This window comes from Paramormyrops kingsleyae, chromosome 6 (genome assembly GCF_048594095.1).
Source record: "Paramormyrops kingsleyae isolate MSU_618 chromosome 6, PKINGS_0.4, whole genome shotgun sequence".
Lineage (NCBI taxonomy): Eukaryota > Metazoa > Chordata > Actinopteri > Osteoglossiformes > Mormyridae > Paramormyrops > Paramormyrops kingsleyae.
This window is the reverse complement of record NC_132802.1, coordinates 35104262-35392619: the sequence shown is the minus strand read 5'-3', so window position 1 is coordinate 35392619 and position 288358 is coordinate 35104262. Positions and strand designations below refer to the sequence as shown.

Genomic DNA, 288358 nt, shown 5'->3' with positions numbered 1-288358 from the left:
CTTTGGGTCTTTGCAAAGCGCTATATAAACTTAAACGAAACTTATTACATATATGTGCTGTCACTTCCTCCGGACACCCTTTGGTGTCTTTTATTATTTATCTCTAACAAATGCTTCTATATCCATGAAATTATTACGTTTATGAATGAAAGCATGTTCCCAGGTATCAGCCGCAGGACCCTGGTCAGCTCTCCCAAACTCTCCTCCTTTATCTCCCCCAGCCATTGGGCCTCTCTCAGTAACCTGGTGGCCTCCCTGCTGAACTCCATGAAGTCCATCGCCTCCCTGCTGCTGCTGCTCTTCCTCTTCATCATCATCTTCTCCCTGCTGGGCATGCAGCTCTTCGGTGGGAAGTTCAACTTCGATGAAACTCAGACCAAGCGGAGCAACTTTGACAACTTCCCCCAGTCCCTCCTCACCGTGTTCCAGGTACGGTGATGTGCCGCATAACCGTGTTTCAGTCAACGATGGGCCACATTTACCACGGTGGTCCCATAGAATTATAACAGAGCTGAAGAATTCCTATCGCCTAGTGATGTCTGAGCCGTCAGAACGTCATAGAGTAACATGTTACTCAGGCGTGATGAGAGTGTAGCACATACAGTTATATACAGTACATAAAGCTTGATAATTATAGAGAATTATATTAAAAGTTTACTGTACTTTTTAATCAGTAGGCCAATGTTTCTCCACCTTTTCTCTGCCACGGCACACTTTCCATAAAGCAGTGTTTATCAATTAATGTGTTGTGGTTGAAAAACACTGATTTAGTGCTCCATATAGCCTAGGAGTGTCATAGGTTGTACCATCTAGATTTTTGTAAGTAAACTTTTGGTGTTCACACAATGGCGAAATTGCCTAACAACGCATTTTTCAGAACGTTAAGTGACTAATGACAAGAATGCCACTAAGGATGCATGAACGGATATACTTGATTGATATCAAGGGGAAATTTGTTTGCATGCATTGCAAAAAACAGAAATTGCACAGATACAAACACAATGCAAAAACAAAGTGAGAGACCTATAGATTAAGAGGAGTGTCCATGGATGTTTATAATAATGTGTATTGTCATGATCAGTGCTGTCCTGGCCTGTGTTATGGCAGGGATGAGGGCGGCATTGTACTTCTTAATAATCTGTGGCATTGTGGCCAGATTTTAACAGGTGAAGACTGGAATGCCGTCATGTACGATGGAATAATGGCATATGGCGGCCCCGCCTCTTCTGGAATGATAGTCTGTATATACTTCATCATTTTGTTCATCTGTGGAAACTGTATCCTTCTCGAGTATGGCCGTCTGCATTCAGTTTGTGGTTTGGGTTCTGTTTGTTTCATCCGCAACAGGTGCTGAAAGTGTCTTTGGTGGAATATCTAAGGTGGAAGGGGCGTGTTAGAGCCCTTCACAGGCCTGAAATATCAGCCCAGGCACAAATATTAATGGAATTTCCTTAGCCCAAGCCTGTCCTAAACCCAACTTTTACATCTCTTTATTTTGATGGGATGTCATGTAGGCTCAAACACGCAGACACACACGCATATAATGAACAAACAATCAAGCTGTATTACACACAAATATGAGGTTTCAAAAGCATAACTAGACAATTAGCGTCTTGTGAGCAAAAACAAATAAGCTACCATTAGTTTTATTAAGTCAGGATGCACTTACCACTTGTTAAGATGAAAGGAACAAGGAAAAAAAAGTCATAATCTTTGCCAGCTGGCTACAACTTTAAAGCACTTTCAGCACAATAAGGAACATAGAACTTAAGAACAAAATTTTTCACAGTAAAATTCCCTTCTATTTTCCCCAGTTTCCCGAAAATGTTGAGGATGGGCAGAAGCGCTACTTTCACAAACTTTATTTCAGAAATTAAACAAGGTATTGTCATACTTTGACATGTTAGGGTAGGTTCCATCCAGCTGTTGCTGGTCATCCTGCCTGTCTCCTCCCTGTTTCTGACCCTACTCTGTTTCCCCCCCAGTCTGTTTCTCCTTTCCACCCAGACTGCTGCATAGGGCAACAGGCTGAGCATGAGGCTCAAGCTGAGCACTCTCTGGTCATGGGTTCGAGTGTGGCCAGGAACCAGCATTATCTGTTTCGTTTAATTGTTGATTATCTGTTTTCTTAGTGTTTGTTATTAGTTCTTTATTTCCCTGTTAGGCTTGTTCCTTGTTTCATTATGTTCTGGTTATTCCATGTTTTCTCTGGATGATATTTCCAGTTTGTGATTAGTGTTTCTTACTGGTTTAGGATTACTTTCAATGTTTGTAGAGTTCCTAGTCCTGTGTTCATTAGTGTAAGTTACCCCACCTGTTGCCTGTTTTCTCACATGCTATTGGTTTATTGTCTTATGTGCCACACCTGCTCCCTCATTAGCCCACTTGCCTGAAGGGCCTGTTTCTACCCTGTTCCTCAGTGTGCTATTGCCATGTTACTGCATGTTGTTCTCTGCTTGACTTTTCTAGTCCCTGCTCCCTTCGTTGCCTGGTCTCCCTAGCATGTTTATTTATGGCTCCTTATTAGTTATTTTTTCCCATTTAGTTCTGACTCCTCGTGGTCCATTTTTTGTGTTTTTTCCCTTTGTTGTTTCTATTAATTACTAAATCCCTTTTTGTCTTGGAGCTGCTCCATGGATCATCACCCTCATTTCCTCGTTCTCACCATGCTGCACCGTGACACTGACATTTGCATGAAGTGAACTTGAATCATTCACATTTCCATCTGCTATAGTGTCCACCTCAGCACAACAAATACAAAATAAAGTCATGATGCTAGAATGAGCCCAACCCAAACTCAATCGACATATGAAAACCCGCCCTGAGTCCGGCCCGAATCCGCCAGTGAGCTTGGAGCCTGTCGGGCCCCGTTGGGCTTTGAGATCTATAGTGCTCTGTACTCCTTCACTGATTTTGATGGGATAGATAAAATTTAAAACGTTAAATTAATGGCTAACTGATTTTAATTCATGCATCTTGCTGTCCTGGATTATAGTTGAATTGAAATACAGTGGTACCTCAGTTCTCAAACTCATTAGAACTCGAATTTCTTAAAAGTCGAACCAACAAGTTTGAAATTTTTTTTTACCTAGAACTCGATCTGAATCTCAGAAGTCAAACCATGAACGCCGACCTAAGATAACTTGTACACGTGGGGAAATTAGTCACGCGGCACGTCTCTCAGCGGAAACAAAGGGTAATGCTTCAGTCTCAGCCTCGCATTCGCTGTGATAGCATCGGGCATGTTTACACTAGCTGAATACATATATTTCGACAGCAAAAATACATTTAGACAATGATAGTGTCACGATCCGCTCCGTTCGATCCCAATGTGTGCCACGCCCACCTCGTTACCTCGTGTGATTCCCTGATTGTTCTCACCTGTGATTCGTTACCCTTAGCCTGTCTCCTGTATTTAGTCCGTGTCTAAGTCAGTAGTCCCCAGTTCCGTCATTGTATTGTTATGGTGTTGTTCCTAGTGTGCTCAATAAACCCCGTTTGCCCGTCTCACGGGCTGGACTCTCCTGCTTCACCGCTCGCCCGCCAGCTACTGTGACAGATAGACAGTAACAGTAATTATTATTATATAATAAAATACATTTAAAAATAAAGATTTCTTATTCATTATTTTAATATTAATAATAAACCATTGATACATTTAATTATAATAATATTGTCGTGCCGAGCGGGGATGGAACAGAGACAAAGACGCAGACGTCAGGGCATCGGGGAATACGGGGTTTAATTACAGGTAAAGCAGGCAAAACGCAGACGGACAATACAATGACCGGACTGGGGAAACAAACTGAAAGGTGGACGAAATACAGAGGACTAATAACAACAACCAGAAACAGCTGATCACACGGGATTCCACACGGGGTTAACGAGGGGGCGTGGCACACGGAAGGAACAGACGATCGGGGCAGGACACGTTGTTTTTTTTTTACTTTACACATTGTTTGGATACATTTATTTTCTTACTTTACAAATGACTGTTTTGATAAATGTGCTTAGATGTGTTTAGTACAGTATATGCTCTTGTTCTATCCGGTTCATTTCGTGTTTAAATGCTAAAAAAAACATAATTTTTTTGGGCCGGGAACCAATTAATTGGTTTTCCACAACTCGAACTTTTTAGGATTCGATCCGGAGTTCTGAACAGATTAAATTCGAGTTCTGAGGTACCACTGTATTCTTTACTCAACAGCGAATTACATTTTTTAAATAAGATTTTAGAAATTACAACTTATACTTTGCTGTTGTAGCCGAATAGTACTGCATTGGCCCAAATATAAGACGACCCCAAATATAAGACGACCCCAAATATAAGACGACCCCCTTACTTTTTGGCAGCTATTTTTGGCAACTACTCTCACGCATCTGGTGTGACGCTCACGCTTTATAATTCTCATGCTCATGGAAGAAACCTTATGGCAAATCTATATTACAATAAGTCACTTATTACAAAATATCGTATTTGGTGGCATCTATTCCCTTTTTTTCTAGACCCCAAATATAAGACGACACCACATTTTGTATTTTGAGGGAAAAAAAAACATTATATTCGGGTCAACATGGTAATGTAGGCTGCAAAATTAGTATACGTAAAATAATTTTTCTTAATAAAGCTGTTTAAATCAGACATCCTGCTCAATGTCTTCTTGGCTATTGCTGTGGACAACTTAGCAGATGCTGAAAGTCTGAATTCAGCCCAGAAGGAGGAGGAAGAGGAAAAAGAAAGGAGGAAGACCGTCAGGTAAACAAGAGTCAAGTCCAAACAGCAAGGTCTGTTTGCGTCATCTCAGACCTGACTAGTGAAAGTGAGGTGAAGATATTGTCCTGAATGTCAGTTTGTTTCATTCTTTCAACAGAAGTGGCAGCATAGATAAAACAAATGATGAGAAAATGGAAGACAGAGATGCCAAGGTAACTGTTTCTGTGGTGTTCTGTATGGACATCGGTAGAGCCAGTGCCCCATGTTCATACTTCAGTAGTGTCAGTGCCCCTTGTTCAGTATGGACATCGGTAGTGTCAGTGCCCCACATCCAGCGTCTAGAATGGACATCGGTAGTGTCAGTGCCCTATGTCCAATGTCTAGTATGGACATTGGTAGTGTCAGTGCCCCATGTTAAGTATGGACATCGGTAGACCTAGTGCCCCATGTTCATACTTCAGTAGTGTCAGTGCCCCTTGTTCAGTATGGACATCGGTAGTGTCAGTGCCCCACATCCAGCGTCTAGAATGGACATCGGTAGTGTCAGTGCCCTATGTCCAATGTCTAGTATGGACATTGGTAGTGTCAGTGCCCCGTGTTAAGTATTGACATCGGTAGTATCTTAGATGTTATGACTTCTCTGAAAGAGCTCAGTGCCCATTTACTGACATTTCCCCATGCACTCTCGCACTTATCTTCACAGTGGAGGTCCAGAACATTGTCCACAGCCATGGCTGTCCATTTTAAATAGTTACTACAAATGCCTCATTGATGCCTTGGAGTTTTTGTTTGCCAATTGGTAGAGTGAGTGATCCAGATGAATGTTCTGCTGTGATGGGTAGAGGGTTTCTGTGAGAGCTGACCTGTGATGTCACCGACACAGATCCCATTGGAGGGTTTTGATGAGCGGGACTCCTACTCCTCCAGAAACAAGCCAGGTAAAGAAACCATTCTGGGTTTTTGTGCTCAGTGGGTAAGATGGCATCGCGGTCCTGAGGGTGACTGGGTCTCTGCGCAGGAGATGAAGATGAGGAGGACCCTGAACTTCCAGTTGTCCCACGGCCACAGAGACTCTCAGATCCGAGCCTTAGGGAGAAGGTCCCTCCCATTCCTGAAGGCAGCGCCTTCTTCATTTTGAGCAGCACTAACCCGTGAGTTTACGGCACACGCACATCAATACAGACACTAGAATGCGTGTAATCCCTTGGCAGACAGTCACATGGAAACACTGCTCATCGCACACTGGTGCAAACCTACCTGCAGAGTGTGTAGTCAGTGGATTAGGGATCTTTGCCTGTGTCCAGACGGCTGTGGGCTCAAATCTTGAGGGCAGCAGAGTGATCAATTTCCTGCTGGGCCCCTTAAGCAAAGATCTCAACCCTGTCTGCTGCAGCGATGCTGACTGGTCCTGGTCTCTCAGCCCAAAGCTTTCCTCACTTGTCTGTCGCTTTAGACAAAAGCATCTACATTCCTAGGTAAAAAAAACTTGGCCAAACCCAAACTTGCTTGGTCAGAGGCCAGAATTGAACCCTATAAAGCAGGGGTATTCAACTAAAATTTAAAGAGGTCCAGTTAAGAGAAAAATTCTTGAAGCAAAGGTCCGGAAGATCATAATGTCTAACTATTTAATAGTGTGATATATATTTAAGTAGCCTATTAGTTGCATCAACGTTGTATGTCATCAGTACCTGACTGTCAAATCAAATTAATTCAGTACAATTCAAAAACGTTTTGACATTATTTACTGTCACGTGACATAGATTTTCAGTTCGAGATGTCTGCACACGTGTAACAGTTCTTACCTTGTAAATAGTCTGCTTTTGACGTAGCTAATTTTAGGTTTTATAATGGAATAATATAGATTTGCCGTAAGACTTCCAGCATGAGTCTGAAAGCGTGAGTGTCATGCCAGATGCTTGAGATTTGGCAACCCTGAAAACGTAAATTTTTTGTTTCACATGAGTTTATTTATATAACAGATAACATTACTTTATACATATGTTAAAATGCAGAAACTTCAACGAACATGAAATCAACGATAAACTACGTCTATTTATCCAACGTGTTATATAATACATATTGTATTTGAAAACTTTCCAGCTTTACGATTTCAGGAGAGCGCAGCCACACTGTTAGGAACATTACGCTTTTTGTTTGCGGGTGTTAGCTTCGCTGCTGCTATTAACACGAAAGGCACATTAGCGCAGACAAAGGCTGCATACGCCGAACTATAGGTCTTGCTTGGCGGTCAAAGGCGTTTGACGTTCATTGGCGTGGGAAACGGCAGTTCTACTGCTAAACCACTACCGAAAAGACTACAAACGCTGCGCCTGTTAAAATAAAAGCGCCCCGTCAGGTTTTAAATAATAACTAAATGTTTTGGCTGTTGGTCCGGGTCCGTATGGGACAGCTTTTGGGTCCGGACCCGGACCGTGGTCCGCCTGTTAGTGACCGCTGCTATAAAGAATATTTGGTCTCTCATTAAACACAAATTAACCAGGAAGCGTGTTTCAACTACTCATCAACTGTTTGAAGCCTTTAACAACATTCATTCTGTAAAAGGCTGTTTGTTAGTTTACCAACAAGACTTTTAAAGGATCATTTGAGGAAATCAAACAGAAAAGCCAAGTTAATTTATGTATTTGTTTAATCCATGCTAATTTCCTGACCAATTATTTGCTCTTGAGATCATTAGAAGTTCAATGTTTTGGAGTTTTGGGTTTGGCTAATTATTTTGCCCAGAAGTTTATTAAATAGTGTAAATAAATTCAAACGGAGTCATAGACCCCCCACAAATGTGCACACATATGCAGGTTTCCACACATCAGCACTAACTCACACACAAACTCCATAATGCATGCACAGATAGTTAGTATAGATATTACAGTTTCTCAAAATTGCAGAATTTCCACTAAACTCTTGCTTAATTTTGTATTATTCAGAATTCGGGTGGCATGCTACAGGCTGATAAACCATCAGATATTTACCAACCTGATCTTAGTGTTCATCATGCTCAGCTCCGTATCACTCGCTGCTGAAGACCCAATACGCAGCTCCTCCGCCAGGAATATCGTAAGTGGTCCACCTGGAGAATTCTGTCCTCCTTGGAATTCTCCGAATGTTATGGTAGCTGACGTTACATTGCTGTTCTGGTGCGGTGGCCTGGTGACCTCACACCTGGGGGCACGACTGTGATTTTGCATTTTCTCCTCGTGTTTGTGTGGGACTTCCTTTTTCACTTCACACTTAAAAAAACACGTGGTTATAGACAAATTGCGAGCTAAACTGCCCTTTGTTTGTGCACGTGTACATTTGTGTGGCTCCTCTGTGATGGAATGGTAGCACATGTCAAGTATCTCTTTTCTGTTCTGTTCTATTCTAGTCATCCTGGGTTTCCCCGCCTGCTATGAGCCCTGTTCTTCCTGGGACAGGTTCCAGACTCACTGGGACTGTACTAGGTCAAGTGTTTATGGAAAATGCATGGATGGTTTAATGGGTATTGTTATTCACTTTACAACCATATAGTAACCACTAACAGGGTACAGTCGTAGCCAAACGTTTTGAGTTTTCACAAAGTTTGCTGCTTCAGTGTTGCAAATCTTTCTGTCAGATGTTTCTATGGTATACTGAAGTATAATTACAAGCATTTCGTAAGTGTCAAAGGCTTTTATTGACAATTTCATTAAGTTTATGCAAAGAGTCAATATTTGCAGCGTTGGCCCTTCTGTTTCAAGACCTTTGCAATTCACCCTGGCTGCTGTCAGTCAACTTCTGGGCCAAATCCTGACTGATGGCAGCCCATTCTTCCATAATTAATGCTTGGAGTTTGTCAGAATTTGTGGGATTTTGTTTGTCCACGTGCCTCTTAAGGATTAACCACAAGTTCTCGATGGGATTAAGGTCTGGGGAGTTTCCTGGACATGGACCCAAAATGTCGATATTTTGTTCCCTGAGCCACTTAGTTATCACTTTTACCTTATGGCACGATGCTCCATCATGTTGGAAAAGGCATTGTTCATCACCAAACTGTTCTTGGATGGTTGGGAGAAGTTGGATGTTGGAGGATGTTTTGGTACCATTCGTTACTCATGGCTGTGTTCTTAGGCAGAATTGTGAGTGAGCCCAGTCCCTTGGCTGTGAAGCAACCCCACACATGAATGGTGACAGGATGCTTTAAAGTTGGCATGACACAGGACTGATGGTAGCGCTCACCTTTTCTTCTCCGGAAAATGTTTTTTCCGGATGCCCCAAACAATCGGAAAGGGGATTCATTCGAGAAAATGACTTTACCCCAGTCCTCAGCAGTCCAATCCATGTACCTTTTGCAGGATATGAGTACATCCCTTATAGTTTTCTTGGAGAGAAGTGGCTTCTTTGCTGCTCTTCTTGACACCAGGCCATCCTCCAAAAGTCTATGCCTCAGTGTTCATGCAGATGCACTGGTGGTCCCCCTGATCTCACAGCTGAATCAACTTTAGGAGACATCCTGGTGCTTGCTAGACTTTCTTGGGCGCCCTGAAGCCTTCTTCACAACAATTTAACCTCTCTCCTTGAAGTTCTTGATGATCCGATAAATGGTTGATTTAGGTGCAATCCTGCCAGCAGCAATATCCTTGCCTGTGAAGCCCTTTTTGTGCAAAGCAGTGATGATTGCACGTGTTTCCTTGCACGTAACCATGGTAAACAGAGGAAGAACAATGATTTCAAGCACCACCCTCCTTTTAAAGCATCCAGTCTGCTATTCTAACTCAGTCAGCATGACTGAGTGACATCTCCAGCCTTGTCCTCGTCAACACTCTCACCTGTGCTAACGAGAGAATCACTAAAATGATGTCGCAAGTCCTGTTGTGGCAGGGCTGAAATGCAGCAGAAATGGGTTTTTTGGGATTTTCATGGCAAATATGGACTTTGCTATTACTTGCAATTCATCTAATCACTCTTCGTAACATTCTGGAGTATATGCAAATTGCCATCATGAAAATGAGGCAGCAGACTTTGTGAAAATTAATACTTGTGTTCTCAAAACCTTTGGCCACAGCTGTACCTTATGTAATCATTTACCTATTGCTTGTTAACATTGCTGGATACTTAAACACATTTGGAGTTTCTCAGGAATTGTCATGAAACAGGGTGGATTTGGAGCGACGGCAAGGCATGGTGCAGGTAGAAAGGTGGACGGCCCACTAGCGACTCACAAGACGGGTTTATTAAACAAAAACAGAAAACACTGGGAAACAGTACAAAACAAAATCATACCGCGAGTGGTCAAAGTAAAACAAAAGACTAATACAAATGGGGCAGGGAAACAAGGGACGGACGGGCAACAAAAAACAGAACATTCAAACCTAACTGACATACAACAAACATCAATGACTCCAGGAAGAACAAAATGGTATCAGGAACTTAAATACAAAAACTAAACCGGGTAATGACACAACAGGAGTGAGACATAGACAATTAACCAATCCGGGAGGGTGCAGGGTAACGAGCAATCAGGTAAACACACAAGGGCAGGCACAAAAACAGGCAACAGCTGAAACTAATAATTAAACTCAGGGAACTCAAACTAACAAAGAAACTAAGAAACAGAATCTACACTAGGGGAACAAGACAGGTAAAAACACAAGCACGGGCACAAAAACCAAAACCAAATACAAATCATAAGTCTGAGGAACAAGAAAACTCATTCAAAAGAAACACTAGGGAACAAAATACAAAAACAGAGGCCATGGGATTCAAACACGACAGAGGGGTTCATAGGCAACTGCATGCTCAATGAGTTGAGCCATGCAGCCAACAGGGAGCAGGGAAAAACACAAAGACTGACAACAGGAGGGATGAGATGACCAGCGACACCTGCTGGCCAAACGGGGAAAGGACACAGAGTGGAACAACAGGAGCTGACCCTGACAGGAATTTAAAGTTCTCTAACTTGACTGTGCCGGCAAAGTCTCTAACACCGACTTTGCCGGTGTATTTTGATTGGTCAGTTTATTTCATGTGGGCACCTTGCTTCACAAAGTTCACTTATTCGTTCTGCTGTGTTAACATCATCCATCAATCTTCTACAAATGGCAGTGAGTCTGGAGCCTGTCCCAGGGATGTGGGGCCCAAAGGCAGGGGATGCACTGGGCGGGTGCCTGTCCAAATCAGGGCCCTCAGTTGCAGACCACCCTAAGTTTAAATACACCAGCCGTGTATCTTTGACTTTTGGAAGGAACCTGTAATACCTGGAGAAAATCAGTGTGAATATGGGCAGAATGTGCAAACAATTAAATATAAACTAAGGGGCAGAAAAAAAATTCCCAGGTTAATCTTTGGCATACATACACTTGAATTCCCTTTGTGGCACCCTTACCCACACACCTGCCAGTAAATCTGCTAATGGGGATCACCCTCTATAGGTGTTTTCTCAGGACCACTAAATGTTTGTGTTCCTTTCACAGATTCTTGGTTATTTTGACTACGCTTTTACGACCATCTTTACCGTTGAGATCTTGCTGAAGGTAAGATGCCCCCTGTCAGGCGTGACGTGGCGCTTGTGTGTGCAGTAACCCTGATCACACATAAGCGTGTAGTAAGCGTTTAATAGTATTTCTGTGTTAGTGAAGGTCAGCCCGCCATTACAGACTACTGGTTTGTTTATTTCTTTGAATCGCGACTCTTCTTTCAAACACAGACTGACTGAAACCTTAAGGCAGAGATGTCCCTTTAGTAACAGAGTAACAAAATTCAGTAATGCTTTTCATTAACTGCGCCTTTATAACGCATTCATTATGCATTCATAGAATATTCATATGTAGCATATAATTATACTTTAACATCCTAACATACACTAACAGCTTTAATATACATTAATAACAAACATTATATGACAATATGAATGAATGCTATACATTTATATAGCGCTTTTCAAGTCACCCAAAGTGCTTTACAGAACTAATGGGGAACCACTTCAACAACCCACCACTTTGTAGCACCCACCTGGATGATGTGACAGCAGCCATTCTGCACACCACACAGTATCTAAGGTGATGAAGGGGCAGGAGAGAATTCACCAGTTAGATATAGGGGATGATTAGGAGGGCAGATCTGATAAGGCCACAGAGGACAATTTTAGCCAAGGCATCGGGGTACAACCCCTACTCCTTTGAAGGATGCCCAGGGATCTTTTATGACCTCACAGAGTCAGGGTCTTAGTTTCATGTTTCATCCAAAGGACGGCACCATTTTTACAGCACCGTTTCCCTGGCGCTCCTCTGAGGCATTGGGGTCCAGACAGAGCACAGGGCGGGTTAACCTGTTGGCTACACCAACACCTCTTCCAGCAGCAACCCAGCTTTTCTAGTTGGTCTCCCACCCAAGTACTAGGCAGGTACAAACCTGCATAGCTTCAGGTGGATCACCTAGTCTGAACTGCACAAGGTATGGCTGCTGACAACAGCAAACGTTACAATTGTATAATCATATGAAGTTCACTATTAATGTATATTAAAGCTATTAAGGTATGATAGGATGTTAAAATATACTTACATGCTGCTTATGAATGTTCTGTGAATGCATTATGAAGGTGCACTGAATGTTCTACAAATGCATTATAAAGGTATTACTGTGAAGTGTTACCCAAATTTCTGGCAATTGAGAACATAACAAACAAGTAATCAAGCTAGTTTCAAATATTGTGTTTTTATTTGGTAAATTGGTGAAACACATTAGTATAAGGATTATTTGAAGTATTTGCCATTATAAGTTTTAAGGGACAAGCTGTCAGATTTTAGATGGCTTATTTCAGACTGAAGATTGTAGAACCTCCAGGCAAATTGAAATGCTTGTGTTGGCTTGTATTACCATAGTACGGACCAAACTGTGTACCAGACTTTTGTATTTCCCACTGTTCTTCATGAAGTGCTTGTGCAAGTGACCTTTTCCCCCAAAGCTCCCAGACAATTTGTATTAAAGTGCCAGTTGTTTCCTTCATATGTTGTTTTGACTTATCCACATTCTCCCCGACCACATAATTTACAGGAATATAATTATTTGTTTTTTTATATATATATATATTGTATTTGTCTTCTTTCCATCATTCTGGTGGCTTGATTGCTCTTGTGTAGCTATAATTTGTCTTGTGCAGACAAATCTGACACTTTCATCAAGGGGCCAGGAGCTGCATTGAATAGCAAATTGTCAAATAAGTCACTGGCTGTTTCATTAATGTTAAGTTGGAGATGAATGATTCACTACTATGTTAACGTGAAACTGCAAATAGTTGACCTGCTGTCTTATTCATGCCCTTCGGCTCCTGTCATCCATTATCGCATTTGAATGTTGCAAGTATAATTTTCCCATGAGAACCTGCTTTTAGCTCTTTTTCATCCGCACTCCCTCCCACTCTTCCTCAGATGACTGCGTTCGGGGCATTCCTGCATAAGGGCGCATTCTGCAGAAATTATTTCAACCTACTGGATCTTCTAGTTGTGGGAGTTTCCTTGGTGTCTTTTGGCATTCAGTAAGTAGCTCTCTGAAGCTCTCTGAAGCTGATGCTTTGTAGATGTTGTCCGTTTCCTTTGCATTGTGTTTCTGCGAAGTGTAAACAGCAATGGAAGGTACATGATAAGTGGGTATTGTGCATGAGCCTGCCGGGTGGGTAATCATGCTTGGATGTGTTTGGTGCTCAGGTCCTCAGCCATCTCAGTGGTGAAGATCCTTCGAGTGCTGAGAGTGCTCAGACCCCTCAGAGCCATTAATCGAGCCAAGGGCCTCAAGGTACCTCCACTCAACTGTCATGATTTTCCTGTGGATTGTCAGCCTTGTGATCATTCAGGGGACGTGTGTCATAAGTCACTGACATGATGTCATGTTGCTCTGATGGCCCTGTATGTTATGTCACTGCTGAATGACTGAAAAGTAGGGAGAGTTACCACGGTAAATATCACAGATTGTATTATGGGCCACATCTTTGCATAGTGTTTGCGTAAGGAGATTTTCCTCAGGCCTCATTTATAGGATTCGCAAAATTTACACAGGTAATCAGAATCAAAATCATTTTCATTCGTCAAGTGTGCATGCATACAAAGAATTTGATGTATTTTTGCTCCTAGTACACATAGAACTAAACAAAAAACTAATGCTAATCTGAACTAAGCTAATGGTGCTTCTCCTGAGATCTGGAGTACGCAATGTCTTCTTATACATTATACCACTATAAACATCGGCCAACCTCACCTGCAAGTGCTGATGCTTAGCAGCTTATTATTTCTCTTGACTGTTCCATTGAAGTGGTTTTACTCTTCATTTCTGGGTGCTCTGGTTTCAGATATCAATCTTAGCCTTAGTTTTTACTAGATTCTCTTTATTTTTTATTTATTTGTATATCTTTCCTGATGTGACTTTCTAGGCAGAGTTTGTATAGCTCTTGTATAGCTACAGTATCTTGCACTTGTCACTGGCCACTCAAGCTCAGCTTAGCAATGTCTAAGTTAGTTCCTTGACAACTGTGTCCTTTGTATGTATTATCTGCCACATTTCTACGTCACTTTGTGTAAAAGTGCCTGCCAAATAAATAAATGTGAATGTACTTCCCCTCTAAATGCCTCCCATTGGCTGCCCTTGCTCCACAGCACGTGGTCCAATGTGTCTTTGTGGCCATCAGGACTATTGGCAACATCATGATCGTCACGACACTTCTGCAGTTCATGTTTGCATGCATAGGTGTGCAGCTCTTCAAGGTAACGACTTCATGTAAACTGTATTGGCGCCTTCTGTTCACAACCAAAATTAGCCTATTACTAATAGTGAGCATATGGCCATTTGATGTAATGACAACTGTATGATTGTTTTTGAATGCACGTTATTTCTGTGGTTTATCGTCCCGCAGGGAAAGTTTTACCGATGTACTGATGAGGCCAAATCTAGTCCAGAGGAATGCAAGTGAGTAATTATATAACAGATGATTGTATATTACTTATCGGTTATAATACAATTATAGTTGAGAATGGGTCTGGCCAATATTTAGTGTCAGATTATGCGTTGAGGTTGCATGGTGAAGCCCAAATGACACATGGTGGCCTGTTGGCTTCAAGAATTTCAGACTTGCCCTGACACCTTTCTGTCCTTCACAGGGGAACCTATATTATGTACAAGGATGGTGAAGTTCATATGCCAGCCGTGCGTGAGAGGGTGTGGTATAACAGCGAGTTCAATTTTGACAACGTTCTGATGGCCATGATGGCACTCTTCACTGTGTCCACTTTCGAGGGGTGGCCCGCGTAAGGCTCTCTTCACTGCCTGTATGCAACACCTGCTGTACTCTGTGCTGGAGGCCTGCATAAGACTTTGTCAGCTCTCATTCTGCCCATTTAACATAATTATACACATCAGAGATTTTTCTTCAGCTATGTCAGACCTTGTCCTCACTCTGAGACCCCCGCACACGGTTGGTTGGCTCCATATCTGCCATTGCACTTTTGCTCTCTCATTGGTTCTCTGTTTCCTTGTTCAAAAGGCTGCTCTACAAGGCTATTGACTCCAACCAAGAGAACATGGGCCCCATCTACAACTACCGCATTGAGATCTCCATCTTCTTTATTATTTACATCATCATCATTGCCTTCTTCATGATGAACATCTTCGTCGGTTTTGTCATCGTTACATTCCAGGAGCAAGGGGAGAAGGAGTACAAGAACTGTGAGCTGGACAAGAACCAGGTTTGAGAGGATTTCTCTGTCTCTTCATGGCAAAATACTGGGCAGAAGACAGGCACAAGTTATCTGTTGCTGCAGATTGAGGGTTCTATTTCAATTATATAACAGAGAGGACAGAGAGGTTTGGCTGCTACAATGACTGTAGTTTTTTTTATGTGTGTGTGTGTGTGAGTGTGTGTGTAGTCCAGGTATACCTTACATTGTAGGGACCATTTTTTCCAGTCTCCATAAGGATAACCTATTTTTTTTAAATTGTTGACTGCAATCAAAAAACTAAAAAGTCAAAAAGACTTCTATTTTGTTTAGTTACTTATGGTTAAGATTAGGGCTGTGTAGGGGTTAAGGCTGTCATTTTTGGATTTTGGTTTTGCCCATAGAAATAAATGGATGATCCCCATTTGGATAGGTTCACCAACATGTGTGTGTGTGTGTGTGTGTGTATGTGTGAATGTTTTATGAAACTTCTCCTGTGATATTAGGAAGTCTTGGGCTTTCTCACCTTTGTATCCCCAGATTAATAGCTTTGGTGGAAACTACCCAAAAACACATCAGAGATAGTGTAATGTGTACTTCTTAGGCAAAACTTTGAAGTATGATGCAGAAGTAAAAGATGAATGTAATAAATGGGCATAGGTCTTTGAGGTAAGAGCAAAGGTAATTGTGTAGTATATTATAAATATTTAGTTCTGAGCGATCAGGATTACATAACATGGAAATAAAAGACTTGACCCAGATCCAATAGTCAGAACACCTTGACGAAAAACACAGAAAATTCTCCACCTGTAACTGTCACATAGTTTTATTTCATTGTTGATTGTTGACTGCCAGTGACCGCATAGACTAACGACAACATACCTCATGGCTGGCTGTGAATGATTGAATGTTACTGCAGGTGGTATGGTTGCTGACTGACTGTGATGTAACCTGGCTGGTTGCAGAAGGTACGTTGAGGAATAGGAACCATTAAGTATTGAGGATTAGTGTTCTTGGTAACACTTTCTATGAATTCCTTGTCTATAAAAATCTATGAACACATTTATAACACATTATTATGCATTCATAAAGCTTTTTATACAACAGTTAGTTCCGACCAAGAAATCAGATCAGACAAGAGGCGTTCTATGGACATTTCACATCAGCTGTATCACTCCGCTTTACAGGTGTATCTAAAAACCTTGGAATTGCTTGGTGCCTTTTAAGTAGTGATGTGCAAACCGAATCTCTTTAGTGATTCGATTAATCTTGTTCAGTTCACTGAAATGATTCGATTCTTTGAAACATTGATGCGTTCTTTTTTTGTTTCTTTTTTAATGTTCCCTCCATTATCCTCTATGGAGGACTGATTTGTTTTTAATTTCCTTAGAATTTTTTTTTCTTTCTTTATATAAAGAAGAAAACAAGCAGAGCTTAGGGGAGACAGAGTAACAGGGTGGGGGAAGCAGCATGGGAGGGAGAAATAAAGAAAAAAGGACCACACAGATTGCCGCACAAAAAAAGAAAAAAAAAGACAAAACAAACAAAGAAAAACTAAACGAAAAATAATGATAATAATAAAAATATAAAAATAAAACAACAGTAACAGCAATAATAACATTGATAAGAACTGCAGCTGTGATAACAATAACAATAGCAACATCAACCACAATGTAATACAAATTTATTATCATTAAAACAAGTATGTGTGTATGTCTTTGTATGCATGTACTATTGGTTCTGTTTGTGTGTGCATGCATGGCGTAGAGTTAAGTGTGGATGTATAACTAGGGTGACCAGATAATCCATGTCATCCCGGAGACCTTGAGCTAGGACGGGATTTGTAAGCTACCATTTCAATTAAAATGATTTCACTTAAGCACCGAGTTCTTGCTGTGTGCTGATTGGTCTCCTATAATCATGCACGTGTCACTAATGTTAATGTTAAACAGCTGGATCAGTCTTTCAGTCATGGAAACAAATCAGTCAAAGCACAAGAAGAACTTAACAATTTAGCCAAGCGGAGGACCCTTTCGGTTTTAAGGTAGTTTGTAAAACCTGAAGTAGCTCAAGGTGTCCGGGATTATCTGGTCACCCTATGTATAACTATATGTATGTACTGGTGCGTGTGTGTGAGTGTAACGATTTGTCCATGGATGTGCTAGTAGTTCATGTGGGGGGCAGCAGCGACACCCCCTCACCCCAACCCCACGGCCAAAGCCGCCGGGAACCAAGACAACTTCATATTGCTCTCTTAAATTCAGAGCGCTCACTGGTTTGGTTTTATTGCTGCCGCGACCAGAGAGCAGTGTGCCACTGATCATGCACTCAGTGCATGCACAACAGATGCTGACTGCGGGAGGACTGCACTCGCAATTAGACCGGGTAAATAGTCAGCGTGCTGGAGGGCCCTGATATAAGGCGAGGGGATACTACAGCATTCCAGAAGTTTGCACTGCAGGTACCATCGCTAGTACAGTAGGTCTCCTCGGGTCCAAAGAGGAAATAGAACTGAGCTGTGGATCATATGTGGCCCAGTTACTGTTCCCCCAGAACAGAGGGCAGAGTTTCATCGCCACACATTCCCTCACTCTGGGACAACACACACTCTCTATGACCTCTCAGACTGGCTTCGTTACGAATCATGGTGCCAGAGCTTTGACAGCCAAACAGCTGTGAGGGGAATTAAGGACAAGCAGAGCTCAAGATATGATTCCAATCATGGGCGAAATACTTTGGGCATATTCCATGGAGCTAGAGATTCTGTAGACATCTCCCCCCCACCTAAAACAGAGGGAGTCATGAAGAAGAATATGGCTAAAGGTAAGCCCCACTGCCCCTTCTGTCATAGCTCAGAGCATCATCTTGACCAGTGCAGTTCAGCTGCTAAGCTTTCCACAGACCAGCTTAGATAATGGATACTCGCTAATAAATGTTGCTGGCAATGTGCTAGACCGTACCAGAGCATGTGAGCGGTGACAATTTCCACTCCTCGCTCACGAAGCTGTTGGCTCTGCCCGCTCCTCCGCTCTAATTCGCACTAAGTCGCTCCGCTCAACACCGCTCCTCGCTCCACTGAAATTTCCTCCCGCTCCAGTCAAATCGCTCCACGCTCGCTCCAGTTTAAAAGAGGGACGAATAATCTGCATGCCTAACAAATATCACCTTAAACCGATGCCTTATATCATGAAGAAATGTGAGCAACGGCACTCAGAACAGAAAATATTTATTTTTAAACAACATATAGGCAACAATGGACAGGTAAATTTGGCAATGGCATTCCACACAAAATAGTCTTAAAAATAAAGGAATCAGTGGGCTTAATAGCCTAAAGAATATACAGGCTAAGCGCATCCACGTTTTAAATTCCTCAGTTATTTTCTGTTGATGCTGCTGCTGCGTCTCTCTCTCTATAAAATAAAATTTCACTGACAGCGTTACGTTAATTAAAAAAATCCTATTAGACCTAATTTGAATGACAAACTAATTAATTTGATTACCAAATCATAGGCTTTTATACTTTTATTTACTTTATAGACTTGATATGCTACAACCATATAAAACTTGCTCACGTTTTGCTCGTGTTCGCTTAGCACACTCATGTTTCCGAGAAAGGTCTTTTTAGATTCCAAAGCGGATCTAAATCTTGATAATTGTATAGATGAATTCTGGGAAGATTTGCGCACGCCTCAGAGTCGTAGTGTGAGCGGTATCGGAGCGAAATTGGAGCGAGACAGAGCGACCGCTCCAGCCTTAATTAAAAAACCGCTCCGCGCTCTGACCAAATTTCGCCCACTCCGCTCCTCGCTCACGCTCCGCTCCACTCCGCTCACATGCTCTGGACCGTACCAAGCTGCCCAGTGTGATTTAAAGAGGCCCTACATCATATGTCAAGGGAAACATCTCCTTGCTCTTCATGAGCTAAACGCAAGTCCAGTGAAGCAGGGCACAGGCCCTGATACAAAGGAAGAGAGCTGCTTGACTAACTCTGCGTCAGACATCCTTTATTTGGATCAACCAACAACTGGAAGCAGTGTCATGCATAAAGTCATTCCCGTTACCGTTTATTACAAAGATCGGAGCTTAAACACCTTGTTCTCAACGATGGCTCAGAGAGAACTATGCTGCTTCCCAATGCTGCCAAGACCCTGGACATTAAAGGTACAGCAGAAGAACTCCCACTGTGTACTGTACGACAAGATATTCAGGTCCTGAAAGGGACATTCTGTGTCCTTCCGTGTCTCCTCCTCAACCAAGCCCCAGACATGCTACAAGATACAGAGAGCTTTCACTGCAGATTGGCTCAGTTTAGCCCACCATACCTACCCAATAGACTGTCTCCAAAAGAGGTACAGGCACCTGCATGGTCTTCCCATCCAGCCCCTGAAGGATGCCAAGCCACTCCTGCTTATCAGATCTGATCATCCCCATCTTATCACCCCCATCGAACCAGTGAGACTTGGCCCTCCTAATGGGCCTGCAGCAGTTCACACCTGGCTTGGCTGGGCTCTTCAGGGCCCTGCACAGCTCATGGGATGGCCAGCTTCTTCCCAGCAGTGCCTGTTCACCTCCAGCCTTCCTCAGACCAATGAGCTGTATAGGCATGCAGAATGCCTCTGGCAGATAGACTCAGTACCCCACAGAAACGAGAAGGAGGTAACTCATTCAAAACAGGATCAAAAGGCAGTCAAACTGCTTTAGACCAAAAGAGTTTGCACCGAGGTCAATGGCATCCTTTGGTATGCAACTCCCTTGCTACGATGAAAGGAAATGCCGCCTTTGCAAGCACCCAAGGAATCTGTCCTGCCTACTTTACAGAGTACCGAGAGGCGCTTTCAAAGAGACCCTGCCAAGGCTGAGGCCTATAAGATCGAGATGGAGAAACTTATTCAAGCTGAAGTGGTTCAGGAGGTCACCCAAGAGACATCACCGAATAGAGAAGTCTGATACATCCCTCACCATCTCGTCATCCACAATAGGAAAAATCATCTTGTCTTTAACTGTTCCCATCAGTACCTCGGACAAACCCTGAACCAATACCTGTTGCTGGGCCCTACCCTTGGTGCCTCCCTGTTGGGAGTATTGATCAGATTTAGGGAACATCCCGTTGCAGTCAACGGCGACATAAAGGGGATATTTCACCAGCTGCGGCTCCTTCCTGCAGATTGCTCCCTATTACGATTCCTGTGGCATGACCCGAGCCAAGGAGAGCCCCCCCAGGACTTTCGAATGGCATGTGTTACCATTTGGCACTGCATGCAGCCCCTGCTATGCTGCCTATGCCCTGCAGTGACACGTTGTCGACCATAGGCAGCCCGGAGAAGATTTCAGGGTTTCAGTTCAAAGATGCTTTTATGTCGACAACTGCCTTCAAAGCCTGCACACACCCGAAGAGGCCCAGAGGTTGGTCATCAAGCTGAGAGAACTTCTAGCCTCTGCTGGCTTTGACCTGCGGCAATGGGCAAGTAATGTCCCAGTTGTACTGGGTCACCTACCACAGGAAGCCAGATCAGAGAGTCTGGAGCTGTGGCTGGCGCAGGATAAATCTGATCAGTTGGAGTCTACTTTAAACCTTAGTTGGCATTGGAAGTCAGATACCTTGGGGTACAAACTTCGGCCTGTCAGCTATGAGAAGCTAACTCTATGGAACATATACAAAGTCTTGGCCACACAGTATGACCCTTTAGGATTCCTGTTGCCCTTTACCACCCGTGCAAAGACTATCATCAGGCAGCTATAGGATAAACATCGTGGATGGGATGATACAAACCTACTACAGGACCACCTGCATCATATGTCAAGGGAAACATCTTCTTGCTCTTCATGAGCTGAACACAAGACCAGTGAAGCAGGGCACAGGCTCTGATACAAAGGAAGAGAGCTGCTTGACTAACTCTGCGTCAGACATCCTTTATTTGGATCGACCAACAGCTGGAAGCAGTGTCATGCTTAAAGTAATTCCCGTTACCGTTTATTACAAAGATCAGAGCTTGGACACCTTGGCTGTTCTCAACGATGGCTCAGAGGGAACTATGCTGCTTCCCAATGCTGCCAAGACCCTGGGCATTAAAGGTACAGCAGAAGAACTCCCACTGTGTACTGTATGACAAGATATTCAGGTCTTGAAGGGACATTCTGTGTCCTTCCGTGTCTCCTCCTCAACCAAGCCCCAGACACACTATAAGATACAGAGGGCTTTCACTGCAGATCGGCTCAGTTTAGCCCACCATACACCTCGTGGATGGGATGATACGAACTTACCGCAGGACCTCCTGCAGTCATGGCTGAGGTGGGAGGAGGAGCTGCACGCCATACCCTACATTACCCTTCCATGAGCATCCATAAGGTGGATTTAGATGATGCCACCTACGAGATCCATATCTTTGCGGATACTTCAGAACAAGCCTACAGGGCTGTATCATACAGTACCTGAGGACAGTGGACAAGCAAGGGCAGGCTAACACATCTTTCATTCTTGCAAGGTCAAGGGTGGCACCCAAATGCGTGCAATCGATTCCACATCTGGAGCTGTGCGCAGTGGTAGTAGCAGCCCAATTAAGCTACGTCCAGGAAAGGGAGCTAACACCATCCGTTGGTCAAACCATCCGTTGGTCAGACTCGACCACCGTACTCACCTGACTATGCTCTGAATCCTGCCGCTACAAAGTCTTGTAGTGGCAAGACATAAGTCCCTGAGTGCCTTTATGAGGTTATATAACCATCGTCATTCCTATCCCGAAGTCCGTCTCTTCCATTCAGTGTCCTAACCGACACTCAGGTGTCACGATGTGCGGCACACGGACCAGGGAAACAGGTGACGGAGATCAGGATACAGGTAAAATAAAAGGATTTAATAGGAAGACGAAGGGGCATGACAGGGCAACAAGGCACGACACGACAATGACAGAACTAGGGAAACAAACTCTGACGTAGACTTAAATACACCGAACTAATACAGACAATTGGAAACAACTGTAAAACACTGGGAATTGACAGGAGGTTAACGAGGGGGTCGTGGCACAGGAGGATCAGCACGATTGGGGTGTGACATCAGGAGTGTTTCTGCCATATCACTAACAAATCACCCTAACAATCCTCTGTAACACTGACCAATCAAACTCATCCTTTGAGAACATGTACAAAGGAGCGCAAATTTCTCATTAGGCATTGATAATGGATTTGTAAAAAAAAAAATAAAGTTTAAAAGTTACACCTTGTTTATTTATTCAAATGTTTTAATTATTTATTATAATTTAGCCCATTATAATTAGCACACAAGTATATGCACGCAGGTATATATACACACTATGGTAGGCTATATATTTAAACCTGACGTATGGCACCACAGTTTTTAAATTTTATTTATCACTAAAGGCTACAAATAAATATACTGAATATTCACACGTTAATAATCACAAGTTTTATTAGTCAATATTTTGCCGTACAAACCGGTCCTCACTCAAGGCAACACTTATTCTGGCCAATAGATGTCACTACATAGTCAGTGTTGGACCCATAGACTCAGAGAACAACCGAAAGACCCAATGAACCTCAATGAACGATGTGAACCAAATCAACTGGTGAAGCATTACATCACATATTGAGTTAAGCTCTCAACCAACCACGGCACACCCGCGATCCTCTAAGGAGGTACTGCAGACCATTTAATCACCGCACACTGTATAAGCACTGCAAACACGCACCAAACGAGAAACGCCATCACCAAATGCAGTTACCTCTTTATCCCCTGTTGCCCTCCCCGCTGTTCACTCAGGGATACAACACACCCACACAGACATACGCTCGCACGCACTCATACACACATATAAAAGTTATTAAACTCGCAAGCAGGCGACACCCCCCGTGGGGTCTGGGTTCGAGGCGCTATCTTATAGTCCGAAGGGAGTAGACTAAGCTCCCAAAAAGTAGGGAGTCGAGCTCACGCCAACACACAAAAACTAGTCGCGGCACTCCACTCTCCTGAAGTCCCAACCCTAACTCTCGCAGAAGACGTTGCTCTCTGTGGGTGACAGCAAGCTGGCCGCGAGGTGCAGCCACCTCTTGCGGCTCAAGGACTCACAGATATGCTAAGGCCAGGGACGGATTATGGGTTGTGTGGGCCCCTGGGCAAAACGTTCCTGAGGGCCCCCCCACCACCACCACCACCACCACCACCACAATTCAAGGGCCCTTGGCAGCCAAACGCCCTCCCTCCATGTTTCCATCAGAGGCCCTATAGGGTCAGGGGCCCTTGTAGGCAGAGGATCAAAGAATGTAGGCCCTCTAAAATAGACAAACGAAAATACATTGTTGATAAGCGTTGCAAATTGTTTTGGGCTAGGGGCCCCACGGTCCGTAATCCGTCCCTGGCTAAGGCCGGGCTTGAACCAGCGACCTTCTGATCACAAGTACAGAGGCTCAGCAGGCATTCCATGCACGCATGTACAGTGGTTCAAATTATTTTGGCCAGTGAATCGGTTCATTCAGTTTACTTTAAAAACTCGTTCGAAAATGCACGTTCGTTCGTGATTCGCACGTCACTACTTTTGAGAACCTGCCTGCATTTCCACCTGTCTCAAAAATGAACGTAGGTGATAGTGAGAGTAAAGGTTCATAAGTATTGGTTTTGTTGGATTTCTTTTGACCCAGATTTAAAATTTTTATTAGCTGCCAAACCGAAAAAAGGTTTGAGAGTATAACTCATTGCAGTCTGTCGCTAATGCGTATATACACTTTTGTCTCCGTAGATGCTCTGTGTGTATTTATTCTTGCTCGGTGTTTTACCGCTGTCCTTTTAAGGATCGCGCAATAAAAGTTCCTGCTATTAACTGAACTTTACTGTCCACCTCATGATCTCTTCGTCACTTGAGCACCACAATATTTTATTTATTAGACCTGTGGCATGTTTTAAATTTACAATGCAAAGTTATTCAGCTAATTAGCCGGCACTGATGATAGACAAAACTATATCAGTTATGGATTGAATTTTCCGGGTATGTGGAAGTTTTGGACACGATAGCCTGTCTCACTTTCGCTGACGCTTACGGGAAATATTTCTTTTTTTTGCGTAGCCTTGTTAATGTTTAAATAAGTAAACAAAATATGCAGTGTCTTGTTACTGTTACCTTATAAATGCTACTCAATAAACTGTTGTATAAAAGCAATAACATACGAGAAGTAGTGCCGTTGTACTTCAGTACATCAAGCGCCTGCAGCCTCATGCCTATGACCAAATCACAGCCGTAATATATTGGAGTACAACCACACTCCTCGTATGTTATTGCTTAAATAAACATGGCTATCAATATCTATAAAAAGGCATAACACATTATAGCCATGTTTATTACATATAATAAACGCTTTATGAAGCTCTCGTCTATAATGCACTAATGCATCCTTCACTCTTATACAAAACATTATAATGCATTATGAAGGTATATATAGTGCATTATATATGAGAACTTCATTGGAGCTTTTGAAGTACTATAGTCAACACTATAATGTCTTATGACTGTCAATAGATGATGCTGTATATGGATCAGTTTAAAAAAGTGTTTGGTATGCCCAGTGTGAGTGAGGGTCAGCCCTGTGACGGGTTGGGTTCTTCGTGTTTACCGGTTCTGCAGCGGCAGTGTGTGGAGTACGCCCTGAAGGCACGTCCACTGCGGAGATATATTCCCAAGAATCCCTACCAGTACAAGTTCTGGTATGTGGTAAACTCCACCGGCTTCGAGTACGTCATGTTTGTGCTCATCATCCTGAACACACTCTGCCTCGCCATACAGGTGAGGCCTCCTTCCATGTCGGCTATCTTCCTATACAGTCAACATGCTTCTAGTTACCCATGTTAATTGAAATCAGGATGCTGTCATTTATGTCAAAAAAAAATTGTGCTCTCTTGACTACCAGGCTGACATGTCTTTTTGCAGTATCTCCAAATGAATGTTTTCAGAATAGAGATGTTTGGCGGAATGATGACTTCTGCATTTGGCAGACACTTATCCTTCACACATGGTCTCACCTGTGCATCACCTAATGTCATTCTTCTTTTTTCCTTCCAATTCAGCACCATGGCCAGTCCCCTCATTTTAACTATGCCATGGACATTCTCAATATGGTCTTCACAGGCGTCTTCACAGTGGAGATGGTTCTCAAGTTAATTGCCTTTAAACCAAGGGTACGTGGTCACTGTGTTTGTTGTCGGTGCCAGTGTGCTGAGCCTTGATGTATGTTATGTTAAGATGTTGAGCTTTGCTCTACTGTATCTTTTGGTCATGGAACATCTTCAGCAAAGTCTAATAGGTACCAACATTCTAGCAGGCCATGTCTTGAATAATTATTTGAGTTTTTTTAAAGTGCTATTTTAAAGTTCCTGGATCCGCATCATACTGCAGTGCATTTGTTTGAAATGAAAACAGGAATGAGTTTTGCTGCAGATTATGGTTCCAGGAGACTTTCTGCTTCACCGCGTGTGGATTGACTTGTACATTGCTGGGTTTCTTTCTTTTTTGTGCCCCCTTTCTTATCCACTGATGCTTAGAAGTATAAAACAACATAAAAAAGACAGAGAAGCGGTGTTTCACTGTGTTTATCGCATACAGTCATCTTGAGAATTATTGGCACCCTACATAAAAATGAGAAAAATTATTTATAAAATAAACAGTGCCCATATTAACCAATTCTTTAGAGTCCTGTCTTGCTGTATGGCTGCGAGACACGGATACTATCCAGTGACCTGATTTGAACACTGGAATCCTTGGGTGCCGCTGGTTTGTCTTTGTGTCAAGTGAGCAGTTGCTCAGGGAGTCCCGAATGAGGCACATTACCTGCATGTGTGGGAGCATCAGGTACAGCCACACAGCCCTGTGGTGTGATTCCCTGAGGGTGAACCAGCTCGCAGAATCCTCATTGCTGAGGAACTGAGCGGCTGGACCAGGCCAAGGGGACACCCACGTAACACCTGGCTGCGGCAGATAGATGGCCACATCTGGAGAATGGAAGTGGACCGCATGTCGGTACGGTTGTCCAGAAAAACCTACTTGGAACTTTCAGAAAAACCTACTTGGGACTTTACAAATTGAAGTTTTTCCCATGAATTTAAATGTGCTTGATTAGAAAATATTTTAAAAATATTTTACTAGGCCCATTCTGGGGTTGCTCAAAGCCATTGAATATATGAAGCTCTGTTTTTCTTAAAATTGCCTATTTTTTGCCCATTGGCACAATTCTTTTTATTAGAACTACAATTTTTTGATGTGTGGAACACTAATAAAAAGACGTTTATTCAGCATGTGCATTTTAATACAATGATAATTAATAACCATACAGCTTGTTAAAGTAGCAAGCCTGTGCAGTTTGTTATAGTATTGTGGGATTACAAACAATCAAGCATTCAGTATCTTTTTCAAATAGGACGATGCTTGCGAGGCTGTTTAGCTTCTTGCAGAAGGGCACCATGCTGCACTGGATCTGTAGTAATGCAGACCCATCTCACTCAGCTGTGTCAATAATCACCTTCACTGTACTGACCAGGTCTTCTGCAGTACAAAAGTTTGAATCTTCAGACCACTTCTTCACTGAATTTGCCAACCGTTCATCATATTATGAAAAGTGTGAATCATACTGAAAAGTGTGAATCATAATATCACTTATTGATATCGGGCTTATAAATATGAGCATGCAGCAGATCATTCTTGCCCAGGTAAGCCCAGAACATGCCTAGAACTAGAACTATATAAAAAGTGTACAAACCTCATAAAATGCCTGGTTTTTGTGATGTACAAAAATGAGACCACGATAAATCATTAAAAAACTTTTCCCACTTTTAATGCGGCCTACAGCCTGTACAATTCAAATGAAAAACAAACAAATCTGTTAGGGGGGAAATTATAAAAAACATACAATAAGCTGGTTGCATAAGTGTTCACTTTTTATATCCACCGTAACTGACGATTGAGCATTTTTCCGGCAAGTCAAACCCAATTACAGTAAAACAGCGGCCGTTCTAATGTATTTCGGTTTCATTTCTGTAGGAAATTGTAACCCATGAACTCTTTCAGTGTATCTTAGTATATGGTAAGGTTTGCCTTTATTCATTAGTTTAATCCAAGTATGGAACATAATGTTGAGGGCAAAATTACTGCTGATTTTAGCGGAAAAAATGGATTTTTGTTGGTGCTTACATTCAGTGCCTCTGAGTGACCCCAGGCTGGGCCTACAAAAATATTTAAAAAGCTCCTGTAGAGAGGCAGATGGTCATCAACCTACACAAATCGGATAGACAGACACACAGACAGACACACACACAGACAGATAGACACACACAGACATACACATACAGACAGACAGACACACACACACACAGATAGACACACACAGACATACACACACAGACACACACACACAGACAGATAGACACACACAGATAGACACACACAGACAGACACACACAGACAGACACACACAGACAGATAGACACACACACAGATAGACACACACAGACAGACAGACAGACACAGAGATAGACACAGACAGACAGACACACACAGAGATAGACACACACAGACAGACAGACACACACACACAGATAGACACAGACAGACAGACACACACACAGACAGACACACAGACAGACAGATACACAGACAGACAGACAGACACACACACAGATAGACACACACAGAGATAGACACACACAGACAGACAGACACACAGATAGACACAGACAGACAGACACACAGACAGACACACAGACAGACAGATACACACACAGACAGACAGTCACACACACAGATAGACACAGACAGACAGACACACACAGACAGATAGACACAGCCAGACAGACAGACACACACACAGATAGACACAGACAGACAGACACACACACAGATAGACACAGACAGACAGACACACACACGCACAGACAGACAGACACACACAGACAGATAGACACAGACAGACACACACACAGATAGACACAGACAGACACACACACACACACACAGATAGACACAGACACACACACACACAGACAGACACACTCAGACATACACACAGAGATAGACACACACAGACAGACAGACACACACACAGACACACACAGACATACACACACAGACAGACACACACAGACAGACACATACACAGATAGACACAGACAGACACACACACAGATAGACACACACAGACAGACACACACACACAGACAGATAGACACACACAGACAGACAGACACACAGACAGATAGACACACACAGACAGACAGACACACAGACAGACACACACACAGATAGACACAGACAGACAGACACACACAGACAGACAGACACACACACAGATAGACACACACAGACAGACACACACAGACAGACAGACACACACACAGATAGACACACACACAGACAGACACACACAGACAGACAGACACACACACAGATAGACACACACAGACAGACACACACAGACAGACACACACACACAGACAGACAGACACACACACAGATAGACACACACAGACAGACACATACACAGATAGACACACACGCATATACTGTATATATATATATATATGTGTGTGTATGTGTGTGTGTGCTTGTGAATGTATATGTATATACTTGAAAATACCACCCAAGTCCCTTTGGACAATAATCAAAAATTAAGGGATTGAAACAGTTTGAAAGCCTCCTGATTTGTGGTCTGATTTAAAGAAGTTAGTCTATAAGCGCAAACCTAAAAAAAAAAAAACGAACATTATTGTATTACTGAATTACTCAAAACGTTGTAACAAAACAATGATAAAAGTATACAGATTCCATAAGTGTTTCAGCAGAACATTCAAATCATTATGTGCATATTTACATATTACTCATTTTCATGAAAGTTGCCAGCAGTTCTTCAGATGACTGTATTCTTTATGTTCTTTGTCAGTGTTTATTAAGGTTTTACACTGGTGCTTTCCTTTAAGCATTAAAAAAGTAAAGCAAATATTGGGAAGAATTACTGTGTATTCGTGGAAAGTTAATTGATGCTCTGCCCAATATTCCCCTCTCCTTCCGTTTTCTGTTCCATGACGTCCTGTCCCTCCCCTATGCACTCTTACTTTGTCACTATTTTGTTGGCACCTGAAATGTATTTGACATGTTGATGGTGACTGGCAGCATAGCGTACACTGTGCTCAGTGAGGTCAGTCTGAGTGTGGCCCAACCACCCTCCACCTGGTCCCTCCACATGTCTCACCCCCGTCCAAAGCAGTGTTCCACTGTGTTACTGCAAACCTTGTGTTTTTGCTCCTCTGCCAGCTCAGAGGCCATCTGACTGAAGATGTCAGGTATTGGGATCACTTTCCATCCCTACATCCATGCCAGAAATGTACTCTTCCACAAGTATTACTCCTGAACCTTTTCGCCTAATTCTTGAGAGAATTCCTGTCTGGTTTTTGATTCCCTGTTCTCTTTTCCTTTCCCTGCTGCCTCTCTCTTCCTTTCTCTCTTCCTCTTGTTCCGTGACTTAACCCTGACAGCACTATTTCGCCGATGCATGGAACACTTTTGATGCCTTAATCGTTGTTGGTAGCGTCGTTGACATCGCCATCACAGAAGTGAATGTAAGTAACCATTTTCATGTATGTCCTGTAGCCTCTCTATTCCAGCAGAGGTCTTGCAGTAACATCAAAATTATAGGGGTGAAGAGGCTAATCTGAGGCCTGCTTTTCCACTGTAGTACACGCCTACTGAACCAGGTTAAAAGCGTATTCTGCAATATGGCTGCTAATACTCATGATTTGAGTATTGACATTAGAATTTTTTTAATATGTTAAATGCACCAGGTCATGTAAATTATATGTGGTATGTTGACCTGCTTTATTATAAGATGATTATTGCAAGACCGATTTTTGTGCCGATTATTGCGTGTTTATAGTGTCTGAAATGTTTGTGGTGATTTTTATTTGTAGTGGCGGAATTCTAACCTTTCCTGTCTGTCACTTTTATGCATATGTGCTGATTCATATTTATAGACAATGAGAAGAAGCACTTTTTCTAAATCTAATAAAAAGGGTTGTTTGTTAATTTATTCTTTTGAATTTCTTATACTTCTAAATCAGGATTTTTAAAGTGTGAAGTCCTAGATGTTACTTTGTATGTCTTTTTGTCGTTTTAGTGTCTTATGTCATTTATTTGTGTTTGATTGTGTCATGTTTAAGATTTGTCATTGATTTGTGATGTTTTCTGATGATATCATAATCTCCTCGGATTACAAAAAGCAGTTATCATCTCTAGCATGTCAGGAGTCTAACTTATGTCTTAGAAACTGTTAGAGACAAACTGTTAGGCCTAAAATTTAATTTCTGTAAGGGTCGGACATTGCGGGCTCCTCTACCTTATTTTGCTTAACCACTGTTTGATGGAATTGACAATGAGCAAGTTTCAACATACTGAATTAAAAAAAATGGTTCACTTTGACCTTTTGTGGTTAATTAAACTACCCGCAGTATTGGTGTAACACTATCAGTGGTGTTTCGTTTTGGATGATCAATCTAGGGCCTGTATCACAAAGCAGGATTTTAGCTGGATAACAGATTTAAGGTAGTCTGGGCTAAATGCAATTGAGCGAAGATAAAGTCCATTTAAACCGGGGTACCTTAAATTCGACAAGTTATCGAGCTAACCAACACATCTTGCTTCGTGATATAGGCCCATGATTGTTCCTTGATGGTTACGTAATTACAATGATAAGCAAGACATTCTAAAAACGTAGCTCCATTGTACTCATCAGTCAACAAGCCCACACTTTGACAGTTATCAGATTCTCTATACCTGTATGGATATTTTATTCCAGTGACACGTCTAAGTGACTTCTCTGTTATGTTTGGCAGAATTTTTTTGTTTAGATTGTGTGTGCATTTGAGAACAATTGTACAGTTGTAATGAACCATGCTGACATACAGCTTAGTAAAAACTGTGATGCTGTGTCAGATAACAAAGCAACTTGTATCAGTTCGATTTCCCGGCCAGATAAAACCTCTGACGGCCTTTTACTGATGTTCCCTCTAGATGTGTGTCTATCTCTATGCGGGTGTGTGGTGTTATTGCTCTCCTGAGCTACAGAGCTGTAGCTGATGAGCATTTGTTTGGAGTGAGCCTTTCAGTAGATGCCCTTGAGTAATATCTCACTGAACAAGACACACTGTAGGCCCTACCCTATGTCTGTAGGCCCTACCCTACGTATCAAGGCGGTTATTTGCCCTCTTAGCTCTTACTTTGCTGAACACTAGAAGAGGCGGCATGGACTACATTAGGACACCCTTGGCTTGGGACACACCTGGTCTCAGATTGTTCTCGACTAGGTTGAGCCTGATCGATAAACATAGGGGTATGTCATCTTTTTCTTAGTTTCTCAGCAGCTTAACAATGTTCCTAAACCACCATTATCCCCCACACTGGGAGCTGTCCCATATCTTCTGATTTTCTTTTGTCAGTCCGACCATTTCTCCTGTTTTGTTTCTTTCCAGTTTTTCCATTTTGGAAGCTATAAAATATGATCTGTATTTTTATTAGTGGTTTGCGTGACTTATTTATTAGTTTGTGGAACTTCTGGAATTTTAGTTTGGGTCAGTATTGTTATCGTTTTGATTTATTAGCTAATATATTTTAGACGTATTTCTGTTTAGTCTTTATATCATTCAGTCTTAGTAATTTTATTTCTCGGTAGAGACTGAAAGCTGTAGAGCTCTTTTATGTTTCTGATCTTTAGAGAATCCTTCATTAATACACAGTGCACACCATGTACCAATGTTCTCAGAATGAGCAAAACATGTTCCTCATATAATTAATGGTAAAGTTAAACAAATCATTACTTCAGTTAAATAGTATTTGAAAACAATAACGGAAAGTATTTGACATTTCTTTTTGTTTTATTTCAGTTAGGTTTGGAAGCGGTGTTTATAGTTTTTCGTTGTAGTTTTAAAATTTATTTTCGTGTCTTATTTTATTTCAGTTTATGAAAATGTTTTCCCTTTCAGTTTTTGTTAACAGTAATAACCCTGGTCAGAGTAATTTCTGAAGAAGAAGTTCATTGTTCTTAATAGTACACAGCTTTAACTGTCTTGGGGAGGGGGGGGGGGGGAGCAGGGGGTGTTGCCCATCCTTTTCTAAGGACGCTATTGGAAATAATGCGCCCAACCTTGTTGTTTTGGTTTGTGTGACTCCTTTGTCATCTCCCAGGAAACCGAGCGCTTTGATGCCGTGCATTTAGAATTGTCATGCTTTGTGTTTTGTTCTGTTCCCTGCTGTAAAGCGCCATTAACTTCCGAGTGAGGAGCTCGTTAGGGAACAGGTGTGTAGTCTTAGGTGCATGGCCCAGCCGCGACGCAGCGTCTGAGAAGGAGACCCCCTTCTAAATTGCATGACTTTCCAAAACTGGGGGGCAAAAAGCTTCTTTGCCATTCAGATGCCTTGTGTCCTTGCTTGATGAATGCGATGCTGGAAGCATGCCTCATTAATGCCATGGAGATATAGACTTGCATTTTGAGTTCGCTTACATTTTAGCACTAGGATCTTTAGTTGTTTTTAATTAGACGATTGTTGATTTGGTGACATTTCTCGTAGCGCCTTGCGAATTACAATGACATTCACTAGTGCTTAGGACCACACATCAGAAGCCTAAGAAGCTGCTTGGACTGGACAGATCGTGTTGCAGAAGCATTATAAAATCTTGCAGCTACTGTAGAACCACACACAGTATGTACGCTATTCCTTGACTTTTGATTTAGTTCAATTATTTTGTTCATGTTTTCTGTATGAACAAGCATCTATATGATATATATGTTCAATGTATATACCAAATATACATGTGAATATGTGCATTGTAGGGTGTCCACTCATGATGTTTTGTGTCTGCGTCTGTCTGTGTGTGTCACTTCTTAGGCCGGATGTGCAGTGATTCGTATAGATGAAGCATGGTCACAGTGCCATGTTTGGGTAGTTAATGCAGCTCTTTGATGTTAAAGCCAACAGACACTGTCATGGTGGAGGTGGAGGCAGGGGTAAGATGCTCTGTGCAGTGCCATGCCCATCTGCCTCCACTTGGTTTTATTTTCATGTTAATTTCTCCATCGTTTGCTCCGAAAAGTCCCTGATTTGTATTTTGTTATTTTTCTTTTTTTAATTTTGCCTTTTTTTGTACCACTGCCTTTATTTGCCGTGTTACTCTGGAGGGAAATGTGACGCCCCTGAGTTCTTCTGTTAGGCCCACAGTGCGCTTGGTCCTTCCCTGTGAAGGCCACATGCAGATCACTCTCACTAGTGCATGCCCACCTCCCCCCCCCCACCCCACCCCACCCCCGAGGGCCGGGCGCAACATCACTGCTGCATGTGTTGTCTCAGGACCGAAGAAACCATGCTTGTACTGTACGGCACAGGCAAGTATGGCCGGGTCAATGGCATGCTGCCCAGCCTGTCAGCCCCCCCTGCGCCACCTGTTGGCGACACTTGGTAGTGCTTTAAAATAGTCACTACAGGCACATAGTAGTAACATTTACTGTTTCATGGACTACTAAACTATTTACCTAACTATTTATTTATTTTGACCTATTCACCTACAATGTGCTATAGTACACATATATCAGCTAATTTATTAGCTGTTTAACTTTTTTGGTATCCGCAGAAATAAGGGGTACACTGAGCAAATGATCTATTTTTAAGTGATATTTAGCACTCTGTATGATGTGCTGTGGTATTACCACTTTAGCGCTGGCTAACATTCTGTCATAAAAGATGCAAGGCGGAACGGAGTAGCAGGCGGCATTCCCAGGGTGCCTGAGTCGTGATCCTGTGTGACACACACTGGGTATTAAAGCACTACCAGTTCTCTCTAGTGCCCCCCCCCCCTTCTCCCAGCCCTCTACACATGCTCACAACTCACCACCTTCTCCAGAACACCGAGGACAGTGCCAGGATCTCCATCACCTTCTTTCGCCTCTTCCGGGTCATGCGATTGGTCAAGCTGTTGAGCAGAGGAGAGGGCATTCGGACGCTCCTTTGGACGTTTGTCAAGTCCTTCCAGGTCAGAGGTCACGGTCACATAGCGCCACAGCTGGACATCAACAAGAGCGTTTTGGAATCCACACAACTAGACATTCACTAATCACTACACACAGACACACACAGACACACACACAGGGTAATACAAAAACAGTTACTGGTAGAAATGTAACTTCAGTTAAATGTTAAGTGGTTTTTCTTAGAAAGCAGATGGATCACATCCTGTTTTCTTATGTGTGAAATACCGGTTTGACTTTTCATGTCTGTAGGCCCTACCCTACGTTGCTCTTCTCATAGCCATGCTGTTTTTCATCTACGCCGTCATTGGGATGCAGGTAAATGGTAGCCAGGTCTCTCCCCCTTAAATCACTGACTGTAGAATAATACGCAATGTCCTACTGCAGTGCTGCATTCGTTCTCCAGGTCTTTGGGAAGATTGCCATGGTGGATGGCACACAAATCAACCGAAACAACAACTTCCAGACGTTTCCTCAGGCGGTCCTCCTGCTCTTTAGGTTTGTATTTTCAGACGTCTGTTTTTCCTCATCGGTCGGACAGGATTTCAGGGTTTTACATGCAGGGTATTCAGTCAGACTGTACACTGTGAAATGCAAGGTGGTCAACTCCGCCATAATAAAAACAGTGAAAGCAATAAAGACATAAAAAGTAGCAATATAATGAATATGTAATAAATATGGAACAGAAAGTTAAACTAAAAAAGACCAGGGATGTGCAACACAGTTAATATGAAGTGCGAGGTACATAACACACTTTGGGCCCGCGCCCTGAGTTCGCTGCGCATGTGAAGACGCCCTCCCCTCTCCCAGGTGTGCTACCGGGGAGGCCTGGCAGGAGATCATGCTGGCCTGTCTGCACGGGAAACTGTGCGACCCAGAGTCAGACTACAACCTCGGGGAGGAAAGGACCTGCGGAAGCAGCTTTGCCATCATCTACTTCATCAGCTTCTACATGCTCTGCGCCTTCCTGGTTTGTGGTCACTCCTTTATCTGATGTCTGCGTTCTCAGGCCCCCTGTACAGCCAGGGTGACATTTCTTTTGCCTATAAGCAGAGGTTTCAGAATTTCTCATTTCTGATCAGGGTAATTATTTCTCATGGTTAGTGTTAATACTGCTTGGGTGTGCCTGACTGTCCCCAGTGACTTGCTGATATTGTGCCCAGAATATCTGTAGCACACTTTCTGCTGAGACAGACTCTCGCAAGCCCATTTACAGACCCGACTCAAGTCTGCCGCATCACACTCAGGGATGTAAACACACGAGATAGTGGAAACCAAATAATAACTGTAAATCCTGGCAGATTCAAATATTATTGTGACATAACAAATTTCCTAGGAATATCTGTGTACCGGTTTCTTGCAGATCATTAATTTATTTGTTGCTGTCATCATGGACAACTTTGATTATCTAACTCGTGATTGGTCAATCCTTGGTCCTCACCATCTGGATGAATTTAAGAGGATCTGGTCTGAGTATGACCCAGAAGCAAAGTGAGTGTAACCACAGCAGGCTGTGTCTGTTTTCGGGTGCGCTGCCCTTCTAGCTCTTGGTTGAATGGGTGTTTCCTCCCCGCAGAGGCAGGATCAAACATCTGGACGTGGTGACGCTCCTGCGCCGCATCCAGCCCCCCCTGGGATTTGGCAAGCTGTGCCCCCACCGAGTGGCCTGCAAGGTGGGTCACACACACACACACACACACACACACACACACACACATACACAGGTTTGTAATTATATCTTTGTGGGGACTCTCCATTCATTTCTATGTGGAAAAACCCTAATCCATCAATGACAACCTTAACCCCAACCCCTATCCTTATCCAGAAGTAACCAAACAAAATACAAGACTTTTGCCATTTTTAGTTTTTTGATTGCATTCACAGATCTTTGTGGGGACCTGAAATTTGGTCCCCGCAATGTCAAAATAACAGGTTTTTATTACATTGTGGGGAACATTTAGACCCCACAATGTAATATTAACATAATCCACACACACAGATTCATCTGTACACATTGACACACACGTCTGTGAGCTTTACGTTTTTATTATGCGTCTGTTATGATGGATCTTTAGGCAAATTAATCATTTTTTCCTTTTTCTAGGATTACTGATTTTTGCAGGGACTATTTTCAGAATGCCATGAAGATTGTAAATGTCACCACATAGAGGCACACAGATACCTATTCAGAAGTCACGGGTGTTTTAACATTTTTATTTCTTTGCTAAAATTACTGATAGACGCAGGAAATGATCGTGAGCATTGTGACGATTCTGTGAAATGGGGTATCAGTCAGCTGGTTGTGATGTGGTGTACTCGGCCACAGAAAGTGCTGCTTTAAAGCTGAAAGCTGCTCTCACAGTCTTCGCAACATTAAAGGTTTCAATCACTGCTGAATGAAAGCTTGTAGAACACCTCTTCATACAGCTGCACTCATTCAGTTGCATGACCGAAAGAAAGAAAGAACAGCTGTACCTGAAGAGTGTGCGATGTCAGGCGTGTGATGTCATGTGTGTGATATCAGGCGTGTGATGTCATGTGTGTGATATCAGGCGTGTGATGTCATGTGTGTAATGCTCGTCAGTAGCACAGCTCCTAGCTTCTGCTACTTAATGTGATTGTTTGTCACATGACCCCAATACCATCTTACTTCAGAGACTGGTTGCCATGAACATGCCCTTAAACAGCGATGGGACGGTCATGTTCAACGCAACGTTGTTTGCCTTGGTGCGGACAGCTCTGAAGATCAAGACTGAAGGTAACTGAATGCTATGTGGTAGGAGAATGCCAAGGCTCCCAACCACTGTCTCGTAAAGATGAAACATAACTGTATAATACAGTTTGAAACACAATATATTATCATTTAATTGACTCACCACCATTCGGATCTGAGGTCATATTCTCCACCATCAAGCCCCACGGGTGAAGGGTGTCATCAGATGTATGTGAAATGATAATATACGAGTAACAGAGAGAGCATTTATTTGGATGGTATTTTATGATGCATCACAAAGCAATGCTAAACATCAGTTACCGAAAGCCACAAAAACATACTGTGCAATAAAAATGAAACTTTCAAATCCCTGTGCTCACTCCCCAGTTCACTTCCCCTGAACATCCATGAGATTTGGCTCCGTTTAACAAACATCCTGGTCTGCTTCTAGCTCTCGGCTAACCTTGTCAATACTTGTCGACCTGGATTTCCTCCAAATTCATTTGAAAACATCTACCCATGTTTGGGTTCCCAGGAAACCTGGAGCAGGCCAACGAGGAGCTGAGGGCCGTCATCAGGACTATCTGGAAACGAACCAGTATGAAACTTCTGGACCAAGTGGTTCCCCCTGCTGGTGGTCAGTCACATGGCCTTAACTGACTATCGCTAGAGGCCTGGTCTCTTCTTTCTCACACACACACAAACACACTCAGAGAAAGGCGTGGGTTTAATCTTGATACTGACTTCATCAGAGGTTCGGAAAAAACCCTGCCAGATCAAAAATCTCTTTTTTATATCACAAACTAGAATCCTCACACCAATGCAATACTGTGAAAAAGCAGGCTGGACTGTTGTATTCTCTTTCTTTTTGGGGGGGAGGGGGGGAGCTTTTTCCTGTTTTGATTTCTTGAAATACAGATTAGGGCCGACGTGTCTCACATCGTGGTTCGATCTCTGTCATGTCCCCGTCCTCTGACTACAGCGTGCCCATGTGTCTATCTGCTCTGTCCTGCCTGTCCCTGTGGGGCCTCTGTGGGCTCACTGCGTCCGTAGCGTGTCAGACCTCACGGCGTGCATGCTCTCTGTGTCGAAAGCTCGCCGTCACCCCCGCCCTCAGCTTCTCCACAGCTTCTGCCCCTGTCTGTGCGCCCTCTGTCCTTCTGAATATTCTGAAGCAATTCTGTTTCAAGGTGGTGGCATGGAACTGGTGTCACCTCTGGCTTAGCCCTGTCCCCCGTGGCGTTCAAAGGACGCCCTGTTTGGGGTTAACGCCACACGGTCGGCTCCGCTTGCTTGCATGTGCTTAGTGGGATCTAGAGCTGCATCACCATCCCCTCCAGTTCTGTCCTAAGCTCCAGTGTAACTTATGTGGCTTTTTAAAACCTCGTTTAGATTGGAGAGAAAGTAGAGCAGCGGGTAGTGGTACATTGTAGCTGTTAGCGGGTAGCGGTACATTGTAGCTGTTAGCGGGTAGTGGTACATTGTAACTGTTAGCGGGTAGCGGTACATTGTAACTGTTAGCGGGTAGCGGTAAATTGTAGCTGTTAGCGGGTAGCGGTACATTGTAACTGTTAGCGGGTAGCGGTACATTGTAACTGTTAGCGGGTAGCGGTAAATTGTAGCTGTTAGCGGGTAGCGGTACATTGTAACTGTTAGCGGGTAGCGGTACATTGTAACTGTTAGCGGGTAGCGGTAAATTGTAGCTGTTAGCGGGTAGCGGTACATTGTAGCTGTTCGCTGTAAATTTACAGTGTATAAACAAAATATTTTAGGATTCCATCATTTACGAAAGTAATAGAATGCATCGATACCTGTGTCTGAAATATTATATGTTTTATGTTTTATATGTTAGTTTGTATTTGATATTCAGATTCTTTAATTTGCTCAGTCTCCCTACCTCGTTTGCTGTGTTCTACGTTCTGAGATTTTTGTTTGTTTCTGTTATAGTGAAATATCCTCTGTTCTTACATGTACCAATCAAGAACTTAAAAACATGGAAGACTAAACATAGATTGACAAATTAACAAACCCCGAAATCCCGACAGTTTTCCACAGACCAAAGTAACCACAATTTGTTATGCTTACTTAGCATTTGCACCCAGACATTAAGGCATTTAATGGTTCATTAAAGAGCCATATGTTGACTTGTCTCTGGCTTTCCTTACACTCTCCATCACTGCAGTCAATTGTAGATGAGAATGGGGCAAGGGGGCTCATCTGATGGCGGGCGGGGCGGGGTTGTGTGGTCTGTTCACCCAGATGACGAGGTGACCGTGGGGAAGTTCTATGCCACCTTCCTGATACAGGACTACTTTAGGAAATTTAAGAAACGCAAGGAGCAGGGCCTTGTGGGCCGGCACCCATCCAAGAACACAACCATGGCATTGCAGGTGGGTGGGTCGCCTTTCTCTTTATTTTCTAATGGTGGGGTTTGGGGAGGGTGCTGGATATGCTAATCCATGGGGTTGGGCAAAATATATTACCTCAAATTTTATTTTAAAGGTATTTTATCTCTAAAAATGGATTGCTGAGTTCAGTTGTTGTATTTTCAATAATAGCAACAAGACATTTTCTCTTGTCAACTACTGTCAGCTGCTCTCATTTATACCCAAAGAAGTTCAGATAGACTCCCAAAAATGCAAGGTGTGCATAGCATATTAGCGTGCTAGGAAAGCAAAAACACCTTCAGATATCAGACCAGAATCTGATAAGAAATTGTTGAAGATTGTACTGTATGATAATGTCTACAGGTTGCTTGTGTCAGGGAGATTTGCAGTTCTGCATTGTGCCTGATCATGAGATGTAGACACCACAGGAAATCTTTAAGGTGCTACTACTGTCTTCATCACAGGCTGGCCTCCGCACCCTACATGATATCGGACCTGAAATCCGCCGGGCCATATCGTGTGACCTGCAGGATGAAGATCTGGTGGACTATAATCCTGATGATGATGAGGATATTTATAGGGTAACAGTCTGTACAGTGTATTTCACACAGTTGTGTTTGTTAGCCTGAATCAAACTGGTAGAATTATGCGTCGTTTGGTTTTTTTTTTTGTCAAAATCATTAATGAAGGTAATTGTTTCTTGATGTTTTAAAGGAAAAATGCTGTTTTTATGTTGCTAAATAATTATAGAGATAGTTGGAGTTGTTTTGACCAGACTGTCTGCTCACAGAGGAACGGGGGACTTTTTGGCAATCATGTCAATCACGTCAATGGGGACCAGAGGAACTCCATGCATCTGACCAAAGCAACACAACGCCCTCTTCAGATCCACCTACCACCCAACCATGGAAAGCCACCCTACAGCCACCTCAACAACTCATGCTTCAAGTCCCCTAAATCGACCAATGCCAACCTCAACAATGCCAACGTGTCTAGTTTCCCTGGGTCCAAGGTCCATCGCCCTTCAACAAATGGGTTCCCCACCCGTGGCTCCTGCTTTAAAAATGACCATGACACACGCAAGAAATCATATGCAAAAAGGTAGCTTGTATTTGTGCCATTTGTTTGAATAACTTGCAACAGTTATGATGAGGTGTAGTGCATGTAACAGCAGACCTGGTGATGAATAGAGGTATCCCAGTGATAAGTAGAGCAATGAGGTATTGGCTGGTCAGCTGCATTGACACTTGATCTTGTCAACACAGTAACTCTAAAAGTATTTAATGCATCTTTTTCCAACTTCCCAATAGCATTGCATATCTGGGTCTATTTCATTTTGAGACAAATCAGGAAAATTCAATCATATTGAAAGAGTTTCCGAAACCTGGTGTACGTTTTTGGGGGTTTCCAGACAAAAAGTTTAACTAATGGTATAGTTGGTACTCTGGGACTTTTTTGATTTTGAGACACATCCCATCAGTATTTTACAGTGTCATTTAGTGGTGGCACAATAAAGGACAGCCACAGATGGAGATCAGATTAATGTGAATTCTTTTGAGACAAATCACACAAAGTTGGGCTTTTATTAAAGATTTTTTACAGAGGTGGGGAGAGTGGGGTGTGGGAGCAGTAGGAGTTTGATGGGGGGGAGGGCTGACAAGGCCATCAAAGTTCCAGTAGCCAGAGCTGTTGTTGTTCATCTGAAAATTGGCACATGAACATGCTGTGATATATACAGTAATGTGCAAAATATCAGCTCTCTTAATTACGGAAATAACTTGATGAGGTTGTTGATTCATTAGCCAAACATGATAATGATGCTAACGGTTGAGTCAACTAATGCAAGAAAATGTACTAGTAACTAGTATTTAATAGATCTTTTTCAATCTAGTTACTGCAAATACTTTAGGAGTGACTCAGCAAACACACTTTGACAGACATCATGGTTTTATACCATTTTATAGCAATTTACACCAATTTAAATATTTTGCACAGTACTGTTTATTGTCAGGTATTGTACAGAGTGCATGTTGCATTGTTACTTTTCTGGGTCCCTTGTCCCCTGATTACAATCCAATCAACATGTTTTCTGCCTGCTGCCTGGAATAGGACCCGCTACTGTGAGACCTTTGTGAGGTATGTGGTTACAAGTTCTTGATAATCGCTGGCAAATGCTCGTTCTTGGAATGCAGTCAGTAAGCAGGAAAATTGCATCTGTTTACTGGTGTGACTTCCTTGGAAATGGGGTGGCTGCAGTATGAGAGCTGGGTCATCTGAGCAGTAAATTACAGCTGTGCCAGTTGTCGCAGGATATCAAAGGAGGGAGCTAATGATACACATCAGCCTGTTATGTGGAGAAGGAGAATGTGGGCACCAAGCATGACCCCTGCTCTGAGCGTCTCCACTGCCTGATGGTACCTTAAAGCCAGAATGGCGGTTAGAGATCAGTATTCTGCTCTCTGTTAAGATTCCAGAGCTGTAATCTAAGCTCCCCCCCGTTCCGCCCCCAGTCGCGATCTAACACAATGTGGGCGTTTCTTCATGGGAAATTATATTCACAGTTTGTTAGCTTTTTTTTTTTTTACAAAAAAAAATACTTTAGTATGTATTCAAAGTTTATTTTGACCAGCGTAAATGAAATTAAAAATTATGCTATACTAATTTTGCAGTAGTTAATTATAAGAAGACTATTTGTTTACCTTTGTTTACCATTGTATTCTTACAGTTATTTTTCTTAGAGTTTGACCTCTGACCCTAAACACGCAGGTCAGATATGGGGGATGGCTGGCATCCCGCCATCTGCAAAGAGGACCATTCTTTGGAGGAATACTCTGACCTGGACTGCTGCTCTCTGGAGTATTACAGTGGCGAGGAGTTCTGTGACGACAACAGGTTCGTCGAATGGAACCAGCACTCACTCTATTTACACACCTATACTTATACAGTTCAATTCTGCCGGTCCTGTCATTAGTCAAGGTTACCTTCCTGATGATGATGTCATTTAAAAGGGCCCGGGGGGGTATGGGGGTGTTAACGCTATGTATCTCTGATATTGGTCGGTGTTTTTACTGATGAGGCAGGAAGAAAATGAAAGGAGTTAATCAGATAAGGAGACTACGGAGGACGTGATGACCTAAAAATGTTCATGTTTGTGTGGTTTGCAGATCCTGTAAAGAGGTGCATAGCAACAGCGACCACGATTACGAAACCCCGAGGGGTTACTACCATGCAGCCGCCTGTTACCATCATGAAGACGAGTCCCCTATTTTCCACGAGTCGTGCAAGTCCCCAAAGAGACGACTGCTTCCTCTGACACTGCAAGGTTAGTGTGGATAGCCTACAGCTTTCCCAGCACACTACCTAGTGTGAAAAAAACAAAATAACTGTCAAACTGAGACTTGCCTGTTCAGGCCCTGAGTTCATGTTCAGTAAAAGCTCTTGCATCCAGCATAGTTATGGAGTGGCACGCTTTGCTGGTACAAAAATAATTAATAGTATTAGAGCATCTTCTATTGACAGTCATAAGGTATTATAGTGTTGATTATAATACTACATAAGCTCCAGTGATGCTCTCATCTATAATGTACCTTCATATTGCATTATAATGGTCAGTAAAAGAATTAATAAAGCATTACATCACCTTCTATTGACAGTCATAAGGCATTATAGTGTTGATTATAATACTTCTTAATCTCCAATGAAACTCCCATCTAAAATTCACTACAGATACCCTCATTGTGCATTATAATGGTCGATATATGAATTAAGGATACTTTGTTCTGCATTATAAAGGTATCAACTGTGCATTATAGATGAGAGCTTTGTAAAGCATTCATAATGCATAATAAGCATGGCTATAATGTGTTATACCTTTTTATAAATAGTTTTAGCCATGTTAATAATGTGTTATGAATGCATTATGTGTTCATAGATTCTTAGAGACATGGCGTTCATAGAAAGAGATACCATTACATTTGTTGCAAACTCATCTTCAGCGCACCAAAAGCCATCCTTCAGTTTTGAGTGTCTGAGGAGACTCAACAGTCAAGATGAGATGCCACTGTCTCCACGTCTCACTGCTTTACCTCTTCAGCTAATGCAGCACCAGGTAGGCTGGACGCATGCCAGTGTAAGCGCATGGTGAAGGCTGTGCTGGTGTTGTGACAGATTTGTGGCTTGTACTTTCATCTCTAGGTGATGGCTGTGGCTGGGATGGACTCGAACCTAGCACTCTCCCCCTCCTGCTCGATCTACTCCTGGGCCACACCACCTGCCACCCCCATAAAGAAGGAACATTCTCCCTACTGCACCCCTCTGATCCAAGTGGACCGGCCCAGAGGGGAGAGGAGGCGGAGCAGCAGCCAGATGTCCGTGCACCGGAGCTCCTGGTACACGGAGGACGCAGACCGACGGCAAAGGGCCCATGTGCCGAGACACCTGCAGATACCGATGGAGTTCTGCCACCTGTACGAGCAGAAGAGGGGGAGTGTCAGCAGCCTGGTGGAGGCGGTAAGGTGGAGGTGGTGGGGGTTAGCTAGAGTGACCACCAGCATGATCCTAAAAAGGAGGACACAACCTGTTGGGGGGAGCTATATCATAAATGTGCTACAGAAGCTGGGAATGGAATATCTATCACAATATTTATTTTGTTATCTAGAGAGCATAGCATGAAAAAAATAAACAGCTTTCTCAGCTTCCATAGTGTGCATGTGTGTGTGTGTGCGAGTGTACCTACCTTATGGGGACACACAACATGACGAATACCCATCACTCAATTTAATAAAATTGCAATGAAAAAGCTAAGGATAAGGATAGGGCTAGGTAGGGGTTAAGGTTTTCATAGTTAGCGTTAGCATTTTTCCCATAGAAATGAATGAGCGGTCCCCATAAAGATATGTTTACCCGACATGCGCGCGTGTGTGTGTTTGTGTGCGCATGATCGGGAGTTGTGCTAGTGCTAGTTGCTGACGGGGATGTGGGAAGTGGAGGGAAAGAGGAGGACATGGGGGGTAAAAGGAGGACACCCAGCGGCAGTTTGACCAGAGGTGCATGGATCGTTATGCAATATGCTAATGCTAATGCTTGACTGGCTGGTCGATGCTGGGGAGGACGCTGGCGTTGTTTGTTCGCCGCCTCTCTAGTCAAGTCAAGCCAAATAACCACAAGTTTTTAAGGATACATTTACGGCAAGTTTTTGAATAACCTTTTGCCTTTTTTATTAACCGCGTAACAGACCAGTGGGAAAAATAGTCACGAGCTACTGAGTTGCGTTCGTCTATCTGTTGCAGTTAGCGCAACATTGCCCGGAGACTCCCTTGATCTGTATCAGTAGCTTGTTGCCACTCATCGCCATCGCTGCTGCATAGCCGAAAGTCTGTGTTGTATTTCGGGCTAGCAGCCACGCGACGAAAAACAATTTGCAGCGCATTTTCCTTTCATGCCGTTGCTGTTACCACTATGTTAAATTACTCTGCCGACCAGCTGATGAATCTCAACAGTTTCTTCATTACACCGTGCATAAGAGTGATTAAACAACTTGGACTTCTTCACCGACCGCGTTATATCCACAGAAGTTCCCCAAGAAAGTTCCTCTACTCACAGACAAATTCCACCATCCCGGCTCTCTGGTCGGCCACGCGACCTGTCGCTCCTCACACACGTCATCAGAGCAGTGTCCCCTACTGGATAAGTAGGGCTTCTCTATGACAACACCTCTCCGGGAACCAGACGGAAAACGTGGCGTGGATTCCACTCTGCTACGGTCACTGCAAAGATTTGTTGCTTCATCTAACAGCAAAATTAAACTGTTAAATGCTCAATCTATCACAAACAAATCTTGCCTTATACACAACCATATAATGAACAAATGTCTGGGTTTTATGTGCATTACAGAGACCAAGCAATAACCAGATAATTATATCTCTCTGAATGAGAGCCGTCCCCCAGGATATAGCTACCTCCAGAGAGCCCGCAGTACAGGTCGTGGCCTGTCAGTCATCCATCGCAGCGAGTTGCAGTTATCTCTCTTACCACTCCCTGAACTTTCTTCATTTGAATGCCTTGCATTTAAATGTAAGCTCCCTTCCCCCTTGCTGTTTCTTCTCATTTACCGACCACCAAAACCAAACTCATCTTTCATAAGAACATAAGAACATAAGAAATTTACAAACGAGAGGAGGCCATTCGGCCCATCAAGCTCGTTTGGGGAGAACTTAGCTAATATCTCAGAGTTGTTAAAATCTTATCTAGCTCTGATTTAAAGGAACCCATGGTTTTAGCTTCCACTACAATAGCAGGAAGACTATTCCATACTCTGACTACACGCTGTGTAAAGAAGTGCTTTCTCAAATTTGTTTTAAAATGTTCTCCCGCTAATTTCCACTTATGGCCACGAGTTCTAGTATTTAGACTAATATTGAAATAGTCATTTGGCTGAACAGCATCCAGACCCGTTAGAATCTTATAGACCTGAATCATATCCCCCCTTAGTCTCCTTTGCTCAAGGCTGAACAGATTCAGTTCCGCTAACCTCTCCTCGTAAGACATTCCTCTAAGACCAGGAATCATTCTCGTAGCTCTTCGTTGCACCTTTTCTAAGGCAGCAATGTCCTTCTTGAGGTATGGTGACCAAACCTGCACACAGTATTCTAGGTGGGGTCTTACCAAGGAATTATATAAGTGTAACATCACCTCCCTTGACTTAAACTCCACACATCTAGAGATATAACCCAACATTCTGTTCGCCTTTTTTATTGCTTCCCCACATTGGCGAGAGTGGGACATGGAAGCATCAACATACATACCGAGATCTTTCTCGTAATCAGCTACCTTTATTTCAGTGGAACCCATAAAATATCTGTACTGTATATTTCTGCTCCCTGCATGGATTACCTTACATTTATCTGTGTTAAATTTCATCTGCCAAGTATCAGCCCATTCGCTAATTAAATCCAGATCCCGTTGAAGCCTCTCTGCTGCTTGATTAGTATCTGCTACCCCGCCCACCTTAGTGTCGTCTGCAAATTTAACCAGTTTACTGTATGTATTCGTGTCAATATCATTAATGTAAATTAGGAACAATAGTGGTCCTAAAATTGAACCCTGCGGTACCCCACTATAAACGGAGGCCCACTGTGACATAGTGCCTCTAATAACTACTCGCTGCTTCCTATCAGTTAGCCAGTTTTTGATCCAAGCTGCCACAGTTCCTAAAATTCCTGCAGCTTTAAGCTTTAACAAGAGCCGTTTGTGGGGGACAACATCAAAGGCTTTCTGGAAATCTAAGTAAATCACATCATAGGCCTTTTTGTGATCAATTTCACTTGTAGCTTCCTCAAAGAACTCAAGCAGATTCGTTAAGCAGGATCTACCTCTCCTAAATCCATGTTGGCTATCCTTTATAATGTTATTTGCATCTAGGTAATCTACCATTTTCACTTGAATTATAGCTTCCATTATTTTTCCAGTAATGCTAGTTAAACTGATTGGCCTATAGTTTGCTGGATTACTTCTATCCCCTTTTTTGAATATGGGTGTTATATTAGCATGCTTCCAATCTGATGGTACCACACCCGCAGATAACGATTTCTGGAATATTAAAGTCAAAGGTTGGCTAATAATATCCCTCATCTCTTTCAAGACTAAAGGTAAGATGCCATCAGGCCCCTGCGATTTATTTATTTTGAGTTTAGCTAGGCTTAGTATCACATCAACCTCAGTTATACATATATTGGTCATAGACGATGCTGTATTCGTATTAATTGGTGGTAAATTACTTGTGTTCTCTATTGTGAACACCCTTGAAAAATAATCATTAAACTCGTTTACCATATCAATTTCGTTATCAATTATAAGGCCCTTACTATCCTGCAAATTAGTGATTTCAGCTTTTAGTGCTCTCTTAGAGTTAAAATATTGGAAGAAACCTTTACTGTCATGCTTAGCCTCCAATGCAATTTTTCTTTCTACATCCCTCTTTGATAGCCTAATGTCATTTTTTAACTCTGCCTGTAGACTTAGATACTCCTGCTTGATTATGAAATCATTAGTTATTTTCCAGTTGTGGAACAGAGCCCTTTTCCTCCTGACTTTATTCTTAATTTCCTTAGTAAACCACCTTGGTTGTCGTTTCCTAGATTTAGTTTTGCTGGAAACAGGTATGAAGTCCTCTTGCACTTGCAACAATGTGCTTTTGAAAAATTCCCATGCCTCTTCAACTGTTTTGCTATTTAACTCTGTCCAGTTTACAGTTTCTAATTTCCGTCTCATACCATTAAAGTTAGCCTTCCTAACATTGTATACTTTTAATTTAGACTTTGCTCTTCGGACACTAAAATTAACCTCGAATTTAACCATGTTATGATCACTACCGTACAATGGGTCTAAAACCTCTAATTTTCCAATCCTATCCTGGTTATTACAAAAAACGAGATCAAGAAGGGCTTCTCCCCTGGTAGGAGTATTAACAAACTGAGTAAAAAAACAATCCTGTACTAATTCCACCATCTCAAGTTCATTTACAGAAGAGCCAGAGACTGTGTCCCACTGTATCCCAGGTAAATTAAAATCACCCATAACCACCACATCATTTTTATTACTCATAATCCTGATATCATCATATAATATTCTGCTTTCCTCTACAGCTACATTAGGTGCCCTATAACAAACCCCGACAATTAGGCCATTTGAATCTTTAGCATCAAGTTTGATCCATACAGCTTCTGAATTTTTATTTTTATCTCATCCTTGAGATGTTGTCATTTTAGGTGATATGAACATCCTCTTGTCACTTTGCTGCGGAATTTCTTCAATTGCTCAACTGCTTTAATTTCAAACAACTTGTCGATGTCCCTACACACATCAGGGGACACACCTTGGAACTGGTCATCACAAACTCTGCTTTTCTCACCAATCTGCAGGTGTATGACCTAGGTGTCTCCGACCACAAGGTCATTTCTATGGAGTTGCTATCCCCTTCTAGCCTCTCCAAGTCTAAACAGAACATCTGCTTTAGAAACCTCAAAAACATTAACCCAGAACACTTGGCAGCAGACTTTCAGCATCTGTCCACACATTTCTCATCAGCCGATGAAGCAGTGGACTATTTTGACAGCCATCTGAGTAGCCTCCTGGACCACCATGCCCCTGTTAAAACCAGAGCTGTGACCTTCTCACGCACAGCGCCCTGGTTCACAGATGGGCTTCGGAAAATGAAGACAGCAGGGCGGGTTCTTGAGCGGTGCTATAAAACATCTGGCCTTATTGTTCACAAGCAAGCCTACCGGGAGCACCAACAAAAATAATCAAAGTCTCTTATAGAGGCAAGGTCGCAATTTTTCTCTAATGTCATCAGAAATAGTCCGGGAAATTCCAAACAGCTTTTCTCCACTGTTAATCATCTTCTCAAACCACAACCCCTCCTCCCACTTACTGGCACCACAGCAGAGCAGTGCAGTCATTTCATGGATTATTTCACTTCCAAGTTTACACACATTCCCTCTGCCCTTTCCGGTCCTCAGATCCAAACTGTTCCCTCAACATGTGCTATCTCTCAGCCCCTAAACTGCTTTTCTCTGGCTTCATCAGATGAGGTGCAGAGCATCATCAGGAAGATGAAGCCTTAGACCTTTTTCCAACCTCCCTGGTGCAGACCCATATCACTATCTTAAGTCCCCTTATCACCTCTGTTATAAATCACTCTCTTCAAACTAGTCACATCCCTTCTGTCTTAAAGAAAGCCATCATAAGACCACTTCTCAAAAAACACAGCCTTGACCCAGAAGTCCTTTCCAATTATAGGCCCATCTCCAATCTCCCCTTCATATCCAAAGTGCTTGAGAAAGTAGTTGCCATCCAGCTGCATAACTACCTAAAACTTAACAACCTCTATGAAAAATTCCAGTCTGGTTTCCGGTCAAATCACAGCACAGAAACTGCACTCGTAAGAGTCACAAATGATCTCCTGATGTCATCCGATGCTGGGTCTCCCTCCTTGCTTGTCCTCCAGGACATATCTGCTGTATTTGATACAGTTGACCATGACATCTTATTAAACCGGCTCCATTCCACCTTTGAACTCATTGACGTTGCCCTCAGTTGGTTCCAATCATACCTTACAAACCGGATAGAATACCTTGCTATGGGTGACTCCACCTCGTCTCCTGTGGCGTTCCCCAGGGGTCAGTTCTTGGCCCTATGCTCTTCATTCTCTACCTTACTCCGCTCGGTCAGGTCATCATCCGCCATGGATTTTCCTTCCACTGCTACGCTGATGACACACAGCTCTATGTAAATGCCACAGCTGCAACGCCACTCACATCATCACCATCATCCCCGTCTCAACTCACCGTCTGTCTGGAGGAGATAAAGGTATGGATGGAACACAATTTCCTTCAACTCAACAGCTCCAAAACCGAGGCCATCCTGGTCGGCACTCCTCACCAGACCAAATCATCAGCCATAACCAGCATCATCTTTTCTGGCTCTAGTATCTCTCATCAATAGTCACAAATCTTGGCGTAAAAATGGATCCCCAACTCACCTTTGAATCCCATATCAACCACCTCTGTAACACCTCCTTCTATCATGTCCGGAACATTTCCAAACTCCGCCCCATCCTTTCCCTACCAGATGCCGAAAAGCTGGTCCATGCCTTTATCTCCTCTAGACTGGACTACTGTAATGCACTTCTCTTTGGGATTCCTAGCAAGAGCCTGCAGAAGCTCCAATACATACAAAACTCTGCAGCTAGGATCCTGATGAGGGTGCGAAAACATGAGCACATCACTCCCATCCTCCACTCACTTCACTGGCTTCCCGATTCCGCCAGAATTGAATATAAGGTTTCCCTGCTTACACATCGATGCATCCATGGCCATGCCTCCCCCCACCTCAAAGAACTTATCAACCTAAAACACGTTGAGTTGAAGGAAATTGTGTTCCATCCATACGCATTCAAACACCTCCTCCACATACCCAGAACCAATCTGCAGACTATGGGAGATGGGGCTTTCTGTGCTGCTGCTCCACGCCTGTGGAATGCCCTCCCTGCCTTCCTGAGGGCACCACAACCCACTGACTGTTTTAAAAAGTGTCTTAAGACATTTCTTTTTAACAAATCCTTTGGTTCCCCCACTTTTTAAATTTGTTTACTTTTAAATTGTTTGCTTTGTCTCTTTGCAGCCCTTTGAGATCCTGTGATGTAAAGGGCACTATAAATAAAATGTATTATTATATTATTATTATCATGAGTATGGCCAAAAGCCCGGCAAACTGTAACCTTTCTCCCGCTGTCGTGCAGGTCTTGATATCCGAGGGGCTGGGCCGGTTTGCCAAGGACCCAATGTTTGTCACGGCGGCAACGCGCGAGATTGCAGATGCATGCGAGCTGACCATCGACGAGATGGAGAGTGCGGCAAGCCACCTGCTGAACAGTGGCAGGCTGCCGGGAGCCGGCGGCGGGGAAGGCGGGTTGGGCCGCCCCCGCCGAGGGGACTACGAGCTGCAGGACATCTCTGCTGGCTACAGCGACGAGGAGTCCGAGCGCTCCAGCAGGAGGTACGAGGAGGACCTGGCAGATGAAATGATATGCATTTCGAACGTGTAGCGCTCGCTGTGACCCCAAACACGGGACGGACACGTGTTCAGCTGCCTGCCAAGAGAAGTGCCTTTTCTAGCGGAGTGCAGAAAGGCAATTGCAGGTAGACGGGGGTGTAGCTGCGAGGCTGGGGGCCCGAGAGACAGCCCCGCCTGCTCTGCGATGGTAGAGCCCCGGGGCCCCAACAGCCTGCAGCGAGGAGTCGGCGGCCATGTTCTTATGGAGAAATGGGAGCATGAGCCACCAGAGTATTGCTGAGTCCAAGGGAAGTGCAAGAAAGCCACTGCTGTGAAACTCAAAAGCCAGACAGGCGCATGCAGGCGAACAGTCAGCAGTGTTACAGCTGGTGGGCATCCAGTAGGATGGACTGCATCATTACCTCAGTCGCTCCATTTTCCATTAGCATATCAAGGAAGATGGCCTTTCCTGGAGAACATATCATCCACAAAGGATGACGTGTCGAACTGAGCTCCGAGCGAAGTGTGGAAAATCGTAATGCTGCCCTTTTTTGGCCACGAAACGAAGAAATTACACTTTGTTCATTTAAAAATTAAAATAAACCAGAAGAGCGCAATCACTTGCATTTAACACATTATCATTCTAGGGAATAAATAACTAACATGCATTCATGAAATATGCATATAAATGCTCCAACAGCCAAGTTATTTTTAACACTCTGAATAGCTTATTTATGAAAAAATGGAGTGTAAATCAAATGTAATATAAAGAGATTTCTATATTTTGTAACAGTATACGACACAGACAGCAATATGTTGTGTATATATTGTTATACATATGTGTTTTTGGAATGTGTATTTGCACATGACATGTGAAATGATGTTGCATCTGAAACAAAGTTCTGTTTTCCCAGCTACAAAAGTCTTCTTTAACACTGTAGACAAGTATAAACACACATACATACAAAGACCAAACAACGACAACAGCAATGTTAATAATAATTATTATCATTATTATTATCATTATTATTATTTGTGGAATTATTAGATGATAATTTTTCATATCATGTGCAAAGCCGGTGGCCAGGTAGGTCAAATAAGATTTTAAACTGTTACAGATGCAGAAACTGCAGACATGATTACTGGGTTGCATGTGCTAACCAGAATTCACTATTTTAGTTATTTAAGGGGAGAAACATTTTAAAGTCAGTAAACACTTTAAATTTTTGAAATAGTTCATTACAGAACACCTTCCACATGCTCATTTACACGTTTATTTTTCTTTGCCTTTTAGGTAAGTGGTGATAATATGGATGGACTATTGAACATGAATGAATGGACAGATTAATATTTTTCCTAGAACAGCTGAAGAGTTTAATGGAATATTGATTGGAACCCACAACCCCTTTTAAAATATTAAGCCACAGAGATTTAAAATATTTTATTTTTGTAAAGTATCTGCCCTTTAATGCTAGAGCAATATTATTTCCTTGCTGACCCCTGGTAATTAGCCAGTGTTTTTTTGATAATCCCTCCATACATACAGGAAAATAAAATAATGCCAAACTGCCTAACACTATGCTGTATTAGTTACACAGAAATACCACCTGCCTATACTCCTCTGCATATTACCTTCAGTTTTGTTTCGACTCCATTATACCTCCATTGATGCAAATATTTTACACACCTCTGAATAAAAAGTGTTTCTGTATTTCCTCTTAGATGTGGAATTTCTTGCTTAAATTTTAACTCAACTATTCTACAAAAAAAAAAATCTTTAACCAGAGCAACATACAAAATGTCTAAGAATAAAAAAGGGTAACTTTAGAGATATGTTTTAAGGATGTGTTCATTCATTGCATGCTGTGTTGTGTGTTCACAGTTTTCACTAAATGTTACCATGTAAGGAAACCCCATTTTTATTTGCTCTGGGTGGAAAAGTTCTGTCTCATTTAAAGGCACAGAGCGGAATTTTATGACTGATTAATTACATCACGTTACAAGACCACATATAAACATCCCGCATACTGAGAGGGTGTCGCCCATATTGTCTTCCAATACTAGCAAACACCAGTTTATTACACTTAGCGTAAATTAGTGCTATACTATTTCATTTAATTTACGTAGGATATTTGTGCACACAGGTAAGTAGCTGTTTTACAGCAGTGATAGAGGCCATTGAAAACTACAGAGCATGGAAACAAAACAGCAGAGACACTGATTTATGCAGGTTTGGGCACGATAACTGTAATCACAAGATCTGTCTTTATCAACACTTTTATTGAAAGTTATGTGAAGTTCCAGTTACATTCTGAATCAATATATTTGAGAGATTGTGTGTGTCCGCACATAGCAAAAATACAGGTTCTATTATGTATGACAATGATTTTATATACAATTTAGAAAATTTATTAGAAAATAAATGACATAATGGCTCATTCTGCTAGTGCATAATTAAGTTATAATACTGTGAGGTTCAATTATTCATTAATAAAAACAAGAAACTGTTCTTTCAACACTTAGTGTTGAAAGATGAAAATTACTCAAAAAGCAGTAAACATGGTTAATAGCTTACACATACTCACTGTCACGCATACAATTTTAAGACGTTTCCAGTTCTTACCCGATTCATTATTGTGTATATATCATAAATATCATTAAAATCATGTGTGATATATTTCTGTTAGTGGCAGCATTCACAGTATTGAAATGCCCTGCATTTTCTAAGAAACCTAATCTCCTATTTCTATCTTCCCTGTTTGAGATGCAATACTTAAAGATTACCATTTATAATAATTTCAATAATAATGTATTATAAAATTACAAAGAAAAAAATTAAGGCTGGTATTAAAATGTCATAGTTTTTGTGTCCCCAGAGTTAGTGTTGAAGGATAATCATGGCCTAGGCGGCCAAGTTGTTCCCTTGTCCTCGTGCTCACTGCTGCCTCTCCATGGTCGGCGGCTGGTACACAGGGATGCCTGGATCCTGCAGCGTTGGGACGCCCTTGATGGCATCAGCGGCTTTTTCCGCAATCATGATGGTGGGGGCGTTGAGGTTCCCACTCACCATGCTGGGCATTATGGATGCGTCAACCACTCGCAGGTTCTCCACACCCAGCACTCTTGCCTCGGGGTCCACCACTGCCATCGGGTCCGTGGGCTGACCCATCTTGCAAGTACAGGAGGGGTGGTAGGCACTATCCGCTTTCTGTCTCACAAAAGCGTCGATCTCCCTGTCCGACTGCACCTGGCTGCCTGGTAATAGCTCCCGTCCTCGGAACTCATCGAAGGCCCTTTGTGCAAAGATCTCCCTGGACAGCTTCACACACTGTCTGAACTCCCACACATCCTCCTCTGAGAATAACAGAAATACACCAAAACAGGAGAATACGGGCACATGGAACACAAAGCAGGCTCATTTTAAGTTTGCTTTACCTGTTGAGAGGTAGTTGGGCTCTATGATTGGGTGTTCCAGAGGGTTCTTGCTCTTCAACTTTAACGATCCTTTACTGGTGCTTCTCATTGGTCCAACATGAACCTATAATGTTAAAATTGGAGCAATATGAGAAGTTTCTGAAGTTAAGCTACAAATCTTGCAGTAGTGAAAGATCATGGTTAGTTAAGGCTGATGTGTATCCTTTCTCACTGATCTTTGTCTCAGTGGGAAAGAGAGGAAGATAAAGGTAGAAAGGCAGTTTTCCTTCAGCATTGCACATTAAAAATGAGCATTAAAAGTAACATTTTCCCAATACGTCCACAGTTTTTCAGCTGTCAAACACAGTGCACTCACTTGAAAGGCTTCCATTTTGGGCTTGGCACGCCCATGGTCAACTACCATGGATGGGAGGAAGTGGAACTGAACATCAGGGTGGGTGACACTGGCACGGCTTCGGATGAAACCCCCGCTCTCCAAGTGTGCAGTGGCACCGTACCCTAAGGGGCACCCGAGATGAAAGGTCAGCTTCAACAACAGGAAGTGAGAAGTGTGAGCGAGCCATTGGATATTCTGAACAGTTTATGCGTCACAATTATCTTATTTGAAAACCAAAATCAGGAACGGGTTTTTTTTTTTTCCAGATCCTGTGAATAAAATGATAAGACATGAAAGAGATGAAAATCAGCAAAACTACTTAACAATAGAGCAGGGGTGCCCAAAGTGGGGCCCGCGGGCCAAAGTTGGCCCACCGTACTATTTAGATTGGCCCGTCAATGAATATCTAAAATTTTAAATTATACTGTACTAAAATTTGTTTCAAAAATTCTTAAAGCAAGAATCCCAATGTAGCTATCAGTGCGTTTACTTTTTAGTGTACGTTGGCCTAACTAATATACAGTCGAACCCGGTTATGTCGCCGGACTAGGGGGTTGCCAAAAAGCGTCGAGATAACCGATGATCGAGATAACCGAAAACCAATATGGCGGCAAAATACTGTATTAAGATATGCTTGAAATGTATTTATGTGCGTTAATAAATTAGAATGTACATGCACGGGTTTTTGGCGTTGCCGTGATTTGTTTGATGACGCGATCGGCATGCTATAAAAATGCACATACATGTCGGCTAACAACAAAAGGCATATGTGCACCAACTAAAAGTGGAGATTTACCAGTATACAATAAAAACCACCGTCGATTCTCGATACAAACCTTTAATTATGTTATCCAACACTGCAAACACAAAGATCGCTCACAAAATCACAAAAAAACCTGCGGGGTGTAATTCGTTGTTACAAAAAGCAAATCTGCAGTGTCAAAATTACATTCACAAGTCATTTCGCTCTGACAGCTCTGAAATGTATCGTACACGCAGTTAATATGGTTTCTTTACAAAGTCTAAAATGCTTAGTTGCTTTTTGCCTTTAACAGTCTGCTTGAAAACAAATGCTTCGATATTATTTATGCTGTCTAAAACAGTCCATCCCCTACAAAAGAACCATACTGTCAAATTTTTGTAGCATTTTTATCACCTCACCGGCAGAGGGAATTGGTTCCAAATCTTCGTCCGCATCTTCTTCATCTTCGTTGTCATTGCCGCATGCAGATATGCTTGCCTTTGATTTTGATGGGGATTTACCTAGATCGCGTTTCACCTGCGTTGTTCAGCGAATTACCATGCGAATGCGATTTGAATACGCGCTGTTTAGCACTTGTGATACATTTTAAAAAGCCGGCGATTAGTTACGGGGATCGAGATAACCGATGTTAAGTGGCGATTTTGGCCCTCTTTCGTGCTCGAGATATTAGGGTTCGGCGACATAAAAGAATCGACATAACCGATGAGAAATGCTATTGCAATAAGGGAATTTGGCGGTTCCACTTCAAAAACGTCGACTTAATAGGGTTGGCGAGTTAGCTGAGGTCGAGATAAGTGGGTTCGACTGTATATTATACAGTCCTCACTCATGGTGCTTTGATTACATTTGAAATATCTAAGACTAAAATTGAAATACAAGCAACTATAAGGGTAATGTAGAGTATATCTGTGCACATATGTACATTTCCACACTTCATAAATAGTCATATTTTAACAATTTACAAAAAGTCCCATGAGTCTTTGCTTATATTGTTGCTACTGTTGTTGTGTTGCTGTTGGACATGCACTCTTTGACATTTTGCACTACATGTGATTACAAAAGTTTAGACGTGCTCTAAATGCCTATATATGACTTATTTGTCATATTTTGTTTAATGTTATTTACACAGAAAGGAAGGTTAGATAACTGTTTGATAAATAAAAGTAGCCTACTTTACTTTGCTATTAGTGTTTGTTTTTTGTGTAAAATATTACATTTGGCCCGCGGTCCTCCGATAGATTTTCATTTTGGCCCACTAAGGGAAAATGTTTGGGCACCCCTGCAATAGAGGTAGAATCGACGTGATGGTACAAAACTATTCTCAGCTGTGTCACACTTGCTTGACTCCGCACCCAGCTGTACCTGTTTGCTTTAGGAGCCACTCTAGGCCAATTTTCATCATTTGAGTAGGCTTCTGGGCCTTGTAGAGGGTGATGGGCTTGGTGCACTCCTGCTGGACATAAATCTCCAGGTGGTCCTGCAGGTTACTGCCAACACCTTCACAAAGGATGCCAGGGATCATTTTAGAAAGGAGCATGAAACCTGTACGATTAATTTTTCACCTTTGTTAGTAACTAAAATAGAAACACAGCCTCTCCCTGTGTTATGATGGAGTTACATTCCGACAAACCTATTATAAGATGAAAATAACTAAAAAAAAAAAAAAAAAAGCCTATTTTATAATAAAGTGTTGAATCTCTCATGGAATTTATTGAATAATGTACTGAAAGTGAAAGACATTTACCCATCGTAAAATCGAAATATATTTACATGGACCATCAGAAACTGGGGAGCGTCTGCATATTTTTCCAAACCTGATCAGGCCATTGTGTGCCCACTTGTCAGCTATCAGGAAGTTAGACTTTGTCCTGAGTCCTGAACATCTGACGTCAATCAAGTACAGTACATTTGTTCTTTGGTTTAGTTGAAGGTTGTACTGGAAACGCAAAGTAAAGCCTTAAAAAATTATTTTAAAAAGTCTTTCAATGCTAAAGCGATGTTCCTGGATCTGAATTAATGAGTCCAACTTTTGTCTTGGCTGATTCTGGTACATCAAGCCTGGGCAATTATTTTCTGTGAAAGGCCAAATGCAAGCTTAACCATGTCAGCAGTAGCCATTTTTATGATTATTTTCAAACAGAAAGCTTGTAAAATTTTTTGACATTCTTTTTTAAAAATACCTACGTTCCGAGTTTTTCATTTTTCAGAAAGGCATGTGGAATGGAAGTAGTAAAGGCATTTCTGATTATTCATAGCATTTGAACACACAACTTTCTAATTCATTTTCATGATTTCTTGGGGCAGTAAAAATAGCTCAGCGGGCTGGATATGGCCGTGAGTCAGAATTTGCCCAGGTCTCATGTTAAGGAACAAAGGATAATGTGATGGGGGAAAAGATGGAAATCACCTGGAAGATGTGACACAATAGGAATGTCAAGTTTCTTCAAGTCATCTGCGTTTCCCACCCCAGACAGCATGAGGACCTGTGGCGAGTTGATGGCACCCCCACTCAGAATGACCTGTTTTTCAGCAAACGCCTGAGCATGAACAGCAAACACCAGTACACCTTAGTGCCACCCACAAAGCCAAAGAGGTACTCTGATAAGGGTAAACACCAGCTGTACTATACTTACAGCACACAAAGGAAGCCTTTAATAAAAGCACCAAAAGGAAAACATGAAAGGAAAAATACTCATTTTCATATTGACAATTAACTATTAAACCATTATTAAAATAACCATAAAAAGAAGTGGTATGCAGGGTCAATCTTATCTATTCTGTAAATCAGAGGGAGGGAACCTAATCCATGGAGAGCCTGTGTGGGTGCAGGATTTTGGGATGACCTCTCAATCAGCCAATAACAGTGGGTCCCCAGGACTGGAGATGAGAACCACAGCTTTATTATTGGCTGTTTGACAGGTAATCAAAAAAACCTGCACCCACACGAGCTCTCCACGGTTCAGGTTCCCCACCCCTGATGTAAACAGTAAACACTCAGTGACATAAAAAGTTATACACCCAGAAGTAATGGTCCGATTTGGACGTACTGTAATTTTCTAGGTGCAGACCAGCGGTGGGTATGTAAATGATTCGATTTGCAAGGAGCTGGTACATCTAGTCACCAGACACAGAAGTACGGCATTACCAGCACTTGACGGAGTTTGATAGAGGTCGCATTGTGGGTTTGCATGAGGCCAGGTGATGGTATCGTGTTGCCCGGCATGTGGGGCATGCAGTCGCCGATGTTGGAACCACGTCGTGAAGGTTCCGGTCACCCAAGACAGACCACACTAAAGGAGGATCATTGTATTGTGCGCCAAGCATTAAAGAATCCCATGACATCAGCACCTGCCATCAGGACACAGGACTCCCTACAACACCCTGTGTCATGGGTTCTCCATCCCATGCGTAGGCTGCTGTTAACACTAGCGTAGAGACAGCTGCATTTGGAGTGGTGCCGTAACTAGTGTTCGGCGGTATATCGGTTCATACCGAAAACCGTTTTTTGTAATTGTCATGAAATGAATTTTTCTTATACCGCAATAATGGTTTAAATAGGCTACACAACATTCGGAAAGTGGCGCAGCTGGAAACTGTTTAAGGGGGGACCCTTTTCACTGCTCCACCGCTAAAAATGTACCGCGAAAGATCAGAAACGGAAGATATAGCTGACGCTGGAGTTGAAAATAATGAGACACTGGGGTTGTCAAAAAAATCGATTCTCAGATACTAATCGATATTAAAAATTAGTATCTGATTAGATACTCATTTTCACCATTATTGATACCAACAGTGCAGTTTTAGCCTCATTCGCCAAACTTTACACAGCACCGCTATAGCGCAGGCGTGCACGCACGCGCACACTCGTGCAGCCCCTCCCCTCCTCTCAGCCGCTGAACGCATTTGCGCTGGTTAACATACACATACTGAGTTGCCCTAACATAGTATTTTGCAGACGAGCATGGAAACGCTAATGATGTCGGTAAGCCTTTATGCAAACAGTGCTACAAAGTTATGGCGACAAAGTCAAGTATCACATCAAACTTGGCGAAGCATCTTAAAGACCGACATCCCGGTCTTTAAGAGAAATTTCGCGAGGTCAGTAAAGCTTGCATTCCAGCAACACTGAACTATTTAACACTTGTCAAAAATGTTAACTTGGCCGATGCACACCTTATCATTAGCCGTTTATCTATAAGCAGTTAGCCAACAAACACGTTACCCATATGTTATCATTAAGGTAGTGGATAGGCGAATGGCTAATAATAGAATGATATACAGTGGTATCTCAGAACTCGAATTTAATCGGTTCAGAACTCCGGATCGAATCCTAAAAAGTTCGACTTGTGATCGAATTTTCCCCATAAGAAATAGTGGAAAAACCAATTTATTGGTTCCCGGCCCCAAAAAAATACACCTAAATATGTTTTTTTTAGCATTTAAACACAAAATGAACTGGATAAAATAAGAAGAGCATATACTGTACTAAACACATCTAAGCACATTTATCAAAACAGTCATTTGTAAAGTAAGAAAATAAATGTATCCAAACAATATTGTGTCCTGCCCTGATAGTCCGCTCCTTCCGTGTGCCACGCCCCCTCGCTAACCCCGTGTGGAATCCCCGTGTGATCAGCTGTTTCTGGTTGTTGTCATTAGTCCTCTGTATTTCGTCCGCCTTTCAGTTTGTTTCCCCAGTCTGGTCATTGTATTGTCCATCTGCGTTTTGCCAGCCTTACCTGTAATTAAACCCCGTATTCCCCGATACCCTGACGTCTGCGCCCTTGTCTCCGTTCCGTCCCAGCTCGGCACGACAATATTATTATAATTAAATGTATTAATGTTTTATTATTAATATTAAAATAATGAATAAGAAATCTTTATTTTTAAATGTATTTTATTATATAATAATAATTACTGTTACTATCATTGTCTAAATGTATTTTTACTGTCTAAATATATGTATTCAGTTAGTGTAAACATGCACGGTGCTATCACAGCGAATGCAAGGCTGAGACTGAAGCTTTACCCTTACCATCGCGTGCGCATATGGGGACGCCGAGGGGAGAGGACCAATCCTCCCAATGTTGTGGAGATGTTCCCAATGTTACTCCTGGCATCATTGTGTGAGGAGCCATAGGATATGACTTCAGATCATCTCTGGTAGTGATTCGGGGACCCTGACGGCACAGCACTATGTCAGTAACATCTTTTCAACCAGATAACGCCTGTCCACACACAGCACATGTGTCTATTGACTGCCTGTATCATGTTGAGGTCCGGCCTTCTGTTGCCAGCCAGGTCCCCCAGTCTTTCCCCAATCGAACATGTGTGGATCAGCTCAGGCGTCAACTCAGACCCAGTGCCAGTCTGCAGGATCTCGAGGGCCAGTTACAACAGCTGTGGGCCAACTTACAGCAGAAGAGGATAGAATGGCTGTATGACTCCCTTCCGCACCGTATCGCTGCATGTATCCAGGTCTGGGGGGGAAGGTGTCATAACCTACTGACATGGGACCAGCAGTGTGCCCATACTGGCAACTCTGTTGTCCGTTTGATCTGATATTATAATCATTGCGATACAGTCACATGACCTTTTACCACATGCAAATTCATTTCATTTCCACCACGTCTGGGTGCTTAACTTTTTTTGTCACTGAGTATATTTTTCCAATTCATCATCATCATCATCATCATCATCATCAGATATACCTTTTTCTTCTCTCCATTCTGTATATACTCAACCCCAAAGGCTTTGCTGCCCTGGAACAAGATTTTGGTGGTCAGGCATCTGACCTGTGCTGTCAGGTTTGGTCTGGCTAATGCAGGGCGCAAGTAAGCGCTAGCTGTGCTCCATCGCGTTCCTGTAAGGGGGGGGGGGTTACAGGACACTAACTGCATCATTGTCTCACACAGGCAAAAGGTCCAAAAAAGCCACGACTTCAGGCACTTGTATTACATCAGAAATCAAATGTCTGCATGTTGTGAGGTGTCAGGCTGTGGAGAAACTGGGCCTTCATTGGGACTGTAAAGGGATATTTAGAGACACTGGGATGACTGGTTTGGAAGTGTCATGTTTACCCAAAGAAGTCTCTGTACCTTTATAGATGGTCATGTCCATCCACCCTACTCCCTCCTGCTGGTAGCCGTTCATGTCATCTGTGAAGGGATATCCAGCTTGCTGGCCAGCCTGAATGAAGGCATGGTGCAGCGGGTGGTCTGTCTTTCCCCGGGAAACATGTAGAGGCCCAGAACCCCCCCGATACCGGTCTGCGCCCAGCTCGTGAGTCTGGGCCTTCTTAAAGTAAGGCAAGCAGTGCTCATAGTTCCAGCCAGTGGCGCCCTCCTGGTGCCATCGGTTGTAGTCTTCAGCATGACCTCGGATGTAGACCATGGCATTGAGGGAAGAGGAGCCTCCCCACACACGACCACGGGGCCAGTACATCACCCGTCTGTCCATGTGTCTCTGTGGTGTAGTGTGGTAGAACCAATTGTACTTGTCATGGCAGAGGTTGTATGTAAGCGCAGCTGGCATGTGGATCTTCCAGGACAATCGGGTGCTGTTGAGGAGTAGATCCTTGGGACCAGCCTCAAGAAGGAGCACTGATTCGTCCTTATTTTCGGAAAGCCTGTTTGCCAGTACACAACCAGCAGAGCCGGCCCCCACAATGACATAGTGAAAAGACGGGCTCATTTTTGCCGCTGGCCAGGTGCTATAATAACTGCAAAGCACCCGCCCGCTTGGCGTAGCAAGGAAACATCGCCGTGCCAACATTTTATCTAGCTGATTCAATCCATTAGCTAGTTTTGTATAAAACATATTGTCTCGCTTGTATTCCTCGTACTGGTTCAGTCGAACTTTTCATTGATGGGTCTGCCCTTCAAAGGAACGGTTTTTAGTTATAGGCTACGTACAAAAAATACATTAAATAAAATACATATATGCAGCCTTTTACATAAGTATTGCGCAACCTGTACACACAAGACAAACAAAAAAGCCGAGAAACATGTGGATTATAAATTCCTCTTTAACCCAGCCGTAAATTCTCAGCGATTAACAAATCCTACGGAAATATTTTTCCGACACAGGGCTTTAACAAGCATTCCAAAACTTGCAATATGCCATGGAGTTAAAAGTCCATAGACTTTTAGTAAGATTTCGGTATATTATTATTATTATTATTATTATTTTGCAAGTGGCTAATGTAAGTTTATATGAGCGCTATGTTTATGTTACGGTTCTATATGGTTAGTCGTCCATCCCGTTTTAATTACACTACATATGTAGTTTCATATTACAGTTACTATTTTTACTGTGCCGGAGCTGTGTGAATCCGTTCTGTGTTCACTGCAGGAAATTGCATGCACATTAATGAACTGATAATATAGTACTGGGTCTTATAGTACCATTTTGCATAGCCTAATTTAAACGTCTTAAAGACTTTATATTCTGACTTGCGTGATCGTTTCACTAAGCGTAACTTAGTTTGAGAAGTTCGCTTACAGACTTTCTTTAAGGCCCTCCTCATTGGCTCAAACATTCCACGTACAAAAAAAGAATTGTTAATATATCATATACGGCATTACAAGCAATGTGCATAAGCGAGATCTATGAATAGGCCGCTGCAGAATAATATCATTATTAAGCGGAATATTTCACAACGCAGCTAAAAAAAATAAAGCCTGTCTTTCGCTAGTTGAGACTGATAGGTTACGAAGTTCAGCTATGAAAAGTAACACTGGACACTGATAGTACTTATTCCAGAGAAAGACTACTTATGACTGGAAACACCTATTTATCCAGACAAATATATAGCAAGCAAATGTACTTTACTTTAAGTCACATACCGTGTTATTCTGCGATGTCCTGCAGCCCCACTGTAGTGGAGGGCGGAGTTTCTAGCTGTTAACCTCCAAGCACACAAATGCTGGACTCGTCAATATGCGGACGGCAGAGAAGTGCGTCTAACGGGAGACAAAGCCTGAAAATGTTTGGCAAGTACGGGGTGATGATCATGCTCTTCTCGGTGTTTGCATGGATACACACTTACGACGCACACCCGCAAGTGGTAAGTATTTTGTCCAGTATGATTATAAAAGATAGTTGTTATATGTCAACAAATTATATTTGTCTTTCTTTCAGAACGTATCCTGTGTGAGAAGCGAGGGTGAGATATTATCAGTGTTTTCAATTAGTCGTGCATTTTTAAACGTGCACATACATTGTGGGTTGTCTATTTAATACTGTGTGAGTAATATATATAGTCGGTTACTCCACCGTCAAAGATGCATGAAAATCTGAAGTGAAAATATTGGCTCTATGTATATATCGCTAAAGTAATTCGATTTCAATATTTTGATATGAAATGTTAACAAATTCTCCTGTGTGACCGTTATTAGCTTGTAAGAGTTATCCTCTCTTGGGTATTAACAGGCATGGGCGTAAATTATGGGGGGATGGGGGTTGTAACCCCTCCAATAGTCAAAACCAGCCAATACGATCCCCTGGACCACCTTAAATGGGTGGACGCCCCACCCGCCAATTGCTCAGCCCTCGCTATACCTGCTATACCTTTGCTAACAAGTGTTAATTAACGAACGTGGGATTGAAAAACGCATCCTATGGACAGGCAACTGAAATCAATTAAACTGTAGGTTCTTAGGATTTGACGAATATCATGTGAAATTAACAAAAATGTATACCATGATGCGTGTTTCCGTCACTGTTAAATGTTTGTATTGCAGTTGATTACCACTTTTTGAAAACATGACAACACTGGTAATGGAAGTCAGCAGGTTTGATATACAGCGATATCCGTGATATTGTATAGTACCTTTAATGATTTTGCCCCCAAAAATGTTTTAGCTCCAAACTCTGACTCGGATAGTGGTTATCAACATGATAATGAACTTTTTAAGTTCTTTTCAGAGGAATGACGTTGCGTGTGACGTCACCTTAGGTATTCACCCAGGTTTTTTCAGTGAGCCTGTGGGTTCCCCGTCTGCGATGCGAAACCTCCTGGTATCGCTTATTGAAAGCTGTGGCACCCGCGTTGCACACTCTGAACTACTGCTGAATATCAGTTGGGCCATCAACATAGATAGTAAGAGCTTCTTGTTATTCATGAAAATGGGCAAAAATATTTCATTTTACTTAAATTCAATTCAGTTCTTTAATTGTCATTGTGCATGACAACACAACAAGACTAGCAACTCCCTGAGGATAAATAGTATGTGGTGGTGTAATGCATGGGGGTTATGTGTGAGAGTTCCTTTGGTGCCCTTGCTCAGCCTGCTACTAAATGATTCTCACATATTTGGCATGTGATTCTCAACTATTTCAGCAACATGGAATTGGCAGTAGATACAATGCTATGGTTAATCTTATTTAAAAATACTTTATTTTTTGTAGAAAGCAATGTCTACCTCACTGGTACATGGCTCAACATTAACGATGATTCTTTCTGCTGTGAGTATCACCCTCCATTCAGTGCAGTGAATACGTCAGGCTACGAGAAGGTAAGAGAGATCCACTCTAATTTAATTTAAACTGGAAATAAGAAATACTCTATTTTTAAAATCAGAGCTACAACGCGTACCAACTCTGTTGAGACTTACTATAATTTTGTGTGTTTTTCTTCCTTTTGTAGCTATGGTTCCATTTTACTGAGTTTGTTGCAGAACCAGAAAATGACTACTTTATCACCGGGTACAACCTCCCTTATCCAATGATTGGAAGTGACTCTGTTTCAAAGACAGTCGTGTTTGAAACAAGTGGTATGTTATTTCTCATCACTTATAACTACCATCCTCTTGAGTATCTAAGTGTCTTACTTTAAAATGATAAAAAGCTTTCCAACAGTGGGACTCTGGGGGATATGAAAGCAGTTCTGGAAGAATATTACAGAACATTTTCTTTGTTTTTCTTTGATACAAATAATCCAGGTTGTGACACAGAAAAAATGAAATATTGCGAGTCCTGTATTAAAAAAGGTAAAAGTCAACTTAGATGCATCAGTCTCTTAATGTATGAATTGAAGTATGTAATTTACTGTTTTTGTCACCTATGACATTAATAGTAATTGTAAGTTCTATCTATTTCTGTAGGATCTCTCTGGGAACCTAATATAACCACAGCTGTTTTAAAAAATGAAGTAAAATTAAATTTTACTTCAAGCCCATACATTAAAAGGTACCTGATACAGTTGTTGAGATTGAGTGGGGGAGAAGAAAAGATCATCAATGCAAAAGAGTGTTATACAGTAAGTGAAAGACTTGTTTTTCAATTTTCATTCTTCTCATTAATAAATGTAACCCTTGCTCAGCATGTCATCTTGTGCTTGCCCTTATTGTTCCATTAGAGATACTGTGTCCAAAATTTTATTTTCTACAGGGGAGTGATGAGTCCAGATGGTCTGAAACCCTGAACTTCACGGGGCATTGTGAATCTCTCATGGTTGTGGTCAGTACTTTAACAGCACACTAACTTAAAATTAAGTCCAGTCCATTCTCCTGTCAGTGCAGGTCTTTGAAACATGAAACTGCTATGTTTCTGGAAACTCAAATCTGAATTTCAGGTGGAGCCAGGCTTCGACACAAACCGCCCTCAGTTCTCTGTTGAAGTCTCCTGCAGCATGAAAGGTTTAGTATACTCAACTAACAAAAGCTTCATCCTTCCGAGATCTTTCCCACATACATGTGATGCACAAATGCTAATTTAAAAAAATCCTTTTTTTTTGTGGAAGAGTCCTTGGTGTCAGATAACCGTACTTGCTGCACGTCTTTGTGGATCGGAATCAGCTGTGCTACTGCTGCTGTGGTGTTATTAGCGGCCTGTGTGTCTGCACTGTGTAAGTGATGTCCTGCTCTTTCATCCAGGCATGCAGATATGATAAATGGAATGATTCACTTTTTGTGGCATATTTAGTTACCTGGTCATCGCTCACCACTTGGTCGGTTTTTATTCCAACCTCATTTTAGGTAAAGCGCGCAGCACTTACTCGCAATTCCCCAAACTATTGGAGGACAGTGGCCACGTCTCGGTCCTCATCATCTATCCAGCGAAGAACTGCGCTTTCCAGCGGGCAGTAGTCACCTTGGCCGAGTTCCTAACGTCGCACTGCTGCTGCAATGTCATCATAGACGTGTGGCAGAGGAGGAGCGTTGCTGAGAAAGGCCTGCTTCGCTGGCTGACCGAGCATATGAAGTCTGCAGAAAGGGTGGTCTTCGTGACCACCCAGGGCCGAGGCAACACTGGGGGCAGGCCGGACTCGGACCTGGCTGATTTCACAGTTCCAGCCTCTGTGGATGACATGTTCTCCTTAGCTCTCAACATCCTTGCCAGTCAGGCCAAGGAAGGGCTGGGCTGCAGCAAGTATTTCACTGTGCACCTCGGTGAGGACATGGATCTAAAGAGCCTCCCTGTGACTTTAACCATGTGTAGATCATTCAGGTTGATGACAGATTTGGATAAGTTCTGCAGACAACTTCATGAGAATCTTTCCAGAAGAACAATTAACTTTCCTTTCATTGACTCCAAGTTAGGGTTACTGCAGGGTCAAGATAATACTGCAGAACTTAGAGATGCAATAAAAGAACTGCAGACATGGGAAGACAAAGTCTAAGGTTGTCAGAGTTGCCAACTTTGGCATGAGGTAGAGAGAAGTCTGCACACACATTACCATCTATGGAAGAGTTTTAGTACCTTGTAAATAGTCTGTAGGGTTTGCAAACGTCCCAAAGCTTTTGATGTAGCTAATTTTAGGTTTAAAATGGAATAATATAGATTTGCTGTAAGATGTCTTGCATTAGCGTGAGAGTCTGAAAGTTGAGTGTTACGCCAGGTGCGAGAGGCTTGGCAGCGCTGGGTTTTACAGGTGAATGTCTTGTGAATGACTGCACTTCAGTGACACTGCAGGTCTCACCTGACCAAGAAATTATGAGTATGTATTCACTTTATTTCCTCCATTTTTATTTTCATATCCATTTATTTCCTCAGAAATATGATGAAAAACAGAAAGATTGATAGACATACAACTGGATGGTGCTGTATATTGTGAACTGTTTGTTGTTTCACAGAGGTCAGAGTATGAACGTTGTAACTCTCTTTATGGACATTTCAATACATATTGTTTATCTTTGATATGCATGATGTAATATTTACCTGGAGATTCATATGATTTTCTTATATATGTAATTTAAACACTATGCAAAAAGTCATTTTATTGTACTTGCCGAGTAACAGCTTGCTTTACCTTATTGTACTTTTTTTATTGTGCTTTCCAAATAAAGAAGGTAATAAAGTCACCACTCAATTTCTTCTCATGTAATTCCAGCAGAATAAAGTGAGTCTCTGCAGGGTTAACCTTAGACCAGCTATGTTTACACCTGATAGATAGGTAAATAGTGCCAGTATCAAAGGTCTCTTTTTCCTGTGTGTCACACATGCATTAAATGCTGCAATTGGAAATTTGAGCCTGGGTTGTGATTTAATTTAGAAGGCTTTTAACTTCAAAGAATCTGTAGGAATGCAAAAGATTGACTACTGTTTTCAATAACACTCGTTTAGGTAAAAAAACGTTACCTTTCCGTGATACTGCCATGTTTCAATTTTGAGCTTTTCTTCACATTTTGGCATAATCTCTTACTTCCACTTTGGCTTCCAAATAGACCTTGTAAATATGACCCAACTAATTCTGTCATCTTGTGCATTCCAGTTGTGATTGGGGAATACCTATGATTTTGGGACTGGTCTGCTGCAGACACGTTCTCATTACCGTGATAACACAAAATAATTTGACAGATCAATTTCAAATTTTGCAGGTGGTCAAGACAGTAAGCTAAGCCTCTGTGCCTGTGATCAGAAGGTAGCTGGTTCAAGCCCAGCCTCAGCATGTCTGTGGGTCCTAGAGCAAGGCCCTTGAACCCCAGCTCTCTGGGCACCACAAGTTGGCTGCCCTTCACGGCCAAGCTTGCTCTTATGATGGGGAACAATAAAGTATCAATTATTATTATTATGAAAACCGAAGCAATGCCACTAAGTGGCAGCAAAGGGAAGAGTGACTACAGAAGACACCTGACCTATTGAAAGTGATAACTCAAAAAGTATTTGGCTTAGAGAACATGGAATGTGGTGGGAAAGGAGCCTGAGCTGGTGCACCTCAACACACAGCACAGGCTCCGGAAGCGAACTCCTGGAAAGGGGCTGGATTCTATTCCATTCTGGAGAGGCGCTGGTCAGATGTAGGTCTACTTTTAGCCCACATGGTCATGTGCCAGTACGTTGAAGTTCACTCCGGTGAACCAGAGGGTTGCCTTCCTCTGACTCTGACCGTTGTCTGTGTGTACTCACTGAACATCACTCCAAAGTATAAGGCCTTCTAGGAGACCTTGGAGGGGCTTCTGAAAGGTGCTTTATTGTTCTACTGGGGTACTATAATACTCACGTGGGTAACAGCAATGAAATCTGGAAGGGTGTGATTGGGAGGAATGCCCTGCCCGATCTGAACCCGAAAAGTGCTGCTATTGGACTTCTGTGCTAACCACAGTCTGTCCATAACAAACACCATGTTCGAACATAAGGGTGTTCAGAAGTGCAACAGAGCACCCCAGGCCACAGTTTAATAATCAATTTTGTAATCGTATCGTCTGACCTGTGTTTGCATGTCTTGAACACTCTGGTAAAGAGAAGAACTGAGCTGTCAACAGATCTCCACCTGCTGGTGAGTTGAGTCTGATGGCAGGGAAAATGCTGGACTGTGCAGGAGCTCCTGGCCCAGAGATCTTCAACTCGCACCTCCGGCAGAACTCGTCTTGTATCCTGACGGAGGCTGGGGACATTGAGCCTGCCTTGCTAAGCCGGCTGTGCAGAGCTGTGGCCGTAAGGTTGTTATAGTGCCGGTTATGGTTGCAATCCGCAAACTGGTGATGGACACCAGCAGTAAAGGGAGCTGTCAGGCTGAAGGAGGAGGCCTTCTGAACCTGGTTGTCTGGTGGGATTCCTGAAGAGGTAGACAGATACTGACAGGCCAAATGGAATGAGGTCTTGGCAGTTGCTGAAGTGGAAACTGGTAGATATTTAATGTAGGTCTGGAAATACCTTGCATTTGCCCCTGCAACACAGCCTGAGGTAAGCAGTAAACAAAAGATGGATGGATATTCGATTAAACTTATTACCACTTTACAAAAACACTGTATGGATGAAGATCTGCACCTGATTTAATTTTATTGACGGGGCCATTCGGGGAATACATTACCATTCCAACAGCATGTAGTGACATTATTAGATAAATTACAGTAGTATGTTCAAATCAGGGCACTTGTAGGAATGTCTTATGAGGAGAGGTTAGCGGAACTGAATCTGTTTAGCCTTGAGCAAAGGAGACTAAGGGGGGACATGATCCAGGTCTATAAGATTCTAACGGGTCTGGATGCTGTTCAGCCAAATGACTATTTCAATATTAGTCTAAATATTAGAACTCGTGGCCATAAGTGGAAATTAGCGGGAGAACATTTTAAAACAAATTTGAGGAAGCACTTCTTTACACAGCGTGTAGTTAGAGTATGGAATAGTCTTCCTGCTATTGTAGTGGAAGCTAAAACCCTGGGTTCCTTTAAATCAGAGCTAGGTAAGATTTTAACAACTCTGAGCTATTAGCTAAGTTCTCCCCAAACGAGCTTGATGGGCCGAATGGCCTCCTCTCGTTTGTAAATTTCTTATGTTCTTATGTTTCCCTCTCTCTGCAGGGAACAAACTTAAACATAATTCTTTAAATTTGAACTATTTGCTGAATTTAAGAGATTGAGGAGAAAACAAAATGCAGCATGTGTTTGTTTGGCCTTGGAAAGCTGGTGAGCTATTGCCTATTTATTGGTCTTAAAATCCAGCTTTATGAGAAAGGACTAACTGCCTTACCAAGCCCACGTCCTATACACTTACTGTAAATACAAGTGTTCTGTTATTAGAAATTGTCTTAAAGGTTTTCTGAACGAGTTAACGGTATTTTAAAGTATCCTCATCTATAGAATGTTTATAAATGGAAATCTTATTTTGAGAAGCCTGTTCATCATGGGTTTTGATAGAGATCTAACTTCAAATTTTTGCAAAGTAGACGAAGTGGCAAGTTATTATGGTCTGGACGTGCGGCAGCTACGTTTTTCTGTTTGCGCCTTCTCTTCAGGCCAGCTACATTTGTTTTTGTGATTACCACATTTTATGCATCTCACCATTTATTTAGCAAATAAATAGTTACTGTGCATTAAAATTTGAATATTTTCAAGTTTGTCCTCCACAGTGGCTGTGTTAATTTAATTTAATTTAAAAATCACCAAACCACGTTCTGCGTAAGTCTACATCTATGCCTTTAAAAGGAAAAACAAAACAAAACATGGTCTTATTTGATCACATTGGCTCATTTAGAAGCAGTTTTACACAGCCCACCATATGACCATCAACCTTTAATCCAGTTTGTATTTTACAAAACCAAACAATATCAGATACAGTGAGGCAACATATTCAATAGTAAAAGAGACAGTATATACAGTGTGTGAGGAATGCACGCGGAATGACGTGGTCGTCACCAGACGAAGGCCGCCCGCTCCCTCAGCATGCGCACGCCGAAGCGCTGCCACTCCTGCTGGTAGATCCACATCTCCTGTGTGGTGTCCAGGCAAGCCAGCACCGCTCCTCCCTTCCAGGCGATCAGCCGTGGGTCCATGTCCTGCGAAAGGGGCAACGGCTCAGGGCACACGGAACCGCGCTGCCTCCAGACGGCCACACAGAAGCATAAGCGTACCTTGGGCCGCGTGATGACCTCCACGTTCTCCACCACCCGGCGGAAGGACGGAGGCATCTTGTTGAGGATGCGGTGCTGGAGGAACTCCTGGGCCCCGGGGAACATTAAGCCCCCGCCCACCACCAGGATGGAGCTGTACATCTTCCGCTTGGTCTCGTCGGATGCTGCGGGCAGGGGAAGCATGCGAGACAGATATTCACTTACGCAAATCACACGTGTGGTAGCAAGTCCCACAGTAAGTTCAGTATGACACATGGGAGGAGGGCATCCTGGAAGCATGCGGTCTTACTGCAGCAGTCGATGCTGTAGAGGATGGCTTTGTCGAGGCCCAGGGCTTTGCCTTCAAACTGCGTCATGGCACTCTTCCTGGACAGGAACGCGGACGGCAGCTCCTCCGCCTCGGCCCCCCCCATAAGGCAGTCGCCCTGGGGATGGCCCAGCTCCGCATCCTGGACATGGACCCCTCGCATGGGGGGGTCCACTCCCTGGCTGCCGGACTCCCCGTCCAAACCAATGGATTTGGGAAGGGTCCTGCGCTCCGCTATGGCTTTGGAAGACTTCGCGAAAAATAGAGAGGAAGGGAAAAGGCCACATGCACTGTAAATATGAATATAAGTATGAAAAGCACTGTGTGAGAGCTTCATATTACATCCGGGGAATACTACAGGCCACAGATGATGAAACAGCACAACTGGCACAACACTTAAAATGGACAAAATAAACGAGTGATTAAATAATTTACCGGTATCTCTGCGCAGAATAAGCTGCCCTATTGAGCTCACACGCTCCGGGTCTCCTACCTGGTCCTGCTTGCTCTGCGTGCTCAGCAGGTAGTGCTCATCATGGGGGTCTTCTGGATCTCCCTGGGAGCGATGCTGCAGCGTCGTCATCTTCTGCCCCACGATCCCGAAGGTCGACGGGTAGAACAGGGCCATCGGTGCCTGTCATGGACGCCCAGAGCCACAGTTTACGTAATATCCATAAACCCTCACAGATAAGAATGAGACTCTATTGCACAATCGGCAAAAGTATTATAATTATTATTATTATTATGATATATGTGGCACAGCTGCAGGTTCCACACAGTCAGCGATTCTCTGCACCTGCAGCTTTTCATCCCCCAGTCGGAGTTGGTACAGCAGAGTAGGCGAGTCTGGGAATCGGGTTCGAAACTCATGGTCTTGGAGCCCGGATATGTCCTGGTGTAATATGAAAACACGTGGATTAACTGGTTTCTCAGCACAAGCTGGTGAACAAAAGTGATAATAATAAAAATAATGCAGTTCACTAGTAACACCAGCTCTGGGGAGGACTGTGAACAGACCTGCGTGACACAGATGGGAGGAAGGAACAAGGATATTATCTGAGATATGGGTGCAGACAAATGTGGGTGGGGACAAATACGCTGGAACCAAAGCGTGTTTTGTCACAGATTAGGGTGACAACTGCAAGCATGGGGGCAAGTTTAGTGGTGGGGGCATGAATGCACACACACGCAGCACGAGTGCACACACACGCAGCACGAGTGCACACACACGCAGAACAAAAGCAAAAAAAAGGGCAAAGTAAAATTATAATAAATGTAATAAGAAAAGTTATACTGCAAAAACGTATAAACAAACAAAAACAAATAAATTAATGAGAGCTGATGATGTCACATCCCTTGGGACTTTAACATAATGCTGCACGCCACAGTACACAGGCTTGAATTTTACTTTGGGTAGGGGTACTGCACCTGGTCCAGGTGGCAGAAGGTTTCTTTCAACTGCTGGAGAAGCATGCAATCCAGCCGATTGGACAGCAGACACTCTCTGTAGGGAAAGCTGACCCTCTGGAGCAGCCAGAAGAAGCAACGTGTCACGTCAGAGCCTCCGTACGCCACACACAGCCTGGGAGGGGGCATAGCGGGAGACATCTGCATGGCGGGACACTTCTACAGAATGACAGCGGATTCAGCCTTATCGCCAACACATGCCTGTATTACTACAGTATATGGCTGTAGTAAGTTTGACTTTACTCAATCATAGGGGGGAATTCTGGTGCATGCAGCAACAAGAACGTAGCGCACAGATAAATGTGAACATACAAAGCAAAGTGCAAAGACAGTACACATAGTGCAAACAAATTAAAAAGTGCACAAATAGAATGTCCTGCAAACAAAATATTGTATTACTATAGAAGTAAATACTTACATATAACAATAAATTATGGCAATCTTAATTTTAGATTGGTAGACATGTTCAAACGTTACCGTTATGCATTAATGACTAAAACCTTTTTATAAAAGGTTAAAATAATTAATTTCTTAGCTCCAGCATTAGCTGCATCAGGTTCAGACTCCAGGATCCTCCCGCTTCTAATCCCAATTAGCTATAAACGTCTGTTTGCCTCTGTTGTCTATTTGTGAGATGGGAGTTCACTGCTGCACCTGGAATTGCGATGGGACACGCCATCCTCCACGCAGCACAGGCTGGTCTTCTGGTCGCCCACATCCACCACGCAGGCGCTGCTCAGCCCACTGCCGAACGTCGCACACACAGACTCCTGATGGACCACTATCGCTGAAAGGATGACAAGAAAAGAGCACCATCACCACCCAAAGGCAACCCATCCCATGCAAACACACCCATTTCCATACTTTCGCAGCAAAATAAAAACAATAGCAATTGAAGTTAATAATAGATGCCAGAATGTATTCCAAACAAGTGCATACACTGACCTCTAGTGGACAACATCAGCACCACACAGCACACATCAAAATACAAATGTACTGAGGTGCTTCTTTCTCAAAGAAAAAGACAAAACCTAGATGGGAGTCTGCTGATAGAAAGGATGTAATAATCCAACTGGTTCCAGTACCTGAGAAGCCCATATTCACCAGAAGCATGTTTACCAGCTCCTTCACATGCTGGCGGTTGTAGATATCAGGGACTAGAAGGATGCATCTGTAATACTGAGGGGCGATAACACAACAGAAGATGCACTGACCAGCCAGGACTAATCGCCATGTTCAGAACAAAGTTTATAACTATGCGCAAGAGAGACACAATCAAGCATCCTATTAAACCTTAAGTGGAGATGTTCAGTCGAGCAAATGGGGCTTTTGGACCATGTATGGTTCATGAGGACGGATCTCACAACATTCCAGGGCAGCATCAGAGCCCTCTCCCCGCAGGGCACAACACCTTGAGGTCTTTGAGAGGGATTTCAAGGAACTTCTGTATGGTGTGAGACCATATTGCCTCCAGGTCAGCCAGAACCGCGCTGAGGGAGCCCCCAGGTCCGCTGTGTATGTTCAGCTGAGCCCTGCACACTGGCCAGTGGATGCTATAGCTGTCCGCAGGGTTGACATGCAAAGCCTGTTAATGAGGGAAGAAAAATGACATTTAAATACTCATCAACGCCCTCTACAGGCAAAATTACATGAAACCAAACTGATCTCACGATATTTTCACATTAATATTGTGCTTAAACATGGAATTATTTTGTTTTTGTCTTCACCTCTTCCCCGATGAGGAACTCCGGCTGGTGTGATGTGTTAGTCCACTTCACTCTGGAGCTGGATTCCAGGACGGCTGGGCGAACTTGTCTGTTGTAGGACCTTGCCTGGGGTAAATAAAGTGATTTTATTTTTTAAGGAAACACGTCTTTTAAATAAAGAGAGGAAAAAGGACAAAATCAAGACCCACCTGTTCTGCTGACACTGGAGTTCTTCTCACCCCATTAGACATCTTCTTGGACCAAATGGCCTGGTCGACCATCTTAAGACCATTTTGTCTCTGTTCATTACTTTCTGGTCTCTTCAAATGAACACAAAGTGGAATATTTAAGAAGTACTGCAGCCTAGATTCAACTGTGCTAATCGCTGTCCTGAATGTTTTGATTTGTTTGTTTGTTTATTTGTTTAACAGGGAAGGCACTCATTGATCTGCAAATGAGCCAGTTAGCTCTACATGCTGATTTTCATCTGTTGTCCCTCACTAGTTCTTAAAAAGGCAACCAAAAATCATGATAAAATAACTTATCATATCACACACAAATAATATACATACAAATACCCAAACTGTTCAAATAAACACACAAAAAAAGAGCAATAAAGAGCATACAATATGGTTTCACTGTCTTCACCGCATCTACGCAAAGCTATGAGTTACAGCTGAGTAAACTGGAAACTGGAGTCGGCAACTTACATTCAGTCCTTCTCGCAAGAGCCAAGGGTCCTCATAGCGGGGCTGGCTGGGCTGCTTCTGTCGTCGGGCAATCACGTGTGGGACAACAGCAGGAAACGTGTCTGTAGCCCGGCCAATGCGGAGGGTTTTAGAGCCAGGATTTATCACCACGATAAAATTACTCTGGATTTGCTGCAGATATACATAGATGCAATGAGTACACAGTAATCTTAGTCTGTTAATTAGAAAAGCCAGTCAGAATCATTCATGGTTCACTTCTGATACAAGCCCCACTATTTAATAAGCTTGGTTATATATTCATTGCAGGGCACACTAACACACCATTCACACCTATGGGCAATTTAGTGACTCCAATTAGCCTCAGCATGTCTTTGGACTGTGGGGGGAAACTGGAGAACCGGGAGGAAACCCCACGACGACATGGGGAGAACATGCAAACTCCACACACATGTAACCCAGGCAGAGACTCGAACCCGGGTCCCAGAGGTGTGAGGCAACAGAGTTAACCACTGCACCACCATGCCGCCCCTGGTTATATATTTACATATAGAATTAAAAGTGCTATATATTTCTTTTACATATTTCATATTGTATCATTTCATAAGGTGTGGAACAATGAATCACTGATGTCTGTCTTGCTTGTTGTTATTAGTGCACTCACTGTGGGGTCTGAGGGTAAGTTAATTTCAGTCCTGTGTGTCCTGTACATATGGCAGAACTGATAATAAAGACCTTTGACTTGACTTTTTTAAATTACTTAATGGATCAGTGATTGGATAACTTGTTGAGCGATGAGCACATTTAATCTGGGCTGCAGCAAAGGATCCCGTGTTGCAGGGGATTCCAAACTAATTCTTTTTCTGGTTGTTACAGCATCATTTTAAGAATAAGGTAGGGTTGCCATTCGTCCCTTATAATACGAGATCGTCCTGTAGCATACGAAACACAGCACTTTATTTTCCAATATGGGAGAGAGGGCGGGTGGCAATCCTAGCTGTAAGACCCCAACAATCATTTTAGCTCAGGTGTCCCCCCAATTCGGCCCTGGGTGCTATGCCTATTAATAATGGAAGACTTTGTGGACTAAAATGGCTACTAAGACTAGATCTTGATAACTAGTCAAGTATTATGAAGGTTTGTGAAGCGAACATTTTTTGCCATTTTTAAGTTCTGCATCACGACGTCTGACTGATCCACAAGCTTTGCCTTCTGTGGAACCAGGTATTTGGGCACCGAAGAGAATTATTGACATGGTAAATGCTTGATATCACTTGACATGACGTTAAGGGCGTAGGTTTGGTTTCAGGATTTGGTAATGACCAAATCAGCCCCGAACCCCCGTCCCCAAACACACACCTACAATATTGCTAGGAACAAGTCACCACGCCCCTGCATGACGTAAATTTCACAGTTTAGTCCTAATATTTTTAATTATTGTGTTTCCTTATTAGACCAGATAACGTATGCGAATTACTTTTAATTTTAAAATAGTAACTGGCGTGAAATAAGGGTTAAATGACGAGTATAATGAATACGCCACTTATCGACACAACTAAAATCACTTATAAGCCGCGTCGTTCACGACCGTGTTCCGCAGTCGTGTTCAGACAATGACCAGATTAGCTAAACTCAGTGTAACTAGAGCTAAACGTGCTTCAGAGTCCCGGCTGATACCGGGCTTGCCGGTGACACTCCGGGCTCTTACTGTACGCCACTAAGTAATAACCATACCTCCTGAACCGGTTCCGGGATTACGGGGGGGACGATTGGCCTTTTCACACCGCGCTGCTCCTTCTCCTTTTCCTTCTCACGCTCCTTTTCTTTCTCTTTTCCATTCTCTTGCTCTCTTTCGGCTTGTGTCATGCCGCTGCTTGACTTGTATCACAAACATATGCCGCACTAGGTAGATGCAGCATTATACGCCATCGTTCTTTATGGGTCTAATGCTGCCCCCTAGCGTAGCGGATGACCGACTTGACCGGGGCAGTGATGTACGTAGCGCTTTTTTGATAGAGTGACCGTTCTTCATGGCAAAGGGTTGGCATCGATGCAATCAATGTAGTGATTATAAATAAATAAGTCAACTGTATCTTGGAGACTGTGTGTGTGTGTGTGTGTATATATCATATACTCATTATGGTGACCTGGTTGTGTGTGTATGTATATATATATATATACACACACACACACACATACATACATACATAACCAGGTCACCATAATGAGTGGTAGATTAATAACTTAGAATTTGAATATGCAATTACTCAGAGCATAATTTTCAAATTGCACCCAGAATTCAACATCAGGAGAATTTGCCTCCTTTCAAAATCTCTTTCCATGAAAATCCTTCCAAATGGCTAATTCATCCATTAGAAGCTTTGCCCAATGAAGAATAATAATTATGTGACTTTCCTGTTTGAAAAAACTAATTTACCAACTCACAGCCCGCTACAAAAATGATTTCACATTTGGGACACCTTTTAACGCATGCATGCATACAACAATGGCACTGGATCTTAAATTTTGAAGGAAACAAGCAACAAATACAAAGTCATCCATCAATTATAGTTTAAGCCAATACAGAAGGTAGAAAAACACAAGTTCATAAATATCCAGAGTTCTCTTTCTGTTAAACCATTTTATTTCCTTATTGCACAACATGCCTACAGAACCAACTTTAAGCCTTAAAAAAACCCTACATTCTTAATAAGCAACCTATACATTATACAGTATACAAATTACAGATGTCAGAACAGAACAATTAAGAAGGAAAAAAAAAAACAAGCAGCTTATCGACTGCCCTGGCCCCTTTCAGAAGGAATTCCCAGTGCAGCGTCATGAGTCTGCAGACCTGCAGAAGCTGCTGGAGGAGGAGGATGCGTGTGCCCCACCACTGACCAGGCTATGGCCCTTTACAGAGCCCCCCCACTAAAACCCAAGTGGCACTTTGCATCCACTGCCCGCACATGAAGTGCAGGCATTTACCTGAAAAAAGGGAGAGGGATTCAACAACAATTAACATACAGTCGAACTTCGTTACAACGTACTTCGGGGGACATTAAGAATTTGTACGTTATAACCATAGTACGTTGTAACCAAGTCCCTCAAAATGAATGACAGAACACAAAATGTATATAAAAAAACTTTTAGAAAACACCCCTCAAGTTGACACTATGACATACAGCTTGTGTAGTTTGAAGAATATAATAGGAACTATATTCTTCAAACTAGGTTAATATCAGTTACTCATAGACAGCCGACATAAGCCGGCAGTGGATTTTGCGTTATCGTTCAAATCGCCTTACTGTAACCTAATGTCAAACCGAAATTATGCACCTGTATATGATTCAATTGGCTGAAATAAATTTCGATACATGTGCTAGACATCTGTCTTTTGTTAATTTCTTTCACTATATGTCACACAATTACCCCAATAACCACACAGTTTCAGAACTTAGTTCGCGTCGGCAGTATAAGGCTGCCATGTATAATTCTGAATTATTTCCACCTTGTCGGTCAGCGAAATCCGTTTCCTTTTAGCAGGCATCTTGCTTGATATGTGGCAGCATGACACCATGCAAAACCATGAAAAAACGGGGGCTGCATGCAAGGAGTCCGGCCGGCGTGGAATGCTTCGTGAGGATAGGTTCACAGTTAGGCGTTGCTAAGCGATGTAGATGGCCGGCAACAGCCGATTCTGAATTGTGCGCGCGCTCGGAAGATTAGGCTGTACGTTGTAACGAAGGTCAGTTTGCCTATTTTCCTCTGAAAATCATACGTTATATCGAAGTTTACGCTGTAAAGGTGTACGTTCTAACCGAAACCGGCAAATGGAATAATGCATTACGCGAATTCGGGACATCGAAATTTGAACGTTGTATTGGTGTAAACGTTATAAACGGGGTACGTTGTAACGAGGTCGACTGTACCAGTGAAATTCAATTTTAAAAATTTTCACAGAAGCATGCAGTGTGAGAACACAGTATGAGGCTCAGCCTTCACTCATTTACTGCAGCGTCTGCAAGAATTAGGAAAAGACAAGGCACATCACATCTACACCACAGAAGTAGAAAGTCTCACCCACCTTCCTCATCCTCCTCCCCCCATTGGTGGGGCACTAGGCCCGCCCCCATGGTTTATCCTTCCCATTCGCCGTGGCCCGGGGAATCTTGGGGGGGGACTAAAAGAAAAGGAGAAGTTTATCTTAACACCTATTTACCCATGTATTGAGAGAAAACATCTACTTCAGGTGGAAAATATAGAGCTGAATATTTATCTCCAGCATGGTCCTTCTCAGAGATGGATGTCAATGTTCTTAGATAATACTACCAGGTGTCAGATTAAAATAATACTAATAATTAAATGTTTCATTATGTTAGTTGTGCCGCCGTTGCGTACCCTCTGCCATCATCATATCTTGAGTGAGACCTGGAGCTCCCATTCTTTGGCAGGTCAGGCTGAAAGAGTGTTTGGAAGCTGTAAAGCAAGAATGAGAAATAATTTTTGTTAAAACACAGTTTATTACCCCAAAGATATATACAACAGTGGCATGTATCTGTTAGCATAAACTACATAAAATGCCAATAAAGTCAACATAAAATAAGTACAATAAAGGAAAAGTGACACACAAGCACTTACAACAATCCGATGAACTCCACAGCACCCCAAAAGAGGTCAGTCCAAAAGGATAACCTCAAAGGGGAGCGACTCCTGCTATCCAAAACTTGGCCTGGCATGGAAAATAAGACTTCTGATAAGCCAAGTAGTTATAGATATAGACAAGCACAAAAATATCTAAACCGGCAAGTATTCTGACGAAATAAGACACCTCTTTCTGTGAGCTACCAACATGGCATAATTTTTCTTCAGTATCCATCATTCATAGTTTCAAACTCGCCAGTTTTGGCGCAACAACGCAATTTTTTATGAAAATACTTTAATTACTGTTCGTTTATATGTTACACTGGTTTTAATTTAAACTTGACTGGCGGCGTTACCTACTTTTGTCTAGCAGATTGTCATTTAAAATACAGATTTAACTACTTTTTCCACCAAAATGAGGCGATACGTTTCCTACATTTGCTAGCAATTAACAAGAAACGTGATCTTGGAATATCTGCCTTACTAAAAGATTATAGGCTAAAATATATTGACCAAATCATATACATCATTAAGTTATTACGTAAATACAGTCATTCGGAAAATAAAATGCGTAGTATGTATACGCAAACCTTAACGACCAAATACTGAACAAGGCTTCAAATTTAATTCGTCGATTAACGAAATGACCCACATTACACAGTATTAATATATAAATGCTAGTATTATTGACTTGAAAAGCTCCACACACATTAATTTCTATTTTTACTTACCATTAGACACGTACACCATTTCTGTGTTTTGCATACACTGCCCTGGCCTCTCACTTCCGAATGAATCGTCACTACGCAAATGACGCTTTGCGTAACGCACGTCATGACGCTACGTTATGCGGAAGCGGGTGTGGCTGCTGCCGGCGTGTATTTTCAAAAATGTCAAACGGCTGTGGACCGACGGCCCGAGAGACATACGTTCATATTGCGATTGGCTGAAGAAAACAAAAACTGATCGGGTGCTCACGAACTATCAAGTTCTATCTTGGCTTAGCTATATTAACAAGTTAATTTTGTTTGTTGTATTTGTGTTGAACACAAATAATACTCTTAACTTTAAAATTGCAAAATTAGCCATAGCGAAAAATAAGAACGATATCAAAAGAGACAGTTGGCTAACTGATGCCTGTTTTTCAGTCTAATGCTACAGTATCTGTCAATCGAAATTTCGTACACGTCCCTGATCTATACTATGATGCGAAGAAATCTTTTTCGTAATCTATAAAATCATTTTCATTGCCTAATATTTGCTAACTGGACAGCTGGTAACAAATTTCTCTGCAAATAGAGACGACTGACCATTTGTTTTGTAATTGCATGATTGTTCATAAGTTTTGGTTGAATTTATTTGACTGGCTGGGAGAGAATTGCTTGAATGTGGAATTTGCTTCTCTCAAGGCAATGTAACGTGGTAATGTATTAAAAGACAAAGCAAGTTTTGGTTAATAACGGTATTTTTATGCTAAAGTTTTTTGTGCAAGTGACTAGTTAAGACAGGTGTCTTTAATGAGGGTGACTAATTGAGTAGGAGTGTCTAACCACTCTGTGGGAGCCAGAACTCTTAATGTTTGGTAGGGGTTCAAATACTTATTTCACTCAATGAAATGCAAATCTTTTATTTAAAGTTATTTTTTCAATTTTCCTTTTGATGTGCTATCTGTCACTGTTAAAATAAACCTACAATTGAAATGATACTGTTCTGAGACTTTTCATTTCTTTGTCATTGGACAAACTTACAAAATCAGCGAGGGGTCAAATAATTATTTCCTCCACTGTAAATGTTAAATTACAAAACAGTCCCCAAATATGAATGCCATCACTAATTCTCACAACATGATTATGGCAGAGTGTGCAGGCCTTGTCCCACTGTCTCGGTCGGTTGGTGTGTGGGGGTCGCCCGAACAAACCCTGTTGTATTTAATTGCTGTAGAAGCTGGTGAACGGCATGTATCAACATACATCAAAAGCATTTGAAAACTTTGGTAGAATTCTTGTTTTAAAATAATTATAAAATGTGTTATAAAGCATTTGACCAATGATAATTAATAAAGAATTCAAGCATATTAACCCACACGCGCGTGGACTATAGCAACAGAAGTATGTTTTTCTTATAGACCAGGTCAAGAATTTAGGATGTTGTTTTTTATTATTTAAAAGAAGGTGGACATTATTATTTAATTACATTTAATAGGAACTAGTAAGCTGCATTTAGAATTAATCGCTAGGCAAATGTACCAAACGTACAGCCTGTCCTACGACCTACAAGGTAAAACCATATGGCACCAAAGCGAGGTCAATAGTCTTTTAAAAGAATAAAATACATTACAGGTGTTTATTAACCAATCATTTTAAATGCGTTTTAAGGGTAATAGCATTTATCAGCATGCTTGTAACGGTGCTCTGGGCGCATCGATCTTTTCTAGCTAGAGATGAAAGAGCATCATCGCATGCTTCCAACCTGACCTGACCTGGTCTGGTAGGGCACATTATTCTGCTGAAAGAGGCCACTGGCATTAAAGAATACCATTGCCATGAAGGGCTGTACTTGGTCTGCAGCAATGTTTAGGTAGGTGGTACATGTCAATCTAACATCTACATCAATGCCAGGACCCAAGGTTTCCCAGTAGAATATCTCCCAGAGCTTCAAAGTACCTCATGAAAGTGTAGTCCAAAGGACAACAGGCCAGTGGCAATGGCTCTAGGACTACAAGGGAAGCTCCGCTTTATCTAAAATGTCATTTTAGACTATGTTTAGTAGTTCATATTTTGGGGGAGTCGGAAATAATTCAAATTTGTAATTATAGAGAAAATGATGATTTAGGACATCAAGTATTCATTGCTGGATTGTTGGTGGCGACCGGTAGTTTGCACATGGCGTGAGAGTACACAATGGTTCACAAAACTGCACACCTACGAATGCTGAAGGTACTACAATCTCCTGTAAACTCTGTCATCTCTGTGACTGGAAGTACCCCTGAGGTGTCCCGACTTTCTTTCCTGTTATATCAAATCCCAGAAAGCATAGCCTTGGTGGTAAATTCTTGAATCTGGATTTTAGACAATATAATACCATCAGCAAATTTTCTTGGTTGCTTCTTTCACTTCTGAAAGCACCTTTCTGAACTGAGATGAGGTATTGGGGGCTTGTTAGTACATAACAGCGGTGGCCAACTGGTGGATGGCAACTGACAGGTTAATCCTTAAGACAACTTCCATTCTAATATACCGAGATGGAGCCCCGCACCCTGGTCTGCAAATCATATTGTCACAATTTGGTAGCTCGTCAGAGCATTTTCTTCATAAATGTAGATCTCATTGTAAAAAAAGGTTGAAGAACACTAGTATATAGTATGATGCCTATGCCAGAGGTTTTTCGCAATTCAATTCAATTTCATAAGTTTCATTTTTCATCATAATATGAAACATTTTGAGTTTGTTCTTGGAATTGCTGTCCACCCTGTCATATGGGGTAACCACAACAATAAGCTTAACTCCTACATGCTCACTTGGCTGTGGTCAAGCTTAACACGCCCATCCGCTCATGATGAAATCTAATTTATTCATGTACTTTTAGAGTATTAAAATAGGTTTTTGCAACTTATTATATTGCCACAGCAACGTCACCTTGAACAATTGCAAATTAGACCAATTGTATTTTCATCAGATGCTCACTTTAGGTAAGAACGTCCACCCTGACATTGTCCATGTTATTGTACTTCTCCATCTGCCTCCCAAAGGCTTCCTCTACTGACCTATATGCTGCCCTGTTGCATGGCACAATATTAATATTATGAGCCTTATCTGGTTAATTCGATTAGACATTTGTTTATTATTTAAAACCCCATGATTTAATATTCTATGAAAATTTAAGCTAACATCTAGTGTGGGGGTTTGATCCCCCCCCTTTTGTGTTTAGAATTTGCTCGTTCTCCCGGTGTTATGTGGGTTTTCTCTAGGTTTTCTCTACTCGAGTTGATTTCTGTAGTCCCAGGATATGGAGTTAGGCTTCATGTTGCCTGTAGTGTGTGACTGTATGTGCCCTGTGATGAACTGGTATCCCATCCAAGGTGTACCAGTGCTTTGTGCTCTATGCTACCTGGGATAGGAGCCAGGCCCCACATGATTCTGGGCAGGATAAGCAGCTAGGAGATGGATGTAGGATGTGGGTTTATGAAAGAAAAACAAGCAAGTGTGAACATAAATGTTCCCGGTTTGTATGTGTTATGTACAGTAATATATAAAACACCCCTGCCATTTCTCAAATAGTCATATGGGTTACACGACTTCTGCATGTCCACAGCCATCTATTACAGATTCCACAGTGTTCAGGTTAAAAAGACATCACACTTGAATAGTCAAGGCTGACTTTCGGTCGGCCTCAAAAAGGTTCTGGCAAACCATCCGGAGTATCAGGAGGGGGAAGCAGCTCCTGGTTCCTATTATTTATAGTGGGGGGGGGGGGGGGTGCTGTTGACCTCACCTGGGGACATCACCCGGAGGTGGAAGGAGTACTTTGAGGACCTCCTCAACCCTGCCTCAGATACATCTACGCACACTGCCTTTGAGACATCTGAAGGCACAGAGCCCGAGGGTGCTGGGGGGGGCTTGCACATCACTGGGGCTGAGGTGGCCGGGGTGGTTAAAGAGCTCCGTGGTGGCCGGGCCCCGGGGGTGTGCGAGATCCGCCCGGAGTACCTGAAGGCTCTGGATGTTGTGGGGCTGTCGTGGCTGACACGCCTTCTCAACAGTGTGTGGAGGTCAGGGACGGTGCCGCTGGATTGGCAGACCGGGGTGGTGGTCCCCTTATTTAAGAAGGGGGACCGGAGGGTGTGTTCCAACTACAGGGGGATCACACTTCTCAGCCTCCCTGGGAAAGTCTATTCCGGGGTACTGGAGAGGAGGGTGAGATCGATAGTCGAATCTCGGATTCAAGAGGAACAATGCGGTTTTCGTCCTGGCCGTGGAACACTGGACCAGCTTTATACCCTTGCAAGGGTACTGGAGGGGGCCTGGGAGTTTGCCTATCCAGTCTACATGTGTTTTATGGATTTGGAAAAGGCTTATGACCGGGTACCCCGAGGTGCTCTGTGGGGGGTGCTCCGAGAGTATGGGGTCCGGGGTCTGCTGTTGTGGGCGATTTGGTCCCTGTACGAACGGAGCAGAAGCTTAGTCCGCATTGCCGGTAATAAGTCGGACGTGTTCCCGGTGCGTGTTGGGCTTCGCCAGGGCTGCCCTTTGTCATCGGTCCTGTTTATAATATTTATGGACAGGATTTCTAGGCGCAGCCAGGGTGTTGAGGGTGTCCAGTTTGGTGGCCTCAGGATTGCCTCGCTGCTTTTTGCAGACGATGTCGTCCTGTTGGCTTCATCTGCTGGGGATCTCCAGCATGCACTGGGGCGGTTCGCAGCCGAGTGCGAAGCGGCAGGGATGAGGATTAGCACCTCCAAGTCCGAGACCATGGTTCTCAGCCGGAAACAGGTGGTTTGCCCTCTTCGGGTTGGGGAAGACGTACTGCCTCAAGTGGAGGAGTTCAAGTATCTCGGGGTCTTGTTCACGAGTGAGGGTGGGCGAGATCGGGAGCTGGATAGACGGATCGTTTTGCAGGCGCTTATATGCTCTACAGTTTTTGCAGGCGCTTAACCGGTCCGTCGTGGCTAAGAAAGAACTGAGCCAAAAAGCAAAGCTCTCGATCTATTGGTCCATCTTTGTCCCTACCCTCACCTATGGTCATGAGCTATGGGTAATGACCGAAAGAATGAGATCGCGAATACAGGCGGCTGAAATGAGGTTTCTCCAGAGGGTGTCTGGGCTCTCCCTTAGGGATAGGGTGAGAAGTTCGGATATCCGGGAGGGTCTCAGAGTAGAACTGCTGCTTCTTCACGTTGAAAGGAGCCAGTTGAGGTGGTTTGGACATCTTGTGCGGATGCCTCCTGGGCGGCTACCCGGAGAGGTTTTCCGTGCCTGTCCTACAGGGAGGAGGCCCCAGGGCAGGCCCAGGACTCGTTGGAGGGATTATATCTCTCCATCACATGGACGGAAATTGTTTTTATGCCTCCCTCAACTTCCTCTTTGTAGAGGGCAGCCACCCGTAGCGGTGCCCAGGGAGCTGGGGATTGAGGGTCTTGCTCAAGGACCCGCAGACGTGCTGAGGCTGGGCTTGAACTGGCGACCTTGTGATTACAGGTACACGGCTTAGCCCACTGTGCCACACGCTGCCCCCATGATGGATGGATGGATGGTTTTGTGGGGGACGTCTGTCTGTAAAGCAGATTCTGTCTGCAGCAGTAGTGCTGCCGGTGTTTCAGCAGTGTTGAGATGTTTGAAGCTTGCAGGCAATCATTACACGATTACAGGCCCATAATGGCGGCTTCCTCTGCAAGAACACTTTGTGTGCATGTGCCTGCGTGTGCATGTACTTGCGTGTGCATGTGCCTGTGTGTGCATGTGCCTGCGTGTGCATGTGCCTGTGTGTGCATGTGCCTGCGTGTACATGTACCTGCGTGTACATGTGTGCACACATTCAGGTGGTGTGTTCACATCCTTCTCTGACACCATTAATGCCACCTAAGTGGTTGCAAATGGCTTAAAAATAAATGTGTTACTTTTGCACACTGTGAGAGTGAGAGGCTCTCACAAGCTGCTCAGAGACCCTCCAGAGATCCTTTCATCCATAATGGCACTTTGATCAGACTGCTGAGGCCTTCTGGGCTGCCCATGGCCAGGAGCTCATGCCCTGGCATCTGTTGGCATCTGCCCACCTCCCCTACACACTCATTCACATGTTGGGGCTCAGGTCTGACATGATGCACTACCGAACCAGCTAGCATGTGAAATGTTAGGAAATTACATTAAGTGGTGAACAGGTAATAGCTTTAGACATGATTTTATTTGGGTTGGGATGAAAATCAAGATCCAGCCATGGGCATAAATTATGGGGGGGTATGGGAGGTTGTAACCCCCTCCAATCATCAGAACAGGTCAATACAACCCCCAAATAATCATAAAACCCCCCAATGTTCAATCCAAAGTTATGCCTTTGCATCCAGCCATCACTGCTAAACTAGTTAAATTTGACTTGAACATGATGATACTTCATGACTACATGACTAGCCAGTCATTTCGTCTTTTTCGAATGAGAGTAGAATCTCCAAAGAATAAGTTATCCCCACTAAGACCTATAGATGTTTGGAAGAACTCTTGCAAGTTACATTTAAAAATGAATATCATGCCCTTTGGATGTCTTTAAAGCTGTTATGGTCATGGCTCAAAGTTTATGGAAATGTACAGTATTTTGATATTTTTATTTTTTCTCAAGCTTACTTTTAATCTTTCTGAGTGTCTTCATATTTTTGAGCACTTGGATTAAGACTGAATATATCAAATTTAATTTTGTTTAAAAAAAAAAACAAGCTGTTTTTGATCCATGACAGTGGGAGAGTCATAATCTTGAATTGAATTTGAATACTCTGACTTCAGGCTCTTGAATCATCATGGATTCGTTACTGAAATTAGCCACATTGAACCCACCCACATGCTACTTTGTTATATAACTATATTTAAACCTTTACTCACCATCAACCCTGGATCGTGTGTTTTTATGTTTATATATTTAGGTTTTTCTATTTCCACATTGCTTACAGCTTGTATACAACTCTGGAATGTATAAAACAGCCAAGAAAACATTTTATTTGGATTGTTTGTGGCTGTGCCGTGCGCTTAACCTTTTCTCCAAGTTTGTTCTTTACTGTTTTCATGTGTACATGCCGTACTCTAAAACTAGCTTAAAACATTTTCACATTGTTTGCACATACTTTTCATCCAAAGCACTATGTTTAAGTTGCTTGATTTTTAACATGCCCAAATGCAGCTGGATGTATTTACTGAAGCAGTAAAACTTAGCTATCTTGCTCCGGGATACAATAGCAGGACCATCTCAGGCGGAGCCCGAGTTCCATTTGACCACAACCCCACCAGCTGTCCTCAGCTGTTCATCTCCCCAAGGTATCCAGATCAAAATGGAAGCCACATGACATTGCAATCTCCTCAATTCAAATTATTTTTATGACAACGGGATTTATTTTCTTATACAACGATTGCAGTTCATATTGGTTCAGTAATGTAGTCTTACAATGGGTTGATTACACTAAATATTATTTATTATATTAAATAACAATGACATCCCATAATGACGTAAATGTTCCTGTTTCTGAGATATGATGAAGTTGGATGGAGTCTGTATTGTATTGTGCACTCACCCCTTCTCCATTTTTTTATGGCGTTCTGTTACTAAGTGCTTTTGAATGGGTGCATTATGTCAGAGACGTAATATCTAAACTATAATTTGTAAAATAAATAAAAGGCATAATGGCAGAAGATGGGAGAGCTACCCTGGCTGATTTCAGTAAAATCCACAAGATGTCAGTAGTGAGCCGAAGGCTGCGTTGTGCTTGGGGTTCTAACCGCTTACTGTCTGATCCATTAGCCTTGAGGAAACTCTTTGTTTTAATCTACCAATATCGACACTGCCTGTTAACATTTTTCACTGATGGAAAAATACTGCATCTCCTCTTCTAAGCCATATGTTATTTTTCACTGCTATCATTTTTGGACATCAAATGCATAGAAAAATGACGTATGAGGTTCGCTTTATCTGAATGACTTGTAATTACTTGTTTTGGATTCCTGTCAGTTTTTCTAATGAAAAAATGTGATCTGAGTAAATCATTGCATCTCCATTACTCCAGCTCACAAAAATCCTGTTATTTTAGGGGGGACGATATGGTGTTCAACTGAGACGCGGGGCTTTTCATTTTGCCCACCATCGCTGACTGAGAGTCAGAAGTTTCCTTAGTCGCTTGTTGAAACTCATTACACCTACGGTAAAAACTGCATGAAGAATTTTTTTTCTACCCAAACATAAACACGAGCATGTGAGAGATTCACACCATTTGTTCCTGACAGACAATTTTTATGTATATATCCTATGCTCTTAGTCCTATTTGAATTGTGAAATTTTCATGCTGAGATGTGAGGTTGTGAGCAGGTCCTGGCATCAGACCATCTCCTTCTCCAGCTCTCTGTGCCATGTGAGGATGGTTCCCAAGCTATCGCTCCACTAGACCCCTGCTGCACTCGTGCTGACAAGCCACGATCCCCCTGATTGATTGCAGCTCGTTATGCTTTTATTCAAAGGCTGCTTTTGCAGATTTCATTAAGCTTTGTTCCAGCCTAACTGCTCCAGAGCCGCAGTGGCGTCACCCCGCTCGGCAGTTCTGTGATTGGTTCAAATTGGAATTAAAAAAACTTCAGTATGGAAAATTTAATAATGGAATCTGGAACTGAAACATCTGATTATTTAGAATTATGGTTATGGTAACCGATACTCATCTGCTATGTTAGCTGGCTTCATTTGGGATGTTTTATGCTACTTGCACTTTTTGCAGTAGAGGTCCTTTCTGAATTGTCTGTTCTGGCAGTCCTGTGTCCTCTAGTCAACTGCTACGTTCTCTGCTTCACAAAGGAAAAGTTTGAACTTTACGAACATTTGGTATTGATGATCATGTGTTTCGGTCAACACTGTGACTATCACACATTTAATTTAATTTTTTGAAGTGGTGTGAGGTGTTTGGTTTTCATAAAAAAGGTTTAAGGGATGTTACAGAGAATTATTGTTCCCAAAGACTGATTAATAGTGCTAGTTTATGGCGTGAATTTAAGCCGATGTCTTGTCAGTCGAAAAATGTTTGCGGCTAACATAATTGTCCTAGTAGAAAAAGTGGTCTGATCTTTTGAAGTGGGAATCCTTGATGTACAACAGCCTAAATTTGTACTCGCAGGCTTGCCTGTGTTTTGAAAGATAGGATTTCCTTTTTTACACTTAAGCTGCCGTGCCAAATAAAAATGGAAAAGCCTAGAGAAAGGGGTCGATGTGTTTAAGCTGCTTTCTTTGGGGCGTGGAGTCTGCCCGTGGAGGACAGTAAGCTGTCTCTTTTAGCTCAGACAGCCATCAGACACAGTCTGATTCCTGTTGACATGGAGGCCTGCAACCACAGCTGGCTCCTGCCACTGAGTGATAGCAGCCTGTTGGCAGGATGGTGGTTCTGCCTCTTCTCAAGTTCAGCTTCAACCCTGCCCTAGAATACGCTTTACCCGTCACGGCGCTCTGAAGAGAAAACCCATTTATTTTGAATCCACTGTGCCAGCGAGGCTACTTTTGTGCCCAGAGTCTGTTTAGAACTGAGATTAATCTGCTGTGTTAGCCAACATGTGTTTTCTGTGACGATTTTGCTCCGTAATGGTGTAGATCAGCTTGAGCCTTAAGGTTCTTTTACTGGTATACAGCTTCACAGCTTACAAAGGAATTTTGTATCTCAATTATATGGTACAATTCTATCTTCACTACTCAATATCTGTGTTCACAACATGCTAGAGCAATACTGATTGCATTTCAGTTTTACAGATGAGTAAATCAAAATACTGAATGCAAAAATATAACTAAAATGCAAGTTATGTAACCACTGAAATTATGAAAGTGTCACGCCCCACATTACTTTCCCCTCATTCTCTCCATTGTGTGGCATGTTACAGCCCTTATGTGGACCACCCCAGGTGCCTCTCGTCTGCTCACTCGTCAGCGATGTATATAGTGTCTCCCTGTCTTGAGCACCCCAGACCCTGTTTTGACCCCTCGTGGTCCATTTCCTTTTGCCTTCCTTGTTGTTTTTGTTTAAATAAAGCCCCTTTTGGTTTTCCCCATGCCTGCTTTCGTTTCCGTCCTTCCTGAGACATGACAGAAAGAGCATGTCTTCCTGTATGGAATATGATTTATAGAAAAATTATAAAAATAAATATAGGTCGGTGAGCATCAATAATCAATGCTTTTAAATACTCCATTATAATAAGGACATCTAAACCAAATGTAGGTATACAGTCCATACTGTACAGTATATCACCTAACAGTTTTTTGTGATTGGAGCTGTGGGGCCTGTGGGCCAATTCCAGGCAGTATAGGGCCCAAGGCTGTACTGGGGCCCAGCCCAACCCCTGAAACACTACCCCATACCATTATCCCTCCTCCATCAAACTTTACAGCTGGCACAATGCAGTCAGGCAGGTAACGTTCTCCTGGCATCTGCCAAACCCAGACTGATTCTCTGCCAGACAGAGAATCATGATTCGTCACTCCGCAAAACGTTTCCACTGCTCCAGAGTCCAGTGGCGGCGTGCTTTACACCACTCCATCCGATGCTTGGCGTTGCGCTTGGTGATGTGAGGCTTGCATGCAGCTGCTCGGCCATGGAAGCCCATCCTCTGAAGCCCCCGGCACACAGCTTTCATGCTGGGGTTAATGCCAGAGGAAGTTTGGAACTCTGCTGTTATTGAGTCAACAGAGCGTTGTCAACTTTTATGCACTCTACAGTGTATGTGCCTCAGCACTTGGCGACCCTGGTCTGTTACTTTACATGGTCTGTCACTTTGTGTCAGATTTTCTGTTGTTGCTAAACACTTCCATATTGCAATAATACCACTTACAGTTGACCGTGGAATATATAGCAGGGAAGAAATTTCACAAACTGACTTATTGCAAAAGTGGCATCTTATGACAGTACCATGCTTGAAATCACTCAGCTCTTCAGAATGACCCATTCTTTCACAAATGTTTGTAAACCCAATTGCACGGCTAGGTGCTTGATTTTATGCACCTGTGGCAAGGGGTCTAAATGAAACACCTAAATTCAATGATTGAGAGATGTGTCCCAATATTTTGTCTCTATTGTATCTCTATCTGTTACATTTTTATATGAAAATTGATGGTAATCTGCAATATGTGAACTAAGCTTTATCAACAAAATTGTGATACTGTTTTACTGCTTCTTTAAGAAAACCCAGTATAGATATACAGATATAACTGTACAGTTCAGGGATCCATTTCCATTTTTTGCCTGCTGGATTTTCGTCTTACCACAAGTTTTCAATAGATACTTATATTCCATTCCAGGTGGCATGTGACAAACGTGGTGGATAAAGTCTCTGAAATCATTCACTCTGCTTTTAATACCCTGATCCTGACAGTTACTTGTAGTTGCCTGGGTCTCCAGGCAAATAACAATGTCTTTGTAGGATGATTTAAGGATATACATTTCAAAAAGGTGCAGTGAATTGCCAAAAATTAAATAATGAAAAGCCATAGATTAAGGTTGTTTGTCTTATATTAAGTGAGGGTGGATAAAAAGCAGACTTTCTGACAAGAAGGGAGCAGTGATTTAAAATAAAATGACATATGAAGGCTTCTGCAATAAGAATCAATACAGGCATGTAACATCTTCAGTTGTGTTGTACTGGCACTCACAGAATTCTGCTCATGGTTTTTTTCTCTCATTCACTGTGCCATGTGTTTCCACAATCCCTTTTGAATATGTATTTTGTTTAATCTCCAGTTTTGTCACACTAAGAAAGCCTTATATTTTAAAGGGTTATTTATGTTAATTCAGGGATGAAACACAAACAACAATAACATCTTTGCTTTTCTTTAAGTAAAATTTGAAGTCAAAACTTTATTTTAGATTTAGTTATTAAACAGAAAGGCAGGTGCTCCTATGATTGCTCTCTTGTTCCACCATAAGACGATGCTTTCTTTTTCTCTGGATCCAGCCGTGTGAAACGCGGTGCTTCACAAACAGGTGAAGTGCACAGAAAGGCATGCTATTAGCATTTGCCATGCTAATGATATGCAGTGGTACTTCTCAGGAGGTGTGCAGAGATGAATACTGATCAGGCATGTCTCATACATTCAGCGCTGGTATGGACAACGTTCTCCATCAGCAAGCATGCTGAATGTCTGTAACAGGCACACAGACACAACACGAAAGAAAATGGCCATGCTTGGACTACATTGGCCTGTGAGCCGGTGCTTAATCTGACACGAAAGCCTGGTGGCTTTCGGAAAAAAGAGGATGTGTGTTACTTAGCTGAAAATTCTTGGAGATAGTACCAGTATCATTTCTACATGTTTATACTTATTTTAGTTTATACTTTTAGTTTTGCATTAGATTTTGTAACTTTTTTATAATGTTTGGGAACAGTCGGTACTTGGAGGATATATGTGCAAGGAAGGGGTGACGTGGTGGTTCAGTGGGTAGCACTGCTGCCTCCTACCTTTGGGACTTGGGTACCAGGATTCCATGTGTGTGGAGTTTGCATGGTCTCTCTGTGTTGCTGTGAGAGTTTATCCAGGTACCTCAGTTTCCCCCCACAGTGTAAAAACATGATGAGGTCATTGGAGTACTGAATGTGTGTATGTGTACTCTGAGGCAGGTTGGCACCCCATCCTGGGTTGTCCCTTGACTTGTGTCCATAGGCTCCAGATCCCCCATGACCCTGAATAGAATAAGTGGTATCAGGAAAAGGATTGATGTGCAAGGTGACCATATGTTCACTTTTTCCCAGACTTGTCCTATGTTTGGGACCTAAAAAAGCCTGAAATGTCCAGGATTTTGGTTTTGTTTCACATTGACATTTGCGCTCTAGAGTAAGAATATGTTCTGTGTCCATATTTGCTTTGACACCTCTCTCTGCGTCCTGCCCCCACAAAGCAAAAAATGATCACCCCAGTGTAGTACCCAGGGAAACTGGGACTATATAACTATATTAGGTATTAATGCTGTCAAAGTATTCTCCCTCCATCCATGTAGGATTCCTCTGGGTACTCCAGCTACCAAAGAGTTCTTACACTGCATGCATGTTTCTCCCGTCTTATGTTCTGTGTTTCCAGGGCTTGGCTCCAGGTTCACCATGTACTGGTTATATGGTTATGGAAGGTGGCTAATTATATAACAGATATCTAACAGATACTGATATCGACGTAAAAGCCAACGTACTGTTTTGAACACACACAATTCTAATTATACTGATTATTAGCACTTTTTTGAACGACTTAATGATGTAATGAGGGAACTAGATGCCATTCAGGAACTCTATTTCCCATCAGGCCATAAGAGCTTCAAAACAGCTCAGCCACTGTTGTCACCTTAGACAGGTGACAGAACAAATCCTCCAGGACAGTGCTTAAAGTGGGCCGGTACTCACCAGTACACAGTAACAGCACCTCTTTGTTTTTCTCTACAGAGTAAGGGCATCTCTCAATATCTGATGGTACTGTGTAACAAGGGGAGTACCGGTACCTGGTACTGAATAACAAGGGGAGTACCGGCACCTGGTACTGAATAACAAGGGGAGTACCGGCACCTGGTACTGAATAACAAGAAGAGTATCGGCACCTGGTACTGAATAACAAGGGGAGTACCGGTACCTACTACTGAGTAACAAGGGGAATGCTGGCACCTGGTACTGAATAACAAGTGGAGTACCAGCACCTGGTACTGAGTAACAAGGGGAGTACCGGTACCTGCTACTGAGTAACACGGGGAGTACCAGCACCTGGTACTGAATAGCAAGAAGAATACTGGCACCTGATACCAAATAACATGGGGAAGTACTTGTGCCTGGTACTAAATAATACGGGGAGTACTAGCTCCTGGTAATGAATACAAGGGGAGTACTGGCACCTGGTACTGAGTGAAAGGGGGAGTACCAGTACCTGGTACTGAGTAACATGGGGAATACTGGCACCTGGTACTGAATAACAAGGGGAGTACTGGCTCCCGGGAACAGAGTATCACAGGGAGTACCGGCACCTGATTCTGAGTAACAAGGGGGGTACCAGCATCTGGTACTGAATAACAAGAGGAGTACCAGCACCTGCTACTGAATAACAAGGGGAGTACCAGTACCTGCTACTGAGTAACAAGGGGAACGCTGGCATCTGGTACTGAATAACAAGAGGAGTACCAGCACCTGGTACTGAGTAACAAGGGGAGTACCAGCACCTGGTACTGAATAGCAAGAGGAATATCTGCACCTGGTACCAAATAACACGGGGAAGTACTTGTGTATGGTACTAAATAATACGGGGAGTACCAGCTCCTGGTAATGAATACAAGGGGAGTACTGGCATCTGGTACTGAGTAAAAAGGGGAGTACCAGTACCTGGTACTGAGTAACATGGGGAGTACTGGTACCTGGTACTGAATAACAAGGTGAGTACTGGCTCCCAGTACAGAGTATCACGGGGAGTACCGGCACCTGATTCTGAGTAACAAGGGGGGTACCAGCATCTGGTACTGAATAGCAAGAGGAATACCGGCACCTGTTTTCCCTGTTTCAAGCACTGCTACAGGGGACATCTGGAAGAAAGCAAACATACTGAAAAACTATAGGCTTTTATAATATGGGGTGCTCAAGAGTCCAGCAACAAACATCTGCTTTATTCCTTTCATTTACTTTTTAAACAGCTCTTTGTTTTTTTGGTTCTTGATTTAGATGGTCTATTTGTTTAATTCATTTAAGTAATCTCCAATAACTAACTTCTTAAATTGGCATTGTGATGTTTGGTTCTATTCTGGCAGTATAATATCCATTTTGTGATAGTATAATATCCATTTGTATAAAAGCGTAAAATGTTTGTCTTTTCTAAGCAACGGAGTAACAATGCTGCAGCTACAAACAGACCCAAAGTCACCATATAAAATATAAAACAGGATTCATGTGCTTTTACAAATATAGCTGTAATGTTTTTGAGCTACCTCTTGCAGAAATGATGCTGAAGCATTTTTAAGGGTAAAAGAGTTACTCTATAACTTCAAATCAGTTTACTGGAACCTTAAATATTATTAAAGCATTTTGTTGCTGCCTAGTATAGGATGTACAGGATAATTGGTTAAGGAAGATCGATGGATGGATATTATAAGAGCAAAGCACTCCTGAGACTTATGAAGACATTTTGGTCACAACTTGAAGTCTAAGATCTTGCTGGAAAACATTATCTGTGAATGAGACATTTATTTTAAAATATTATCTGCTCTGTATTTCCTGTATCATGTCAGGTTCTGTCTGAGCCATGGTACTGTGCTGTGCAGATAGGAGCCCAAAAGGATTGCAGATTTAAACTCTTCCTTCCCCAGCAGGTGTTTTTAATCTTGGTTCCTTCCAGCAGAGTGTGTTCTTTGCTTTTGTAGAATGCTATGAAATCTCAAAGTACATTCTCGGGGCTCAAAAACATCTTGACGGAAGCTGATGTAATGCCTCAGTGTAAACAAGTATTCATTTTGTATAATTGCTTCTTTAACATGTAGTGAATATCTGGCAGTTTTATTCAGCTGTAAACAATGGGGTACTTTTTTTCAATATTTATTGGAAATGGGTAACTATAGCTTTGGAATTTTGTGTTTTATTTTATTTATATTTCATAATTGCAATAGTTTTGTGTCATATTTCTATCACAACAATGTGTGTATGAGCCTTTGCATACTACTGTCCATATATTCCCAAACTGTCCGCATGATGGCAGCATTTCAAAATTTTTATGTCTGAAGTTTTTTTTTTTTTTTTAAATCACCAGGGAAACAAGATTTCCAAATTCCATTGTACTTCTATAAAAAGTACTCTTAGACTACTCCATATTCTGTATATTCTCCATATTCCATATTCATATTCTTTCATTCATTTATCACAACTGGATTCCTGGGTGTGCAGGGCTTGATCCAATGGGCTTGCAGAGAAGGATTATGGTGAGTGTTTGATCAGGAAAGGTTTGGGAATCACAAAAAAAGATTAAAATTTCATTAAAAGAAGTGTGGCGTATGCTTAAAATGAAGATAAGATGAGTCAGTTAAGTATGAAATTACATTTTAAATGTCTGTTATCACTGCCTGGGATGAGATCTGACATGCATGCAGAACTCTAGAACAATGGGAATCTGAGAAGAGAATGTCTTGTGATTAACCATACATTACTGCTTCTGGCTGTGTGTTGTGTATAATGCAAGCTGATGTGAAACACATTGCAGATCTGCATGCATTTCCTCTTACAATGTTGGTTTATCCACAGGAAAAAAACACTTCTAATTATATGAAGCAGAAACCGGCTGATTTGATTCCTGGGACCAGAGTGCAAGATGTAAATACGCATCAGTGGTACAATTCCAGCCTGAATTTCTCGCACTTGCGTAACAAATTACACTGCATTTCTTAAATTATGATTAATATAGCAGATATAATGAAACGTCAGTTATGCACTGAGAATGATTAATGTAGGATCATATGTGAATGCATCGTACAACGACCATAATTATAACTATAAAAGTATACATTTTTTGTAATTTTGTCGGTATGAACTGAGAACCGAAATGCTTTACAATGTTCTGTCAAACACGCCGCTGGCCAGTTCAGATTTTCGGAGACATGCGTCATGCCAGTTACTTCGCAGGAACGTTACCGATGTATTCCGCTTTTTAGTGAAAGCTGCTCAGATTGTGGTTTTACATAATTCTTGATCATGTCGCTCAAATGCCCCATAGGCTCTGCTGTGAGTCGGTACTTAGCCACTAACATATGTAATGTTAGTCCTCCTCTGGCCCCTATTTTGTCATGAGCATGTGGCTTGTACTCGTCAATTTGTCTTGCTAAAGCTTCACAATAAAGGAAATTAATCTGAATAATAGAGACCTCGTGCCATAGGGACTCATTACCGCTGCTGAATCATAGTTTATCCTTTCACGTGTGGCATTAGTAAATCTGGAGAGGTCAGAGAATAGCTGACACTTTCAGGTCACTAGATGAATCATTTCCCAATCACCTCCCGCTCCCCAGTTTTAGAAGGTGACCTTCAAGCATGTCAAAAAAAAGGTAGCCAATGGCACGTTAGTGTCGACAGAGTGTAGACAGAAGGCGGCCAAACATGGATGACTTGACTGTCTGTCTTTTAGTCTGACATGGAAGTCCGGTATGGGTCAGAACAGGGGGAGCATTTTTCTGCGATCGATTCCAAAGCCTTTTCTGCCACAGAACCGTAACAGATGAAGTGGCAAAGACCTGCCCACCATTTCTCATTTCAACATCTGGTATATTCACAAAATCCAAGTTGCCTAAACTGCTTATTTGTGCGAGCAGCCCCTTAGCAAAGGCCTGTGTAGGCTGCGTGTCGCCACTGGATGGACGGGCTGGTCACTTCTTTGCCAGTGTGATATTCACCTCGAGCGAAGGACCTGAACTGCAGTGCACTCCCACAATTCATCAGAAGAACTGGAGGATGTGAGACCCTGTCCTGGCACCAGTCCCCTTGGCCACGGTGCCGCTCTCCAGCAGAAAGCCATGTACCTGTCTGGCCAAGGGCACTCGGAGATGTCAGACGCCCTCATCCTCTTCTTCATGTTCCCTTACTGGATGTTCAATGCAGTCACTTGCATAAGGAATAACAGTGAAATATATATATGAATTATGTGCTCTGCTCTGCAATATCCTGACTTGCATCTAGCCCAGAGTATGCCCCCCCCCCCCCCCCCGTCTTCTCCTTGTTCGTCCTTCTATATTTGGAATAAATGTTTTAATTATTCATGTTGTTGTACGGCTTTTAGAATTACAAGCTGATTTTGAGAATGGCATTGTGTGTGTGTCAGAATGACGGTCAAAAGTCCCCAGTGGGTACATTCAGGTATAGGGGAGCTGGGTGTTCACATATCAACTGGAATTATGGAATCTAGTATAGGATATCAAACGTAAATAATGGGGATGTATTTCATGACCAATAAAGGAAACCGATATTTTGAAATTGTGCTTATGTATTCAAATTTAACCTGAAGAAACAGCACCAATTTCAGAGTATGCATAATATCAGATGAATGTGGAAAGGAATTTGTCAAGTCAACAAATAAACAGTTCATGATATATAGGTAAAACACTAGGGCAGGCTAACAAAATGAAACTGATTCAACTGAACTTTCAAAAGTCTCTCTACACAGATCTGCAGCACTCTCTTGTCCAGTTACTGGGAGAAAAAAAAGAAAATCTGAACAGCTATTTAAACTGAATGCTAGAATGATGAACAAGTGGAACTCATCATGGCAAAAGATACTTTGTAATGTCTGTCATCTGATTGCCTTTTTATTGTGAACGATGGCAGCTGGTCGCTACCCTAGTCTGTCACAGAGGGCATTCAGTCAAACTGCAGCATTGTTATTAAGGTTTTCACCTATCAAATAAAAGCACTATTTCTGGCCCTGGGTGGTTGAGCCTTCAATGTTCTTCCTACTGTCAACATTTAAATGCCTAAGAATGCCATAATATAAATGGAGGTAAAAATTCACAGCCACTTAGCTTCATGTACAGTACGGCCAATGCATTTAAGCCAATAAATTACAGTCAGATATCGAGTGTTTACAGAGCCTTGTGTTAAGTTGTAGGGCAGCATGTCGTGCTTCGAACTCAAAAGGCAGCGGCCTTTTCTGAGCTGTAGTCTGACTAAACACAGGAGCATTGGATTGTTGGGTAATGGCAGAACAGTCTTGACAAATGGCTCGGAGTTGTTGTCATGTGTGTGTGGGAGAGGGTTTACAAAAACTCAGCATAGTTCGCATAATACAGCTTTTTTTCATCCTGGAGCAATGTCTTCTGGGACTTAAACGGTCAAGTGCATAGTGAGGCTGTTGTCCTAGGTTGTTGTTTTTTTAATAAGAATTCTTGGCAACCGAGGCTTTATTTGTGCGGCCTGTGCCATAAAAATGTCAGAGCAGGACAAATAATCATTGGCAAGCCGACACTGTTTTCTGTAGTGTTCTGCAGATTTTGCTAATTTCTTTTATGCGTCCGTAAACCATGTATGAAAACTGAACTTTGACCAGTGATTAGTACACATTATGATATGGATGGATGTACAAACAGAATTCAGTTTGGAAACCACTGGGAATTATTTATAGTAACTTCTAAATGTGCCACAGTTTGTTTGGATTGTCCTTGCAAAACACGAATACGTACATCATTTTTCAATGATTTGGTGCACAATTAAGTGGATTAGTTAATGTAATAAATAAGGAACAGGAGCTGCCATTGTTTTGGTTAGCAGAACAATTTCTGTCCAATGATCAAGGTGGCTAAATGTGTACAATATGTTCCTAACATTGGAATTTAAATAAGTGTGTAATGGGATTGGATAAAGTGAGAGCGAATCATGGCATTTTATACTAGAAAGAAGTCACAAAGCATCTCATACTTATTTTGTACTGTTACTTCATGGAGTTAATTGGCTAGTAATTCTATGTCCTCTGTGAAAGATGCCCAGTGCATTGGGAGGTAACAACTCTGTACAAGTGGTGCGGCTCTCTCGTGATGGGTCATTATTTGGGGAACTGGTGACCAAATATCTGTAGAAGTTAAAGGTAAATCAGCAGAAATAAGAATATAGAAACACACTACAGTATATTCTAAGCTATTATTTTGAATGGAAAAAGTACACCTTCATTGAACTTTTAATAAAACATCTCACATAAGCATTGCTAATTTGGTCAGATTTGTATTCATAAGGCTTTGTAGCTGTTTAAAGATGGTACTCTTTTGGCAAATTCACTTTTGAGATTACTTACATAGTCATTACCTTTTTGTATGTAGTGGATAGCTTTATAGTTTTAAGTGCATATTATGTCAGGCAAGTTCACAAGTGCATCACTCCATTAGCTGTAGTATAGTGATAGACGAGCTCTTAGTGACAACAAAGGCTGCCGGTCCCCGTTCCGACTTTCTATCAATTCCGTCTGACTCTCCTAACCTCAGCGCCGCCAGCCTGGTAATATGCATACGCAGTGGAGGTACTGTATGGAGAACGGTCTCTGCACTCTTATCATATGCAGATTGATTAAAGTGTCTTTTACCAGATGAGGGCTATTCCAGTCTGGAAAAAAAAAGAAAAATTCAGGGGGAAAAAGTTAAGAGAACGCCAGCCCTAAATTCAGCTTCCGTCACAATGCATCTTTGTGATGCCCTTGCCCTTTGTCGCCCTTTGTTCCTGAATGCAGGAAAGGATTCCTATTGTCAGGCTGCTAACAGATAAGCACTTTCCTGGCTCTCGCTGAGATTCTTCTGGGTAAAGTTAAGACCACTCATCTCTTCAGAACTCTTCACAGCAGCATCTCTGCCATCCGCCATTCTTCAGCCTGCTGCCTACATTTACCACCATTGCCAGAATTTGAGGACGCAACCTTAATCTGCCGACTGTAAAGGAGAGCCAGGCTGCTCTTCACCTTTTCTTCTGGTACCCTGAAATGTGTTACTTTAATCCTCCATGGCAATAAACCTCTTTAATTTTCTGTTTCAATGAATTGTTCTTTACTCTGTAAGCATTTTTGCACTACAGGAAATGGGATTTAAGAAAAAAAAAATGTGACAATGAGCTGACCTGCTTAGGTGAAAGAGGTTAATGGGCTATTATCCTCCAGTTTTATAGATTACTTCTAAGCTAAGATTTTTAACCGCATGTATAAGAAATGAGTTGTGTGTATAATGTCCTCACACTGCAATTAAGCCCAGTAAAATGCATTCTACTGTAATTTTATTTCATTATTTTATTTTTGAAATGACACATTAATCTTTGTATTCCCACAAGATGACCCTGGGCGGTCTGCCTCCTGTGCAGAGTCTTTTGCTCCTTTGTCAACTGCAGTGCCATTTCTTATGCAGTGCCTGTTGTGAACTGGAATGCATAGCCTGCACCTTCCATTTGTAGGGGGTGACGCCACCAGGAAAGGAGTTTATTAGGAGTAGCTATGGACACCGGGATTCTTTTCTGTGAACCAATTGTTTAGAGTTTTTTCGGATTGGTTCATTGAGTTGTTTAGCTGATTCATTTCCAATATTTTTCCTGTTGGAGGGGGGGTTCCTTTTATTTTAAATAAAATAGAATTTTTGTTTAAGTATATACTTATATAATGTATAGCATTTTATAAATGACACATATATGCAATGTCTCAGGGCAATGTCTGGTTCAGTGGGTTAAGATATGGTGCCTGTGATCAGAAGGTTGCTGGTTCAGTTCCTGTGGTCAACAGAGTGCCCAGTTGTTCCAGGGACCGGCTAACCCTGGTTCCTCAAACATTCATCATTTTTGATAAAAGTGTCTGCTAAAAAAATAAAGAAATTATTTTTGCCATTGATGTCTATACATCACTGCACCACAAGGTCATGAATGGCATGATCTACTTTACTGATCTCATTCGTGAATGAATTGAATAATGACTCACTCACAAACAGAATAAAATGAATGACTGAAATCATTTTGTTCAAAAAGAACAAAGAGGTTTACAAGTCCAGACATGGGGAGCCTATAGGTCTAAGATGGAGAAGACGGTTAAAGTCTTTTGAACAATTTGTGGATGGTTAGGGACAATCTTATAGTCAATGAGGAGAGCGCAGCTGCAGTTCTTCAGAGTGGGATAGTGTGTGTTAATGCACCCATTGCATGACAGTGGTTTCTCGAGCTTTCAGGTGAGACAATGCAGCAATTTGCCACAAGGCTCAGAGATGATTCTAGAGACTGAAAAGCAGGTTTGCAACACTGTCGTGGGTAAGTGCTCATCATCTTATGCTTGCTGTAAAGTTCTTGATGAAGAATCCAGTCTCATAGTCACTTGCACATTAGAGGATGCCTCCCTCTGTGAATGAACTGAAGAACAGATGTCTGCAAAAACTGAGACTGTAAGAATGGAGAATGTCAACTGCCTCAGATGAACAGGTAGAATGAATTTCAGAGGGAGATTCATAGACAGAATGGTGGAAAAGCTATGTCAGATAAATACTGTTGCAGATGTGGAAGCACAGAGACAAACACCCAGGAAGCAGTGAGACATGCCACAAATGTAGTGGCTGAGATCACCTCTCCAAGATGTGCTGAACCAAAAACATATAAAGAAGAAAACTGTCAACAATTCTGGTTCGCCATCTCCTATGCCTTAGTCATTACTAATGACAATATGTCCAGTAGGCTGAACATTTGCTTGGGGGAGTCACCCAACAAACACTCATCAACTCAGGTGTCAGCTGAGTTGATATATGACATTATTGATGTGAGAAATTGAGAAACTGAAATCAGATGACCTTAAGTATCATTCTTTCATCCCAGAATCAGAGAGAAATTTGTTCTCATATTCCTCTAATCAACCACTGCCAGTAGAAGGAGGAGACATGTTCTGAAGGAGTGGGTAATCTAAAAACCATGCAAGTCAGTCTCAGTATAAATCCTAATGCCCAGGCCGTAGCCCAGCCCCTAAAGCAGATTCCATTAAACTTGAGAGGGCCTGTTGAAATAAAGATAAAAGAGCTGTTAGACATGGACATCACTGAAGCAGTAAATGGTCCTTCTCTGTGGGTTAATCCAGTGGTGGTGGCACTCAAAGTCAATTCTGAGATCTGAGATTTGTCTTGATGTGAGACAGACAAATTGCACCATTATCAGAGAACATTACCTCAGACGAAAATTAGATGAATTTGTACAAGACCTGAATGCACCTATGGTGTTTGGCAAACTGGGTCTAAAATGTGGCGACAGCAAACTGGAGCTGACACCAGAATCATGCCAGATGAAAATATTTGCAATTCATTGAATATACAAATATAAGAGACTTATCCTTGCGTTCTCTGACAGTGAACAATACCAGCATGAGACCTCCTCTGCAGTGGCTGGGAGAAAGAGAAAGAGATGTTGAACATATCTCTCATAATGTCATTGTGCAGGCACCAGATCAAGAGACACCCAACAAATGCCTGCATGCTCTCCTGAAGCAAGTACAGGAATGTGGTCTAACTCTAATTCCAGGGAAATGGGTTAGTTCTCCTTCCAAAGAAGGGCAACAAGCCATCGAAGAAAGAGTCAGAGCTGCTGTGGACACTTGGCAACCAGAAATAATATCTGAGGTTAGAATAGTTCCTGGCCTTATTAGCTACAGTAGTGATGTGTTTCATAGTTTCTGACTTTGCTGGACATGGAGATATGGTTCTTTAGAGAATAAATAAAATTCAACAAGAGAAAAGAAGTGCATTCAGTGTTCTGAATGATGGACTGGCTAAAGCTGGAACCATAGCATACTTTGATAAAGATTCACCAATTCAAATAATTCCTGATGCAAGACATATAGAGATGGGTGTTGTGCCAGTTGAGAGGAAGTGAGTAAGGATGGTTCCAGTTTGTTATGTTGGCTGACTGTCTGTAAAAAGACATCCATCCATCTTCCAAACCACTTATCCATTTTTGGGTCACAGGGGATCTGGAGCCTATCCCAGAAGTTATGGCCACGAGGGAGGAAACAACCCAGGACAGGGGGGCCAGCCCATCGCAGGGCACACTCACACCGATGGGCAATTTAGCAATTCCAATTAGCCTCAACATGACTTTGGACTATGAGGGGAAACTGGAGAACCGGGAGGAAACCCCACGACGACATGGGGAGAACATGCAAACTCCACACACAGGTAACCCAGGTGGAGACTCGAACCCGGGTCCCAGAAGTGTGAGGCAACAGTGCTAACCACTGCACCACCATGCTGCCTGCAAAAAAAAAACATATTCAAAATGAAAGAGCGTCCTTGGCTCTTATGGGCTGGTGAGAGATTACATCCTTACATACAGATGACAGTTATATCTTCTAACTGATCATAAACCGTTGGAATCAATATACAGCCCATGCTTCAGATGTTGTGCTTAAATTGAGTTCTGGGTTTTGTGTCTAGAGCTGTTCAATTTCTGAGGTGTTCATGTGCCAGGGAGAGACTTTGCAGACCAATTGTTCCATCTGCTAGGGAAAACAGCAATGAAGGACAGGCACCTCCATGGTTCAGATGAGCTTGTGCGGCTTGTTGTGTTAGTGCCACTGCCAAAGCCTTAATGATGAGAGAGGTGGAAGAGCTATCAAGGACAGTTCCAGAACTAATTGAGGCGAAGAAAGCAATTGAGAGTGGACACTTTGAAAAATGTACAGAATACACATCCATAGCCTGAGACTCACAGATAGCGGGATATCTTGTCCTTTGGAGAATGTGGATGATGTTGGTAAGAAAGCTACAGGTGAGATCACTCATGCTAGCTCATGATGGACATGTAGGAACAGTGGGAACTGTGGCTCAGTGGGCTAAGCCGTGTGCCTATAATCACGAAGTCGCCGGTTCAAGCCCAGCCTCAGCCCCCAGCTCCCTGGGCGCTGCTACGGGTGGCTGCCCTTCATGGACAACTTGCTCTACAAAGATCAAGTTGAGGGAGGCGTAAAAAGAATTTCCCCATGGGGATTAATAAAGTGTAAATTATTATTATTAAATGTAATGCAGTAAAGTATAGTGGTCTGGCAGGAGCAAGGCAACAGAGAAACACTGCAAAGTCAGCCATGGATGGCAGTGGTGGCTTAATGGTTAGAGAAGCGCACTCGTAATCGGAAGATTGCAGGTTCAAATCCCCAACCAGCAAAAACACCACTGATGTACACTGAGCAAGATACCGCTCCCCGGGCGCTGAATTAGCTGTCCCCTGCTATGTCACAAAAGTCACATATGGGTTAAATGCAAAGGTGTGTCAACAATGATAAATAAAAAAATATATAATATAGGATGCCAGTGCTAGCCCTGGACTTAATGATGACCCCTACCCTCAAAGCACTCTGTCATACCGCCCCCATAGGGCCCTGATGCCTGCCTGGTGCCCAGGTAGGAGACCTTCCAGATCGTGTGGACAAGCTTTTGGCCCCAGCTGGGGTGGATCCAGTTGTCGTGGTGCATGTTGGCACCAACGACATAGGCAAGGGTAGAAGGGCTGTTCTGCAGGATAAATTTATAGAAGTCGCCAATAAGCTTAGAAGCAGAACGTCCATGGTGGTATTTTCCGAAATACTCCCCGTGCCACGCGCAAGTGAGGCTAAGTTAGCTGAGATAAGGAGATTAAATGCGTGGCTAAAAGGATGGTGTAGGAAAGAGGGGTTTAGGTTTATGGGGCACTGGAGGACCTTCTGGAACAGGTGGGACCTGTTCAAGCCGGATGGGTTGCATCTGAACCGGAGGGGAACCAGTGTACTGGGAAGGCGTATTTGTAGAGTAGTTGAGGAATGTTTAAACTAGGGACTGGGGGGGCAGGGAGGTTAGTTAAGTATGTAACTGGGGGGAAACGGAAAGCCCAAAAAAATCATATTATAAGTAGGCACTGTAATAAGCCTACCCTTTGTTGTCTGTATTTAAACGCCAGGAGTATTAGGAATAAAATTCATGATTTAGAGGCTCTTATCTCATTGGACTCTTATGATATTATAGCAATAACTGAAACGTGGTTGAGTGATAAGGATGGACAAGAATATAATATGGATGGTTACACATTGTTCCGTAAAGACCGTATAGGTAAGAAGGGAGGTGGTGTTGCAGTATATGTAAAGGAAATCTTGCAGGCAAGGGAGCTTACTGATATAAGTAAAAGTACGGAAGCTATATGGGTAAAATTAGATGCTACAAACTCAAATAGCCTAATTGTCGGTGTTTGTTACAGAGCACCCAATGTAGCTGCTGAGGAAAGCAGATTGTTATACAGTGATATTAGGATTATGAGCAATAAAAATGATGTGGTAGTTATGGGTGATTTTAATCTACCGGGGATACAGTGGGACATTGTTGCTGGCTCTTCTGAAAATGAACTTGAGATGGTGGAATTAGTACAGGATTGTTTTTTTACTCAGTTTGTTAACACCCCTACCAGGGGAGATGCCATTCTTGATCTTGTTTTGTCTAATAACCAGGACAGGATTGGTAAATTAGATGTTTTAGAACCACTTGACAGTAGCGATCATAACATGGTTAAATTTGAGGTTAAGTTTAGTGCCCGAAGAGCAAAGTCCAAATCAAAAATATATAATGTTAGGAAGGCTAACTTCAATTGTATGAGATTAAAACTAGAAACCGTGAACTGGATGGAGTTAAATAACAAAACTGTTGAAGAGGCATGGGAATTTTTTAAAAGCACATTATTGCAAGTACAAGAGGACTTCATACCTGTTTCTAGCAAGAATAAATCTAGGAAATTGCAACCTAGGTGGTTTAATAGGGACATAAAGTATAAAGTAAGGAGGAAAAGGGCTTTGTTCCAGAGATGGAAAATAACTGATGATGACATAATAAAGCAAGAGTATCTAAATCTACAGGCTGAATTAAAAAATGACATTAGACGAGCTAAAAGGAATGTCGAAAGGAAGATCGCATTGGAGGCTAAGGATGACGTTAAAAGTTTCTTCCAGTATTTTAACTCTAAAAGAGCTCTAAAAGCTGAAATTACTAATCTGCAGGATAGTAAGGGTCTTATAATTGAAAACGACATTGACATAGTAAATGAGTTCAATGATAGTTTTGCACGGGTATTCACTGTCGAGGACACTAGTAACTTACCAGTTCTTATTACTAATTCAACATCGTCTATAACTAATATATATATAACTGAAGCTGATGTTTTGCAAAGCCTAGCTAAGCTCAAAATAAATAAATCACAGGGCCCTGATGGCATCTTACCTATAGTGTTAAAAGAGATGAGGGATATTATTTGCCGACCCTTAACATTACTGTTTCAAAAATCCTTATCTGAAGGTGTGGTACCTTCTGATTGGAAGCATGCCAACATAACGCCCATTTTCAAAAAAGGGGATAGAAGTAATTTGTCAAACTATAGGCCAATCAGTCTAACTTGTATAACTGGTAAAGTTATGGAGGCTATAATCAAAGAGAAAATGGTAGATTACCTGGACTCAAATAACATTTTGAGGGATAGCCAGCATGGATTTAGGAGAGGTAGATCCTGTTTAACAAATCTGTTGGAGTTTTTTGAGGAAGCTACTCAGGAAGTTGATGATAAGAAGGCCTATGATGTCATCTATTTAGATTTCCAAAAGGCTTTTGATGTTGTTCCCCACAAGAGGCTCTCACTTAAACTCAAAGCGACAGGTATTTTAGGAACTGTAGCGACTTGGATTGATAACTGGTTAACGGATAGGAAGCAGCGAGTAGTTATAAGAGGCTCGATGTCACAGTGGGCCTGCGTTCATAGTGGGGTACCGCAGGGTTCAATTTTAGGACCACTTTTGTTCCTAATTTACATAAATGATATAGACACCAATATATACAGTAAACTGGTGAAATTTGCAGATGACACCAAGGTGGGTGGTGTAGCAGATACTGAACTAGCGGCTCAGCAGCTACAGCGGGATCTTAATTTAATTAGTGACTGGGCTGACACCTGGCAGATGAAATTTAACATAGACAAATGTAAGGTACTCCATGTAGGGAGCAGAAATATAAAGTACAGGTATTTTATGGGACCTACTGAAATAAAGGTAGCTGATTATGAGAAAGACCTTGGTGTGTATGTTGATGCTTCCATGTCTCATTCTCGCCAGTGTGGGGAAGCAATAAAAAAGGCCAATAGGATGTTGGGGTACATCTCCAGGTGTGTGGAGTTTAAGTCAAGGGAGGTAATGCTAAGATTATACAATTCCTTGGTGAGACCTCACCTAGAATATTGTGTACAGGTTTGGTCACCATATCTTAAAAAGGACATAGCGGCCTTAGAAAAGGTGCAGCGTAGGGCCACAAGAATGATTCCTGGTCTTAGAGGAATGTCATACGAGGAAAGGTTATTTGAGCTAAATCTGTTCAGCCTCAAGCAAAGGAGACTGAGGGGGGACATGATCCAGGTCTATAAGATTCTAACAGGTTTGGATGCTGTTCAACCGAATAGTTACTTCAGCATTAGTTCAAATACAAGAACTCGTGGCCATAGGTGGAAATTAGCGGGAGAACATTTCAAACTGGATTTAAGGAAGCACTTCTTTACACAGCGTGTAGTCAGAGTATGGAATAGTCTTCCTGATAACGTAGTGCAAGCTGAATCCTTGGGTTCCTTTAAATCAGAGCTAGATAAGATTTTAACAACTCTGAGCTATTAGTTAAGTTCTCCCCAAGCGAGCTCGATGGGCCGAATGGCCTCCTCTCGTTTGTATAGTTCTTATGTTCTTATGTTCTTATAGTTGAGATAGATTGTTACAGCAGATACTATGAATATGATGCGCTCACATCGATGACCACAAGTACTAAGCCTAGATGGACTTCTTGTCACACTAAAGTCTGATAATGGCCCCCTGATGGACTCAAGCAAATGTTGAAATGCCAGAACGCTTCAATCACAAAATGCATTGGGATATGCAGTCAGAGGGATTTAACTAGGAAGAGCATGTCATGGTGTACAGGGGGACTGTGCAAAGAACAGCAGGCAAAAGCCTGTCACACTGCCATTTAATTGACAGATGAAAGGCAAAGTACCACACATAGACTGGGAGGCATAGGACCAGCATGTGGTATAAAATAGGGAATTGAAATTGAATGCAGATGGACAATGCAAAGTGGTCTACTCCAAGTGACTGTTGGAGTCATTATACTTTTTCTGCTTGCATTTCTGTGTGAAAATTGGTGTTTAAAATGGATTTCAAACATCTAAACATGGGCAACGGGAGTCATTTTAGGTAAGGATGTCAACCGAAAGCTCATAATGCAGTCTGTGAATTTTCCAGACCAAGAAAAATGGGAATGGAGGCAGTAGTAGATGGGTAGGATCCTTGCATAGGACCTGAGACTATATATATATATATATATATATATATAAATTTTTGAGAATCCACGTGTGTGTGTGTGTGTATATATATATATATATATATATAATGTGCCATAGGGTTATCTTCCCATAGTCTTCAGAGGTTCCTTTATGCCTGCTGCCATTTATTGGCAATGCTTCTGATTTCCATGTCCTTCACCCCACCCAGCTTGGTGGCCACTAACTCAACTTTTGTTTTACTCATTGCAGCACTGTTATACCTGCACTAAATTCTGCACCATCTGTGTTTACAAGGAATGTTCCTACTCAATTATACAACCTGAATTGTACTGTATACTGTCTTGTTACATATTTATCAGTCATTTATTGCATTTGGGAGGGACTACTGTCCATCCATCCTTCTTCCAACCACTTATCCTAAGTAGGGTCCTGGTACTTTCCTGGGAGACACAGGAGACAGGTCAAAATGTGGGCAATTTATAGACACCATTTGCATGTTTTCAACTGCAGAAGGAAACTGTAGTCCTTGGAGGAAACCCACAGGAAGACGGGGAGAACATGCTCCACACAGAGCAGTAGATTCATCCCACAGCATTCCTGTCAACTGTCCCTGCTGGTCTTGTGCTGTGACTGTACACATCTCTCTAGTTGGATGCAGTGCTGTAGCATAACAGCAATGTATTTACTTGGTCTTCTTGTCCAGTGCAGCTTATGTTTTGTTTTGTTTCCTGTGTCTTGTCTGAGTGGTTTTTACCTGTCATCCGCTAAGTCTGTATAAATGAGCTTCACCAGTGGCTGTCTTGCCACATCGATGCACTCACAGCATAAATCCCCCCACTGTGGACTAACTTGAAAAACTTGGCCTTGTCATGGCTTTGATTCATTAGAACTTTCCCTCCATTTACTCCCCCCCCCCACACACACAATCTGCGTGACCTTCGTCTTAATGAGATCTTTACGTGGAGTTAGCCTCCCTGGGGTCAGCTTGAGGCAAACCCAAGGATGAAGGGCATCCTCCTCTTGTGCCAGCAGAAAATATCAGATAAGGTCCATGGGATCAGCCTTCTCTGACACATTAGCTCATTCATTATAGAGTGATGCATTTTTTTTCTTTTCTGGGGGTGATGGTGTGATGTGGGGAGGCTTGGCTGGGTGGCACACACATTTATTTCCTCTCAAGTTCAATAGGCTTTTACATATGTTTCAATGGGAAATGCATGTTTGTAGCTCCTCTTCCATATATCAGCAGATCACCTCTAACATTTGCAGAATACCCAGCACATTGCAACACTTTGTAATACTCCATTCAGCTCATGGAAGGTGGGCCTCTTCAGTGGAAGGTGGGCCTCTTCAGTGCACAATTCACAAGGTGAAGTAGGAAGAAAGGGTAAAGATCTTCATGCCAGGATATTCAGCCTGGCATGATGACAGATGTGGACACTTTGCTCCACACTTATTCCTCTCTGGTGAGTTTAGGTACTGGGTTTTGACAGTGCACACAAATATCCTGCATCTGGGCCACCACTTCAGTTCTGCTTACACTGTTCTTAGTAACTTGGGCTAACTTTCCAGGATGAGCTCAGTGGTGTACATTATGACATGCCACAAGCCAATAGCTGCTCTGTGATTACGGATGATGTTTTTATTAGCCTCTTCTGGAGCCGACACCTTATCATGGTGGAGGGGTTTGCATGTTCCAATGATCCCAGGAGCTAAGTTGCCCGGGGCTTTTTGCCCCTGGTAGGGTCACCAAAGGCAAATAGGTCCTGGGTGAGGAACCAGACAAAGTGCGGCTCATTAGACCCCTTATGATGAGAAATAATATTGATTCACGTTTTCCCTTGCCCGGACGTGGGTCACCAGGCCCCCCCCGAACCCTCGATGGCGAGCGCCTGGTGGCCAGGCCTGCGCCCATGGGGCCTGGTCGGGCACAACCTGAAGAAGGCACGTGGGTCTCCCCTCCAATGGGCTCACCACCTGTAGGAGGGGCCAAAGGGGTCGTTTGCAGTGTGAGTTTGGCAGTGGCCAAAGGCGGGGACCTTGGCGGTCCGATCCTCAGCTACAGAAGCTACCTCTAGGGACATGGAATGTCACCTCTCTGGTGGGGAAGGAGCCTGAGCTGGTGCACAAGGTTGTGAGGTTCCGAGTAGATATAGTTGGGCTCACCTTGACGCACAACTTGGGTTCTGGAATCAGTCTCCTTGAGAGGGGTTGGACCCTCTTCCACTCTGGAGCACGTGGGCTTATGTGGGCAATGACAGTGAGACCTGGAGGGGTGTGATTGCGAGGAATGCCCCCCCCCCGATCTGAACCCAAGTGGTGTTTTGTTATTGGACTTCTGTGTTCATCACGGATTGTCCATAATGAACACCATATTCAAACATAAGGGTGTCCATATGTGCACTTGGCACCAGGACACCCTACGCCACAGTTCAATGATCGACTTTGTGGTCTTGTCATCGGACTTGCGGCCACATGTATTGGACACTCGGGTAAGGAGAGGGGTGGAGCTGTCAACCAGTCACCACCTGGTGGCTCCGCTGGTGGGGGAGGAAGCCAGTCAGGACTGGCAGGTCCAAGCGTATAGTGAGGGTCTGCTGGGAACGTCTGGTGGAATCCCCAGTCAGAAAGAGCTTCAACTCCTACCTCAGGCAGAACTTCACTCATGTCCCGGAGGAGGCAGGGGACATCGAGTCTGAATGGGCCATGTTCCACGCCTCCATTGTGGAGGTGGGTGACCGAAGCTGTGGCCGTAACGTGGTCGGTGCCTGTCGTGGCGGCAACTATAGGGGAATCACACTCCTCAGCCTCCCTGGTAAGGTCTATTCAGGGGTCCTGGAGAGGCAGGTCTGTTGGATTGTCAAACCTCGGATTCAGGAGGAGCAGTGTGGTTTTAGCCCTGGCCGTGGAACAGTGGACCAGCTCTATACTCTCGGCAGGGTCCTGGAGGGTGCATGGGAGTTTGACCAACCAGTCTACATATGCTTTGTGGACTTGGAGAAGGCATTTGACCGTGTCCCTCGGGGAGTCCTGTGGGGGGTGCTCCGGGATTATGGGGTGCTGGGCTTCCTTATAATGGCTGTTCGGTCCCTGTACGACCGGTGTCAGAGCTTGGTCCGCATTGTCGGCAGTAAGTCAAACTCCTTTCCTTTGTCAATGATTCGGTTCATAACTTTTATGGACAGAATTTCTAGGCACAGCCAGGGCATTGAGGGTGTCCTGTTTGGTGACCTCAGGATTAGGTCTCTGCATTTTACAGATGATGTGGTTCTGTTGTATTCATCAGACTGTGACCTTCAGCTCTCAATGGACCACAGTTTGAAGTGGCTGGGATGAAAATCAGCACCTCCAAATCCAAGACCATGGTCCTCAGCCGGAAAAGGGTGTAGTGCTCTCTCCGGGTCGGGGAAGGAGTCCTTCCCCAAGTAAAGGAGTTAGTATCTCGGGGTCTTGTCCACGAGTGAGGGAAGGATGGAGCGGGAGATCGACAGGCGGATCGGTGCGGCATCAGCAGTGATGCGGGTGCTGCATCGGTCTGTCATGGTGAAGAAGGAGCTGAGCCAAAAGGCAAAGCTCTCGATTTACCAGTCGATCTACGTTCCTACCCTCACCTATGGTCACGAGCTGTGGGTAGCGACCGAAAGAACGAGGTCGCGAATACAACAATTTTAACAAAGGCATTTTAAAAAAATAAAAATAAATAAATAAATAATAAGCACACAAGAAATAAGAATAAGCTCAAAGTAAAAATAAAATTTAAATAGAATAATTTTAATAAATAGCAACAACAACAACAGTCACAATCATAATCATAATAATAAAATACTACAGAAAACATGGTAATTTAACCACCCACATTCTTGGTAGGGGTCTCACTGGGGACTCAAGCAGGGCTGGGCGATAAAACAATAACGATAATTATCGCTATATAATTTTCCTTGATGTTGATGTGCCAAATGCTTGATGAAAAGTTCAATATGATTTATGACACAACATGCTCCTAGCGACATGCTTTGCATCACAAAATGAGGTGACTTTCTCTGTGACTACTTGTCAAGACCAGCAGTGGAGCACAAGCACAAACATAGCTGTGAAAACAGGTAAGTTCAAAGTAACCCATTCAACAAGGGTAATCCAGCAAACTCCAAAAGGAAAATCCACAGTAAAATTCAGTCCATGAGAAATCCAGCAGTAATAATCCACAGAGAAATAAGAAAAGATAGGAAGAATGACAGCAGCAGCGTGTTCCAGTGATGACTAAAATAACCTGCTCTTCTTCTATCTCAGACTTGTGAAATGCGAAATATTGTTTGGGCCCACATGGTGCTTTTCGTTTCCTTTTTGGCATACTTTGAGCCCTTTTTGAAGGGAGAGCTCCATCTAATGGGGTCAGGAAATATAGCAAATTGTTATGTAAGCGTCAATTTGGCCATGAATACTGTTTGTCAAGTGTTTGTTACATTCTGACAATTAAAAAAAGTTTATAGCTAAGATTAACCATCTGGTTTCTTCAATTTTAACTCGGAAGTAAAAATCAGCCTTTAAACTGCAGAGAAATAATGACAACATTTATCATGATAAATCATATTGATATCGACCGATATGAACATTTTTATCGCGATAACATTTTTGGCCATAATCGCCCAGCCCTAGCCTCTAACCCCTACCTCCACACAGACTCCAGCTCCAACCTTACCGGGGACTCTGGCCCCTACCTGTCACACCCAAGGAAACAGGCAAGCAGGCGAGATCCCAGCATAAAGGGGAATTATTGGATTGCAGGTAATGGACAAGCAGGGTAATGAAGTCAATGACAGATCTGGGGGACATAAGACTGGGAAGCACTTAAATACAAAACCTACAAGAGGCAGCTGGTGATGATAAAACAGGGGAAGGAAAGAGATGTAATGCCAGTTGTGGCTTGTTAGGGCCATGTCGGGCGGGGGGGGTTACAGGGTAAGGCAGATGGGGGACAGGATGTGACACTGCCTCACTGGAGTCTTTAATATACTATGCACTCTAATATATTAGAGTGCATAGTATATTAAAGGGGAATCAGTTTAATATATGTTTTAAAAAATCAATAGGAGAAATATTAATATATATGTTTTATATGGTAACTTGGCACATCAGAATATAATTTGTGTGTGTGTGAGTGTGTGCATTATGTTTGGCCGGGATCTATTTTTTTATTTAAAGAAACGGTCATTATTGACACCACTGTCACTGCCTGATCTGCGGCTGCCTACACACTAGGTTTCATGTATGCCAAACTTGCAACAGTTTACAGTGCATTCATGGCGCATTTTGGCTTTCGCAACATTAACCTATGCATGTGTGTTAGTCTTTGGCTAATTTTTTTTAAGTGAGGCTCTGATCGCGGCTAACACTGTACACTACATCTACAGCATCTCTGTATCAGTTTCATAACAAGAGAAGCATCTGTATTTTTACGGTATTAAAAATAATACCTCTGGGGTACATATAATAATGTCAAACTGCCCAAGCCTAGTGTGTATAATTCACCTAATGATGACATTTTAAGAAAACCAGGAGCATGGACATGTGACATTATCAATCAGGGGGTAGCGCTTCTCACACCCTCAGGGTTAAGGATCGTATGGAGAGTGAATGTTCTACTCGTGTTTCATAGGTATCCTGCAGATGGTTCTGCTCCTTCCTACATTGAAGAGACAGTTTGGTGATTCTCGGTTGTCCTTAATGTGTACACTGAGTAAGACTGGCATCATTTCTAGGGATTTCCTATGTCTCCCAGCTTAGGCTCCAGGCCCACTGTAACCTTGTGTTGGACAAGTGCTGGGAAGACTGATAGATTAATAGTGCATAAAAATAAATTTGTGATTTACATTTGTTGTTGTATAGCTGTAAGATCAAATTCTAGTATTATACAGCAATGACAGTTAGAATGATTTTCTTAAACTAAAATGTACCAGGAGATCTGCAGATGCTTAATTAGGCACGGCGATATGCAATATGCAAGCATCTAACAGCCCCCTCCCTTCCGACGCTCTGACATAGAATCTGCCAAGAAAAAACTGACATAAGGCCCATTTGCTGCTTATCCACCTTCTTTTATCAAGAATGCAGAATATGTAGGAGTCTTCCATACAAGGTCCGAAGACAATATTTGTGTCTGGGGACATGGATGACTGCAAAACCTCTGAATGACTTTCTGAGTCACAATCAGAACCTGTTTCATGTGTGATAAGATGCATTAGGACCCCTTAGAAAATTTCGCACCCCACGTTTTTGCCTTGGACCAGTGCTGTTAATGCAAATAGAAATCCTAACTGAAATATCCGAATGGGGGTGGGATTAAGATGCTGCAAGATGCACTGGGGCTAATCGCACACTCTTGCATACAGATGACTGAACGTGTGATTGATTCACTGGGGGTGGGGGATGGGCACAACAGCCAATGTGCCGCTCAAACACCCAATGACCTAATGATACTAAAGCCCCATAATCATCCCCTATCACCCTCCTTCATTCCACACTGTCGTCTCGAATGGAGTGACAAGTAAATGAAATGGTTCATTCCGATTATTACTGATTCTTTGAAATGCATTAATTTTAATTACACAACTTAAATTTCATTACTTGGCTATGGTATTTACAAATTGCTGGTAATCTAAATGCAGGAGAATGTGCTGTGAACAATATGAAGGCTTCTGTCCCATCAGAGAGAGCAAGAGTAGAAGAGAAGGTAATTGAGATGTGGTAATTTTACAGGATGTGCACACATTCTCAGAGAGAAGAGACACAGAGGAACCCCTGACTCACTGTTTTTTGACATGTTCTTCCATTATGCTCAGCGTATGCATCCCCATGGGACTAAAGTGTGCACTATGCTTCTGCTACCATTACAAAGCACAAGGAGATTGTCTACAGCTTTCCTCTGATCATAACAATATTTAAACTTGTCTACCTCTTTTCCTGACATTTGAAAAAAAAATTTTTTTTTAATCTTGCCAGTTTTAATTTTACAAATATGATGAAGCTAGTTCATTGCTAGGTATCCTGGTATTCAAAGAAATTTTAAAAAATTAAGAATATTTGTGCAGTTTAAGCTGGAGTGCAGTCAATGTGGTCAATTTTAAATTCTAGATGCACCTTACTAAAGCCAAATTGTCATTAATATGTTTAAAGGAGTCCTCCTTTAAACATATTAATGACAATTTGGCTTTACGTATTCAATGCTTTACGTATTCATTCAATGACAAAGAAAAGGCATTCTATCAGTTTTGAGTACAGGTACATTGGAATTCTCTTTACCTCATCTTGCTCTCTATAGCTTGGGGGGGGGGGGGATCATAGTACAGGGTTAGCCAATGTGTTACCTTGCTGAGCCACTCACCACCGCCACTACCCCCTTTTAAAAATGATATCAGCGTAAAACACATGCTATAGGTTTTCCTGAGAAATTAATGTTCTCTCTCAAACTTCAAGAATGAAGGTCTTCTGTGAAAACACAGAGGCATCACATAGGCAAGCAAAAGTATAGACGTCTCACATAGGGCCCTAAGCATAATTCCCTATAGGCCTACTTAACTAAATTCTATCTTTTTTCACCTTAGCATCTGGCGTAACTGAGGAGCTGTGACATAAACAGCCACTCGCTAGCCACAGGGAGCTTCTAGAAGTCAGTGCCAGATTACAGAATTACTTTCAGTCTGACCAGCAGATTGAGTGACACACAAGGCTGATATTACTTGTGATCGGGAAGCAGTAAGCATTCTTGCAGTTCTTTATCGACAATTTGCTGAGAGTTTTGGATATCTTCATACAAATACAGGGAAAGAAAACCACAGTGTCATCCAAATGAATGATAACCCCATAGTGTTCCCAGAAATTTAGTATTTTTGTATGCTTTGTTCACCTTTAGAAATCACAAATATACCAAACCACCAAATGCTATTTTATAAAAATCTGTGACTGCAATCAAAAAAAAAAAAATGTCAAAAGTTTTGTTTTGTATTTTGTTTTGTTACTTCTGGTTAAGCTTAGGGCTGGGTGGGGGGTCACTCACCGAGCAGCAGACATCCACGGGACATTATTTTATGGGCTAAATATGGTCGGCCCCTTATGGCCTTTATTTAGACCAAAAATAGTGGGGCTGGGTTTAGTCCATCTGTTTCGGTCCACATTTAGCCCAAGACGGGTGTCTTGTTCAGACCAGATATAGCCTTAATACAATCATGTAATACATTGCAGCAAGTGGGGAATTATCACAATGGGTATTATGTTGTGTACACTTCACCAAAATCCTGTACGCTATTGAATATAATCAATTTTATATTAAAGAAGTCACATCGCAAGCTACAGTGTGCAACGTTCTCCATGAAATAGTGGCTATATATGTGTTTTATGGTCTTATCTTGCAGAATTGTAATTTTTTTTGCAATTACTCACTTCTGCTGATCAACTGCTCCATGTTTGACTTCTTTCTGTGCCGGATGCGACAAGTATAAAGCAGGTTTATAAGAATGCTTCCCTGCAGCTTCACCGAACCCATCTTGCTTGCGTACTCACACACAAGCTGACAAGCATGACTGTGACGGCTCATTTAAAAATTCAAAGTCAAAACAGTTCCAAGTGAACAGGAGTAGTGGAAGGACAGATATTGTGAGGGTGACCTATTGAATGGGGTAGGTGATTATTATGTATCATTATAAATTATGACATAACACAGAAACGTGTTTGGCTGAAGTTTAGTTGAGCTAAACAGTAGCAAGGTAAGCTAAAGCTGCTCTCGTCAGCAGCTAATGCGGGCGCATGACTAGCTAGCATGTAGTGAAACTGGACTTGGCAACATTTTCCATTTGAAATGGAAATTCCACTCCAAACCTGCGTAGCCTTTCCACCCCATCGCTAATTTGATCATGTCTATTCTCTCACCCAACGCTGTCCTGCTTATTTGCTAGTCATTTAGCCTTTGTCTGTTTCGGTGTACGAGTTATAGACGAGTTATATATGTTATACGAGTTATATATTGTGTTTTTTCTGTGGATACAAGTACACTACTGGGGTGTGTGATATAACTTTTCTACGATATTAGCACCATTGATTGTATTCTGTAACAGGATTCAGGAAAGGTTAATTAAATGTTTTTCTGCGTCATTGCAGGTGCTGTCAAAAAGCGAGACTGCAGTGCCACCGACTATGATGTATCCTGTGCCACGCCAGGCCACTAAAGCCTGCTCCTGAGCCTTCTGGCGGTGGTGGCTACTGTACCTCAAAATAAGTGAACACCATTTTTTAAGACTTGATAACACGACCCTGAGATGTCAAATAAATGTTTTATTGGTACTCTTTTGTCAGTTTGATGTGTTTTGTGAGTTATTTTGTGAGTTTTACATTATTAATAATATTTTATTTATATATATATATATATATATATATATATATATATATATATATATATATATATATAGGGGTGGCATGGTGGTGCATCGCACCTCTGGGACCTGGGTTTGAGTCTCTGGAGTTTGCATGTTCTCCCTGTGTCGTCGTGAGGTTTCCTCCGGGCACTCCGGTTTCCCCCCACAGTCCAAAGACATGCTGAGGCTAATTGGCGTTGCTAAATTGCCCTTAGGTGTGTGAGTGTGCCCTGTGACGGGCTGGCCCCCCGTCCAGGGTTGTTCCCTGCCTCGTGCCCGTTGCTCCCAGGATAGGCTCCAGACCCCCCGTGACCCAGTAGGATAGGCGGGTTGGACGATGGATAGATGGATATACAGTATATATATATATATATACACACACACACACACACTGATATATTACAATAATAATAAATTAATGGTTAGTTATGCAGCCTAAAAGTCTTTGACCCAACACTGTTAACAGTGCTACCATGACACCCCAGGCAAAATATTTGGTAACGCTTTACATTAAGTGCACCTTCATAATGCATGCATAATGCATTCATAGAACATTCAGTGCACCTTCATAATGAAATCATAGAACATTCATAAGCAGCATGCAAGTATACCTTGACATCCTAACATGCCTTAACAGCTTTAATATACATTAATAACAAACATTACATGATTATACAATTATAATGTTTGTTATTATTATATAATGTTTGCTAATAATGTATATTACAACTATTAAGGGATGTTAGGATGTAAAGGTATGCATACATGATGTTTATGAATGTTATATGAATACTTAATTAATACATTATGAAGGTGTACCAAATATTTTATGAGTGCAATATAAAAGCATTATGAAGGTGCAGTTAATGTAAAGCGTTACCAAATATTTTATCACGATAATTTTATTAATTATCTCTTTCCAGGCTCTATCCTTTCTTGAAATTCCCTGATATTTGCCCCAAACAGATTATGAACATGAAAAAAGGTGACAAATTGAATGGACTGCAAACTGAAATCTAATTTTAATAATTATACAAAAAAAAAAAAAAAACATTGTGGGAAGGCGTAATATCAGAAAACGGCGACAGTACAGTGTGTTGCTAGGTGTTGTATCTGCCTGCCTCGCTGCTCATTCTCGGGGACGTTTGATGTGTACTAACAAGCAATATTACTTATGGAAAATGTATCGAAGTCAGATTTATTTGTTAAATTTTATATGACAATAAGCTGATATATTGTTTATATTACTCAGCCCTAATTACGCCGACCAGGGAATTTTCCTAGGCAGCGGCCCATTATGGACCGAACCACGTTTCCCTGCCCACTACAGCAGTCCACAGCTCGCTACCAGGCTACGAACCAGTGGTTGAGAAAAGACCTACCTCATCCAGAACACCCAGTGCTGTTAGCTTATTACAAACCCAAGCTGTTTGTCATTGGCGAGAGGCTTCGTTTTAAGCAATGTGTGCGAAGATAGGGACAAACTGTCGTGACTTAAACGTGAGATTTTGATAGACTTGCTCAGAGAAGAGACTGTTAGTGCATTACGCTCAAAAGGTTTAAAGCTAGCATTACTAGCTCAGGAGGATTTTTTTGCAAAGGCATATAAGCTTACTGAGTCCATTGAATTAGCATCTAAGGACACAAAGTATATTGCAGGGAGAGGCAACAAGGTACAGCAGATAAATGTCATAAATGGACTAAAAATATTTCCCAGGAGGGGGACAGGGCAGTTTAACAAACAACTTCCAAACAAAAGTGGCAAAAGTGATTAAAAACAAGAAAATGTAGGTCAACAGGCATGCTACAGATGCAGGGGAAAGTATTTTGGTCATGTCTATTCACAGCTGAAAATTGCAATGTATGTTCAATAGTTGGACGCACAACTTATGCATGCAAGAACTATAGATCAGCTGTAGAATATTCAATCAGCAGAAACAGAGGTTTACTCAGAGCTTCTGAAGTGTATACAGTTTACAATGCTGCCACTGTGGAAAAAGGGTGTAACTGTGAAAGCTGGACAATAGGGGCAGTTTAGGACACGGGGCCAATGTTCGATTGTAACAGGCTGGAGAAATTCAGTTGGACTGGAAAGGCATCTTCTCAGCAGAAAAAGTGACAGATACAGATCCAGCAGTCAAAGCTGCTCTACGGAAACAGAAAGCGGTTTTTGTTAAAGGGCCAAGTATAATAAGAGAGTTCAAAGCCAAAATCAAAATCCATTCTGATGCTCAAGCATTTTCCAAAAAGCCAGACTGGTGCCATATGCATTAAAGGGGAACATGGATCTGGAGTTGGATAGACCAGGAGAGGGCAGAATATGTCCAAAGGTGAAAGGAGGGAGTGTGCAGTACACATTGTGACTGTCCCAAAAAGGGGCAAGTCCGAGTATGCGGTGAGTAAAGAGTGACCATTAACCAGATCATAAGAGGAGATGCACCCATTACCCAATACAGTGGATTATTAGCTATGCTAACTGGAGGTACAGAATTCAGTATGCTGGATCTCTCCCATGCCCTCCTTTGAGTAAGTGAAGTGCTATTTCAACAGCCCCATTTGGAACTAGTTCCAAGAATGACCTCAGCTGAGGGATGTTAGGTGTAGGTGCTGCAGCAACAGCTCAAACTTTCTCTTCTGTAGGATGTAATCATTATTTATCTGCCTGAAGACCCAGGTATTCCACACTGTTTTGCCAAAACTCACACTTCACGTTACTTTTGCACAGTCTCCAGATGAGTGAGCACTTCATCCAGTCCCCACGTGTTCTTTTTATGAGGACATAATCTGAAAAGACTGACTGGAATATTTCAGGAGCCTTGAAGACAGCATAGCTACGGCAATGATATCTCTAGTGTCCCCAAAATGTATTTATAGTCAGATACAGGTACTTCTCTGTATTGGCCTCCAATTGGAGCTGCTAAAAGGCATGGGAGAGATCTCAAAGTAACACTTATGTAAGATCCTAGAGCAGTGCTACCCAATCCAGTCCTTGGGAAGCCACATATAATCCCTGTTTTGCTCCCTCCCAGCAGCAAAAATGTGGACTGTCTGGCAGGGAGTTGGAAGGGAGCAAAAACGTGGACCATCTTGTGAATTCCCAAGGAACGGCTTGGGACACACCATCCTGGAGTACCAGCATTCCACTGGGCGACAGACCACTTGGGTAGCCACCAGTCCCGTATATTATGGGATCTTACCACATTTAAAAAGCAAAATTTTGTGGTCTGTATCAATACATGAAAAGGTGTGATTTGTTCAAGTATTTTCAAATATTTACTACTGGCCCATTCTGGGAATTTTATCGTGCAGTACTCCTGCAAAAATTTCATTGCCCCATCATATTTATGTGTATTGGTCTGTGAAATTCTTATACCATGTAAAGCAGTTTGGCATCAGAAGTTTGGGAGGGGGAGTCTTCTATGCAAGTTAAGCATTGTCTGGTTAACTTCTAGCTCTTGTACTACAGTGACAGGCTGGACACCTGCAGAGCTTTTGCTCAAATGCCAGATATGCACACAGTTCAGCCTACTTAGCTCAAAATGAGCTAAAACTGTTGCAGAAAAACAAGCCAAACAAAAACAGAATGAGGAGCATCGTCTTTCCCCATGTGGTCTTCAGCAAAGGGAACAGAGGAAGAAGAGTGAGAGGAGTTTCAGAGACTACTACTGGAAAACCCCATTCATGGGGCAGGCATTTGGCAAACAAAGGGGCAAACAGAACAGGGAAACAATCAAGTCCACAAGAGGTCAGAACAAGAAGGCAAATATAGGGCAGGCCACAGGCAGACAGGAGGCGCAATATTAATCACCAGACTGAAGCTGACCAACCACACAGGTACTTAAATACAAAGACTAACGAGGGGTAACAAGCAACAGGCGTGGCTCATCAGGTCCACATCAGGGAGGAGACAGGAGGGTCAAGTGGACATGACAGGCAGAACGTAACACTGCTAAGTTCAAAGTCCTGAAAGAAACTGACCTTTTCATTTTTCTGATTGATGTTGTACTGAATGAGGAGCTGGTAAGACCTGTTGTAATGTTTAGATTTATGCTTATGGATTTTTATACTCTTAAGTGGAAAGAGTATAATACATTTGATTAATTATACCTGACTGGTGCTGTTCGTCATGCAGCGCCTAACTTTGAGAACGCTATATTTTGTAATACTGCACTATGTTACTTTTACTTTTTTCTTCTGACTCTGCGCTTACCAGTAAAACACTGGTAAAAGAAGCCCTGGTTTCCTGCTTGTTATTTCGGCAAGCGTCCTCGTAATATATCACATGGTGAATATGCATCCATATGTTGCGTTTAAGTAGGCTACGTAAAGTGTCGTTTCATTTTAGCAAATTAATTTTACCCCCTCACGTGATAGTGTTTGGTAACACTTCTTGGTTGCGGTTTAATTTTCCCAAATCCTGTAATTTATTAAGATTCAAAATATTTAGACAATGACTACATAGCCTATTTGATTAGTTTGCTTTCGTAATTGTACTAATTATTTCAATAAAGTTAGAGCATAGCCATCTTATTGTGTGCCACACAAAATGACATTACTGAATAGAGCATAAAAACTTTACAAATTAAATAAACAAGATTTAAAATATGCATATCAAGTGGGGTCTAGGGAAACACCTACCCCATCCGTGAGATCCTTCTGCGATGGATTTCCGGCGCTGAGCCGGTTAGCTTATGGTCGCTTTCATTCATTACTTTTTCACAATTAATAATTTATTTAGGTGCTTGAGCCACTTAGTTCGCATTGATTTACTTATTCTGCATTTCCTTCAATTCAAAGAGCCTTTAAGTAAGTTCAGTTGAAAAATAAAAATAGCATACATCGGTGGATGATACAGCCAAAAAAGGGGGCGTTAAGGGGAGGCATTTTTTCAGTACGGCTCACAGTTGCGTGTCGCTGGAGAGATGCACGTAAACTCGACACTGATTAATAAACCTTCGCTTTTGAAGACGAAACAAGCGGATCGTTTTTTTCGGGGAAAGGACCTATGAGTTTGGCTACGCCAGCACCGCATGGTTCCTGTTTTCTGTGGGTGAAAAGTGACTTCATTCCGCGGGTTACACCAGCAGTGTAACCTAATCTGTCATGCGGCGCTGCGCTGAATGAAGTCGGGAGACCTCGGATGGGTGTGCGCTCTCCCGTGTGGAAGCTACATCATAACCACTGCCCACTTGACATCCATCCAACAAAGTGCATTTATTGCACGCTTTCGGAAAGAGGGATTCGGAGTCTTCGTTTTTGTTAGCTCGATCTGTTTCCTTTTTGCCACCCAACCTCTGTTTCTTCCTGGCTTTTCGTCAGCACTTTTCCAGTAATTCTTGCTTCAGTGAACCAGCTATGCTGTACGACTTGATCTCGCGGGGACGCAGAAAAGAGCATACGATAAGTGTACCCTAAAATGGACCCAAGGCAGTCCTAAACCTGGCCAGAAAAGTATCGCTATCTGGAACAATATCCGTAACATCAGCAACAACATCAGCAGAAAGAGAGAAGATTCGTCGCCGGGTTTAACGAGTTTACTCTCCTTGCCGTATCCAAATTTGCCATCTCTCACCCTCCGTTTTCTAGCGGTGAAAGGGCAATTCTGAGGAGCACTAGGTCATCCCTATAATTTGATCGGACTTACTGCAGGAGTTGTGTGCGCCTAACAAGCACCATTACTCTCCGAACAATATACAGAATAACTGCTCATGAGACGGTTAGAATAACCACCCGGAGACGCGGAGAAATAATAAACTACCGAACTGGTTCATCATCTTTATTGCACCTGAACCCACGGGAATAATAATAAATATGAACAGACATTAATGGTTATTAATGGTACGGCGTATCTGGGGATTTTTAAATACTGGGAAGCACTACAGTAAGCGGCATACAAGGACTGTGATTTTGATCCTCGAACGCGCTTTAGTCTCAAGGAAATATACAAAGATGCATCGTTATTTGAACACCACCTATTCGCATGCGTGTTGTGCTTTTTTATTCTTGCTGTGGACAACACTTGGCACGACGGTCGTCGGTGTAGATGGGTCCCAGCAAGGGATACCGTTGTCTGTGTAAGTGATGAATATTATGCGTTACAACTTTAGAGACAGGCAATAAGTTTATCTTACGCCAGTTGTTCGCTTAGATCAGTTATTCAACTGTTTTGTCTCGAATTGCAATAATAAGAGGTACCACAACTCAGGCTTATAGTACGAGTAAAATGCGCTTTAGGTTTGCCGCACTTCCAAACCATTATTTTGCTTTTACGAATATATATGAAAACATTTTACAATGTTTTTTAAAATCACCAAATACTGTAAATCGTTTTTGCTAAATGACCACATCATAAGCTACAGTTTCCTAAAAATCTGGGCATGTCACGTAGTCTACTGCTACATTTAAATAGCATAATGTTACAAAAAAAAACGTACTATAGGCAAACTTATACATTTAATTTGAGTCAACTTTTTTTGTGAATAGTTATACATTTCACGATGTGATACTGTGAGGACGGACGTCCTCTGTTTGTGTCTTATGCTTACTGTAAACATAATTCCTTGAGAACCAGCATATTGATACTTCCCTTTTTGGTCTGACTGTTATTTACAGTGTGAAGTTGTGGGCCTCTGCCTTTGGGGGAGAGATTAAATCCATTTCAGCCAAGTACTCAGGTTCACAACTGCTGCAGAAGGTAAGGGCAATGAACCACTTCTACATTATACTTATGGATTTGATTGAAGGGGAAGTTTATAATTTCATCCGGCTGCTCATCACCACAGTGCCCCGCATGGCAGGGTTTTGGAAACTGAAAACAGTCATAACCTAGTTTCGCATCAATAGTTTCAAATCGCCCTGCTGTCTAGAGGAGAAATGGCAACAGCCATATTGTTTAAATATACATTGTTAAGGCTTGTTTTCTTATATGGCCCCACAGATTGTCGTCGCAGAGGACTAACAAAGTTTACGAAAAAATACTGCGAGAGATTCTTATTTCTGCCTTTCAGTCCAGATCGGCCCAGTGTCACCATTTGTAGGAGAATAACGTCCGCTTTTGCTGTATAATGATAATGCTTTTTATAATATGCTGCCATTGTGGTCAGCTAAATGCAAAACTGCAAATGCAGGGTCAGCTGAAGAAGAGGAATATGGTGCAGGTGTTCCGCTGCGATGGGGCATAGCGCACCTTCCCTGCCATTTCTGTGCGGAACAGCAGCTGGGAAAGGAATGTCGTGCAATTGTGTATCATGACGACAGTCCCACAATCCCTCTGTTTGCTGCCAATGTGGCCCCCTCTGCCTGGATGTATTACATAATTCCAGATAAGGGGAATGAATGTGGTTATCTTCCCTCCTCAGCTTGCTGCTGCGTCTTACCCTGGCTGCCCACCTCTACTTAGAGGAAAAATGGGACATGCTATTTAATTCAAATGAAGGGGCTGGAAACTTACTGTAAAAACCTTAATCAGGAAGTGGATGCGTCCCCTGTAGTCTAGAACCTTAAACCCACAAGACTCTTTGCACTTTGCTATTCTCTCAACGTAAAGAAAATACCACACAGTAATAAAAAAAATTGCGTTCCGAACTTAAAAGTATTATGGGTAACAAGGGCCACAAATACAACAGAGTTAATTTTTATTTTTTAAATCTGTAATACACTGGGACAGCTGGAGTGCAGGGTTGTACTAAGAAAATCTGGCAGTTCTAGTTCCGAAATGGCAGTGTCAGAGTTAATTTTCGGTACGCATTTGATTGGCAGATGGACTTAATTGGCTACTGCAGTCCCGGGAGGGTTCTGTGATAATGCACCCCTTGTGGCTGGATTTGCTTTTAAATGAGGAAAAAGAAAGAAAATCTGTGACAAGCAGACAGGGAAGATTAGTACCATTAAGTAGGTCCTCTGCGGAGTAATCAGATGGACATGGTCATTTATAATTGCTAATCTGACCCCAGCAAAATAAAAAAAAAACAGATTACCCTGCTTAAATTTTCGATAAACTCGTCGTATCGTTGAAATATAAGATTGTAGTAAAGTAAAAGAATCATCAATATTTACCTCAAAGATACAAAAATGCGTGTTTTTATATGGAGATAGGCTACAGTAATATGGTCTGGAAGATAGTTTTATAGTGCGTGTAAAAAAAAAAAAATCACATTTAATGGACTTTAATGCATAATGTGTCTGGTGCACGGAACAGTTAAATTCACACCGTTGGGATGTATCAGTGGATTATGCCTCCGCCGGCCGCGTTTTAAAATGGCTCTTACCTCATGTTAAGTATAAAATGTGATAGATGAAAAACGAATTTAAAAAAGAACTACAGTTCCACAGATTTTCTTAATTTTCACTAAAATTTGGCCGCTGACGTTTCGCAGGAACTTTCCGTTTGCGAGGTCGAGCCGAAAGGCGCTCTGCTCGGCTTCGGTGCCCGGCTGTATGACGGATAAGTGAGCGCGCTTTGTCCCGCGTTCCCGACACGGCGCGCTCGCCGCATGTAAGGAGGATTTGTGCCCGTCAGGCGCGCGGTGGCGTTGCGTTCAATCTCTTTGACAATTCCTTTTTTATTTATTTATTTATTTATTTATTTATTTATAAAAATAACCTTTTTGATGGTTCACAGAGCAGTCGTAGCCACAGCACTGCGTGGCCCATGTGTATATTTATATTTTACATTGTTTTACTTGCACCTATAATCTGGAGTTACCTCGGTATTAATTGAAATTAATTTTCTTCACTACACAAACGCAAAATATAATGTAACACAGTTCTGTTTTCTTATCGTGGCTAACATGCTGTATTCGGTTCAAGGAATAATAATTGTGTGGTTGTGGATTTTTATCAGTTAGGCCTATATGTTTTTCATTTAACACCGCACGCATTTCTTTTTCATATATTTGCTGAAAATTATGTTCAAATTACTTTTAAATATGTAGATGCATTTTTTCTTGAAGCAGTGGTTCATGCGCTCAGAATGAAGGACAAAAGTGAAATCTCATGTTCACATGAGATTTCACTTTTGTCCTTCATTCTGAGCGCCTGATTTAATTGTTATAATTATATATCTAAAACAATGACCATGTCGCCCCAGTGCGAATGGGAAATAAGCAAAACCTCTTGGCGACATTGCAACAGATATTTAGAAAATGGCGGAATAATATTTAACGTAAACAGCCACTAGTGGCACGTTATCCTCAGATTACCCCAGGATTTGTCTTTACATTTCTCCTTCCCTTAATGGCGATATATTCTTAGTACATATTGATTTCATTATTCACACTTAATTGTCTATTACACGAAAAAAAGACAAAAAACGGCCTTTTTCTTATTGTCTGTTCTTGTGTATTTAGTGGCTGAGGTATCAGCTTATACTGTCTGCGTTCGGGCCCTGCGTACCGCCGGCCTGTTCGCTGTTTGTATGTCCTGGACGCCGGTGAACGAGGCATCCGCAGACATTTTTTGCTGGAAATTTATTATTCAAAAATGTTGCCTAAGTTTTAATGCTTATGCTGTCCTCTCTTGAACGAACTTCCACTCTGTCAGACTGTTTTCAGTAATTATATTGGGGTGAGCTGGGTATTTATATCTGTCTGGAGAAGGTTTTCGGAAGAGGATACACACGCACACACAAAAAGTGTATTTATGTTTTATGTGTATATAATCATGCTGAGCTTTCCATCATGACCACTGATCCAGTACAGGGTCATAGAGAAAATATAAATGACGATGATTATTATTATTAATAATAATAATGATGATAATAATAATAATAATAAACTGAAATATAATGCACATTGTTGCAGTGTATCTGAGTACATGCTGCAGTTTTCCGTGGTTGTAATCTTGAGTGTCATTTTGAAATGTGCTGTGTGTTTATGGGGTGTGCAAAATGGGGGCATTTGGCATGTGTTTGTAGCTCGTGTTGCCAGGTGATCATGTATAACGTTAAGGAGAATTAGGGCTAGCTGTTCTCCCCCTACCTTTCTGTAAACTTATATTGCAATTTCCTCAAGGTATTAGAAAATTCTCGCATTTCAAGGTTAAATGAGCGCAACCCTAAGTGCCAGTAACGAGAGACATGGTAAACTGAGCATTGGCGAGCTTCAGAGAGTGTGGTGTGATAACCTCAAGCGTTCCCCGATCAATATAGCATCATTTTCAGTCCTTATGCAAATAGCCATGTGTTAAAGTGCAAACCCAGGCCGATATTTACACTGCAGATCGGTTGACAGATGTCCAAGTCCCAAGAAGGCTGAAATGACCAGATGTGTGACACAAAACAGCCTAAATACTGTATGTGGAGACAGTGCATGGTGGAGGTGTCCTGTACGTTTGTATGCTATTGTTCATCTCTCATGGACGTTAATTTCATGTATCATTGATCACTAGTGAATGCCAGGAGTTGGAGATGGATTGTTACTGCATGTATATTTTAAGATGCTTTGAACTTAATTTTTTTCCGCTGCTGTATTAAACTGAGATCACAGCACAATATTTTGTTTCACTCATTTCTCAATTTATGGGTATGCTTCTGTGAGGAAAAAAAAAAATATATATATATATATATAATATTTTGCAAACTGCAGCCTGGTTCTCTTCTCTGTTCCTCATTAATGAAGGGGTTCTTCCTTGCTTTATGGGACTGCTTCTAGAAGCCTGATACAAACTGTCCTAGCACCTGCATTTAGTGTTTCCCATTCCTTTTGAAGGTCACTTGATGTCTTCTTACAATTTATGAGAAATTGTCGGATAAGTTAACGGTCATCTCACTTTCGCCCTTTACCATACCCAGTGTCTCCTGCTTCAACTTATTCTTGTGTATTCCTGCCTTAGAAATTTTGAACCTGGAAGGAACTTACTGCTCAGCGTAGCCTCTGCCAGCAGAACCATGATTAATCCAGGATTTAATAATGCAGATTTGTTTAAAAAGTTAGAGTGAAAGACCATTTTTTCAATGACTGTATATTTTTCTATATTTTATTTTATGCATAACATGATTTGCACTTCCCTTACCTATAACTGTAAATTGGTTCAGGTCAAACAGAAATCTTTGTAATGAGCAACTTATATGAATAGCTGAGTGTTAATGTAGCCTGTACTTCTACAAGCGGAAGTCCAGTACTGATGTTGCAGTGGTATCTCGATGATTGTTACTCCTGAAATTATTCTAAATACCCTAAAGATTCACGTGATAGGGATATCGAAGGCTATTTGACTGAAAGCATCCACTCCACTGGGCCTCACGTTTGGCAAACAGGCTCATCAGATGCCCCTACTCTCCAGCTGCCATAAAAAGCATAAAAACACGACCCCCCAGGAACCCCCTTCAGCTGAAATGTGTCGACTGAAAACTGACGGCATCTTCCCTTAAGCGTTTCACAAGGCGAAGCGGAGTGCTTGCGCTTGATTGACCGCTGTTCTGAGGTGTGAGTGAGTGGTGTGGTCAGTTGCATGCCATTGGGTTTGACAGGACAGGCTTAGGCTGTTTGCTGTGCTGGGCAACCACCACCCCACCTCCACACACCATCATCATCTATAACTCTTTTCCCCAGAGAAACTACAAATACTGACAATTTGGTGGTGTAAAGTCATTCTCAAAATTAGTTTTTACTGTTGGAATTTGTCATATAAAATATCTATAAAAATATGACCATTAATAGCTTTGTTTCACAATTAAATTCCTGCGGCACGTACAGTGTAAAAATTGGATGTTTTATTGATGCCTTTTCAGTTTTCTGATATTAAATATTTTAGATGAAATTCAAGTAAACATTAAGATGCCACAAAATTAACAAAAAAGAGTATGATGGTGAACAGATGTATTTTTTTTGTGTGATTTTCAGTTGTATAAAAGCAAGTGTAGTAACATGCGTAATTTTTCAGATAGAAATCATGCAAAAATGTATAATGTATTTTTTTAATCTAGTGAAGAAAGCCTAGTGAAGTACACCTAGTGTTCGCCATATTGTGTCATTCTCCATTTTGAATTTTATCGAAAAAAAAATCCCTTCGAGTAAAATATTAAACTTGTATTTTTTCTTGTGAGAAACAGCTTTTTTTTTTTTTTTTTTAAAAAAAAAAACCCATTAATGTGGTATTTGAGATTTTTATAACTTCCTTCGTTTTAAGTTTGCTCAAGAGGAATCTTCATATCATCATCAGTCATATCATTGGTTTGTTTTTGTTTGTTTTTTTCAGTGGAGTTAGATGAATAAACATATTTAATGAAGAAGTTTAATGGTAGAATGGTATAGATTTACATGAACCCCTTCACTGACATTGAATTTAATTTTGAATCAAAGCCAAAATCATTAACAGGATAACTGGAAATCAATCTCTGATGACAAAATCTTGAAAGGTAGTAATGTTCAGTGTGCAGGGATGATCAAATCACAAGAGTATGCAGCTGCTGCTTCTGCGGAGAAGGGGAGGGGGACTTGGGGGCATGGGCAAATGAAATGTAGATGGAGGAAAATGAATTCAGCTGTATTTTGCCTTCATGATTGTTATAAGCTTGGCCTGGGGCGCAGAGGGGACCCTGGTGGAGCCAGTGCCCCTTCTTCACCTCTTGGCTGTTGTGGCAAATTGATTTGTCCACGCTTTCGTTCCGGGCCATTTGACTCCTCACCATTTCTACTTTCTCCGAGAGGAAAAAAAAATTAAAATGGGAATTCCAGTTATTAGCTGTGATGGCTGAAACCCTCTGAAAAGATGTGAAAGCCTTTGAGGAAATTACTTATCTAACTTGGAAATGAAAGTGTACAGGCGGACCTAAAATAATAGAATAATGCATACCTGTAACATTTGGAAAAATAGATCATGACACCAACACATGGAACTTCACACACAGGAGAACACATCACAAAAAACTACTGCATTAAATTAAACATACAGCTGAATGTCACAGAACACCGCTGCATGGAACTTCATATACAGGAGAACATCACAGAACATCGCTGCATGGAACTTCATATACAGGAAAACATCACAGAACACCGCTGCATGGAACTTCACATACAGGAGAACATCACAGAACACCGCTGCATGGAACTTCATATACAGGAAAACATCACAGAACACCGCTGCATGGAACTTCACATACAGGAGAACATCACAGAACACCGCTGCATGGAACTTCATATACAGGAAAACATCACAGAACACCGCTGCATGGAACTTCACATACAGGAGAACATCACAGAACACCGCTGCATGGAACTTCACATACAGGAGAACATCACAGAACACCGCTGCATGGAATTTATATGACAGATATGCTCATTTTTCCTTTTCGTAGCTTGGCTGCTATGTTAAAATAATTCCATAAAATATATATTAAAACACTCTTGGAATGCACTGTATTTTAATCATTTACCTTGCAAGATTTTCACTTGAATTTCTTTTTCTGTCATTTTGGAGCAAGAATATTTTCCACATGTGCATGTGTTGTGATGCATGTGATATTTAATTAACATAACTGCAAACCCTATTAAACAGAAAGTGTAACAACATCTGTAAAGAAAAAGAAAAACAGACACTTTGGGGGGGGGTGGCGTATGACTCAGCATTGAGAACTCTCTGCCTTTCACCGGAAGATTGCTGGTTTGAAGCCCAGGGCTGGTAGGGTGGGTCCTTGCATGAGACCCTTAGCACCTGCTCTAGGCTGCTGCATGCCAGCTGACCCTGTGCTCTGACCCAAGCTTGCTCTCACCTGTTTGTCTCCTGCTGAGCAAGATTGGGTAGGAGAAAACTGTTTGCCATTGCTGCTTATTGTACAATATGCATACAAGCATGTGTGGCGGTGGTATGCACACACGCAATCACTTCGTTTAATCATTAATAAATCCCCCAAATCAAATTCCACATAACTCTCAACAATGGAGGTGTGAGGCGACAGTAAAGCCCACTGTTCCATACTGTTACAGAGCATGTGTAGCAAAATGAGATTCCTAGTAATATAGGAAGCTATGCTCTTCCAGGACACCACCGGGTAACATGTTTGAGCGAGCTAATTCCATAGCACTAAAAGGCATTAATTAAGCAGGGGAAACTAAATTATTTTATTATTTTAGTATGTTATTTTTAAACTGTTCTCCAAGGACACAAAAATAGTTTTAAACATGCATGTAAACCAAGAAAGTTTAATATTATCCTCTTCTGAAGAGATTTCGATATGCATCGCTCTGTAATTCTGCCAATACAACACTAGGTGGTAGGAGTGAGACCTGTGAAATTGACCCTCGTAACAGTAGTGAAACAAATTCCTCGAGAAACCCCTTGATTATATCCAGCGAGCGTTCAAACTAAGCATTTCTGTGCGGCCCCTGAGATTTGGCCCCCTGTTGGCCACAAAGAGTCACTGCACTAGGAGGGACAGGAGACCCCAGCGTGACTTTTTGAGTGGGGGCCCAGAAAGAACAAACCCATCCCTGATTATACCAGTGCAGTATTAACAATTAACTCCCAGTTAGGATTTGCCATTCACAATGAGCATGTATTATTGTCATCATGATGACAGAATATTAGATTTAGCTGTACTGAAAAACTTAATAGCTGTTAATATTGATTCACAGAGTCAAGGAGAGGACTTTGAACAGGATTATGAAATGTCGCTGTCTGATTTACTTTACTGTAAATTCAGAGTTAGGTTAATGAATCAATTGCCGTTTAAGTTGTGACAGATTTGCACATCGATATTATCATCATTGTCATCATCACGGAAATACATATTATATTAGAACTATATGCAACCAATGCTGACCTATTGAAGTTGCACATTCTAATATTGTTAACTAAGGCTAGCCTGTAGAATTGACCTAAGTGACCTAATCTGGATGTTTTTCCAGTCTTACATGACTGGGATTCAGTATAGAGCACTGGAACAGAGAATTGCCTATAAATAGTTATGATTGTCCTTATTTTTTCCCATATGTCATTGATGAAATATTATGTAGCAGACTGCATTGCATATAAATAACACTGTAGGTTACATTGAACAGATGGATGCAATTTCACATTCTCAGCCATAATTGGGAGGTCTGTATGTATCAGTTTAGCTATAATTGACTGCATCATACAATTGGCCAGATCATAAGGTGGCGTGATCAAGTCTCAAAAATGGATTAAGTAAGAGCCAATAATGTGAGCTATATGTTAGAGAGTCTGCCAAGCCAATGCAGCCTGTCTTTGTTAAAAGGAAAGTCCATTGCCAGGACTTACAGTAAGGAAGAGGCATTATTACGTATTTCTTTGACTTTGATGTTGCTGTGAGGGACACAAGGCAGTGAGGAAGGTGCCAGTCTAACTGTGTATGACACCTAGGTGATATTTAAGGCTTGTTCTCATCATGCATCCTCATGCAACTAAATCATTAGAGTTCATTTGCTTCCTGCGTGTATGTATGTCCAAAGTACATCTGTTCCGAATCTGGCTTCTTGAGCATTTTGGTGCAGTGGGGCTAACAGTGACAAAACGCAACGAACCGATGGTGATATGGCAAAACGAATAGCTCCTGCAAAGCCCCGTCCAGTTATTCACTGCCACTAAAATGCATATGCCTCGACGATAAGCCGACAGAGGGCTGCTCACCGCCTATGATTCCTAGGCTTGTATTCTATTACCAGCTCGAAAGTGATAAATGTGAACAATTCTGATGACTATCCTGGTTCCCAGCCATTTGTCATCAGACGCCGTTCAGGACGTCTCGATAGCTATGGATAACGGCACACTCTACCGGTCAGTGCCAGACAAAGCCCATGTAGAGCTCTAGGCGAGTTTCACTGCCGGCATCTCCCTCCCCAGCAAACTTCAGTGCCCAGTTTCACTTTGTTTTGAATGGGGCACTGTATGCAGCACACTCCTTGTGCCAGGGGTGTGGGCGTGGGGGTAGTGGTGGCAGTTTGCCAAGTCAGAAGTCAGAAGATGGTGCCCCAGGCAGCTACCTGTGTCGCCCTATGGGTTGCCGGTAACTGACCTGGGTCCACACCTCCTTTACACTCAGGCATGGGACGACCGGCCTAACTATGTGTAGGATCACATCATGTGTTGGTGAGTTCCCCTTGCGATTTGCTTTCAGGGGGTCTTCTATGACTAAATATGGCCAAAGATAAAAATCAAACTCTCATTACTTATTGACTGTCATCGTAGTAATATATTGTCCAATTTTTACAGTATTTTGCAGTGACCTGTTATGCAAGTTCTCACCGGTTTGCCCTTGGTGCAGTAAAAGTCTAATACACTCCAATGTACTGTGTGTTATTCATCAGGCATGTACCATGCATGTGAGAGATTGCTATTCGCTCGATTCCACCCACACACATGTAGGCACCCTGATGACAGTAGACGTTACTGTAGAGCGCTTGCAGAGGGGTCATGAGCTAATTTACGTTGTTGGGGCCTATTTGCCAGGGAGAGCTGATCTTCAAATTACTTGCCCTATTTGTACAAAAAAAAACTCTTAGTAATATAGAAACTATTCATCGATCAGTGTTCAGTTTCTTTAAAGCTTGATTTGTTCATATGATATCCATGATAAGCAATATTCATCAATGATTCATTTATTCTACTAATAATAGAAAAAGTGTGTGATGTATGCTAACATCTATTTTGTTTTGGTTTTAGACCTTAGTATGTTTTCTGTTTCATGTGATTAGAAGTGTTTTATAATACTGTGCTAAGTAGTTTTAGCTGAATGAACCTGTTCTGTTTCTTTGGAATTCAGCTTATTCTGTTTTTAGTTTTTCCCAGGGTTCATTATTAGTGTATGTGAGACCTGTTATATGTATATTAGCATGGCTCACTGCATAGTGCTGCTGCCTCCCTTTTCTAGGGTTAGGGTTTGAATCTTGCCTCCGTTTGCATGTTCTCCCTGTGTTCTATGCGTTTCCTCCACATTCCAAGTTTCCACAGTCCAGAGACATACACTCAGACTAATCAGCATGTTTCTGTATCTGCCCTCTGATAGAGTGGCATCCCATCCAGGGTGTGCACCAGCCTTGTTCCCTATACTGTCTGGGATTGGCTCTACATGACCCTGACAAGATAGATAGATATTTATATGCACATTCAAAAGGTAGAATCAAAATCAATCTCTCCATCAAACTGCAGGGCAACTATTGAATCTTTAGGGTTTTTTATGGACTTTGGCTAAGGTTTAAAATAATTAGGATAACAGAACAATTATATGAACGCTTTAAAAAACTCAGATATCAGAGTATATTTTAAATTTCTGCAATCCAATAACTACTCCTAATGTACACCTCAGTCACTCATCTCGCAGTCACTGCAATCCAACAAACACTCAACTTAAAAAAAATTACACAAAAAATCTATAAAATGTATGACAAATGTTTGACAGCTATATACTGTTAGTAGAATTTCAAATGAGACAGATAAGCATTGTGCAGGATACATTTTCTTGTATACTAATGGTTTTTGTTTTGTCTATCCACTTGAGCCACGATTACAGCTTTTTACACATTAGAGAACAAATTTCATCAAATCTGACATTGATTTAATTTATTTGATATGGTGGATGCACTGCATAATATATTGGCAAGGCTTTTGTTAGATTATAAGATGTGATTGTGCATTAGGAGTCATTCTTTTTTTTCTATGAAAAAAAGTGACAGACAATTTAACTGAATAGAGATTACTCTGCATTCACAGTTCTCGCAACTGAAGTAGCAGGTTAACTGGTGACTTGTTTTACATGCATGCGTATGTCTGTTCATACATGAGTATATATATATATATATGAATACTGCAATGTAATCTCACACCGTCAGAACAAAAGGGTACAGCCCTGGCATAATTTTGTACTCCAAGGTACAAACCATATTAATGTACCCCCAATGGTACAAAAATGTTCATTTTTCTGTAAATTAAATGGTACATTTATCTACAGCTAATTGTACAATTTGCAGACCATTGAGGGTACAGCCCCAGTGATAAGTAATTATACCCTCGAACGAACAAACTGGTACTTTTTTCTGTCAGTGCACTGGTTTTAAGGTATGCCTTGCTGAAGAACTCTTCACCCCACTAAAGACCTATTTATATATAATCAGTTTTATCAAATGGAGGGATAATGCCAGAAGTGTGTGTCTGTTACATTCATAGATAGGTATGCGTGTAGGCAATTGATTAGTGATGCGTTAAACCAATCAGGGGTGCGTTTCCCAAACAACGACATAAGTTAGCATTAACGATGCATCGCACTATGGTAGTTCAAACTAACCAACATCCGAAGTACGACTGTTTCCCAAAACCGTCGTACCACAGGAGTTCGAACCACGTTAGTTAGTTGGGACTTCCGTAGTTCGAACTACAATGGTTCCAGCGCTGATTGGTCAGACTCACGGCGAGTCGTGCGCAACAACTAACAAACCACTTTCACAGCCGGTCGCGTACAAAAACTCGTGAACTGTGTAATATAATATAAAATAATCACACAAAAACACACACACACACACATATATATATAAAATAAGTCATCAATTTACTGTGTCAGTCACATAACACCGATAATACAATAATATGAAAAATAGGAATGATTGCCGTTCATTGTGTTCCAGTCACACTACGACCACTTACAAATTCCTGGTCGGACGTTGTCGCTTACAGAATTTTAGTGGCTGACTTGCATCGTACTACAGTACGTAAGTCCGCACTATCGTTACCTCTGTAGTTCGAACTATGGTTTCCGGAAACACCTGCGTCGTACTTACATAGTTCGAAAGACGGAAGTTGCTAACATAGTTAGCAACGATGGTTTTGGGAAACGCAACAAAGATCAAGAGAACTTTGTAGGCAGCCTTTACATACAAAATTACAACATTATATTTTGTGTGTATACACAAGTACAAGTTGGATTTTGGAGTCTAACTCTGGAGGTCCTAGATAAAGCATTAACTGGATGTTGAAGCAACCTGACATTCACATACAGTGGAAACTGCTTATATGGTCACGGTTATATTGATCAACCGCTTATATGGATCACAAAGCTTGAGACAGAATCATTCCTGTACAAATACTGTTTAAGTAATTTGCTTAAAATCATAAAGTAGTCCGCTTACAGTGTTCATTTTGGGCCTTTTACAATGACAACATCTGGAAGAAATTAAAACTACGGTAATTCTTGTTTTTTTATTGTTATTATTTTGTTTTGTTTTATTTTGATCTCCCTACTTTGCCTTGTGGTAACCTGTCTGCTTTTGGTTAGCTACCTGAGGCTAATGCTGCGTGCACAGAAAATAATGATAAATATGGAATCATCAAAGCTTATGATAACCTGCCAAAAACGAGCCAATGAGATGCAGCAGCTAAACTACAATCAGCTATATTTTATATAAAATATTGCACTGTATTTATTATTCATTTGAATTATACACAGTTCAGTAATTTAATTTGTACAGTACTGTAATTTTAAAAGCCTTTGAAGCAGATGTACAGTATTTTTAAAGACTCAATAAAATTCAGTAAATAGCAACACTGTCCATTTTATTACCTTAAACTGTGGTTGTTTCTGTTGTTGTTTATTACTTAACACTATTGTTGAGAGTTTGCTCTGATATATGTAATTTATAGATGTGGTAATCCGCCTGAGACATAAAGAAAAAGGAAAAAATCGTTTGTAATGATCATCCGCTTATGGTGATCAATTTCACCCAAACGGATGTGATCACTGTGTTCCTTGTGTGATGGACTTGAGGGTGGCTCTATTAATCATCCTACCTGAGAGCTCAGACTGCTTTCTGACTGCTTTCATACTGATGGCCTTAATAAAGTAACCAATTCAAGTGATGAATATATACTAGTCATCAATTACTCCTTTGTTATTAATCACAGTATCTGGGGTTTGCTACAAGATATACTACCTTTGCAAACTTATGTTAAAGACAATGGGTAATAAAATTAAGTAAATTGACAGCAAGTACACTGACATCTTATTGTCTGACAGTCTAGTCTGAAGTATTTATGGCATAGCACAGTCATTATCTTGGTCTCGGCTACCATAAATAGTTCCGTTTAGATGCACGTAGAGAGCTGTAGTGGCCCTGTTACCCTTTAAGAATGCCAAGCTACCGTTAAAGGTTAATGTTATAATTGCTTATTCTTGGAGACCAGTCTTTCTTATGGGTGAAATTGGCCAAGAGTCAGTCTAACTTTTGACGGAAGTTTTCATAAGTATTTTAATATTTTATCATCACCAATTAATGTTCATAGCACCCAAAGAGACTGTATTCTGGAGAACCAGGAGTTTATGTTTAGGAAAGAGTGATAAGCATCAGTATTTTTCTGATCTCAGTGCCGACACCCCTGTCCATCACCGTGGTCAGGGTGCTGGGGGCAGCAGGATCTCCCAGGCAGCACTGGGTTGATGGCCCTGAGCTCACGCAGGATATGATGCTATTCCATCAAACGGCACCTACACACAGTGGGCAGCTTAGAACAGTCAGTTTTGCTGCATTTGGACTGCAGTAGGAAGCTGCAGTATCCAGAGGAGACCCATGCAACATACGTGGAGAACATGCAAACTCCATCCACACAGGACGCAGGATTTGAATTCCACCTGTAACACCGTTCATGTATATATGAATGTGTGTGTGTGTGTGTGTATGCATTGTAATGAATGGCCACGGGAACATCAGCACTGTGTCGGCTCACATGGGGGTCCCACCGTTTCAGCACCCCAAGAGTGGACAGCACTTCATCACAACCCAAAAGGAAAGCAAAGGGACATGGCATCCTGGGGGGGAAATGGCATGGCTGGTGCCCCTAACTTTCCACCCCCAAGTCCCAGCCTATAAGGAGCGCTAGAAGCATAGGTGGGGCCGTCATCGTTCAGTTTGCTGAGACGGGTCACATGGCCGTGCGGACCGTGTGAGGACCAGCTAGCTCTAGTGAGACTGTCCCCTCAGCTGCCGGTTGGCCTCTGCTGGGGCCCCAGCTCCTGGGACATTGTGTTGAATCCCTACAGGGGACTGATACGCTTGAGCACCTTCCCCTGTTTCACCATCAGCCCCCCCACAGTCTGTGTGTTACCGACACCTGGCCCCCACACAGAATCTCAATAATGGGGGGGGATCCTGAGCCGTCTGTCCTGCTTCTTCACCAGTCATTTTATATATTATATATATATGTGCGTGTGTGTGTGTGTATGTATGAATCAGTATGTGTGTGTGTCCAGGTGCCTTCAGTTAAGCAGGAGGTTAAACTTAACAATTAAATTAAAACCAAATTTGAAAATACTATTTTGTTACTTATTGGAATGACATGACTCCTATTAGGTAAACTTTCCTTAGACAAGTAAATATGAATTAAAAACCTAGAAGATTAGTAGAATGTCAGCTGTATTTGAACCGACTTAAGCTGCCAGTTTTTCTGCTGGACGTCTTGTGCTTGATTACTTTTTCTCTGTTCCACTGGGTTGCTTTCTGCCCCCAGCAAAACCAACGAGAGGCCTCTGCCTCTTCAATTATATATCAGTTGCATTTTAGTTGAATCTGTCACTGAAGTATTCATGGGGGGAGGATTGGGGGACTCTGCAGTGAGGCGTGGGAGGATAGTGGACCCGAAATAGTTCCGCCAGCCCAGCAAGTTGCTGTCCTCCCGACACACGCCGTTTCCCGCTGGCTGAGCTTGAGCGATTAACGGGGGACTTCGCGGGCTCATCGCGGGGAGGGATGCTCGCATCCCCTTCACCTCAATTATGAGGTCGCCTGAATCAGCTTTTTATTTAGAACGAGGTCTTCACTGATACTGTACATCTGCCGCATTGGCTTGTTTTCACTGGGTACATATTTTCGTTTCTTAAGATGTGCAAGTTGTGTATTTTCCCTGACCTGTCAAGCTCATTCGCTCCATTTTTCAATTATGTCAAAGAGCAGAAGAAATTGTGTTTATGGCCCTTTAAAATTACACTACCAACAGTTGTGATTATCACACTAAGTATTTTATTACAAAGGATTGTGCACATTTTGTATAAAACTGTGTATTACATACATTTATTTACTAGTCATGCTAGTCATGGTTTTTAACATGTTTATTAAAAGCATATTTGAATAAATGTGCCCATTGTCCTTGCAAACTACCTCTGTTTGCAAACAGCATTCACAGGCGTGATTCTAGCATTCCACATTAGGGACTTTGGCAGGTCCGGTGGAGGCTTGCTTGGTGTTGATTTCGGGAAACGTGCCACATCTCACGCTGGACGTGTACTGCTTCTGGACTTCATCAAGGTTGAAGGCTAGTATCTAATATCCCAACATAGTTCTGCTGATGTTTGATAAAACAAATACCTATAGTGGTATATAGCTGCATTACTCCTTTAGAATATTTAAAGAGCAGCATCTTTAATTGCTTCCTTTTTGTTTTATTGCTCATTTATTGATGGAGTGAGCAGGGTGATCGACTGTCAATATAACTTCCTGGGATGTATTAAGGAGTCCTCAAGGCACAGGGCTACATGACGTAAGCAGTTCCTGCTGCCAATTGTAGATGACAGAAAATGTGTATTGATTGCTATTACTGTGGTTGCTTCTATTGTTGTTTATTAGCTAACATTGTTGCCGAGAGTTTGCTCTGATAGGCTGCCTGATGATGCAGGTGAGGGCAGATTATGTCACATACGAGGTTAATTTTGCGACTTCAAGCATGGCAGTTGCGTGTCACTTGTGAATGTGAAAATCAGCTTTGATGGCCACCAGTTGTTGGTTTAAGTAGTTGGCTTTTTTGAGAATTGATGTTTTCTGCTGTAAATTTTAGATGGGTGGATGGTAATTTTGTGCATGTGATACTAAGTCAGTCTACGTTAACCTCATAAAAAATGCCGCTGTATGGTCTACTGACAGGTCGATGACCTGGTTTTAGGTCTTCTTGGTCAATAACTGGAGAAGGCAGCTCCAACTTTGACCTGTGGGCCCTTACTGCCCCCTTACTGATTCTGGGTACAGCTGGAAGTTACGAGATTCATTTTGACCCAGTTGCCGTGTATCCAGGAGTGTCTCTGTTTTGCTATGATTTGTTGGTTGTCCTCCATAGCTTTCTCATGGAGGGCAGTAGATAGGTTACTGCTCTGGGAGTGAGACCTGTGATGAAGCTCTGCCGGTTTCTGTCCCTGGGGATGGGGATGGGGGGGAGGGTCTGCTGTTGCCCTTCAGCATGGTACTTAACCTAAGTGTTCGAGTAACAAATAACCAGTAGAAAAACGGTACAAAACATCAAGGTCTGTAACTTACCAGAGGTAAGGACTGCTAATAAGCAAATAATAATACAAACAGTGCCCAGGATATGAACAAGATCCATTCCCCAAGTCTGTCAAGTCAAATTACTGTACTATACTGTACTATACTGTACCACAAGCTCACAAAACTGCCGAAGCCGCGCAATGTTTTCACGAGCGTGCATTCGTTATTACATACCATTGCCTTTAACCTGAATTTAATATAATAAGTATGTGTGTGTGTGTGCCGAATATAATAGGCTTTACAGCAGTCCGTTTGTAAGTACAAGTTGTCCGTAAGTTGGTCGTTCTTAACTCGGGACTGCCTGTATTTAATACCATTTAATCAGACTGGAGATTTCATTACTCCTTGGTTTTGCTAGATCAAATTCAGCAGTGATTTCGGAACCTTTATTCTTTCTGCAATACTTACAAAAGGTGTAAGACATGTAGTAAGTTATTTTGTACAAGTATGTATTCCTTTTCCTGTATTTTTTTTTCCAGATCTGTTCTATTGTTATGTGTTAGCATGGTAGCTCAATGGATAGCACTGTGTCCACTGTGATTGTGTCTCTTTATGCTCAACTGGTTGGTTGAAACAAAATCTTGGTCTGGATTTTTACTTTCAGTTCCTGAACTATCCACCTCTGGTCCTCAGATCTCAAGGTTGAGAGTTTCAGTCCAGCTTTCCCTCTCCTTGTGGAGATTGCATGTTATCCCTGTGTTGTGTGGGTCTTCAGAGACCTAAATTTAGGCTAACTGGCATCTCTAAGTTGCCTTAGTATATGGCAGAGATGTTCATGAGTCACAAAATGTTTGAGTCAAGTCTGAAGTTTCTGAGGGATGAGTAAGAATAAAGTCTCAAGTCTTTGAATTAGAGTCTAAGTCCAGTCTTCAAGCTCTGCATATGTACTACAAGAGCTTGAATTGTATCCAGTACAGTAACTAATAAGGGTCAATAGTGTAAGAACCACAGTTTCAGTATCATTTAAGCACTATGCCCAAATTTAGAATTAAGAAAAAACACTATATAATTCACTTAAACGGATGTTGGCATCAATGCAAATACTGCCTCACTGGCAAAGGGTATCAACAACACATGTACAGATTAAGGCTTGAAGCCAATAAATTATAAAACATAAGGCACTGGTTGAGTGCTATGTTGACTTCCTTAGCTGAAAACAAATGAAAAATGCATTATCTAAAATGTTTTCAAATCTCAGCATCAGCAATGACATCATGTAGAAATGCTAGTTTCTTGACCTTACTTCCTGTTTATGGGCCTGTGTATGTCTCCTGTTTTTTTTTTTTTTAACAAAGTACACAAACACTAAACAAAGACAAGCAAATGTCCCCTTAAGTGCTTTGTTTTTAGACTGCAAATATGTAATTGCCTTTCTCAAAATTTTTGATTCAACTTGCAGAGTTCTAAATGACGAAAATATTCATAAATTGGCAAAATAGCCATTTTTTCCTAGGTAAACTATGGATTCAACATTAGCAGATAATTAAATCATGCCAGCGATCTATCAGGTTGTTTACAGTACATTTTCGCCTGTTATGTTATGTGCATCACAGCATGTCTGGGGGTGTTCCATGAAGCAGGATTTCTCAGTTAGCTGAGTTAATTTAAGCTAGATGTCATGATTGTTCAAAAGAGTTTAGATAATGAGCATTCCTACTGGACAATCATGACTTCTAACTTAAGGTAACCCATGTGGAAAAGTTTTAAAAAAATAATATATGACTCTTATGCATTTCAACCAAGTCTTATAAGTTTTTTAGATGACACTCAAAATAAACATACAATTTGTATTAATTTAAATCATCACTAGACATATATGTCTTTTACTGATGTAAAATACATATGAAATTATTGTACTGTCAAACAAGTCCTACATTCATGTACAATGCATATTAAATGAAGGTTTTGTCTGTATTAATTCTTTGAATAAACTTAGTTGAATCATGGACTGCCGTTCCACATAACAAGACTAAGTATTTTGAAAAGGAAACATGCTTTTTCAGTTGATATATTCACTTTGTGTTCTGAGAACATAACATGAATTTTCTCATGTCTAATTAAACCAGATAATGGTGGAGAAATCATACATGTCTTTCATAGGATAATATAAAAGCAATGGAAATTTCTATGAAGAAAACAACCCATAAACATGTATTTCCTACTAAAGCCATATCTCATCACATACGGTATAATTCATGTACCTGTAAAAGATTTATATTTTTATTTTTTATATTTCCTTTTGCCTTCAGTGCCTTAGATATCAAGTGTGTTTTTTGGTATGAATGCGGCCATAAAAATTGCTTGATAGCCTGAGCTATGTGTGTTTTTTTTTTCATTTGGGAACCCAGTAAACTGAGAAATCCTGTTTTGTGGAACATTCCCCCCCCCTCCTTTTTCCCTGAGCCCAGCTCTGTGTCTGTATTAGTAAAGGCTGGTTAACATCCATGGAAATGAGGTCATGAGTTATTCCAACCTCTGGTGCAGACAAATACATTGACAGAAAAATGTATCGTTTCATTTTCAAAGTGCCCATTGTTTTTCAATCAGACTACTGTACTGTATGTTTATCTGTACTCCATATGAGATGTGTTCACTGTGCTCATGTCCTCAGTGCAGTCTAGCAAAAAACATACATGAATGCGTGGAAAGCTGCAGTAGATTTGGAAAATTGCAAGCTCTTGGAAATATTATGGAGCGTGCTTGATTTTGTGTTCATTTCTGTTATTGCAGAATCGCAAAATGCTAAAGGGACTGCTTAAAAGATCCGGGAGGGTTGTAAAAAAAAAAAAAAACGTTCTGCTACTGCAGAAATGTTCAGCTTCTCATTAAATTACAAATTACCTAATGTTCATGAGGCTTTATCCAGGAGTTCAAATCAAGTCTGAGATCAATTAGTAGTAAGTTGCTAGTCAAGTTGGAAGTCTACTAATGTGCATCTCGAGTAGGAGTAGCCAAGTGAAGCACCCATCTCTGATATATGGTTTGAGTGTGTATGTACTCTGTAATGGATTGGCATCCTGTACCCCAGTCTTGGCCCATATGCTGCCTGGAATAGACTTCAGGGAGTGTGTTTGTGTTTGTCTCTCATTTAAATACTTGTATCACAGCCCTTAATCCACGACCTTTAACTGGGAAAAAATTGCTGAGACAAAAACAATGTTTACATGTGAAACACTATAATATAGTACAATTACTCAGTCTTAGTCATTTCAGATAAAACCATCCAAATTTACCACGGTGCCTAAGCCTGTATTCCTGCTACAGCATGGTTTCTGTGTCTGTCTGCGCTACACAAAAGTACAGCAAACGAGCACATTGGCAGGTTTCCTGCTTGGCCCATAATGACACGGTGGCACTAATACGGCGGCATTAGATGCCTAGAAAACACCATCTTCCTGCCCAGTTGTCAGCCTGCGGCCCAATATAGCCAGTTAATATCACTGGGAATCTGGGCTCATTCAGCCCCCTTCCCCCACAAAGAGAGCAGATTAATGGAATTAGGTACCTCACAGGCTGACAGGATGATAGCAGGGCTTTCCGCACATCATGTCAAACCTACACGGCCTTGCAGTCTTTTAACCTTTATCTCTTCTCATTTAGCGACTCTCCGCTCTGGCCTGTTTGCTTGGCTCTACGTTTATCTGATAAATGTCAGAGAGAACAAAAGAAAAAAAAAAAGTTTAGCAAAAAAAAAAACACGAAAAGCACCCAGTTATTTAAAACATTGGCGTCATTTCCATAAAAGTATTATGTTCATGTTTAGTGGCACATTAATACAACTGTTTAAATTGACAACAAAACGTTACACTGCAGCATAGTTACTCTTTTAGTGTTTTGCTCTTGGAGGGAGATCGAGGTGCAGCAGATAGCAGTGAAGATTGTCGGTGCCACGAGTCGCAGAGTCTTCTGAGCACCAGGACAGTGAAAGATGGAAGCCATTAAACTCTGTGGGAGCTTGACACACATTCCAAGAGGTAATGACGCGTTTACAGAGGGATGTTGAACTTCCAAGAAGCATTCTGGAAATGCCGGCATGCATTAGAGTGTTTCCATTAGCGCACTGCCCATCTGTAGTTAGTCTTTAACTGGTTTTTCTTCCCTTGTACAGATGGGCTTCAAGAATGATTTAAACATCTTAGGTTTCCTCAGTTTACGGACTTAGAAATGCAACATGACTTGCATACACACAACAAATATATAAAACCTGTATGTTACTCAGTGCAGATGAGCTAAAATGAAACATTGTTTTTCAAGTAAATAATTAACACCATCTTCCTGCCCAGTTGTCAGCCTTAAAAAGTGTGCATTGTGAATTAACACCTGGGATATTCACTAACATTACGATTAGGTGTGTGCAGTTATGTGTTAAGTATCCTGCAAGTTGCTGTTGTTTCCAGCAGCTAACCTTGGGCATCCTATAGTAGCCAAACCTCCAAAAGACAATATCCAGGAAAAATCGTGTGTTGCTCTGGACAGAGATGTCAGCTAAGCAGTTGAATTGAACTGTCTAAGGCAAAGTTAAATTGGTGGCCCTAAGATAGGTTCCGCATTAAAATTGGTGCTCCCCTGTGACACAAGGACCCATGCTGGAAGAGAACAAGACCTGTCCTCCTCCTTCAGCGATTGCCCTGTTTGCTTTTGCTGTATTATTTGGCCAGAATTTGCCAGCAGAATGATTTAGTGCGCCAATGGGTGGTGGCCAAACCATGACAACAGAGTCTGAAAGGTGTCATTGTGAAGAGGGCCTTAATAGGATTCACACAGCAGTTTTCACTGCTACATTGACAGAAACCCATTACTTTAGAATGTTGTATTTTTTTTTTTATTTTGAAACCATCATCGACATATACAAGTAAGTGTTTGGCACACAAATTATCACTTTTTAAATTGGAAAGAAAGTGTATGAAAAGGAGAATGAATGGAAAAAGGCAATAAGTTTTTTAGTTGAATAAGTCCAATCACTGCTGTTTTGATCCACATGATGGCCGGGTCAAATGATTCTTAGAAAAAACTTTAAGACATTAATCTCAAACCACAGAGCAATTTAGGGACATGATGGTGAACGACTCCCCAAACAAACCCTCTGCTAGATTCCTATTTCCAGCTTCTGTCGGAGTCATGATTGCTGTCTCTCCTACACTGTAATCACACTTAGTGAAAATGACTCAAATGTTAGAATAGAAAAGTGCTCAGGTGACCACCTGCTGCCTTCGCAAAAGATTAAGGGCTTGATGGTGACGGAAGTCCTAGGAAATGGCTCCTGTCAGCTCTGGAAGATTGGTTGGCTTCCTGCTTCTGCAGGATGTCATTTCACCGGAGAGTTCCTGGAATAGCGATGACGATGGTGAGGAGCCGAGGGAACAGCCATGGATTCTGGCATTAATGGTGCTGCCTTACAGTAATTGCTTTGATGAATTTCTCCCTGCATAACTTTGACTGCAGTAGTTGCAATGGGGGAGGGCTACCTTTGGAAATGTCTCCCCGTCACCAAAGGATGCAAAAGAAAATGTAATTATAATGGCTGGTCAGAGGAGGGAAATACAATCACTTAGTGTCCTTAGCTGTTTTATTTTGTGCCAACATTAGCATTTTCCCTATACTTCAGATTAAGAGGTCTGGTCAGTAGGTACAGGTTACAGTGATCGATATATCCATTCAGGTGGAAAACGAAGAATCAGTGAGTAATTATTAAGATGCTTTCCACAATATGAGTTGTTTCAGCACCAACAAAGGCTATTCGATGTTCCTGCCACAAGCCAAGCCCTCTGCAATTGATTAGAGTTTGAGACGCCTACTAGTTCTCGTCAATATAATAATTACTCCCCTTGATAGATTGTTTTATAGTTCCAGTCATTGCCGGGGTCTGTCCGGACACCCTAGCTGTCCACGGCAAGCAGCAACTCTCCCAGAATATCTGATTCAAATCAACCTGCTATTGAGACGGGGAGGACAAGCGTGAAATTAATTGTTCCACTTCATCTAAGGCCCACGCTCTTCTTTTGAGAGAGTAATTTGTCGGCCCGTGTACATGGGGCTAAGGAAGGCATTGTGATGAGTATTCCTACCCCTTCTTGTAAGGCAGGCGGATTTTTTTTCTTCTCCTTGTAGATTTTGGAAATGCTCCTGTCTGGGTAAATACAAGCTTGCTATTACACAGGCAGATACGACAGGCGAACTGTGAGGCGGATCGTGACAGCAAGCCGAATTTATAATGCTGCACCACTCCGGAGAGCTCCCCTCGATTCTGCGGAACACACTGGACCGTAATGGCGACATGGCATCTACTGATGTTTGGAAAACGATGAAGATTAAATGTTAATTATTATTTGAAATAACATGTTTGGTGCTTGTATTACGCACTAAACCTTTTTGTATTATTTTTGCTTGGGCTGCCATTTACTTCATATGACTCTTATTGCATTTGTTTTTTTGGTACTTGTTTTTATTACAGCAGAATGCGACTCCCTGTTGGCTCTTTGGTTGTGTTGTTTAGAAACTGGCCACTGAAAATTGTTGCAGAAAAATGCAGTAATGCAAGGGCTTAATTAATCATATCTTTTCCTTTTCTTTAGGAAAAACCTTAGAATTCAGAATTATAAATTACAACATAGGTTACATTAGCACCTATACTAATCTTGTGAACGTCTGTTAATAGTATTTATCAAAAGTATTATATACTTAATAAGCGCCCTTTTCAGTCAGTGGTATTTTTCTGAGGTTTTTGTTTAGTGTTTTGGAATATGTTGAATATGTTATAAGTCAACAAACTTATAAGTGAACTTACTGAGCTAAACCAAGTTTGACGTTTGTGTAATTTTTCATATTCGATCTTAATGACTCAGTATGTGTATAGCATATACATACAATATAGGTCAGTTTAAAATATACATTCCGTAAATGCAAATGTTTGTTTTTGGATATGAGAATATGAGTAGTAATGTCTCTTGGAGAACAATTATGTGAAATGATGTGGCTGTAGCGTTAGCTGCTGTTAAATTACTGTATTGTTACTTTGACAGATAGGCCTACTTGCATATTCAGTTCCCGAAAAAGCCTGGAAGTTAAGTAATCTGGCATTTGACACTGTCAGCAAAGCCGTTCATTTTTACTATTATAAGAGACCAGGTTGCGACAAAGTTGTGCCCTTCACTGTAAGGGTGCCAATAATTTGAATATCTAAAGAAGTGATCTTCAAGTGTAAAAATAGCTTCATTCCTGCTCAGACTTACCGGGAAAGGGTAAGGGGGCTGTCTATGGGTGCCAAGAATATGCAGTTTGCAAGGCTAAAAATCTTCACAGACCTTGGCATTTCTGTTTCAACAGTTTGCAATATTATAAAGAAATTTGCAGCCATTGGCGTTATTGTTAGCCACCTAGGAAGAGGGCTTAAGGGGAGAATTGATTACAGATTTTATCACAAGTTGGCCAGAACTGTTGAATAAATGCCATGCAAAAATACCATTGGATGCTAATAAATGTATATGATACCCTGTAAGGACCTCAGTGAGGAAATATATGTGATAAATTTCAAATTACTAAATGTAGATATTTGGTCCTCACAATGTAATATAAACCTAATCCACACACACACATACACATACACACACACACGACAGTTTATTGCTTTTTCTTGCCTCTTGCATTTCACCGTTATCACCCATTTCATTTTAATAGGGGACATTTAACGGCTACAATAGCCATCGCATGTATGCTGCACAATTTACTTTCTGCAGGAGCTCGAGCAGCATCTTGGAAATGTGGCGCTTAGGAGGGGGTGCGATGCGGTGCCATTCTAGGCTTTAAGAGCTCCGTCTGTTACCCAGTGCCGGTATCTCACAATGCGAAATGACATCAATACAGTCCTAAATGAATATAAAGGGATGTGAGTGTACACCAGCCTTTTGAGCGAGGGGCGTCTGGTCCTCGACGGAGGGAAGTACTTCCAGCATCTGCCGCAGATGAACATGAGCTAGCTACTGTGAAATAAATCATTACAGCACTTCACAGATCATTAAAACAAAACTATAATTACCAGGCTGGTTCCACTGCCAACTGCTGAGTGGAGTCTCACCTCTTCCTGTGTTTAGCAAATGAGCAGCTTGTTTTATAAAATGTAAACTCTGAGATATGAAATGTGTTCTTTGCGCGAACATCAAAATCGTCTATCAGCATGCCGACACAGACATTTTCTGATTGCTATACACAAAGCAGAGTGATGCGTACTCCGTACCGTGAAGGCATCTAACGATGGCTGAAATAGTGTCCATGGAAAGGATTATGGAATCCCTTTTTCTCCTGCTCCATCTTCCAAATAGGTGTCTCCTCTGTCTAATCAGTGACATCAGCCATCAGAGCCCACCCTGTTCCTTGGAGTCACTAGCTCGAAAAACAAATCAGTCCTACTTGTCTGTGCTACTGAGTCAAAAGATGCTACTTTTAGTTATGGACACACAAAGATTGCCGTGGGAAAAACTATTGTGCCACTGTTGTATCCCATATTTAGGCTTTGTAGTATTTGTTTATATAGAAGGCATTTACAGAAGAACTCTCTAAAAATATAGTGCAGCCAGTGAACAGGACACGGTCTCTAGTTGGTCACCATATGTTTGTTTTGAGCACAGTTGTTAATATTTACAGCAGAGGCCTGGGCACTGCTGCATGCTTGTGGTACTGTAGCTGGCTTCAGCTTGAGAGATGCCGATGATGAATTGGTCAGTGCTTAGCACAGTGAAATTTGGTTATTTCCGTATTTGGACCGGCAAGAAAGCCACTGAATTGCCTCAATAGGCAATCTTAAATTTCAATTTTAATTTCAATGCATAATTTAGCATTTTCCCAGGCAGAACACTGTTGTTTTGTTTCTAGTCCTGTCTCTCTGCAGTATAGTAATGCCTCTTCCATTTGCTAAAAGTAGTTCCTTTTTTGAGACTGTAGTAGGAAGGGTAGGGAGAGGTGTCATACCATGCAAGTGACTGCGAAACAATGACCCTTATTGAGGTGTTAGAGTATTGAAGCACATTGTTGTATCCTATTGGTCTGTCTGTTCATTTGAGCTGGTAAAGAGCGCAGGACCCCAGAAGGATCTGGACATACACATCTTTCAAAGGTGGCACATTATTAAGAAATAAAAGCTCATTACATGTGACAGACAACATGACTCAATCACAGACGCTCAGTTACTGAAACACTTTAATAAATCATCCAACTGAATACTTTCCCTTTTTATTATATACATCATGGCATTGATTTTTCCCCACAGCAAAATGGATAAAATTGGCTGGTTTTTTTCTTGATAGTCTGACACTTCAGGCAGGTCTGAGGTTTAATGAAAGATGTTTTTAGTTCTGGAAGACTTTCTAAGACATTGTGCAATTTACAAAATTACACCAAAGGTGATAATTTGAGAAGCTTTACAGACATATAAACTGTGGGAATCATGGATCATTTGATTTTTCACAAACCTTTATGCAATGCAGAGTCACTTTGGGCCTGGACCATATCCCAGGATGGACAGAACATGAGGCAGGGGGCACCCTGGATGGGATTCCAGTCCATTACAGGACACGAGGCAGGGGACACCCTGGATGGGATTCCAGTCCATTACAGGACACGAGGCAGGGGACACCCTGGTTGGGATTCCAGTCCATTACAGGACACGAGGCAGGGGACACCCTGGATGGGATTCCAGTCCATTACAGGATACGAGGCAGGGGACACCCTGGATGGGATTCCAGTCCATTACAGGACACGAGGCAGGGGACACCCTGGATGGGATTCCAGTCCATTACAGGACACGAGGCAGGGGACACCCTGGATGGGATTCCAGTCCATTACAGGACACGAGGCAGGGGACACCCTGGATGGGATTCCAGTCCATTACAGGACACGAGGCAGGGGACACCCTGGATGGGATTCCAGTCCATTACAGGACACGAGGCAGGGGACACCCTGGATGGGATTCCAGTCCACTGCAGTATAGACAATCAGAGTGAATCAGGGGACACCCTGGATGGGATTCCAGTCCATTACAGGACATGAGGCAGGGGACACCCTGGATGGGATTCCAGTCCACCGCAGTATAGACAATCAGAGTGAATCAGTCACAGAAATGGCAAACGTTTGGGTCGTGGAAGGAAACTCACACAGACACAGGAATGAGACCCACAACCCTGCAGGTGTGAGGCCAACGAGCCCCTCGCTATGGAAATACAAGTGTGACATGCAAGAAAAGACAGAAAAAACAGAAGAAGTAGATAATATTGTTATAAAATGAAGAACATTTTTGAAACTTCTGCATGATGTGATAGAGGTTGTTTCTTGCAGGGAGAATATGAATGAATTTTACGTAATGATTCACATCATGAAAGCAGTCAAACTCACTTATCAATCCCTGCACTGGTGACAGCGAAATGTGCTGAATCTACACTAGTGGCCAATATTGCGGAAACACCTAGCATTTTTGGCATTACGCTTTAAAAATCATTACATGAATTTTGGCAGTAATGTTTATAAACAATCAAAGAATGTTTACAAATATCATACATTTGATGATTAAGTAAGTAACTGGAGTCACTAGAATAAAGTTCTGCAATTTCTAAAAACTGGACCTGTTTCTACAATTTTGGCCTCTAGTGTAGGAAGTTACCTTTGATTCTGCCTTGACTTTATATTGAAATGGTAAATAATTCTGGCCCATTGGGTAGTGTGTTTACATATCACAAAGAATATTTGGAATGAGAGTTTATTTAGACCTATATGGAGAGATTTTGTTTTGCATGTGGATTGTGAGAAGATGCAGGATTCAGGTTTAGCATGTGTTTGGTCAGAAGAAGGGAACCACAATGAAGATGGGAGTCAGAGGCTAATGGTGGTTTTCTGGTGGTGATGCTGGTATGTGTTTGTGTGTGTGTGTGTGTGTGGAGGGGGTGGGGGTAGCAGGAAGGGGGTGTAAAGGGAGTCTGGCAGCTGTGTGGAGGGTGGGATTCATAAAGTGAGCACCAGCCATCCGTAAAATTAGCTAAAACTTGCGAACTGGGGGCTGCGTGTCTCTGTGAAATGAAGTTTCCTTTGTTCATTAATCACCCACACTAAGCTGGAAGTTGTCATCATAGGTGTTTGCCTGTCATCACATTTTGCCGTGTCTTGCAGGGCACGTCAGAAATGATGGGGAGAGAAAACACCAACAAATGATTAATGCTATAATATCAGCGATAAACATGCCAGTGAGTGCCTTGACTTGCAGAGGATGCATCATCTTGCTGGCCAGCAGACACACCTGAACATCTCTGAATGTGTGGAGTGGATGTGGGACCCAGAGGCACTTGCTGCTTTGAGGGCTGTACTCTACCTGAGAGGGTGACACCCCTGATTGTCCCATGCTAGTGGACTGTAGGTGGCTTCGTAGGTGTGGTATCTGCTCAGATTCTGCATGAGGCTGTTTGAACAAAGTGCCAGAGCCCTGTGCTCTCTTGTGGAGCCAGCGTGGCGAATGACGTCAGACTTCTACCACACTGCGGATACTGGAAGGTCTTGCTGTGGTTGCTGGTCTTGCAGGTATATTTATGTGACTCAGACTTAAACGATGCCCCATTCTGACACTAGGAGCTTCGCCTCGCGCTCTGACTGTGCCTCGCCTGCTCAGGTGTGTCGGTGTTCTATGCCAAGGAGTTAACGAAAAGTGTGGAGCCGACTGTGTGCTTCCGAATCCTGTGAGCGCCTTCTGCCATGTCCCGGGGCTGAAATTCAGGGCTGATGGGGCAACAGAAGTAAACATCCAGAAAATACCATGAAAAAACCTTTGAAGGCATCTCAGGCATGTAGCTTGTTGGAGAAAAGGTTGTATTCAAGCAGTTGTATTTTAACATAAACAGACAATAGAGATTTTGGCCAGCACTTGATTATGTATTTTATATATTTTTGACTCTGCTACTTGCCATATAGGAAAAATGGGGTCTGTTTAACTGACTTTTCCGTTTAAATTGGGACACAGACTCAATGTAGGCACTCTAATACTGTAAATAGGCATGCAGAGCCTTGTGGCTGTTGTTTCCCAGATAGGCTCTTGACCCCTAAGATCCTACAGTGGACAAGCGGATATGGAAGATGGATGGAGAGATGGATCGATTGATAGATGGATGTATATGTGGATGGATGGATAGGGTTAAGAAACCTTTCTCTCACTTTATAATTATACCATATGAGATATATTTGGGATCTATGGATACAAAAACTAAACTAGCCTAATTTTCAGATTTTGCAAAACAAGAACAGCTTCTTGGTTATGAGACTAATTTGTTAGTCTGTTGTAAGTGGGCCATGCACATAAATGGGATTTGTGATTTAAATGCACGAGGTGAACAGAACGGTACAAGAGGTCAAGGAGGTGCTGAACCAAAAATACCTGTGTGTCTTGATGAACAACGTAGCATGGTTTCAGGTGTAAAAGCTGAATATTTGGTACTGTGTATATATATAAAACAGTGTGCATACAGTCTTAGGCAGTGAGAGGAAGTGTCTTTGTGTTGGAGTAAAACTATGATATTGTCTCTGTCAAAGTATGTCAGCTTAGCTATTTTAAAACAGCTTCTAAAATCACTCCAAAATTTGCAGAAACCATCTAATGCACCCATGTATTTTTACCTCATTGAGTCATTTAAGTAACTGAATTAATGTGGTGGTGAACTTCAACGAAAACACGGAATGGCTGGGGTGCCCCTGAGGAGAGGTTTGCGAAATAAAGCTGAGATCTCCTAGCTATCTCATTAGATATCTGTCATTTTTGTTTAGAACAGAAGAAGTTCTTGTTAGTTTTTATTGTGTTACTGCTAATTTGCATATGTTCACACGTTAAATTGTGTTTTACACCATGCAGATAAATAGCTTTCAACATTTTCTTCAACTGTATAGAATTCTTGCACAGTACTGTTTATAAAGAGTTATAAACAGATCTGAGCCAGACTCGGTGGCAAACTATGGGATCAAAGAAATTTTAAAAATCATTCATGTCTCGGTTAGGGACTGACACACAACAGTGTATCATATGGGTTAGGAGAACTGCACTGTCTGTACCTGTAGGGCAAGGTTCCGAGGGATGCTGTTTTAACAGGTATCGGAGTGAAGTATAAAGGAAATGAGTACTTAGGTAAATACCAGGTAAATACCAGGAACAGGTGAGGCTCATCAGAAGCCAGATAGGATAGAAAACCTACTGGATAGTAGCTCTCCAGGGCCGGACTTTGAGACGCCTGATTTTAGTGAAGGGAGTCCAGTAATCACATGACCATTCTGTGGACAGTCTATGAATTCCTGCTGTCTTCCTATGTGCTCAGGCTTTGCACTGTTATCTGAGACTTCAGTCTTAAATCTTCCTCTTGCCAAACGTGCTATAATGTCTTCCAGGGACACTGAGCCCCCACCATCCTATGGTTGGACAGGTAGTTACTAGAATCAGGGGAGGGGGGAAAAGCAATGAGTGAAGAAGGCTCCTGGAAGCACAGGGGGCATTAGCCACCATGACAATGAGGCGGCGGTTTTGTTGGCCAGGCATTTGTGTGAAATGATGTGGTAAAACAGAGGCTGGGGGGGGGGGGGGGATTCCATTCCTTGTCCCCCTCCTCTGATGATGAATGCTGCTGTCTTGGGACTGGAGCCTTAAGCAGATGTTAATGTTTCATAAGAACACCCCCGCCCCCCCCACCCCCATTGGTCTGCCGGCCTAAAGAGGATGCTTCTCGCGTGCCTCTGTGGTCCGTTCCCAGAGATCCAGCCTAACTCCTTCCACCTCCCTCCATCTTTGAGAAGACAAAGGACATTGTTGTTTTCTATGGCAATAAACCTGCTACGATAGCAGCTTTTATAACCTCTCCTTCTCTTCGAAGGCAGGGATATAATGAGTTTCTATTTTACTGCAGATTTTAAACATGAATATTTTATAATAAAGTTTTTATTTTTGTGGCATTCTCTCTTGCCAAGACTACTGCAGATTTGCCGTTTTTTATTATAAGTGCAGCCTGATGAATGGAAATGATTCTCTGAGCTGAAATAAAACATTGATAAATTCTTCTTTGCCTGATTTCATGTTGGCTGATTGGCACCGTTCAGCAGTAATTTTAATGAATTTTGCGCTGATATCATCAGGCTCGCTGATATTTTTACTTAATATCATTACCTTCAACTGCATACATGATTCATCATAGCATCAGCAATTAGGAAAAATGATAAGGACTGCTTAACATGTAGAAGTAAACTTACAATGTAAATACTAGAATAGTGGTTAACACATCAGTAACCTCTACCTAAGATTGTTTGTGGTACATTTTTAAAGTAAATTAAAGTTGCCTCCCCCTCACACTGAACGTAATGGGAACAGTGTTTAAGAAAATACCCTTAATGATTACCGAGGTGTATATATCTCCATTTATGTGTGTGAGTTTTAATATAACCCTACATATACAATGGGATTAAACACAACTCTACCTATTTGTGAGATTGTATGTAAGCTTATGTGTGTATTTGAGTTTATTTATATACAGTCCTATTTATGTGTGGCAGTGAATGAAACCTCCTTGTGTTTGAGATTACGGTAATCCTACGTGTGAGATTTAATATAGCCCTGTGTTTGTGTGAGATTGGACTTAATTATACTTGTTTGTGAGGTTAAGTATAACCCACATGCACACACAGATTACTGCCAGAGTTCCCATTTGTCAGTGGATAATTCTCACCTGTCATCACCTTCCATTACATGGAGATGGCTTTACGGGCCTTACATTACATTAACTGTGCAGTCATGTCCAGCACACTGAGGGCTGAGGAACAGCATGCACAGTCATTTAATCTAGTCTTATTTGAAGATCTCAGACCATTTTTGTTGAATGTGCCATGGGTGATACCTCTGAAAGGGATCTGTACCTTCTGGAACGGACTGGAATGTTCTAGAAGGGACTGGGATGTTCTTTCAGCAGAGCGGCCAGAATGCTGTATTAAGGCTACTCATTATGAGAGAACTCAATGGAATTCATGTGACTCGCCGATTTTCCTTGTCCTCTGGCTATTTACATCCTCTGAGTTAGAGCAGTAGACAGTCGAAATGTCAGTGTTGTGCCTGAAAGACCACAAATACCCTTCTCATTATAATATCCAGCTCCGAGACTGGATTATAATCTGAATTGTAAACTGTAGTGGCTGCTGTGGGAAATCATGAGAGAGAATAAATTATTGTGGGAAATCATGAGAGAATAAAGATTTTTGAAAATAACAATGCTTTTGTTTCTTTCTGCAGAAATACAAAGAATTTGAGAAATTTGTCCGAGTTGAAGATATTGATGGTTTGAAGCTTGTTAAGAAACTGGCCAAAAACATGGAGGAGATGTTCCACAAGAAAGCAGAGGCCATGAGAGTAAGTACTGGGACTGAATATTTGCACCTCTGGGTAGCGTCAAATCACTGTATCAAGGCAGTTAATTTTCTTCACACAAATCGTCCTACTGAAGGCAAAGTCGAAGGCGATATGACATTAAGGTGCAAGCGTGATTTGTTTATTTGTAGCTACTAATAAATTACTTCTATTAATCTTAGGCGGGAAAAACAGGTGATTCAGATTTTACACCTTAGGAAGTGAATTTGTGTCAGAGGGAGGCCGCTGGGTGGGATCTGCATGGGCTATGGTTGCAATTGCTGCCAATATCCAGTGTACCAGCAGAGCGTGAGTGTGTGTGTTTACAGGCTAACCTGCACCAATGCAGCAGCTGAGTAGTTATAAGCTCTGTGCTCACACGGCGGAGCATCCCTGCCTTCTACCTGGAGAATTGCACAAAGAGCGTGGTCACAATGCTTCGGTGGATGTGGCAGACGGGTGTCGCATTTCAGCTCCTCGCAGGACAGGCTCCGGCTCCGGTGCTCTAATCACTTTAATAGCACGCCCTGTTCCTGTTATTGTGGCATATTTGGTGCCCTCGGAATGTAGTGGTGGGGGTGGGGATGAGCAGGGGATGAGGTGGAATGAGGCAGTGCCTCATGTAGCCCATACTGGCAAAGGTTCATTTTAACAGAGAACCAAAAAAAGTTAAACAAATTCCCTATTTCCCTAGGATAGTTAGCATATGTTTACATTTCCCCCCTGCCTATATCTGTGTACATAGTAGAGATTAATCCATCAATGAATTCACTGAAATTCACAGGATTGCTTTTAGATGGTTGAGATGCCATATGTGACAAAAGTGTGTGAGTGTCATTCTGGGAGGTGCGTTTGGGATGCTGGCTTTTCAGTTTGAGGATGTATACTGACCTGGTTGGTGGCTTTTCTGAGGAGAGGCATGGCCGAGGGCGAGTCAGCTTATCTGGGGACCCAGCTGAGGCCAGCATAAACCACGGGAATCAATGCAATGCTTGCTCATTGCAATACAGATGCAACTATAATGAAGAGTAATACCTGACAGTCTGCAGTCTGCCCTTTGTGGGCTAGCTAGCGCCAAATGGGGGCGTGGCCCTGCAGGTTACCGTAGCCTAGGCTATGTGATCACTAGAGATGCAACGGGTCGAAAATCTCTCGGTTCAGTTTGCACCACAGTTTAAGAGACACGGCTTCGATTTGGTGCGGCAGCAAAAGTAAACACCCCCGTAGCCTATAGTTATTTTTCAGCCCAGTTAGAGCGCCTTTAAATGCCATGAAGAGACTGACTTGCAGAGGCTGTATCTGCCCTGCTCCGGTCATACAAACACTCGGATGACGTCGTCTCAAATGAGTTAGCATGTTGGATGTGTTTCCAGCAACATATCCCAGTTTGGTATAACAGAGCCAACAGCCAGTTTGGTCTTATTAACTACTGTCTCTCCAGGGCTGGTATACTTTATTAGGAAGTCAAAATGTTCCCAAAGCTCCGATTATAACTGACTGTAAACAGCATTAGCCATAACCAGTTCACAGCCACAATTAGCATAATGTTTTCCATGTGGAACATCTACTTCTGAATTTAAGTTCCGCTTGTATTCATTTGTTTCATTTCATTGAATTGAGAATGATGCGCTGAACTGTACACGACTAATGCATGTACCTTTATAGCCTTAATATTAAGCCAAAATAATGTATTTAGATGAAATGTAGCTGCATATAATCAATGAAAAAATAATTTTAATAACCCATTATTATTTAGCCTGTCATTATCTAAGGCAAATTTCCCTTTTGAACGGCCCCTATAGTGTAGGGCCCAGTGAGGCCACACTGGGTGCATGGTCCTAAAGACCCCCCCCACCCCGCAAAACAAAGCCAAAGCAGCCATTTCGGTGGAGACAGAGGGAGTACGTGAAATTTGGAAAATTTGGAAACAAGTGCTTGTATCAGACTGTATTTTAACGGGGCCAAAGCAAAAACAAGACACGGGAAGGGCAAATCAACACTTGCAACCTGGTCACCTGATTCCCTGTCTCGAGGCAACCACACCCCCCTCCCTCACAATGAAAGCAGGTGAATATGTTATTATTTGGGGCTTTGATCCTCCTCCCTATGGCGTATGTAATTTTAACAATGTCCTCCCGTAGACAAAGCGTCGGAGCGGTGGAAAAAAATGCTCCGGCTCCAAAGCTTCTCTTCCGCCAAGCGCGGTTTTGCTTAACTGCCATCGTGTAAAAAGTAATTGTTAGCGGTGCGGTAATTCATATTCGGCGCGTCCGAGCGACAGTCTGCTGGCGCAGACTTATCTCTGCCTTCCCGACGTGCTCCTGGCTCTTTATCAGCAAGCAGCATGAGCGCGTCCGCACTGTGCTCTGCCATGATATGTGCCTGTCAGGCTCGGGCTTTTTAAAGATAGGGAGCGCGTGTGCCATTTGTGCGCGAGCGAGCGGGCGTGCGTGCATGTGAGGTTTTTTTTTTTTGTACAGTTATCGACATAATTATAGTGAGAAAAATTGAGTCTCAGTCATATAAAAGATAACTTTATTAGGGGGAAGTTGTATTTCACGTTTGCTCTGGATCTTTTAATTGAAGCTACCATATGGAGATAAGGGACATAATCAAAATGCACTTCAGACTGGTTAGTAGTAAACAAGCCCGCTGAAAAAAAAAAACACCCATCGTGCTTGGCTGCAGCTAAATCGCAGCAGACCATTGTTATTTTTAATTGCTATTACCTTTACTGAGTATACTGTGGGATGAGGTTATCTTCAGCTGCCAGACTGTTCGCAGGTCCATTTTGCCGAAAATGGATGAATAAGCATTGTGCCTTGGAAAACATAAAACCGTAGGATGGCCGGTTTTGGAAAACCTCGAACCTGTGCCGTGCTTCCACAGATTGGTGTGTAAATTGTGCAAATGCACTTGCATTAGTCTGCCATTCACTGCCATGTTGGGCTTTGTTGCATAAATACCCATGAAGTGTTGCGATCACACTGGGTTTCCTGTGTCCTCTTCACCCCAGTTTGGTGGGGTGCCTCAGCTGTGGGTTCACCCTCCAGGCACCTGATGCCGACCTTTCTGCTCTGGCTCATCCGGCCTGGTTGGGGTCACTGCAGTTTCATCTGGATGCTACTGACCTGCCTTTAATGACGGGCCGTGGCTGAACGCTACATAGCAGTTACAGTGTCAGACAAGGAACAGGCCTTTTCTTCGTGTGACACTCAGGATGTCAAGATACCCAAAAGGGAGGGAGAGACAGGAACTCTGCTGCCATGTGTAATAAGCATAGCGGGATGCATGACAGTCCATGAGTAGAATTGCTTTAAAAAAAAAAGAAAAGACTGCTGATAAACTTCAAATTTGCAGCAAAGACATTTAAGGTGAATTCAGACTTATTCCAAAATGATGTATCTTGTTTGCTTCTAATTCATCATCCCACATCTGTTCCTAGCCACCACGAGTATTTATTTGTTGGTGTCACATCCTGTCTGGTCTCACAACTTCAACAAGCACAGAATGCTGCAGCTGCAGTCCTCAACCATGCCTCTAGCCTCTAGCAAAATTCACATAACCCCCCACCCCCACATCTCCACTGGCTTCCAGTAAAGTTTAGGATCGAGTAACAGGTCCCATCTCGCACCTTTACAGCATGTTTTTGCCCGAACTACAGAAAAGTACCTAAAGTATGCATTATTATACAACACAAATAGCATTTCTGCAACTGCTCACCACAGTGGAGAATGATTATGGCATGCGGCTCTGCAGGTTAGGATCAGAAGGTTGCAGGATCAAATCCTGTGCCTGACAGTGATTTTACTGTGCAGCCATTAAGCAAGGCCCTTAACCCCCTTTGCCCCAGGGACTGGATGACCCTGCTCTCTTTCTTGTATGTCTCTTTGGATAAAAGCATCTGCTAAATAATTAAATGTAAATCTTGGGAGGTCTTCCAGACTTATTTTCATTGTTTACCACCTCATAAATTCCACTGATTCCGATAAGCACATGATAAGAGTCTGTTTTTAATTACTTGGGATAGATTAAATCATGTGATAAATGATTTCAAGGATAAAGAACATTAAAATTAATTTTACAGTTTGTGCCTTTAATCACAGTTACCTAAAAATTATATTCCAGATATTACAATATTCATTTCGTGCTACATTAAAATAAGATCACATTTCTGATGATTTGATGAATATTTTCATGATCCCGTAGTATGAACTTGTTTTTGGGTACATCGTACCAATATCCATTGCATTTTTTTTAAGGAATGTATTTGTTGGATTTCCATGACAACATGACAGTAATGCACAGCTAAACATTACATTTATGTAGCAGGTGCTTTTGTCCAGAGTGAAAGCTTGGGGTCAAAGAACATGCTTAGCCAGTATCTGATTGGCCCTGGGGCAGGTAGGTATAAGGGCCCTGCTCACGGGCCCTTCTCGACACAGACCCAGGGCACTAGCCCGTAGAGCCATGTACAACACCATCAGTAAAAGACAAAGGCATACAAGAATACAATGAGACAAGGCTTTTATTTCCTACTATTCCATGACAAAATTTGTACCCGCTAAAAATTCCATAAATGAGTCCCTAATCTTTTGGAAGATGGGGTAGTTCCCATTTTCCCTAAATGTTAGTTTTTCCCCAGTCAGACGGTGCATCAACACATCAAGTCATCCTTGAACATTTGGTCTACTAGCAGACTTTCAGAAATAGACGATTGTGTGTTTGGCTTGCAGCAAATGAAAATATTAATTTTATCCTTTGTATTGCTGAGGTTACAATCTCTGTATTGCATCATTGTTAATGCATCTGGTTTGCAGTTATCTTTAGACAAGGTAACACTTTCATAAGCTCTGTGCTGCAACAGAGCTGCAAGTTCCATCTTCTTCTATCCATCTTCCAACTGCTTATCCTGAATAGGGCCGCAGGGGAGCCTGGAGCCTATATCAAGCAAAGCAGGGGTACGAACTGGACGCGATGCCAGTCCATTGCAGAGTATATGCACATGTGCACACGCACACACACAAACACACACACACGTGCACACACACACACAAACACACACACGCGCACACACACACACACACGCACACATACACAGAGGTTTGTAATTATATCTTTGTAGGAACTCTCCATTTGTTTCTATGGAGAAATTTTAATACCAACATGACAACCTTAACCCCTACCCAGTCCTAACCTTAACCATAAGTAACCAAACAAAATATGAGACTTTTTGCATTTTAGTCTTTTCATTGCATTCACAGATCTCTGTGGTGACGTGAAATCGAAATAACCAGTTTTTATTACATTGTGTAATATAAACCTAATTCTCTCTCTCTCTCTCTCTCTCTCACACACACACACACACACACACACACACACACACACAGACTTGAAGATGTCAGATTATCTTTGTCCATATCTTTGGATCGTGGGAGCATAATGGAGTACCTCGAGGAAACACAGGGAGAACAGCACAGAATGGGGAAAACAGCACGGAGAGAACAGTACGGGGAGAACAGCACGGAGAGAACAGCACGGAGAGAACAGCACTGGGAGAATAACACAGGGAGAGCATATAAACTCAACACAAAAAGAGTGGGGGAGTCAGTAAAAATATATAAATAAGATCTTCTTATAACAATATACAGTATAGGTAATTATTTAATATGTATGAATGTCTATTTATTTTGATGCAAATACTCAGGTAAATACTCAGATAGCTACAAACGAGCTCATGTACAGTAGGCTTTCAGTAATGGATCTGACACATATAAGGATGCTGACAGGGCACTGATGGCTTCATTCAGAAGGTGCTAAAAGAATTGGAGTTGATGTGTCACACAGCAGTTTGCAGTACCATGTGTTATGCTGCTACAGTGCCGGGGCTCTGGGCTGTGATATTAATTGCTTCCCCAAACACTATTGATGACTCGAGATTATTCTCCCTTGCGTGCTGTAGCTTGGCCTCTCTCGCTTCCGTAAATAAACAGCCAAGCACATTTGTGGGATGCAAATCTCGCTGCGAGGCTAATGCACCTCACCCTCTGATTCCCCGCGGGCTTTCGGTGAGCCAGTCGCTTGTTGCAGATACTGTTGGAAATTTCAAAGGATGGTTCAGACGTGCCGCCTTTTGGGAATGGTGGGGGGGTGGGGGGCCAGGAATTGAAATTTGTGTGGTATCCGAGTGGTTCATAATTTTTAAAATGAAAAACACCACAATATTAGGCTGTGGAGGTCTTAGAAAAAGGGGTAATCAGTGGACTCCAGAGTATGAGAGAGAGGCTATAAAGGCCTTTATTAGGATGCAAATGTAAAAGGCAGCGGATTCAGGAAGTGCTCATTCTATAGGTTTCGCAACAATGCAACACGGCTAGTGTCCAGCTGGGGCTACAGTGACGTGGGCTGTCGGGGGTGGGGGGAGCTGACATCAGGGCCAAATGAGTGTGCTGGATGGAGGTGGGGGTGGGGGGCATGCAAGGCGGTGATCAGCCCCCCCTGGTGAGACCAGGGAGTGCCCATAGCTTTGGTCATGGCACTGAAAAACAGCGATTCACATGTATCATTTTACTTATAATTTGGATGTAAATTTTAATAAAAAGCATAGCACATAGGCAGTGAGTAGTGTTAAGAAGTGTTAAGAACACAACACCCTGAAGATTCTTTCCAGCCTTTCCAACACTGGGCCTTTCTACTTTGGTCTTATCGAGGACAATTAACCTGAATTCTTTGATAAATAAATCTCCTCTCCCCAGCAGCCAGATAGAATTAAGCAACTTTAGGTAAACAAACAATAACAGCAGAATAGTAAAAATAGCCCAGTTTAGGATGCAGTGAGAAAACCCAGAGTTTCTTTACCTGGAAGGATGTTATAGTGCCTGTAATGTGAGGGGAGTGAATGACGGAAGCAGAAAGTGCTGCAGTGAGGATGGCAGGTCACAGGCAGTCGATGATGTGGCAGCACTCCACAGCACAGGCTTTTAGCGCAGGTCACCTTTATGAGGCCCCTTTTCCAGCACAGTGTGCATGATTTTTCGTGCATTAATAATGAATTTTGATTTTTAAGGTCAGATGACTGCTCTGGAAGGTATCGGTCAAAGGAAAGTGAGATTATGGGGCCGAAAAGGCAGATCAGGGGACTGCAGCAATGACCATACTTTGATTGCTGTGATTTAGGTTGCTGTGTAATTGTAATGCATTCTAAGTACATCTTTCAGCTTTAAGGACTATCTGAAAAGGAAGAAGGGAGAGAAAAAAATAGAGAGAGCTGGACATCCGGTTCCTGTTGCTTCATTGGGTGTAACATGCTCACTTCATGGGAAAGGTATCCTGCTTCATCACAGCTCTCGGTATCTCATACAGGCTGGTTTGTTAAGCAAACCACTGACAAGACAGAGCCTTTGTTACAGTGTCATGGACATACTGTAGGTATCTTCTTAATTCTGCTACAATTTTAATGAAATTGGTGACAAATGAGTCCATAGGCTTGGGATTCCCTCTGATTCAACTAAGACAGCAGTAGGGTCAGTCGTATAGTGTGTAGGTGTGGATACAATTCTAATTAATATATTACTAGAATTCACAAAACTCATTGAGAATAGCTGTAACAAGCATTTTTCCCCATAAACTGTTACTCAGATGGTCAGTATTTCTTTCACTGAAGCTATTTGTACTATAGAATCACACTTCTTAGATGAAAAATGCTACTGTCTTATTCATTTGCTCATATTTTTTTCTGATTTTCATTTTTTTAATTTGACATCTGGTGTACTTCAGTGATTGTTCTTTGAATCTTAATTGTCCTTCCTCTTTAATGACTCGCCTATAATTTTCACCGTCAGAGGGTGACAGTAGGATAGAAGACTGAGTGCTTCATTCCTCTGGTTAAATTCATTGCTCAAATTGTGCATTTCATGGAAAGTGTAAGAACCAGGTTTGCTGCTTTTTGGAAAACCTCCTTGTTCATCTTTGAAACCTGTTCTTAGACAGTGTTCTAATGTATATTGGTATATTGTAAAAAGCAGAAAGTTGTCTGGTCCTGCAATACAAGTTCATTCGTTCAATCAATCAATCAATCAATCAATCAATCAATCAATCAATCAATCAAAGATCACTCTGGTTACTTTTGGTTTGGTCATACATGTTTACCCACTCAGTTCTGGGGATCTGGGTTCTTGGTTCATCTCTCTGGTTCTGTTTTTTCTGTCTCTTCTGGTTTTTGAATTACTTGAGCATCCTGGATCCTGTTTGTGGCTTGACTGACCATGCTCTGATCTGAGATCTTGACCTTGGCTATTACTTGAGCATCCTGGATCCTGTTTGTGGCTTGACTGACCATGCTCTGATCTGAGATCAGACCTTGGCTATTACTTGAGTCCGACCTCGCTGCTGCATGCGTAGCTCGCCTTTGGCAGCCCCAGTCCTGTCTACTCCTGTCTAAGTCCTCAGAGGCATGCTTGTCAAAGAGGATGGACCCGACAGGCAGAAGACTGGCCTCTGTGTGGCATACAGTTTGGCCTGTGTCCTTTCGCCTGTGCTTGATTTTCTGCTTTAAAGTATATTAATATGTTTTTAAAATCTATCCCATTGCTGTGGCAAATTTAAGGAACGTTACTAAAGTAATGGAGAACGTACTGTATATCCATATACATAATTTTATATGAACCTGTTTAGTTGAATCTTTACACAAGTAGTTCTCATGATCCCCTAATATTCCTGACATCAGTGTGTAGAACATACTCCCAACGGACCAGGGAATATAATAAAAAAAAATGTGTGTCCTTAGTATGCGTAGTCAAATTTGCAGAATTATAGTATTTTGACTGGTAAATGTTTGTAGTTCTTTTACAGGTGCCTGTTTTTAACATCTTTAGTGATATTTACTGTAGGTCTTCTCCCTGTCAGACCTGCACTGGGCTGTCAGCATGTCATGCCAGTGACTTTGTAAAAGTATTTGTCCCTAACAGCAGTAGTAGAATATTTATGCTGGTTTCTCTTTGTGTCTACAGTGTATCTTTAATCTGGGCTGGATATACAGAGCACATCTATTTGGGGAATGTACTTTAATTTGTTGATGAGTTTCTGGAAATATCTTTGAAATGTTGAGTGATAGCTGTCAGCCAATCAGCTTGTAAATTGATTGTGAGCTGTGACTTTGAGGCCTTCCCTGTAAAGTGAAGGAGGCTGGCAGCCATTTGACATACTGGTAATAGAAATCATTTATACATTGAAGTTCTTGTTTGTCTTTGGCAGGTTTCCACAGGGCAGTGTTACCATGCAAACAATCATTATATTCACCTTCTTAATGCCATTTGGACAATTGATTGATGTACGAGGGAGGAAATCGGTGATCAGGTGGATATTAAAGGGTCGATAGGTCTTCAGATAATTTTCAAACTTGCATGTCGATAAAGGGGGGACAGTACATCAGCCCCAACAGATGTTTTTATTGACAGCTGGATCACACAGATAAGGCTGACATTTACTGTGCAGTTAGACGCTAACTGGTCAGACCTTTGAAAATGTTACAGTTTATTTTTCACTGATTGTTTTTTTTTTGTTCTGAAAGCGCGGTAGTCATTCGTGTCAGGTACTACAGTTAGAACTGAAGTGCCACTTTGGCTTTCATTATAGCAGAAATTTATACTGCACTCTAACTCTGATAAGGCCTGCCTGTTTTTCCCACAGAGCTGTGTGTGTGTGTTTTTTTTTTTTGTTGTTTATTCTGTGTTAATGGCTGTTTTCTCTTTCAGTGCGATGCCGTGTTTTCACATGTCTCTCTGCATTAGCTCCATCTAAGGAGAATTATCCCAGATCCGCCCCGGATCATTCAGTGACCTCTGAGGACCACTTATGGTCTTTGTACTGTCTGACAGAGAAATCCAGCTTGATACCTCAACATTATTTACGAATAGCATAAATGTTACAGTTGAGCTGTTCTGTTGCCATGGTGAGGTTAAGTTGATCATAGGCTGAAGTAAGTGTTACAGGACACGCATTTGAAGAAGAGTGCAAAATATGCCTTTCCATCATCAGTACAGGGGATATTGAGGGTAATGAAATACTTGTAGTGGATTTTTACATCCTCCCATAGATGTGTAATGATCCAGAAACAGCTTTGGAGGAAAGTGTGTGCATTCGCAGCACGTATAGTACAAGCAGCACGTTGCACTGGATCATGCAAATGGCCTGCATGCAAATTCATGGAATCAAAAGATGAATGTTGCTGAGATCATCTAACAGATTTTCGTGCAAAAAAAAAATAACCTTAAAACAAAAATGCTTATGGCAAGTGTGTGTGCATCTGCCATGTAAGACTATTCATGTGCACATGCATGATTATGTGTGAATGTGTACATGTTTGTATGCCTAGCGGGTGTGTTTAAGAGTGTGTCAGTGTCTGGTTGCTTTCTTGAGCATGACAGGTCTTTTAATCCACTGTTTTTTTTGTTAACATTTCTGCCCAGTCCTCCTTGGCGCCCAGGTGTCAGCTCACTTGAACTAATAACATTCACCCCTAATCCTCCCCACTGTTAGGTTCACTTCACTGCTCATTGTCTCAGTTGTACTAAAATGGCGTTTTTCATCTTAAGTCTTCCTTAGCGTATTGTGATTCTGCACCATATCCTCGAGTGATGGTGCCTGAAAGGTCACTCGCTTGCCTGTGTTTGATGTTTATGAGCCAGGAAACAACAGCAGGCCCTGACCCAGTGACAGGGTCAGTTAACGTTGGCGTACAGCAGCAGGAGCTCAACATCAGCCAGGGAGCCAATCCTAGACGCTCCATATCAGAGCTCAGAGGGCGTTGAGACATGGTTCCTCTGGGTCATATGCATCCTTTGGCAGCTGTTCACCCACGAGCTGAGGAAGAGCACTGGGTGGTTCAAGAAAGTTCATTACGGGGACATTAGGGTAGGAAGAAGATCATAAATGGTTGCATCGGTAGCTGGGTGAGTCGGAGTGGGAGGAAACAAAAACTTTTATAGCAGTTAGAATAGGGTAAAAAAAAATCCTCTGGGGTATAAGGCCAATGCACCCCCCCCAAAACCCCCTTAGGGAACATGAATCTGAGGTTACTGTCCAACATATGCTGCTTTTTTTATTTGAGTAGCAAAAGGATATCTGTTAAAATTGCTCATATTTTATTTTAATCTATGAAACTATAAAAGGATAAATAGAAATAAGATATCAAAGATGAAAATAATCATTTGGAGAGAAAAAATAACCTTACATTACAGTAGATGTGGGGTTACATCTGATATAAAAATGATTCTCCTCTATATCAGTTTCATTTTTAGTGATTTGAGTGAAGTTTGAGCATCTGTCACAGGGATCCAAATGTGCTCTTTACAAAATGCCGCTTTAAAGGCAGAATTGAATGCCAGGGGGAAAAGATGATGTTTTTGAACCAAATTATTAGTTCACACAAAGTACAGTACATTTCTGCTTTGGGGTTATTTAGTAAATGATTGCACATGTTGCAATCACCATGCTGTGAATTGGAATGCTGGGGAATCACTGTACGATGGTCATCACATTCCGGGAGCCAAAGAAAGTGCTAGAAAGCTGGAACTGAAAGCGAGTGCTGTGTGAAAAGCGGCAGTCACACCATTGTGTCGTTGTGTTCTGTTGATTTTCAGGTTAGTATTTAGTATTATTAGGGTTTGCAGGCTTACTAACACAGTGATAAGAGTCTATGTCTGCCATAATCTCAGCTTGCAAAAGCAACATATTTTAATACGGCATAAAAATGGTATTTCAGCTATATTAGTACTGAGTCTATCATTCAGCTTCTGTCCTAAATCATTGACTGGCTGGGGAATGGAGTCACCAGATGTCCTGTCGTACCTAGATGGCAGCTTTCAGCAGCACGACAGCAGAGACTCAGACGACCGACTCTTATGAGCGACTGCGTGAACGGCAGGAGTTCTCGTGTAATAATGCGACGCTGCCTCTCTCTTGCAGCGCCTCGTTGAGGCTGCAGAGGAAGCCCACCTGCAGCACGAGGAAGACCCAGAGCTGCAGGTAGGCTAACGGGAACGGGGCGCGGTGCCTGCAGTGGATGTGTCATGCTGCGCTGGTGTCACCTTCAAACCCTCCCCTGACCCCTGCAAAAGGGCTTTTCTGTTATACATTGTGAAATATAATAGTAAAATGCTTTTAGTTTCCGGTCAACTGGATGTTTTTGCATGCAGTAATGCTAAATCTGTTTTATTCACTACGATTTATTTATTTGTTTGTTATTATTTTTAGATGTATTTGCCTTCATATCACCTGTTGTAATTTTTCCATAAACTGGCACAAGCACACACTGGTTATATAAGTAGAATTATGTGGTCAAAGTTTTGGTACAGCGTGACATTGGAACAATAATAGATGTCAGTGTGTCAAACATTTATTATTCATGTTATTATTCTATGTTATTACAATACAAACTGACTTAAACCGCCTTAGGTATCATTACCATAACTCCATCACATAAGCATGGATGTTTTGAAAAGAAGCCTTAAAGTTTCCATTAATATTTCATCTGAGCCCTGTTGAGAAGCGATAAGTGTTTATTGATGGGTTTGGAAAATTAATTATATTAATTAACAACATGCCTTTATTATTCCGTCCTGCCGTTTATAAGCAATCAATGGATGCATGTTTTCGGTTGATGAATAACCCGAGGCGCAGGCTGCAGCTGTGATGCATGAGCGTGAGTTATGAGGTTTTCAGTCGTATGGCCTGACATTAGCAATACAGAGAAATCGACTCTCTGCTAGTAATGGCGAAATAAACTTAAAAAAAAACAACATTGTCATTAACATTTCCATTCATGGACTGTTTGACATCATCGCTAATAGTCTTTTCCCTCTGCAAATAAACCCTGGGGCACAGCATAGAAAAGCTCTTTAATCCGACCCAGTCTCTTTGATATGAAACCTCCTCCAGATACCCATCCCCTCTCGCCAGAACACAGACACATGTGCAAAAATCTGCACCCCTTAAGCCCATTTCAGCAGGTCTGGCTTTTGCTGGGGGCCTCCGAAGTGACAACCTCTATGAGGGATGGGCTGAGGGGGGGCCAGTTTCCCTCAGGCTTGAGAAGCCACATGCAACATTTTTTATTCATTTAGCAGACATTTTTCTCCAAAGCAACATACTTCTTTTGTACAAGTAGGGTTAGACAGTCCCTGTAGCACCTGGAGGTTAAGGGCTTTGCTCAAGGACCCAACAGTGAAATCACTGCTGACTCTGGGATTTGAACCGACGACCGTCCGATGACCTGCTAAGACACTCATCACCCCCATGCTGAAGCTTGTGGCTCAGATGGCTGCAATGCGCGCCGAATGCATCCTGCACTTCGTGGACATCCAGTCTAATCCCAGAGAGTTATGTGTGCGGGAGGTTGGCTGGAAGCGGCTGCAAGACACCATCAGCCGAGGTGCTTCGGGCCGATTCTCTCTCATCTCTCAGATAGGATCGGATCTGGGGAGGTGAGCGGGGAGCGGCGGGGGTGCAGCACTGTCTGCTGATAAGGAGGCCTGCCTTCACCGGAAATTGCACTCCTGGCATTTCGTGGATGGAAGATGATCAAAACCTTGTTTGTGTCCCGGAGCGCAGATAGGAGAAGCTGCAGGTTGGCCGGGGCCTCCAGGCTCTCCAAGATTATTTAGGGATGGCTGGTACAAAACCTGGGGGGGGGGGGGCGCAGGTCTGTGGCTATAACATTTATTTTTAAAACGCTAGATGTTTGTCGGTATTTAGACAAAAGACTTAGGGATGAACTTGTTCTGGGGCCCCAGAATTTACAGTCTACATACAAGTGCTGTGGTCTGTCAATAGTGACATGGAGGTCTGTAGCAATCTCATAGTCTAAATGGTAGGATTGGTTCAACAAGGTGACTTTGGTGTAACTGGTGCACAAACAATGAAGTTAAAACTGGGAACACAGGCATGCTTTGGGGGCATCTTCAAAACCCATTTATGTGTCTTCAGGATTAACGGCACAGTAAAATTGTGGTAAAGGCCTTGTCGTTTATTACTGTCACGCTCCATTAAGAAGGATCAATTCTTAATCTCGGGCGCAAGGGTACCCTCATAGCCCTTTCCTTGGGATTGTTGCTCTTTATCAAAACTCCCATCTCACCATCTAGTCATGAAGCTGATTGTGTTGCACAGAGATGGCGCTGATGCGGTTACATGTATGTATAGGGGTCTGGTCCCAACAGGTACATTGCAGAGGTAGTTATATGGAACAGAACAAATCCAGCAAATGGAAATACTGGCTTGTTTTTTCCCTCCAAAACTTCACAGTTTGGATTTTCCCATCATGTTAAAGTTGTCACTTTGGAATTGAATGTCTGTGTTTTGGTTATTGGGGCTCTATTGTGTCTGAGGATTGCAGAACAAATATATTGAACTTCAGAAACAATATTAACTAATTAGTATATTATTACATTATATTAAAAGGACAAGCATTTTTTCCGTTATTTAAATGTGATATAGGCAATAGTGTACATCTCATTTTCCATCAAGACCTTGTGATTCAGGTGTCTAATATAGCACATTAATCCTGAGAAGGATTTTGTGCTTACAGAGAAATTCTATTACTATGGGTTTACAGCCAATTTGAGATACACATTTTTAGTGAAAGTATATTTTATTCTACATTAAAGAATGTTGAATTCTTGAACTAACCAGATCACAACTGGTACACAGGTTGCCAATGCAACCTTAGTTATTTATTGCGCAAATCAAACAACATAAATAGATGGTAATTAGTGCAAGCTGAACTAAAAATCATGCTTTAGGGTTAGGTATTCTTTATTGCTGTTTACTTTGTTTGTGTGTCTTTTGGCTATTTGATTCATATTTAGCTTACAGGGGGTTTATTTATTTATTTGAATTAGCTTATCTTTTCACTCCAGAGCTGTTTTCCCCATAAGGAAGAGACTTGGTAATCTATTCAGTTATTTTGCCTCTGTGCCCATGCAAATAGTAATGGACCGGCAGCTTTGCACCGTTCCCTGTTTAGCCATGAAATGCAATTTACCTGCAACACAATGGAAACGTGAATCAAAAGGGACCAGTCCAGTTATGGACCATCTTGCTCCATCTCCATATATATATTTGAAGTAAAAGTCTCATAGGCAATTATACATCCTATTTCAGCTTGGCAGTTGAATTAATTCCATGGCTATGGCATGTGCAATTACAAGCCAATTTGGGGGAGGCAAATGTGATTTTCATGGGTGCCCAAAATGTCGGAAGAGTGGTATGAAGGTTTGGAGAAGCTGCGAGGTTTGAGGGCTCTGGTGTGGCCTCTCTCATTACTCTGGAACCCTGGCAAAAGATTGGTACAGTCTGTTAGCATGGGAAGAATGCTGTAGATTTCATTTCTGTTATCTCTGTGTGGTTTAATCCGTATCAGTTAGTGAGTTACTTTAATGTTTGATTAACTTGAAAATTAGGTTTAAAAAATCCTGAATTTAAGAAGGTGATGGTGTGCAAGTACCAGGTTTCATTTATTGACACACAAATGGGTTTAACTTGGGGTGACAGCATTGGGGAAATGAAAAGCCCACTGTATCTTTGTCTGACTGCTGAACTTCTGAGAAATGGGTACACCTTGCTGTACTGGACCTTATTCTGTGGAGAAAAACATTTCAGGGGAGTTTTATTTATTGCCGTTCTTTCTTAGGGGTGTGAGTTTCCCATGCTAAACTAGGGCTGCGATAGTCTCAATAATGTGGTCAGAGTTAGAGCTGTTTGTTATATTGGCCACTATCTTCTCCCTTTCTTGGTCCCGCTCTCTGGAAGACAGTGATAAATCACTGCAGTCACTCAGCCTGTTCTTCCATGTTTCTGCACATTTACATCAGAAGTTGCTGGAGAGGAAAATTACTGCTTCTCCAGCTCCCATCATCTAAGTAATGTGTGTGTGAGTTAAGTTCAAATGAAATATCTCTGCAGGCTGGGAATGAATCTATACATGAGCTATACTATTCAAAAACCATTGTTACAAATAATAAAAAAGTGATGCCAACAGTTGGAAATAATGAAATATTTTATTTAATAAGGTCATTAAAGAGGCACTTAATGTAATCTCCATTCTAGAATTATCCCTATGAATAGTTCTCATATTTTATGGGTCACATAAAAATATGCATAGAAAATGATTATTGTAAGCTGATTGATGCTAGTTTGGGTCGATGATTTACTGCAGTCAGGGGTGAATACTGTCTAGTGTGATGGTGAGAATGGGTTTGTAAGATAGTGGTCTCATGCCCCTATGCCTTTGCATGAGGGATTTTATCTCGTTAAGTTTAGTACATGGATTCAGAAAATATAAGAGATGATAATATATAGGGTAATGAAAAAAATAAATTCACCGTAGCTTCTGAAATTTCTCTGCTAAGAAGTGAAATGTATCCCGCTAATGATAGTTTGACGGTGGGCAGTCGTATCGGTGTGTAATCTGATACAGCCGCTGTTGTACCGGAATCGCTTCAGTAACATGCCCAACTCTATAAATGATACATCGATTAATAATCATGAAAGTTAAGTAGCAGTGGACTGAAAATGATGGCGTCCTTGTTTGCTCAGCATGGATTTCTTTCAGATTTCATTTAATTATACTGTAATTGCAAGCTCTCAGATGTCCGGTGCGCACAAAAGATGAAATCATGCTAAAGATGGCGTAAGTGATATTGAAATTTAAGCATATTCTACCCCAGCTGATGCTCAGCATTATTTAATCTAGATGAGCCCTAACTATACATGCAGATATGTACTCTGTTGCATATATGTTGGCTTTTCCATCAGTAATAGCTAACGGTAGTTACTGTAGCTCTTAGTTTGCACTCTGTTCTGTTCCACTACAGTTTTGCTAAAATAATTCAGATGCTTATTTTCAGTGGCCATAATCCATTTTTACGGTAAACTCACAGCTATTTATAGATGTTCTTCTACTTATGAACTTTCAACTTACGAACTTTCAGACATACGAACGAAGAAGACTGTAAGTCCAAATTGTGCTCATTGGGCTGTCCGCAACATCAATTTTTTTTTTCTGCGCGCCAATTCTGGGTAGTATGACTTCTGCCCGCTACTTCCGCCATGCAGCAGTGTAGTGTGCGTACTCCCAGCATCCTAGTTCTTTGTACTTGCGTATACCCTTAAAATGATGTTGAATAATGACTTACGAACATTTCAAGTTACTAACGTCTGTTTGGAACATATCTGATTCGTAAGTAGAGGAGTGTCTGTATTCGTTACATTTAGCTTTATTTGTATCAATGCAGAATTGTTACATGATAAAAACCATTTCTTTGCAGTTTTTTGTGCTTACAATACTTTATTTTTTGCCATTTATTTTTTCTCTATAGTGATAATCTACATGGTTTTTATTGCGAGAATGCTGGTTTGTCATTCATAAAGTTACTTTAGCATTTACAGTAAAGTTCTATTTTGTAATTAACTTTTAAAAATGCATAAAATTTAACTACCTCAAAACGGACAAAAAATGTTAATGGTGACATTTTGTGTCTTTAATTAGCATCTACCAGACACACATTGTTAATACAGGGTGTCAAAATATCCTGTCAGTGTCACTAATTAACACATAAATGATGAACAGTAAATTGGAAAATGTCTTGACCAGAAAGATGCTTTTATGCACTTTCAACACAGAAAATATGAATCTTTTTGGGAGTGTATGTGGATGTATGTTTTGGTGGAATACACAGAGTAGTAAAAAAGATTTTTCAGTTTGTCTCATCTTTGAATTATCTTATTCTCCGACCTTTGGGGAATACATATGGCTGGTCCATTGCCACTATTGCCATCTCCGCCACCACCCCAGACGCTTTGGTATGTGAACCAGTAACTCAAAAAATGTTTCATGGATCTTTTGCAAACTTTGCACAGCCATTGTATGGGTGATCAACTAAAACTGATTACATTTTGAGACAGAGCATGCCAAAATTGAAGCAGAGTCACATAATGATAGCAAAAAAAGTTTTGACAATTACATTAAGACAATGACTCAATAACCATTTCATGAATCTTTCTCAAACTTTGCGGAGGCATTGTAGTAGGACCAGAATGGAACTAATTAAATTTCCCAAAAGTGATACAGCGCCACATAGTGATACTAAAAAAGGCCAGTTTAGACATGTGATACCATTAAGATGATAACTCAAAAAGGTTTTGATGGATCGCTTACTAAATTTGCATTGGCATTGTATTGGAGCCAAACTGGGACTGATTAAACTTTGAGCCCCAAAACTGAAGCAATATTGCTTAGTGGCAGCAAAGGGAAGGGTGAAAGTAGACAGCATTTGACCTTTATGAATTTGATAAAATAAAAGGTATGTGATGGATATATATTATTACTGTTTCACGAAAACATTGAACATATTAATGAAGATCTACACCTAGTTTCTGGACAAATTGCACTAAAATTGAAATGCTAGCATTGTGTCGCAGCAAAGGAAGTAAATGGCAGCTATAGAAGACACTTGTGAACATGGTAACTCTAAAAGTATTGTACAGATCTTTTTCAAACTTTTCAGGCACATTTTAGGGAATCAAATTCTGGCACAGATTGCCCCAACCTAAAGCAGGGCTGCATACTGATAGCCAAAAATGGGTAATTTCCGATGGTTGATCCTATTAGCGAGATAACTAAAAAACTGATCTTTTTCAACCTTTGCAGGCATGTTGATTTTGAGACAAACTGCACCAAAACTAATAAAGCAGTGCTGCATAGTAATAGCAAAGAAAAGGCTAGCTCACACACTTTATCTTGTAAGGATGAGAACTCAAAAATTATTTAGATGATCCTTTCCAAACTTTGCAAACACATTGTATGAGGGAAGCTCTAGATCTCTTCAAATATTGAGACAAATCTCACCAAAATTGAAGCAATTGCACTTGGTAATATCAAAAAAGAAGAATGAGATGAGGGCTGTCCACAAAATACAATTCTGTTTCCAACAGCACCAAATCTATGTTTACATTCAGTTTGGTTTACATTTTTGCATGACATTCATGTGTGACCAATTACTGAATTTACTGAAAACACAAAAATAGGAAAATTGTCACCTAGGGAAACAACATTCTTAAGGTGTTCAGATTCAAATGGACTGGTGTTAGCCTAAGGCTAATTATGACTGGGAATGAGCACTGTTTGGGGGTGAAATGCTTCACAATGTAAACACACAATGTCTGTATCACTTTCTCCATTGGAGGGCAGAGCCATTGCAGCTTTCACATATTAAAATGCATCTATTTAGACATTTGTTAAGCCATGTTTCATTACTTTCCAAACTACAATGTGTGTTGTAATAAGTAGTTTCCCCATGATGTTGCTAATGGAAAGAAGTTATATTATTAAATGTCTCATTACGAAGCGATTGCACAGCCCAGGAGAGAGAGAGTGCGCTGCAAGCTAATGATACTGTTCCAGCTTTTCCCTGTCCTTTTTCTATTAGTCAGATTATCATTTGTCTTGTATCTGATATGGTGCGTTTTCAGTGTTTACTTGGCTGGCTGCACTTATAAAAAAAGAAAAAAAAACCACCTAAGTGCATGTTTACAAAGACAACAATCAACTGCAGTAAATGGCAGAGATTTTTAGATTGCAGGAAAGCAGTTTGATAAAAGCACATGCCCTGCTCTGAATAATTGTCAGTAAATCTGCTTGTGCCTATGTAAGTGGGGGCTTTGCGTGGAGGTCAGCGCCCCCCCCCCCCCCCCCCCCACACACACGCACAACAATTTGCAAATATGTGCCACAGAGAGCATAGGATAACAGCGTTTAGGTGTGTACTAATAGGATTGCAGGACCTTTATGGTTTTTAATCCATGTTATGTATTTGAAAATATTAAAGCCTAGAAATCTGCAGTTGGACGAACTGTAGATTCCAGAGGCATTAAACTAAAGTACTTATGTTCAGCGTGATGGTGTGCAGTGTGTGCATTTATGTAACTTGGATGGGTTTCAAACCAGTATTTCAGCAAAACTGAAAATGATTTTGGTACATTTGAACATTTGACGCCAAGAGTTGTTTTCTTTCACTGTAAAACTGTAAATAAAGAAGATAGACAAAGTGAGGAGACGTTTATTTGAAACTCAAGCAATCGAAAGGTGAGGATTGATCTACGATGACAGGATTTAACCTGTTCAAGACAACCATTTGAAATTCACCATATAGGAAAAATACAAAAAATAGCTGGATTATATTAGCAGTCCTTCCTCCTTATTAATTGTAGAAAAGCCCCCTGATTTACCTCTGTCCCTCTGGCAGTGAAATAGCATTGCATTAAAATACAACATTACAATGTAGCCATTGTGATGTTTTAAACTTATACGGTTGTTGCAATTGCATAGAGAAGAAAAAGAATATTATTTGTGAGAATTATGTTTATCGTCTGGCAGCTCCTGGGATTTCTAGAGAAGCTGTGTGTCCATCTTCCAGCTGCATTTTTATATTTTATGTTTCAGTTTGGGGAAATTGGGGATGATTACTGTAATTCCTTTGAAACAGGGTTCTTTTATGCCTGAGCTGTTTCTGCTTCCTCTGTCTCTTTGACTCTTGTTTTATGGTGACCTCATCTCTGTCTGTGGGCAGTTATAATTGTTTTTGCCCTTTTTAATGACAAGCCTGTAGTCTCAGCCTCCATGTTAACGAGATGAAAATGGAGGTACAGTAGGCATGGCTCTCCAGAGTTTAATAAAAATTTAGTTGGATATTTAACTTGGGGAAAAAAAATGCCTAGTTGAAATCCTATTTCAGCTGCAGGTAAGGTTGGTATTTACCATCTCTCGAATGATGAAAGATAGAGGTTCTGTCATCATCTCTCCTTCCTGCTCCTTCCTTCCTAATTTTTGACCTTAGTGGGAACACTTGGTTCTACCTACACCAGGGTGTGGAGAGGAACCAGAAGTGACATAAAGCAAATCATCAGTTTGACAGGTTAGTAATTGTTTGATGAGTTATTATTTGGATGTGGCAGAAGTTGTTACCTCAGATGTCACTCAGCGCTCCCTAAGTGTCTGCCAAACCAATCCATCCACGCAACATCTACAAGGGGCCCTTGAAACTAATCCTCAGACTGTCCGCACCATAGCTTGTTGAGATGCGCGGATTTTATATACAAGCACTCCTCACTTAATGACCGAGTTTCGTTCCTACGATGAAGTCGTTAAGTGAATTGGTCGCTGAGTGAGGAGCCACCCCTTACCAATATTTCAAGCCTACTGTACTAACACTGAGTTAGTGTCAACCATCTTTAGTTATTGTTTTAATTTAATCTTTGCACCAGTTACAACATTTTTAGTATATTTATAAATGTTTATACAGTAGTGTACTGTATACTGTAATGAACAGAATGGAATCAGCTCTAATATACATACGGAGATTGTGAACACTATTGCAGAGAATACTGAACAACTGTTCAGTATACAGTGTGCAATAACGATTGGTCAGAGTGCTGGTCATAAGTCTGAGTGGTCGTTAATCAGGTAGGAGTGTCTGTACTCTAGTCCGATGATTTAAGGTGGTTTTTAATAGTTTATTCTCTTGTTAGAAATATCCCAGTGATTTTTGATTTGAAAATGTCTTTTTGGGGTAAACAAAAAAGGTTTGTAGATGGAATAGTTAGTGCAGAAACCCCACAGGATCGCTTCTTTGCTGGCTTTGGTGCCGACTGGCTGAACCAAGACCTGTCGATTAGCTTTGTCATTTTTACAGTTCTTTTCTTGTAGCTTCAGTAAATTATCATCTATTATTTAGTGCCTCTGTAATGTTTTCTCATCATTGCCTCATCCAAGACACTTTTGTCTCTCAGTCATTCATTGCTCTGACTCTCAGAACTTTTCTTAGTTTCCCAACTGTGCAATTTGTAAAATACATAATGATTGAATTGTCCTTGCCGAGCTACTGTTCTCAATTTCCTGTGTTTATGATGTTCTTGATAAGTATACCATATAGTCACCATTATGGAGGTACAGTACTGTATATATGTAGCAAATTCTATTAACACAAATGTTTTTCTTTTTGAAGTAAAAGGAGCATGACTTGCGTAAGCAACTGTAAAAGGTCATGCCTGCTCTTTAGTATTGTGGGAGAATCCTATGTGAGAGACAGTGAAAGTGTTTATGGGACAAAGGGTTTGGAGACCTTTGGCTCTATTTTCCACCTGCGCAAAGCGTGACACAAAGTGGTTTTGCTAGTCTAGTATCATCTTACTGCTCATTTTCACGCCATGCCAGTACGTCGTTAAAATACAGTAGGAAATGATTTTGTGCCTGCTTACCACTCATAGGAGTGGTGTATATTAAGTGAGGTGTGCCCGGTGTTCTGTCGAGTTGAGCTACTTTGTCGAGTAAACCAATACGGTGGAACTGCTCATGCGCAGAAAGGCTCGATAGCACATCTACAGTAGATAGGTAGCTCAACTCTACAGAACACCGGGCACACCTCACTTAATGTACTGTACACCACTCCTATGAGTGGTAAGCAGGCACAAAATCATGGCGCATTGTCGCCACGTTTCTATTCGTCGCGTTTTTGGCCGACGAAAACCATGGCTACAGTCAGTGGCGCATTATTAAACAGTATATTTAATTGGCGCGTTTGAAAAACGTTTGTGTGTATGCATGGCGCTCATTATTGACAGATACGTGTTCTTAATGCGTTAATGGATTTTGTTATTTTAATTTCATTTATATGTTTAATTATACAGTACAACTAGTCCTTTCACTAATCATACTGTTCAATGAAACACCAAAAGAAAGACAATAGCCTATATATTAAGAACAAACCATATCATTAAAAAAAATCTTTCGAGTTCATTATAAGAATGAAGCGCGTACGAGTACTGTAACTGAAATGACGCCTATAGATTGATGAAAATGCGTTTCAGATGTTTAGATAAGTCAGGTGGAACATTACAATACAGCCCTCAGAAAGTGGGCTACACTAACACTCTGTCGCATGTTGCGTTACATTGCCATTCGTGATGGATGTCTGTTGGACATAAATGGGGACACATTAGGGTACTTGCATATGCTGATGCCAAAAAAGCCCTGCACGCCGACAGTACGGACAAGGAGGGATCAGCTGGCGGAGGAGCTGAATTGTCTGTAGCCTGGTAAGAAATATAAAACATTTAAAAACACATTTAATATTGCATGTTGTTTTGTTTGAACAAAGACTGCACTTTTATTTGTATTTTGCGAACTACAGACCAAGAATTAAAATAAAACACAGAAGCATAATACATTCCCGTTGCTAACCGCTGCTCTCATTCGGCAGTGATAAAATAGCAGTCCGCAGTAGATCACGCGCCGCTGCCTTTTATACTATTCCGGTTGGTTTATCGCTTGTTACACCCAAAACACGCTTAAGAATAATTGAGAGAGTTGGCATTTCTCCGCCTTGGCTGGCGCATAGTCTTTGTTTTATGCCGTGAAAATATGAAATAGATTTGGACACGCCTATAACTTTTAGTTTTGCTTTGTGCTCTACGCTTTGCGTCAAAATAGAGCCACTTGTCTTTTCACCAAAAGTAATTGTACAAAATGTTTTTTTGACATGGTATAAGCAGGAGTAAGTCTTGCAGTTGCTGCCAGTGAGATTAGAAAGAATTCTGATGATTTTTACTGTCCAAAATCCATAAAAAAAATGACTCCCTGTAGAGCTGGAAGGTCTCCACTGGTGTGCAAATGAGGTTCTTTTTTCTGTTTGTAGCACATATATCTTATAAGTAGAAACATTACCTAGTGATGTAGAAAACAAACCGTTACATTTTTAAAAATGCACTGTAATCCTCTTAAGTGAGTTCTATTCCACAGATGAAAATAAGCCTGTCAGTGCATGCATGGTCTCTGCAGTTTTACTGTGGTGAGTAACCTGAGCTACAGCAGTTGCAGTTGGTGCAGAGTCCTTAGTCAATCATGGAAAGTTCTAACAGCAATTGGACTAGAGCTAATAGAGGTTTTAAATGCTACTTAGCGTAAGTGCAGTAAATAAAACAAAAGCATTTTCATATATCCATCCATTTTCCAACCCGCTTATCCTACTGGGTCGCGGGTAGGTCCAGAGCCTATCCCGGAAGCAATGGGCACGAGGCAGGGAACAACCCTGGACAGCGGGCCAGCCCATCACAGGGCACACTCACACACCTAAGGGCAATTTAACAACGCCAATTCTTTGGACTGTGGGGGGAAACTGGAGTGCCCGGAGGAAACCCCACGACGACACGGAGAGAACATGCAAACTCCACACACATGTAACCCAGGCAGAGACTTGAACTCAGGTCCCAGAGGTGCGAGGCAACAGTCCTATCCACTGCACCACCATGCCGCCCCCGCATTTTCATATAATGGATTTGAATTATTGTTAATTATCATTTGTTAATACCAAATTAAGGCACCAGATCCTACAGTATTTAATGGCATAGACTTAGAAACCAGTGCTTACTGGTCCAAGTCCAAGTCGCAGGAAGGATCCCATTATAGTACCCTGAAGGAAGGTGTGTTGACTGCCTCAGTAAAATGTTTGGCTCCAGGATCCCTTTTGGTTTAAACATCAGCAAAGCAATAAACAGGAAGGACATCATCGTATCATAATACAAAAACAAAACAGTTTAGTTCCAAGCAGTGTACCTGAGGCTGTGCTGATGAAAGGGCAATCGTCAGCACAGTTTGCTGGGTAAGCTACAGAAACAAAGACAGCTGGTACATTTTGCTCACGAGAGAGTGAGGGAGTTTTGCACAAGAGGGTGAAGTGCTGGCTGGTCCGTGTCACACCATGGCACTTCAAGTTTTTTAGTGTCATGCAAAAATCATTTAGAGCGACAGTCAGAAACAGAACTGAAAAAAACAAGCTGTCTGTGTAATTAGATTGCTAATGTGACGTTTAAACGTTCACGCAGGATGAACGGGGGGGCAGACAGTACTGAGTGTTAGTGTAGTTCAGTAGTTAGTATGTAGTTAGTGTGTGCTGTGCTCACATATTAATCAGACAGAAAAATCCTTTTCCAGAAGTAAATTCTTCTTATTCCACAATGCTCACTCTATTGCAATCATTGTCCTTTCCTGCCCACCCCACCCCCATTATTTCCTTTATCTCCACCTTTTTTAATGGATGTGTGTGAGTAGGTCTGCTGGTGGAGGGGAGTGCAATTATATTAATTCATATTCATACGGCTAAAAGACTCAAGCTGTCATTATTTCCTCCTTTTGTTTTGCAAAAAAGTCTTTTAAAGCCTGTTAAATAACCCAGTTCGCCTTGATGTGAATACTTTTACCGTAAATTTGCATAAATGTACAATATAATTGGGATGCCTTTTTCATTTTATTTTATTATTCATTTATATTTGGCCACAGTTGTTTTTTAATGTTGGAAATTTGCTGTAGTTTTGTCTGATATATTGGCCAGAATACAATGATTTGGCACAACATTAATTACAAAAAATATTACAGAACATTGTAACTTAATACACTGATAATCTGTTATCAGTTAAATTTAATTTGGTGTTCATTATCATTAATTTAGATGAGTTATTAGACAAACTAGAATTACAAATTTATTTTCTGATTTTCTAAATACAGTGGTATATGGACAGATCATGTGAAATATTATGTAGATAATGAAAATACAGTTAGTATACTGTAGTGCAGAGGTAAGTGAACCCAGGATTAGACTGTGGTTTGAGACCAGACACCAAGGTGCTATCAAGCAGCATGCCGCAGTGTTCAAATACAGCAGAAGCAATACAACACTTTCAGTCAAGAGCGTAAACAGAATTGGGGAGCTCAGGGACAGACTGTCTCTTTCGTTCGTCTATCCAGCGTCCAACCCCCTCAGACAAAGCACCTGATTTGCAGGCCCCAAGGGCACAGAAGTGGCCACTGCTGTTTGATTAGTGATGAATCATCATTGGCAAGTAAGGTAAAACAGAGATGCTAACCTGAGGTGCATTTTTGCGATAATTTGCATAATGCAGTCCATGGTCCTCTGGGAAAAAAATGCTGCAGCTCCCATAAACGGATGTAGATCCTGTTAGTGCAGGAGAATTATTTACAGCTGGTCTTCAGCTCCTGTCCAGGGAATCTGCTTTCCAACCACCTGCTGCTCCTGTATTATGCAAATCGAGCGGCAGTGTGAGGAAGGTGAATCAGGCCTCAGTTATGAAAAAAATCAGTTAAATCACAATTAAACCACCATGACAATATTAAATAAAAAATGTCACAAATTTTATGTGCCATTTAGGTTAAAATACATTCTTGATTAAAAGCTAAAATGCCTATTTGATTTGCCTTGTCGCAGTTGGTTGAGTAATCTTACTTTGAATGGTAAGGCTTTGATAAGAACTGATATATAGATTCAGTTCTCTTCATCTGGTAATACAGCCTGAATGGTCGAGTGCGCAAACTGAAATCTTATTAAGACTCCGTGAGAATTAGCTGCCAATGGCTGGTTTAATAACTTATAAATGAAGCCGGATGGATCTCCCTTGCATAGTGGAAGAGTTTGTCGATTGTGCTGAGTTTTTAACTTTGTGTCTCCAATGCTGGATAACCACCCAGGCATAATATTAAGTGTCAGAAGCTGGAGTTTGATCCATATATATCTGTAATAACCGCCTGCTTCGGGCTTTGAACTCGTGTCTCTTGAATCCCTCGTCACTCATTCCCACTCGGTCAGTATTCACTGAGTACTTGTGATCTTCAGGAGTATGTGTGATATGACGTGAGTATTTATTCATTATAAAAATCTGAGAAAGAGCGACCGAATTAACACATAGATGCACCATACACATTTAAAATAAGAGATTTTACTAACAGATACTGGAAGATAAATTAGTTCTAAGAACAGCTTCCATTCATTAGGTTAAATAAAACAGGAAGCTAATTAAAGTTAACAATGGGTGCAGTTGCAGTTCTCTTGGGTAAGCTATTACCTTCACTATCTCACACTGGGTTTTTTAAATGCATGAACAAAGAGGACATAAATCTTTTTTTCTGGATGTTTGTAGATTATTAGTGCAGTGATTCGTTATGAATGTTTTTCCAGTCCTGTTACTGCTTTAATCGTAAGTGACATAATCAAAGGGGTACTGGAACCATGAGCAGAGAAATTAGCTTGTATGCCTTCGTGCCCTGCATCTCTTGTGTGTGTGTGTGTGTGTGTGTTTGTGTGTGGGTGGGTGTGCGAAATGCTGATATCTTTCCTTTTAACTTTACAAAAGAGAGAGTGTTTGCTCTTCCACTGCGTTATGTAGTCAGCAACGCTGGTGGGGGAGGATTGTGTTTAGAAAGGGAAATGTGAGAAAGTTTTGTCCAGATGAAGGTCACTGGCTTTCAGTTACAGCTCCCACGTTGTGCCCCTTTGAAATTTTCCCTTTGCACTTTGTATCTTGTTTAAGCTGTATTTGCATTTTAGTATCCTCGAAGGATGACTTACATTATAAAGATTTTCCTCAGTTCATGCGTGACATTTCAAAGGCCCTACTTTGTGGGGTGTGTGATGTAGGACAGTAGTCTTCAGCCTTATTTGCAGTGATAGCTACAAAAAAGAAAGTCTGGGGGTGGGGTCAGGGGTCACATCCACTCTGCAGCATGCCATCATGAAGTTAAATGCACCTGTATACGCAAAATACCAAAAAAAAAAAAACATAATTGATCTTATTTCTAAATAGTGTACTAACAGCTTGTGGGCAATGCGTTGGCAACCACTGATGTAGGATTTGCACATGAGTTGGGGGGGGGGGGGGGCTTTCTGGTTTTCACCAAACAGTGGCTGTGAGATACTGTGTTTTAAGAAGGTGCCTGAGTTTATTCCATGCAGCTTGAACCATATTACTTGCTGACAAATAAAATTAAAGCAATTGCTGCGAATTCACGCCAGCCTAATTTTCTATGTAACGAGAAAAGCATCAATCCCAGTGGGGCTTCACACAGGGTGTCACTGATTAATTGCACCTCTTGCCTTTATGTTCTATGCTGTCGTAAGCTAATTTCTTTTAAGCCATCATACTTATTTAGGTGAATTATTCCCTCCCTCTGGAATATTTTAAAAATATTTTTTTCGGCTAACATCTTAAGTGGAGGATTTATTGACCAGGATGCAAACTTACCAGTGTACTTTTTTTTTTTTTTAAAAAAAAAAAGGTATAGCCAGAGGTAGATAGTTCAGGTCCAGAAAGTACAATTGTAGGCCAAGATTTTTTTTATACCTAACAGTTGAGTACTCTGTCATTGTCATTGTGTCTTTATACTCAACTGGTTAGATGCAACAAAATCCTGGTCTGGATCTCTACTCTCTGAACCTGAACTATCCACCTCTGTCTGTAGCCTTATAACTTGTTAAAATGAAAGGAAAGGAACTTTTGTTCAGAGGTCTGGGTGCAATGCAGAAGCCCAAGACCACTGTAGCTGAACTGTTTCACCTTGTATGTCAGTGTTTCCTGATAATAATTTTCTGGCCCAGCAGATGTGATTAATTGAACTGATACGGGATTTGCCATCTGCGTAATTGATGGGTTTATTGGGAGTACTTTGCAGAAACGATAACAAGTGGTCATATCAGGATTGTGGATGAAGTAATGAACATCATTGTCCTCCAGGAAGGAACACTTTCTCAAGGTTCCTGATAGGGTGTGGGTCAGAAGGCACACCAGAATATCCAAAAGCTTGGTATGGGCAGAGCAGGATGCTGACTAAGGCATGGAAATTGTCACTGAATCATTCTGAAGTTCAGACAACACTGGAGCCCATAATCTTTGCGATCCAGGTTTGTTGGGGAGCTCTCTGTTGTCTTCTGAATGCACTGTGAACTATCTGACTGTACTGATGTTATGAAGTGATATCTTAAGGCCATGCAACCTCTTCTGGGGAAATTCATTTTTGTGGCATTACATTAAAATACATTTTTTTTCTGTTAAATGTCATCATGATTTAATTTTAAGCATTTAGTATGCAATAAATGAAATGCTTACTTTATCGTGCCCCGGTCCCATCCTTTTCTCTGCTGAGATAGTAGTCATTTCTTCGGGGTGCAGTAAGCAAACAGCTATTTTTAAATCAACTGATTACAAATAACTCCCACAATATGTTCTGTTCTAAAAATAATCATGGGATCCTCTTGCTAGTGCATATTGTATTAAAAAATGAAACCTCAGATGCAGGTGTAGTTTTACAAGATCAGCATTTTTTCCCCGCTGGATATGTGAGTCAGTGGCTATGTGAATTACTTCCCAGCAGGCCCCATGGCTTCCAGTTCACCTGAAAGCAGGGGTTCTGGCAGTGGGGCCGCAGCAGCGTTATTGCCTGTAGGCCTGCTGTACTCCTGTAGTCTGCCTCGGCGGAGGGGCCCTCTGGCCTGGCAAAGACTGAGCACTAGCTCTCATTCCTCATATAGGTTTGTCCTTTAGTCTTCATCTAAGGTCACACAAGCACTGCATCGGCCCCTTAGATAGCAGAGGTTTTCTGGCCTGTCCTTTGGAAGATTAGAAGTTCTTTTAGCCATTGATGAAAACCCATGCCAGAGAAGCCAGACGAAAGCTTACAACATTGCTTCCTCAGGCATCTGACTGCTCTGTTTTGATAAAGAGAAATAAAAAAAACAAACTCATTCTGTTTTTATTCTGGATGACAACGGTCTCTCTGGTGTCTCCCCGTAGATTACTGCTGCATGTTGTTACACACGTGTCCTATCTTAAAGCTTTAATGTTGGTCTTTGCGCCGGTGTCCAGCAGGCAACCTTGAAAACTTGGGGATTAACAAAGCCAGATAACTGACCCAGTTCAGTATCTGTGCTAACGGAATCAAAGCTGGAACTGTTGTCAACACATTTCTGGCAGCAAAAGGCTTTTGCATTCAAGCCTGACCGCAATTCTGCCGACTGGTATCAAGATGGTGTGGTTTCCAAGTTGTAGATATGACCTCTGTGTGCTAAGCGTGTTTGCATGCCTGTTCCTATGCATGCGCATGAGTGTGCATGCGTCTACGGGAGCCTCCGTCGCAGTGTTCTGATTCTGCTGCTCATCTCTATGTTCTTGTCTCCTTCCATTTCAGTATGAATACTTCAATGCCGTTTTAATAAACGAAGTAGACAAAGAAGGCAATAGCGTGGAGCTCGGAAAGGAGTTCGTTTTGGAGCCAAACGAGCATTTTAATAATTTGTCCGTCAACCTTAGCCTCAGTGTTGTTCAAGTTCCCACCAACATGTACAACAAAGGTACGTTTGATGGCCTGTGGTTGCTGGACTGGTCATAAACTGTGACACTCTACTTTTAAGACAGCTATGTTAATCTTGTCCGTGTTGCTTTAATTAGTGTACGTCTCCTTATTTACCTCAAAATAAAGAGTTTGAGCGTCAACTAAGGGTCATAACCATATCAATTTTTCAAAACTACTGAAAAACTTACACCTGTACCTGAGAATGCACATAGTATTATTTCTATTCTAGTTCTTAGAAACGAAAGTCGGATGTGCTCAGTTGAGTGAAGTGGGTTAAGTTAGTGGCTGCAGTCTGAGGAAAGGTTTAATTAACAGGCTGAATACCAGCTGGATGGGGAAAAAGGAAAGGCAAATTGACTGGGAATGATTAATAGGAACTGTTTTGTCAGCTGAGGAATAGCTGGAGAGAGTTGGGTGTAAGTGTTTTAAATCAGCTTACTTATATGGGGATTAATCTGTTTAAATAGGCTGGAGTCTCTGAGGAGCTTTGTGGTCTAGAACAGTGTTTCCCAAACCGGTCCTCAGGGAACCCCAGACAGTCCACATTTTTGCTCCCTCCCAGCCCTAATGGGAGTTGGGAGGGAGCAAAAATGTGGACTTTCTGAGGGTCCCTGAAGACCGGGTTGGGAAACACTGGTGTAGACACCCCTTTGTGCAAAGACAGGCTACAGTAATAAGAAACAGAAACAGTTACTGTAAACATAAAATTAGCACCACACTAAGCTTTCCTATTGTTGTCTTTTCCTGATTGTGAGACCTTTGTGTGTTTGTAGGAGGTGCTGTAAATATACTTGGAAGTTGCATGTGACTTCCTTGAATCAGCATTCACAGGACTCGTTAGTGGATTTTTACAAACAAGTAACTGCCTGCGGATGCAGTTTACTACAGCTTTGACAGCCTTTGATGTCTCTCTTGCACACAGTCTCACTCTCACTGGGCTAACCAGGAATACACGTACAGACACAGAGATTGTGTTCCAGCTTTTGTTCTTTTCATTAATTTCCTAATCCATTTAAACAAATTTATTTATAATCCCTTTACAATTATGGAGCTGGGAAAAGTTGGTATTGAGATACAGAAGCTTGCAGCCTGAGGTTGGTGGATGAGGCCCCGCTGGAGTCTGGCCAGGATTAATTTCCACCGTCTTAACAGGCCTCTTACAAGCTTTTGCAGCCTCTGTAGCAAAATCATACTGAACATCCTCTTTTTTTCTTATTAAAACCTTATGGGTTAGAGATGCATGACTTGTTCGCTAACATATCAGTAGCAACCGATATTCATTAAAAATGCATCTGCATTGGCCCGATGTTTCAATCTTGGTCAATATTGCCGGTCACGATATTCCACAATCAGCTATTTTCTGTAGTGGTGGATGAGGGATTTTGTCAACTCATTCAAAGCCGAATCTACGCTCAGATATTCCCCTTCCTGCATTATATGATGTGGTTGCGCTAGTGAAGCGTTAGTTTCACTGCACATTTGTGGAGGTCACAGGTGAGCAGGTTACCAGCACTGGTGATATTAGACAAAAATATATTGGTTACCAGTACTGGCCAAAATTTCCACATCGGTGCACTGCTGGTTACCTTTGAAACTGCCTTTGTTTTTAGATGTCTGTGTACTTCATAAAAGCTTGACAACAACGTGAAAAATGATAGCTTTAATCCATGTAATACAAAGTTGCTTACGATGACCTCAGAATCACACCTGCAAATGGCTCTGGACTGACACAGGTCCTATTAAAGTAACTGCAGTAAACACACATGAAGCCTATTTTTGTTGCCTTCCTGTAAACTCTAAGAAACATTTCATGCCTTATTTTCTCCTGTAGACTCTAAGAAACATTTCATGCCTTATTTTCACCCAAAGCCACTTCCAGGGAGACAAAGGAAAACGGCCCCTCGATTGCTGGCCCCAGGGCTATGGATCTCACACATAGATCCCTGAGCAGCCTCTCCAGTAGCTATTGAAGGCTGAAAGCTACACAGTAGGCATGTATATCAAATTGAAAAACAGGCACAATTGGCAATGATTCTCTTAAATGAACTTGCTCAGTTTACTAAATTAATTGATATATTAAACATCCTGAATGTGTACTGATTTTCTTTTTAAAATTTATAACATTATCTCAGTCATATAAATTCATAAAAGTTAGTCTCCCTGCCTTTCTCATGTATCATACACTTTTAAAAACAATTTTACCTTATATACAGGGATTTTTGCATAAAAAGTATAAAAATATATACGTATATGGAATTACATATTCTTTATTTGCAAAAGTATTCAACCTGTCTTAAATGAATCATATGTACATGCTGAGAGTCCGGGGGCAAACTGAGCCATGCTCTGCTAACTGTAGATATGCATAATCCAGTCAGCATTTGCTACAATGTATAATCCATTTAACCAATATGATGTCTGAGTTATCATGGCCTTCTTCCAATACTAGGAAAATCCATCCATCCATCCACCATTGTGTCTCCAGTCAATCAGCTTCGAGAACCTCTTATCCAGTACAAGATCACAGTGAGCCTTGGGAGCAAGGACATGGGACAGCCTGGACGGGATGCCAGTCCATCTCAGGACACACGCAATCACACACCATAGGCAATTTCTCATGTCTGGTCCTGGAGAAATAATAGTCTTCCTGGCTGCATTTTGGTGTCTGTATGAATCTGGTCATTCCCAGTCTGATTCAACAAATAATGCTGTAACAGGACCCCTGCTTTGTGTCCTGTGCTGCCTGAGATAGACTGCAGGCTTCAGTGACCCTGTAGTGAATAAATGGTTAGATGATGGATGGACAGATGGATGGTAAAAGTGTAGGTTAAAGCAAATTTGGAGTATTGAGATGGAGATGTACATGTTTATTGGAAGCATAACGAATCAGAAGTGTTCAGATCACATTAATTTGGAAAACGATTGTTTATGGCTGTTTATATATCACAGGCCAAATTGTACATCACAGTGAACCAGAACTGTGATGTTCCATAACATCCGTAATATTTAATATATATTGACTGTATGTGCCCTGCAACTCAGACAGGATATGCGGTTGGAAGATCGAGGGATGTATGTATTTGATTTTTGCTAAATATATCCCTGTCAGTATTTTAGCTACTAAGAATATAATATTTTCTTAGCCGCTATAATATAATATTTTGCTTATGCTTCCCCCACTTCTAAATTTAGATTTTTGTAGGAAGTTTACTTATCTTTTGTTTATTTGTCATTTGGCATGTAACAGAATGCATTAGTTTATGTAATTTTATTAAATATCATTTAATCAAATTAAGGAACCCAGTGGAGATGCAGTTCACACCTCCTCCTGTTTGTTTTTGCTTTTTTGGAAAGTTATTTTGTTGTATCATAAATAGTCTTTCTAATTTGTCTCACTTGAGATGAAGCTATTGATCGTCTTGCACAACAGGGGAAGTACAATTAAAGCAGAGCTTTGTAGACACGTCATAATGACTGTAATTAGTGCTCAATATGCGGATTCACGCTGAATGAGCATTTTTCCAGAAGAGAGATTCACCCTGCTAGAGATTTTGTGTTTAAAAGCAATTTAGAAAATTGCAGGCAATTCCAAAACTGGGGAAAAACATTTTTCATGACACTGCATACGTACATTACAGGTTAATTACAGAGTTCCCAAAAACAAATTTCTGTTACGCCTAAACCATTCCTGTCAAACTTGTGTGGAAGAATATTCTGTGCAGAAGCAGGGATTGTAACGCTACGATGCAAGATAACATTGAAGAATTTTCGACTCGGCAATAAAGTAAAATCAGTAACAGTGTTCCAGTATCAAGCTGCCTTTTCAGGCTGTAGTCTGGGTCTGAGTCTGCATTGCATTTCAAATGGATGTCTCTTTGGCAAATAACTGAGCTAGAATTTACAACTTAATATGTAATATGAAAGTAATATGAAATGATTAGGTGTTGGAGAGGAATATTACTATAATAATCAATTTAGGTTTAAGTGATCAAAGGAGGACTATTTTTTGTATTGTTATGTGGTACATTACACTTGCAGTAATGTATAGTCTGTACTGTTATTCCCATCCTTCTTCCGTAATGGTTTATTCAGTACAGAGACTGGAGCACAGGGCAGGAAGCAGGGGAATATCCCTGGATATTCTGTAATTTATCTAGAATGCATACATTTCATATTAATACTCATTTACTATATCCACAGTTAGTTTTTGATGGTTCTTTTTCTTGGGGAATCATGAAGATGAATTCAATACCTTACAATACATGGAAAGTTGTGATATTGGAAAAGTTGCCTTTAAGGGTCCCCTGTGGGCCATCTAAAGCTAATATGTGAAAAGAAAAAATACGAGAGAAATCGGGGGGAGGAAGAGATGCCAACATTAAGGGATCTCAGAATGGCCTGAGGATGAAGCTCTTACGGGGATCCTTAGTGTTTGTACTTCCAGAACATGGCAGATATCAGTGCATATCCTCTGAGCAGGAAATGCTTTTTTGGGTAATACCATTTAATCACAATCTGCAGGGGCATGCGCCTGTATTTTTTAATCTCTTGTAAATGTGAGGGCCAATTTAGACGAATAGATTTTATCCTGTCATTCTGCAGACGAGAGAAATGAAAATGCAAATCATGACTTAGTAGTGCTGTCTCACAAAGATAACGTTCTCAGGACACCCCTCAGCCTCATTCTGGACTGACATTATTAATGCCGACAAACAAATCTTTATTACATTACAGGAAATGTGCAGCTCCAGAATAAGCCTGTGATCAGACAGTCATCTTCTTAATAAGAGTCTTCCCCCCTTTGAATGCATCAGTGTCGGATAACCATCTGGCCTGGCTTGCAGGAATGAACAGCTCTGTGGCTAATATTGCTGAAAATAGATAATCCTGGTGTGATGGCCTTCTCGAAGCGGCTGATAGCGTATTCTGACTGAATTGTATTCATAACTCTTGTAACTGGGAAATTGAAAAAAGAAAAAGCCCAGTTAATCTGAAATGGACGTGCTTCACCGCATTTTAATATCTTCAGGGAAAGACTCCATATATGTACAGTATATGAGTGTGTGTGCGTGCGTGTGCACGGGCCCGTGAGTGTACTCAGTAATATGTAAATGTATTCAGTATATGAGTGTGTGTGTGTGCGTGTGCACGGGCCTGTGAGTGTACTCAGTGATATGTAAATGTATTCAGTATATGAGTGTGTATGCGTGCGTGTGCACGGGCCTGTGAGTGTACTCAGTAATATGTAAATGTATTCAGTATATGAGTGTGTGTGCGTGCGTGTGCACGGGCCTGTGAGTGTACTCAGTAATATGTAAATGTATTCAGTATATGAGTGTGTGTGTGTGCGTGTGCACGGGCCTGTGAGTGTACTCAGTAATATGTAAATGTATTCAGTATATGAGTGTGTGTGCGTGCGTGTGCACGGGCCTGTGAGTGTACTCAGTCATATGTAAATGTATTCAGTATATGAGTGTGTGTGCGTGCGTGTGCACGGGCCTGTGAGTGTACTCAGTGATATGTAAATGTATTCAGTATATGAGTGTGTGTGCGTGCGTGTGCACGGGCCTGTGAGTGTACTCAGTGATATGTAAATGTATTCAGTATATGAGTGTGTGTGCGTGCGTGTGCACGGGCCTGTGAGTGTACTCAGTGATATGTAAATGTATTCAGTATATGAGTGTGTGTGCGTGCGTGTGCACGGGCCTGTGAGTGTACTCAGTGATATGTAAATGTATTCAGTATATGAGTGTGTGTGCGTGCGTGTGCACGGGCCTGTGAATGTACTCAGTAATATGTAAATGTATTCAGTATTGTGTAGTGATGTGTGACGTGCGCTTCTCAGCATTACTGCTTCTCTTAGCTCACAACAGCTTATGACATTTTGTGCCTTAGGTGTTATTAGCCCATATTGTCTGGCATTGGTGGGATGCTCATGAGAGTTATTCAGAGACAGGGTCCAGTACAGGGTCACTTCTATTGAGCTTGGATGGAATGCCAGTCGGTATAAAAAACAAATCAAAGTGATTTTAATCTTCCTCTTTTCTTTTCCTCCTAGACTCTGCAATACTGAATGCGATATATTGGTCAGAGGCACTGAACAAAGTGTTTGTGGATAATTTTGAGCGGGACTCGTCACTGATATGGCAGTACTTTGGCAGTGCCAAGGGTTTCTTCAGACAGTACCCAGGTGAGAGGCACCGCGCGTGGCATGAGGACGGACTGCCAGGCAGGCAGGCGGTGCTGAGAAGAGCAATCAGACACATCGTGATTATAATTAGCTGGCTGGAACTGCTTCCCAGAGGCACGGCGAGAGACAGTCTGGGAGGTTTTAGTCAGAGTGAGTGACAAGCGGAGCAATGAAGAGGACCTAGCCAAAATGGAAACTCTTAGGCTTAATGCAAAACCCGTGGGAAGAGAATGCTGGGGTTTCAGCATAAGGAGAAGGAGGACAGAGGGATGGATTTTGGCCATAAGTAGAAGGAGGACAGAGGGATGGATTTTGGCCATAAGTAGAAGGAGGACAGAGGGATGGATTTTGGCCATAAGGAGAAGGAGGAGAGGGGTGGGTTTTGGGCATAAGGAGAAGCAGGACAGAAGGATGGATCTTGCGCATAAGGAGAAAGAGGAGAGAGGGGTGGGTTTTGGCCATAAGGAGAAGGAGGACAGAGGGGTGGGTTTTGGGCATAAGGAGAAGGAGGACAGAAGGATGGATTTTGCGCATAAGGAGAAAGAGGAGAGAGGGGTGGGTTTTGGGCATAAGGAGAAGGAGGACAGAAGGATGGATTTTGCTCATAAGGAGAAAGAGGAGAGAGGGGTGGGTTTTGGGCATAAGGAGAAGGAGGACAGGATGGTGGGTTCAGGGTATCAGGACTTTCAATTTCAGCAGTTATCCTTGCTTGTGATATATGTTTGATTTTACACATGGTTTATTTAAACATTTAAATATATAAATTTTAAGATCTGACATGGCCTTCAGTTCTGGCTACTGCATGTAAAACTCTGCATCGTGTTCTGTCATTCCTGCTTGGCGAAATTATACACAGGTATAAAATGGCATCCGGATGAACATGGGGTCATCGCTTTCGACTGTAGGAATCGCAAATGGTAAGGCTTGCAGTTGCTAGGCGACAGTAGACTCCAAATACATCCCTGGAATAAATGCAACCAAAAAATGACCAGGGGCTTCTGTTTTTGTTCCTAAAGGTATATTCAGGCTGCCACGTCACCGAAAGATGTGGTGATTCTGGTTGATGTCAGCGGGAGCATGAAAGGACTGCGGTTAACTATCGCCCGGCAGACGGTCATGTCCATTCTGGACACACTTGGAGACGATGACTTCTTCAATATAATAGCAGTGAGTATCACCTCTTTCTCTATTTATTGTTTTGGAAAAAAAGTATTTTCAGGGCTTGTAATATTCCAACATGATAACAACAGTATATGCTCTGTATCGAGTGATACAGATTTTTAGGCACACTGTTATTTTCTTAAGCTCAAAGGTTTGAGTTACTAAAAATTAAATACAGTAATTCATCCATCCATTTGTCAGGGTTGTGGGGGCAGAAGCTAATGCCAGAGAGCCCCAGGCAGAGGAACACCCTGGACTGGATGCCAGACCAAAAAAATATATATATCTTAAGAAAAATCAAAAATCATCACTACTAAGTGTCTGTCTCTCCAGTTCTACTTTAAAAAAGCAGGAGCCTTCATGGCAATTTTAGCTTATCCTTCCTTGGGTCAGTAGACTGTTCAGTTTAATCATCTGGCAGACCTTTGGTTGGCAATATTCCTATGGAATGAGCACAGTCACACAGTCACATGCTCTAAAATAAAATGACTGAAGAGCATAATGTATTAGGGCACTCACATTAATTCCAATCCCATTTTGAATCACATTTGTTCTTAAGAAGTGCTGGCAGGTCCTAAGAATATTCTACTCCCGTTGTAGAGCAGACTGGTGTATTTTTGAATGGCATTTCAATTGCAAAGTACTTTGATTTGATTGACCTTATACATTATTGCTTATATCATCAAAAATTTATATCTGATCTTTTGTACAGTAACATGCCATTTGTTCATGTTGGTTTAAGCTTTAGCTTATTTAATGTTTGCTACATCAAATAATTTTTTATTGATTATATATATCATCCATCCATATCATATTTTTATTTTACAGGAATGTATTCACAGCACACCTGATTTCATCATGAGGTGGCTATTTATTGTGTATCAGAAAGAAACATGTTATAATGTGTCTGCAGTTGTGCAAAAATGTACATCCCAATCATTTACTGAAGGATTATGACAGAATGCATGGTTTGAGAAAATTGACATAATTTGATAATTTACTTTGAAGTATAATTTCTAGTCATGCATTAAATTAACAATATTATCTGAAAAAGCCAGACTACTGCCTCAATTTAACTCAGGAATCTGAAATCTGTCCTTGCACACTACTGGAAGCCATGCATAGCATGAACACAATTATTATCTAAGCTGAAGTTTTTTTAATTAAACACATTCATTCCATCCAGAATTTCCTGATTTTGATTGCAGCACCTGGCATTTTATGTACTTTGTCAGGAGAATTTTGATTGCTGATGGGTTGTGTTGGGAGAGGCTCATTATATTTGTTTGTTGGTTTCTTTGTTTATTGTTTTGATGGCAGTGGATGTCTGTGTTTTGTAAGGGCAATGTTTCTCCCTGGACACATATAGTGACATGTTACTATGTTTCACTTTTTGTCTCTCATTCCACTATTTACTGGAGCTTCATTTAATATCAGCTTTAACTGATCTGATGTGAGATTGGGGGGGAGTATTGGTACAGAGCCAGCTGACGTGCCCATTCATTCACTTCATCTATACTTTATTAGTAACCATGTATGTGTGAGCTTTGTTCTCCAGGACACTCTCTCCCTATTGTGGCTCATCCCCAGAATCAACGCTCTTTGTCTTCATGTGTGCTTGTTTTGAAGCGGAAGAGGCTGTCTTTGTTTTGATTCTTTTCCACCATTTTGTTGAAGCCATCTTCACACCTATTCACAAATAAAGTCCTCATTTGGTCACTCGGTTCGGGAGGATGCCTCATATCCGATTAAATATTATGTGTGCCATTTTGACTGCATACGTGCCTGGCAGCGTTCGGAGGAAGTGGACTTTGGCTTTTCCCTAATTTCAGCATGCCTGTGTTCCACACTGCGTGAAGCCCAGACTACTTCTGACATGTCCTGTCATGTAGCGGATAATCCACTACTGAAAACCAGGAGATTTATCTCAGTTCTAGTGGGAAGGTCATCTGAGGAGTTCTGTGATTTTCACCACAACTCCTCAGTCGTGGGGTCAGCTGGACATTGCCAGAATCTCAACAGGCCTGACGAGCTTCATTCATCACCATGCCATCTTCAGGGCAGCAATATACAATCTGAAAGCTTCTCTGAAAACATACAGTAAGTGGTTTTCCAGTGGGAAAGACTGCTGGAATGCAGCCCTCCAGAATCAGACTTGAATCACCCTACCAACTCCCCAGACAAGGGATTAGGAACCCTGCCTGACTGTGGCTGCAAACGATAAGGGTTTAGGAGCTTTGATGGATTAGGACCTTTCAAGAAAAAGTTTAGGAGCCTTTGGGAAAGCCTGGGCGGCTCCATGGGCAGAATCACATGACAGAGAGCGTTTGGAATGGATTGGTGCTTTGTTACAGGATTTCATTTTCAGGGTCAACTAAAGTAGGGGGAAGAAGGGGCAAAAGGCCTTAATAAACAAACGCAACCCCCCACTATAAAGTCACATCCACAATGCGTAACAGGCAAACAGAGTGAACAGTGGCAGTCACCTGTATTTCCTGAACGGGCAACGTCCTGCTCCTTCCAGTGGATTAAGGCTCTCTTAGATAAGGGCTTAGGGGCCCTGGTGCGTTGTGGCTGTCCAGAAGAGGGCTGACAGCCCGGAGAGGTTGTGACCATTAAAGATAAAAGAATTTGGGTGCTGATAAACTTTGAATTCTGTGACCTGCTGGGGACAAAGACCTTTATCTTGGGTTATTGCTTCCAGTTGCTTTTGGAGATGACTCCATTACATATATGCTATATGAGATAGCGTATGATATTTAGGCCTGAAATTTTAAAATTAATCAACATATTAAAGGGCTTGTTATCATCATCTTTTTTCCCCCACGTCTGTATTATTCTCTGTATGATTTATGTCCATAACAATTCTAAATTATCGCTAGTGTGAGCTGAGTGGGGGCACCACAGCTAATGCCAGAACTACAGCTATCACTGTTACCATTGCTGATACCAGTTTTCCTGGTCCGAGTGTTTTAATCTCATCCTTGTGTGTTTATAGTACAATGAAGAGCTGCACTATGTGGAACCTTGTCTAAATGGAACTTTGGTCCAAGCCGACATAACCAACAAAGAAGTAAGTTTTATACATTTTATTTTATAACTTACAATTACCTAATAAAATGTAAGTGTATATGTTTCAGAAATGGCTGAAGTGTAACCCAAACATTGAACCCAGACCAAGAGTGAATAGCAGGGAGCATACCTGCTCCAGAATGCCTTACAGGGAGACACAGGTAGATCTGCTGCTTATACCAGATGGCCACAACCTGTCGTGTTTGTCAAGCAACATTTTCCTTATAAAAACTGCCTGCCTGAAAATCCTCCCTTAGACCTCAGCAGGCAGGGGGAATCCCTAGGATTCTGCTTTTAATTTTAATTACGCAAAATAAAAATACACATTTTATAGCTGCTACTTTATGTTTCTGCATTGTTTTTATATTTTTAAGTCTTCTATTTAACAATGAGGTACAAATTGGCTTACTTCACTTTGCCAGTTTCTAATAAACAAAAGAACAAATGAAATAAGTAACATTTGTATGACAGTAAATCCATTAATCAAATATTTGAATGACATGTAAATAGTATCAGTGTTAATAGAATGTTTTACTGCAGGCCCCAAACTACAGAAACAATCGGTGATGCAAAATTACAGAGAACAGATATTTTTCAGTCCATGTCTTAATTGGGCCAGAATATGAAAGGTCTGAAGCCCAAAAGATTGAACAGATTTTAAGATGGAGACTATGTCCAGGTGACTATAGCTTTCCTGTCCTGTAATGAAACTCCTGGCATCACCATGTTTCTGTGCAGCAGAACAGATTCTTATCAGTCAAAAGTACTTGTTTAGTTATTTACACCAGTGCTTGTAATCACACTTCATACTACCAGCATAGAGTATATACTATATACGTTATGTACCTGGCACGATTGAACTCTAACTACTGACTACTTAAATTATTTAAAATAAAACTATTCATAATTGGTTGTGCTTTCCTGTTCCTGGGCTTGCAGCATTGCTTTTATATCGATCACTTTTTATATACGTCAAGCTGGAAATACTAGTTATTCATTGTATGTATTTACATGTCCACATCTGCGTCATTTTGTCTTTGAAGGACTCAGATGTCTGAAATGTTTTACTTTGGTTGCACTTGACAGCAGTTATCTGATGGATAGTGAGAGCAAAGTGTAATCTGCTCCGTTGTTTCCCATGCAGGCAGCCTCTGGTGGAGAGGCTGCATCTTATACAATATGACATTTATGGCACGAGCACTTCTCATATCCCGCGTGCGGTTCGCGCATCGCCGCACCTTTTCTTTCTCTATAAAAGACGTCCAGACGTGTAGCCTGTTCAAGACGGAAGGCAGATCTGTGCAGGATCCGTTTCCAACAATATGTGTTTTTTCCCTTCTCCGTCTCATCCCTTTATGCTTTTCGGTCCATTCAGCCGAAATGCTGCGTACATCAGCAGCGCGACGTTTTGTCGCGAGTGCTCGAGCGCCGCGTTAGCGAACCCTAGCTCGTGTAAGACAGACTTAACTCCCTGAAAGTCAATTCTATCTTGGATTTGCCGAGACGTCGCTGTAAAGGGACCGCAGCTGATTTCGTAGGTAGAGAGGGCAGCAGGTGCGGAGCGCTACAGTAAAGCCTCAGCTCATTCAGCGGGGCTATCGCGTCTCCGTCTCTGTCTGGATTAACAGCGGCGGACGCCGGTACATTCTTGTGCTCTTCTGGCTCTTTCTACCATATTCATCCCTCCTTCGGCATTGCCGCCGCATTCCCAGGGCCAGTCGATTTGTTCACCGGCGATGGGCATGGAGTGTTTTGATAAAGCTGCCGGGTTGCTGAATTTAAAAGTGGTGTCGTCAAAACGTGATGAAACTTTAATTGGAAATACACAGTGCGCCGCCCAGCAAAAGAAAAGAATATAACCTAGTTTAAGTAAGTTTAAAAAAAAAAAACAAAGATTCAGTGGAAACTAATTTACAGTGTTAACAATGGCTGGCATAGCTCCCCCTGCAGGTTATTGGAGGAACAGATAAATACTCCATTTTGTTGCCCGCACCGTTTGCCTGCTCTTTATCCTGCCTCATATGAATATCTTTGATCCTTCGCCTTAAGGTCAGCTTTGCTGGTGGCTGACAGCGCTCTGGATCATCGCTTAGGAATCTTGGACTCTTTGCTGAGAGTTTATTAAAGAACCCTAATGTTGCAGAAAATGATAGTAGGGATGATCATACAAGGTTTGATAATAGATCTATTTTCTCCCTGCTCCACCAAAATAGCTTGGTGATTTGGTGGCTCAGAGTGAGAGTCTATTTGAAACTGATGGGATATTTTTTTTCCTTCCTTTTGGTCAGCCAAACCAATGCGTACATTCCATCCAATGCTGGTAAAATAGGGCTATTTTCTGTGGGTATCTTCAGAAATTGCTACATATAAATGCAAAAAGACTTGAGAGGAAACTTCTTGACAATCGGACATGAAGTGGCATCACCAGGGACAGAGAAAATATTCAATTTTTTGTATTTTCATGGGGCAAGTGCATGTTTTCCAGTTTCTTTCTTCATTTTTTTTTAAATGGACATATAGATTTTTTTGACCTGTGTTCTATTGGAGCCAAATGGAATTATTTAAGTTGTAACATTGACTTTAAAACCGACCCGTGTCATTTTGATTGCTGCGTTGTTGGAGAACCAGGCATGGGGCTCTCGGCGTACACGTGAGTGTAGCTTGATACGCAAGAAGGACGGCTGCATGGAGCTGGCTCCGCCCCCTCACTGATTGGTCAGCCTTGGGATGGTCACTTTGGACAAAACAATTAATCTCTTCCTGCAAGACATCAAAAGATCTTCACTGGCCATTACCTGTCAGCGTTCTTTTTATTTGAAGTTGTTGACTTGCTGAGAGTAGAATAGTAGAATGTATACTCCACTGCCTGAACTTATAGTACTTTTTCACACACTCACATATGTGCTCACAGAGGCAGAGGACCCCCCCCAGTATTCTATTTTGGCTTCATTCATCCCCCCATAAACAGTCCTTTGCATTTATTAACTTGTGTCCCCCCACAATATCAAACTCTCTCAGTATGCCATTGTGTGTCGCGTATACTTGTGTGTGTATCAGAGCTGACTACACCAGTGTTTCCCAATCTGATCCTCGGAGACGCATTTTTGCTCCTGGAAGTTGGAAGGGAGCAAAAACATGGACTGTCTGGCAGGGAGCTGGGAGGGAGCAAAAACATGGACTGGCTGGCAGGGAGCTGGGAGGGAGCAAAAACATGGACTGTCTGGCAGGGAGCTGGGAGGGAGCAAAAACATGGACTATCTGGCAGGGAGCTGGGAGGGAGCAAAAACATGGACTGTCTGGCAGGGAGCTGGGAGGGAGCAAAAACATGGACTGTCTGGCAGGGAGCTGGAAGGGAGCAAAAACATGGACTGTCTGGCAGGGAGCTGGAAGGGAGCAAAAACATGGACTGTCTGGCAGGGAGCTGGGAGGGAGCAAAAACATGGACTGTCTGGCAGGGAGCTGGGAGGGAGCAAAAACGTGGACCTTCTGTGGGGCCCCGTGGACCAGCTTGGGAAACACTGGACTACGCTATTAAAAATGTTAATTAGCATGAAGCAGAAGTACGCCATGAAAGGAAGTGGATTGAAACGCCGCGTTCATGCAAGTGTCCGTGGCAAGCTGAAGATTGGCAAGAACAGAACTGAAACAGTTTTAATAAGTTTTAAACAGGCAGTCAGGAATGTAATAGAAAAAGCCCAGAGATGTATAATCACGGCGGTCAACCTTACAGAGTCTGCCTGCATGCAGACATTTGTGGAGAGATGTGTTATGTGGCTGGGTTTATTTAGATAAAGCCTGTGTCTGTTTTGCCTCTTGGCCATTCAGAATAATGAGCTGCATAGAATGAACTCGCCAGGTTGCGGTAAACATTAAACTACATTAATCGCTTCAGAGAGGCAGTACACGCACGGGAAGGAAACACACAGACATACCGAAAGTATAAATTGTCTTTAGTTCTATTTGCTTTATGGAATTCAAATTGTAAATTCAGCCTCCTCACTGGAAATGCAGGGCAAGGCAGACTTGTGCTTGTAATCTTTTATGAAATGCTGACATTTCAGCTTGTAACCTTTAATTCATTCGCTTGTTCTCATCTTGGAATCCTGGTACAGTTTAATGACGTGTTTGTTAATAAAAAAAAAGCAATTACTTTGTTTCGTCATTGAAAAAAAACCTTTTAATTTAGCATCTTTTTGGTGTTCTGTGTGCGAATGCAGTAGGATGTTACAGGATCTCATATAAAACACAATATTCAGTTTATGTTTCCATTGTTTATCCTCTTTGTTTCAGCACTTCAGAGAACACCTGGACAAGCTGTCCGCTAAAGGAATCGGAATGCTGGATATCGCCCTGACCGAGGCCTTTTTGCTACTCAGTGATGTAAGTCCCAAAATACTTCAGTTCATCCTGATAGAATAATTTGCTCGACAAGTTCAAGGGGTTGTAATCGAGTTCCAAAACTTGTAATAATCTTGGACGCCTGAAATGTCGGTGTGGGGGGAAATTGCTGTTGCAGTGAAAGGAATTGGCTAATTGTAGTTTGTGCTGAGATCCCTATCTTTGTGATTAATGTGAAGAAAGTCTGATTGTCCTGGGAAAAGATGGACTACAACCTAAGTGGGTAAAAAGCTCAATTGCATGATATGATTAAAGAAAGATATATAATTATAGAAGCAAAGTGATACCAGGTGTTGCTGATAAAAATTAGTGCACCAAAGCAGGCATTTATGTGAGGAGAATCCAGTGTGTTTAAAATGTACACTTATGTACTTATTGTATATTCAGCTTTGGGGTTCCCCTCACTATTATTAAGAGTTACTAAACATGTATGGGGACATACATATGCATATGAGGAAATACAGCATTTCAGTTTTGAAAATGAACCTTATTAGACTGAGACAGGGAAACTTTGGGTGGCATTTTGCATGGAGGGATCGGGTATGAGTTGACTGACTATGAGAGCACATCCATGGTTCTCAAACCAGATATATTGTGATATGTCACAAATACCCATAATGCTGTGCAGGGAGAGCAGTCCTTCTTAAATGTGACCTGCGTGCAGGAGAACAGAGAGAGTGAGGCTGCGACATTTGAATGGTTCAGTGCATTTTGTAAAACGATTACACACTTCTATTACCAAGCTTTTTCCATGGTGGGGTCTTTGCTGCACAGACTGTGGCAGAATGTATTAATGTACCGTTTAATTATAGCACTGTAATTAATACTTTAATCTGGAGACACATGTTGATGCTGAAATAACATGCTTATTCGTGAACTGGCCTGCTGACTGAATATTCTGCTGATTATAACCTCTCTGCCGGCCCGGTCCCCTTCTACCCTTCATCAACAAGGTCCTACTTTCCCTGAAATTCTCTCCTTACCACTCTCCACACCTTCCTATTCTTTCCAGAACATCCCCCAAACTCCATCAGCCAGCTGGTCTCCCTCATACTGGCCCGAAGGGCTGTATCGACTTCGCTGACATTCTTATACTGGTGGCTGTCAGTCTCCAGACGGGGCTTATGGGGGAGGGGGGAATCTTCTCCTTCAAGTAGGTGACATGGGCATGTGGCTGTGTGGCAGCTGGGTGTTCGCTTCAGATAACAGCCTCGGAGGTGATTCTGGGGAGACGAGCTGCTCCTCACTGCTCCTCATCCCCCTGAGGCGTGAGGTGCTGTTTACACACGGGGGGGATCAAAGAGGCACCCTTTACTGTTTTCATTTCACTCAGTCGTAATGCCTGTCATATCTATAATTTTTTTCGTGCTTTCGGTGTACGTGGATCTTCTGTAAATATTTAGTAGAAAAAAGAAATTATGGGTTGTCAACAGCAAAGCGAGTGCAGGTATTTTATCAATCCCCATGGGCAAATAGGGTTGATGTTCAGAAATCCATCTTACTCTCCATGAGAGACACAGAGACACGTGTACATATCTGAGGGTGGGGTGAGCTCACACCCAGTGCCCCTGGAGCAGGGCTTGAGAACCTTACCCAAGGGTCCAACAGCAGGCTCACCGCACACAATTCCTGCCCCCCAGACAAATTTACTTCAACTGAGTCCCCATGAATGGTCACCCCTCCCACCTGGGGACTGTCCGAGTCCTGTGCACTTCCCAAGTTGTTCCCCGAGACTGCAGGCCTGCCCATCAGCAATACGATTGCTCTGCTGGCTACAGGATTCACACCCATAACCTTCTGGATACTGACCCTTATCCCACAGAGCTACACACTGCCCTGTGCTGTATAGTTGCTGTGTGTAGGCAATATGGCTGTATTTTCAAATTAATATTTATTTGTAAATTCCTTTGAATGATCTTGGCACTAATTAAGTCAACAACATCACCATTAATATTTGCAATGGAATGTGACATTCATCAATAATGACCAGCCATTCATTAATGAAAACAGCCATTTGTCTATGCATGTATGTGAATCCTTTGTCTTTTTGTGCAGGAAGGGTTGTGATACTGCTCCCTTTCTGAGCTGTGCTATTCCCATTACATTTTAGGTGATAATGCTTGAAAACAGTATGCGTTCTCCATGGCTTTGTCACAGGTCAGCACGCTTCATTGCGGTAATGCATTCTGGGAAATGAGCTTCCAGTACCCTGCTGCTTACAGGTTTATTTTAAAGGGACCTACCTCGCGTCCCCAATGTATGCAGGCAGAGTTCAGTGTGATTTTTCATAATGGAAACAGTCTCCTTCCATAAATGTATTTTAATAATCATGCTGGTTATGATGGCCTTGGGAGAATTAACCAGATGGGGAAACGCGTTTGGCTAGTTCAGTGATTTAGCTTTTTTGCTTATATCTGAATTTTCTTAAGAGGAGCTTAGTAGGAATTTGAAAACTATCTTTATGTTAGGCTGTCATTTTCTCTCCCATTTTCACAACTGTTAAGCTTCAACTTGTATATTTAAATAGTTTATGATTAATATACAGTGGTACCTCGGTTCTCGAACTCACTAGAACTCGAATTTCTTAAAAGTCGAACAAACCAGTTTGACCTAGAACTCGATCTGAATATCAGAAGTCGAACCGTGAACGCTGACCTAATATAAAGTGTACGCGCCAGGAAATGAGTCATACTACAATGCCTTCTTCACACACTGGACGATTAACCAAATAAAGCAGCACAGCATTACAGTAACTTACAATAAATAAACCGCTAACCTTACGTGTACTATTAGAGCATTTATGTCATTTATTTAAACTTTATTTTACCAGGTAAATTAACTGAAAACCACTTCTCACTGCTTTACGTGATATTCGGGAGAAATAGCAGATTACGCATCGGAACTGCCTGGGTTATAAACGTCATTCGTGTAACTAAATTCTTCAGCCAATAACGGCAAAGGTGTGTCGTCACGGAGGCGGTTCCAGTTTGTGCAGCCGGGTGAGAGGTCGCAATGCATCTAACCGTAATGCATTGCGTCAGGATCAGAATGCGTTGCTTTAAGCCAGCGCTGTAAGCAAGTCGAACGCACCCAATGACTGGACTGGGGAAACAAACTGAAACACGGACTTAATACAGAGGACTAATGACGACAACCAGAAACAGCTGATCACATGGGGATCCCACACGGAGTCAAGGAGGGGGCGTGGCACACGGAAGGAGCGGACAATCGGGGCAGGACAGGGGTAATGTTGGGATAAGAACTTTATCGTTTTGGAAGCCATTAAGAAAAAAAATGCTCTTCTTGTCCGAGAACCGAGGTACCACTGTAGATGTTTTGTTTGCTGTGATATATATTGCACAAACACACACATACTGTATATATACTGTGCATGTGTGTGTGTGTGTATTTATATATAGTATATGCATACACATATATATAAATGTACCTGGAGGAAAATGGGTGTAAATGTAAGGACCAATTAAAGATTAGCTTTGCCCCTCTCAGCGAAAGTGTGAAGACAGAATTTAGCTGTTTCACACTCTTGCAGAAAGGCCTCTCTTTGTGCCCCTTTCAGAGGGGGAAAAGGCACTATTGTAAAGTCTGAACATCTCTGCCATGTAACGCTGCACGTCAGCTCTGCTTTTCCTGAGGTAGTTGATAGGGTCATGGGGTTACCTTTCGGGAAGGTCAGACACTGCAGATGGGACAGCCGATGGGTGAAAAAGTCATTAGCTATTTAGAGACGGCATCACATTGGAGTCGTCTACACTGTGGGCTTCGGGAGGGTGCCGGGGTGGATTTGACCGCCCGAGCAGAGAGGCTGCCACCTGAGCGGGGCGCTTCACTGCCTCTCTCTGTCTCTCTCTTCTCCCAGTTCAACCAGACCGGCCGCGGAAGCATCTGCAGCCAGGCCATCATGCTCATCACGGATGGCGCCGTCGACACATACGACTCTGTGTTTGAGAAGTACAACTGGCCCGACAGGAAGGTGAGACCCCTGCCCCCCCCCCCCCCCCTTCTTTCCCACGCCGACTGCCCCTCCCTTTCGCTGGCAGCAGCCATGATGTTGGGGGGGGGGGGGAACTACACTACCACGACCTTCACCAGGGGGCGCCCTCTCCTCCGCTGTGATACAGCATGCCGCCGACGCCCCGCCTTCTGCTGCGCCCCTCCCCTCTCCCCTTAGCTTTATTCCTTCCTGCTCAGTTCTGCCCTCGCACCCAGAGCTTGTCACATTTGGCGTGGTGGAGCCCCTCTGATTAATGGCGCCGAGGCCCCCGCGGGGCCGTCCCTCCCAGCTGTCACGCCGTTGCCGCCCTTCTGACCGCCTCTGGCACGGCTCAGCCGCTCTGACGTCGGTGACAGGATGAGGGAGGATTGCAGTTACCGCTTAGCTCGCCGCTATCGATTTCACGGGCAGCCAGGCGGACCTGTTGATGCTGCATTAAAAAGCAGCATGACTTTCACTTTCACCTTGCTGCTTTCTCCTTACTGTGTTTGCCTGCCTGCGCCGTGTCCCACACGCCCCCCCCCGCCCCCCCACGCCTGCGTGCATCCGTGTTTCTGTCATCCAGACGCACCCCTGTCATTCACCTACAGTACACCCTGGACAGCAGTCCGCATCTGCATGTGAGCATCTGTCCACATGGCAGACGCCCTGCTCCCCCCCCTACCTGCATGCGCTGTCCCCTCCGGCTTTTGGCCGGCCTTCCTTGTATCTCAGAGATGCACCGCTGAATCCCACTGCTGAATCCCGCCTCTGAATGCCGCCGCTGAATCCCGCCTCTGAATCCCGCCGCTGAATCGCGTCGCTGAATCCCGCCGCTGAATCCCGTCTCTGAATCCCGCCTCTGAATCCCGCCTCTGAATCCCGCCTCTGAATCCCGCCGCTGAATCCCGCCGCTGAATCCCGCCGCTGAATCCCGTCTCCTCCTGCCTCTCCTGCACGTTGATGTGATCTCATCTTTTCGCTGTGCTTTCCAGTTTCCCACTAGGAGCCCCCGCCAGCCCACAGCCATGCTGTCCAGTGTAGCACTTCTATCCCCTTGAATTATAAAGGAATTCTGAGTTTATCGATTCATTTATTTCTGAAGATCTGGTGTGCAATAGTCAAACAGTACTGTAGCTGACAGAGCTCCTGAGTGCGGACTTACTTAAAAAAACACTATTATGTTATATAGGCAGTACTTAGTCTCTGAAAACACAACTCCGGTTAAGAGGCACTTTCTGTTTAACGTGTAAAAGGCCCTGATTCTCTGCATGGGAATGAATTTTGTCATCTTGACTGAAGTATCTTTCAATTAAAAAATCCATCCATCCATCATCCGTTCGCTTTTCCTGGTCTGGGTCACAGGGTGAATTTAAAACTGCACACAGCAATGAAGTGAATTGTGGTAAATCTTTCTTGTCACTATAGAAGGGTATGTATATAAAAAGCCCCACTCCGAGTTAATAAATGAGATAAGGGGTGCCGTGTAGCTCGGCGTTACTGTGGCGATGAGCCTTCAGGTTGGCATAATGGTCTCTTCCCTTCTTATGTTTCCTGAGTAGAGCCACAGTGTAGCCAGTAGAATAGCAAAGTAACTCAAGGTGATGCTGGCTGTCCAGGCCTGGAAAATGAATTGCATTGTGTTGTGATGCAATTATAAGCAGCTTTTAAAGATTTGGGAGGCTGGGTTATTTTTGGTGTTCCAGTAGGAGATTGGTTCCCAAGGGCCTGCACCTTTAATGTGCATTAAATGCTTAAAGTCCTGAAAGTGGATTGAAAGGAGTGGGGGCACTGAGAGCCAGACACAAAGGGGAATCTAAGAGATTTCGATGTTCTTCATGAAAGGATTGCAAGCTGATGTCTGCCTGAGTCTCCTGTGATTGACCCCGCTTGCCGATCCTGTCCTGGATGGCAGCATGCAGGGCTGTGGTGCTGCAGGCTTGTGGGGCTGTTGGGCTGCAGGCTTTTGGGGCAGCAGGGCTGTGCATCAGACCAGACGGTGAATCCCAAGCCAGCCACTCGCAGCTTGAGGCAGCCGCAGGCTAACGTTGCCCATACCGCCGAATGCAGCTGATTGTGCTTGTGCCATTAGAGGCTGTTTTTTCCTCTATGAAATTATTGGGGATGAAAAGGTAGTCTGAACTCGTGGCGGGATTTCTGAGGCTGAGTATGCCCTCCAGCAGCATAGTAAAAGATTATTGTATTGCTTGTGGGGGGGGGGGGGGGGGGGTTATGTTACATTTAAAAGGCAGCCCATGGCTAATAGAAGAACTCTATGTCTGTCATATTTCTTAATGTTTTACTTTAATGTGCTGTGCAGGCACCCCAGCTATCATGGACTGCTGCATGCACTAAATATTTCTTTTATTATTTTCTTTTTTCGAAGGGAAATCAGCATTGTGTCCAGTTTATCTTTAGATTATGATTTTAAATATATATTTATTATGACATTGACATAATGTCTCAGTGGAAAACAGAATGGGCTCACACCTCGCTGTGTGTGGGGTTTGACCCTATCCCTGGCCCTCCTGACAGTGTGTGGGGTTTGAGCCCACCTCTGGCCCTCCTCGCTGTGTGTGGGGTTTGACCCTATCCCTGGCCCTCCTCGCTGTGTGTGGGGTTTGATCCTATTCCTGGCCCTCCTTGCGGTGTGTGGGGTTTGAGCCCACCTCTGGCCCTCCTCGCTGTGTGTGGGGTTTGATCCTATCCCTGGCCCTCCTGACAGTGTGTGGGGTTTGAGCCCACCTCTGGCCCTCCTCGCTGTGTGTGGGGTTTGACCTTATCGCTGGCCCTCCTCGCTGTGTGTGGGGTTTGATCCTATCCCTGGCCCTCCTCGCTGTGTGTGGGGTTTGACCCTATCCCTGGCCCTCCTGACAGTGTGTGGGGTTTGATCCTATCCCTGGCCCTCCTGACAGTGCGTGGGGTTTGATCCTATCCCTGGCCCTCCTGACAGTGTGTGGGGTTTGAGCCCACCTCTGGCCCTCCTCGCTGTGTGTGGGGTTTGATCCTATCCCTGGCCCTCCTGACAGTGTGTGGGGTTTGAGCCCACCTCTGGCCCTCCTCGCTGTGTGTGGGGTTTGACCCTATCCCTGGCCCTCCTGACAGTGTGTGGGGTTTGAGCCCACCTCTGGCCCTCCTCGCTGTGTGTGGGGTTTGACCCTATCCCTGGCCCTCCTGACAGTGTGTGGGGCTTGAGCCCACCTCTGGCCCTCCTCGCTGTGTGTGGGGTTTGATCCTATTCCTGGCCCTCCTGACAGTGTGTGGGGTTTGAGCCCACCTCTGGCCCTCCTCGCTGTGTGTGGGGTTTGACCCTATCCCTGGCCCTCCTGACAGTGTGTGGGGCTTGAGCCCACCTCTGGCCCTCCTCGCTGTGTGTGGGGTTTGATCCTATTCCTGGCCCTCCTGACAGTGTGTGGGGTTTGAGCCCACCTCTGGCCCTCCTCGCTGTGTGTGGGGTTTGACCCTATCCCTGGCCCTCCTGACAGTGTGTGGGGCTTGAGCCCACCTCTGGCCCTCCTCGCTGTGTGTGGGGTTTGATCCTATTCCTGGCCCTCCTGACAGTGTGTGGGGTTTGAGCCCACCTCTGGCCCTCCTCGCTGTGTGTGGGGTTTGACCCTATCCCTGGCCCTCCTGACAGTGTGTGGGGCTTGAGCCCACCTCTGGCCCTCCTCGCTGTGTGCGGGGCATGTCCTCCATGCCTTTCCTGTCTACTCTGGTTTCCTCCCTGATCCATGTGACTTGATTGGACAGGGGTCTCTCTGTGGCAGTCAGTTTGTGCTTAGCGATTGACTGGCATCCTGTCCAGGGCGTTCCTTGCATCATGCCCGTTGCCTTTGGCTCTGGGCTCATTGCAGCCCTGCGCTGGATGGATGGATGAAATGATTTCTTTTTGACATCTTTAATGATGATGTTTCTGTCAATCTGTTAACCTGATCATTGTCTGAAGACAGCATGGCATGCTCAATGCTCATTTCAGTATTTCATTCACTCTTTATGGTTGTTATTTACTTTTATTGTCATCATTAAAAATGTAAAATCTAGCCATGTTTCAAAATTGTAATGTTTTAATGAAGTACCATTTAGTGTTTTCTTTGTAAATGTAAATGTCACAAAGCGTTAATGAGGTATATGTGATTTATCTAAATGGAATTTAAAAAGGCACGCTGGCATGGCCATGTATTAACACAGTCCCCTGTGTTGTCAAGCCCTAATTTCATTAGCACAGACAGCAGCTTCATTAGCTTCCCTCTGCACTCTGGCCGTGGGTGAAATGAGCCAATCGGGGCTTCTGTTAGGATGACAATGACAGAGCTTTCAGTGATTTCGGTACCTGCTCAGGCCACACGGTAGTAGACCCAGCCACTCACTACACCTTATAGCTGAAGTCAGTTTTACAAAAAAAAAAGTTATTTGTTTTGATTTGTTGTTTTGCATAAAGCTTTGACTGTGGGAGGGAGGCAGGTGTATACTGCCCCCTACTGTTCTTTTGGTCACCCCCAGTCGCACCTGTGTGCTGTTATCTCCTAAAGAGCTTATCCAAGGCAACAATCAGCAGACTGCCTGCAAACCAACTACGTCTCTCTCTCTCTCTCTCTCTACATGTGCAGAACCTCTGATTTGAGGTTATTGGCAGGTTATTACACTGATATCCCCACATTCACTTCATAGTACTTTTGGAACAATAACAGTGCCCCAGTCTTTAAAGTAAAAAGTTATTTTTTTTAATTTCCCAACTGAAATATTGCAGAAGTATTTTAACTATCTAACATTTATGCAGAAACCAAGGTAAATCTGCCGTAAAAAAGGCTGCAGAGTTGAGATACCCTTTTTAAGTACGTAAATAATACTAAAATCAACAAAGAATACAATATGGTACCTCAGTACTCAAACTCATTAGAACTCGAATTTCTTAAAAGTCGAACAAACCAGTTTGAAAAAAATGACCTACAACTTGATCTGAATCTCATAAGTTGAACCGTGAATGCCGACCTCAGATAACTTGTACGTGTGGGGAAACGTGGCACGTCTCTCAGTGGAAAAAAAGGGTAACGCTTCAGTCTCAGCTTCACATTTGCTGTGATAGAAATCGTGCCTGTTTTCACTAGCTGAATACATATATTTAGACAGTAAAAATACATTTAGACAATGATAGACAGTAACAGTAATTATTATATAATAAAATATATTTTAAAAAAAGATTTCTTATTAATTATTTTAATATCATTAATAATAAACTATTAATACATTTAATTATAATAATAATATTGTCGTGCCGAGCTGGGACAGAACGGAGACAAGGGTGCAGATGTCAGGGTATTGGGGAATACGGGGTTTAATTACAGGTAAGGCAGGCAAAACACAGACGGACAATACAATGACCGGACTGGGGAAACAAACTGAAACGCGGACTAAATACAGAGAGCTAATGACAACAACCATAAACAGCTGATCACACGGGGATTCCACACGGGGTTAACGAGAGGGCATGGCACACGGAAGGTGCGGACGATCGGGGCAGAACACATTGTTTTTTTTTTTTACTTTACACATTGTTTGGATACATTTATTTTCTTACTTTGCAAATTACTGTTTTGATAAATGTGCTTAGATGTGTTTAGTACAGTATATGCTCTTCTTGTTTTATCCTGTTCATTTTGTGTTTAAATGCTAAAAAAACAAACAAACATATTTAGGTGTAATTTTTTGGGGCCGGGAACCAATTAATTGGTTTTCCATTATTTCTTATGGGGAAAATGAGACTTTTTAGGATTTGAACCCGAGTTCTGAGTTCAGAGGTACCACTGTATATATATTGGGAGCTCACCTGGTAATGTGTCTGATGTCTGTCACCTGTTAACATGCCTGAAGTCTGTCACCTGGTAACGTGTCTGAAGTCTGTCACCTGGTAACGTGTCTGAAGTCTGTCACCTGGTAACATGTCTGAAGTCTGTCACCTGGTAACGTGTCTGAAGTCTGTCACCTGGTAACGTGTCTGAAGTCTGTCACCTGATTTGCTAATGACACTCCATAGCTTATGTACATACCTTCCCTCACTGGTAATGAGTATTTCAGCTTTTAGCTGTGCTAGCTCGTAATTGTTTTTTTAAACGCATTATTCTAAAAGCTTCAGGTTCCATTTTTTTTATTGATGTGTTTTGCCCTGAAAACCCAGAAGAGTGGTAAAGTCAGTCAAACATCATGATGCCTAATTTTTAGCTTGTTAATCAAGGGAGAGGTTCTGTTCTTTCTGTTTGGCAGAAATGTTTTTAAATCTTTGTTAATCTCAGAGATGTTTTGTTAGTCGGCTGAATGTCATTTTTTAGAAAAGGACAGCAGTATTTAACATTGTCTAGTTTTCATATGCTAAATATCAAGGGCCCAGTGGGATTTATGCTAATTTGCAAGGTTATGAATAGAATTAATTTCTTTAAAAGGGCCAGAAATCAGCCTTTTCAGTCCATTTATCTCCCTGATTTACTGAAGAGTAATAAGCTGTAAAATGCACACACCTCCTCCTCGACTGGCATGTTGCAGGGTTAGCCAGCACAAAATGTCTGTCCTGGAACCATGGAAAGCAAGGCATTGCCATGGAGTAAGTTCCTGCATATGTGTATTTGTGCAGTTCAATGTGAGGGAACAAAACATGAGTCTGTGAGGGATGTTGCTGATTTACTATCCAAACGTCTGCAGTTAGACTATTCATAACAAACTTTAGCACCATTGTTTTATCATTATTATTATTATTATTATTATTCTAATAATAATGCATTTCTGGATTATATAATATGGTTAAAAACTACAAAACAATTCAATAAGGTTGTGCAATTGTAGCAGTTTCATTGTAAACAAGACAGTTACCGTAATGTCTAGTGTACATTATTTCTATCTTGTAAAGCAATATTAAACGTGACGCTCGCATATCCACCGGCAAGGCTAGCAGCCGTGACAGCAGCTCACGCCGCGGTTATCGCTGCTGATGAATGCCCCCCCCACACCTCCCCGCCTCTTTGGGGGTGTGTATCTTGGTCAGAGTTCATGGGCTCCGCATAACGCTTTTGTTGCTCGCTTGTCCCGACAGCCATTTATGCTCCAGTAAATCAGGCTGGCCCTGCGCATGCAGAGCCCTCTCCAACAGGAACGCATCCTTCTGTTGGCATTTCCACTTCATAGGCGGGGGATAATGAGCCAGAGATAGCCCATCTGGCCACTGCGCTGCGTTAGGGAGGCTTTTCGAAGGGGGGGCGGGCTGTGAGGGGCGGGGATGGCGGCGGCGCTGAGGCGTGCCGGAGGTCATGGTGCGTGGCAGCCGTGAATGATCGTAGCGTGAGCTGTGAGCGACAGTGTGGGATGAGGGCGTTTATGTGCCTTTATTATTGTAATCACCTTTATGACTCGCATGGCGGGACCCCCTTGCTCCTGCCGGCTGGGTCCTCCTCACATTGGCCCGTGTTTTGGCCCGGCATGTTCTGAGGCCCGATTGTGAGCCCAGATGCCTGCTTTGCTCCTGCTTTGGTGGCCTACAAACTAAATTTGTACATAAATAATGAAAGTTATTCGTTTTTTTTCCTGCCGCGCTGAATAAATTTTGCAAATTACTTTAAGGCAATAACTCCTTTTTAAAAAAAACAATAGCGATTTGTTTTTTCCAAGGGCGTGCTACACTTCAAATTAAAGCAGAGATATTTAAGTGCAGTCATCCGTGTTTTCTAGATCAAACGTAACATGAGAGCGGAATGATCTGCTTCATTTTTCATGTCTCCACCGATCCTGTGTTCCAGTGAGCGTGTCAGAGTCACGCCAGGGGAATGGTCACCCGTGACTTTTCTATGTGCATTGTATAGTTACTACTGAATATTCTGGAAAAGGATTTGAATTTATCAGTGGACTGCTGGGTTGCTGGGTTTTGTGCTGAGGAATGTTAATTCGGACTTGAATTTCCGCACTTTGAGAGGATCTGCTTGCATTTAACGTTGTATTACACACGGTTACGCCATTCGTCCCGCTAGAAGTAGAACAACCTGGCCTGTTAAATATCTGTAGATGTTCGCTCCCGTGGCTGTGGCGTTTAGGTGCATGATATGCCAGGCAGGATAAAAGCAGCAGACATATTCCAAACACTCTCCAAATGAAACCAATGAAAACGCACTCTGGAATTTTCTGAGAGACAAAACGAGAAGGAATGGTGGAGTGAGGAGGCAATGAAATGGAGCAACCAGCTAGACAGTGAATGCCGGGCCATGGATCATTGCTGAATGTGGAATGGGGGATTGTGGGTAAAGAGATGAGGGGGGGCTGTTGCCTAGCCACGCATCTGGGTGCCGGGCGGCCCTTCTCGCGGACCGCCGTCCGCCTGCCAAGCGGAGCAGCTGGGCTGGCCCTGCAGTGCCGTAATGTGCTGGGTGCTCAGACAATCAGGATCTGGCCAAAGGGTGCTTCTGCGACGCTGCTCAAGGAGGGGGGAGACTGGCCAGCAGGAAGCAGTGCTTGGCTCCTGTCCTGCCAGAGCCTGGCCATTTTAATAAGCTAGTTATGAAAATTCTATTTATTTGCAATTTGAATAGTCTAATTAGAACCCTTAATTTCTTTCTGAATGATGATGAAGGTTAATAGATGATCCCCAGAGTCTCTTACTTCTTACATTCATTTGAAGTCATAAACGGGATAACAGTTCTGCAGATAATTAACTCTATTGAGTGTCCTTTTCATTTTTCCTGTCTTGAATGTTATCTCAGGAGCAAATGAACATTTCAGGGGTGTCTGAAGATTAATGAGATTAATGCCAAAGTTAAAAACCTATGTAGTATATAGATGAAAAGAAGCATGTGTATTCGTCTGTTAATGTACGATACAGATCAAGGGAAGAAGCTCTCTGTTGCCGCATCTACACCTTCATCACACATCATGACAGTCTGGTCCATATGGCCACATGAGCCTTTTACACTTTGCTGGAAAATCGCGGGAAAACCAACAGCATGTTTTAGACTGTAATTGCTTGTATTATTTCTCCTCAAATTACAGGCCCTGTAGTAAAATGAGCGGGTATTCTGCTCTGAATGCACGATATTTATTCTGAAGTAATCATTGTTATTTATATAAATATCACATTAAGCAGAAATGAAATATAATCTAAATGACTGGATATGCACAGGATATGTTCTGATCTATGCTCCAATACTCTCATTGGGAAAATCCACATACACATAACATTAATTGATTATTTTTTAAAAATGGCATAGATTTCAGGAATTTCTTTACAGGAGAAAAAATACTTTTGTTTCTATTGATGAAAGATCAGTGAGCTGTGATCAGGTTTCAGATCAACTCCTTAGTCCGTCTGCTGGGCTTTCGGATCAGCACCTTGGCCACTGATCCCCATCTCCCAGGGTTTCAGATCAGCACCTTGGCCACCGATCCCCGTCTGCCAGGCTTTTGGGTCAGCTCCTTGGCCACCAACCTGTCTGCTGGCCTTTCGGATCAGTACCTCATTCACTGATGCCCATCTGCAGGCCTTTCTGATCAGCACCTTGGCCACCGATCTCTGTCTGCCAGGGTTTTGGCTCAGCTCCTCAGTCACCCTGACCTGTCTCCCGGCCTTTCGGATAAGCTTCTCGGCTACCAAAACCCGTTTGTGACATTATCGCACCAGCTTCTCGGCTCACCCATTTTCCGGCCTTTCGGATCAGCACCTCATTCACTGACGCCCGTCTGCCGGGCTTTGGACTGTAGTCTGTCTGCAGACCTTTTGGATCAGCTCCTCGGCCACCGAGACCTGTCTGTCTGCCTTTTGGATCAATTCCTCGGCCACTCAGACCCGTATGTTTGGTTCCGGTCAGCATCCCGGCCACTGGCACTTGTCTGTCAGGCTTTTGGATCAGCTCCACTGACGTCCATCCGTCAGGCTTTCGGATCAGCTCCTTTGCCTCCGATGCCTGTCTGCCGGCCTTTTGGATCAGCTCCTCCGTCACCGAGACCTGTCTGCCGGCCTTTCGGATCAGCTCCTCCGTCACCGCGACCTGTCTGCCGGCCTTTCGGATCAGCTCCTCCGTCACCGCGACTTGTCTGCCGGCCTTTCGGATCAGCTCCTCCGCCACCGCGACCTGTCTGCCGGCCTTTCGGATCAGCTCCTCCGTCACCGCGACCTGTCTGCCGGCCTTTCGGATCAGCTCCTCCGCCACCGCGACCTGTCTGCCGGCCTTTCGGATCAGCTCCTCCGTCACCGCGACTTGTCTGCCGGCCTTTCGGATCAGCTCCTCCGTCACCGCGACTTGTCTGCCGGCCTTTCGGATCAGCTCCTTGGTCACTGACCCCCGTCCATCGGGCTTTCAGATCCTTGCCCAGCGACATGCATCCTGCTACAGTGGGTTCTTCCCATGCTTTTGTTTTTCTACCATAACAGGGCCAGCAGTTCTCTGATGTTTTTCATTTTTTTCTGATTCACAAATAACTGTATGCTGTGTTCTTATGGATGAAGATGGAATTCATGTAGACATTTTATATATAGTACCCTGTTTCAGAAAAAGTTGGGGCGCTGTGTAAAATGTAAATAAAAAAGAGTGCAATGATTTGAAAATCATGTAAACCCATAATTAGTTGAAAATAGACCACACATATCAAATATCAAATGTTGAAACAAATTTAATTGTTTTAGGACAAACATATGCTCAATTTGAATTTGATTAGATCGGTTTGTATGAATTGTAAATCATTGCATTCTGTTTTATTTACATTTTAGCACAACGTCCCAACTTTTTTGGAAATGGAGTTGTAATTATGGTTTAACATACAGAATCTTTGAGGAAGCCTTTTGAAGTACCCAGCATAGGATACATTGTGATATGCCAGTGCAATTGTTAGGTACTACTGTATATACTTTTCTTTTACTCTCAGTATTTGTGTGTGTATGTATATATACATCTATAATTATATATAATGTCACTTTTCCACTTCCTCTCCTTAAGTGTCAGGCCATTTTTATTTTTACATTTAATGTAAGAGACCTTTTTTTGTACAAATCACAGAGATTTCACAGGAGATGCCGAGTGAGCAATGGTGCTGCGTATCTGTAGAGATGTATAACTCACACGGTTTCTGGTGTCGCGCTATTCCAGCGTTTCCAAAAGAACTTAACCATGAGGGCCCATCGCTAACTTACGTTATCTAGCTGAAAAGTAGGCTGTGTAAGTGTAAAAGAATGAATATTCATTACGAAGAATAATGCCGAAACCAAAGAGACTTCAGGTGCTATACTGAGGTAAGATGCAGCCTTTTAGTGAAAGATTTCGAATGGAAGAGGTTATCACTGTTTTTTTCAATTTCTGCATTAATGGAATAAAAATACTCTCTAGACAAATTGCCAGGTGTTGCAAAATAGCTTTAACTCTTTTATAAAATAGGCATTATCTTTTTTTTCTCCACCATACTTTACTTATATCCTGTCTAGCTGATTCGCTGATCATATGGACATGGTGCTTTTCTTAAATATTGTTGCTAACTGATCCAACTGGCTATTTAGATATCCTGTGGAACAGGGATTGTCAATCAGTCAGTGTCCTTTATTAAAGGGAGTCAAACGTTTTTTCTCCAAAGAATCCTGATAAACAACAGCATATGTGAAATGTAATGGTAGTTAATCTGTCCCAATATGATACAAGCAGATTTCTCAGCGTTACTTTCATCTTACAGAATAAATTGTTTATAAGCCTGAATCACAGAAACAAAAAAATCTGGTGAAAAGAATACAAAATGAATGACAAGCAGCCTGGGACATTAAACAGTGTCATGAATTTCAGTTGTTGCTTTTGGTGGCCAATGAAATGCCTGACCTGTTTTTTATTTTTACTTTCCAGGTGCGAATATTCCCCTACCTGATAGGGAGAGAGGCTTCCTTTGCTGATAACCTGAAATGGATGGCATGTGCGAACAAAGGTTGGTTGTTTTTTTTGTTTTTAACCCATCATATCACGTTCCAGATCACACGCTCTGACACTTCTCACACATCTGTGCGACAGTGAGAGTAAATTTCACGAAATTTCACTTTTTATTTTCGATTCTCAGCAGAATAACACTGGGACTTTAATAACATTTTATATATACAGTCACAGCCACACACTCCAGTAAGCTGCAGGAGTGGCTCAGTGTATCACCAGCTGTGTGCCATCTGCAAAAGGTAAATGCATTTTGTGTGAAAATGACTCTCTGCCGCCACCCACAATTCTGATTTCCATCATGTGGGTCTCTTTTCCTGGCTTGCGGATGGCTGTGTCTTACCTCCTCGATGCAGCTTCACATGAGAGACTCACCGCTGCTCACTCGTGACAGTGGCGGGTCATGGCAGTCACATCCCTCCGTGTTCTGGCCGGAAGGCAGCCATCATTGATGATATAGACATGTGGTGGGAGTGACTCTAAAATTAGGCCTGTGAGTAGACAATGCCTGATAAGCTGGCGAGGTGGGGGGTGTCCGTCATCGGGGACGGATTACAGCAGCCCCATTCAGTGACTGGAGCTTGACAACGTGTGCTGACAGGGTCCTGGAGTTACACTTAGAAGTGCTGTTTCCACACTGATATACTGTGGCCTGTAATGTTTGCGGCACTGGTGCCATTCCGTCGTGGGGCCACTAGCTCTGTATGAATAAATGAGCAGATTAACTATGTAAATGAAAACAGATTTATGACCGATCTTTGGCGTGACGAGTAGTGGGCGTCTGATAGCACACGACTGATAAGACGAGGTATCGGCATTGTGTTCAGGTGCTGTGGAGATGTACAACAGACAGAGGTGGAAAGTTTAGGTTCAGAAAGTACAAATCCAGGCCTAGATTTTGTTTCAACCAGCCAATTGAGTATAGAGTCATAGTTACAGAGATCTCAAGTGGATGGTTGAAACAAAATCTTGGTCTGGACTTTTACTTTCCACCTCTTGACAACAGAAGAGAAAGACAAGAGAAAATGGGGAGAAATAATGGGAAAAATTTTTGGAGTTTATTTGGATTTGAATTTCAGCTTAGATGAGTGTGGAGTTTTTAGTTGTCCTGCAGTCCAAAGGTGAGCGTCTGTGACCCAAACTCTGTGGGCGAAGGTGTGAATGCCCCATCTTTGGACGGTGTGTCCTGCTGGCGTCGCTTCCTGCCTTTGATTTGGGGCAACCTTGCTCTGATCAGATTAGCGGTTGTGGTAATGGATGGATGTGCATTGAAAGCATGTAAATATAAAACAGTTTTAATGATAACAAGGCCCTGATGCATATTGATATTAGTTCAGCATTTTGTGTATTCTGCTGAAAGGGTTCTCCACACACCGCGCTCTCTATGTACCATGGGCTGAGTCACGGAAACAGAAGCCGGCGGTCGATGCCGTCTGGACTTGGGCCTGCGCTGTGCTGGCTGAGGATTCTGTCGTGCCAAGTTTGTCGCCTGTCAGTGTGTGGGGGTCAGGCTGAGTGGGGTGGGTGTGGCCGGGTGGGCGTCGGCGCTGGGGAGCAAGTCTGGATCCGCTGGGGAGGTCAGCGACCCCCAAATCAATTTCCCTTGCAGTGATTTTCCTCATGGATGCACAGCACTGATGGAGGCAGTTTGCCGCTTTCCAGTTGACTAGATTCTGGGCAGGAAAGTCCTTGCCAGGAAGATGGATCATGAGGAACGATCCACACTCTCTCTTCTCAGGAAGCTTCAAATGCCGCTTACATCTCCCTCTGTAGCCTTGGGGGAAAAGTCAAATTCATGTAAATGCTCTTTAAAAACAGAAATGAAACAATCTAACAAATTAATTTGGAGGAACAGGCATGGTTGTCCACTGTGTTATAATGGATATTCATATTTTTATAAAACAATTTCTTCTAAAATGTAAATCATTTATGAATGAAGCTGTTTATAGGCAGTTTCTAGGTTACGAACAAGAACCGTTCCCTAAGACGTCACATTTGTCGGCAAGTCAAAAAAATATTAATGCAGTCCGTAATAGTAATTATTTTTGTAAGGCAATAATAAGAATTACTACAAATGGTACTGTACTGTACCTCAAACCTTATCAGCGTCATAAAGTAGTGCATGTGTTCATTATTACAAACCATTGTATTTAACCCAAATGTTTTATATAATAGGCTTTATGGCAGTCCATTTGCAAGTACAAGTTGTCCATAACTTGGCCGATCTTATCGTCAGGGGCTGCCTGTATTTGGGAGTAATTCCATTCACATTAATGTATAAATGAAAGATTAGAAACACTCAGATAATTGGTCAAGAAAAATTTTGACATCTACAAAGTGTAACTCGTTACAGGGAAATAATTTTATTTAGAAATCCAACAAATAAATGGGTAAATGGGGGTGGGGGGGAGGTGTTTCATTGGGTCATTTTGAGTATTCAGAGCAGAGTCTTTGCTCTTTCAGGGATTACTCCAGGCAGATGTGCTGAGCAAACTGAATAAACGCACTGTCAGTTTTACACGTTATTGTCGCTTGTCACACTGTGTCATGTCACCATATCATTGCTGCTACGTCCCAGTGTTGCAGTTACCACATATGCTGCCTTTTTTATCCACAGGATATTTCACCCAAATCTCCACTCTGGCCGATGTGCAGGAGAACGTAATGGAATATCTCCATGTTCTAAGCCGGCCCAAGGTTATCGACCAGGAGCACGACACGGTCTGGACAGAGGCTTACATGGACAACACAGTGAGTGTGCACCGGCCGTTTGCGGACATTTTCACCTAGGAAACACAAATTTAGCCCCGGGGAATGTGTCAGGCTTTCACATGCACATATTTGCCTATGAAAAACTAATATAATTATGGATAAATGTTCACATTTTATTGCATGTTCTGTACTGTCTGCAGTAGTCATTCATGGCTATAGGTTAACACTTAATTTCTCTATTTACCAAATGTGTTTAAAAAACTGTAATTTTGCCATGCCATTAAATCAACTTCGATGAGCAAAACGTTCTGGGGGAGAAGACATTTACTCACACGACAAGCGTGAATCCTGACGTGCGAAGGGAAGCACTGTCACACAGACAGCACCGCCGCGCCCCCTCCCCCCCGCTTCTTCTGCGCTCTGATTCTGTGGACCTGCTTCATGTCACTGACCTTGGGGGTCATTCGTCTGGTACATAATAAAAACCAGGAAAATTAAAATAATGTAACGTGCAATTTAACACAGTGGAGAGCATGTTTATCACATGGAGCATGGCTCTAGTCTCCTATTTTGGCAGCGCTAAAACCGATCACTTGGACGTCTCCATTGTACCAGATGGAATCATTAAATTTAATACCCCCCCAGCTCTTATGAGCAGTGTTTGCTGCACGTAAAACATACTGTGCAGTTTCCCGTTTTCACCCCTGGCCATCAGCGCTCTGGCACAGCTTCTGCCCCTGGCCCCCCCGTTGTCTCCCTGATAAGATTTTTAACCACGTGTCACAGGGACAGAGGGGGCACCCATGCATACCCCCTTACCTAATGGGACACATTAAACCATTTAAGTGACTCAGAGTGTGCAAAGACATGCTACAGCTATGCTGTCACTTGTGTAGGTTGTGTTTAGGGTTGTTCACTGTAGCCTAGGCAATGTAAACATTCATTGTACATCTGACTTACGTTATAATGCACTTACACTGAAACTTCTTTGGAGCTCTGAGAAGAAAGCAGACTACCTTATGTTAGATGTAAAGAATAATCATCACTGAAATGGTGCATTGTGGTTTATAAACTTAGCCAAAGACCGCTTTCATGCAGAAATTGACCAAAGTGTGGATGAAGTGCACATCAAGCATGCTGCACTAGGTTTTTTTTGAGAATGAGACACCCTTGAGAACTTGTACTAAATGCATGAGCATGCATGCCAAGTGTGGGAGTGTGTAAGAGTAGATCATGTGGGATAAATGGGGTGCAGTCCTTCATTCGTGAGGGTCTGCTTTGCCCACTGCTCTTGTGCGACTGTCTGAAAGTAACATTACACACATCGGGTTTAAGCATGTCACATGCTTGCATTTGTTTTTTTGTGTGCTTTTTTTGCATTTCTGTGGTGACATTTTTCTTGGTAGAGGTACTGTGTGTTTCTGCATGGTCTTTGGCCTGGGGAATGAGTTTTACACTGTTGCACCTTGATGTGACAGAGCGTGAGTGCTCCGGATTGTACAGATCTCTCACATGGAAAACCGGGTGACTGTTCAGCTTAGGATCATTTCGGTTTGTTTTATTTTGCTTCTATTCCTTTCCAATCAGTTCCCAAAGGAGAAGTTTCTTTATTTTGTACACATATGGTTTTTGTTGTTCAAACCTAAAACACGGTGACTTGGATTTTTGGGAGAGTGCTCTAAATGTAACCGTTAGGAGGTTTCTAGCGTATGTTTGTATGCTGAGGTGAGGCGTTCTGGTTATCTGGCAACCTTCACTTTCAGCACAGTACCTTAACCTGGGTGATAGCTGATGGTTGCCACACTGTTCACTACTGAACTCCCCTCCAGTGTGGCACTCAGAATTCAAATGTAAACTAAAGAGACAGGGTTTTCCTCTGAATGCTGCCGGTCTTGAGCTGCTGCATTCCCCATATCGGCTTATTGCTGGGCTGGTCATTTCCAAAATGTTCCTTTGTACTGATAGGCTTATAATATCTCCCAGGCTTCATTGTCTGACCCATGCAGTATTATCTTGCACACCCAAAGCTTTTCTCAGGTGGTTTCTGGGGTGTAGGAGCCAGGGGAGACTGGGGAGGGGGGCATGAACTCCCAATATTTAATTAGGAGTTATTCACCCCCCCCCGATAAATAGACCTTTGTATTTAAATCATTAAGTTGTGCCCCCCAATACACCTTTGGGTGGTTTAATAATATTATTAGGTAAGGCAGTGAAATATTATTGCCCCATTGCTACAAATGTATACATTAATCCAGTTATTTTTGTTAAACATGTCATTCAGTATATTTAGTTCGATTTCCAGTGTCAAGGCTTTGCAATCAGTGGCTAATGGGGTTCATGCTTATCTCTTGGTTGTGGTATAACTGGTCCTTTTCCAGATCTGACTAAAAACCTAGGACACTGCATCCATTCTTCTGAGAGTAGAAGAGTGTACCATCCAACCTGAAAGCCACTCGGCTGCAGTGCTTTCCCAAATTTAGCGGCATTTATCTTCCATTACTATAAAAACACTTCTGCTGAAATTGGACCTGTAGGCGCGTCTTTGTTCTGAACCTCATTCAGCGTATTGGCTTTTGATTGTACCTATGGCTACGCATGTTCAGCCTTTTCTTTTCTACCTTCATTTTCCTTTTCAATAGGTTTGTATTCTGGAACTGCCTGCATCTGTGCACACAGCAGTACTATATAGCACAGAATAAAAACAATCATAACATAATGTCAGGGATGTAGACTGGAAACATCTTGTTTCAAAAATCCCTTCAGAACACTCCATTCATTTGAGCCTGCTGTATTTCAACTTACATTGTTTGGAATATAATGGAAGGTTTTTGCTACTTACATCTACATGTTGACTCAATTTCTTTTTTGTACCTGTTTTACTGTCTTTGAATAAATAAAAGAAATTGAATTTGAATGAAAGCAACAAAATAAAGCTTCACCCACCAAGTATAATTTGCTTTAGGGCAAGCCGATATCGTTAAAACCAGTTCCATGCAACATTTGTTTTTTCGTATTAAGCCAGAAGGAAATGTATTCAAGGCTGCGTTATTTCAAACAACTCCTGCTCTTTGTTCTTTTTGTCTGGCTCTGTGCTGCAGTTAAGTCGAAGCCAGTTTGTTTGGAATTAAACTAATCAAATCACTGTGACCCACAACGTGGAGTCTCTCAGAAGGATGATTATGCAGGAAAAACGTGTTTGTACAGAAACAGTCAGATTGTGTATCTATAAAGAGGGAAGCATGTTTTCAGAACGGTTTCCGTTAGCATCTTCTTCCAACCACATCACTTCCCATAAATATGTGTTGATTAAAGGGTGAACTATGTAAAAGTGAGACACTTTTTGGCAAAAGATTTAGAAAAATCTGACAAAAGCCATTCGCTCAAACTAATATTTTTTTTCTATTAGCTTTTTTTTGTCCCCTTCAAAGGTTTTGTGTGGATTTTTAAACAATATATGTAATTTTTAACAGTTTAATAGGATAAAACATAGAGAGGCACCTCTCATTTCTTGATGAACTTGTTCAGGTAAAGTGGGACAGCTCTTCTACAAAATTGGGACAGTGTTTCTTTGTAAACAGACCATACATTAATTTATTGTAACAAGACTTTAGATAAGTAAGTGTTTTCTTTTTGACTTCATGAGTATCTTCAGATCTCCATGAAACTTTCATTGGTATATTTTAGCTACCTTTGGCCGGGGGAGAGGTCCCATCGTATTTTTGGCCAATCGCAATCAACCAGTTTGCCACCAATGAAATAAAGCGTTATCCTTTTATTGTAACGTGATCTACCTAGAAACACTGGTCGATCGTGATCGGCAAGTTGGGCACCCCCGATCTACATTATGTTATTGCTTTTTTTTCTAACAATTTCCAACCCTCTTTTACTAAAATACAACATTTTAAACAATATACCCCATTATATGCTTCAAGCAGCCTTACAGTATCTTTCGAAAGTTATTTTGTCTGTTGGTCCATTTGCTGTGAGGTTGCGCTACGCGGCGTGTCTTGAAATTCTGAACACAGCCATCATAAACACATCACACCAATGAAAACAGTTCATTGTTGTAGAGTGATCTTGCCACTGTTTGTTTTCATTAGTTGTTGATTTTTTAAATAGCATAGGTTCAAAGCTTAAATGTCCCACTTTACCCGATTTCCCAGTTTTGCTGAACTCACCCTGTTAAATAATTTTATTTTGCATTTGCATGTAATTTGCTGGACAAATATATTTTGTTATGCATATGCTGAGGCGTGTTGTAGTTCACCTCCTAATGTGTGGCCTCTATTGGGTGCAGAGTGTACAGCAGATAATAAGCTACTGAAATAACCAGCATGTTCCGGATGGTCAGCATGTTGTAACCAATAAGAAATTAAATGGGTCTTTTAGTTTCCTCTTCTGCTCCCAAAGTGCATGCACTTGCGTGTTTTTCCAAATTGATTCATTGTAATGACATGTTTTTTTTCTAACACGCAGTAACTTAACTTACCATATTCGTGTCACAATTTAATTATTTTAAAATTGTATAATTATTATGCCATCCACCATTTATAATAGATGTTCTGTTGCTGTGATGTCACTGCAGTTCACATGGTGTTAAAATCCATATCTAAGGGTGCTTTTGGCAGACGTGGTTCTCCAGACATGGGCTTTCTTCTTGAATCCTTGTAATAGAAATGCTACATGCTATTTGCAGAATTACCTGCAATCTGTTTAGTACCATAGATCCCCATCTAACTGGACATATGCTTAGTGAGAGAGGTATTGAACAACAAATACAAAGATCAACAAGGCCGACAGAAGTCTTTTTAAATGTTTTTCATTGTGCTTATTGTTTGTAACTCTCTTTTTTGTTCTGTAGCTTCCTCAGGCCCAAAAGGTAACCTGTTTACTCCAGTCTTCCACCATGCTGTTGTTTGTCCATGCGTCCTAAAGTCAGTGAATTGAATTCTAACATGCTGGCCATTGTCCTTGTGTGATCAGCCTTCCTTTGGTTTCCGTGTCAGTGTCTCGGCTTAGTCTGGTCTTTCCACTCACACATGTGCATTTGTGATGGAGCTTCCCCACGTCTCCTCATGTTCACCCCCCCCCCCACTACTTTCACCGTCAGTGCCGTCGATCCGCTGCCTCTTCCCAGCTCTGTGCCGGCTCCTCTTGCCAGTCCTCTGAACCTCTTGCGGGCCCAATGCTCAGGTGCAGCGCAGTTTCATTCCGAGGGGAAATCTGCGCTGTCGCTGCTACCCAACAACAAAACTTGTCAACAACCACATGTCGGCGCCACCTATCAAAGCCTTATTTTCTTTGACTATTGAAGTATCAAACCTCTACTGCATTTTCACAGCGGATTTTACAGAGTTGCTGGGGCATTTCTTTGTGAAATGGCACAAAACATTCAGCTCAGGCAGGATAGAAACCAGAAATCCAAGAAAGCCAGAGTGAAACTTCAAACTTCAAAATCATTGGATATTTAAATTGTGCCAGTCGTTTGGTAATCTCAGATCTTTCTGCTTTCAAAAAGCCCACAAATGTTTTAGGATGTGTTATGTGCAATTGGAATTCTCCCTGTATATGGCATCATGGTTAGTGTTTCTAATATATTTACAGTGGTACCTCAGTTCTTGAACTCATTATAAAAAAAGTCGAACCAACCAGTTCGAAAAAAAATACCTAGAACTCGATCTGAATCTCAGAAGTCGAACCGTGAATGTCGATCTAAGATAACTTGTACTCCCAGGGAAATGAGTCACGCGGCACGTCTCTCAGCGGAAACAAAAGGTAACGCTTCAGTCTCAGCCTCGCATTCGCTGTGATAGGATCGTGCATGTTTACACTAGCTGAATACAATGGTACCTCGGTTCTCGAACGATAAGTCAAATTTCTTGAAAGTCGAACAAACCAGTTTGACCTAGAACTCGATCTGAATATCAGAAGTCGAACCGTGAACGCTGACCTAATATAAATTGTACGTGCCAGTAAATGAGTCTTACTACAATGCAATTCTTACTTGAATGCCTTCTTCACAGACTGGATGATTAACCAAACAAACTGAAATGCAGACTAAATAGACAGGACTAATGACAACAACCAGAAACAGCTGATCACGCGGGGATTCCACACGGGATTAACGAGGGGGCGTTTTAACTTTACACATTTTTTGGATACATTTATTTTCTTACTTTACAAATTACTGTTTTGATAAACGTGCTTAGATGTATTTAGCACAATATATGCTCTTCTTGTTTTATCCTGTTCATTTTGTGTTTAAATGCTAAAAAAAAAAAAAAAAAAAAAGAAACATATGTAGATGTAATTTTTTGGGGCCGGGAACCAATTAATTATTTCTTATAGGGAAAAATTTGATCAGAACTCGAACTTTTTAGGATTCGAACCCAAGTTCTGAACGGATTAAGTTTGAGTTCTGAGGTACCACTGTATTATATTTGGGAAAGAAATCTGCTAAATCACTTAATGCCGACAATAATAACAAACCAGACTGTATTTATGGAGAAGGCATCAGCTAGCAATGCATTATTTCCCAGGCAAGCATAACTGTAGACATCTGCATCACCATATGTTCAGAATTCTTCTTCGGAAACATCTATTGGATAATCACACAATTGTCAGTTGAAGGGATTGGTTTCATCTTTGCCCTACAATTGTTTGTGTTGTCAGCATTTGTGCACTTAACCAAATGCATCCAAATAATGCCTTTAAGACTTAAAGACATACAGTTAGTTTTTTTGTCTTTCACTCATTCAGTCATGTTCAGAGAGACAGCACCATTTTGGCAATAATTACTAATTACAGAGAGTCGTCCGCTGCCCATATTTGTGTTTTTTCTGTCTCTCCTGTAAGTTATCGGTTGGCTGAAAGGTAAAGGGTGTCCATGTCGTATGGAAATACACGCAACAAATGCATCACCGGCTGCATCTCTCTGGAGGCGGTGCGGAAAAGCCAATCGTCACAGCCAGCCGCCTGCCGCGCCTCTTCCTGTTATCCTTGACTTCCTCCTAGTGCAGCTCGTCCTTTAAACCCCCACGCCTCAGTATTTCAGGCCGCTGAGCTGCACTCTTCATCATCCTCTGCCTCATCAGGTTCTGTTTTCTAAGGTGCACAGCGCATTGACATTGCGGGAAGGGGGGGTGGGGAGGAGCCAAAAATACTGCCAAGGCGTGGGCCTGCCTCTGCCGTGCCGCTCCTCCTGCCCGAGCTGCAGACAGACTGGCGTGCGCGGTTATTTTTAGCCCGGCTGCTGGTTTCCTCATCAGAGCGTGCGCCCTCTCCGTCTCATCATCGTTGCACCTGATCACCCGGAAATCTGTCGGGGGGGGGTACATGGCCCGGCCCTCTGCCTTGCCATCCTATTTATCTTCACATCACAAATCCGCGCGTCTTCACAGGAGCGACGTGACCCGCTGAGCCGTACACGCTGACCCAGCCATGATCCCTGGTCTCCCCAAGCCGGGGCTGCGTTTCCAGCTTAGCGGCACCGGCGCGGGGATTCACCCGCCTGTTTCCGTGGAGGTGACCGGCAGCGAACTGAGCCTTGGCAGCAGACATGCCCGCAGAGGGGAAAACTGACCTACTTCCTGTCTGTTGTCGCTTGGAAAAGACTCATTTTTTCCATTAATACCTACACAAATGTGTGTAGTAAAATGAGCAAAAATAATAACCCTTTTATTCACTCACAGTTATTTTAAGTCCGTGTAGCTTGTAGCTAATAAAAGCACGAAATATTATGATTGGCCCACTTTGGTGAAGTCTGCCTTTACATATGTGATGCGGTGCTTCACCACTACCTCCGGACTCCCTTTTATGTGCCAGTTGCTGGTTGCAGTGAGCTGGATTACCCCAAAATGGTCAGTTTGCTCTAATAACCCAGCTGCCTGGGCTCTTTGATGATTTTCCCTTTGTTCTTGAAATTCCTCATTTGTCTGAGAAAAAAAACTGTGTTTTCCTCCATTTTCTTCCCTGCCCATGCTATTGATGACATAATGACCCTTCGTGTGTGCGGTATTGACTCAGGCCGGCCGTCTTCCCTTCTCTGTGCCTTTGTCTTGCTTGCTCCGAAGTGTGTCCCCAGAGAAAAGAGCTCTTGAGAGAGAGCTGTTTGTAAACTGAGCGGGGAGACATCTCTCTCCAAATCGGCTTCCCCCACACCCCCAAAAAGAGCTCAGAGCAAAGCTGATGAGGGACAACAGAACTTCTGTGGAGGTTCCACTTCTGGGTGCCTCTCCGGAGGTCACACTGACGCACCATTCATCACACCACCCTGATTTTGTCTAAAATGGCAGCTGTATATGAAGATTTTGTTCACATGTTGTGTGCTTATCTGATGCTCTCAGCTGTATGAGCCTTTCATTGTGGATCCCACATGTATTTGTATTTGTTTGTTTATTTAATTGTTAGATATTTCCTCACACTAGTTGCACCACTCCTGTAGAAAACTGTGCTTTCATTGGGTACGGGGGCTGTGTATGATTTCCCCCATGTTAGTCTGTGACGGGGCATATCGATTGAAAGTGCACAGGGGGTGGGGGGCCGTTAATGCGGCTGAAAGGGGAGCCAGGCAGTGACGTGTGCGGGTAATGCGACACTGCCGCCGCTGATGGCCATTTCCTAATCATGCAAACACGCCATCGCCATCTGGAGCCAGGAGACCAGTGCAAAGCCATTTTCATCCAATGAAGCCTCATGCATGCATTATTAAACAGCTTGTCTTCTAATTGCTCTTCAGCTTGGAGAGAGCCAAGGTCCGGTGCTGATGACCACTGTAGCAATGCCAGTATTCAGCACTAAAAACCAAACGGTGAGTATCGAGTCGCAGGTGCAGGGACATGAGACCAATGGAACATCTCTGAGCTGGGCTCTCCGGTGCTTTCCATGGTTGCCCTTTTTCCATCTGGGTGCCCTCTTCTTCCCTGCAGAGAAACAGGGGCATCCTTCTGGGTGTGGTGGGCACAGATGTTCCCGTCCAGGAGCTCCTGAAAACCATTCCAAAGTACAAGGTGACGCTGGGCGATAGTTTCACTGGTTCTTCAGAATTTTGAGCTTTAACTCCATGGGTCATTTTTTTTTTCTTAATTTTTCATTTTCCATTGGAAAAACCTTTTACTGCAGGGGGATAGAATAAAGGAAATTATACAGTTTATAATTCAGATCTTAATCTCCTATTGCAGAGGAAATACTGATAAGTTAATTTTGAAATATCATCAAGTAAATAAAATGGCTGTGGTGCGGAATGTATATTTGACATTTTGAAACGTATTATTTACCAAACTTCTTCGAATGACAAGGTGTAATTTGAAGTGAATGCCATGCACCTCGCTTTTGCATGAATTTAAATCGAGCTGTGCAGTGGCTGATGTTTAGGATGTCAAAATGGGGACTCTGAAAGGTGAAGGCCTTGTGTTTGATTAAAGGAGAACCAAAAAAAAAAAACAATGCAGACACTGACACCATCTTCAACCCCCCCTCCCCCCCCCCGTTTAATTATAGCTAGGTATCCATGGGTATGCCTTCGCGATCACAAACAACGGCTACATCCTGACCCACCCGGACCTGCAGCCTATGGTAACCGTTGCCATGGATTTGATTGCTTTAAATGCCAAATATAATTAGTGTTATCTGGTATAAGTAGCATAAGTAGAGGTGTCTGGATTTTGTGAATAGTATACAGAAAGGGACAGCTTCTCTGACCAGTAAGGGGGGTGTATTTTTACAAAGATGGGAGAGCTGAACAAACTATGATTGGCCCTCGGGCTCATTGGGGACATGCAGGGTTACTTTTGGGGGGTAAAGTGCACAGAGAAATACAGCTGCTGGCATGTTTGCAGACGAGAGCGTGTGACTGCGCAGACATGGAGTGGCCTGTATCCCGTGCTGCTGGCATATTGGTAGAGCATGTGACTGTGCAGATGTGGAGTAGGGGGCCTCATACTCACTTGTATCCCGTGTTGCTGGCATGTTGGTAGAGCGTGTGACTGCGCAGACGTGGAGCGGGGGGGGGGGGGGGGGGTGATTCGGACTGGCGTGTGTTCCATGCCGTTTGCATGTTGGTATTGCGTGTAACTGCACTACGATACTTTCCACTGATGCTGGGCGATGGCAGCCATGCTTCCGGTCTCTGTAGTGATCGTGATCGTAAACATCGTAAACATAAACCTATTATTTCTACTTATCGCCCAAGTGTGTCAGGTATCGTATTCATATTCAGATTACGATATTTTCACCTTACGGTGGGTTCAGTGGAACATAAACCACATTGTAAGTCTAAGAGCATCTGTAGTATGTACGTTTCGTTCTCTCTGTAGAGGAGCGATACTTCTCGGACCTGGGATGCGGGTTTTATGCGGATGCGGCGTGCGCAGTGTACCCGCTGGCCGGCTGCCCAGCTTGTGTCGGTGTTTACGGTGCAGCCGTCTCCCAGTGGCCCACGTCATCTCGGCACCATGCTATTACTGTGATAACTGGAGCTCTGATTGCCCTCTGGGAAACAAACAGCGCTGCAGTCAGAGCCCTGGCTAGCTGAGACGTGTTATACCATCAATTCCTTAAATAAAACTAAATGGTGACCGTGAAAACAGGAACACGCTTACATCATGGTAGGGGCCGCCGTGATAGTGACGCATCTTGTGGAAATATTATATTTCAGTGGTGCTTTGGTATAAAGTCCAGAAAGGGGGACCTGCTTTCATTTCGAGGGGCTGGTTGTTATGGCACATGAGGCTGCAAATGACAGAATCAATTTCTCAAGCTGGGGAGTTCTGCTCTTCTGCAGGCCAGTCTCTCTAGGCTCTCATCTCCCCGTGTAGCCGAGCCCCCCCAAGCAGCAGCCATTTCTGATGTCCCCAGGGAGAGAGACCCCCTCCCCCTACCAGTATGCCGACGCACCCCGCCTCTTTACCCACAGCTGTTCCATTATGTTGAGGGTGGCAGTGAGAGTCGGGGGCGGAGGGGTGGGGGGGCTGTCTTTAAATGAGCTGAGCGTTTTAAACCTCAAAGTTCCTTTGAATAAACCTGAAATCCTGTCTTTTGAATGCCAGTGATTAAGCCCATTGTAGTCTGCATTTTTCCCCCTCTTTCTTTAAGGAGGGGGGAGCACATGAGCGCAGGAATCCTTTGGAGAGAGAACACTTAATTGCAATGCAATTAGGCATCCCGAATTAGATATATTTAAAAGATAATTAAAGGTTTGAGGGGAGTTATATTCCCCAGTTTTCCATTGAAATGAATCATCTGAAGATGTTCTAGTGGAAGCATGGGCTCCTTCACGCCTTTTAGTGCTTTGTGCGGCTCGCCGAGGCACTTTGCTGCTGCCCTGCTCCATGCAGATGCGTCAAACAACAATATTTACCACTCTGCTCACTCGCTTATTAATCCATTAATTATTCCATTTTTGTGCAGATTGGTTCTGAGGCTTTTCCCACTCGAGACCCCCAGAGTCCCTTTGTGTAGGTTTAACTGTTTCCCTCGGGGATAGATAAAATTTTATCTGATCTGACTACTGCATTTGATGGTTGTTTTTGTGTGTGTGAACCACTCTTAGCAGTTTGCCACTTGTGTTCCATCCCTTTATTGTTTTAGCTGACCCTCACGGTCACGTGATCTTCCAAAGTCCTGGGCAGCCCAAGATATTGGATCTTTTTACTGAGTACCAGATAAAAAAGCAGAAATACGGACATGCATCAGTTACACTGCTGTACAATGACTGGTGTCTCCCATTCTTTCATTGATTCATTCAACTTTTATTTCATGTTTGTCTTCTGTTTCAATTCGGAAGCAGGATTTACGCACCGGTGGTCTGAATAATGCATTATTGTCAACAGACATGATATAGCAAAGCATGTATGGTAAGAGAATGACATTTGAAAGGTGACAGAGCACCTCATTTTCGGAGCTTTATGTACCTTGCAGTGTCCCTTCATGTCATGTGGTCGCAGAGAAGTTTCTGAAAAAAGTAGCTTTATATCTCAAATCAGACCAAGGGGAAAGTTCATCAGTAGCCTGTCTTCCTGAGTCCATTAATTATTCTGTTCCGGCCCATTTCCAGTATGATTAACTGTGAGCTCAGCAGGGGGGGGTTTAATGGCAGAAGGTGGATAGATGTCCTCAGCTCAGGATGGCTGTCATGGGGACAGAGCAGTGAAGGAGATGGACCGTTGGCTTAAAGTAGCTGGTGTGTGTTGGGGCCCCGCTATTCACCTCAGAAATACCCGGCTGTATAACTGGCTGCTGTATAAACATGGAAAGCTGTGAGAATAAATGTCTCTTAAATAAGGGGAGAAGTAATTGTGAAAGCCTTCAGAGAGCATCGGCCTCAGCTCTGGTCCTCATCAGGGCTCAACACATCCGCACTTTACCACTGATGTGCTCCGGAGGTGGAGCTCCTGAAATGGCACTGAAATGTCCAGCACTGATTCCAGGAACCTGGAAGACCTGTTTTCCCTGGGGGGGGGTGGCTCCACCCAGGAGGCTAGCCAGTGGCCTGACATCTTCAGGGTCGGGGATTCAAATCCTGTCCCTGACTCTGCAAAGTCAAAGTCTTTATTCGTCATATGCACAGTAAGGCAGAGACATCTGGGCAATGAAATGCTTGTGGTGAGGCTGAAATGATCACACATACAATATACAGTATGTGTGCCACTGAAATGTAAATACGGAGGATGGAAAAGGTGGAGAAGGAAAACAAGCAAAATAAACTTTTAAAAATGAGATGGGATAAATATCGTGGGGAAACGTGGGTCCATTCTGAGGTGTTACCATGTGAGGTTTCCGTTAAAGCAGCTGAGGGGTTCTGGCAGGATGGCGATCCGGCAGAACCTCACAGCACCAAACAGTAACGCTACTGGAGTTCATTAGGGAAATGCAGGAGTGCTGAGCGGTGTTTGCTTTTTGGCGGAGCTCTTGCTGGCCAAATTTCATGAGGCAGAGTGTTTGACCTGGAGGACTGGAGGTGTACGGAGCTGTTCCGCTACCCCACGCGCCAGCCGCCTGGACTCCAGTCCTACCCATGTTCCTGCTTGTGGATTACGCATGTTTTACCGGTGTTTGCCCAAGTTTCCCCCAGTTTCTCAAGTCTCCTTCCTCAGTCCAAATTCAGTAACAGTCAAAAGTTTGAACATCCCAAGCTGCCTGCAAAAGAGAGTGATACTGTTGCATCACATGACTTGGTCACCTGACCCAAACCCAGCAGAAATGGTTTTGGAGGAGTTTCACCAGAGAGTGAAGGACAAGCAGCCAATGAGTGCTCAGCATATATGTGGACCTGCTTAAGGACAGCTGGAAAAGCTTCTCAGGCGGCTACCCCTTGAAACTGGCATAGAGGAGACAGTAGGATCAGCCAGTCCCTGGAGCAGTTGGGGTGAAGAGAATTGCTCATGGGCTGAATGGTGGGATCACACTGCTGACCACGGGATTTGAACTGGCAACCTTCTGACTCCCAATCCACAGAGCTGCCCTGCCCAACACATTCATTTTTTTCATTTAACCGCCTTTTGGTGGTCAGTGCATAATAATTTAATAGTTTTGGTGTCTTTATAATTATTATAAAATATAGAGAATAGTACAAATAAACCTTTCTGTGGGTAGGTGTGTCCAAACTTTTGACTGGCACTGTAGTGCACTTAGGTGAATTAGCACATCCTTCTTTGGACTGGCATCTGGCTCACTGCAGCCCCCTAGTGGGTAAATGTGTATGGAGAATGAATGGATCAAACTGCATGGTTTGGTTATTTCACCTTTATTATGTGCGACTCCATAAATGATTCATTAATATCAGCAGACACACACCAGAAGATGGATATTTAGCTAGTGTGGTTGTGGCACCGTGTAAACGCGTTTATTTGTCATTGAATGTGGGTTGCATGTAGGACATAGGGAATATAATAGGATCGGATTTGAAAGGAGAACAGACGGATTGCTCACCGACTCGCCAAATCTGTTTTTTGTTAATTAGCTTTTTTTCTTTTCTTTGAAAGAGTAGGATGGATTCTATTGAACCTCATTGTGCGATTGCACAGAACAATCCGCGTGCTCACAGTGTCCTGGAAACAGTGTGTAGCTGTCTTTCAAAACGCATTCTATCCCGGCCTGCTATTGTCCCGCTGTTCCAAGATTATCCACCAGATGGCAGAGTGTAATACAGTACCCCAGAACCAATCCTGCCCTTTTTGCAAACCTGCTGTCAACTCATAGTGCTGTTCAATGTTTTTAACGCATCATGTCATATTTTTAAAGGTACATTATTTTCTATATATATGAGAATTAAAATTTTCTGTATTCTTAGAATATAAGTTATTGCTATAGACAAAACTTTTTTCTTGCAGTATGAAGAAGGAAAAAAGAGGAAGAAACCAAACTACAGCAGTGTGGATCTCTCTGAAGTGGAGTGGGAAGATAAAGATGACATTGTATGTGTTTGAATATTTTAATATTTTTATTTTAATGAGCTGCTTTTAATTTAGATACTCATTTTTTCTGAATCATTTTCTGAGAAATGTCTCAGAAAGCCTTTAAATAACAATAAACACAGATAAGGCATTATGACTTTCTACAGCTCAAAATACTAGGAACAATTAAATGTATTAGCGATTTGCACATTGTTTCAAATGACAAACTTAAGTTTTGTCAGTGTTTGCAAACAGCATCTTGTACTTAAGTTTGTCATTTGAAACAATGTGCAAATCGCTAATACATTTAATTGTTCCTAGTATTTTGAGCTGTAGAAAGTCATAATGCCTTATCTGTGTTTATTATGTTATTTAAAGGCTTATTATTCTAACACAATGATTCAGTTATCGCGAACAAAGATGGAGTTATTGCCCACAGACCGTGCCTTCATTCAGTCTTTGTTTTTACTTTTTATTGCCATTTCTGGTGCTGTTCTTATTTAGATTCCTTTGTGTTTTCTAGTTGCGCAATGCCATGGTTAACAGGAAGACTGGAACATTTTCTATGGACGTTACAAAGACTATAGATAAAGGGGTAGGTGCTGGTTGGGGGGGGGGGGGGCGTTGTCACACAAATCACATAGAAACCAATGGAACTGAAAAGCAGTGCAGAACTAAAAGCACAAAGGCATAAGTATTTGGGACCGGATGGTGCAGAGGCTGATGGCTGAGAGCCAGACCATTTTAAAGGGAATGCCGCTGATGAGCTCAGTTGTTTGTTTTTAGTTGCACGTTAGCGGTGGTGCTGATGTTACGATACAGCCCATGTCCTGATTAGCGTGAATAGCGACGGCATGCTGCCGTGGGGAAGCTGGCTGCGGGGCCAGGCTGTGGGGGGTGTCGCCGGTGTGGGTGTCCTCCTTATCTCAGTGCCACACATGGTGGGAGATGAGCGGGGGGGAGGGTATTCCAGCCAAACTCCTGTCATAAGGAGCTGCGCGTCAGGCTGCTGCCATTGATGGCCAGAAAGGGCCCAAGGACACTTGTGTAGGGAGGACCCCAACATCACCGACCGACACGACGGCTTTATCACCAGCGCACAACCACGACTGGCGCGGAGGCGCCCTTTAAATGCAGCCTGAGCTGCCAAGGCGTGCACCAGCACAAGGGAAGGAGTGTCTGGCCAAACTGTTTCCTAAAACTGATTTCCATTGAACAGGAAACGCAGGGTAGCATTGACAAATCCCACTGCCTTTCAGTCCCTTGTAACATTCGCCGAGCGGGCAGCGCCTTTACTGCACTGACGGTGAAGGGAGCTTTCATAGACATTGCTTTATATTTAATGACAAATTGAAGAAATGCAGCTGTTTCTTACTTGTGAAGTGTATATGCAAGCATCTGTTAAACAGGCTGGATTTTGTGTGAAGCCGGATTGTGTGTTTAAGGGCTCCTTTTAAGCGTATTTATAGATAACATCTTTATATGATGTTACTACTTTTGAAACGTAACTGTGTTACCACTAGAGGGTTATCCACTAGAGGGCCATGCAGTTTAGTGTTTCAGAGTAGCCGTAAGTTAAAGTCTGTGTAGGAATCTCACAGATTTAAGATGGGTGTAGGCCTCATTCAGTCTGCAAGGGAATGGAGAATTGAGGTCATCAGCAGTGTAATATCGTTGTAAAGCACTATGTACCTGCTTGTGCTGACACTCCTCTGGAAAGTACTTTCTCATTCATCTTTTTTATGATTCTCTATTACTTCTCTATCCATTTTGACGGGTTGTGTTCAGCCATTGAGGGATTTCCTTTGAAAGACGGCTTTTAAGAAAAAAAAAATCCTTTTTTGCTTTATAAATGCATAGTTTTCCCGCATTTTCCTCTCCTGTTGGCTCTCCCTGTGTGGGGGATTCACTGGGATTTAGTGTGATGCTGCAGTTTGCTTCTCTGCTCTGCAGCCTATTACTCTGTGTAATTCTTCAAAGACTTAGGTGACCGTCCATAGCAGGAGAATGGATTCAGCCTCAACCCCAATGCTGAGTGTGTGATTAACATCCCATAATGGATGTAACTACGTCGAGTGAGGAAGAGCAGCATATGATACAGGCTCATTATTGCGTTACTTCATAATGAAAAGCAAATGCTTTCTTATCTAAAATATCATTAAATGTAGCTTTCTTATTAAAAAAGCAAACAGGAGCTGTACACAGCCATGGTCGCCTAATGGTTATTGAAGTGTGCTTGTGATTGGAAGGTTATTGGTTCGAATCCCCAACCAACAAGGCACCACTGAAATACCCTTAGCTAGGTACCGCCCCTAAGCACTGATCCTCCGGCGCTAAATAATAGCTGCCCACTGCTATGTCACATATGGGTTAAATGCAGAGGACACATTTTGTTGTTGTGCCATGTATGCTGTTGTGTGTCAATAAAGATAACTAATCACTCTCACTTGTAGCAAAATATATACAGACAAATAATGTGCAGCTCCCATTTATACCATATTGGTAAACATTGTGTAGGAGTGAGTGTGGCTCACAAATACAGCTCTCGGGTCATGTCATGTTCTGGGTCTTTTTTTCAGAAACGTGTCCTTGTCTTGCACAATGATTACTACTATACCGACATCAAGGGAACTCCTTTCAGGTAGGCACCCGCGGGGCCCCTGTCACGTTTGGGGTTAGCACGTATAAACAGGCTCCTGAATCAAACAGGCTCCTGAATCCGACGGCTTTCATTACGAGAGTCACCCAGGCCAGACATATTGCTAAAGTCTTGCTGAATGTGAAAGCTGTTACATAATAGAGCTGATATGCATGTTGTTCTGTAATGCATATTTTACATGAACAACTCACTTCTGAAGCCTAATAGGCCCATGAGCCTGTTTTCACTCGGGTCCTTGTTTTCAGTCTAGGGGTGGCCCTCTCCAGGGGACATGGAAAATCTCTTTTCAGAGGGAATGTTTCTGTGGAAGAAGGTGGGTGCCCTCCGGTGCGTTTCCTGGCCTCTCCTGCTCATTCCCGTCCTCACGGTCTGGTACCCCCACCACCCCCCCCCACCCATGCCGTGTCCCCACGCCACCCTGCGGTTTATCCCATTCTCCATGACCTTATTCTCTTGTCTCTTCAGTGTATATTTTCAGTTGAGACTAAGCTGCAATTAGAACGGAAGCTAAATATTTGGTTAGTTGCTGTGTCTGCCAGGTATCAGTCTGTTTCCCAGCGGCTTGTGCCCCGTTTTTCCAGTGATCATGCTTTTTAATATTCATACCCTGGAACTGTGCACATCATTCAGTTTGTAATTACACACACATGACTTGGCTCCGTGCGTGATGGCGCAGCGTGTCACGAACCATAAAAATTCCTATTCCTCATTAGATTAAGAACTCGCCCAGCGACGCGTGTGAGTGATAAGCAGGCCAAGGAGCTCTCGTTTTGTTAAGTGTTTGTAAAATGGTGGTCAGAAGCCGCCTTTGGCTTTGGGACGACTTTGTGAGCAGTTGAGATGTGCTTGTTTCTGCTCGCTTGACTTTTTCTTTTTTTATTTTTTTTTACAAAGCCTTTTTTTTTTCATAGCGTTTGTTGAGCAAACCACATCATGTCATTCGAACCATGGCGGTCCGCATTGGATATGATTATAAAACGATATATCAAATAAATTATTATTTGCTTTTCATTTTACGGCAGGATAGTGTGGGGGTATTTTCGAGGAAGAACGAGCCCTGTTTCTTGTCACTGTTTTTCTTCAAACCGTGGCTCAATATGCAAGTAATTACTGCTGCTCTGGTCAGCGTGCTGTGCCTGACCCTCCAAGGCCTCTCTCATTTCCCCCTTCCCTCACACAGAGCCGAGGTGACCGAGAGCCAGCCAGCCGGCTTTGCTTACACCGACGTTTCTCTGTCCAGAGGCACGGCCCTGTGCTTCTTTATTACGGCGTGAGCAGTCTGCATGGAGGCCTCTCTAATGGCGATGTCACTTCCTGTTTGTAGGGCTTCACGACCTGGAGCACCCCGATGTGGCCTTAGCAGACGAATGGTGAGAGAAGCCCAATGCGGGGAGAGAATCCAGCTGCTCTTTGCCACGTCCCAGAGGACAGAGTGCTTGCTGTCGCTGGGGAGAGCGTAGCTGGCCTGATATTATTTATAGGCTGTTTCCTCTCTTCTGTGTGGTTTTGAAATCACAGGACTTACTGCAACACGGACCTTCACCCGGAGCATCGCTACCTGTCGCAGATAGAAGCCATCAAGCTCTACCTCGGCAAACGAGACCCGCGCCTGAAGTGTGAGTTTCCTGCCTTCCCCTTCACTCTTGTTGTCTCTCACTCCTTCCACTGCATCCCCCCCCCCTTTTCCCAGCCTCTGTCGTTTCACTTTACGGTTTTATAAATGCACATCACAAAAATTTGTATTTTGTTTAGAAACTCTAAGTTTTCATTTTCATCTTTATGTTTGCTGAGCCCAGCAGCATGTTGGCTCAGTGGGGAGCACTGCTGTCGGACACCAGTATGGTTGTGGGTTTGAGTCCCCCCTCTGCTTTATGTGCGTGCTGTTATGTGGGTGCTCTCCTCATGCTCTGCTACCCAGAGGCATGTAGTTAGGCTAACTGCCATGTGTGTGCCCTGTGATGGCCTGACATCCACGATTGGGCCCCATGCTGCCTGGGAGAGGCTCCAGGCCCAAACCCTGATCACGATATGTGGCTAGAAGATGGATGGATGTTGCCAAAAGACATCAACTGTAACATGAGGGAGGTGAAAATTCCAGTTACCTGGAATTGATTCTTGTTGCTTAGGTGACAAAGAGCTGATTCACGAGGTCCTGTTTGACGCGGTGGTGACGGCTCCGCTTGAAGCCTACTGGACGAGTCTGGTGCTGAACAAATCAGAGTAAGGCTGCCTGAAGCGTGGGTTTCATACAGTCTCCCCTGTTAAACACAGGGCGGGAAACCTGAGAAATAGGAACAGATTACTGATTATAACTGCCTGAATGTGGGATTCTGATAATAGGGTAATTACTTCTTCATAAAGGGTAGTTATGCTAAAATATTCACATGTATAGTTTATATGTAGCATTCATGAACAACCAGGTGCTGGTTAGATTTAGGCTGGATGGATCTTTTGTGTCGTTGAAGGAACTCGGACAAAGGCGTGGAAATCGCCTACTTAGGTACCCGGGCGGGGCTGTCCAGGATCAACCTGTTTGTGGTCCCTGAGCAGCTGACTAGTCAGTAAGTACAGCTGAGGCTTGTCACAGCCCTCATTTTATTCATATTATTCTCTTTATTCTCAGACGGTCTTATCCAGTGCATTGTACAATGAACAGCACATTCATTCATTGTACAATCCTGCAGAAAGAGCAGAGCAGTTCAATTTGTACACTTAAGGACTGTGGAATACTGTTTATTTTTTCTGAGCCAGAATGCTGTGCAATACCTTCTCTGATGTTCTGTGCAAAGTTTACTGTTAAAGGAGGTTCATTATTTACTGTTACTTCCAATTAATGTCTAAATGTCTTTTTTACTTTCTAAATGTGTATGTTGTGGTACAATTGTAAACATGCAGTTTTAGAATAGAATTGTGATACTTTATCCCCACTCTCTCTCTCTCTCTCTCTCTCTCTCTCTCTCTCTATCTATCTATCTATCTATCTATCTATCTTGTCTGTCTGTCTAATTAGTATATTATGAAGTGTTCTTAAGTCATAAATACCTGGATGGAGTGATGGAGATGCTGATGCTGCTGATGAAGGTGGCATATATCCTGTGGCTTTTGCTTTCCATCACCTCTGTGTTCCTGTCTGTTTCAAGAGACTTCCTGACAGCTGAAGACAAAGAAGGAGTGTTCAACGCCGACCACTTCCCATTGTGGTATAAGCGAGCAGCAGAGCAGGTCCCGGGCACCTTCATCTACTCTCTCCCCTTCGGCGCAGGTCAGTGCGTCTCCACGGCCCAGAATGCCGGCCACTCCCCCACGCAGCCATGCTACCTTCTCATTATTGCGTAAAACACTGACGCTGTTCCTGACCGCGGTGCTGCGTGACGTTCCGCCTCAGACACGCTGCTCTGAAGCTGGCCCTGTGCTCTTCACGAGGCACTGCCTCTCTAGCCTCTTCCCTGCCTCTGCCAATAAGACCAAACTCAGCACGCAGTGTTGCTGCAAAGCATTACACGCTATTTTAGCGTCAGACATTTCTTACTATCATTTATGTATTTCCTCTGTTATTACACTTTAATTTTTTCTGACTGGTAAAATTTCATCCAATGATTGTTTTTAAATAATAGATGTTGACTGCTTTGCTTTTGCCACTGAAGTCACGTCTGGGGCAATTTTGATTTTCCCAGGTGGGGCCCTCATAGATTGTTCCGTGAAGCTCATCAGAGGGCTTTGGAAGGTCTGGGATGCATTAGTTTTCCTCCTTTTTATAATGAATGTTCTTCTCCTTACTGACAACCTGGACGGCATTAGATTGGCACCATCACTGTTAACCTCCTTCATCTAGGCAGGAGTCTTTAATATTCAGCCTTGTTTTCGCTGAGTCCAGTCATCACCTCCCGCTCACTCACCTGCAAGAACTGAACCCTGATGTCTTACCCCAGAAGCTGAGGGAAGCTCACTGTGTTTCAGTGAACCAGCATATCTTTCCTGTGTCTGAATTTGATTGCAAAGTGCTATTGTTGCCTAGTTAAAAAAAAAAAAGAGACCCATGAACTCCAGTCAAGCTTTCGGGTGATTTTGTCAGTAATTTAGCAGTGATGTGGAAGCATTTTGGTTGCGGGATGCTTTAGTGAGCAGCCTCGCACCTCCCAGGTAAGAGGTTCAAATCCCACCTCCACTTTGTGTGGGTGTGAGTCATGCAGTTTCTCTAAACGTCATGCAGATGTCTTTCTCTAGGTCAACGTCAGGCAGTTAAGCAGATAGGTTTCTTTATTTTACATTAGACTAGATTAATATATTATCATTATAGAGAGAACAAGTACATTGCCAATAAAATGCAGTTTGCATCTAACTGAAAAAGTAAGAATTTCATTATTAACAAAGTGCCATATTAATTTAAAGTTAAGTGCAACAATGTAGAAGAAGCCAGAAACCTGGAGGGCTTAGGGTGTGCAGTACAGGAAATATTTAAGTATGTACAGATATTTAAATATACAAAATATATACTGTATATATATATATAAATATATAAAAGTATCAGGAGCTCTACAAGATATATGACATTTTATTTGTCACAAATAGAAAACAACAGTAAATTGATGGATGAGATGGAGACTATTATAGACATACCTGTATATACAAAATACAGAATAAAGAATATTTAATTTAAACGTGTAATATTTAAATCATATTTAAATGGTTGCTCGTGTAAGTGTGCCTGTGTGCCCTTTAATAGGCTGACATCTCAGCAGGGTGTGTTCCCCTCCCCTGTGCTGCCTGGGCCAGGCTCCAGCTCCCCCATCCCATAATATACTGGACAAGCAGTTGGATAGAAGGGAATATTTTATCCTTTAAACAAAGGAGATGATAGATTGTTAGAAGTTACTAAGTGTGTTTGTATTTTACAGGGCATCACTGGGTTCCTGCTTTGACAGTTTTTTGGGGAAAATGGCTTTCGGTAAAATGTGGCATTTCTGTGTGTCGGGGAGGATTCCTTCCCAGGGACGTGGCCTTTTCATCAGATTCCCTCTACAAATGAGAACATAAGACACCAAGGATGCAGATGAGGCAGCTGCCCTTCCCATTGTTTGTTTGGCTATGATTAATAAATCCGGCATGACCCTGTTCTGTCTGCAGTCAGCCGGCCCCAAGGCCCTGGATTCTCCATGTTATTCCTAACAGGCTCCCACTCACACTCCTACCAAGTTGATGATAACAGTTAACATGGGCTTTTCTGCAGTCTCCTTAATGGGAGCCGCTGCTCATTTATTGTTAATCGTGTAATCGTCTCTTCTAACTTCTCGTTATTGTTATTAGGTATTGATTAAAATCATTGTTATATCAAGTATTTTAAAAAGTGTATTATTATATTTAACATAGTACCTAAAGGACAATGGCATCCTGTAAACTGTAAACGTGAATTTTTAAATAAAAACTGTGAAGATAGTGCCACCTTATGGCCAGAAGGAGAACTTTGGGTTAAAAACTGGCCTCGCGAATCATATTCAAACTGAATATTGATTATTTTTTTATTTGAAAATTTTTACTTGCAGTATGTTTTTCCTTCTTTGGAAAAGAGAAGATGTTGAACATTTGATGGTTTTGGGCTTGTGTCTATTTGCAGGATCTTGTGGCGCATTGTTTCCAAATGTTTAAAACAGTTTAAAATTAGAAGCGCGTAAATGAGCTTTGGGAAACATGAGCCGCTTTCATTCCCGAGTTGTTTGCCCGACGTTATTGATTCTCTACAGTTTGTCATTTTTACGTTGATTAATGTTCACTTGTTCTTCAGTAGACAGTGCTGCGCGATGAGGGTTGAAATTGGATATGTTAGGGTGGGATTCCCTGTTTATGTGGCATGACGCTCTGAAGTGAAACGCTTCATGTGCATCTATTTAAGCGTTTCTCTAGAAGCAATTTATTTGAGATCGGAAGCTTTTTATTGAAAGAATGTGGGTTCAAGAAATGCACTTCCTGCCTGTCAAATTTCACTCTAATACAAGTCTAATGAAAAAGTTTTCTTCCTGAGCAGTACAGGGTATATGATTTCTGTTACATTTAGCTTTACAGGCACAGGCTGCTATAACTGATGCACCCCCTTTAAGATGTTTTCTTTGGTCTGCATGCTGAGAGCATCGTTTCAGAGGGCTAACTTGGAGATTTTCTGTTTGTTTATTTTTCTCCCCAGGGTCTGAAAACAAAAGTGTGGTCTTAGCTAGCACTGCCATCCAGCTGTTTGATGACAGAAAGTCTCCCATCACTGCAGGTGAGTCCCAGAGATCCCTCTTCATTACACAGACATTAGTCACAAAACTCCAGGCTGCAGCATAAATGGCCATAAACAGTACGATTAGGTAATCACAACTAATCCCCCACGATCTTTCTGGCATTATAGCAGTATCGGTTTGGTGGAGCTCTCCTATTCCGCCCTCATGCATCGCTGGCCGTTCCTCAGAGCTTGATAATAGCTGTTTACCCCGGGCAGGCGTGTGTCTCCATCCTGTGCACGCCGTGTGCCAGTGCGGCTCCAGAGAGGCTGACTCCTGATCTCCTTACAAAATGCAGATGCTCTGAGGAGGCTCACGTTGCTGCTTGTAACATAAAGCAAAGTAGAAGGGGAAGCCTTGGACGTTGGTAGGTTTTCAGTGCGTGTGAATACGTCCTTTTAACATTTTCCACAGTGTTTATGCTTGGCAGCCTCCCCCACCCAAAAAATGTTTATTTTGGGAAGCAGGAAGCTCTCTGGAGCAGCTACCATTACTCCTTAGTGCATAGAGCCCCATGCGGGATAGCGCCCCCTTCTGGGCGGGAAGGGGGCTTGGGTCATTAACTGCATCGCTCTAGCGGTTTATAGCCAGGCTGTCTGACCCTGAGCTGTGACCCCGAAATACAGGCACGATATGCGGATATGTGCCTTCTGCAGTGATTTATCCTCAGAGACACTAATGAACCTACATTCCTGCGCCAGGAGTCTACCTGCAATCCCACTGTCTCTGGCCGGTTAAAAATAAAACACGGTAATCAGCCTTAGTATGAGTGACTTCTGCACAAACTCTTGTATGTTTAAGTGATCTTCAGAGTTTGTTTACTTTTATTGTCGCCAGTGTAAGTGTAAAATTAATAATAGGACTTATGTGCAATTAATGAGTAGATAGAATGGTATTAATGGGATTAGACAGAATGGTATTTTCATTATCAGTATGTTGATGAATAGCGTATCAGATATGATTCTGTTTTTTTTTTTTTTGGGGGGGGGGGGGGGGGGGGCAGTGTCCTGACATGTTCCAAAGCCAACAAGTCAGATTGGGGGCGTGTTTATTTTTATTGCGGCATTGCAGTAACGTTGACTCAAATCATTTTCTTCTGACCAAAGAGGTGTTGGGGGGTGGGGGGGCAGCAGTGGCAGTGTAGGTCTGACGAGGGGGCAGTGCTGCTGTCTGCCTTCCCCATCAGCGGGGCAGCTTAAAGAAGCTTCTGCAAGACAGATTCATGGGAGGATCTCCCACGTCTACCTCATAAATTTCCATCTGGCCAGGATCCCTAAACATTGCAATTTGGCATTATTCACAAATCCATAATTTTTTTTTTGACTCATACATTTAACAAATGGATGTGCACCTGAAGATTTTTCTGCTGCCAAACTGGATTGCAATTAAAATACTGTTTCCTGTGAGGTCAGCTGGCGATGACTGAAGGGTGGCGTGGAGGGGAAAAGGTGGAACAGAGGTCTGAATGTATTGGTATGAAAACTGTGGGCGTGTAGGACCCAGGGGCTGCTCCCCCCGGGTGGCCCCGACTTCCAGCATTCCCTGAGTACCCATGAGCTTTAAAGGCGATATGAGCCCATTCCATTAATGACACATCCCTGCACCTCCCCATCACCTCTGCGGCTCACATACCCTTATGTCCCAGAAAATGCTGCTGGGTGCACATTTCTGTCAGCTTTATCGTTACCAGCAGGTTCCCTCTGGTGTGTCCAAGCCAAAGGATATTAGCTTGCATACACAGAGATCCATTCGCCGTGCATTTGCTGTACCGGCTCCTGAATGCTGGAAATGTTCATGTCCGAGTCTGTTTAGGGATAGTATACTGTGTGTGTGGGTATGTATCATCAGCTGTGAGATTATTCTTTAAGATTCACAGGATGTTACCCTCAAATAATTACCTTTGTTAGGCTACAGCTCAGGTAAAACAATGTTATTGACCATATCAAATTTTCATACAGCTGTTTTTTTTTCGGAAGAAAAAAATTCAAGCCTCTAGTGATCTCCGCACACGTGTCACAATCAGGCCCCCACTCAAGGGAGCTATGCGGAGGCTGCATCTTGTTAGCTTGGGGTTCATTGCAGCTCTGGGGCCGCTCTGTTGTGACTTCATTAAGTCATATCAGATAAAATCTTAATAACTATATTTCCGCCAGTTTATACATATCTGATCTGCCTGGCTGAGCCTGGTCTGGAATTAATATTCAAAACTATTAGCATCATCTGATGGCTTGGTGACATCATGTTGGGAGAATGCAGCATCTCTATGTGAAATTCTATGGATATACTGTAAAAAAAAAGCATTATGTATAGATGTTTTGTTTCCGTTAAGCGGTATCGCTTGCCGCTGTATTACAGCCAGAGGTGGAACTTTCAGATGCAGAAAGTACAAATCCAGACCTGCCAGTTCAGCATAAAGAGTCACAGAGTACTCAGCTGGTTGGTTGAAACTAAATCTTGGCCTGGATTTTTAATTGCTGGACCTGAAATTTCCAGATCTGATTATAGCTTGTGCCTAAGGTATTGCATTACATATTAAAGCAAATTTTGCATTACATATTAAAGCAAACTCTGCAGAAAAGCAGGCAAATTGCCTTTATTGTCAGAGATGATGTTCCCAGGAGTCCCCACTGTGACATACAGACAGGGATTCTCAATAAGGTGGAAGAACACAGTGTGCAAGACAAAGGAGCTGGACCTGACAGGTTTATTTGTTATGGATTATCACTCCCAGGGTGGTGTGGGGATGGAACAGCTCTCTGTGAGCGCGCTCAGTGGCGTGTGAGCCCCTGTCATACTGTCGTTTCTGCCGCTGGTCAGCCTAGAGCTCACTGTGTCCCAGCCTCCCAGGCCGCAGGTTGGGCTGGGCCTTCATCTATCTGGCACCGATGAGTGTAACACATCTGCACAGGTTTGCGTTCTCCTTTCAGAACACAGGACACGCTCCCGGTCCCTGTGGGAACGTTCACGCTAGCTAACACGAGTGATGGCTTCAGGTAGCCTGAGACTAGAAAAAGGTTGAATAGGAGCAGAATAGGAGCCTTTTCCCCCTGTTATTCCCATCACTTTAGTTATTTTGTTACCGATATTATTTGCCGAGTTAAACAAAATGCTTTATGTGTGTTGAACCAGCATGACTTTCTGAATTAATAAATAATGCTATAAAGTGAGTTTGCCTTGATGTGCAATTATGTAGCAGATTACAGCATATTGTTCACTTGATGGATGATATGATTGGACTGTGAAGCTTCTTAGGAAAAATCATCCTGCCGCAGGGAGACCCATAATTACAGATTTAGGAGCTTTTTGTTTCTGACCAGACAAGGTGGAGGCAACTTCTTTTGCTGCACAATCAGTAAAATAAGTATCTCTCTGGTTTTGGTTGCCTGTCTGTTTCCAGCTGAATATCCTACTAAACAGATGTACACACTGTAATTTGTGAAACATGAAAGAATTCTGATTTACGCGTATTATGGTCATTTGCGGCAGTGGAACATGTCTGTGAAATGCTGGAATCTGGACATGCTGTATGTACAGCTGTATGGATCAGATCGTGGTTTATATACATATATGTACACATACACACACACACCCGCCATATGTTTACCCATATCTAACAATCAGTCATATATCTTAATGTATTAATCAAGACCACATGGCAAAAGCACAAACTGCTGTAGCAACAGAACAACTGTTCATTTTATCTATACAATCTCAGAGACAAATACTTAGTTGCAGGAAAGGTTTTGCCTCTACACAGAAGTGGTGGACAAATTGATGCTTTGTGAACCATTTGCTGTATTTTATGACGCCACTAGATGGTGAACTCTTCAAAAAAATGGCAAAAAGCCTGTCCAAAATCAAATAAAAAATACAACGAATAGTTCACAAAACATCGTTTTGTCCATCACTACTACATAGATGCAGAGCATGCATGTGCATGTGCTGCAGATAGAGTAGAGTCCCGTCGGAGCTCCTTGCCTTCCCCACTGCTCTGCCTGCTAGACGGGGCCACCCTCTCGGCCTGCCTCAGATCCCGCTGGTAGCGGGCCGTAACGGCCGCGTAGGTGCATCCGTAGACGGCAGCGCCCAGCATCATGAGGCACACCAGTCCGCACACCACACCTGTGATGGCCACAGTGGCGATGGCATGCCGCAGGTTGGGGGGGCGTGCCCGCTGCTTGGCCCCACACCCAGAGTCGCCGCCCCTGTTGCCGCTGGAATATGGTGACTCGTGCTCTGTGGCCTGGTGGTGAAGGTGAGCGAGCGGGTGTCTTTGGCTAATGTTCAGGCAGGAGCCAAACAGCTTATACGGAATGTTCCGGAGGTCCTCTTCCCTCAGGTCTCCAGGCTGTGCGCACCTGATTTCATCCATTATTCCTCCTGTAGGCAGTGGGAAAAAAAAGGGAAATACATCATCTTTATAGGGGTTATTATTCAGAAAGACTGTCAGTGCACATCCACAGTCAGTGAAGCCAGTGGCATTGCTGTTTGCCCAGCTTTCAGAACAACAGCAGCGGAGGCTGAAACGACTGTTCATAATCACTCATTAACATCACTCCTGACAACACCATTGTGCACTGTTTGACCAGGTAATTACACTCTTCATTATCCTGCCTCACCTGATGACAGTTAAAGAATGTTCTTTTGTGTGGGAATGGCAATTAATGAGAACACAATGGACCATTAGACACCTGCAATTCCCCAGCAATGAAATCTTCAAAAGCAGGTTGAGATGATGACTCAACTTTGTTGAGCTGCTAAATAACCTAAAGATTTTTTTTATAACTTTTTCCCCTGAAGAGTTCAGCTGTGCCTGCTGTACTTCAGCTGCAGTCCTGCATACTATATTCCACTCTAATGTCGATGTCACAATTGTATAAGATGTTGAATTGAAAGTGTTCAATATTGAATCTGAATTTAGCATAATACATGCTCTCACATCTGTGTTCCCTAGCACCTCTGGGACCAGGGTTCGAGCTTTCGCCATGGCGCCACGTGTGTGGAGTTTGCATGTTCTTCCCGTGTCGTCGTGGGGTTTCCTCCAGTTACTCTGGTTTCCCCCCACAGTCCAAAAATATGCTAGGGTTAACTGGAGATACAAAATTTCCCAAAGCTGTGCATGTATGAGTGACTGGTGTGTGAGTGACTGGTGTGTGAGTGTGTCCTGTGATGGGTTGGTGCCCCATCCTGGGTTGTTCCCTGCCTTGCACCCATAGCCTCCTGGATAGGCTCTGGACCCCCCATCATTCTGAATAGGACAGGCGGTTACAGAAGATGGGTGGATGTTCTCATGTTAGCTGAAGGTTGTTTTCCAAAATGGGAGTTTAGCTGAATTTCAGGTTCATTATGAGTTTATGTTTGACGATTGCGGGAAATTATTTAATGATTGTTGACAATAATTTGAATTTATCCAGATTTTTTAATATCGGTGCTCTGACCACCATGCATTTAGAAACAGTTATAAAATGTCAGCCGACAGGAGCAGCTGTCTTTACAGGTCAGAAGCGTTAGTCAGCTGGCAAAAATAACCTTCCAGGTTACCCCTCCCATTCTTGGCATGTGAGTGATAATTAAATGCCAGCTATAATCCAAAATATGATTTAGTGACGAGCTTAGTGGGCGGACGTGTTCATTCGGCAGTTCATAATTTATAAAAAAATTGATTCTATGTTTGTAGACTGTCCATCCATCCATCTGTCAATCTATCAGTCATCTCAGAAGTGCTCTGTAACTAAGCAGGAAGCAGACACAGTCTTAACTATGGAAATGTTGAGGCAATAATAAGAACAGCATGTGTTTGGATTGTGGAGGGAAACCTGAGGTTCCCAAGAACAGCCGTATGGACATAGTGAGAACATGCATGTGCTCTGAGTGCCAGCACTGTCTGGTGGCTTAGCCACAATGGTACCTCTCTGTAGACCTGTAGGGTACTGTGGCCTTGGTTTGTTCTTTACCTTTGAAGAGAAAGGTCTCCAGCCAAAGCTTCAGGCTGATGAGCTGGCAGTCGCACTTCCAAGGATTGCCGTGAAGGGAAAGTATCTGCAATTTGGTCAGGGACTCCAGCAGCATCCAGTGCAGCTTCTGCAGCCGGTTGTGACGCAGAGAGAGCCTAGTGAGGTTGTGCATGCTGTCAGGCAGGGTGGCCGGGAGCCTGCTAATGCTGTTGTGGGACAGATTGAGATCAGAGAGGCTCCTGATAGGCCTGAAAAGATGCCGGTCGATATCCTGGATGGAGTTGTTGGCCAGGTTGAGAACCAGCAGGCCTCGGAGACCCTGGAAGGTATTAGTGGAGATGGTGGTGATGGAGTTGTTGGCCAGGTTGAGCACGCGGAGCAGCGGTGTCTCCCTGAAGGCCGTGGAGCCCAGAATGCGGATGCGATTGTGCTCCAGATATAGTTCCAGCGTGTTAAGTTGCAGCTGGCGTGGGATATCTCGCAGACCACGGCCTCGGCACTCCACCACTTTAATCTTTGGATAGCACGTGCACGCCGTGGGGCATCCGCTGGCGATCTGGATCGCCAGCATCGCTGACAGCGTCCAGATGATGTGACCTGCTCAAATGGTTGCATCATCAATGTGTGTGGTCATTTCAGGTGGCACTAATTGTCATTGTTATGGTTGGGATACTTATTAGTTTATTTTTTAAATTTCGCACAAATATTCTTGCAAGTCAGGATGTTTTTGGGCAATGCTGCCGCTTTTTTATACCTCAAAGGAAATCAAGTTTTTAAAAAAATAAACGTCTTGCTCTGAAATAAAAAAATGATGATCATCAAATGTTGGATTGCCTTTTGATTATTGACAATATACTAATGTTTGCCAATATTTTATTACTTGGCATTGAGAGTTGGCAATATTTAACTTGGAATTTGATTATATCAGTCATTTAATAAAACCTCTTAATGTAAACAACACATGGTTTTAAGACAAACTGATTTTCTTTGACAAAAAGTTGACAAAATCCACTATTAGAAGCTTCAGATGATTATATAGGTATGTTCCTGTAGTTCCAAGTATTTAACAGCCCTTTGAACCCATTGTACTTGTTATGATCTTTGGAGAATCATGCCTTCGATTAGGATGTTCTTGCAAGTTTACGCACAGTAGCTCTTGTGGTTTTCAAATTACAAAGAGAATAGGTCTTCTCAGGATTAACAGACAACACTATGTTCAAGGGAAGTCTGGTAATTATTGTACCATTCCCATTAGAGTAATTCTTTTCTAACATAGATGGCCTATTTATTCTCTTTTTTTGCTCTCTATGGTGTATTTTGGCCCCAAGCTAAGAGTTACATGTGATTATAGTGGCTGTTACCATATTGCCTCATCTAGCCCGCGCAGCTGCCCAGAGTTCTTGGCTGCATTAAAGGCTAAAGTTTCAGCTTGCAGATGCTTTCATCCTCAACGACAGCTAGCTAAGCTAGTAAGCTACAAAGATCACTTCGTCTTCATGTTTAACGACAGCTAGGTAAGCTAGCAAGTTATCTTATACAAAGATCACTTTGTTATCATGTTTAACAACAGTTAGCTAAGCTAGCAAGTGCTCATATACTAAGATCAAGTCATTTTCATCAACATGGATTTCGATATTCCATTTTGTATCCTCTTTCTCCTCACATATATGCATATGCACGTCATATAAAGCTGTCCTGGTAGGAAATGGTTGTGCTCAACATTATCCTGAAGGAATGATTATAAAGTTATGTGGTTGAGTCACAAACAATGCACAGTTGTTTTGAACATTTTGAGAGGGTAAAATAGAAATAATGTCAATTACATAGCGCCAAAAGCTCAGTGTACTTTCGTAAAGCATTGTATCCCCGATTGTTTGGTTTTTATGCAAGCTAGGGTTTGGCTTTGATGAACAAATGAAAACAGGTTTGTGATCATTAAATCTGCAAGATTTATACAGGATTGGAAATGGTCCGACTTAACAGAAAAACAGCGTTGAAAGAAGAATTTTAAGAATACTGAAACACACATGAAGGGTTAAGAAAGAACGCTTATAATAGAGTCAGTAAAAGAACTGTTTTATTGTGGTTAATTGTGAATTAGCTTTTGTTGATATCCCTAGGCACATTGTTAAAATGAATACCCAAGGTCAGATGCTTGTATTTGATCCATTAGATTATTTGCCTGTGTGTCATGGTTACAAAATCATCACTGAAGAGTGCTGTTGGTTTTGAGTGCTGGTTGGATTCAGCTTGTAGCCTTTGTGATGTGAATGTCTGTTGTTGTTAGTTTGTGAACCCTGCCTTGGACATCGTTTGTCTGTGGTTTTGCCAATAGCATTTTCGTGATTGTTGCCACAGGCATCGCAACTGCTCCCTTCTGGGTCCTGCTTTCATTTGTTTATGACCTCATGGCTTTGCCAGGACCAATTAGCTGTCAGCTTGGAGCTCGCCACGTTTGATGAAACGCGAAGATCGGGTTAATGAGAAGCCCCGAAAGTTACACTAGCTCCAGAGCTCACTTCCTGACTGTGACCTCAGCTGCTTCCAGTGAAAACATCTGCTAAGTGGGATTGTTAAAGTAACGAATGGGGTGAGCGAGAGGCTAGGTGATATTTAATATGGACTTCATGCTGAAATCGTTTCAGCTGTTTGGTGTTTCACCATTGGCTAATGATTGTGGGAAGTGCACCGGTGTTTTGAGGCTGAATGAGAAAGAAAATACAAATCATTCTAAGTGAAATATCTACCGTGAGACCCCTTCCATGAAAACCATGTGCCTTTACGTCATACTGCATCATTACATGATAATACATCTGATCGCTATGGCGCAATAGAGGGACATGAAGTAGTAATTCTGCCACTTCTGCTCCTACAAACAGTAATGAAAGAGTGCATGGGTATGTCGGCTTACCGCAGCTCAGGGTTGGTTTGGCCAGAAGTTCCCTGGTCCTACCTGCCATCTCTTGTAGCTGGTGGTCCTTCTTCAGAAATCAGATCTCTTGACTTATTGTTGCGTATGAAGCGTGCACCGGTTGGCCAATAGGAAACGGGAAATTCTCCACGCTGGCTTTGTGAGGTCAAAGTGTCCCCCAGTTATAGTCGGCCTCTCGCGAGTCATGAGGCTGGCATTCGTGGTGACCTGGCTGGAGCCTGTGACTTAAGTGTCAGGCTGAGTGTGTCCCGTGCCAGCCTGGCTGTGATTGGAATCACAGGGCTTTGCTCTCATTCTGTCTCCCTCTCTCCCATTCACTCACTCCCTCGCTCTCTCGCCTTGCCTCTCCCCGTTCCTGCCCAGTGGACCGTACAGTATCACTCTGTGTCTCTCAGATCTCAGTCTAGCAGCCCAGGCTGCTCTCTTTTTATTATTTTGCCACCCTCTGGGCCGCCTGAAGTTTGCGAGGCAAAATTAAAATCTCAGCAGGTTCCGTCGCAGCCTGGTGTGGCCCAGTGACATCATCGGCGTGGCCAGTGGCGGAGGCCTGGAGCGGCGTGACTTCGGCAGGGCCGCTCTTCGGCGCCCCCCGCTGGATCTCCACATGCTACCGGTGACAGTAGCTCAGTGCTTGCGGTGAAGCGCTTAGCAGCTCCTTGCGGGCCATCATGCCCAGATAAACTGCAGTGTACATGCTACCAGCCATGCCGTCTGCGGTGCTGTTCTGGAACACCTGGAACAGGTTCTGCTGCTGGGTTTGTCAATCCCTTCTTATGGTGCTGTTAGCGGCCCCCGCATGCAGCATCTAACGCTGTTTGGGGGAGTGCCATCCTTATGCCAAACTACAGCTGCTGTAACATACATCTGCTGGTATACTGCTGGTACTAAGTACAATATAAAGACACACACACACAATATATATAGGTAATATCAGGTATATACAGTATGTATATCAGGTAAATTTATAAGTTCAAATACATGCTTGTTTACTTTGAGTCAAAGTATTTGTAATTTGCGTGATTTATAGGTTCAGCCGTACATTGAAATGCTTTTGACGAGGCTCATGTAAACATTGTTGAAATATAGGCACACATAAAATCTTCATTTAAAAGTATAAAAGTCTAAGAAGTTAGACTTTAATACTTTTAGACAAACAATGAATGTACAGTTATTGCACATATCAAGTTGCAAAGTAAAGTCAGTGAATACTTAAAAGCAGACCTATGTTCAGTGAACAGAGGTATGTACACTGAAATGCCAAAAGTATTGAGACACCCCTCCAAATCATTGAATTCAGGTGTTCAAATCACTTTCATAGCCATTGATATATAAAATCAAGTACCTAGTGTAAGGAAAAGTAGTAAAGATGTCCCAATGTTCTTGGTTGATCATGTGAATACAGACAGTGTTAGCTGCAGACTGCTTCTACAAACACATGCGAAACAATGGGTCGCTCTCCTCAGCTCAGTGAATTCAAGCATGGTATCGTGATAGGATGCCACCTGTGCAATAAGTCCATATGTGAAATTTCCTCACTACTAAATATTCCACGGTCAACTGTTGGTGGTATTATAACAAAGTGGAAGCAATTGGGAACAACAGCAATTCAGCCATTAAGTGGTAGAACGTGTGAAATCATAGAGTGAGGGGCAATGCTTCCTGAGGTGCACAATGTGCAGAAGTCTCCAACTGTGTTCAGAGTCAATAGCTACAGACCTCCAAACTTCGTGTGACCTTCAGATTACCTCAAGTGCATTCTCAACAGTGCGTAGAGAACTTCATAAAATGGGGTTCCATGGCCGAGCAGCTGCATCCAAGGCTTACATCACCAAGTGCAATGCAAAGCGTTGGATGCAGTGGTGTAAAGCACACGGCCACTGGACTGTAGAGCAGTGGAGATGTGTTCTCTGGAGTACTGAATCACGCTTAGCTATCTGGCAATCCGATGGACGAGTCTGGGTTTGGTGGTTACCAGGAGAACGGTACTTGCCTGACTGCATTGTGCCAAGTGTAAAGTTGGGTGGAGGGGGGATTATGGTGTGGGGTCCCTTAGTTCCAGTGAAAGGAACTCTTAATGCTGCAGCATTCAAAGCCATTTTGGACAATTTCATGCTCCCAACTTTGTGGGAACAGTTTGGGGATGGACCGCTCCTGTTCCAACATGACTGCGCATCAGTGCACAAAGCAAGGTCCATAAGGACATGTACTGTATGAGTGAGTCTGGTGTGGAGGAACTTGACTGGCCTGCACAGAGCCCTGACCTCAACCCGATATAACACTTTTGGGATGAGTTAGAGTGAAGACTGCGAGCCAGGCCTTCTCGTCCAACATCAGTGTCTGACCTCACAAATGCTCTCCTGGTTGAATGGTCAAAAATTCCCATAAACACACTCCTAAACCTTGTGGACAACCTTTCCAGAAGAGTTGGAGCTGTTATATAGCTGCAAAGGGTGGTGCAACTCCATATTAAAGCCTATGTATTAAGAATGAGATGTCATTAAAGTTCATGTGTGTGTAAAGGCAGGTGTCCCAATACTTTTGGCAATGAGTTATGTTATGAGGCATATTATCTACTCTGATACTTCCTCATTTTGATAGTGTTTAATTATAATGTCAGAAAGAATGTCAGGTAGCACTATATGAGGGGGCACAAATAACTTTTACGACTCAAGTACTCAAGGATAAACTAAATACATGAACCGTCATGATTAATGAAACGTCATGATTGATTAATGATGAACGGCCATGGGATCAGAAAGCAACTAACAAGTGCTACTGTACCAATTGTTATAATATCACGAGATCCACTGATGGAGCTGGAACTTGGCAGCATAGAACAGCACAGAACACACGTGTACTGTAAGAGGGTTCACCCTGGATGGGATGCCAGTCCCTTAAAGGCCGCTCACACTGACACACATCTCCCTGTATATCGCTGGACTGCAGGCGGAACTCAAAGAACTTTCAGACAAACATTGCGGGGCTGAGATTTGTGAGGTAACAGTGCTTTGCGAAATACCACGGATTAGTTCTTTTTATTATGAAATATTTAAATGATAGTAGCTGTCGAGCATTCATGTGTCATTGTGCAAGTCCTTTGCATGTACTGTAGGTATTAGTATGAGTGTGCGGGCCAATATGGGGCAGACAGAGGAGTCCTTACACAGACCATCTACCTCTAAGGGCTTTGAGAAGGCAGCCTTTTTCCTGTAAGCTGCTGGGTTGTGACAGGTTATTGTGGGACTGCTGCACCCTCATGCTCCACAGTTCCATGACTAGCAGACCTTTTAGGTGGTTTCGCACTGCCTTGGTCACACCGGTTTTTGTATCCTTACAGTGAAACAAAGCAGGCCTCTCACATTCTTCAGCCTTCATTCATGCACCCCCTGTCTGCGTACTTCTGTGTTTTGGGTGTAGGCCTGTGTCATTCCTGTTCTAGTAACTTCCTGTCCATTTTACCATTCCTTGTCACGTGGTTCCGTTTGACATTGCAAGCAGAGAGATTCTCACAGGTGATTGTAGGTACTTCTGGTTTCTGCTTGCATATATCTTTGTATATTGGCCTGTGGTATGTTGAAATCTTCACTTAAAATGTTCTGGTCTTTCCATTCATTAAAAATGCTTTATTCATGCAATTGTAAATGACCCCCCAGGCCTTGGAAGAACAGCTGTTCTCTGCAAGACCATACGGTTTAATCTACCACTGAGCACTAACCCACTTCAGCTGAACTCCACTTTATCAGTTATTATGATCTGAATGCTGTGGGGTTTTCAAACATATGTTACCAAACAGTAGGAATAAAGCAAATCCTAACTGGGCTTTGAGCAGTCGTATGGTGGCGATTCTGCAGGTATTTTCTTATGGCTTTTTTTTTTGTTTTAAGATGTTTTTCACATAACACAATTTTGTTTCTTCTGTAAAATCTGGATGAAAATAATATTCGGTCCTGTTTAAAATTTAGGATAATTGGGTCTGTTGAGGCATAGATTTGTTCACATAAGACATTCATACTTTGTAACATTTTTCAGCCTATGCAGCCATATTTGTGAACATTTGTGTGTTCACACATAAGCAACAAGGAGCCTATAATTTTCCTAGCCAGGTACCTTAAGCTCAGGTCTTGAGCCAGGGAAAGATAAGCCTGCAGTTTTCCTACGTCATGACTGTGTTTACATTGGTCGATGCATATATCGTATTCTCCTAGGATCTCTATGTCTGTAAATGAGAAGCTGAAAACGAATCTTCTGTAAACATAAGCTTTTTATTGGTTCTTTAAATGCTGCTCTGTTGCTCTAAAAGTGGTCACGCCCAGCCCTTAACTAGAATGTTAAGTTATGTAATGAGCATCTCTCTGGAGGTTATATTGGGGCATAAAATGTGGCCCTTGCTTGCATTCAGGCTGCAGTTCACATGCCACGCTTCTGCTAATTTATGTCTCTGGACCTGCTGTTGAATCAAGCAACCAAATGACCGAAAAAGCTCATTTTCCTTTTTGCGTTCTGAGTACCGTATGTTTTTGATATTTTGGTGTAAACACAAAGTCTGCAATATGCTTAGTCTTAAATTATTCCATACATTCATCTTCTAACCACTTATCCTGGTCATGCCTCCATTATCTCAAATTATTACCATTCTTTTTTTGTTTTAGACTCAATTTGAATTTATAAATTATGTGAAGCCAGCTGTTGCATAAATATTATACACTATTTCATAGAATGATGGAATTTTAGGTCATAACATGTTGATAATTACTAAATGCCTGAATGTGATGTAATTCATTAGAGTGGATGTCTACTTTATACACTATATGCTGTTAGATGTAGGTTGCATGTTATAAGTACAAAGGATTTGCCTTTTCAGTTATAATTCAATTTCATTTTCAGTTTGTGTGGCCTGTTGCTGCCAGTATTTAGTTCCCAGAACACAGTAATACAACATTATGATATTAATACATTAATCTTCCAGCCACTCATCATGCTCATTGAGTTCAGCTTATTTCTTCACATTTAGAACAAATATGAACTTTTCTCACTTGGAGAACCTGGATGCCTCCATCATGTTTGATTGGGCCTGGATTAGCATGAACAAAAACTAACAATGATGATGGTTCTTGTGGTCTTACCACCTGCAAGATGAAAGGTATGGTTAGTTGCAGTGCCATTTGGGAGGCAACTATGAGTGGGAAGATCCCTGATGGATTAGACCTTGACAACGGTCACTGACTCTGGAAATGTGGAACGTTATTTCTCTCATGGGGAGGGAGCCCAAGCTAGAGTTTGGCTAAATGTTGTCATCCTTACCTCTGGAAACAAACCTCTGGGTCAAAGGTCAAGTCTGCCCTGATCTGGAATTTCCCCATGGTGGAAGCCTCAAAAGTCCCAGACAGAGGACAGTGCAACTGGAAATTTCCCAGTGGACAAGAGTGCTGCCCCATGAGACCTATGACACTATGAAGTTGCAGAGAGGAAAACTATGACTGCTGGTAACATGCTTACACCGAGCAGCATTTCGGAGTACTCAGCCATCTTAGAGAAAGTGGGCGAGATGCTTGAATGGGCCCCGCCGAGGGACTCAACCTGAGGTGGGGGACATTAGGTCTGAATGGACCATATCTAAGGCCTCAATTGTGCAATCAGCTGCAAAGAGCTGTGCCCATAAGCCTGTCAGTGCCTGTCATGGCCGTAACCGTAGGAGTCTCTGGTGGTTAGTGAAGCTGTAAAGCTGATGAAGGAAGCTTTGAGGGCTGTGCCTGCATGGCAGTCTCCTGATACTACTGAATGCTACCTACAGGCCACAAAGGCTGAAGCAATGGCAAAGCTCATGTATAACAGGAGTTTGAAAAAATCTTGGGATGGCCCTAAAGATGCTTAACAAACTGTGAAATGCCTCACGAATAGAAGGCAGGACCTTGATTCATGCTGCTTTCTGTTGGTGTGGGGAAGAGTTGACAAAATGGGGGGAAAATGCTCAGTATAGTTGCTGAATCTGGTGGATATTCCCTCTTATCAATTAATAGTGTTGGGGACTTGTGGTGGTCAGAGGCCTCCGAAAAAGGCTGCAAGAGTGGATGAAATCCATCCAGAGACAGATCGTTAATTCACTTCTTCAGTGTTGCATGAAAGTTGAGACGGAAGTTGGGTATGGGTATTGTGAGGTTGACAGGCAGACCAGTTTGATGACTGCAGCTTTGCTGGCACTGAGGTACCCTGTGGTGGCGAAGTGAGAAAGAAAGGGTGAGGAGTTCAAGGATCTGGAGGCACCTTGAAATGGAGCAGCTGTTGCTTCAGATGGTGAGGTGCCAGCTGAGGTGGTTAGGGTATGATGATGGCACCTGGTCGGCTCCTAAAGAAGATGCCTTACCGGATCGAGGCTCTGGGGGGGGGGAGGGGTCCCAGGGCATACTGAAGGGATTATATCTCCTAACTCACTGTTTCTCAACCCAGTCCTCAGGGACCCCTAGACAGTCCATGTTCTTTCTCCCTCTCAGTGAAATCCTCACTGGCTTGAGGGGATTCCCCAGGGACCCCTAGACAGTCCACGTTCTTTCTCCCTCTCAGTGGAGTCCTCACTGGCTTGAGGGGATTCCCCAGGGACCCCTAGACGGTCCACGTTCTTTCTCCCTCTCAGTGGAGTCCTCACTGGCTTGAGGGGATTCCCCAGGGACCCCTTGACGGTCCACGTTCTTTCTCCCTCTCAGTGGAGTCCTAATTGGCTTGAGGGGATTCCCCAGAATGAAATGGAGGCTGTGGCCATGGCACAGGTGGTCTGGTCTGACCTGCTCGGCCTTCTTCCACCACAGCCTCACCAGGCAAAATGGGGAGGGGGGGAGATGAGATGAATCATGATGACTAATCATTTTGATCTAGACTGTGTAAACTAACCAAATATGAGAGGCAGCGGGACACTGATTTCTCAAATTAAATTGACGTTACGTTTAATCTTTCTGTAGCTATGCTATATTACTATGAAATGTACTTTATACTGCAACGGAGAATATGATAATTGGTTAAGTAAGGGTTAATGTAGACAAGCCTTCATTGTAAACGTCTTGTAATGCACGGCTACGGTGTTGAAGTGCCACCCTACGCACAGGGTTTTACCGTTTAAAAACATATCATGGGTGGTTTGGAACGCATTAACCCACTAATGCCGCAGTTAGCACACATTTGGCTTACCTTTGCCAATGGTCAAACATTTTGCATAGCTACGACCCAAACCACAGTAGTTAATTTAAAATTTTTCCGTTGCTAAGACAATAAGGCAATCGTGACTCATTGCTCGTTGCTAAGCCCAGCTGCCTGTCTTTAGGTACAAACGTGTAAGCCAAATCTGTAGTTAATGTGCTTCAAGCCATGCATTATGTGTTTTTAAATGCATGCCGGCAGAGGCAAAGAAACCTACAGGCTTTATGTACCTCTTGGTGTTAATTAAAACCGGACTTGCATACCAGCTCGTTTATGCAGGTTAAACAGGACTGTGAAGTATGACTGGACTACAAGTGCATTACATCAGTAAATCATATTGGTATTAAATCACTGACCACAGGTCCTGTCCCTCAGCCTGAAGCACTGTAATTGTTATGAGTGATCTGCAGCTTTCTTTGTTTTCATAGTTTCCATTAATTTTATATTGTGTGAGTAACGTCAGTTAGAATTAAAGATTATAATCGCATTTTGACTTACTGCTGTGATTTGCTTGGCTGGCACTATGTGTCAAAATTAATCAACATCCCTCTGACCAATCAGATGGGAGAATTCAACAGCATCATGGTATAATGTAATGGACCGTAAGTGTGAAATTTGATTGAATTAGTCGTATTGATGTTTATTTAGCTGGGTTTGAATGTGATGTGCAGTTTTGTAGTCGGGGGGCAGGCTGAATGTGTGTCCGGTGTAGAGAAGCCCTTGACCTGGTTCTGAGGAACCCCATCTCTAGGGGATTACCCTTCCTGCTCTTTCCACTCTCCATTAGGCCCAGCCAGCTGCTACCCTAAAAGCGGGGCTGGGAACATCTCGCTGACCTTTCCCGCTGATGACACGCCTGATATTTAGGGTAACATTACTCTTCTGTGGTGCTGTGCATGGGGATCTTTTTTGGTGTGTGTGTGTGTGGGTTTTGGCTGGTGAGTGTGGAACAGATGAAATGCGGCCCGCCTTTGCGAAGGTGGCCATCTTCACTGAAGTGAGGCGTGGGTGATTTATGTAGTGATGATGTGGAAAGCTCAACAGATACAGCCCACAAGCTGTGCTCTATGGTGAAATGCGCTCTGGGTAATCTGACTGTTGTTCTTGTTAGCTGAAGTCTATAACGAGCATTTATCATATGGAAATTCTGACACAAGCTGTTTTTATAAAGGTTATTATTTATAGCATTTTCAGCTTGTAGTAGTTATATAGACTGCAATGTAGTATGAATTGATCAAGCTTCCTTTACACTGCCTTGTAATGTAAATTCATTTTCACTTACATGCCGCGTTGAACATTAACGCGCCATGATGTATCCTTTGCTGTACAGCTCCTTGGATCATGCCTACACCACACACAGTGCTCCAGAGCTCTCCACTACACTTAGGATGGTGATGCAATCCCAGAACCTCACCAGACAGCCAGTGGAGACATGGTTTAGAGCCTCAATTCCCATCCGGTCCACCTGAAAATGCTGTAGTTGGTTTTCATGTTTTGTTCATCAGCTATTTTCAGGAATCCGGATTACGAGGCGGGTACATATATGCCTTTTTTAAAATAATAAGACTACACAATATGTCCCACACATCTCGTGAATGCAGTCAGCAGTTTTATTTCTGTCATGGTCATTCTAGCAGGAAATCGCAAGGGGAGAAGCGGCTAGGGCGGCAGCACTGCTCACTCGCACGCCTGCACACATATTTTTCTCGTTTGTATAATTAGATTGCTGCACAATTGTCTGCATTTTCTTCTGCTGCATACGGTGCAACAAAATTTGTTTTGAGTGAGCGAGAGAGAGAGAGAGAAAACTTTAAAAAATGAAATTGAGCAGTGGTATTTGTCACCAAAGAAAGATGTTTACAGTTTAAATGCGGGTTACACAAGATGATTTAATCAATATTCCCTCCTGTTGCCTAGATTGTAATATAAGTCTGTGTATATGAAGAGGTTCGTAAATTTAATTTGGAGGAATTAAATTTAGTACGGAGCTTAGAACCGTCTCCTAATTGAAATGACGCTGGATTAGTTTGCTCTCCCCTGACAGTCCTGTAATTTTGCCGCCTTTGTGGAGAGTCTGCTGCTTTTCTGGGTGAATCATGCAGGCCTAACTGGTAAAATGGGAAAATAAACAGCATCTGTTATACCAAGTTATCCTACCATGCAATACTAGGACCATATGTGTTTAGAAATTCTTCATTTCATTGAGTTTTCTTACTAAATATGAAGGCGGTGGGTTTTTTTTTCTTCATGATAAGCCACCAACAGTCAGGCTTGCCAGGGTGAGGATTTGGGGGGGGGGGGGGGGTGTCACCTGGCCGCTGGCATCAGTCGTAGTGCTCTGGAAGGCTGACATGACATTCGCTGCCCGGTATTTATGATGGGAATTCCTCGCCTCCTGCGGCCTCCTGCGCTGAGGCTGGTGGATGCATGGACACGACCCCGTCCCCGCAGCCTGCTGGCCCCAGTGGGGGGAGTCCATCCGGGCACCGGGGGGAGCACCCCCCTTTTCAAGTGCCGCATGGAATGCTCCAGTCACACAGTGAGCACATAGAAACGAATAAGGGGAGGATAGGCGCTTCTCGCGGTCTGACTTTTTTAGCAGCTGTTTCCAGCCGGCTGTTCACGTTGGCTGTGGATGGTTTGCGATTGGGCCTGCAGGAGAGTGACTGCAGAGCCTGGCTCAGCCCCCTGTGGCTCTCAGGAGATACTTAGCCTATGTATTTTATGGAAGCCCTTTCAGAATGTTATCCAGCAAGGCAGGAAAGAGTTCATTATGCCATGCCTGTCACGCACAAGAAAGATACCTCTTTCCAGCTCCTCTTTTTTGTCATTTAAAAGCTGCCCATCACTGTTTTTTATAAAAAACTTAATAAACGCCAACTTGTGATATTCGCGACACATGCGACAGCCCTGTGTCTGATCCTAACATTTTTATCGTGTCCACTCTTCAACAGCTGTGGGGATCCAGATGAAGCTGGAATTCTTCCAAAGAAAGTTCTGGACAGCTAGCCGACAGGTAAACCCCAGTGCTTGTAGGAGCGGTACTGTTAGAAGGGCAGGATTTTGGACGCCATACAGACATGGATTTTTGAAAGTGGGGCAGCTCTCTTATTTAAGTGGGGCTTGAGGGTGGGGGTTAGGGGGCGCTGCTGAGCCATGCCAGCTTTGGGACCGTATCTAAATCTCACACACAGAATGCTGTGATACAGTTTATTATCCTTGACAACTTGGGTGTTCTCAAAGTGGGAATCAGAAGATGGACGATGAGGGAATTATTTTGGTGATATTTTTCCCCGCTTTCTGACAATGCAGCATGTGTTTTGGGTGACAGTTGGATCTCAAAGATCCAGTTAAACCCTTGGATCCAGTTAAACCCTTGGATCCAGTTAAACCCTTGGATCCAGTTAAACAGTTATATCCAGTGAGACAGACTAGGTGCCAGAGATGGTTATTAGATATCTATAGACTATGAGTCAACTGAATTACAGTTCCACGAAATGGTTCCTCTTTCAGGGCAGTCTCTCTAACCACCTGACCACTAGCGTTAGGAGCTCATTCATTCCTTCATAATTTAGCACTGAACGCTTCCATCTTTGTTTAAAGCATATTGTTTGTTTTTGTGATTTTTGGCGTGTGCCTTCTGCGGCAGCGGTCGGCCTCATTTGCATTTCTGGCGCTTTCGCAAGCGCCGTTGCCATGCACGGACGCGTGTTTGTTTACCCTGGCTGCTCCTTTCCTCCCCGGGCGCATGGCGCAGTGTGCCGCTCTCGACGGGATGTGCTCCATAAGCTGCGAGAATGAGGTGAGTCACCGGCCGCTATCCTTGACGCCCCTGGGTCCCCTCCTGCTCTGACCGTCACTCACCTCGCTGTCTCCCCACTACCTCCCCTTCGGCCCTGATCCAGGATATCAACTGTTACCTCATCGACAACAATGGCTTCATCCTGGTGTCTGAAGACTATTCCCAGGTACAGCACTGCCTTCTAACGACTGAGCCAGGTTCAGTAAAATCACCCGTCATTAACTAAACGTGGGACATCATTACCAAGGGAATCCTTGGTACACAGTGTTCAGCACCTCTTAAAATCTTCTGCCGTTAAAAACACATTGATCATCCAGCTGTTTATGCAGCTTTTAGCCTGTCTATGGTAGCATAGGACACAAGGTAGGGCTGCAGTATGGATGGGATGCCAGGGCATAACAGGGCACACAGGCTATGTGCAGTTTAGACACATCACTGCACCAGAGTGCATGTCTTTCGATTGTGGGAGGAAGTCCATGCCACACGAGTGGAACAGACAAATGGCAGACTCATATACAGGCTACCCACTGTACCTGCTTGGTTGCATGCAGCAGCTGAGATGGATATTGAAGCAGTAATTTTTACAGAGTCATTTTAACTAAGGCCTTCGTTGTGTCTCTTTCACGTCACTGGGGGACTCTATACACCATCCTGGCTCCCGTCCTTTGAGTTTGATTCCCAGTCGGTGGAGTAAATCGCACATGGAGACTCCCACAGCCCTGCCTCACACCCGCTCCTTCATGCCTGTCACCCATTCATTTGGTCTCTCACCCCCCTCACCTCTCCTCCACAGACAGGTATGTTCTTTGGTGAAGTGGAAGGAGCCGTGATGAGCAAGCTGCTCTCCATGGGCTCATTTAAAAGGTGAGGGTGTGGTTTTTTTGGGGGGGAGGGTGCATTCGGGGAGGAATGGGCCGTTTTTCGGGGTTGGTATGGGGGCACGTAGAATGTAGTGGAGATCCTGGTGCCTGGCCACATCTCAGCCAGTCATGCTCGGCGTTCACGTCCAAATATAAAAAGGGTGTATTGTAGCTTGTGGTGTTAAACATCAGTTTAGGAACAGAAACCATGTCTGATTCTAGTTCAGTTCAGTCATTCCCTGAATGTGAGCAGGTTACACTGCTCAGTGTTGGGGCCTCTGATATGTGGCATGTTTATCCCAGTGAGCGCGGGGGGGGGGGGGGGGAGTTCCTCCCCTCTTCCCCTTGATCCTTTCGCCTCTGTATTCCCCCTCCGGCACCTTTTATTTTCCCTGCAGGAACCTTTATGCTACCCTCCTTCAGTTGCAAATAAAGTATGTAACTGCAGAGGAGTATGGACACTGAACAGCAGACTCTTTTATACAAGCACTGTTAATCAGCTCAGATACCATTTTGGAAGGTGGTCTACTCCAGCGGTTTCACCATGGAGAAGTTTGATGGACAGTTTGATCAAAATTTTAGCAGTATTTACCACACTCGTGTCTAAAAATTTGGTAATGCTTTACATTAAGTACACCTTCATAATGCATTCATAATGCATTCATAATGTATTCATAGAACATTCATAAGCAGCAAGTTCACCATAACATCCTAACATCCCTTAACAGCTTTGATATATATTAATAACAAATATTACATGATTATACAATTATTTTGTTTGTAATTATTATATAATGTTTGTTATTAATGTATATTACAGCTGTTAAGGGATGTTAACATGTTAAGGTGTACATACATGATGTTTATATGAATACTTAATGAATACATTATGAAGGTGCACCGAACGTTTTTTTTTTAATGCAATATAAAAGCATTATGAAGGTGCAGTTAATGTAAAGTGTTACCAAACATATAGCCTACATAGTTTTTTCCCCTCATTCAAACCATTTAACTATGGACACAGTTGAGTCTTGCAAAGGACACATTTGCCCATATATGGGCAGGTTGATAATCCATGGTCTAGTACACGATTACCAAAATAAAACGCTTAATGTATCACATTTTATGTAATATTATTCTTCAGTAAATATGATGCTACGTAACATGGAATCATGGGTCTGTTAATTAAATATCAAGGACAAAATATTGTATTGTTAAAAAAACTGTTAACGGGCATCCCTGGAACCGAAAACCGGTGTGAGCGCGTCGTCTCTGAGAAGCTAGCTGAATGCTCTGCACGTTTGAGGTCGCACAGCATCACCTAAAGGTACCAGAGCCGATTAGCTGACCATCAGCAACCGGCTACCTCCTGACAGGCCCAAAGGTACAGCCAGTCTCCACACTGACAAGCTACATCACAGGCCCAGCTAGCAGATGCCGAAGCTCAGACGAGAAGCGTCGTTTGAGCAAGAAGTTTCGACCCACAGTCCCAGACAGCACTTCAGGCAGCCAAGGCAGTCATCCCTCCATTTTGACGTGGATCAGTCCTGTATTAGCGATTTAGCTCCATGCTAATCCTAGAGTCTTTGGGAGGAGAGAAGCTGCCAGAAGAAAATCTTCAATATTTAATTTCACCAAAGTCAAATGAACTGCTAATGCTATCAGTTCCTTTCGCTTTAATTGAATCAAGATCCACATTCCTTCCTGCTGTCATTGCTAATGACAGATAATCAAAACTTCCCCCCTGGCTGTATGCAGAGCAGCCCTGGTCTATTAAGACGGTGTCAAGCTGCGTCTGACGTCCCATTAGTAATGTGCTCCAGATTGCGCCTCCTCTGAACAGGCTGAGCCCCTAAAGCCCCCCGCTTTCCACACCACACTCTCCCCACACCTGACTCCTACGTTCCCGTGAACTTTTGGGAAAACAAAAGCTGAGATCTCCCAGACGCCTTCTCAAGACCACCTCGGGCATTTAATAAACACACCGCATTCTCCGTCGAGAGAGTCAATCCGCTCTTCGTGAGCTCCGTGATGCTTTCAGAGGCCCTTCACTGCAGAGCTGACATTCATCTTATTGCCGCTGTGCCCCATTAGTGGGACCCAGATTATGGATCCAGCTCTGATTGGTCAGTCTGCTCTTAAAGCATTTACCAGCCCCTTCAAGGGCAATTTTATTCTGCTAACGTGGGCCTAAGTACGTTTAAAGCATTTATTTACACTTTTTAAAATCAAATAAACATGAATCTGTTTTCATAGTGCGTATGCTTTAAATGACAGTTACGTGGGAGATTTTATGTCGAGGCTGAAATGATGGTGGTAGAATATTTATGCTGGGGTAAAACATTGTATAATCATGTCTGCCTTCTCCTTCATTTCACAGCTGAAGACATTACGCCCATTTTCTTAGCAGATACTTTCATTCAGAGAAACGTCTATAAGATGCTTACATCAGTGTTTCCGTTTTTTCTGCCACTTTTCATATGGTGATTATCCGAGGGCACACCACTGATTAACACATACTACTGACTGGCACTTACCAAATATACGTATCACATTGCTCTTAACCTGTTGGTTCAGCTTCAAGTACGTTTTCTGAAATTTTCCTTTTCAAAATTTGTCCATGATTTTGTCTTCTTGCTACAGGGCAAGGTCTTGTCTTCTTGCTACAGGTGCTAATTGTAGGGCGGCTTATTCTCAGCTGCATTTGATCATGTGACAAGTGCACTTAAAGCCTATTGGACAAATGAATGAAATGTCACTTATGCTCAAAGCTTTTTCTTTAAGCCACTTACAGTACATTCAGAATTTAACTATCAGTACTAAGCTTATTTTATTTGGCTTCTATAAATATATACACATGCACACATCACACCTGCCGCAGTTCAAACGCCACACCGGCTTAAAAAATACTGGCTTGTATCGTCAGCTGAAGTCATCCAAGTTCTTAGATTATGGGTAAAATTAGCCAGGCCTCTTCTGGGATTTGAACCAGGACCCACTGAGTCTCCAGTGCAGTTCTTTAATCACCAGGCTAATGGCTGCTCTGGTGCATTTGTAGTTTGGTATGCGTGAGCATGGCCAGTCCTCAGTCTCCAGTGCCGCGTCGAGGCTCTAACCCAGTCCTTCAGTCCGTGTTTGATGGATATAAGATCCAGTGATTAAAACTCTCTTGTGTTTCCTTGCTTGCCGAAGAGTCGCTCTCCAGAACCAGTGGAATGGTAAATCAAGAGATAATTTACTGAGGACCTGAAAAAGCCAGCATACAGCACCTTGTGTAGAATTCTATCATTTGTAGGCGATCTGGTTATTATTTTCTGTGTATTTAGAGGTTTTACCTTCTCAGGTTGTTTGTTTGTTTGTGTCACATAGGCTTCTCAGTAAATATTGCCCTAGCTGCTTACTGTACACAGCGAGAAAACTCAATTCAAACTAACTAACCAGACCTGAAGCGAGAGCTTCCTGGCACCTCAGTCACACATTGTGTAGAACTGGATCTCCTCTCACACCTTTCTTACTTTTTAGGGTTACTCTTTACAACTATCAAGCCATCTGTAAAATCGATGCAGAGAGCAGTGCCAGTGCACACAGTTTATTAGACGTAAGTATTTTCAAGTATAACCTCTAAGGTATTTTCTACTGTACCTATCAAGAATTTCATGGTTGTGCTGTTTCCCTTTTGATTTCCTGGAGGAACAGTACATCATTTCTGATTTCCTCTTGATTATATATGTGTCCTGCATGGTACATTACTTACTGCGTTCACATAAATATGTTTTTGAAGTCAGATTTCCTCCCCATTCACTGCATGTGAAATGCATTGTAAAAACAAATTTATGAAAAGAAACAATATTATTACTGCATTTGTCAACTGCGCTTAAAATTCTTTCTCAATTTTGGTCTATTTCTAGTCTTTAGTCTATTTTAGTCTGTTCTATTTTGGTTTTTGTTTCGTAATGCTGAGTAATCAGCCAGAGACTATATAATTAACAGTTTGTGAAATTCAGTGCAATTACACAAGTATGGATACCTGCATATTTCTAGATTTTACTGGAACAGAGCAACACTGACAAGTGCAGATTTATGTCGGTAGTTTTATATGCCATAATTTTGTGGGTTGGACTTATGTGCTGTCTGTGATTAAGTTCCGAACAGTCAGTGACAGGTCTTTAAAAGTGGATTCTGGATCTTTCTCTCAATTCCATATCTCACTGCTAGTATGTGGTATTTGATTTATTTGTTGCCATTTGGGGAAATTCTCTCCTAGGTGGTCCCCACACATGACATGGGGTAGCCACATTCATAATGACATGAAATTCAGTAAGCTGTTCTTTCATTGAGCAGTTTATGAGTGTGCACGTATAGATCTCAGTTTTGATCAGACCAGCTTGATGTAGTAATTTCCCCTGATTTTTTATTGTCTCCTTTCATTTTGTTTTCTCTCAGCCTTACCTCGCTGTCTTCGCTGCTGTGAAATGGCTCTTCACTGAACTTGTCATGTAAGGACACCTGGAGTGACTGGTTTACAGTGGCTTGGTCGGCGTGTAGGGCTGGCACTCCGACGCTGTGAGGTTACCGCGTGCCGTTAGTGCATGAATCGCGGTGGCGCATAATCATAACCGTATGTGGAGGCGCTGAGCTGGTGTCTCCCCGCCCAACGTGCTTTTAAGGCCTTCCTCCTCCTCCTCCTCTCTCCTGGGTGGTCTCTAAGACGTCTGTCTTTCTTAGTAATTATGGGATACAAGTTAAAGATTTCTTAATGTGCGTAATGTTTTCGATCAAGGTAGCCTTTAGAGTTTGTCGTCTCTTTTGTCTTACACGTCAGTAAGAAACATGGCTGATGGGCACACGTTAATGAACAAGCCTGTTTTCTGCTTTTATTGAACTGAAAATGAAATAACTAGCTGTGCTGTTTGCTCCCAGACCTGTAACATTTAATTCTGTCATCTGCGATTTATAGATTCCTGGTGGAGTTTAACCTGTACAGCTGGTGGCACTCAGACCTCACTGCTACAGGTGAGTTTGACGCCTTGCCTGCTCACAGCTGCCCAGTGTCTCTGATTGGATGGGAAGGCTCCTGTCCCCGACTTTCTCATACTCATTCGTCTGAGCAATTATGAGTTCTCATAACTTACTGGAGTACGGCTAAAGACAGGCAGATCATCTGAATGTTTAGTCTGGCAGCCACATGCACTTTTTCCACTCTGTCTTTCATCCATCCTTTTTTCTCTATTGTATGAATAGTGTTTGTTTTTTTTTCCTTATGAATAAAAAGAATAAGAACAAGATTGTAAAGATAATGGATGTCAAAGTCTAATGTATTGATCCTTCGGTCCTTGTGAGGCATTAAAATGTTTGGCATATAATACAATATGTATCTACAATCACATGCATTGGAAGGCACATAATACATAGTACTAGGTAGGACATGATTCTGCTTCTAGAACCATTTCAAGAATAGACCAGTTATGCTTTCTGGACACTGCTGTTGTACTGTTATTTTTTAACTTGCGGACTTCCTGTTAAGACTTAATGAATCTGGCTCTTCCACATTCATTTTGCCACCCCCCACCTCATTAACAAGGTGTTTTGGCCACCAAGATGCTATTGACTAGATGTTTTTTTTGTTCATTACACCATTCTTTGTAAACTCCAGAAACTGTAGTTTGTGAAAATCCTAGGAGGGCTGCTGATTCAAAGTTGCTGGAACTGTCATGACTGGCACCAAGTCACACCACATTCAAAATCACTTAGTCTTAGCTATCCTAACACTTAGCCGCACAATAACTGAACCTCTTGGTCCTGTCTCTGTGCTGCATGTATTCATTTGTGGCCACAGGATTCGCTGACTGCATGCAGTGTGACCTAATAAAATGGACATTAAGTGTACACTATCGCCAAACCATCTACAAAGGAGTGTGATAGTGTCGCGTCACATGACCTGGTCACCTGACCTAAACACAGTAGAGATTGTTTTGGAGGAGTTTGACGAGAGAGTGAAGGAAAAGCGGTCAATGAGTGTTCAGTATATATGTGGGACCACCTTCAGGACAGCTGGAAAAGCTTCCCATGAGAGAACCTCATGAAACTGGCGTAGAGGAGACCGTAGGGTCAGCCAGTCCCTGGAGCAATTGAGGTTAATGGCTTTGCTCAAGAGCCCAATGGTGAGATCACTCTGCCGACCACAGGATTTGAACCAGCGACCTTCTGAGTCTCAACCCACAGAGCTGCCACCCCAACAATTTTTTTTGTTTAAAACTTTTCTCGTCAGTGCATAATTCCACATGTGTTATTTTATAGTTTGATGTCTTTATAATTATTAAAAAATTTAAAAAATAGTAAAAATAAATATTTCTGTGAGTAGGTGTGTCCAGACTTTTGACTGGTGCTGTATTTATCATATATGTATTAATTTATAATAATAATAAACAAAACATTTGAATACAGCATATACATGTAAACATACAAGTTAAAGACAGACCTAAAATGTACAGTAACTGTAAAGTCACGTCAAAGTCAATAGTTTCAAGGTGTAATCCGTGTGAATTGGTTTGTACAGTAAACTGTTTATCTTAATGTAAGGACAGTGTTCGGGGCATTGGGTAGTTCAGGTCCAGAGAGTAAAAGTCCAGGCTAAGATTTTGTTTCAATAAACCAGTTGAACATAAAGAGTAACAATCACGGAGTACTCACCTGGTTGGTTGAAGCAAAATCTTGATCTGGACTTTTACTCTCCTGGACCTGAACTACCCACCTCTGGTCAGGGGAAGGCACAGTTTCCCATCCCACCGAATGCGGCTTCTCGCTGTCTTAACCCTGCCGGAGAATGATGGAAACCCAATTTTTGGGAGCCCATTTTGACTGTGAGTCGTCTGCGATGGAGACACATAAACTAATCCAGAGATTGCAGTCATGAGCCTTCTCAGCAATCATAAGCCGCTCTGCTGGTTCTCCATCCTGCTGGCATGTGGTTCTGTAGCCCTCTGGACCTGAACGCGCTCTGCAGTCATTAAAATACCTGCATAGAAACGGGCTCCTTTGAAATGTTCAAGCCTCCCTTTGATTGCAATTTGAATGTTTGCTTAAGATGAGCTTGCTGATGTGATGCATTTTTAATACAGCCAGGTACAAGCATAGTCTTGTGGCTTTTAGATGTTTAATGCAGCCACAAAAATGTGTTTTGCCTATATCACGTTTTCCTCTATAGAACAATTCAACATAGACTTCAGTGTATGCTTTGTATCAGGTTAGAATACACTTATATGCAAGCAGGGGTGTTTCCTGTTTATGCAGCTTGTCTTCCAGAAGGATCAGTTTGTTGAGAGGAAACTATAATCTCTTGTAATCTATTTATCTATGCCAGTATGGCTCAGATGACCTGACAGACTTGTATCCAGTGTAGTAATATTAGTAACAGCTTGTAATTTAACTAAATTAGCACTAGGTGGCAGCATCTTGAAACTAATAATAGCTGTTTGAGGTCAGAAAAGTTTTCTTTGTCCTGTGGTCTTAGTTTGCCTGTCTTTTTATTTAGCATGCTTGTCCTTGTTTTATTTATTGGGGAACTATTTGAGTGTTAATTTTATTAGTTTGTTTTCACTGTTTGGCTAAAGAGTGAGTCAAATGAAATATATAATTAAATCGAAATGTGAAACACTTTTTTGTTTTTTTTTCCCACTACTTGTGAAATAGCTGCAGATTTCCCAGTGTGGCCGCCGTCGTCCTGCCCTGCTCGTTCTCGTGACCCGTGCGCCTCTCGTTTCTGCGTTCTATCCGCAGCCCAGCGGAGCGGCAGGACCATGGTGGTGCCGTGCGACACTGAGTACCCGGCCTTTGTCTCCGAGCGCACGATCAAGGAGACCACTGGGAACATCGACTGCGAGGGATGCTTGAAGTGTGTAAATGTTTATTTATTATGTTCCTACCCCCCCTCCCACTGTGCACATGTCAGTCCAGTGCCCATCGCTGCACCTGTTGGTGCGTGACTCGCATGTGCACGGGGACCTACTTGTACACGCACTCAAAGGAACGGACCGTAAAACACAGTCGGCTAATCTGCATGCCAATGAGTGCTTTTCCATCAGTACGGTTAACTACCGCATTACTTAGAGTTTTTTTTTTTTTATTACATTTGCCTCATTTCCTTCTTTCCCAGTTTCGGCTTCTTGGGGAAAAAAAACGGAGGCCTGTGCTTTCAGCCGCTCGTCGCGGAATGCTGTAGAAAGGCGCCCATCCTGCTCCGTCATGTTTTATTTGCTGCAGTTGTCTCACAGTCGCAAACATTTCATCCTGCAAACTCTCCCCACTGCGCGATTATCGCCATTTTCTCTTGGCTGTCTGTGGTGGTGGTGCGTGTTCAGTTTTGTCCTCAGTCATTTTTATGTGTTATGCTGAAGGGAGGGCATAGTTTAGAAATACTTAACATCGCTGGCAGTGTTTATCTTTTTTTTTTTTTTTTTTTTTGTCTCCGTTTTTCACTGTTGGCTGGCAGCGTGCGGGGGCCTCGTAACGCACCTTAAGCATGTTAGCAGTATGTCTTCGTCCGCCGGGTTGCCTTTCAGGTGCTAGCATTTCCCCTGCAGCAATGTTGTCCTGAATCAATCACTCAGTCCTTAAAGTGCACCGGGGCCCACAGCTGTTTGGCAGCAGGCATCTCTGACACCCCCAAAGGGGTCCCCCCGCCCCCCTACCACTACCACTATATGATTCTCCTTTCCCTATGCAAACCCAGAGCCCAGAGTGAACCAGGTGATGGACCTGATTCAACCCAAGAGTTTAGACAAAACAGTAGACATCACCCATACAGAACAATGCAACCTGATAGGTATGAAAGAGGTGCTGGGCTGGGCATTCTGGGAAAACCCAGCTCTGGGGATAAGCAACAGCTATTCCCTGGTTACGCTCCATATATAACAGACGTAAAATTAATCCTGTGCTGCGTGTGAGATGCAGAGGTGGTGTGTTTTTAATGCTTTGGTTCACGAATCAATACTCCTTTCTTTAAGACTAGGTGTGGCCTCACATTACATCATATACAATTGTGTACTGATTGGCATTATACACCGACTCGCTTTAATCCATGCAGATAATGTCCAAAAAGGTGGAATACACAATATGAATAGATGTGAATTTTATTACCGTGTTCCCAGGAGAACAGGTGGATCTTTAAATGTGTGTATACTCAGAATTTTATGAAAAGCAAGGCATAATTTGCTAAATATTATTTTGGTGTGTCAAATGATTTAAAGAGGGAAAGGATAAAGTTTTCGGTGAATTCATTATCTATAAAATGACTTTTCTTCAGATTATTACCACATAGGCACTATTTCAGTTAAACCATAACTTATTAACTTAATAGGCATTTGCACAGGAATTTACTAACTTTGTATTAACTTAAGTATGTGGCCTCTTTACACGATCTAAGAACTTCACATTCAGTGATTTGGGTTAAAAAGTGCCCGTCTGACTGGCGCCGGTCCAAGGTGGTTCCCGTCGTTGCTCCCCGTTGTTACTGGGCAGCTCTCCAGATTGACTCCGCAGCCCTCTACTGGATAAGCAGTTGGATTAGTCCTGGAGAAAAATACGATGTGAATTCTCATTTAAATAGTTCAACCTACTAATGGGAGACCCGATTTCAAAGTGCTTTATCTCAGGTGAGCAGGTCCCTCAGCTCTCGGGTATCTGTGAAGCTGCCCGCTGGCTTTTCAGTGTTGTGTGTCTTCGGGTTGAGGTCTGGGATGTCTCACCACCGTGCCTGTGTGTCCTCCTGACAACATCAACACAGTGACTTCAGCTTTGGCCTCCTGGCACGCATTTATCTGGCTAGCCGCTGCACTCCCTTTCCCTGAAAAGTCGTCTATTTACCATTACATGAAACCCTCGGCATTATCTCAGGGCACGGGGAAGTCAAGCTGAGAGATTCTTTGTAAGTGTTCTGGGCGGGCTCTCCCAAACAGCCCCGAATTCTAACGAGATGAGATAAGCCGCAGTCTTTGTGTGGAATACTGTATATCTGGGCTGTTCCCGGCTTCTGCAAGCTCGTCTTACCATCCGCCGGTCGCCAGGGGATTCCTGCGCTTACCTTGGCCTCGGACTGGACATGTGGCCTTAAGCCTTGTTTAACACGTGTCGCCGCCATTATCTCCCTGGTCTCAGCTCCCAGCAGGGTTGTCGTATGGCAGTGTTTCCCAGTCTGCTCCTCAGGGACCCACCGATAGTTCACATTTTTGTGGGAGCTGGGAGGGAGCAAAAATATGGACCAGCTGTGGGTCCCCAAGGACCAGATTGGGAAACGCTGTTGTACTGAATTTATTTACTCACTTCCCCTTTGGTTTAGTTGTTGATTAAATTGTTTCCTTTGAAAAAGAGATAAAAAATCCCCCAGTACTTGTGTATTGTCCACAGTGATGTGAATTTTTCTTTCCGGGTGCAGGACTGGAGAAACTTGTGCCTTAGTTAATTGACCAAAGTTCTAGAATTCGCACAGTTTTTGGTAAATTTTTTCATGTCATGATATTTGTAGAGATGATTCCTATTACCATCTCTCACACTCACCATTGCCTTCCCTTCCTTCCGTTAATACAAATAGGTATTTTAATTCTCAGATCACAGTACTATAAATGAATGTTCCACACACACCCCAAAGCAGAGTTTTGGACCTGGAGGGCCAATTTGTAACACAGTTTGCTGATTTTCCTCCTCAGGCACACCTACTAAACCTGGTAATTAGCTGATTAAGGTGTGTTTGAGCTGGGAAATCTGCAATTTATGCTTGATTCTGGCCTTCCAGGACCAGAATTGGGGAATCCTGCTGTAAAGCTAATTATCTTTTCATTAAACAATTAAGCCAAAAACAGAATTAATTGTTTAATATCCTATAACCACTGATTAATTTTACAAACCTTATCGATATAAATGTTATTCACAGTAGCTGAATTTCTGTTGAGTTGTCCTTAGCTTGGGCCTCTTGAAAAAGCTCGCTTTCAGAAATGAGAAAATTAGTGTGGTCTCCATTAACAATTTAGTTTTTTTTTTTTTTTGTCAAGCAGTTGTGGGGTGTTCTGTGCATCATTTGAATAAACCCTCATTGCTTCCAGCTGTGGGAACGATATATGAAAAGTGGGATGTGTGTGCATCCGCGTGAGGTCATGGGGGCGACCGAAGAGAGAGCGTGCCAAGAAGAAAAAGAAGCTCATGATATAGGAAAATCAAAACAGTACTGTCACAAATTATAGCTGAGGTAATATTTAAACTACTAAAAAGACCTTCTGGCTAAAGTACAGCAAATAGTGTGGGACATAGATCCTGCTATTGGAATAAGGATGGCAGGGCTCCCAAATACATTAACGAATTTACAGCGAATGGCAACACTGTGTTAAACTGTAAATCTAAATACGTCGTATGTGGTCACAGAGCCACTGAAACCCCCACTGAATAAATGCCCCCAAATTCTAACTAATCTGATTAAATCAGTGTAACTAAGTTAGAGTTAGAGGAAATCTACTTTGTGTTATGGAAAACGATTAAGGTGAGAAAAGTATTCTGTTTTAGTTTGAGGATATTTGATTTGGAAGTGTTAGTGGTAAACACTTTATTAATGTTATTATGCAGTATATATTTACTTAAAACTGAAAATTATTAATGTGCCATTGCGCAAATAAAACTTTATGACTTAATTTTACATATGTGATAATAATCTATAATAAGCTATAATAATCTAATTGCTTATTCTTAATGGGAAATCGGCATCTTTTTATTTTGTTTTTTGCATATTGAGTTTTTGTTGTTGAATGAGATTTTGTTTCAGTATTTATGTGTTGTGGGTATAGCAGCTAAGTTGTTATTTTTGAATTGATATATACTTATTATAAGTCGCTGTCAATATAGTGAGCTTGAACTGGGAAAAAAAGTAATTCAGTTTATCTTTATGTATTATGGAAAGATACTGTTATTTTACAGTGACAACGGAGTGGCACCAGGTATCACGTGAGCAGAAATATTCACACTGATTGTTATGCCCGTCTCTCATTCTCCCTGTTGGCACATGTGCTTGTATTTGCACTGTTTGTTGCCTTTCCTATTAGGAAAAAAGGTTTTGCATCCGTTTGCTCGTGATGCGCCCATTCCCTCCATCCTCCTTCCCAGCTCTGAAAAGGGATTCCCATACAAACTGCTGGTCCATTTCAGATGACCTCATGTTTCTGTTTCTTCCATTGTATAGTAGGCTAAAGTTAGAAAGTTGTCTGCATTGACTTTACATTAAGTGTATACACTTACAGCCCAGCGTATAGTGTTTTCCATATATTCCAATGGTTGCACTCAGTCAGCTGGTTAGCAGTGGATTTGGTTGTGCTGTTCCGGTCTATTGTGTGTTTATTGACTGTATTGACTAAACACTTTCCACGTTACTTTCCACACATGGATGTGTGGTTATGCAATTTTTATTTGACCTGAGATTTGCTGACTTTTACTATACTCCAGTATAACCCTCCTATTATGTTATTAATCGCTTTATTCCTCAGTAAAATTGAATTTCACTTTTATTTGTGAGTCATGAACTCATCCGATTTTTTAATGCAAATACTGCCATTCGTTCTTTTTATCTATAGTTTTTTATTTATTTGCATAAATGATCAAGGTTCAAAAATTGTACAGTTTTTGTTCTAATTATTCATTCGACCTTCTATAAACATCTAATTTGAACAAACTTTGCTATGTTTAAATTTCTCTTACATTTTGGTCCATTTGCATAAAATTGAGAGTGATGCTCATTCTAAAAGGTACTAAATTATGGAGGTAAATGAAATGGTACCCCAGCCTCTGAATGACTGACAAAGTATACAGTTCAGAAGCAGCACACTTTTCAGAAACCGAATACTTTTATAATCATCATGATCTATGCATTTTCTTATGAAGATGGCTCAGATGAACCATATGTCATGATTGTGCCTTCATTAGTGAAAGCAGTGGGACACCATAGCCATCCTCAAGAGAAGAGCTGTGACCTCCTGCCATCCACACAGTAACACCAAGGTGCATTCCACTGTAATTCCACTGCATTCCACTACATTCCACTGCTAGCATGGCCTGTAATACAAGCATCTACTCAGATCCATTTTATGGAATTTACAACTCAAAAGGAGACGCAGCTGTTACCATATACTAGCCACGAAGAATGTAGAGATTTGAAGGGAAATCTTTCCAAATCATACTGTATCATATCTTTGGTGAATTGTTATGTTAAGTTTGATACCATACATGCTTGATGCAGGAGACACAAGCTGGATGCAGTCAGAGATGTATGGGATAGATGAAGCATAGCATTTAGATTTCAGCATCATGTGACGATTAACCTATTTATGGAGGAGCAGGAGAGAGACATTAAGGGATGTGGGTTGTGCTGAATATTGAAATATATAATGTGTGATGTATCCTTGTGATTGACAGAAGATGGGAAGAATATGGGAAGGTGTTTTCCTTGAAGGTACTTCCATTGTGATATACTCTACCAAGAGCAAGAACATCCCTCTGGGTATAAGATATAGAAGCAATTAGAAGCCACATACCTCACTAAGATAACAACCTGTGCTCCTGCTAACACATCACAGTCCATTGGTGCAGTTGTCAATGTGTCTGTTCCCAGCATAGTGAATAATACTGAATTGCACTGATGCTCGTTGAGAAACATGTGAAGGCTTTTGTCAATCTCCACATTGGTTGCCCAATTTCCCTGCTGCTGGTTCCATTGACCAGAGAGAGCAGGTAACCAGGGTTTCCTTCACAAAAACTCCAAGATTTCAGATTTGTCCTTCTTCCACAACAGCAAGCTTTCATGTGTCCTATACAGGAGGTACATCTGCACATCACATGGAGTGTGGTGTGCAAAGAGTCCTGCTGTTGTGTTTTTGTTGGTAGATGCCTCTGGGAAGCAACAGAAAAGAAAGGTTATTGGTGAAATGAATGTTCCTTCAACATTCTTCTGAAATAACTTGTGAACAGCCCGGGAGAACAGCAGATGTTTGAGGTTCTGGTTATTTTAGTACTTTACTAAGCATGAAGTGAGGGGGAGAGAAAGAAAGATTTTAACAGGGACAAAGGTTTAAAAGTTTTCTTCTGGGACCGCCTGAGTATACATACCTGAAGATGATTGATCGATGACTTTGATTTTCATTTAACATAGTCTGAACCAGAAAATGTGTTCAATAAATTGTGGAATTAAGTCAGCTAAAATGATCTCGAATTGTTAGCCAAGTGAGCCAGAAAAAAGTTCCTACTTTTTAAAATTAGCTATGAATATATTGAACAGCATAAGAGAAGTACTGTAGCTGTTTTTCAGCATAATAACAGGGTTAATTTTTCACATTCTTACCCATAACATCCTGACCAAAGAGCGATTTAGTCTGGCCTGGGAGTGCAGACTGTTTGAACGGAGTGGTGTCATTGGCTGTTGGCCCTGGGCGGTAATTACATGAAACTGTTCGATTTATTACTTCCTGAACAGTGATGAGGACCAAGATTCTGTATATTTAGTAGAAACCCTCTCCTCTGTTACATGTCCACATTTTCCCTCCGCTGGGCGTGTGAGGCCCTGGAGCCTGGAAGAGCTTGATAAACCCACAGAAAAATGGATGTCATGTTTACGCATGACTATATTTATGTACTCTGCCATAGATACAGTTTCACAAAGGTTAGGTAGGAACCAAGGTTAAGTATGTTTGTTTAGCTTATGAGCTCCGTTTTCAAGACCAAGTAATCTTTCAAATACGGCATATAATGTGTTTACAGTACTGACAGGAAACTGTCCAAAAAGCCACGTTTCTTCAGCGTACATCTAGGAGAGGGAGGGAAAGGTAATTCTTTGGCCAGGTTGTTTCTTACTTAATAATATCACTGCAATACTGCAATATTTTTGGAGGCAGCATCTGCTCTGCAACATTAAAGTAATTTCAAAAGGACTGAGCTATAAAGTGCATGGCTCTAAAATGCATGCTTTTCTGATTGCAAGTTAAATAACCTGAGAGCCTTGGTAATTCTTGCGGTTCATCTAATGGAGTCCACATCCAAAGCCTTCACATGTTTCTCAACGAGCATCAGTTCTGCTGGTTTTTTTCATACAGATATGGCATCTTTAAAATCCCCCAGGATGCTTCTTCCCTGAAGTGAAACCTCTGACCTGCATGGTGCGTGCTAAGGTGGATTGAGGAGTTGAATGGTACCATCAGTTGCATGCAGTCGGTCATTGTGATTTTAAGAAGGAATATCTCTTGTACACATTAACATGGTGCCTTGTGCAAAAAAGCACCTATAGACTTTGGTTGTAAATAGCTCCAATTCATTGTCTTTTCCTGCTATTCTCCACATTTCAGTAACATGGGGGTGAAACAGTGTTTTGGAATATTCAGGCCCATTAGCAAAGCATTTCTGGGGTTCTGGCTGCCTGTAGTCAATGTCAAGTACAAAGTAATAATTTTAACATCAAGTGTCTGTTACACCCAAAGTCCATAATTTTGAATTTAAAAAATACAATGTAGAAATTAATAAAGATCAACTTTTGTTTGGGGAAACCTTTTAGCAGATGCATTAGTGAATCAGAGCCTGAAGAAACCGGCTGAATTGCATCATTTTAGTTTTAAATGGCAGCATGAAAAGTTTTTTAGCCTTGAAAATGGTACGATGCTAAAGCTGTCAGCCTGGTAGACGTGCGCAGCTAGCAGAATGTTCTCCGCTACATCTGCATGTCCCATGGCAAACTGGAATGAAGCCAGCTCCATTAAATAGTATGTAGGAAGTGAACAGTGTAAAAGCATGATCTTAAATCTTCTCCAAACAGCAATGGCGATTCGTCTGATTGCCTCGCCTGATTCCCCAGTGTCTAATTAAGGTTTTCATAATTTGCCACATCTGTTTGTGTTTTGGAACACAGTCATATTTTTAAATGATTTTATTTCTTCCCTCAGTTAAGCCAGCGTTAACATTTGTCTGACCATTTTAAAATTTCTTGTCAGTGTCGGGGCTGGGGGGGGGGGGCAGGCTAGCGGCTAGCGGGATCACCTGTCCGCTTCCCTATTTATTTATTTTTTTCAAATTGTTCTTTCAAACAAACCCCATTTTATTTAACTTCACTCTATTTTGTCTCCATTCTGACGGCTTTCTTGACACCTTAATTTTGAGGAATTCATCTAGCACGCGATTATCTGCTGCCTCATATATACAGTACATTTCAGAGGCCAGAGGCAGAAGGCAGCCCGCCTCAGTGAGATTGTGCCATGGGCTCTTCAATTCCGACACGTTTTATTTTTGTAACATCCCCTCGCCAGAGGAAGTTCACGTGCTCTTTGTCATTTTTGGTGAGCATAATAAAAAATGGCAATTATAACAGTGATGGAACATAAAGAAAAATGTACCCGATAGAGCTTGATTGTGATTGGAGTGTGCTCTGTTCACTGAACGTGTGAATCTGCATGCCTGTTCACAGTGGGGGAATAGCAATGGAGATCGGTTACAGCCACGCTGCCCTCTGCTGTTCCAGAATAACCCAGCACTTTGAAAGCAACCTGACTAATATATCCTTCAGGTTATTGTTTGGAGTGGCATTATGTAACCATTCTAGACCTGACTGTTGCATTGTATCAGATTGTGCTGTTTTTTTCCTGTCTCTCTCTTGCCTTTTAACAGACTGTCTAGCCAGCCTGTTCGCTCCCTGTCTGACTGCACCTTTAATGTGTGCTAACAGCATTGAGAGCTCCAGCCACTGAGCTTGTGTGCGACGGGGAACGGCAAATCCTAAGCATTATTAAAGCACTTTCTGTCTCTCCTCAGGTCGTTTGTAATTCAGCAAATCCCAAGCAGCAACCTATTCATGGTGGTGGTGGATAACAAGTGCGAATGCAACTCTGCCAAGCCTATCACCATGGAGCCCATTGAAATCATATATATCCTTCTTCTTATTATTATTATTAATATTATTATTATTGTTGTTGTTGTGTTTTTTCAAATGAGTCTTTCAAGTGAGAATACTAGTACATATTGTTGATTATCCAGGCCATACAAAAAATATATATATATCAGGCCGGTCACTGTTAACAGTGATTTAAAATGAATAAATGCGACTATCACAATGGTCTTGGTTGCCGGCAGAGATCAAAGAAGAGGAGGGTTTTCATAAAGTTTTTTATTGGATCAACATGGTCATGTCTAAGGCCACTTAAAATGTTTAGTTTAGCTTTTTTTTAAGTAGAACATCACAAAAATGCTTTCAAGTTTAGTATTAATTCATAAAACTTCTTTGCATTATACTTTTGAGGATGCTAGTGTTTTGGTTACTTAATGGTCATCCTTTTTAAAAATGTTGTGGGGAAAATATGAGAAGAAATTGGTTTAATTTTAAGATTAGCTTTGTTTGAGTTTCTTTGGCATGTGCCGATTTTTAGATGAAACGAGCCTAAATGTTTTCTAAAATTCCGACATTTGAACATGAATGACTGAGGTTTTGAAACAATAAAACGTTTTTCCCTTCAATGTGGACAGATGGTTGGTTTCACAATGGCTATAAATGGTGAGATGATCTGTAACAGACGCTGCTTCACGAAACGCAGGAATGCATGAACTATAATAGAAGTAGCTTCATCTCTGTTTATTATTTTTTTAGGTGTGGTATTTCTGTGAACGTTGTAGCTGTGCCTAACACAGAGTTGTTCTTTGACTGTGGCTGAACATAACGAATCTCTTAAATGCGAGCGGCTGAAATTTCAGAAAGAGCGGCGACGCCCCGACTCCTGCCACCCTTTCCACCCCGAGGTATGGTGTCCTCCTCCCTGTACCCTTTCCCCGTCGTGCCCAAAGGTGTGACTGCTCGCCCGAAGACCCCAAAAGTCATCTGTATATTCTCACGAGTTCTGTGCTGTTGGGAGACTGTGGGTACAAGTTAAATAATGCATAAGAATGTGCACGTGATGGATCACAAATCCAAATGCGAAAGATGCATGTAATTACTGGAACAGAAGTAAATGGGCAGCGTAAGTGTTACATCCTACATTGTTCGGTTAATGCACCTAACAGATTCAGCTAAGCCGGGGGAATCTTTTGAGCATTTTGAGTATTTTTGATTTGTCATAAATACAGAATTCCGTTGCATTCGGGGCTGTGTCGGAACAGGCAGTAACGGGTGTTTCTGTTTGTCCTCCCTTTGGCTGCTGCCCCGATGAAGGAGAACGCCATGGAATGTGGTGGGGCTCTGGGCCTCCTCCCCCTGCCTGGTGCCACCCTGCTCCTGCTGGCCTTGGCCCTGCTCGCAAGGTGACCCGGATGGAGCCCTTGCCCTCCGCCCCGGCGTGGCACACTCATCTGATACAGACAAGGGAGCCCGGCGGACTGAGATTCTGGCACAACATAACTGAGTTTAACTTCTGTTGAAAACATGGACATTTCATGGGCATTCATACGTTTAAACTGTGGCTGGAATTATATTGCTGTTTTTGAAGAGTTTTAAACTTAAAAGAACACACACAAAAATGAGTTCAAATGACTTTTATTTATCATTTGCAAGTGATAATACCATAAACTGTGATGTGAAGATGAGAATAGTTTGCAGACAAGAGTGGTAAATTATTTTGAGCTTTGCCTTACATCAAACGATCTGGTCTTGTTTGTGTATTTTTAATACAGTTTCTTTAAAGTTATGGGGTGTCAGGGAATGTTTTATGTTAAGTAACTAACTCATTTTTATAACTATTAAGTTTCTATCTCTAAGAGGCCTGGCCATTGATTTTATATTGCAAAAGGCCATTGATCTAAGATGAGAGCGTTTCATTTATACCAAAAGAATGCATCAGAATAGTATTGTTTAATTAATTTTCATCTGAAGCCTCTTAACACTTAAAATAAAACTGCCCAGATTCCAAGGACAGACATTATATGGCTGCCTGAAACACTCTTTTGTTAGCGAAAGACGTTAAATAATTGCAGAGATACAGATATATTGACGTTCAGACAAATCTACAAATGAAGGCAAAATATGATCCTCTGAACATTGTAAATTCCTGTTCATTTCTTTGAGGGACCATTCAGTTTTGGGCGGGTGTCTGATAATCTGGATGGATGGGTAAAGAATGGGGTGGAAACCTTCCTTGTGGTGCTGGTTAGTTTGTCCTTTCATGTTTGTGAGAGCCCTGAGGAGAAGGGCTTGGCCCATGAGAGCGATTTATCTGTGCACTTGTTTGTCGCTGCCCTGTATGCAGAAATATATATGTGTATGTATGACTTTAATGCTGCTAACGGTGCAAGTAGAAAAGACCAAGAGGTCAGATTAGTAGCTATTTCTGAACTTTCGGTCATTTGCTGGCAACCGTTTCGGTCAAATGTACGTCAGATTCCAATTTGTGTGTGGGATTTTGAGAATCAACTGAGCTCCAGTGACTCTTCTGACTTTCATTACCGTCCCTGAATTGTTTGAAATAAAGTTGACCTCAGCTTTTTTGAAAAGAAATCAAATGGAAATGTACTTTTCTCCTTGCGGACATGTGTACAATTTTCGTTTTATTATCCATAAATAAGTATATTTTGGAAGTGTCCAGCAACCCTACCAACAGGTTCACCCCGGTACATTTTGTCAGGAGCAAATTCAGTGGGGTGGGGCACATTTTACTACCTGGTTATGTGCCTTGTTTGTGGAACCATGAACCATCTAAAAAGGACCTTCTATTAGTGTTTGAGCCTCTGGTTGCTGCTACGTGCCTAAGCTCTCTTTGACAGGGGTTTCTGCTTACAACCTGGTCAGATGTTCCTGAGAAAGGTAACGGCCATATGCTCAAAGCTACAAACCAGATGATTATTCATCTGCAACCACAGCCCTAATTGTGCCCCCCCCCCCACTCTCGTTGCACACTAGACCTCACACTATCACTATACTACTTGTGATTCTAGTTCTCACTCATTCCTCCCAGCTGAGAAAAGATGTGGCCATTTTGTGCAAATCTAATTAATAGCCTGACATCCGTATTTGCTTTTCCTCCGCAGGAATAGGACACATGTGTCCGGTGATGGTTTTCATTCTGTGATAAATAGGCTATTCTGGGGCTCCTCAAAGATATACCCGCAACACCGTCAAGACTGCAGGATGTTGTAGGCTGTGGGGGCAGTTGGCCCTCTGGCACCCCCTGGAGGAGCTACTGCGTCCGTTCAGGGCCACTTTTATATATGTGTATGTCGGGGGGGGGGTACATTCAGGGAATATGGGGAGATAGTCAGGCAAACCAGGCAGAACAATGTGCCCAAAAAAAAGAATCAAAGGATCTTCAACGTGTTGTTTGTCGTGGTACAAACAGCACCATATACTTCTCTTTGAACTTGTTGACCGACTTTTTTCTTTTTTTTTAACTCGGAATTTTTTTCTCTTGGAAGACTGTAAATTTACATGCGAGCTGTATTTCTCCGGGATGGTCCTGTGAGGTAACCAGCCAACACAGTGGGACTGAAAAATTTTCTCCACTCTTTCTCAAAAGCCCTCTTTTGTGAGGCGATAACAGTATTTTTGACTTGCCCAAGACTTACTCTACTGCAGGTATGGCTTCCGGAAGAGTGGGGGATGGAGTAACGAGTGTCGTGGCAACAGAATCAATCTGTGAGCTTCGGGGAAATTAGGTGCTGCCCCTTAGCAAGAGTGTGCAGCCTCTGACATGCCAGGAGTTTCCTGTGGTCAGTAATTAATCATTGTGTAAATGGACTTCGGAATCTCTTCGGGTCAAATGTGTGGTCCTGTTTAGCTAGGCCTCTCGTGGCTGACATGAGTGCCGTTTTCGTTAACAGAGAGTCGGCCCACTTAGGCGGCGGCTCTTCTGCTTGGGTTCTTTCAAATGGGTCTCTTCATAATGGTGGGCGAAACCTGAACCCACGTGTGTCGAAAGAACGGTTTTGCTTTTGTTTAGGTTCCTTTCTTGTGGAGAGTGTCGGCGCACACCCAGGGACGGGCGCACAGAGAGAGGGAACGGGCTGCAGAAGGAGTTATCTTCTCACGCACGGCCTCGCCCCCGTCCGCACCTGTGATTCGAACTCAGGGCGCATAGCTTCGGTGTCAGACTGCCACTGTGTGGCGCTGCCATTCAAGCATGGCGTTCAGGGCAAATGAAGTTGAACTGAAAACGCTGATGGCGTATGAATTGTGGGATGACGTGTGCAAATCCGGGCCTGGGAATAAATACCACAATGCATATACTTGTCTCGCTGTCTGACTGGTGCAAAATGTAAGCAGGCATAACTAAACGCTTCTGAGCGTCAATCGATCTATGGCGACCCCTATGCGAATGAATTCCCTTTGCTCAAAACTTCAAAGTAGAGCGCACACACATACATACACACACACACACACCGTTCACTGACGATGCCAGTAATGTAGGCCCTAAAAAGTATAGTGCTTCTCAGAGCTTTGCCTCATAAAAGATCTAACGAGGATGCAAGCAGTTTTTTTTTGTTATTAATTAAAATCTCCACCGAAAAATCTGTATTGAAATGCACTGTAAAATCAAATAAATATGATTTTTTAAATAGGTTTTGTGATGTTGTGTTGATCTTTTCTCATTCTCCGTGGGAGCTTTGTAAGAAGCTGTCAGATATTTGTGCACACAGCCTACACCAGCAGTGTCTGTCTTTGTTCCAGACTAAGCGCTGTCTGACCCCATCAATACAGTGTGCAGTTTCCTAGTTGTGACAGGCAGTGCTTGTAAGGAACAGCCACGTGGCCAGAGGTCAAACACACACGCCTGATCGCTGAACAGACCTCTCAAAGACAGACCTGTGTGAGGAGCCGCTCTAAGATGGCCCTCGCTGGAAGTCAACGGGCGTGATTAGCCCAGGATTCCTGACACCCGCCGACACGTTTCAGTGAAAACGAAATCCGACCGGTCGACCACACAGGCGAGTGCTCAGCTTCAGAAAACCGGCAGGCCTTGAATACCTCCCCTGCCGTAGCCCTCTGTTGAATTGTGCGGGGTTAGAAACTAAATGTCTTTGAGTTACACAAGAATAACAAAAGATAAAAGGTTCACTATCCAAACTATATGGCTTCCAGTTTGGTTTGGCCGGCGAAAAAGTTACACTGCAGCCTGTAAGTCAGGGAGCATGTTTGTTGAACATGTCATCTGCCTGACCAGCGGCTGTAGGAGCTGTTTGAAAAGCCACCTGGAGCATTTACAGTATTTCATGTTTCCTGTGACTCTGTTTAAACATTACCTATTAGGGAATAATTAAGCGTTATTGCTCCCTTTTTTTGTGTTCCTGTCCAAAAATATTCTCACTGCCAATGATCGTGTGTGCGTGTGTGTATACAGAAAATGGTTGTGGTTTTGTGCTGTGTGTCGGTAATGAGTCGGAAAAAAAAAGTGCAAGAGGCCGGATTAGTAGCTATTTATGAACTTTCGGTCATTTGTTGGCATGACTTTTTTGGTCTAAAGAACGTCAGATTCAAATTTGTGTGTGGGATTTTGAGAATCACCTGGGCTCAAGTGACTCTTCTGACTCTAGAGTTTAAAAAAACAATGGCTTTTGTTATCGCTACCAAAGTGTTTAAAATAAAGTTGACCTCAGCTTTTTGAAAACAACTCAAAAGGAAATTTAGTTTTCTCCTTGCAGACACGTGAACAGTTTTTGGTTTATTTCAGTCTGAAATGTGAATGGAAGTACTCTGTGCCTTGTGGCTCCACCCCCACTCCCCCCCCCCAGCTTTTTTCTTTGGCTGACTGATATAAAAAGAGGTGCGACAGACAAGCAGACCAACAGACAGACAGGTGGATTAGGATGTTGAGGAT

The 288358-nt window shown here is 42.4% G+C and overlaps 7 protein-coding genes across 15 annotated transcripts in view; 3 read left to right on the top strand and 4 right to left on the bottom strand.

Annotated features, from left to right (window-relative positions):
• The window catches only part of LOC111833375 (voltage-dependent L-type calcium channel subunit alpha-1D), a 97658-nt gene extending 44853 nt beyond the window's left edge, over nucleotides 1–52805 (top strand). For 3 of the 4 annotated variants that reach the window (XM_072713128.1, XM_072713127.1, XM_072713130.1), the window contains 35 exons: nucleotides 222–429; nucleotides 1157–1277; nucleotides 4642–4756; nucleotides 4872–4926; nucleotides 5598–5652; nucleotides 5733–5865; nucleotides 7657–7786; nucleotides 11161–11220; nucleotides 13114–13220; nucleotides 13390–13477; nucleotides 14332–14439; nucleotides 14589–14641; nucleotides 14833–14979; nucleotides 15216–15417; nucleotides 25014–25172; nucleotides 25454–25564; nucleotides 29906–29989; nucleotides 33392–33427; nucleotides 34318–34446; nucleotides 34694–34759; nucleotides 34848–34939; nucleotides 35252–35411; nucleotides 35805–35932; nucleotides 36018–36114; nucleotides 37097–37199; nucleotides 37690–37791; nucleotides 39414–39544; nucleotides 40006–40122; nucleotides 40332–40642; nucleotides 41651–41677; nucleotides 42308–42433; nucleotides 42706–42863; nucleotides 43537–43649; nucleotides 43736–44050; nucleotides 50841–52805. In XM_072713128.1, the coding sequence (XP_072569229.1) occupies nucleotides 222–429; nucleotides 1157–1277; nucleotides 4642–4756; nucleotides 4872–4926; nucleotides 5598–5652; nucleotides 5733–5865; nucleotides 7657–7786; nucleotides 11161–11220; nucleotides 13114–13220; nucleotides 13390–13477; nucleotides 14332–14439; nucleotides 14589–14641; nucleotides 14833–14979; nucleotides 15216–15417; nucleotides 25014–25172; nucleotides 25454–25564; nucleotides 29906–29989; nucleotides 33392–33427; nucleotides 34318–34446; nucleotides 34694–34759; nucleotides 34848–34939; nucleotides 35252–35411; nucleotides 35805–35932; nucleotides 36018–36114; nucleotides 37097–37199; nucleotides 37690–37791; nucleotides 39414–39544; nucleotides 40006–40122; nucleotides 40332–40642; nucleotides 41651–41677; nucleotides 42308–42433; nucleotides 42706–42863; nucleotides 43537–43649; nucleotides 43736–44050; nucleotides 50841–51146 (4453 nt within the window). In that variant the 3' untranslated portion in view covers nucleotides 51147–52805. The remainder of the gene's footprint in view (nucleotides 1–221; nucleotides 430–1156; nucleotides 1278–4641; nucleotides 4757–4871; nucleotides 4927–5597; nucleotides 5653–5732; nucleotides 5866–7656; nucleotides 7787–11160; nucleotides 11221–13113; nucleotides 13221–13389; nucleotides 13478–14331; nucleotides 14440–14588; nucleotides 14642–14832; nucleotides 14980–15215; nucleotides 15418–25013; nucleotides 25173–25453; nucleotides 25565–29905; nucleotides 29990–33391; nucleotides 33428–34317; nucleotides 34447–34693; nucleotides 34760–34847; nucleotides 34940–35251; nucleotides 35412–35804; nucleotides 35933–36017; nucleotides 36115–37096; nucleotides 37200–37689; nucleotides 37792–39413; nucleotides 39545–40005; nucleotides 40123–40331; nucleotides 40643–41650; nucleotides 41678–42307; nucleotides 42434–42705; nucleotides 42864–43536; nucleotides 43650–43735; nucleotides 44051–50840) is intronic. The other variant, XM_072713129.1, reaches the window with a different exon arrangement.
• Nucleotides 52806–53355: 550 nt separating this feature from the next.
• Nucleotides 53356–63650, bottom strand: chdh (choline dehydrogenase). 2 transcript variants are annotated; one of them, XM_023791586.2, is made up of 8 exons: nucleotides 63516–63650; nucleotides 61767–62546; nucleotides 61380–61531; nucleotides 58076–58205; nucleotides 57031–57165; nucleotides 54885–55027; nucleotides 54530–54632; nucleotides 53356–54448 (listed from the first exon to the last, which is right to left on the bottom strand). In XM_023791586.2, exons 2-8 carry the CDS (start codon nucleotides 62485–62487, stop codon nucleotides 54030–54032), a joined length of 1803 nt encoding a protein of 600 aa, XP_023647354.1. In that variant the 5' UTR covers nucleotides 62488–62546; nucleotides 63516–63650; the 3' UTR covers nucleotides 53356–54029. The 2 variants fall into 2 exon arrangements, with proteins under 2 accessions (XP_023647354.1, XP_023647353.1); XM_023791585.2 differs by having other exon boundaries at nucleotides 61767–62541; nucleotides 63516–63596.
• il17rb (interleukin 17 receptor B) lies at nucleotides 63593–67973 on the top strand. 3 transcript variants are annotated; one of them, XM_023791587.2, is made up of 11 exons: nucleotides 63593–63736; nucleotides 63811–63835; nucleotides 64628–64771; nucleotides 65080–65186; nucleotides 65318–65444; nucleotides 65613–65660; nucleotides 65775–65929; nucleotides 66061–66129; nucleotides 66245–66308; nucleotides 66413–66517; nucleotides 66648–67973. In XM_023791587.2, exons 1-11 carry the CDS (start codon nucleotides 63593–63595, stop codon nucleotides 67289–67291), a joined length of 1632 nt encoding a protein of 543 aa, XP_023647355.1. In that variant the 3' UTR covers nucleotides 67292–67973. The 3 variants fall into 3 exon arrangements, with proteins under 3 accessions (XP_023647355.1, XP_023647356.1, XP_023647357.1); XM_023791588.2 differs by lacking the exon at nucleotides 64628–64771; XM_023791589.2 differs by lacking the exons at nucleotides 63811–63835; nucleotides 64628–64771 and having other exon boundaries at nucleotides 63601–63736.
• Nucleotides 67974–71105: 3132 nt separating this feature from the next.
• Nucleotides 71106–77619, bottom strand: actr8 (actin related protein 8). 2 transcript variants are annotated; one of them, XM_023791582.2, is made up of 13 exons: nucleotides 77383–77619; nucleotides 75652–75822; nucleotides 75151–75261; nucleotides 74963–75067; nucleotides 74647–74820; nucleotides 74321–74414; nucleotides 73890–74022; nucleotides 73197–73350; nucleotides 72565–72660; nucleotides 72262–72402; nucleotides 71751–72018; nucleotides 71462–71625; nucleotides 71106–71386 (listed from the first exon to the last, which is right to left on the bottom strand). In XM_023791582.2, the coding sequence occupies exons 1-13, from the start codon at nucleotides 77512–77514 to the stop codon at nucleotides 71243–71245; spliced, it is 1887 nt and encodes a 628-aa protein (XP_023647350.1). In that variant the 5' UTR covers nucleotides 77515–77619; the 3' UTR covers nucleotides 71106–71242. The 2 variants fall into 2 exon arrangements, with proteins under 2 accessions (XP_023647350.1, XP_023647351.1); XM_023791583.1 differs by having other exon boundaries at nucleotides 75652–75752; nucleotides 77383–77518.
• Nucleotides 77620–78269: 650 nt separating this feature from the next.
• selenok (selenoprotein K) lies at nucleotides 78270–81162 on the bottom strand. The gene is made up of 5 exons (XM_023791584.2): nucleotides 81024–81162; nucleotides 80290–80380; nucleotides 80050–80127; nucleotides 79736–79831; nucleotides 78270–78636 (listed from the first exon to the last, which is right to left on the bottom strand). Exons 1-5 carry the CDS (start codon nucleotides 81055–81057, stop codon nucleotides 78633–78635), a joined length of 303 nt encoding a protein of 100 aa, XP_023647352.1. The 5' UTR covers nucleotides 81058–81162; the 3' UTR covers nucleotides 78270–78632.
• A 42875-nt stretch (nucleotides 81163–124037) lies between these two features.
• Nucleotides 124038–287101, top strand: cacna2d3a (calcium channel, voltage-dependent, alpha 2/delta subunit 3a). 2 transcript variants are annotated; one of them, XM_072713125.1, is made up of 38 exons: nucleotides 124038–125271; nucleotides 125810–125891; nucleotides 157724–157840; nucleotides 169802–169861; nucleotides 187917–188079; nucleotides 194140–194271; nucleotides 195128–195188; nucleotides 195288–195438; nucleotides 198431–198505; nucleotides 202795–202884; nucleotides 206780–206893; nucleotides 218740–218818; nucleotides 221435–221568; nucleotides 226391–226408; nucleotides 230267–230338; nucleotides 230457–230537; nucleotides 231028–231102; nucleotides 235857–235940; nucleotides 236443–236514; nucleotides 238499–238560; nucleotides 238824–238891; nucleotides 239903–239948; nucleotides 240097–240194; nucleotides 240705–240798; nucleotides 241044–241139; nucleotides 241719–241840; nucleotides 244754–244831; nucleotides 263858–263919; nucleotides 264661–264705; nucleotides 264809–264871; nucleotides 265499–265569; nucleotides 269088–269163; nucleotides 270009–270061; nucleotides 270523–270578; nucleotides 273342–273456; nucleotides 282381–282498; nucleotides 283281–283358; nucleotides 283768–287101. In XM_072713125.1, exons 1-38 carry the CDS (start codon nucleotides 125033–125035, stop codon nucleotides 283858–283860), a joined length of 3393 nt encoding a protein of 1130 aa, XP_072569226.1. In that variant the 5' UTR covers nucleotides 124038–125032; the 3' UTR covers nucleotides 283861–287101. The 2 variants fall into 2 exon arrangements, with proteins under 2 accessions (XP_072569226.1, XP_072569227.1); XM_072713126.1 differs by lacking the exon at nucleotides 226391–226408 and having other exon boundaries at nucleotides 124040–125271.
• Nucleotides 247402–254018, bottom strand: lrtm1 (leucine rich repeats and transmembrane domains 1). The gene is made up of 3 exons (XM_023791594.2): nucleotides 253698–254018; nucleotides 250787–251383; nucleotides 247402–249212 (listed from the first exon to the last, which is right to left on the bottom strand). Exons 1-3 carry the CDS (start codon nucleotides 253744–253746, stop codon nucleotides 248743–248745), a joined length of 1116 nt encoding a protein of 371 aa, XP_023647362.1. The 5' UTR covers nucleotides 253747–254018; the 3' UTR covers nucleotides 247402–248742.
• Nucleotides 287102–288358: the final 1257 nt, after the last annotated feature.

Excerpts from the sequence above, each read along its gene's own strand:
- chdh (XM_023791586.2), bottom strand. The coding sequence starts at position 62,487 with ATGTTTTATACAAAACTAGCTAATGGATTGAATCAGCTAGATAAAATG. Across the intron at positions 58,206-61,379 it reads AGAATGGAGAGAAGAAAAAG|GCGTTTGCTGAAAAACAGGT; the intron begins GTATATCTGATG and ends GTTCATGCTCAG. Across the intron at positions 54,449-54,529 it reads GCCCAACTACCTCTCAACAG|AGGAGGATGTGTGGGAGTTC; the intron begins GTAAAGCAAACT and ends TGTTATTCTCAG.
- lrtm1 (XM_023791594.2), bottom strand. The coding sequence starts at position 253,746 with ATGGCAGGTAGGACCAGGGAACTTCTGGCCAAACCAACCCTGAGCTGC. Across the intron at positions 251,384-253,697 it reads CAAACCAACCCTGAGCTGCG|GTCACATCATCTGGACGCTG; the intron begins GTAAGCCGACAT and ends CCATTTGAGCAG. Across the intron at positions 249,213-250,786 it reads GGAGACCTTTCTCTTCAAAG|GAGGAATAATGGATGAAATC; the intron begins GTAAAGAACAAA and ends CACTGCCTACAG.
- cacna2d3a (XM_072713125.1), top strand. The coding sequence starts at position 125,033 with ATGGTACGGCGTATCTGGGGATTTTTAAATACTGGGAAGCACTACAGT. Across the intron at positions 157,841-169,801 it reads AGAAAGCAGAGGCCATGAGA|CGCCTCGTTGAGGCTGCAGA; the intron begins GTAAGTACTGGG and ends TCTCTCTTGCAG. Across the intron at positions 244,832-263,857 it reads AAAGTCTCCCATCACTGCAG|CTGTGGGGATCCAGATGAAG; the intron begins GTGAGTCCCAGA and ends ACTCTTCAACAG.
- actr8 (XM_023791582.2), bottom strand. The coding sequence starts at position 77,514 with ATGACACAAGCCGAAAGAGAGCAAGAGAATGGAAAAGAGAAAGAAAAG. Across the intron at positions 74,023-74,320 it reads GGTGAATATGGGCTTCTCAG|CGATAGTGGTCCATCAGGAG; the intron begins GTACTGGAACCA and ends TCATCCTTTCAG. Across the intron at positions 71,387-71,461 it reads AGGTCATCACGCGGCCCAAG|GACATGGACCCACGGCTGAT; the intron begins GTACGCTTATGC and ends CCCCTTTCGCAG.
- il17rb (XM_023791587.2), top strand. The coding sequence starts at position 63,593 with ATGCTGGACTCGTCAATATGCGGACGGCAGAGAAGTGCGTCTAACGGG. Across the intron at positions 65,930-66,060 it reads ATGCAAAAGAGTGTTATACA|GGGAGTGATGAGTCCAGATG; the intron begins GTAAGTGAAAGA and ends TATTTTCTACAG. Across the intron at positions 66,130-66,244 it reads GTGAATCTCTCATGGTTGTG|GTGGAGCCAGGCTTCGACAC; the intron begins GTCAGTACTTTA and ends TCTGAATTTCAG.